The sequence below is a fragment of the Vipera berus genome (genome assembly GCF_964194415.1).
Source record: "Vipera berus genome assembly, chromosome: 6".
Taxonomy (NCBI): domain Eukaryota; kingdom Metazoa; phylum Chordata; class Lepidosauria; order Squamata; family Viperidae; genus Vipera; species Vipera berus.
The window spans coordinates 57,237,274-57,512,677 of NC_138208.1; the positions used below are offsets into that span (position 1 = coordinate 57,237,274).

At 37.5% G+C, this 275,404-nt stretch overlaps 5 protein-coding genes across 12 annotated transcripts in view; 3 read left to right on the forward strand and 2 right to left on the reverse strand.

The window, feature by feature from the left end:
- The window catches only part of ANKS1B (ankyrin repeat and sterile alpha motif domain containing 1B), a gene marked incomplete at its 5' end in the record, with an annotated part of 314,200 nt that extends 225,005 nt beyond the window's left edge, over nt 1-89,195 (reverse strand). Inside the window, 12 exons of the mRNA XM_081331696.1 lie at nt 9,717-9,897; nt 19,468-19,604; nt 21,795-21,960; nt 39,512-39,652; nt 40,985-41,157; nt 44,716-44,832; nt 48,339-48,440; nt 50,205-50,280; nt 57,262-57,558; nt 65,554-65,710; nt 79,280-79,360; nt 89,062-89,195. Coding sequence (XP_081187822.1) covers nt 9,717-9,897; nt 19,468-19,604; nt 21,795-21,960; nt 39,512-39,652; nt 40,985-41,157; nt 44,716-44,832; nt 48,339-48,440; nt 50,205-50,280; nt 57,262-57,558; nt 65,554-65,710; nt 79,280-79,360; nt 89,062-89,195 — 1,762 coding nt within the window. The remainder of the gene's footprint in view (nt 1-9,716; nt 9,898-19,467; nt 19,605-21,794; nt 21,961-39,511; nt 39,653-40,984; nt 41,158-44,715; nt 44,833-48,338; nt 48,441-50,204; nt 50,281-57,261; nt 57,559-65,553; nt 65,711-79,279; nt 79,361-89,061) is intronic.
- An 8,463-nt stretch (nt 89,196-97,658) lies between these two features.
- Nucleotides 97,659-164,523, reverse strand: BLTP3B (bridge-like lipid transfer protein family member 3B). Of its 3 annotated transcripts, XM_081331045.1 has the most exons (21): nt 164,319-164,523; nt 154,448-154,610; nt 153,051-153,089; nt 150,230-150,321; nt 146,386-146,575; nt 142,361-142,501; nt 141,247-141,417; nt 140,269-140,449; nt 133,130-133,213; nt 132,312-132,494; nt 131,563-131,678; nt 129,662-129,803; nt 128,294-128,487; nt 123,331-124,799; nt 122,400-122,575; nt 119,008-119,135; nt 116,321-116,471; nt 114,655-114,911; nt 105,776-105,884; nt 101,987-102,159; nt 97,659-100,471 (listed from the first exon to the last, which is right to left on the reverse strand). In XM_081331045.1, exons 1-21 carry the CDS (start codon nt 164,360-164,362, stop codon nt 100,346-100,348), a joined length of 4,329 nt encoding a protein of 1,442 aa, XP_081187171.1. In that variant the 5' UTR covers nt 164,363-164,523; the 3' UTR covers nt 97,659-100,345. The 3 variants fall into 3 exon arrangements, 2 of the variants coding, with proteins under 2 accessions (XP_081187171.1, XP_081187172.1); XR_014026892.1 differs by lacking the exon at nt 105,776-105,884; XM_081331046.1 differs by lacking the exons at nt 146,386-146,575; nt 164,319-164,523 and having other exon boundaries at nt 154,448-154,550.
- Nucleotides 164,524-172,544: 8,021 nt separating this feature from the next.
- Nucleotides 172,545-181,793, forward strand: ACTR6 (actin related protein 6). 3 transcript variants are annotated; one of them, XM_081331838.1, is made up of 11 exons: nt 172,545-172,716; nt 173,454-173,571; nt 173,895-173,963; nt 174,441-174,564; nt 174,693-174,828; nt 174,914-174,970; nt 176,178-176,276; nt 176,801-176,876; nt 177,045-177,216; nt 178,885-179,023; nt 181,180-181,793. In XM_081331838.1, the coding sequence occupies exons 1-11, from the start codon at nt 172,649-172,651 to the stop codon at nt 181,307-181,309; spliced, it is 1,188 nt and encodes a 395-aa protein (XP_081187964.1). In that variant the 5' UTR covers nt 172,545-172,648; the 3' UTR covers nt 181,310-181,793. The 3 variants fall into 3 exon arrangements, with proteins under 3 accessions (XP_081187964.1, XP_081187966.1, XP_081187965.1); XM_081331840.1 differs by having other exon boundaries at nt 178,952-179,023; XM_081331839.1 differs by lacking the exon at nt 174,914-174,970.
- Nucleotides 181,794-184,246: 2,453 nt separating this feature from the next.
- On the forward strand, nt 184,247-224,651 carry SCYL2 (SCY1 like pseudokinase 2). 4 transcript variants are annotated; one of them, XM_081330203.1, is made up of 19 exons: nt 184,259-184,396; nt 186,890-186,956; nt 189,497-189,701; nt 194,735-194,892; nt 195,507-195,651; nt 196,306-196,455; nt 197,268-197,489; nt 198,872-198,988; nt 199,912-200,037; nt 200,283-200,459; nt 200,962-201,084; nt 201,829-201,942; nt 204,288-204,420; nt 206,381-206,499; nt 208,708-208,808; nt 211,983-212,049; nt 212,299-212,382; nt 215,647-215,766; nt 217,865-224,651. In XM_081330203.1, the coding sequence occupies exons 3-19, from the start codon at nt 189,525-189,527 to the stop codon at nt 218,477-218,479; spliced, it is 2,748 nt and encodes a 915-aa protein (XP_081186329.1). In that variant the 5' UTR covers nt 184,259-184,396; nt 186,890-186,956; nt 189,497-189,524; the 3' UTR covers nt 218,480-224,651. The 4 variants fall into 4 exon arrangements, with proteins under 4 accessions (XP_081186328.1, XP_081186330.1, XP_081186331.1 ...); XM_081330202.1 differs by lacking the exon at nt 186,890-186,956 and having other exon boundaries at nt 184,247-184,396; XM_081330204.1 differs by lacking the exons at nt 186,890-186,956; nt 197,268-197,489 and having other exon boundaries at nt 184,247-184,396.
- A 5,261-nt stretch (nt 224,652-229,912) lies between these two features.
- SLC17A8 (solute carrier family 17 member 8) lies at nt 229,913-254,315 on the forward strand. Its single transcript, XM_081330272.1, has 12 exons — nt 229,913-230,526; nt 237,914-238,163; nt 239,931-240,049; nt 240,962-241,076; nt 242,932-243,019; nt 247,035-247,121; nt 247,243-247,379; nt 248,559-248,708; nt 249,547-249,679; nt 250,567-250,677; nt 252,656-252,783; nt 253,850-254,315. Exons 1-12 carry the CDS (start codon nt 230,426-230,428, stop codon nt 254,186-254,188), a joined length of 1,758 nt encoding a protein of 585 aa, XP_081186398.1. The 5' UTR covers nt 229,913-230,425; the 3' UTR covers nt 254,189-254,315.
- Nucleotides 254,316-275,404: the final 21,089 nt, after the last annotated feature.

Genomic DNA, 275,404 nt, shown 5'->3' on the forward strand with positions numbered 1-275,404 from the left:
CTAGTACTAGCCCTCTGCTCTTCCCCAGTAGCATATTGGACGCCTTCCGACCTGAGGGGCTCATCTTCCAGCGTCATATCGTTTTGCCTTTTGGTACTGTCCATAGGGTTTTCATGGCAAAGATACTGGAGTGGGTTGCCATTTCCTTCTCCAGTGGATCACGTTTTGTCAGAACTCTCTGCTATAACCTGTCCGTCTTGGGTGGCCCTGCACGGCATAGCTCATAGCTTCATTGAATTACGCAAGCCCCTTCGCCACGACAAGGCAGTAATCCATGAAGGGGACACCAAGTCTAGTGACCGTGAATGTCAAGGCTGGCACTCACACCAAAAACCTCTCTCTGCAAAAGAAATTGCTGAAAGTGAGCTGTTCATTATACGCAGTGTACAACAGAATATCTTTGGCACAGAAATCAAATGTATCCATGACAAGCAGAACATTCCATAAAACGGTCCAATTGCCAACCTGAACCCATTTATAGACAGTCATGGCATTGGAGCCTACAGAGAATTAGAAATCAGTTCTAAGCCAATCCAGGACCTTTTAGCTGAAAAGAGTTGTACGTGGATCTTCAATCCTCCACACTCTTCTCACATGGGCGGCTCACGGGAGAGAATGATAGGAATCACATGTAGGATACTGGACTCTATGCTAATGGACTTGAACTCTACAAGGCTTACTCATGAGGTCTTAACCACCTTCTTGGCAGAAGTGTCTGCTATAATCAATTCAAGGCCACTTGTTCCATTGTCTACAGATCCAGAATCCCCTACCATCCTTACTCCAGCTACTCTTCTCACTCAGAAGCTCGGATCTGTTCCTGTTCCACCTGGAGATTTTAAAGCAGGAAATCTATACCATGATCAGTGGAGGAGAGTACAACACCTCGCCAACTGCTTCTGGAATCGATGGAAGATGGAGTATCTTTCTCTTTTGCAAGGATGCAAAAAATGGCAACATCAGAACCCCAGTCTCCAAGTTGGAGACCTTGTTCTGCTCAAGGACCAACAAGCTCAAAGAATTGAATGGCCCAAGGGACTCATTGTGAAAGCCATTCCCAGTGATGATGGGAAGGTACGTAAAGTGGAGGTAAAGGTCGCAAGGCAAGGTACCATAAAGACTTTCATCAGACCCATCACAGAACTTGTCTTGCTTTTGACTCTTGGAGACTGAACTTATTCCCTTTCCTTGTTGGATCCCGACTTCAAGAAAAAAAGTGATTTAAACTCTATTATAGACTATTTGAGGCCTGAAATTGCAGTTGTTATTGTTGCAATATATGTATGTTTCTCTTTTATGTTTTTCAGGTCTTCAAGACAACAAGACAAATCACAAATATTTATTTGCATTTGCATAACTACCGTTATAGTATTATATAGTGGTATTTTACAATACCAGACAGGGAGTGTGCTGCCACCATGTGGTCATTTGGGAACTGCAACATATTATGTAAATCTGTTATGTTAATCTGTTCAGTCAATCCCTCCCATTTTGTGACGTACTTCCTCCTTCTTCTTAACCTTGAATATTCTATCACTTCCTGGACACCATTACATGTGGTCTGCTCTCATGGTAGGACCATTACTGTCCATTTCATCATCTACCACATCTTGTTGTCTGCTGTAATCTTCTCTGCATGCAATAAAGATCCTCGTGGATGATAAAAAGGTAATTTTATGAGTTCAGCTATCTGGCAAAGACTGTCAGCAGGGATTGTATCTACTTATACAGATCAGGCACAGGGGTTTCAGCAAAAGGATATATCAATATATAACAGTTGGAGTCAGAATAAAAGGCATTCTCCTCATATCCCAATGGGACAGAGAATAGGTATCTGACAGTAAACTAATGAATTGCCAAATTCACATAAAAAGAAGGTTCATATCACAGATCCTCATGACAATTTTATGCATAATAAATGCAGAAATGTTTGTTATTATATTATTTCACAACAATGTGAAATCACAGCTGCCACCTCTTTAGCTGTTATTCGCTTCATATTCCTTGAGTTCTTTCTAAGAATTTAGGATTTTGTAATATATTGACATAATATATGTGTATATTCAAGCATGTGGTCTTTTGTAACTGACAGATGGAAAATGTGTCAATGCACAGATTTTCTAAGTGCAAAACTCATACAAAAATATTTGGGTAGGGCACCTGCGCTGGGATCTCCGTGGCCAGTTTATGCCATGATCTTCAAATTTCAATTTTCAGATCTAACTTTTTTCTGATCTTCAATTCTTTGTCCTCAATTCTACTATCCCCTGGTATCAGCACATCAATTATATACACTTTCTTCTTCTCAACCACAATTAAATCTGGTATGTTGTGAGCCAACACTTTAACAGTTTGTATTCAGAAGTCCCACAATATTTTAACTTGCTAATTTTCAACTACTATTTCAACCATATTCCACCAATTTTTCATTACAAGCACATGGTAATTTTACAGATGTTCCAGTGAATCATTTTGGTGAATGTATTATATCATTGTTTATAATGAGTTTGTGCAATCTTCTTGCATGAGCTGGGTATATGGGCTACTGTTTTCTTCCACCTTTTTTGCACAATCCACACTTTGAATCATTTGACAATTTTTCAGTTCTGGCCTTGATTGCATTACTTTAAATAATATGCTCTTGAGCACTCAAAATAAAGCCTTTCATTTCTTTTTCTTTTTTAATGATTCATTGGTAAACCATTGCCAGGTTTTACCTTTATCCACTTTTCCCTCATTTTTTTGAAGGAAATTGACCATGTAATGCTCTTCCTTGCCCAAATTCTGTTATTTTTCTACATTATTTCAAATATTCATGTTTTGTTTCCTGCACATATATAAGTTCCAATTTTTAATTTGCATTAGTGTTTGTTTTTGATCATCTTTTATGTGATCAGCTATATGTGCTTTTCTTTTTTGACAGCTCATTTGACTTGAATGCATCCATTTCTGCAGAGAAGGTATAATCTATCATTATTTTGGGGATGTAATGCATGGTAAATAGTTATTAGCTTTGGTCCAAACTGTCCAGTTCAGCTTGTGTCCAGTTAGTAATTCCAGCTATGTATTATATTATTATTATTATTATTATTATTATTATTATTATTATTATTATTATTATTATTATTATTATTATTACAAAATTTTTATTCATAAAACATGAAACTCAAGTCAACTGAACACTCAAATTGACTGGCACTAATGGTTGACACGGGTTGCTGCCAGCATCCTAGGTGTCTATTATTATTATTATTATTATTATTATTATTATTATTATTATTATTATTATTATTATTATTATTATTCATTGCAGTCAGCCAGATGTTTAGACTGGATACGGCATTTTTGTTCACCTATCGAGTCCTTCCTAAGGACCTGAGATGTTCTTGTTTGATGGTGTTAAAGCTATCATTCACAGGATGTAAGTTGTTTAAAGTAAAGGTTGCCTTTTGCAATTGATTGATGATTATTTTTGTCAATGTTTCAGTGGTGTTCAAGTGGTGCTCCAGTTTTTTGGGAATTGCACCAAGGTGCCCCTTACTATTGGTAGTACCTTTGTTTTCTTTTGTCTGAGTCATTCTACTTGTATTTGCAGATCTTTGTTTTTATTATTTTGTCCAGTTTTTTCTCTCCTATTTTATATTTCCAGGTACTCCCACATCCATTATACAATTTTTATTGTCCTTCTTATCAAAGGTTGCTAAGTCTCAACTGTACATGGCAGGTGCTTGAATTCTAAAGTCCCAGAGCACTTTAGCTTTTTAATTCAACAATTTCATAGAAGTTACTATTTGATGAAGTTAGATTTTATTCTGTTTAAGTCTCAGAAGAGCCCAACTGAAGTACAGTATGAAAGCACAGGTTAAAAAAAATTAGCAATATTTCAAAATATTCTTAGTTTTTTTTAAAAAAAGTGTGATTATATAATCAAAATTGTTTTACTGTTTTTAAAACTATTAGGAATATCTTCTCTATATATACAATTTCATGAAAAATACCAAGCATATGTAAGAAACTAAGAATCACTGAGATTGATGAGTATATGATAGATACTGTAGCAACTGAAGAAATAAAACTTTTTGTTAGTATTAAATAAATCAGTGCAGAACCTTGATTAGATGGAAATTGAGAATAGAAATAAAAGGAACAGCTTGCTTCTTTAAAAAAAGGAAAAGGAAATGAGGCACTTGTAATTAAGGGAACTAATATTTTATAGAATGCATATATTCATTTCTTCAAATGGCCAGTACTTATTTTACAGATTCTCCAGTTGCGTCATTTACACTTATATGTTATGTGCCACACATATTTATCTTTTAACCAGCAGCTTCTTCAAGAGTGAAGTGAGGATAGCCTCTGAACTCTTGAGAATAGACTCAGGAGATATAACAAGAGACTGTAATGCAGCATCTAGAAATTATAGCACCCCTATGCATACAACCAAAAGTATGGATCCAGAATGTAGACAACCCTTTTGTCATAATATAAAAGTAATAACTAAAGAAGACACATTAAAGAACCAACATCTTCAAAGGAATAAAATTCATAAGGGAAGAAGAAAGCAACAACACACTACCCTTCCTGGATATTTCTATCAGCAGAGGAAGTATCGGCAAATCTTCTATACTACATCTCTTTATGAAAAATTACCCACATCTATTGTAAAACTACCCACATGAACCAAGTACTCTACTACCAAAGCACAACCCAATTTTCTATAAGAGGAGCTGTGTAAGAATGTTATTCAGACACTGCAGCAACCCATAACATTAGAAAAAGGAAGCAATTTCCTATACAACATCTTCCAAAAAAAAATGGTTACCCACACAACTTTATTAGAAAGTGCCTGTCCATTCAACTCACTACAGCACAACAAGCACAAGCTACAAAAAGGATAACTCCATACATCTAAATCATCTTAGAAAGAACCAAAAGCACCAGAAACCAACCAAAGCCATCCAAAACATCAACATTCAAGATCCAATGAAAACTCCTTAATTTCACAATAAATGGGTAGTGCCAGCCATAGTTTCAACTGGAACACTGTGAGCATCCTAAACAGTAGGGAGTTCCTGGAAGCTTGACCCTCAGACAAATTAGCCAACAACAGACACAACGAGCAACATTTATACAGCATTCAAAAAACAATAGGAAAGCTAAAAAAAGAAACAATAGGACAGAATATCTCCTCACCAGCAATCAATACCCAGATAATAAGAAGTTATCGTCAAGATTAAGACAGACACACAGTGAAATAGTAAACAACAACCTAATCAAGGAACTAAAGGTAAAGGTAAAGGTTCCCCCGCACGTGCGTGCTAGTCGTTTCCGACTCTAGGGGCCGGTGCTCATCTCCGTTTCAAAGCCGAAGAGCCAGCGCTTGTCCGAGGACATCTCCGTGGTCATGTGGCCGGCATGACTAGATGCCAAAGGGGCACAGAACGCTGTTACCTTCCCACCGGAGTGGTCCCTATTTTTCTACTTGCATTTTTACGTGCTTTCGAACTGCTAGGTTGGCAGAAGCTGGGACGAGTAACAGGCGCTCACTCTGTTACGCGGCACTCGGGATTCGACCCGCCAAACTGCCGACCTTCTGATCGACAACTAGCAAGGAGGAAATAACAGCCCTATCAATACTGACAGGACAAGCTACTGTATATAAACTGAGAGAAAACCCTACTTCCTTCTAGAAGATGTTACCTAGTTAGGTAATGAAATGTCTGCAAGCAACCAAACTCAGAGACCAACAAGGACTCCACAGGATAAGCAATAATTAGTTTTATTAGACCTTACCAAATGTTGAATATACTGTACTCATTGGTGCTGACAGTAATTTAATACTTAAAGGTGTTTGTAAAGTCTGTAAAATTATTGTGCTTCTTACTGAAATAGTCTGTCAGACATTCAGGCCAGAAATGTAACACTTTATTGATAGACTCTCTGTCATAGAATGCAGTGTGTAAATGATCTGGTAATCAGTAAAACTGTCTTAAGTTTGTGTGAAATGTAGTTTAGGCAAAAGACCAGTTACAGCATTACCTAGGTCCTGGAAGAGTAAAGTTGGGTTAATTTTAAACACATTTAAACAAATATACTTGTCAGGCACAAGCAACCAGAACAAACCTGTGAAAAGGCCAAACAATTCCTTTACTGTTGAACATTATTACAAGAATCTTGCCAAACTGACTGTCTTCCCTTGGGAAAAGGCAAATATAGTCCTAAAGGTTTGATATCAGACATTTCCCCCCAAAATCAACTCCATGCTGGAATATCTCTTTTCTCTCCCTAGAAGTGCCTCCTCTCCTTCAGCTTCCACCACAGTTTACTTGATTTCCTGTTGCGTTTCTGTTAGCATAAAATATTTTATGTGGCTTGTAATATGAAACATACATACACAAATAAGTAAAAAAATAAAATAAAAACAAATACATTAAATATATATAATATATTAACTGAACATTCAACACATGATCAGAGCAATTTCCTAAAAGGTAGGAGAAGGCAAACACATTTCCCAAGAGAATGCATTTTGCAGCTAAGATTAATATGCAGAAACCACCATTTATTTTTACATTACAGTATTCCATTTCATTTCCAGGCTTACCACCTAAGTTTTAAAATAGATTTTCTAATAAACTGATAAATCCTGAACTATCTCCAGGAATGTATGTAATGCCTTATGGTAAATTAAGAAAAATTCCTAAATCCTGGACCCTTCATCTCAATCACGATCAGAAATCTTTTAACTGGGTTTAGGAGACAAAGCCTTGCATTCATTTTGTCTTGTATATCTTTCCCCTATTGCTCGAGTTTTGGTTTTGACATCATGGTAAGACAGATGCAGGGAAGCAGGGCTCTGCCTCCCATGCTCGATTTCTTCCTGATGGGGACCCGAAAAGGGCCTGAAGTCGCCCCGGAGAGGTGACAAAGAGGGGACCCTTATAGATTGCGGGGAGACAGCAGTTGATCCTCTTGATCCAAGGAAGCCCTCAGAACCAACAGGAGAAAGACTGGCCACACCCATGCACCCAGTCAGAAGCTGGTGACCTCCGGAGAAAAAAGCAGCATCTAACAAGTGCGAACAGCATGTCTGAATCTGGGTGAGATTATTTTCCTTCCTCTATAATTTTAAAACCTGTTCTTGGGGAAAAAAAGCAACCTGCAAGCAAGGAAACTCCCATAACTAAAGGGGGGATTCCTTTTTTTTAACCCCTTCTCCCAGAATGAAAGCGGCGGTTTAAGCTTTCTTGGGGGAAAATAGAGAAGACTATAAAATTAATTTGGACACAGCATAGAGACTTAATGTTGGGAAAAGTTTGGGAAGTTATAATACTTTTAAAATTCTTTTACCTTCCTTGGAGAGTATTGGAGTAAAGCTTTAAGAAGAAAATCCTAGTTGGAAAGTTACAAAATGGATACCTAATGACATCTAGTAGCAAAAAAAAAAGAACTACACTAAGCTCTGTTTCTATTTTGTCTGGAGTGAGGGAACTTGGCCTGAAGCCCAGACATAGACAACAGACTAAATCCTTTGATGTCTCTGAACCTCATAGTTTTCTAGATTGCAGCTGGAAAAGGAGAAACATTTCTGGGGCTGTCTTTTCTGCAGGATGGATTACAACTAAAATTACAAACTATTTTGAAGCCATCTGGCTTCTTTGGATTACAAATACTGCTGGACCTTTAATTTTACAAACCATTTAGAGACAGAGTGAACAGTAAGACATTTTGGATTATAACCTTGGCAGATTGGCAACTCTGGATTTTGGGACAATTGATTAGAACTGGTGTTGGAAGATAGAAGCGGATTATAAACTTTTCTTTCCTCTTCCTATTTTTTCTTTTTGTTTTTTCTCTTTTTGTTTTTTGTTGCTTGGGGAGCCTATTGGATTACAGATTTTTAGTCTCAGAACTACTTAAGGACAGTGGAAGCTCAACTGTTGGTGATTTTTCTAGGAGAAGACCCTATGGACTATTAACTTTGAATAGTAGGGCCTTGCGGATTATAAATTCTGACTGAGCGATAACCTTGGGTTTTGGACAACTGCTCTGGAAGTGAGCCTCACAAATAGAAGTGGATTACAAATCTTTTTTTTTTTACTCTCACTTTTCTTTCAGGGAGTTCATTGGATTACAGAGACTATAGACAAGAACTATAAGAGTTATTTAAGACAAAGTTAAATGATATATTGTGGTACTGAATATAAGATTAATGGTTTTGTATAAGGCGAGCATTTGGGGAAAGTATTAGAGCTGATAAAAGATTTGCAGGGTGGAAACAAAAATGAGTGTTTCAAATTTAGCTAAAACTGGCAAGAAAATGCCCTCAGCCCCATCTTCCACCTCTACAAGCCCTGTGTATCAGAGATCAATCGAATCAATGCTTCAATAAAAAAAATCTAACAACTTTCAGAGGGAGATGCAAGCAGCATTAGAAGCAATCCAAGAGGCAATCTCCTCTCACAAAGAAGATACAAGGAAAACTCATGAGGAGACAAAAGACAATTTTGATAAAATGAATCAAGAAATTCATAACATAAAACTCTCAACTAGAAAGCTTCTGACAGATGGTTACAAAGAATGAACAAAAAATTCAGAAAATAGAAGACAAGTCAGTAGAGACTGATCAGAAGATGGAAGAAATAAAAGATGAAAATCAGAGGCTGATGCAGGCAAATAGAGAATTGGAAGATTCAGTGGCAGTTTTGGAAATGGAAAAGGCATCATATTTTTTAAGATTTCAAAACAATGGAGGATAAGGAAGAGGATCTTGCGGACGATGATAGAACTAAAATAAACAAGTTTATTAAAGCACAAATATAATGTAATTTTTTTCTGCTGAATGGAATACAAAATGAAATCAGTATAGAAAAGAAGAGGATGAGGCAGCTACTGTAAGCAAGATTTAGAACTAAGGATGTAAATTAAAGTTAGACATAATACAAAATAATGACACCACATTTATAATCTGTTAAATCAAACTTCTCATTCAATTAGAACTATTTGCTATTCACTAGAATTATTTAGCCCAATTTTTCATGCAACATATTTTCTGGCAGTGGGATAAGCCAAATTCTTCATATCTCAACAACCTTTCATTTTACAAATATATTCTTACCCTGCTGATCTTTGGTTATCATGATCCTAATACAGTAAATACTGCAAGGAATTTCATCCTCCAGTTGGATACCAATTTTTGCATTCCATCACTGGTCAGGTGGAGGTTGGATTATGAAAAATACTAAGCATTGTGAGGATTTTATCAAACAAATTTTTAAAATACTATTGGTAGATATTTTCAGACAATTTATACATCAAGAATTAAAAACAAATAACTGTTAAGAATAAAACTTTGATATATGTGTTTGTATGTATACTTGGTTAATTTTAAGCCCATATAAAATATTTAACTATGAGTGTTAGAGAAATTAAATGTATTACTTAATTTTTATATAAAATAGGTAGTTCTTGTTTGTGACTTTTTTGTTCAATAACTGTTCGAATTTATGACAATGATGCAAAACTTTACAACCAATCCTTGCATTTACTATTTTTGCAGGTCTGTAAAGAAAAGAAAAGCTAAAGTAAGATCATAAGCACAATTGCAGTTTCACTTGCCTGTTCCAATTGTGATCAATAAATGAGGACTATCTGTATTGGTCTGGATTTTAGCTTTCATCAGCACCTATAGTGTTAAACTTCAATATTTCATTTACCTGGTATGTTGTTTTCTTCAATGCTGTCCTCAACAGACAGAGTGGAGCAGTTGGCTGGACTAACTGGAGAGCTGGAATTAAAGCTTGCGTATCTTACAGAGGAGTTGATTTCAAAATAGTCATGGCTCTGATTTAATCGATGAAATTCAAAAGCTGATACTATTGATGTACGTTGCTTGGGCTGGAAAAATAAATTAATTAAAATGTAGACACTATTTTATTCTTTTCTACAACTACAGCTCACTGTCTCTATTCAGTTTTTAAAAGCAGATGCTAAAAAAGTTACCAACTTCTTTAAATACACCCAGAATAAGAAATGTATTATAATCAGAAATATAAAATCAAGGTAGTATTATTCATTGTTCTACAAAAACAACCTGAATGCCAATTAAAAAATATCAAACTCCTGGGAGGTATCCAAATATTTATTTATAAAATAATTATTCCATTCTCTATCACCAAAGTTGCACTGAAAATTATATACAGTAATGAAAAGCAAGGTTAATCTTAGCAGTTTCAAAATTGTTCTAAACTTTAAAAGACAACATGAGAAAATAAACATAAGAAAATCGCTCATGGATCAGGGATCAGTCAATGACCCAAATAAATCAGCATTATCCAGTTCCCTCTTGGATAGTGGATATTTAACACATTGAACTTACAATTCAAGCTGTAGCATATAACCATCAAAACTATAAAACATTGGTTATTTCCATAACTTAAAGCAATCTTATTTTTAAAACAATGAATAGATAGTTATAACCACATTTGTAGTGGAAGTATTAATAATGAAGCTAATGCTTAAATAATTTGGACACACAAAGTTAAAAAGAAAGTAAGGAAAATACATGTCCCTGGAAAAATGGAAGGCAATTAAAAAAGAGGCTAACAGAAGACAAGGTTACTACTAGTATTATGACTGATGACATAAAATGATCTCACAACAACCCAAAACAACCACAGTTATAAAAACTTTACAATTTGGATGAAATGATTGGATCACGATGAATCAAAAGCAACCAAACAACAACAGAACTACATCAATAGCAACAAATTCCACAGTTTGACAATTAATGTAAGTTTATTTTCAATTGTTCATTCTGAAGAAGCCTAGAATAAATACATTAAAAGGAACAATAAAAAAGGAATAATTTGATTAAAAATCAACCACAAAATATCTATCATAAAAGAAGATAATACAAAAATTAAAACAGGGTTCGTTAATATTTGTGTGTGTGTGTGTGTGTGTGTGTGTGTGTGTGTGTGTATGTAAAACAAACACATCTTAAAACACTGATTGATCCTGAAATTAAAAGTTTTCATTGTCATATGCTTAATGTTAGTCCTATGTGGAACGCATTACAGTAAACCATTCTGGATTTGAACAGAGTATGAGTAACTGTAAGTAGAGCTTTATGCTCCAGGAAGAGGCACAACTGGTGCACAACATAAAGTCATGCAAACACCCTCTTAAATAAGACTTCTGACTGCTTCTCAAGCGTCAGCTCTGTCTGAGGCAGTGTCACCCCATCCAATTCCCAGATTCCAGAAGACCCATAAATCCAAAGCCTTGTCAGGATTCAACTGAAGCCTGTTGTTTCCCATTCAGATCCTCACAGTCTCCAGGCACTGATACAGGACTTCAACACTGCTTAGTTTGCTAGGGGAAGCGATATACAGCTAGGTATCATCAGTATACTGATGATTCCTTACCCTACAACAGCAAATGAACTCACCCAGTGTCTTCATGTACATTTTAGATAGGTGTGGAGAGAGTACTGAACTCCATGGAACCCCTCATAATATGGGCCAAAGGCAAGACTTCTAACTCGCAAACACTGACAGGCACTGGCCCTGCAGAAAGGAAGCAAACTAGTACAATATTATACTTCTCACTCACAACCATGGAGCCAATCCAGAAAGATACCATGGTTAATGGTATCAAAGGCTGCTTAGAGGCTGCTGAGAGCTAGGATAGATGCACTGCTGGTGCCATAGATCATCCAAAAGTGCAGCCAATTATGTCTCCATTCCATGCCCAGGTCTCAGTACTGATTGCAAAGGGCCAAATAACCCATTTCATTCAAGGTCTGCTGAAGCTGCTCTTCAACCACCCTTTCACAGCTTTCCCTAGGGAGGCTAGACACCAGACAAAGGTTGCTCAGTATGGTGGAATCCAGCAATGGTTTTTCTGAGAAGGAGGCAAACCAAGGTCTTCTTAAAGCGCAGTAGAACAATTGCGGAATTAACCTCCACCAGAATCTAACTACACAATACCCCCAGGCAGACTTACTGTAATTAGCCAAGAGAGTCTAAAGCAGAGCCTTTTTGAATGGTTTGAAATTCTTACCGTGTTTCTTGCTACTTTGCCTGAGTTTTATCTTGACTTTTAAATATGTTCACCCTTCCATTAATTTTTCAGCATCTTCAAAATCTCCAATACATTTTTCATTCTTACTTAAAACAACATTGTCTGTAAACCAGTTGTATTTTCCTTGCTCGCCCGTTGCTTGTGTGGTCTGGTTCCCAACAGGCTGCGGACCAGTACTGCTCCATAGTTCAGAGGTTGGGGACCCCTGCACTATATAACAGCAGTCCCCAATCTTTCTGGCACTAGGGACTGTTTTCAGAAGAAAAATTGCCCCCCACATTTAGTTTCAGTAAAGCACTCTAAATTTTAACAGAGTAAGTAATGCAGAAAAACGTGCTCTACCTCTGTTTGGGTGTATGTCTTTGTGTGTGTGCATGCTTCCACATCTCTCCTTATATGGTGTCCCTTCAGTCTAGCCTATGCATTGGATATATAGTATCAAAATAATTTGATTTTTTTAAACAATCTTAAACAAGTAATCTTCAAGGTTGATAGTGAGGTCCTTATTTCATTACTTCATTCACTGTTTCAAAAATATTGAATGATAGATTTGAATAATGTTCTCTAAGAGAATCCAGTGGGAATCTTGCCACTGACTTCAATTAAGTCCAGACATTGATTTAATAAAGAATTAATCAAAGAGTGTGCTATTCAATGCTCTCCATCATCTGTTAACAATTCCATGTTGAAAATAGCACTTAAAAGATGTTTCAAGATGTATCTCATAACAGCTTGTTCTAACAATAATTTTGATGCTTCATTTTTATGCTTGCCAGCCAATGGAGAAAATATCTGTGCAGATAGACATATGGCTTATACAACTGTTACAAAGAGAGTAATAAGAAATCTTATAGAAATAAAAGGAATTTTGCAATAATATAGCATAAAAGCAAATAGTATAAACATTGGATACTGATTTTTTAATGTAATTTTTATTATTAATTTTAATACAATAGTAATTACTATATAAATAGTAATAGTATTACTATAGTATTACTATATAAATTGAACTTAGAGAAAGAGTAGAATGGAAAAAAGAAAAGTGGTGAAAAAAGAAAGAGTACATTAAAGAAAAAGAAATAAAGAAGTGACTTCCAATTCTCATCACAATTAGTATAAACACATTTAATAACTCTTCAATCCCATAAAGCTACATATAACTGTTTCTTCATCTCATATCTAATTATAAAGCTACGAAACCATTGTCATTAGGACTGCCATAGTGCTTCTAGCTTTCCTACAGTTGTGAAGCGGAAGGGAAGAGCTTGGGATCCACAGGTTTTCCCTATCAGTGTGAAAGCCAAAGCAGCAGAAGAGATGTTTCCTTTTCATAACAATTGCTGGAAGATTTATTTGACTATTTGACCTGAACTGTCAAAATGGTAGGGAAAGTTTCACACTTTTAATTATCTGTTTCTCGCCATATTGCCAGAGCTAGCTTTCGTTCTATTGCACTGGTATGCTATACCTAATAAAGTTTACATTAGAGATCATCATACCTCCAATGTTTTACTTTGTTGGATTTTTCCAGCCAGAACTTGACACTAATATTTTATCAATAAACAAATCCATAAAACATGTTGACTCCTGGTGTCTGAAAAAAATCCGTAAAGGGTTTCCAGAACTTGGCAAAAAAAGTCATATTTTAACCTTGATCAAATAAACAACTTTCTATTCCTTGTAAGCCTGTATTTTTTTTCTTTAGAATCTTTACTCCCCTCCAGTATCTAATTTCTAAAATCATCACTTATCTTTGTTATTTACAATAGCCAGGATAGCCAAAATAAATCTATTTCATACCAAAAGCTATTTTTATAGTTAATTCTATGATCTTAAAGTAAAAGTAAGTACTGAAAATTTATCTAGCCTGTTAGTCCATTTAAAACATTGTTTGATCAAAATCTTATTTAGTTTTCCTACTTATTTCACCCCTTCATGGATTACTGCTGTCATGGTGAAGGGGCTTGCGTAATTCAATGAAACTATGAGCCATGCCATGCAGGGCCACCCAAGACGGAAAGGTCATAGCAGAGAGTTCTGACAAAATGTGATCCACTGGAGAAGGAAATGGCAACCCACTCCAGTATCTTTGCCATGAAAACCCTATGGACAGTACCAAAAGGCAAAACGATATGACGCTGGAAGATGAGCCCCTCAGGTCTGAAGGCATCCAATATGCTACTGGGGAAGAGCAGAGGGCTAGTACTAGTAAGCGCCAGAAAGAATGAAGCAATTGGGCCACAGCTGAAAGGATGCTCAGCTGTGGATGTGTCTGGTGGTGAAAGGAAAGTCCGATGCTGTAAAGATTTTTTCTCCATAGGAACCTGGAATGTAAGATCCATGAATCAGGAAAGCTGGACGTGATCAAACAAGAGATGACAAGACTGAACATTGACATCTTAGGTATCAGCGAATTAAAATGGACAGGAATGGGTAAATTTAATTCAGATGACCATCAGGTATACTACTGTGGGCAAGAATCCCTCAGAAGAAATGGAGTAGCCTTCATAGTCAATAAAAGAGTAGGAAAAGCAATACTGGGATACAATCCCCAAAATGACAGAATGATTTCAGTTCGAATCCAAGGCAAACCATTCAATATCACAGTAGTCCAAGTCTATGCCCCAACCACCAGTACTAAAGAGGATGAAATTGACCAGTTCTATGAAGCCCTACAGCACCTTATAGAACTAACACCAAAAAATGATGTCCTTATCATCATGGGGGATTGGAATGCTAAAGTAGGAAGCCAAAAGATAACCAGAATAACAGGAAAGTTTGGCCTTGGAGTACAAAATGAAGCAGGGCACAGGTTGATAGAATTTTGTCAAGAGAATACGATGGTCATAGCAAACACTCTTTTCCAACAACCCAAGAGACGGCTCTACACATGGACATCACCAGACGGTCAACACAGAAATCAGATTGACTATGTGCTCTGCAGCCAAAGATGGAGAAGCTCTATACAGTCAGTAAAAACAAGACCAGGAGCTGACTGTGGCTCAGACCATGAGTTTCTCATTGCAAAGTTTAGGCTTAAACTGAAGAAAGTAGGGAAAAGCACTAGGCCACTCAGGTATGAATTAAATCATATCCCTGTTGAATATACAGTAGAGGTGACAAATAGATTTAAGGAATTAGATCTGATAGTTAGAGTGCCTGAAGAACTATGGACAGAGGTTCGCAACACTGTACAAGAGGTAGCAACTAAAACCATCCCAAAGAAAAAGAAATTGAAGAAAGCAAAATGGCTGTCTGAGGAAGCTTTGCAAATAGCTGAGGGAAAGAGGGAAGCAAAAGGCAAGGGCGAAAAAGAAAGATACACCCAACTGAATGCAGAATTCCAGAGAATAGCTAGAAGAGATAAGAATGCCTTCTTAAATGAACAGTGCAAAGAAATAGAAGAAAACAATAGAATAGTGAGGACCAGAGATCTCTTCAAGAAAACTGGAGAGATGAAGGGAATGTTTCATGCAAAAATGGGCATGATAAAGGTCCAAAATGGCAGGGACCTAACAGAGGCAGAAGAGATTAACAAGAGGTGGTAAAATTACACAGAAGAACTATACAAGAATGAGCTTAACATCCCTGATAATCATGATGAGGTGGTCACTGACCTTGCACCAGACATCCTAGAATGTGAAGTGAAGTGGGCCTTAGAAAAGCTGAGCAACAACAAAGCTAGTGAAGGTGACAATATTCCAGCTGAGCTATTCAAAATCTTAAAAGACGATGTTACACTCAATTGGCCAGCAAATTTGGAAAACTCAACAGTGGCCACAGGATTGGAAAAGATCAGTTTACATTCCAATTCCAAAGAAAGGCAGTGCCAAATAATGTTCAAACTATCACACCATTGCACTCATTTCTCATGCTAGTAAAGTTATGCTTAAAATCCTACAAGCTAGATTCCAGCAGTATGTGGATTGAGAACTACCAGTAGTACAGGCAGGATTTCAAAGAGGCAGTGGAACTAGAGATCAAATTGCCAACATACACTGGATCATGGAGAAAGCTAGAGAGTTCCAGAAAAACATCTACTTCTGCTTCATTTACTATGCTAAAGCCTTTGATTGTGTGGATCACAACAAACTGTGGCAAATTCTTAAAGAGATGGGAGTACCAGACCATCTTATTTGTCTCTTGAGAAACCTATATGTGGGCCAAGAAGCAACATTGAGAACTGGACATGGAACCACTGATTGGTTCAAAATTGAAAAAGGAGTCCGGCAAGGCTGTATACTGTCACCCTGCCTATTTAACTTATATGCAGAGCACATCATGAGAAAGGCAGGGCTAGATGAATCAAAAGTTGGAATTGATTGCCAGGAGAAATATCAACAACCTAAGATATGCAGATGATACCACTCTAATGGCAGAAAGTGAAGAAGAACTAAACAGCCTCTTGTTGCGGGTGAAGAAGGAGAGTGCAAAAGTTGGGTTGAAACTTAACATTAAGAAAACCAAGATCATGGCATCTGGCCCTCTCAATTCCTGGCAAATAGATGGGGAAGAAATGGAGGTAGTGACAGATTTTATTTTCCTGGGCTCCAAGATCACTGCAGACAGGGACTGTAGCCAAGAAATTAAAAGACGCTTGCTCCTGGGTAGGAAAGCCATGGCAAATCTAGACAGCACACTAAAAAGCAGAGACATCACCCTGTCAGCAAAAGTGCATATAGTCAAGGTTATGGTCTTCCCAGTTGCAATGTATGGCAGTGAAAGTTGGATCATAAGAAAGGCTGAGCGCCAAAGAATTGAGGCCTTTGAACTATGGTGCTGGAGAAGACTCCTGCGAGTCCCTTGGACTGCAAGGCGATCAAACTGGTCAGTCCTAGAGGAGATCAACCCTGACTGCTCTTTAGAAGGCCAGATCCTGAAGCTAAAACTCAAATACTTTGGCCACCTAATGAGAAGGCAGGACTCACTGGAGAAGAGCCTAATGCTGGGAAAGATTGAGGGCAATAGAAGAAGGGGACGACAGAGAATGAGGTGGCTGGATGGAGTTACTGAAGCAGTAGGTGTGAGCTTAAATGGACTCCAGAAGATGGTACAGGACAGGAAGGCCTGGAGGAACATTGTCCATAGGGTCGCGATGGGTCGGACACGACTTCGCAGCTAACAACAACATTTATTTCAAATGCTTTCTTAAGTTTATAATTATTTTTTCTTTTATTCAATAAAGACTTTTCAAATTTATAATTCTGAAGGTCTCTAATAAAGCTGTTAGAAAGCCATTTCTGAAAGTGATTAGAGAGTAAGATTTGCAAACTTTGAAAGGATCTGCCCTGGTTGAGAGCAAGATGGTTACTCCCGTCATCTTCCAGTGATCAAATACATGGATAACCACTGTCCTATGCTCTCCTTAAAAGGTGGAGAAATCTGAAGCACATGTGAGGGGCATCCCATTGTCTACTTCTCTGGAAAAGTTCCAAGGAACCAATCTACTCACTAGTTCCTTGATCTTTGCCATGGTCATTGGTTCTGCTTTTGCAGAGCTATCTTTGGTTTGCCATACCCCACCCTCAGAAGTCTAAATACTGGATACTGATTTTGAGAAGCAATAAATTAAACTAAAAATTAAATGTACAATTGGCAAAGTATGTATAATATTTGAAATCATAGTTTAATGTTACTGTATATCAGACATGTCAAACAAAAGGCCCGGGGGCCGGATCCGGCCCGCGAAGTGGTTTCATGTGGCCCGCGAAGCCATCCTGGAAACAGTGAGGGAACGGCCCCCACTGCCTTGGCCCTGGCCCAGAGACCCTCCTTTTGCCAGAGACCCTCAGATCTGTCCCACTCCTGCCCAGGCCCCCATAGGCACTCTTGATGCGAACGATGTAGAGCTGGCCATGCCCACCCAGTAGGCCATACACACTCTAGCCACGCCCACCCAGTAGGCCACGCCCACCCTGGCCATACCCACCCGGCCCCTTGAGGGCAACCGCAATGCTGATGCGGCCCTCAATGAAATTGAGTTTGACACCCCTGCTGTATATGTATACATGAAAATAAGTCTACAGAAATTATTGATCTGATTTCACTTTGCTGGATTTCTGATTTATTATTTTGTGCAAATCAGGAATAAGCATTTAAAATAATGTATGGTTTCTATACAGGCCAGCTAACCAATCTCCAATTTTGTACTGTTTTATTAACCAATTGATTTAATTTATTTTACAAATGATATGTAATTCACATGCACAAAAACGCAAAGCACCAGATAAAGAACTGAAACCTGATTTATTCTTACACTGAAAACAAGAGACCAAGAGAACTTTAAATGGGCTCTGTGCTGTTCAGACACAGAATGCCAGGTGTTGTTGCCCACAAGCTCTCTTCTAATATCTACCAAAGAATGTCAATATAGAATAAATATGTTTATTTAAAAAACAAATTTAATGACAATAAACTATCTTTGGGAAAAATATTTTACCAAACGTTAATATTCTAAACTGATCAGTGCCTTTTAATTAATTTTTAATTGTTTCCTGCTTCCATTTAATATAGTTTGGGACATTACTCACTTGGACAACCATTTGTCCAGGATAGTATAAGGATTCCTGCCTTCGGTTTGGAGTAGAAGACTTCCTAGGTCTCTTCCAAACCTATGATTCTATACTTCAACTGCTATTTAATTTGGTTGGCTGTGATTCAGTTTACTGATTTATGATAGGTTCAAGATGACATATCACTGTGACCTCATCCATATAATTTGCAGGAGTCAATAAATATCAGTTTAGATAAATGTGGCCGAGGTCAACGAGGTAAAAAAAACACAAATGGGCAGAAAGAAAAGCAGAAGGCAAGTATGCTAAGCAATTTAAATATATATTCAGTATAATTCTAATGTATATCAAAAATTAGGCAATACAAAACTTAGATAAATTCTTTCAATTCAAACGTATTTAAAATTAAGTCTATAAATACCAACAGAAGAAAATATTTGTAGCTCAGGATTGAATTTTGGAGTCCTTGATGCTCTCTGAGCTTGATTGTTTGATTACAGAGGTTTTGTTACCAAACTAAGTAACATGATCAGTGCTAGAAGGGAGTGAGGTTTGCTCTGATTTAATGTACTGGTGGCTTGCCCTATCAGCATTGATGGGCGTGGTCTTAGTTGTTCCCTGATTAGACTGTTCTTTAACTGTTAACTTGTCTGTCAGACAAACAAGTGTAGTGTATTTAACATTAAAATAATAATATAAATTCATGTCTTCGTATCCAAACAAGATAGATCTATCTGCAATATTTAGTAATTTTGTTTAAAAGTCTTTAAATGAGCCATATTACAATGTTCATATTGGAAATCTAAAAGAGAAAAAGATTATTATCAGATAAACTCAAATGAAATAATATGTATTTATGACTACTCACCTGAGGTCTTATAACTTTTACTATATTTTTTAGTGCAGTATCTGGTGATGGAGGAGAGCAGTCAGGTGTTGGGCCTGTTGAACTGTTTCTATGGTTACCAGTACCTGGTGCAGTAATTGCTACTTGAGGTGCATTATCTATGAATAAAAATAGTGTTCTGGTGATTATACATTATTACACAGAATATACTGTGAAAACAGAAAATGGCTTTAAAGACAAATGATTCAGTATTTTATAATTTGTTATAATTATTAGATTTATAATCCATATTGTTTGCATTCAGGTTGAGATATTCATTTATTGTTTTCTACAAAGCCTGTCACTGATCACAGCTAATGCTTAGCATTTCAATGCTGGAAACTATTCACGTGGAGAAATAGATTTATGTTCATAGGTTGCCTGTCAAGACTAGAGGGGAAACTGGAAGTATGAGAAGGAAATTGTATTTAGCATTTAGGAATATTAGTATGATACTCTGCTTAAAAATGGATAGGAGGTTAAAAATTATAGTTCTGATATCTTCTGTATAAGAATGCAGAAATATACTAAAGACTTTATAAGTTCCAACAAGTGGTATTAATTAACTAGTGGGAAAAATAGCTTATCTATTAGAACCTTTCTCAACCTCATTCACCAGGATGTGAATTGGTGACTGGACTGCCCCACCAGCCAATTTAATGACCTTTTAAAAAAAATCATCACTATCACCATTCAAATGAATGTAAGAGTCAAATTAACTGCTTAGATATGGTCTTAAGTGGGAATTTTATACAGAGGAATATAGCCTGGATGTAACTATTGACTCTAAACTAAGACACACAAAAGCTTTATTTAAGTATTTGTATATACTTAAATACTTAATTCATACTTAATTTGTACATACATATAGGCAGATAAGCAGATGGTAGCAGGGCTTTGTGCAGTTCCTCCTTTAAGTAGTTCTCGCTCACTCCACTCATGTCCTTGTTAATTCTCATTTGGACTATTGCAGCATTCTATGGATGTGGCTGTCCTTAAATACTACCTGCAAGCTACAGCTATCTAGAATGCTGGATAACTTAAATGAGTTTCAGCTGGATTTTATGTATGTATAATTCTTTTATCCTTCTTGATATTGAGGCATTATGACACGTGATTATTCAGAAATCAGTGCTTTCTCATTTACTGTAGTAGAAAAAAACCTGTTTCAATTATATTGACATTCTTGGATAATATCTAGAGAACAGACCTGCGAGGAGTTTATAAATTGAGCCTTTATGCCATTATACAGTTAAAGACTGCATCTTACTTTTTACTATGTTTTTGGTTTTAATATTTTTGAACTTTAATGACTTTGGTTTAAATATTTTCATTATACATAGATGTGATTTTATGCCTTGGTTATAAATCTCCCAGAGTTTGGTACAAGATCAGCAGCTATATACATATTTTAAATAAATAAAAGACATTTCCTTCCCAAATTATATTCTTCTAAAATATGAAATAGGAAAAGCTACACAATTATAAAAAAGTAGTATTACAAAAAATAAAAATAAAGAAAACATCCAGAACAGTCTCAAGATTACTCTAATGCACAGTTTATTATATGAGGAAAAAATAGCTTATATATAGTAGTCAGACACTGAAATTCAGTCACTGCCTCATTGGTCCTCATTTGTTCACCCCAGGAAAAAATCTTGAAAGTTTATATACTTTGGTCTGGACTGTTCTAGAAACAGGAATGAAGGTATCACAGAACAATGGAAACTGCAATGCTGACAGGAAAAAAAGCATTGCAAGCTGTATTGGAGAGGAAGAAAATGGAAACCAGTGGTTTTTTTCAAAGGAATTCACAACTATAAAATATTTTTGGAAATTAATCTTTCAAAAAGGTGCAGACACCTGGATGGATATCCATTGTGTGCTGATACAACTCTGACTGAATTGATATTTGTCTCAAGAAAGCTAGGAATGCCCTCTTTTAGTTTCAAATATTTATTAGGACCATATTTGGGAGTGGTGTGAATTTGTTACGCACTAAAACAGCCTCAGGTTAGGCAGCTAAAAGCAGCAATAGATAGCTATATAACTTTTTGTTGTAGTTTACTCTTTCTCACAAGGAGATGGTCTGGAGAAATTGGAACAATAAATATCCTTCTCTCTAAATGCCAAATTTATTAGCAAATACAACTCAGCTGGACCTGTCCTTAATGCTTTTTTGTGCTTCCTGCACAGACATGCATTAAGTAATAAAGTTCCTGCATATTTCTCAAAATCAGCTAATAGTATCAACAAAAAACTAGGTAGCACTAACAGCAATACTTATAAGATCAAAACCAGTAAAACACCTATTTTTGATGAAACTCCTCTTGTTATTTCTAAAGAACAAGGTTTCTTTGTAACTGTTGTATCAAGAAAATCACAGAGACCGTTTTCATTTTCTCCAGGAAATGTTTCTGAAGAAACAGATGGCACTGCTTCCAGTGTAGCACTCCTCTTCTTTGGAAAGGCTTCCTGAAAAATAGAAATAGAATTATAGAATAGAGTTGGCCTTGTAGAGGACAGAAGAGAAAACTATTTAAAATGGCCATACCGGTATAACGCTATCATACATACCTGAAAGTCAATTAAAACAATTATAAGGATTTTTAAAATAACTTTCCATTAAAAATAATTTAAGATTAAAGTTAATTTTTAGAGCTCCTCAAATACATCTTTGAAACAAAAATGTATTTATTTAAAAAGCTATCCACGAATGCAACTTAATAATAAAAATTACTATTAAATCATTATTATTTGCATAAATATATATATGTAAATAAAGAAAACAATTGCAACCAGCTTGCCTTCCATAAAAGACCTGTATATTGTGTGGGTCAGAAGGAGAGCTGTTAAGACCCCTCACATCCAGAACACAAACAGTTTCAACTCCTCCCCTCAGAACAGCTCTACAGGGTATTGCATGCCAAAACAACTAGACACACAAAAAGTATTGTGATGAATACCTAATTCTTAAGGTCCTATCTAATGTCTATGTATATTACCCATGTAGTGTTATAGTATCATTATTTATCTTTCTTATTATCTTCTTTATTCTCCACTTTTATTGAGATGATGATGATGATGATGATGATGATGATGATGATGATGATGATGATGATTCTGTTGTTTTGCATGTAAACTAAGTGTTTCTGTATTGAAGATAAATTCCTTGTGTGTCGAATCATACTTGGCCAAATAAAATTTAATTCAATTCAGTTCAATTCAATTCAAATATCACTGCCTCAACATTTTGCATTTCTTAGAGAATGTGTAAGGGGCATTGTCTTCAAATCTTTCAGAACTTTTTCTATTTCCATTAGAAAGTTATCTTATTATATACCTAGCTCATATAAACAGAAATTCTATATGTTCTATAGAATTATATGGCCCAATTAAAGTTGTTATGTTCTCTCTTTAGCTCATGTAATCTTCAGAGTCTCACAAGGCTTTATCTGCCACTTAACTGATTTATCATCAGCTGGGCATCTGGAAATATAGAAGATCACTTTTCTACATCTTTTACTATTAATAATAGCAAAATAATTATACTAATACTTTCACTAATAATAATAGCAAAAGAGAAAAATGAAGAGTTATATCCTACTTTCCTTTCCATCTTTAGCAAGATTGCTGCTTCTCAGCTAAAGCAGTAATCTTGAAAGTTTGCATAGGGTTGGATGAAAGGAGAAAGAAAAGAACTTCAACAGAATGAATTTGGCACTATCATTTTTCAGGCTGCAAATTCTGAAAAAAAATCATATTGGAACAAATGAAACTCTTCACAAAAGAAGGTTGCACTGTCCTACATACAGTATTCATGTTGGAAAAAGAGATTTAATGCATTTTGAAGAATATATTAATTGTTGTTTAATTGTTGAGTAATATATTGAAACTCAAATTCTGACATTCATCAGTCTAATTTTAGTCTCAACTAGGAATGATTCAGTTTTCAAACTCTACAAACTAATGTTAAATGCCAAAGCTATCTGAAGCAAAGAAATATTTTACCATATATTAGTTACTTGGCAATAAATAATTGAAACTAGTTCTATCTTAGCTGGTAGTGGTGCATATTAATAAACATGGATAAATTCATCATACATTTGTCAGTGCAAAGGGAAAGTGATTCAGCAAAGGAACAGCCACTGAAGAAATTAAAACTGGTACTTTTTCCTTTTTTTTTCTACAGTTTGTAATATTTTATTAGATTGTAGAATAAAATACAAAAATACAAAAGCAAATAATAGGACAAAGTGGGGAGGAAAAAGGGGGGGAAGTGAGGTGGAGAAGGGAAAAAGAACAGACTTCCTCTGTTGCAATAGAAGGAAGCATTAACATCGAACCTCAACGTTTTACTTTTCCATAATATTATAAACTAACCATTTCTATAACAACAAATGAATCCAATCAGTAAAGCCCAAAATCCTCCCCCCCCTTTTTTTTTCTTTAAGTCATCAAGTTTTTGACACCTTGCTAAGCACTGGTTGTACTCAAACATTGTCATGTCCTAAAAGTGGTACAATCTGTGAGAAGGTTGAAAAGCCCTGGTGTAGGTTGTGGCTCTTCTTCTTGTCTCCCAAGATCATTCCCATCTATCATACACTGGTCAAGATTCCTGTTTGAGTTGAACCAATTGATGGCTGGCTTTCATGCTCATGTCCGATTACAGGAGACATTAAACAACTACAGCTCACTATCTGTAACCACCAAGAGTCTCCTCAGCTCTGTTTAACTTCCTACTTGAATTTTTCATTAGTCTGAGAACTGTTTTCGGGTTCATCATGCTAACATTCATTAGGACCACAGTGACATTATCTTCAACTGTATTGAATGCACCATTCATAAACTTTATGGATTCATTTACACTAATCACTATGTTCTAGAAGATTTCCAATCTTTCCTCAAAACATTTGGGAAAGTAGAGTCCCAGACCTGATCCTGTTATCAGCCCTATAGTTGTATAATTCACTGTGTCTCTGGAGGTTTGAAAACTTTTTAATCCGTTTGAAAGATGGCTTATGACGCTTTACCGGCCTAGATCCAGATGACCCTCAGAATGAAGTCATTCTGAAAATGACTTTTGTAGGACAAAGCACCCCTGATATCAGGAGGAAACTCCAAAAATTAGATGCCCCAACTGCCCCCAAAAGCCCAGGGGCTGCATGTCAGCGATTGTGTATTCAGAGCATAGTGTTGTAACAAGCTGTGCTTAATTTGATAGATAAAGAAATGTGTATTTGGGTGAAGATAAATCTTTAGCCGTGCAGAAACTATTAGCATAAGAAAGTACATTAGCTATAAAAGGGGGGGAAATTGATTAGTGTGCGTGTGCCTTTTCTCTTCTGTCTGTGTCAGGGACAAGAGATTGGGAACACCCGGCTTTGCCTTTAATCAAAGAATAAAGCTGTTTCTTTTGCAGTAACCTCACGTTCAGAGTCTCATTGGGATTGGTTTAGATTCTGAGCTGAAAAACCTTACATCTTTATAAACTATCATCATTTATATTAACACAATTTACTACACTCTCTCAAGTTCTTTAACCTTAGAGGGGGGAAAATGTTTTTTTAAACATCCATTTAAGAACTCCTGACTTTTATTTAAAAAATATTTCTAATCATTCATATTTTCAAATTTACTTCAGTAATGTAATGTTTAAACAGAAACTACTCAAACATTGTATATAAAAAGAGAAGAAAACATTTTCAAACCCACATCCAATGCTGATCTTTAAAATTAATGCTTAATGTTAGAATTATTAAGGCACATGTTGCTTAATTTACATCTGATTATGTATTTTTGTACATATATAAAACATGGCACTCCTAGTATCATTTCTTGAAGATACCCATGGAACAGAATTTCTCATCAAATTCCATCCAGATCTTAATTTCTATCCCCACCAATAAAATTAGTGTTGACCTATAGACAGAATAAGTCCACTTCTTTGATGCTACAGTAAAACAATGGACACACATAAACACTACATCATCCAGGAAACATACAGATTGTGATGTATACCTATAGTCTTCCAATCTCCACCCAGAACACATTACCAAATGTATTGTCTATAGTCAGGCAATAATAACAGTAGTTCAAACTTTTACTTGAAAGAGATGCTAATAAGATAAATAGGTCAGAATGTGCAAGTTTCACATTAGGACTCAAAACAACAATAAAATAATGTATCACAGCATTTTAACCACCCAGGACATTCCATTACAGATTTCATAATAGCTGTTTCAAAACAAAAAAAGTTCACCAGCACAATTGAGCAACAGACTGTTGGTATCAAAGGTTTGTTTCAGGTTTTAGATTTCAGACTACCTCAGAAATGGATTTTTAACACATTGTTAATTTTAGAATAATTATAATCTGTCCCATACATGTCCGGCATGTGCAAAACCACCTGTATTCCTCCATTCTTCCCTACCATCCCAATTTCAATCTTATGTTTTATGCATCTGATCAAGTGAACTGTAATTCACAAAATGCCTTTTAATGGTATTTGTTAGCCTGAAAATGTGCTACCAGATTCATTCTGATGTTCAGTTCAGGGAGACATTCTCAATAAACATGTATTCAACTTCTAGCACAAAATAGGGTCTGCCCACATCCAGCCAATGAAAAAAAAATCTCACAGAGCAGTTGAAAGGGTCTAGAAACAATCCAGCAAAACAGAAGGCTATTGATAGCCTTAAAAACTGAAAGAACAGGAAGAAAATACTCTCAACTTCTTTAAGCATATGAAAGATAAGTATAATCTTTGACAAAGATAGGAAATAGGGACCATGCTGGACTAAAGACTGAGAAAACTAGTGTCCAAACTGGTGAGCAGCCTAGAATTTGAAGTTCAGTGATCTTAAAGCTGTCTCTTGATACGAAGTAGACTAGACTATAAACTATATCTCATCCTTTATATTTCTCTACAATTTGTTTTCCCTACTATTTAAGTTGATACAAATACAGATAGCAAAGATGGACAAGACTTTGTGAACGGAAGCTAGCAATTTCTTTCTTCTGTACTTATCTGGAAAATGATTTCAGTATCTTTGTCAACAGCCTATACCAGGGGTAGGCAACCTCGGCTCTTTTATGACTCATGGACTTCAACTCCCAGAATTCCTAAGTCAGCATAGCTGACTTAGGAATTCTGGGAGTTGAAGTCCATGAGTCATAAAAGAGCCGAGGTTGCCTACCCCTGGCCTATACCAAACAGTTTTCTTTTGTTACTCAAGTGTAACTTAAAACCTGTGCTATAAACAAGTACAGTGACAAACTGAGTGGGTAGATGGTAGTTGCAATGTGATTAAAATTTCTAGCAATAAGTAAAAGCGCTTCAACATAGCAGTCCTTCTTTTGTTAGTGGCCAGAATAGCTTATTAATCACACTAATATGACTGTGTTATATCAATAAAAAGGCTCCAAAAAATACAGTGGTCAATGATCCCAATACCACTGAGAGATTTAACAGAACTAGGAAGAAATCTTCCATAAAAGCAATGCAATTTCAGTTCCATACCCAAGCTTGGTACCTAATGAAACAGGAGCTAGATAACTGTTTCATCTAGGATTATTTAATAACTGTAGCTGCACCACCCCAAAGTGAAAGTTGGAGACTGGACAAAAGTCATCCAACACATTTTGAATGAGTAGTAGCTTCAACAAACTTTACTTTTCAGTCTGCACATGCATCCCTCAGCCGCTTAAACTTAAAGGAACTAAGATGGTCAGAGAGCCAATGGGAAGAACAGAGGTTACTGCCAAAAACCCACATCCTTGGAGTCTACAGTATTTGAAAAGATCCCAGATAATATTGTGCAAATCCATATAAATTTACCCCATTTGCCCTTGTCAAAGTGGAGTCTGATGGAGCAAAACCATACAAAAGTAAAATGTCAGTAAAATGTCTTGCAAACTTGTCACAAAACTATGAAGAATTTTTTCCATCTATCTTTTCCCACCTACCATCTTAACAGTGCAGTTAGATGTCATTATAAAGGTGCAATAAAACTTTGCCATCTTTATTGCTATATGTATTCAGTAATACTAAATCCACATCTTCTGCCACCATAACTTAAAGCATTGCTTCTGATGCTTCATATCCCAGATTTCCTCAATAAACCATGAAACCCCACCACTGTAAAATACAGGTGGTTTGCTTCTGATTTCTGGCAAAAACTGCCCAATAGCAAACAATGGGTGTTTGCTATGCAGCATTCATTTAACAATCACAGCATTTGCTTAAAAACTGCTGCAGAAAAGATAATAAAAACAGGTCTGGTCATCTCTTTGCCAGGCTCAATTATAGCCTTAAGTTGAGAATTACTGTACTTTATTTGATCAGTGATCAACATATGAAAATATAACACAAAAGTAAAATCCAGTACATAGATGAAATAAAATACTAGCATAAAAAGATAAAATGTAATATAGCTACTATATGTCCAAGTATAAATCTGAAATATTACTGTCAACAAAGGAAAAATACATATTGTCAGGGCTTTTTTTCTCATAGAACGCTCAGAACGGAGTTCCAGCACCTTTTTTGGATGGAACCTTGTAGGGTAGGCAAGGCAGGTTGTATGACATGTGTGAGTTCCGGCACCTTTTTCTTTTACAAAAAAAGCACTGCATATTGTTGTGTAGTGAGTTCTTTGGAGGCAGGAAGCAAGATGAGAGGTTTCAAACAGGAACGTTTCTTTATTGAGGCAAACAGGAACAGAACTGAATCAGAGGTTTCTGTGTGCAGCTACTTATACAGTTGGCCACAAGGCAGCAGCCAATAGGTTTAAAAGAACCTATTCCCGCCCCAGAGCCAACCAATGATCGTCCTGGAGACTGCATGTCTGGGCAGTCAGCGACCATTACACAGACACCCTAATTAAGCAATCTCAAGCAGCATTCAAAAGACACATGAAAACAGTTCAAGTAAAAGGCCCAATACATTACACCCCTCCCCCCTAGAAAGTACACACATTATTAATATTATTTGAGAATAAAGTCTTGTAAATATGGTGGTGGTCTGTGCAACCTTGCAGACCACCTGGGGGATCCGGCAACTCCCAATCTACCAGCTTGCCCACCGGGCTGGATAGTCCAGGAGTAATTTGTTCACGAGAGTCAAATTGACTCGAGTCCCTTTGGCTGGCCATTCCAGGTTGGCCCAAACCAAAGTCCAATGAAGAAGCAGAGTTAGCACAGCGGCTGTCTTGATCGGGTTGACTTTCCCCATCAGGGGACCCATGTTGCACTTCCAGGCTTCACCCATCTGTGACCACCTCCCCGTTGTACTGACTGGTTGAGTCTTCAGAGCATGTGAACTGCCCTGCTAGGCTGCTGGTTTCTGGCTCTAGGAGTGGACCCATCGTGAGGTCCTCGCTTTGTGGCCGTTCTGCGAACCGCTTCTGCAGCTGATCAATATGGCGGTGCACAACTCGCTCCCCATCCAGAGCCACCTCATATGAGAGAAGGCCCAATATTTTGACCATTTTATCCGGCACCCACAAGTTCCCATGCCCATAGTTCCGGGCCCACACCCCATCACCCACTTGCAACCCCCTTGGAGGCTTTGGGTGCAAGGTGTTTGCTGCCACCTGGTCAGGGTGCAACCTGTCCAGCTTCATGATGAGCCTTCTCCCCCAGCGAAGCTCACGGGCTCTTGCCTGTTGCTGTACAAGGCGTAGTGTGCTGGCAAAGCAAGAAATCAGCCAGCCTATGGTGCCAATCTCCAGTCACTATGCACTTGAGTGACTCCTTTGTAGTGTGCACCATATGTTCAGCCTGCCCGTTAGTCGAGGGGTGAAAGGGAGCTGATGTAGCATGCCTTATGAGGCTAGTCCTCAAGAAGGCTTGAAACTCTGCCACTTTGAACTGGGCCCCATTGTCCGATACTACAATGTCTGGTAGCTCGTGTGTGGCAAAAAGCTTTCTAAGCACCTGGATGGTCCTAGCAGTAGTCATGATTGAAATAGGAATTACTTCCTATTACTTCCTGCCATTTAGAATTACTTCCTGCCATTTAGAGTGGCTGTCAACCACTATCAAGGAGAGCTGTCCCTGAAAGGGTCCAGCAAAGTCAATGTGAATCCTTGACCACGATGTATGAGTTTCCTCCCATCTGTGGACAGGAGCATGTGGCATTTCTGGTCTGGATTGTTGACACGTGTAACACCCGTGAACTTGGGCCTCGATAGCCTTATCTAACCCTGACCACCATAAGTAGCTTCCTGCCAATGCCTTCATCCGGACTATGCCCGGATGTCCCTCATGCAGAGATTGAAGTACACAGTTCCTTAATGAACTGGGAACAATAACCCTGCTCCCCCATAAAACGCAGCCTTTGTGAGCTGAAAGCTCGTGTCTATATGTGAAGTAGCTCTGGAACTCAGGTCCAGGGCTATGTTCAAGCCACCCAGTGTGAATCCAAGCCAAAACTCTACTTAAAACCTTGTTTGGAGCAGTTTCTGCAGCCACATCCCCTGCATGGAGGGGAAATTCAGGCAAATCCTGAATTGACAAAATGCAAGCTGTTGAAGCCAGATCTGGCTCTACCTGTGGCAATGACAACCTGCTAAGGACGTCTGCATGGCCCATGTCTTTGCCAGGTTTGTGAACCAGCCTGTAGCTGTAGGCTGACATGAAAATGGACCATCTTAACATCCTAAGGGACAGTATTTGAGGCATCTGCCTATCAGTAGTAAATAGCCCCAACAGTGGCTTGTGGTCAGTGAAGACCATGAATTCCCTGCCATACAAGTAATCATGGAATTTCTTCACCCCGGCCACAATGGCCAAGGCCTCTTTGTCAATCTGAGCATAGTTACACTCAGCTGAGGACAGTGTCCTTGAACAATAGGCAATGGGGACTTGACCATCACTTGACAAATGGCTTAGAACAGCCCCCACCCCATAAGGGGATGCGTCACACGCAATGCATACAGGCAATGATTCTTTAAAGTGGGTGGAGGACAGTAGTGATTTTCTGCCTTAAAACTGTTTTTGTGAACCTTGATCCACTTCCATGGGGTGTTTTTGTCTAAGAGCCGGTGTAACGGCTCTGCCACTGCGGCCTTGTTAGGAAGGAATGCATGGTAAAAATTAAGGAGACACAGGAATGCCTCCTTTGGACCTGGGGCTAGGCACCAGCTGAATGGCGTTCAGCGTGGAATCGGAAGGATGGATGCCTTCAGCATCATTACGGAATCCCAGTAACTCAGTAGAAGGAACCCCAATGTTACATTTATTTCTTTTTAGTTTAAGGCCCGCTTCGCGGAACCATTGAAGGACAGCTTTGAGCCTCCTTGCAAGCACCTCAGTGGACTCACCGGCGATGAGCACATTGTCGAAATAGAGGCAAACCCCTGGAATGCCCTTGAGCGTATGCTCCATAATTCCTTGAAAAATCCCAGGGGCTATGCTAACCCCGAATTGGAGGCATTTGACTGTGTGTTACAATGGTTTGTGCAGCCACTGTAGCCTCGTCCACAGGTAACTGCTGATAGGCCTGTGCCAAATCTAATTTAGCGAACATGGTCCCCCCCTTGCAGCAATGCCAAAATGTGGCTAACGACTGGCACTGGGTACGCGTGCTGCTTAAGTGCCCTATTTATGGTGCACTTGTAATCAGCGCAAATCCTGACCTCCCCATTGGCCTTAAGTGCCGTGACAATTGGGGTTTCCCATTCACCCCCATCTATGGGCTGTAGTACCCTGTGACTCACTAGCTTGTCTAGCTCTGCATCAATGCATATTAGGATCAAACCCCATAGAGTGCAAATGGCACTCTATGGGGTTTGATCCTAATATGCATTATGGCAGGATCAAGTTTAAAGGCTATTGGAGGGCCCTTGTACTCTCCCAGGCTTGTATCAAAACGTCCACGAACTCCTCACATACTGACCCCAAGTTTGCCACCTGTGTCTGGTGGATTCTGGTGACCTGGATGCCTAGAGCGTCAAACCAATCAAGCCCTATTAAGCTCGTTCTCTGGCCCTCCACCACAATCACATCCAGGCCCCCCGAAAACCTCTTGAACTTGACGGCCAAGGTGGCCTCACCCTTGACGACAACTCGGGAGTTTTAGAAGTCAGTCAGGATGATGTTGGATGGCCTAAGCTTGGCCCACCTCTTGCTGCAGTTGCAGATTTTTTTTTAATTTTAATTTTAATTCCATTTATATCCCGCCCTTCTCCGAAGACTCAGGGCGGCTTACAAGCTTAGCAGTAGCCTTCATTCTATGTATATGCCTGCTTATTAGGGCTTTTACACACACCCCCAAGCGGCATTATTACAAAGTCAGCTTATTGCCCCCAACAATCTGGGTCCTCATTTTACCTACCTCGGAAGGATGGAAGGCTGAGTCAACCTTGAGCCTGGTGGGATGCGAACCTGCACTAGTTGCAGGCAGCTGGTGTTACTTAAGGAGGCATTAGCCCACTGCTCCACCAAGGCTCTTGGTGGAGCAGTGAAATGGAAGGTCTCCAGGGAAATGATGGACACAGCTGAGCCAGTGTCCAGTTCCATCCTGCAAGGAATGCCTTGTAGCTCAACTTGAAGTCACATTTTGGGCTTAAGGGGACGGCGAGCTCCCGTGCGGCAAATGCTCCAACGGCTGGAGCAAAACCCTACACTAAGCTGCCCCGGGGCCCCGGTACCTCTCCTGATCAGAACGTCCAAATGGCGGTCCTTCTGGCAACCTCTGCAGACTGATACGATGTGGCCTGTCTTTCCGCAGGCCCGACACGTAGCTGTCTGGAACCTGCAGTCCGCTCGTTGGTGGCGGCCACCACAGCCTGGACACCGAGGTAAAGAAACTGCCTTGTAAGGAGTCTTTGGTGCCTTGTCATGGTGCCGTTGGATCATGTCAACTTCATGGTCAAATTCGACATCTTCTGGAAGTTCGGTGTCCTCGTGGTGAACGGCTTCCTTGTGCTGAGTGCTTTTGGCGGGCCGCATGGCCTTCACGGCTCTGCTGGTGGCTTCGTCCGCCATGATTTTTTTAAGGCTTTCTGGAGCAAGAGAGTCTCTTTTGCAAAAAGTTTCTATTGTAGCTCTCTGCTCCAAAGTCCACAGATGAGTCGGTCTCGAAGCCTTTCTTCTAACTCTGAAAATTGGCACAGGCGCGAAGCTTTACTCAATGCTGCAATGAATTCCATTGCCGTCTCTCTGGGTTGTTGAACTTGTTGTTCAAAGGCATGCCTCCATGCTATCACCGACAATTTGGGCTGGAAATGGTCACCAAGCCATTTGTTCAGGTCCGCATAAGTAATGGACTCCAGCTGTGCCGGTGCGACCAAGTTCTCCGCGATATCGAAGGTTGCAGGCCTGCAGACACAGAGGAGTGTTCCAGCCTTCAGGCCATTTTTGGTGACTTGGTTGGCACGGAGGTAGTTTTCAACCCTCGAGATGTAGGATGCCCATCTCTCTGGGTGAGTAACACCAAACTCCTCAAGCTTTCCGACTTTCGCCATATTTGGGAAGTCTTCGCAGCTTAGGCCTCTCATTGCCTCATCCTGCTTCTTCCGTAGGCCCTGGGACTACGGGAGAGCAGGGTGGTCGCTAGCGTGGCTTGCTAGGCCGACCGGGGGGGGAACGCATTCCCTGCCAGGTGCTTTGCTGGCCTCACCCCATAGTGACTTTCAGCTCTACCGAAGAAGCAGGATCCCATCCTCGTCGCCAGTGTTGTGTAGTGAGTTCTTTGGAGGCAGGAAGCAAGACGAGAGGTTTCAAGCAGGAGCATTTCTTTATTGAGGCAAACAGGAACAGAACTGAATCAGAGGCTTCTGCGTAGCTACTTATACGATTGGCCACTAGGCGGCGGCCAATAGGTTTAAAGGAACACAGAACTTGGCTACTACATAAATGAATCTTTAACATGTTTCACATAGAAATTGTCTGGCCTTTCTGGAAATGTACATATTAAGGGAAGACTATAAGCAGCCCTAATATCCCTATATAACTTGTAAATAATACATACAAAATGGTTTCAATCTCCCATGAGCAGCTACACATGATTAATGGGACTTTGGAGTGTCTGCTTTGCAGCAGTGCAGATGGTAAAATGTTATACCTGGCTTTGAAAAATGCTATCTTCGATTTGGGGAAAGTTTGATTTTTTTTTAGATATTTTTTTGGTTTCCAATTTTTGCCCTGTTGGGCCAACCTATTAACTTTGGCCTAAAACTCCACATCTTTCTGGTAAGCAGTTGTTTGGTTTAGTCATTCTCCTAAAAAAATTAGTAGTATGGAAAATTCATATAATGCCAGCCTTTGCTCTACAGCCTTTCCAGGGAGAAGGAAAATTGTCTGTTAAAACTAGAGAGGTCATCCAAATGGAAGAGCCAATAGTATCATCATCCTATCTCAAACATTAACTGGGCATTTGCTGTTCCATCGGGTGCAGTGAGGATTGATCTCCAAATTTTTGTTTACACTGATTCCAGTGCATCATTCTACAATATTCTTCTATAAATTCCAACTTATATGCCATAAGATGGCGGACGTGCAGGGCTGAGCTCCGTTAGGAGCTTCGGCAATTTTAGCAATGTGGCGACCCTGGGGAGCTTCACAGTGATATTTGGGTCCTGTGAAGGTTTCGGGTGAGGAGGAGGAGGACGAGGGAGCTGAGCTTTGGTGCCTGCCTTAAGAACGCCTACATGGTTTGCCTGGCTCTGGGAGCCTGGACTCACCGAGGGCTCCAAGGACTCCGAGGACTCTCTGAGGACTTTCTGAGGATTGCCAGCTGAGCCCGGAGGAGCCTGGAGGAGCCCAGGGGAGTTTCGGGAGTTTCTGGACGGCTTGGTGGACGTGGAGGAGCTGAACAGAGCCCCGTGTTGTGTGGCGCCGATCAGCTGTTTATCGGTGCCGCAGGGACCCGGCGAACTCCGATGGAGGCTGTTGGAGGCGGAGGAGCTGGGCGGAGCCCCGAGGGAGACTGCGGAGGCTGCTGAGGCGCCTGGAAAGACCTTGATTTTTTGCTGAAGCTCCGCTCAGTGTGGCTCCGACCGGCTGACCGTTTGTGCATCGGAGGTCCCGAGACCCCTTCCATGGAGCCTGGTGGTGTTCCTGAGATCTGTGACGCCCGGATTAATTGTTTACAGCTCGGTGATGCTCCGGAACGCCTTCCTGCTGCTTGGGAAGCTGCGTGTTGTTAGAATGACTATGAATCGCGGCTTGGAGCGGCGGGGGCGCAAAAATGCTGGAGTGGTGGAGACGTCGTTTAGCTGGTTTCCGAGATGGCTGACGGTGAAGGGAGCGGGCCTCTCTGATATGGTGACCTGGCCTGGTGGTGGAACGCGGACGCTGTTACCTCGGACATTTGTGAGGCAAAACTTAATTTCTGCGCCGCCAGAAAATCATTGGACCATGTTGTGGTTTCCCTCCTTGACTGACTATCATCCAGTCTTTTTTGCAACATGGAAGTGACTTATGTAACCAGAATCCCTCCTACCATTTTGTGACCATGCCGGCTTATTAATCCTGATATATTTCATAGATTCTTTGCTCTAACTCCCTCCCCTTCTCCCCCCTCCCCTATAATAGAAGGCCCGGGTTGTAACCACTGTGGGAGAGTGGTTAAGTTTTTACATCTGCTGCCTCCCAGAGGTGAGAGCTCTGGGGGGTATTGCTCCCCCGGTTTGTATGTACCAGGTTGCCCCCCGGCTTTGACCGCCGTGAGAGGGCGGGATTCGATCTATCCCGGGATTTCCCAGCTCCAGTGGCAGTGGAGCTGGGCTGGCTCTCTGGACACTTGCCTTCGATTTATTTATTTTGAGATCCTCCCATGTTGAGTTGATCTGGTCTGCCTTGCTGTTTTTTTTGTCGGACTTGTTAAGATCATGCGTCTGACTTATTCGAGCACGACCTTATACGCTCTCAGGGGGGCCCCCCCATCCTGGGAGCGACCCGCCTTACTTTTTACACCTCCTCTTGATGAAGGGCCCGAGTGTTGGGACCCTGAGAGATGGCTGGGCATGGGTAGGGGCCTCCGATATAAGCCAAATAGGAGGCCCCTGGTTAGTTTTTTGGTTAAATTTTTTAGGAGGTTAGGGAGGGGGGTGGGAACTTCTTTTGGTTGTTCGGATATGGGGGGCAGTCCAGCAACCACTGTTCAGGCCAGGGCCGGGATTGATCGCGGAGGGGAGGAGCGGAGGTCGGTCGCCCCCGGGGCTCCAGGGCAAGTCGTGGGAATGCCTATTCCCACGACGTTAGGGAATGGCAGCAGGTGCAGGAACAGAGGGCCGTATCGACTCCAGGGAAGGCCTCTCCGCTACTTGCAAGCGGTGAGGCGTTCCGACCCTCTTGTTCTACCCCGAGGTCCCGGGAGTGAGGATGTGCAGCCTCCTGAGCTCCGGCTGGTGTACCTGAATGCCAGGTCTGTCGTTAATAAAGCTCCTCTCGTCCGTGACTTGGTCGAGGGTGAGCAGGCGGACCTGGCTTGCATCACGGAGACTTGGTTGGGCCCAGAGGGCGGTATTCCTCTGGCTGATCTCTGCCCACCAGGTTTCCGGGTGCTACACCGGCCTCGGGCTCAGGGTAGGGGTGGGGGAGTGGCTGTTGTTATGAGGGAGACCTTAGCTCCGCGGGAGGCCACCGTTCCGCAGATAGTCGGTTGTGAGTCTCTCTTTTTGAGATGCGGCCCTGGTGCGCAGTTGGGCTTGCTGCTGGTGTACCTTTCGCCTAGTCACGCAGCAGCAGCCCTGCCTGAGCTTCTCGATGTCCTCTCTGGGTTGGTGGTTGAGTTCCCGAAACTTATAGTTTTGGGGGACTTCAATCTACCATCTCTGGGAGGATCATCTGAGTTGGCTCGGGAGTTCATGGCTTCCATGACGGCCATGGACCTGACGCAAGTAATTTCAGGGCCGACTCATGAGGGAGGCCACACCCTTGACCTAGTTTTCTTATCTGGGCGGTGGTTAGATGATCTTGGTGGGGGCTCCCCAATTATTATGCCCCTGTCATGGACCGATCATCATCTCCTGCGGCTGGTCTTCCGTTTTGCCACCCCCCGCCGTGGGTGTGTGGAACCAGTTAGATGGTACCGCCCCAGACGCTTAATGGATTCCGCGAGATTCCAGGCAGCGCTGGGGTCCCCACCTGCCTCCCCCACTCACAGCTCGGCAGATGCCTTAGTGGAAGCTTGGGAAAGGGCAGCCACTGAGGCTCTTGACCGAGTTGTACCCTTGTGGCCCCTGACCCGATGCAGATCCCGTCGAGCTCCATGGTTCTCCGCGGAGCTCCGGGAGATGAAGCGCCGGAGACGGGGCCTAGAGAGCGGTTGGAGGTCCAGCCGATCCGAATCCGACCGATTGCGACTAAGAACCCATATTAGGTCTTATCTCGCTGCGATAAGGGTGGCGAGGTCTAATCACTTCGCTACCCTTATCGCGTCCGCAGATAATCGCCCGGCCGCTCTGTTTAGGGTGACTCGCTCCCTCCTTAATCAGGAGGGGAGGGAGGAACCCTTGCAGGGTCGTGCCGAGGAGTTTAACAATTATCTGTCGGACAAAATCACTCGGATTCGGACCGGTCTGGACTCCGACTGGGCAGAGTCTGGCGATCAGGACGCGGGTGGTCTTGTCGATATCACTTGGGAGGAGTTTGATTCTGTGACTCCGGAGGAAGTGGACAGGATTATGGGGAGACTGAGCTCCACCACATGTTTATTGGACCCGTGCCCTTCCTGGCTGATTTATGCAGCCCGGGAGAGGACACGCAGCTGGTTCCAGGCAGTTATATCAGCTTCTTTGAGTGAGGGTAGCTTCCCTGCCGTCTTGAAAGAGGCGGTGGTGAGGCCCCTCCTCAAGAAGCCTGCCTTGGACCCAGCTGTATTGAACAACTTTCGTCCGGTCTCCAACCTTCGCTTTCTTGCGAAGGTTGTTGAGAGTGTGGTGGCGCATCAGCTCCCTTTGGTCCTGGATGAAGCGGATTATCTAGACCCGTACCAATCGGGTTTCAGGCCCGGGCACAGCACGGAGACGGCATTGGTCGCGCTGGTGAATGATCTCTGGAGGGCTCGGGACAGGGGTCATTCCTCTGTTCTAGTCCTATTGGACCTCTCAGCGGCTTTCGATACCATCAACCATGGTATCCTGCTGCGGCGTCTCAGGGGATTGGGAGTGAGAGGCACGGTTTTACAGTGGTTCTCCTCCTATCTCCAGGGACGCTCACAGTCGGTGTTGACAGGAGGGCAGAGGTCGACCGCGAGGTCTCTCGTTTGTGGAGTTCCTCAGGGGTCGGTCCTCTCGCCTCTCCTGTTCAACATCTATATGAAACCGCTGGGTGAGATCATTCGTGGCTTTGGAGTTGGGTATCATCAGTACGCTGATGATACCCAGCTTTTTCTTTCTACCCCAAACCACCCCAGTGATGCCCTCAACGTGATGTCCCGTTGCCTGGAGGCGGTTCGGGTCTGGATGGGGAGGAACAGACTTCAACTCAACCCCGACAAGACCGAGTGGCTTTGCATACCTTCATCCCGGGTCTATTCGGATATTCCATCTCTTTCTATGGGGGGTGAATTATTACCCCCCGTTGATAGGGCTCGCAACTTGGGAGTCCTCCTAGATTCGCGGCTTACCTTGGAAGATCACATGGTGGCCGTGACTAGGGGGGCTTTCGCCCAGGTTCGCCTGGTGCGCCAGTTGCGGCCCTATCTAAGCCGGGATGATTTATGCACGGTCACTCACGCGCTCGTGACCTCTCGTCTAGACTACTGCAACGCCCTCTACATGGGGCTTCCCTTGAGGACCACCCGGAGGCTCCAACTGGTACAGAATGCAGCCGCGAGAGTTGTGTTGGGAGTTTCCCGATACTCCCACGTGACACCTCTGCTCCGTGAGCTGCATTGGTTGCCAGTTGTCTTCCGGGTGAGATTCAAGGTGCTAGTAATGGTGTTCAAAGCCCTCCATGGCATGGGGCCGGAGTACCTCAGGGAACATCTGCTGCCGGCATCAAGCTCCCTGCGCCCTGTGCGTTCCCACAGAGAGGGCCTCCTCAGGGTGCCACCGATCAGAGAATGTCGATTGGTGGCCCCCAGGGGGAGATCCTTCTCTGTGGGCGCTCCGGAGCTATGGAACCAGTTACCGGTTGAGCTCCGGACGGCGCCCGATCTGCGCTCCTTTCGCCGCGATCTGAAAACATACTTGTTCGAGCAAGCCGGCCTGGCCTGAGGGGGGATTGGTGGGGTTTTTTATCATTTTTATTGGGGTTTTTACTATGTATCTATTGTATTTTAATCGGGCATGTATTTAATTATCTTTTAATTTTTGAAAATTTCTGTGTTTTATTCTTGCCCTGTACACCGCCCTGAGTCCTTCGGGAGAAGGGCGGTATAGAAATGATAATAAATTAAATTAAATTAAAATTAAATAAAGGATTTGGGCCAATGACTTGGTCTCAAAACATTTTAATGCTACAGGGATTAACTGGTTTCTACTTGTGTAAAAGAAGCACTTAACAGCACTTGAAAATCTAAGTAGTATCTACACTATGTGATTTTGCTGTGTATTCCAGATGCCTTTAGAGTGGGTAACCACCTCACCTCTATTTTTTGCCCTCCTATCGTCCAGGATTATTGGGTTGCTCTCTTAGCAAAGACCACAATTTTAGGTTTTTCAGAATTATATCCAGGTAATTTTGCTGCAGTATCAAAATATTGCTGCTATTGCTAGTTTCAGCCCTATATATGTTTCAGAAATTATGGTGGCATTATCAGCATAGAGAACTGTAGGGATTGCGCACCTGTTGACAATTGAGTTTTTTTAATTTTTACCAAAGGGAATTTCTGGAAATTGAGTCAAAGGTATGCTTAAAATCTCAAAAGGCCATGAAGAGTATTTCTTCTTATGGATGTATTTTTTTACAAAATGGAACCCACCACTGGGATCTATAATCTGACAGAAGCCACTTGGGAACAATGACATCCATTGTCTAAACTTTCTAGAGAACAAGGTTCTTGATGAAATTTTCCAACATAAAAATGGGAGGATACTCAAACAAAATTTATATCTAAAATGATAAATACCTGAGTAAGACTGGAAAATCCAAGATTTCTACATCCATTACAAGGCGTCAGTGCTTCCCACAAACCTTTAGGTCCACAACTATTTTCAATTCCACCCTCTTCTTCCTCTTCTGCTTGTTCCAGATTTGTGGAAGATGATCTCTGAGGACAGAGTAAAGTGAATATGAATACTGTTGAATTATACAATTTTACATCTAAAGGAAATATATCAATTAAATCAGGTCGTATTAAATTAAAATTCAATATAATTCCACCTAAAATTCTCAGTGATCTGATATATTAACATAGTGGTTATGCATTTGCAAAAAATTAGAAATTGCTGACTTCTATAAGTGAATATTGTAGTAAAATAATCATTTCTGGAAACTCCCATGTTGTCCTTATCACTTCTTGAACTGCTTCATTTTTTATTATTTAATTCAACATGCTACTTTCTGAACTCTTTGAATTTCTTTCACTTAATTGAATACTGTAATGTACCAAATTTCCATAAACCACTAACTGATTCTTTTTTATTATCTTAAACAACATTACCATCATTTTTTAAAAATAGATTATGGCTTCTTGAATGCATATGGCTGTTTAATAATTTATGGTTGGCTATATTATAGCATTTTACACACACACACACACACACACACACACACACACACACACACTTATGTCTGGTAGTACATGTTTTAAATTATAGTAGGTTGAGCTTACCATTGCCTACTTTTCCCACAGGCTTTCCTGTGGGAAAGATTACACAGCTCACAGGAGACTATCAATGGTATTTGGTATTTGGGGGCCCAGTTATCAGGGATCCTTTTGGATCCATGCTGCACCAAAACCTGCCAACTCTCTTAATAACTCAACCAAGAAACATACATTTGGAAGATCCTTCTGTATAAAATGGCTGATGCTCTTCTTTACTGAACCATACTGCCATCTACTGGAAGATCAATACCTAAAAATAAAATCTAGCTATTGTATGTTTTAATTAAGAATTAGTTTTAGTCATAGGTTTGTTGTCAAATTTAGACATAATTAAATACTTTTGTGTAATGATTAAGTAAATATATGTGATTTGTACAGAAAAAATGTTCCACAGACAAAAAAAGGCTTTGAATTATTACTTGCTATAGTTATATCAGTGTCAATTTAAGACCTATGAGAATGGCTTGAAATATCTTTGCTGAAGGAAAATGGTAAGTAAAGGAGTTTAATCAAAAGAATTTACAAAATTATAAAAACAAAACAAATGGGCAGTAAGTTCTCGGAAAGTAGTTGGGGGAAAAAAACCTTACCTAATATAATGATTTTGGGGAGATATTGAAGAATCTTAATTTGCCGCTGCCACTTCAGTTTATTATAATTTTTTAAATTATATTATTTTATGCGTCATATAAACATTTTAATATACAACATATGAAAAAGAATTAAATAATATTGTTAATCACTAGAATTGAAACTATACTCTTTCTCACTTACTATATTAGACTTGGCTCGGTTTCCATTTGCTGCTGCTGCTTCTTCTGATACTTTGGTAGCATCATCCAGATAATTATCTGATATAGTATGGCTCGTATCTTCTAAATAATCTTTTTCTTGGCAGAGCTTGATTTCATCTAATAATTTTGATAATTCACCAGTCACAGCTTCACCTTTACAAGAACCAAAATATAATAATAAGTCAATATAAGTTTCAAAGTATGTTCTTCTTAGTGTAATCCAAGAGCAGAAGCAGATGAAGAGTAAATTTGATATTTAACATGTTCCTTTTTCGCTTTTATGTAGATACAATAAAGAATCTGTGTTATTCTGATATTATTTGATGTAATATTACACACATCAAATGTGTAGGGACTAACATGATTAAATAATGTCATTCTGTAGAATACATTTGAGTTATACAGATATGAGGGGAATTTGGAAATAAACCTCCATTTGGTTATCAATGACAGACACTTGCAAATACAGAACTTTTATTATACACACTAGAAAACTACAACATTACATTAATTTTTGACACAATTGCCATTCAAATTGAGGCACTTGTCTTAAGGTCTTACAAGGTATGAAGTTCCTTAGGAGTAGTCGCTCGGTGCCAAATTTGGGCTTGTCTGAATTTTCACGTTTCACAGTAAACTTCTGAACTATAGTCAAACCATGCTCCATGAACTTCACTAGCAATATTCCTTTGGCATCTTCACATTTGGCAGGATTTTCTATGGCACCACTTCCACTGTGGTATTGGTTCATGATAATGCTCGCCTGCACCACCATTAGACACACCCAAGAACTTTTGAAGCAGTTCTGTTGGGATGTTTTTGATTCTACCATACATGCTTATAGTGGTTGATTGTTGCTCAGTTGTTAATTTTAAATATTCAGTTTTAAATCAATGTTCATTTTTTCTGTAAATTAAATTTTCAGAAATCCATTTCAAAAATTTTTTTATTAAAATACTACTTTATTACCATTATTTGGTATTTCTATATGGATTTGGCATTTTTGGAATCATTTGCAAACAATCACAAAGCTCTCACATCTACCCATTACTGTATGGATCAATAAGCAAATTGGTGGTCCAAAATGGAGCTATTGAAGTATGACAAGTTTCAGGCTGAACTGCCCATTTCCTGTTTTTTTCAAATATACAAAGATAGTTTATTTATAATACTACTGTAGATTTTATTGTTTCATTGTTGTCAATTATGTTCTTTAAAAACAGTTGTTTTGTTACTAACAATTATATTCAAAAATTATTTTCAAAAGTGTATAGAATACATTTCACTATAAGTTCAAATGGAGGCAGATATGTAATTTGAGTTATTGGGTTTTTCTTTGCTCATCCTCACTCTTCTGCCAGACATAATTACAATCTCAGGATTTAAAATAGCTCTTGTGTGATTTGTATAGATTGGTTATTGATGCTATCAAGTCAATGCCTACTCTTAGCAGCCACATAGACAGATTTTTCCTTATTACAAGCTGTCCCTAACCTGTTCTTTCAGGTCTTTTAATGGTGCGTTCATCACCACTGTAACTGAATCTATTCACCTTACTGCTGGGCATCCTCTTCTCTTTCTTCCCTCTTTCCAAGCATTAGAGCCTTCTCCCCCAAGCTAGGTCTTCTTATAATGTGTCTAAAGTAGATAATTTGACCTTGGTCATTTATTCCACTAATAACACTAGTGAGAATTCTGAGTATATTTGTTCTATGACCCATTGTTTGTTTTCTTGGTTTTCCATGGTATTATCAGGAGGTTTCTTCAACACCAAATTTCAAAGGCATCAATACTCTTCCTATCTTGCTTCTTCAAACTCCAACTTTTGCCTCCATCAACTGTCACAAGGAACACCACTGCTTGCATTACTCAGATCTTTGTAAGTTTAGACACATCAAAGCATATACATATCTTTTCCAATACCTGCCTGACCAAGTACTAGTCTCTAGACTATTTCTCAGCTGTGTGTTACTTTACTATTCACCACTTCAGTATCTTCATTGTCAGTTTTAAGACTGGTTTTTGTACCTATTGTCACTAGTTTGATCTCATTTATATTTAATTTTAATCCCATTTTTCACTGTGTCCATTGCATTTCATTACTATATTTTATTACTTGCAGATCCTTTGCATTTTCAGGTATTAGAGCAGCATAGCCAAAGTTATAGATTTTGTTCTTCCAGTGCTAAAATCACACTTGTCTTCTTCCAATTCAACTTCCCATAAAACATTTAGACAGAATAAATAAGGGAAGAATATTCAGCCTCGTTGTGCTGTTTTGGTAACCTGAAGCCAGTTTTTTACTATTTGACTATATTAAGACCTCCTGACCTGTATATAACTTTCTCGTACAAACAATGAAATGTTTCAGGATTTCTATTTTATCTCAGCATATTCCCCAGCTTGACATGATCAGTTGAAGCCCTTTTTTTATAATGAAGCACATACTGATTTCTCTTTAGTGTTCTTTGGCTTCCTCAGTTATCCAGCATACATCAGCATTAATGTCCCATGTTCCTCAGCTTTTTCTAAAGCGATCTTGAACATCTTGAGCATCTCCAGGGCTCTAATCTGTATTTGATGATCCTAAGCATTATTTTATTAGCATGTGAAAATCAGGATATTATACTATAGGTTACATTCTCTGCTACGTCTCTTTTTTGGTATTGAAATGTACTGTACATTGACCTCTTCCAATCAATTGGCCATTGTTTTGTTCTCCAGGTTTATTGGCATAGATTGGTTTGAACTTCTACTGATTTTTCTTCTGTGCTTACCATATTTCTGTGGGTATTCCATCAATTCCTGTAGCATTCCAACTGGGTAATGATTGAAGTCCTGATCTAACTTTATTTTCTAGTACTAAAGATTCTTATAAGTTGGGAATATATATTTAATGTTGACATTAATACAGTACAACATTTCAGTATATTCCTTCCATCTTTGTTTGACCTCCTTTGAATCAATTACTATTTGTCTACTGATATTTTTCAGAAACTCCTTTTGAGTTCAGAGGTCTTTGAAAGACTTTCTTGTTTTTCCATATGTTTCCATCTTTGAAGTCTTTGCATACATTGCTGGATAGGTATTTGGATAGTTTGCTTCATTCATCCTTTCTTCCAAAGCATTGAACATGCTTTTCTAGATTTATCCATTTATTTTAAATTTTTAAACGGGCTATATTGGTATTGATATAGCCATAAGAACTAGGAAGTGGGGGAAATGCTTTAAATTCTAGCTTTAGAAACTATAACAAGTTTCTAACAAGATTTTGAGAAAATGGTTGGCACATGTCCAACATGCGCTAAATGTGTTGCCATAGCATACCCATTGTTAAAATGACACAGCAAAGACTGTGATGATATAAACATCATTTTTTGTCTGTGAGAAAAGTTTATTGACTCTATGGGAAGATTTTTAGTAGAAGTGTATGATAAATTAGGTCTACAACTTAACAAAATATGGCACTTGGCAACCAGTAGTGATTAGTTAAAAGACTTAAAATATGCCTTAGTATATTTAAAACCCAATTATGTAATATATTTACAAAAATTAACATTTTATAAGCAAAGAAGAATATATATTTTTTATTACTACATCTGTAATAATTTGCAAAATAGGTACAATATCGTATTTTTTATTTCATATTTTATGTTTTTTATTATTAACATTTGTTAATACTTAACAAGCTACTGAGAATAGAATATTTACTTTTACTTGTTTGTATAGGAGACTCTTCTAGGGATAAAACACTGGATTGGTGATCTGATATTAAATATTCTTCTATGGATTCCTCTGGAACTTCTGAATTTCCTTTTTCTGTGTAATCTATGGTAAGAATACATCCCATAAATAAAATCTGAAAATTTATCTGAGAATATTTTTGGAATTCTTCATATGTTTTGATTTAATGTTCATGTTGTATTTAAGTTATGTATCTTAACTTATATTGGACAATCATAAGTCATACAGCCACTTCTATGATATTTCCTGATTTTAATGGGAATGAATTACAATTAAATATATCTACAACTGCATTCTTTCTGCACTAAATAAAATAAAACTTCATTTTAGAACATTTGATTTAGTAGTATAGTTAAATTGTCAAAGTTCTGTTACAGTATTATGTCTCTATAAACAAATGTTATGGGTAGTCCTTAACTTACAACAATTGAGATTCGAATTTCTGTCACTAAGAGAAGTGGATGTAAAGTGTGACCATGTCACCTAGCAATGGCAATTCTGGCAGTTCTAACTGCGATCATTAACCGACACCCTCCATCATTAAGTGAGGAACTTCCTGTTGGCTTGCCACAACCAAAATCAGTGGGAAAGCCAGCAGGAAGTTGCAAGTCACAGGCCAACAGGCAGGTAAGTAACTGCTACTGGGTGGAGGAAGGAGCAAGAGAGTTTGAAGTGCATGTAAGGTGCTACATAGGTCAGGTGCAGCAAGGGAGGATGCAGGAAAGTGCAGAAAAGGCATGGCGTGAGTTGGGGAGGATAAATGAGGGTGCAATGGAGGGTTCAGGAGGGGTGTGTATATTCAAAGTTATGTGTAAGTGGGGCCATCTAGGTAAAGGAGGGTATGTGAGAGTGTGAGGGAATGCATAAGAGGCACTGTGTGTGTCAAGAAGAAGCAGGAAGTTTATGTAAAGATGTAAGAGAGGGTTAGGGAAGATGCAAGGAAGATTATTGGATCATTTTCTGCAAACGAAAAAAGCTGTGAAGATAGGATTCTATAAGCCTGTTCATGCTTACTGGGGATCAAATCAGGATCCCTGACTAAAGGCAGCAAGACATGTAAATATAGGGAGTTGGTTACTTAAGTGTCCACAGCTCCTTCCCACTATCTCTGTATTTTTATGTTGGAATGCACATATAGAAGCTTTTTCTTAAAGTAAAATTAAATGGAGAGCACATATCAGGTCATCTAGTGTTGCCATTAATAAGCAATCTGCAATTTCATGATAACCAAGCAACAAAGAAAACAGAGTGTTAGATCTGAAAACTGAGTCATTTTCAGAACCTGTTAGAACTACTTAATTTTAAATATAAAATAACTAGGAAATAGAGTAGTAAACTTTGGTACAGTTTTCTTGGAGAAGAGACTAAGGCAGACGCCAGACTGAATGCAACACTACTTGACAGCTCTAAAAGCTATGGAAATTATTATTATTTTAATGGACAAAATGAGCAAAAACAAGTTAACTGTGTAGTGTAGAGGCACAAAAGCAGAGAAAGCAATGCAGATCAAATAACTAAATTGAAAAGGATTGATATACAGAGATATCAAAAAAATAATACAAAATGTTAAGAGGCAAAAAGGTCCCAGAGTACACATTCTGGATCCAATAACATAGTTTAGGGTTGAACTGTGGAGTGCTTAGAGCTTTCTAGTTTGGTTGGTTGTTTGCAGATGTTTATTGCATAACAACTAGATAACATCATCAGTTCAACATGTATTGATGATGTTAGCTAGGCAGGTAATGAAACATCTGCAAGCAAACAACTAAGGTCAGAAAGCACCTAGGACTCCACATGTTTGCAGTCATTACAAACATGGAGAGTAGATAAAAAAGCAGAAAGCCTCAATTGTTTGTGGCATTAAGGAATTTTTAAAGGAAATGTTTATATACTGAGGCCATTATGTTGATGCAGCTATCCATAATTCTGAAGCAGCAGGAGATTCTCCAGCCTTCTATCCAGTGGTGGGATTCAGTCAGTTCGCACCACTTTGGCAGAACTGGTAGCCCAGTTTTTGTTGCCCAGGCAACAAAATGGATTTCCGGAAGCAGCATCCACAGAATATGAATCCCACCACTGCTTCTATCTCCATGGCTTGCATACTACTCCTTTCTCTTTTTCTACTATGTCTATTGGTCCAAGTTTCTATGGGTCACATGACTAGAATTGACAGAGGAGCTGTGGACCATGCACCAGTTCTATGGTCTCCCACAACTAATCCTTCAGCCATAATTCTAATCAATCAGATATTAGTCCTTTCCAAAAGATTTGAGAGTACAAAATATCAGGTAATTCAAATTCTATTTGATAATCCTGGAAGCAAAATCCACCATACAGAGATAATGATCAAATCCAAGAGGGATTATGCCAGACGGGATTAGCAGATTTATTATAGAATAGGAAACCCATGGTAATCCCAAATCACATTTAGCATAAAATTAATTAGGATATTTTCATAATCAGTTGATTTTTTTAGACCAGGGTTAAGAGCAGCTAAGGACTAACACTCACTGGAAATGTGAAAATGCTGAACCTACGGTAGAATGAAAGGGAGTTGTAATTATTTGGTTCAAATGAGAAAACATATCCTTATTGATATGTTAGCATGAGCCAGCACTATTCCAATAGGAACTGGAGCCAAGTGATGGGTGTTTGTATGATAGTTTCAAAAACTGAAATCAATCTAGAACCAAAATAGGGCTTGCTCCCAAAGCAAGGTTTAAGGCATGGTTGAACAATTACATTGTAATTATAGAATAAAATTTTAGGAATAATCATAATATCTGGTGATCCTAATCCAAGCAAAGGCAACACAGATCATGCATGTTAGAAGTCATAGATGGAAACAATTAAAAAAGATAAAGAGGAAAATAAACAAAAGAATGAAGAAACTACAGAATCCAATGGTGCGTGAAGAAAGAAGAGTTGGAGAGTTTTTCATGATATTGTGGTAGTAAAAGAGAAACTGAAGTATTTGACAGATTCTGTAGATAGCATAGTCCTGTCCCAAAAGCTCACTTTGAAATCTACTGAAACAGTAGTTTGCAAAGGCATAAATACTCATAAAGTAAAGGCATAAAGTAAAGGCATAAATAATCATAAAGTAAATCTTCATCTCCTGCAAAGCCTATTCCCCAGAAAGCAACAGAAAGCACACAACCCTTCATAGTGAGAACATTGGGGGAATTATACATATCTTTGATAAGTGTACCAAAATATTTTGAATGTGTGCCTTCGAGTTTATCTTGACTCCTAGCAATGCATAGACAATTCCATAATGTTTTCTTGGAAACATTTTTGGGATTTGCCATTGCCTTTTTCCTAGAGAAAGGCTGGACAAAAGTCATCCAATTGGCTTCATTGACTAGAACTCAAGGTCTCCTGGTTTCTAGCCTGGAACTTTAAAACCACCAAACCAAACAGACTCTCAAGCAAACATATTTCTATTTTAATATTAACAATATAAACATGTACCAAATATGCCTAGGTGGTAATTTTAATATACAACATGAAAATAAAAATTACAAATAAAATTGAGATTTTTGTAGTTTAATCATTTTTATATGGCTTACATAATATAACTGACTGACCTTGAAGCAATGTAGCAATTTGGAGTGACTGTTGTGATGGATGTTCTTTCAAAATATCTAAAACCGTTCTGCCTAAGTTGTCCTTTATATTGGCATCAATTCCTGAAATAAATATGCAGAATAGAAAACAGGGGGGAAAGGGATATAATATGGAACATTTAAGATTCCAATCCTAAAACCCAAATTTTCTGCCTAGATAGTGAGAGAATTAAGTTAAGGTGAACAAATATGAGTTCAGCAGAGAGGAATTCGGTCAATGGACAGATAGATCTCTCATGTTAGTCCAAACCTGTGCTTGGTAAGCATTGCTGTTTTTGCCAGCAACAGGCCTTGAATATCTAGGAAACATAGATGACTAAAGTGCTCTGGATCTAAGCCACTTGGTTTCCTATATTCAGTCCTATCAGGTGGGATCTGTTCTCAGTATTTTCCCTTGCATTAAACTCAGCTGGTTAGATATTCAAGAAGTAGTCAGTAATTTAAGAAAAATAAACTATTAATATGCATTCACAGAAACACAAACACAGATAAAAACATACCGGTATATCATTCAGCTCTACCCAAGCTAAACTAGCAAGACTTTGGAATTGTTGGATAAGTACCCTTCCCATCTGCTCTATATTATTCTGAGGTAAATGTTTTCTAGAACATAAACTTAAATACTTCAAGCCCAATTATTTAATAAAAGGCAACTTCACTGAAAACAGGTACTTTTGACTAATGCACATATAATCATATTAGCCTTCTCAAAATTTTATATTATGAACTATATAAATCCCAATGCCTAAGAAATCTAATTATTCTATTGTTTTAAGTCACCTAAGACATACTGTAACTAATCAATAGCCTTGGTATATGCAGTTGTACCTCTTCTAAGATCAGCAACCCTTCATAGTCACTCAGGTTCTGATCACCTCAGGACTTGACTATTGCAACATGTTCTATTTGAGCTGCCCTTGAAGACCACCCAGAAGCTTCCCTGATTCAGAATCCAGCAGTGCAGGCAGTGATGGGCATGCTTTGTTGTTGTTATTATTATTGTTATTGTTACATAGTCAATATCCATAGTCAGCAGACATACCAATACTCCTGCCTCCTATTTACCCAGCTGGCTTTCCTGTCTAAGGGAGTCTAGGTCAGCATTATGCCAAACTGGCCATGTAATAAGTTTGCTTCATGAGTTGCACTGGTTGCCAGTTTGCTTCTGGGTATGACTGAAGTGCTGGTTGCTACTTATAAAGCCTTATATGGCATAGGGCCTGATTACATGAAGAACCATCTGTCTCCCATAGTATCTGCCTTCCTAGTCCAATCGGACAGGGTTGAAACATTCTGGTTTCATTTGCTTAAATAATGCCATCTACCAAAACTCAAAGCACAACTTCTTTGTAGCAGCACTTGCCTTACAGAATGAGATTCCCCCTGAGATTTGAATGACACCCACCCTACTAAAGTTTCAAAGATCTAGCTCTTTACGCAAGCCTTTGGCAAGGGTGACTGAAGCCCTCTTTACTTCTTTTTCTTTGTTTCCATCCGGGTTTGTTATCTCTACCATCTTTGATTTATGACTGTGAGTGTTGTTTTCCTGTTACAATATTTAACAATTTCAAGCCATCCAGTGCCACTAAGAGTCAAGTAGTGTATACATTTAATAAATAAACCAATTATTCCTAATATCTAATACCTATTTGATTTAAGAATAAGAAAAATTCCTGTATAACTGTATGAGAATCAGGCCATTGTATAAGAGATCAATTGGAACTGGGTAAAAACTAAAAACTAGTTTCAAATAAGTTTTAATAGCATTTTTTAACATTTTAAAATAACTAAAAATAACTAAAAATCAGTTTAGCAATTATGATTTACCTGTTTCTAAAAGAATGCGTACAACATCTACTTTTCCAAATAAAGCTGCTTCATGTAATGCACTCCCCTTTTCTGTCTAGAAAAAGAAAACATTAATAAAAATAATAATCTAATTATCACAATCAGAAATAACTTTCATGATCAACGTTAACTACAGAGGTATCATTGACTGAGGTTTAATAAATAATAACACAAAATCTGGAATATGGTCCATGAGAATCAATAAAAGGAACGATAATATCAATATTCATGAATACCTCATTAAAAACATGAATCATCAACTGCTTCACTGATACCTGATTTTAATACTACTTACTTATAACAATGGTGAACAACTTTTTGTTGCCAACCATCGCATTTAACAATAAGATATAATGCCAAATAGAAAATGGCAGGTTCTTAAAGAGATGGCTATTTTTTCTTTTTAAAAAACTATGTTAAGCTTACTTTAAGAGCTTTGTGAGAGAGAAAGGGTGTGAGTGGACAACATGTAGAGACAGACAGTACTTTTGGATAATTTTAATAAAGTTTGATAATATAAATTTCCTATTTTTGAACGAGAAGAACTGCCTGAATGAAAAGAAGACATGAAAAGCAGTATGTCAGCAATTTTATGTAGTAACATTCAGACTTTCTGCCATAGAGAGCAAAATGAAATGGAAGTAACTGAACTTAGAACAGAAATTGTGCATAAACATTCTACACCATCAACTTTCCTTCTATGGCTCCCTTCCCTGACTGGTCAAGCAACAGAATCTAATCAAGATCTATTGTAGGGTTGTTTTTTTTAATGCAGTAGTCCACTTCCTTACTCAAACTACTATAAATGGTTTCTTTTTTATTATTTGTAACATAAATTGCCTTAATCTTATGATGCTTACGATATCAGGAAGATAATTAACAGCAGCAGCAGGTAATAAAACACCCCAACCAAAGCAGAGCAGAAAAGGATTAAGTGCATATGAAGATTTGAACATTTTCTGCATTTTAGGTACAATGTTTTCAGAATCTGGAATGTGTTCTACATTGTCTCCATGGTAAAATTATGGTACTACTCACACCCTGATTAAAAATAATTGTGTGGGTATAAAAAAATTATTTTAGTCCCTGTATATGTAAACATAAGAACAAAAGCATTAGTTGTTCATTATGTACTTTTCCAAATGTATGTACCATAATCATTTAGTTAGGCCCCCAAATATTATTAAAATCAGGTGTATAATAATTATAGCAGAATAAATATACTATTATATCATTAGAATATGCACACCTATACACACCCCCAAAATAGGGGTGTGTATAGGTGCATAGGCACAGCAGTTAGTATTGGTTGGGAAGGAATAGTCTACAAGACAGTCAAAAGAAGTGCTATTACAATAAGTTCAGATTCTGCAGTGTTTAGTGGAAGACTTACAAACATCACAGAAATTAACACAGAAATTAATTTGTATACAGTATACAGCAGGGGTCCCCAACCCCTGGTCCGTGGACTGGTACCAGGCTGCAGCATGCCAGCAACCGAGCTGCACAAACAAGCAAAGCCCCATCCGCAGGATGCAGGCAGCACACAAAACCACACTCCCTCTGGTCCGTGGAAAAACCTCTCTCCACGGAACCAGTTGCTGGTGCCCAAAAAGTTGGGGACATCTGGTATACAGTAAACTTACTAATATGAATCAGTAAAATTGATCAACAAGTATTGTTTTGTGTTAAACAAAGACATAGTCTATAAATATCAGTTAATATAAATTTGGAAGTTAGATGAAATGCATACAGAAGAACATGACAAACTACCATAATAAAACATCATTTGAATTACTGTAATGAATATACTAATCATGAAGGTAATCAAATTGATCCATTACTTTCATTTTATTTATTTTATTTAATAATAATAATAATAATAATAATAATAATAATAATAATAATAATAATAATAATAAGAAGAAGAAGAAGAAGAAGAAGAAGAAGAAGAAGAAGAAGAAGAAGAAGTTGGAAGGGACCTTGGAGGTCATCTAGTCCAACCCCCTGCTAAGGCAGGAAACCCTATACCATTTCAGACAATTATTTATTTATTGGTTTTATATACCGCCCTATTCCTGAAGGACTCAGGGCGGTTTACAGGGCAAAGTTAAAAACAATATAAGTTAAAATAGAGTTAAAATAAAACACTCCCAACCCCCTAAGACGCCGCAGTAGGATACCATGGTCTATGGTATCAAAAGCCGCTGAGAGATCTAACAGGACTAGGACAGAGGAACAACCCCTGTCCTGAGCCCGCCAGAGATCATTTACCAGCGCGACCAATGCCATCTCCATGCTGTACCCAGGCCTAAAGCCCGATTGGTACAGGTCTAGGTAATCAGTTTCCTCCAGGAACAAAGGAAGCTGATGCGCCACCACGCTCTCAGCAACCTTTGCTAAAAAGCGAAGGTTGGAGACCGGATGATAGTTGTTTAAAATAGCCGGGTCCAGAGCAGGCTTCTTGAGGAGGGGCCTCACCACCGCCTCCTTTAAGGCAGCGGGAAAGATACCCTCCCTCAAAGAAGCAGTTATTACTGCCTGGAACCAGCCTCGTGTCTCCTCCAGAGCTGCATACACCAGCCAGGAGGGGCATGGGTCCAATAAACACGTGGTGGAACTCAGTCTCCTCATGATCCTGTCCACTTCATCCAGGGTCACAGGATCGAATTCATTCCAAATGACGTTCTCAAGACCACTCAATTCCTCCCCGTCAGTCTCCACCCAGTCAGAATCCAGACTGGCCCGAATCTGAGTGATCTTGTCCACAAGATGATGACTAAACTCCTCGGCCCGCCCCTGCAAGCGCTCCTCCCTCACCTCCTGATTAAGGAGGGAGCGGGTCACCCTAAACAGGGTGGCCGGGTGATTATCTGCGGACGCGATGAGGGCAGTGAAGTAATTAGACTTCGCTGTCCTCATCGCCATGAGGTAAAACCTCGTAGCAGTTCTCAACCGCAATCGGTCAGATTCAGACCGGCTGGATCTCCAACTGCTCTCCAGACCCTGTCTCCGACGCTTCATCTCCCGAAGCTCCACAGAAAACCATGGGCCCATCGGGATCTGCGCCGGATCAGGGGTTGCAAGGGTACAACACGGTCGAGCGCCTTGGTGGCAGCCCTTTCCCAGGCATCCACCAAGGCATCAGCTGGGCTGTGAGTGAGGGAGATAGGTATAGACCCAAGCGCGATCTGGAACCGTTCCAGATCCATTAAGCGCCTGGGGTGGAACCATTATGTAATATCTAATTAAACGTTTAAGCACAGAAAAAACATTGGATTAACCAAAATATTGTGCAAACTGATTTTCCTTAGTTAATGGTACCCAGAGCATGCTCCTTCTGCTAGATGGGGTAGATAGGTAAAGACCATTGGGGAGAGACAGTCCTGTAAATAACTCAGTGGAGGTGAAGATGCTTGGCCTCCTTGGCAAAAGCATTGTGGAACAGGTGCTCTGGTTTCTTTGAGCAGCCTACAGGATTCCATATGTTTTGGACATCATTTTACAGAGAACACCAATGTGCTTGTAGACAAGGAAATCATTGGGTCAACCATGGAATCTTTAGGATAAGCTGAAAGTCAACAGCTGATATGACCAAGAGCTGGAAAGGTTCATGGTGCTGCTACATATGTCAGATCACTGGTGCAGGGAGCATCCATCAATAGTCTTCACTGACACTACAGGACTATGCATATAGGGATTCTGCTCTGGTCGATAAAGGCAATGTTAATGAAACTGCAAAATACCCTAGAACCAATGGTTGTATATATTTGGATCAGGCAATAATGAAACCTATAGCTCTACTGGCATCTTGAAGTTATTCAGGATTGCAAATTTCACCCCTGAACCTAGTGCCTCAGACTGACATGGAAGATGCTATTTCTCACCTGATGTCCCTTGAAATACTTTTCAGGATACTGTTGGTATACTGATTTGACATTTGACACTTATCTAATGTTGTTGGTTCTTCTTAGATTCAGTTAGTTTGACTATGACTGCAACTAAATTGTATGGGTCATTTTACATTTGCTGCAGGATACTCACTGAATCTTAGATCATTAAAAGCATGTAGCTCAGCAGTTTGAGACCCCGTGCCATGAGACAGAGTGAGCTATCGTCATTTGTCTCAGCTTCTGCTAACCTAGTAGTTCAAAAGCATGCAAATGCAAGTAGATGAACAGGTACCACATATAAGCATGCAGGAAGGTTATAGCATACTATTTTTTGCTCTATGCTTTGTGCTGTGGCATGATGTCATGCTGGCCACATGATCATGGAAACATCTCCAGAAAATGTTGGCTTACAAAATAGAGATGAGCTTTGCCCCTTATAGTTGCTCACAACTTGCAGGGTAAAACCTGCAGAGACACCTTTACCTTAATCATTGGGGCAAGTTCCAATTCTTGCTTATGATTATTACTAAGATTTTGTGACAGAACCTGTGTAGATCCACTGTACCTTGTGTGCTTCAAGGCATCCAGGAATCCTTACACAAAGTTGGATAAGTTTGTATAGTATAGTAGGACCAGACCAGGTCATCCAAGATTGTATTTAAGAATCCTTCCTGGAACTGGTCTAGAAGTTATGCATCATTTAGGCTGAATCCTTTGTTATTAGTTTGAATCCAGAGGTGTATTGTATCATAGAACACACCCCCTTGGCACAGGTGGTGCATCCTTCAATTTGCTGTCTTAACCTTGATAAGGTCTTTAGAAGTCTGAGAGAATTCTTCTATGAAGATTCTCCAATTCTGTAGGATGGTAGTTTCAGCTACAAAACATAGGCTGGCCTATTTAGCTGCAGAACCAGTCAATAAACTTAAAATGAACCCCACTTCATGAACTTCCAAATTCTAGAGCAAGGATAAATATTGGAACCTTTGGCAGATATAGTGGAAATGTATGGTGGTAACTAAGATTTGTGAGGAGCTAGAGTCAAACATATACTAGAAGAGCATTTGGATTTGAGGCATAACCCTAACCCTAAATACACTGGATTCCCCACCCTAAATTCTACAAGATTTCACTTCTTCCTTTTTTTCCTTCCCTCCCTATAACGCTAGTTTCCCAGGAAGATTCCAAGAATAAATGCATCATACTACCATTCCTTCATATGTGTTTATCCTCACTAAAGGAATTATGCTAATTCAGGGATTAGCCACCCAGCACTCTTAGCTTCAGCTCTAGAAGGATTAAGTTACAAGTCATTTGTATGTGTATTCTGATCTAATTAGGCCTCTACAGCTTTCCAGATGTTCTCCTAGCCTTAAAAAATTGGGCAGCTATAAAAGATTGGACAATAAGATCGGAAGACCCAATCTGACGCTCTACAGGAAACTGCCCTGAATAAAAGGTGACCCTAGCTTTTCAACAAGACATTTTTGGAGTATTATTTAATTTGACCTTTATAGCCAAGCTTTATCTTATTTTTCCTGGCAAATTGGAAGCCAAGATTCAGATGAAATTTGTCTGAATCCAGACCATCAGGCCTAGCCAATGCTAAATTCCAATTCTTGGTGACAACCCTTGTCCCCTGAAACTAAGCCCCCTGCCCCCTATATATGAAGACCTGAAGGCCTTTAGAAAAGCAGTTAAGTCCTTTCTCCATGCCCTTGGGTCAGGATAAGCAAAGTTCCCAACTGGTATATTTTAATCCTGAAAGTTTGCTTTAGTAGTATGTCATATTTTTCTTTTGTATTTTTGTTTAATAATTGTATATGCTGTCCAGACTCTCATTGTTTAAATTAGACAGTGATATAAAGTTTAATTTATTAACTGATTACATATAACTAATCTAAATAAATTGAACATGATTCATATGTGTTCTGATGAGACAGGTCAGATGAGTTTCTACCAATTCTATCAATTTGACAGCTCATATATGCTCATATAATGTCTCTCTCTAGCCTTGGAATCACTGGTTCCTGCCTTACCAGTTTCACTTTTAACAATGGCCACAATCATTTACAAAGGCAAATTCAATTATTGTTTCATTAGAAATATAATGTTGTATGACCAGCAGTTCAGGTCAATCATTGCTCAATCACTGGAGTTAAAGCTTCTTTTGAGGCATCTCTTTTTCTCTCCCAAAGCCATCCATGTGCTTTTATTGTTGTGAACTGTAATAGGCAGTTTTTCTGTTGCATATATCTTGGCTCTAGATCAGGGGTGTTAAACTCACTGCGTCACGTGACATATTGTGACGTATCATGCCTTTTTTCTCATTGCCGGAACTGGGGTGGGCGCGGCTTCCACGTGATGCATCTGGCCTGCAGAATAGCAGTTTGACACCCCTGCTCTAGATCATAAGCAAGTAAGTTATTATCTAGTCATGTCCTGATCCTAGTTGTGAAGCTAGGTCTTGAATAAAGGATTCAGGGTTTGGAGAGCTAACATTTTTAGTCATAACTGGCAGGACATCCTTGGCAGCTGAGCCAAAATCAAAGAGAACATATAACATATTGAAAGGTGATGCCAGGCTATCTGATTCTTCTTTGCTCTGAACAATTTGAAAAAGGCTGAAGAAAAACTAGAGCTGAGCCCTTAATAATGTCTTATGTTGTATAGCTAGGTATGACTGCAACAGAGTGGTTCTCACTGTTAATAAAATTCTGGTATGCCTATCAATATTGTAGGAGAAATAATTCACCATAAAGATTAGTTTTAAAAGCTTTCTCTAAATGACTGGGAAAATAATTAATCAGGACAGCAAACTTTAGTACAGTTGTGAATCTTTAATTATCTAGCACCAGGTGGCTATTGCAGATGCTTTAAGAGAGTTATGAGTAGGGCTTTCCTAAATCAGATTTGTCACAAACCTGCTTTTACAGGTGTCCAAATATTACCCAGCTTGCCCCACCCAATAAATATTAGGAAACATAATTTAGCTGAGGGCAGAAGCCATTTGTTATGCCCAAACCAGAAACTATAAGCTGTTATTATTTGCCATTATGAATGTGTTAAATGTGAAACTATAGGGACATATGATTTGCCCACCTTTATTTAAATAGTGCAATATTTTTTTTAAAATTACTAACTTGGCAGCTGACATCCATTCCAGCTTCTAGCAGCTCTTGTACCACAGCTTTATGACCATTACGTGCAGCAAGATGTAAAGGAGTATGCTTTCTTGTGTTACAGCTCATCAGATTTGGATATGCATTGATTATCATCTTCACCACCTGCAGTCGGCCATATAAAGCTGCCAAATCCAATGGAGTTTCTAATTTGTTGTTTCTTATTGTGGGATCTGTAAGTTCTTCAAGCAAAATAGCAACCACTTCTGAGTGTCCATATTGGGCAGCACAGTGCAAAGCTGTTTCATTTTCATTGTTCTGTTAAAAAAGAAAAATAAATAAATGCCTTCTCCAGAATACTATAATACAATACAATTGCTTTTTGAGACATGTTTGTAACACATTGAGCAGATCTAGCAGCAAATAAAAAATTAGTTTTGCTAATAACCTTTAGATGAGATAGTTCTGTTACCTCAATTTCTCTTGTTCTCTAAATGATGCAATCTGCTCACTAGAAAAAGGAATACAAATCTTGATTGTATATAGTCTCATTTGAAAATGTATCTGCATATTTTACTCAAATATTATTGGTACTTAACTATTTCCAATACGATTCTTACCGTATATATTCTGTCTCAATTGTAAAATTAAAAATGGTAAAACATAACAAAAGCATTGCTTCTTATTCTGCGTTAGTGCTATCAGGATAGGATTTGTGCATAAAAGAAGACTGCAACTGAGCCCACTAGGATCTTGGAGTCCTATTGGACAATCAGTTAAATATGAGCCAGCAGTGTGCTGCAGCTACCAAAAATGCCAACACAGTCCTAGGCTGCATTAACAGAGGTATAGAATCAAGATCACATGAAGTGTTAATACCACTTTATAATGCCTTGGTAAAACCATACTTGGAATATTGCATCCAGTTTTGGTCGTCACAATATAAAAAAAGATACTGAGACTCTAGAAAGAGTGTAGAGAAGAGCAACAAAGATGATTAGGGGACTAAAGGGTAAAACATATGAAGAACAGCTGCAGCAATTCGGTATTAAGGAAAAGAAGGACTAGGGGTAACATGATAGCAGTGTTCCAATATCTAAGAGGTTGCCACAACCTATTCTCCAAAGCACCTGAAGGCAAGACAAGAAACAGTGGATGGAAACTAATCAGGGAAAGAACTAACCAAGAACTACGGAGAAATTTCCTGACAGTTGGAATAATTGATCATTGGAATGGGTTTCCTCCAGAAGTTGGGAGTGCCCCAAAACTGGAAGTTTTTAAGAGGTTGGACAACCATTTGTCTGAAATGGTATAGGTTTTCTGCTTGAGCAGTGGGTTGGACTAGAAGACATTCAAAGTCCCTTTCAACTCTGTTATTCTGTTAACTGATTAAATTAATTAAATAAATAAAGATAAATAAATAAATTTTATCAGATATATTTCTCCATCTCATGTCAATGTACAATAAATAATAATAAATAATATGATGCATACTCCTCTTGTCTGAACAAGACTTTCCAGGAAGTGACATTGGTTGGGTCCATAGGGTAATGGATGCCTTTTTGTGAAAGGTGTGGTAGCACATGCTTTGAAAGAGGCAATAATTCACTTTTTCTTGAAGAAGTCATTGTTGGATACTAACAGAACTGGACAATTCTCATCCAGTTTCCAGCTTTCCCTTTTCAAGTTTTATTTTATTTATTAAATTTATATGCTACCTATCTCCCCAATGGTTGTTGAGAAGTTTGTTGTCTTGTAACTCCACATGATCTTGGAGGAAGCAAATTAGCTGCACACCTTTCAATCAGGATTCAGTCCTGATAATATGGTAGCATATAGACAATGTTGATCAACCTTTGGTAGACTCAGGATGGAGGTAATTTATCCATGCTGGCCCTCAATCTCTCAGTGGCCTTTGATAATATCAATCATAGTATCCTCTGAGTCATCTCAGAGGATTGGGAGTGAAGCATATGCTGATGCACTAGTTCTCCTTCCTTCAGGGTTGATTCATATCACTCTGGTAGGTGGGAAGAGTTCCATGGCTGAATACCCTGCTTCGCAAGATTCCTTGGTACTGTGTTCATTCCCTGTTCCTATTTAACATCTCCATGGAACTCCTGGGAAGATTATCAGTTGAAACTGAGTGAGATATTCAACTATATATTTATGTTATGAACTGACCAAAGGATGCAATCAGAGCCTGGAAGCCATGGAAGCCCAGATGGAGAAGAACAGGCTTCAGTTCAGCTGGTGAGACTGAATGGGTGTGGGTTTTAAGACACACACCTGACCCCCAGATCTACAAATTTTCCATCTTTAGAATTAGAGCACAATTTGAGGGTCTTCCTGGACTCACCACTCCTGCTTGAAGAGGAGATGGCAGCCTGGCTAGGAAGGCCTTTACACAGGTTCACTTTGTGAACCAATTGAGCCCTGGATTGAGATGCCCTATTTGCAGTCATTAATGCCTTACGCACTTCTTGGTGGGTTTATATTAATATGGGCTAGATGGGTCTGTCCTTGAAAGACTGGAAGTGGTCCAAAGTGCAACAACAGCTGGCAATTTGGGGCATTCCACGATATGCCAATTTAATGCCCCTGATTTGTAAGTTACATTGTCTACCATTGAGGTTCTAGGTGTAATACAATGCAATGTACAATTTAAGGTGCTGGTTATCACTTGTAAAGCTCTACATGACACAGAATCAGGTTGTTTGTGGAACCACCTGTCTGATTATTTCAGGTCCTATCTTTTAGATAGCATTGTCTTGTGGGACCTAGGAATCATATTTCCTTTGTCACTGAACCTGTCCTGTGGAACAGCATTTTCCCCAAGATCTGGATGGCCCCAATTCTGTTCACCTTTTGGAAGATGTTCAGAAATTTGGATTTACCCATAGGCATTTGTTCCACGTGGTTCAATGAGTCTGGTTTGATTGGTTGGTTGGTGTACTAGTAATTCAAAGCAGGGTTTTTTCTTGACTGTGGATGGTATTGTGTCACTGTTTTTCTAATATTGAATTTTTAAAATTCTGTTTGGGTTTGATTTTGATTTTAACCTTCTGTGTACTGCCTACAGCCATTTTGGTAAGATAAGTGTGCAAGTACATTTCCTAAATAATTAAATAAACATTGATCTAATTTGCTTGAAATAGTACATTATTGATGCTAGTTGTATTTTAGAATATCACATTTAAAAATATTGCTTAATATTTAGAGTAGGCAGAAACATTTTTCTTTCCAGAACATTACTAGCAACAATAATATATTTTTTTAAAAAAATCTAGATGAATAGATAAACATTTCTGCTCATCAAATTTAGAGTTAAACAGGTCTATTTAAGGAAATGAACTGACAAAAAGAGATATGAAAAGTATTACATTTTCAGTTTCACATATGTTGAAATAATTCGTCAGTGTTGGGAAACTGTAGAGTTCGGGGTCACTTATAAATATAATCATAAAATATCCACACAGTGATCAGCCATTATTTTCCAGGAAAGGAAAAAAGCAGATTTATACATTAATCCATACCAATATTTTAAAAATAAATTGTACTTTAATGTCATCCATTCTCTGAAGACCAATATCAAATTCTCACTCTTCTAGTCATTTTTCAGTGTAAAAATATTAAAAATTGCAACTCAGGACAACTAGTATCTTAGCAAACTTTGTTTTGGTCCTATCATTTCAATTGTGTTATTACAAGTTTTTACATTGAATAGTTATTATATTTAACACAAGTAACAAAAAGTACTGTGTTTATATACAAATATTGTGTTTCCCAGAATATTTTTCCTATATAGATTTTTGCCAGAAAATATGTAGTAGAATAGTCTCAGCCACAAGCATAATGAACATATTTTAAAAGCCATGCATGCATAATTGCTTGATTTAAATATGCAATGAGGTATTCAATTTATCATACATGGTTATTTTGATAATTCCTGTATATAAATTACAGGAATAAAATATGTATCTGGAAAAGCACACATTGAGCTTGGGTTATATATTTTACCCAATTCAATGTATTTGCAAAGAGCATGTTCCAGCAAAATTCAGTATGACTTTACCTGGGACTCAAGATGCAGATTGAAACTGACTAAAAATGAGAGTGTCTAGTCAATTTCAATCTTGTGTCAATGTCATTGATAAAACCCTCTGTTGCAGTTCTACTGCAACTGCTGAGTTGACCCTAAGAGAAAAAGGAAGAGGGAGGGAAAGTAGAAAGCAAGGAGAAAGAAAGACAGAAATAAGGAAGATAGAAAACAACAGACTTACAGAGCAAGACACATAAAGGACAAGAAAAGAAAAGAGAACAGGAAACAGTTTTTGAAACTTCTCTACTTTCCATATGACTTTTTGCTGATATTTTCAAACATTAAAGATTATTATTATATGAACCCAGTTTATGCGATTGTTCACATAAAACATGTCAATGAGATTATGAAAGTCTTAAAGAGAATATAATTGTGCAATAATATTTATTAAAAAGTAATAATTCTTCTCAATTAAACAAATTTAAATCTTAAAATTTATTTTACTTTAAGATCTTGCTTACTCCTCTTTATGTTTGAGATAATATTTATTTATTTATTTATTTATTTATTTATTTATTTATTTATTTTATTACATTTATATACCGCCCTTTCCCTGAGGACTCAGGGCGGTTTACAGGGAGTTAAAAAACCAGCAATACAAAAGTTAAAAACCAATTTAAAAAAGATTAAACTAACCCTGTGCAATTAAAAAACCCCGATTAAAATAAATAAATTACTCCTCCATAATACACAAGATGTGGCATTTCTACTTGAAATGCCATCTCTCAAGAGATTAAATTGCTGCTAACAATGCCTTTGAGAGCTAATTAAAAAAAAATCTTAAATTTGAGAGTTAATCATTCGAGCATGAATACGTCCTACTGTTCTTTGTAAATATCTGTTCCCCTATTATTGCATTGTGGTTATTGCTGTTTTGATTTTAAATCATTTTCAAAAACTTTATATCAGTTTATTACTTATCTTAATTATTTTATAATCTATACACATGTATATATAATATTTTCCTCCAAGGTTCTTAAGACAATGTCTGTGCTAAAACATTTTCAATGGGTATATTAAAAATGTGTCCTGATTTTCATGTAAGCATTTCCAAAATATTTCAGAAATAAAATGTAAACTGTAAAAAGTACTACTGAAGATATCTCCTTCTATCAAATGGCAGTGGGGAGAAAAACCTGGTGTTTTTAAAATTTCATTCCATTCCTATGTTATATCTTGTCTCCAGAAAACTGGACAGCACCTTCCTGGATAATATTTAGAAAGGCCTTAAAACCAAGTTTTTACACAGATCTTTCAATTTAGTAAAATTAATTATTTTTAAGAATTGACATGCTCAATTATTATTATTATTATTATTATTATTATTATTATTATTATTATTATTATTATTATTATTATTATTATTATTATTATTATTATTATTAATTGATTTTATATACCGCCCTATTCCCGAAGGACTCAGGGCGGTTTACAGGGCAAATTAAACAATACAAATAAATACAATTAAAATAGAATTAAATTAAGACTAACCCACAATTAAAACAAATTAAAATTTAAAATTTAAGTTAAATTAAAACCCCCTCAGTCCAGGCCAGAAAGATCAAATAACCAAGTTTTCAGGTCCCGGCGAAACGAGCAAAGATTCGGGGCAGTCCGAAGTTCCACCGGCAGTTCATTCCATAGGGCAGGCGCGCCCACAGAGAATGCCCTCCCCCTTGGAATCACCCGCCGGCATTCCCTAACCAGCGGAACCCTAAGGAGGCCCTCCCTGTGGGAGCGCACAGGACGATGGGAGGCTGATGCTTAATATGGATGTTAGGCTGATTTCTTTCAAATTGCACTACTAATTTTATAGCTTTAACAGCTTTATATTTAGTTTTATACAGTGAGTCCTTATGGTATTGGCAATATATAAACAAACTAAATAAAACAGGCAAAAAAGGACCTTGTTTCTTTTCATCCATGTTTCCAGAAAAGTAACAAATCCTGATATGTTTAGCAGATTCCTAGCTTGTTATATCTGAATCAAGAATTGTATTTCAACATAATTTTTTAAAAAATGTTTCCTTATTGTTTAAAATATCAACTTCAAATACTTATTTAACAAATTTATTTTAAAAACTGATTCCCCATTTACATTTAACAAACCAAGAAAATTCTTCTATACTTCACACAGCTTGCTTTCTCTGCTGATTCACACATTTACTTATTATACTATAACATTTTGCCTAGTAAACATCATAGTCACCTACCCTATGATTGTTTATGAATATACTGTTATTTCTTTGTTATAACATTGCACTCCCTGTCATAACTAACACTTATTACTCCAGTTTCCTGATTCTAAAGTTATCATTTGTACAGTACTTGCAATTTAGCAATCTGATTTTTTTAAAAAAGCAACCAGAAGTAAACTATAATTTCAGATACAACAACTTTCTTTCATACATTTTTCTTTCTTTCTTTTTCATAAACATGCCTATAAAGAAAGCAGCTACTATACTCTGTGGCTCTAATTCCTGGGAATAAATGTTATTTTCAACATTCCGAAACTCTACATTAGATGTTCTTATACCAAAACTATAGGAATTATGTAAAGGTAGTATTTTTTTCAATTTAACAATGAAATAAAAGTTTGTTTTAAACAAGTGACACATTCTACACTCTTTTCAACTAGAAATCTGACAAACAAGCCAAATACTCAAATTTTCCATTTTGTAAAATTCATTTATATTATACTTTAAAAGTTCTCTAGATCCATCAAATTTACAGTATATTTATTTTTTCTAGTTTTTCCTAAATATTTTCTAGGAGAAAGGAAGAAGGATGATTAGAACATTTTCCTAGCTTCATAATGGTCTTATAATAGATACAAAAAACTTAAGTCTTTTCTCTCCACTAGTTTAAAGTAATAACAGCTTACCCTTTGCAATCCTATTATGCCTATAGTATTTTTTAGATGGAAAACTCTTTAAAAACAGTACTGTAATTGTAATGGTATGCATTTCTAGAACACATTGCCTGATAATAGTGAGAGTTTTGAAAAAGAGAAAAACGAATACGGTAATAATTTCTGCTATTTTAATACCATTCTAAGGTAGAGGTCCCCAACCTTTTGAGAACCAGAGACCAGTTCCGTGGAGAGAGGTTTTTCTGCGGACCGGAGGGGGCGTGCTTTCATGTACTGTCTGTATCCCACAGATGGGGCTTTGCTTGTTTGTGCAGATCTGTCTCTGGCATGCTGCAGCCCAGTGCCAGTCCACAGACCAGGGGTTGGGGGGCCCTGTTCTAAGGGACTATATGGATGTGGTAATATACTTCTAGGATTACATCTGCTGCAATTTAATAGACCATTCTATCAGACTGTATATAATCATCAAGACTTTCCTGAATAATAACAGATAATATGATGATGAATTATATTATATGAATTGCTGATCATATTTTTAATTGAATGTAGATAGTTTTTATATCTGTCTTTATATTGGTTCTTAATTTATTTTTATTGGATTGTTTTGACCTATTGTTGGTTGGCCAGAGTCACTTAGATGAAATAAACACACATTCAAATTAATTCAAATCAAATTAATGTAGATTTGAATAGCATACATTATGTCTTATTTTATGAAATGCTACCAGAGTGTTTAATATCCAATATTGTTGCATATAGGATGGTTGAATGGAGAATTCTAAAACATTTTGCAAAGCTTACAAATGTTAAAGATCATAGTAAAGTTGTTACAAGTTCCCAGTTTTTAAAATTCTTGATAAAAAATATTTACAGAAATAACAGCAACATGCCACTGTTGATTTAAATAGACCTGCTCTTAATATGACTTTAGTCTCCTTTGATTTTAAGATACAAAACTGTTAGCATATCAATAGAATTATGTTATTCATTTATAGCATGGAATTACAATACTTTTTTGTAGCACAACCAACCTATAAAAATCAGTAGCACTTGTTCCAAATACTATTTTTATTATCTCAATGATAAAATAAGATCTGCTAAAAAAAGACTGAACTAAATACAATATCATAGTAACTACAAAAAAAATCTATTTTGATGTCAGATGTTTGCAAAATTGTTCTACATTGTATAAAACCTCTCATCCATATAACCCTTACCCAGATAAATAATTATTTGCCATGAAGGAACTTCATATGAATCCAGTCATATTTCTGTAAGAACAAAAGGATACTTACTTGTGTTTGCTGAAGATATAAACAAATAAATTTAATAATATCACCTGTTCATTCACTCTGGAATGTGATGGCCCATGATGGATAAGAATCTTCACAATCTCTACATCTCCTTTCCAAGCAGCCAAGTGTATAGGAAAATACCCTTTATTATCTGCCACATTAGTGGATGCTTCATACTGAAGTAATTTGATAACTACATCCCTGAAAAATATTTTAAAAATGCACTAAGGATTGACAGATTCCTTCATAAAACTGTGAATTTATAGCACATACTGATAATATATACCAAAAACAATCACAAAATTATTCTTACGACACTGTCATTAATGCTAAGAAGCAGGAAGCAGATGTGTTTAAGAAATTTTAAAATGATTATAATGATTATAATCATCATACTCTTTAAATCACCACTGAATAAGATATTAGGAATTATATATTCATAAAAGGTTTACTCTCTTGAGAAATGCTTTAATTTGGAAGATGGTAGTTAATGGCTAAATCTCATATTACAAAACAAATATAAATCACAGGAATTACAGAAATATTTCCTATTAGAGGTTCACAGTTAAAGATTTTGAAACTCCTATCTTCCTTCAATGATCTTCTCAGCAATCATATAATAGTAAAAAAAGGTCACTCTTATAGGTTCTGTCAGTGCTTTTTTTGTAAAAGAAAAAGGTGCCGGAACTCACACATGTCATACAACCCACCTTGCCTACCCTACAAGGTGCTGGAACTCCGTTCTGAGCATTCTATGAGAAAAAAAGCCCTGCGTTCTGTGAACTATCTTTCCAGCTACAAAGAATTGCTAGGTTTGGAATTTTGTTTTATGAACCACTGAATTTCAAGTAGTTGTTTATAATTAGGCACCATAAGCCAGCATCCCCAATCTTTACAGGTCCCTGGACCAGCAGTGGTGGCGGCAGTATGGGGGTGGTGGAGAGGGGATGGTTTCATGCACACATCTGCCACTTGCACAAATGGAGCATTGCACACTTGCTCGCTGCTTGCGCAGACTGGTTCTTCAAAAGCTGTAGACCAGTACCTGATTGCAGACTGGGAGTTGGGGACTCCTGCCATAAGCAATTGCTGGAAATTCTGGGTATCAAAGTTCCCACAAGCAGAAGGCATGCAAGGCTGCCCTATGATCTTGCTGGCCACTGGATCTTGGACAAAACGGGTTACAGAAAAAGCTCCTGCTCCTGTTTAACCTCTCCTGAGGAACATAATTTTTTATCAGATTTTTGGTACAACTGTTGACTCTTGGTGACTGTCTTAGGCTGACATGCTGCATATGATTCAACCCTTATATTCCAACTCTACTTCCTCATTGCATATCCCTTCTTTTTTTTCCAATTCCTAATTCCCTAATCACATTTTGATTCCGTTTCTTTGATCTTGTGAAGTACCAGATTTTTCTTCACTATCTTTTCTTCAAGCAGTATATTTCTCTATGAAGTTATATTTTGAGAATATTCTGTATGAGCAGTAGCGAATAAAAAGATTACATGTACCAAAAGAGCATATCTTGCAAAAAATTATGATAAATAAAACTTTCAAATTTATTTTTGAAAATAAGTGGAAAACCTTATAATTGTCCTGAAGATTATTTTGCTATAATTACAATATTCATCTATCCATGTCAGGTATATGCAACCAGAACCATTTGTGAATAGACTCAAATAGATATTTTATTGTTGATCACTTATCTTTCAAGAGCTGTCTGCCTTGACCTCAGACATTTCCTATCCTGAACCAATTCCAAACTGGAATGTCTCTTTACTCCCCTTAGAGGAGCCCCCTCTACTTTAGCCAGTGATTCCACTACAGTCCATTCATTCAAGCTTATACTGACCTAAACCCTATTGAGAACTTTTGGGTCCTTCTTAAATTTGAGATTTATGATGAAGGAAAACAGTACACATCTCTGAACAGTGTCTGGGAGGCTGCGGTTGCTGCTGCATAAAATGTTGATCGTCAACAGATCAAGAAATTGAGACTCCATGAAGCTTGTGACTGTTATTGAAAAGAAGAGTGTCCAAAATATTTATTTGTACAATTTGAGTTGTTTATTATTCTCACTTTATCAGATGCAAATAAATGAATGACATGGGCATATTTTTGTTTTTCATTTAGTTGCATGATAATTCTGTACACTAATATTTGCCCAAATAATGTGCACACATAGATAGTCTCCTAAGAAAGCCAAAACCTCAATTTTACTTTGTTAAATATTCAGGTTTGAGGTTTATTAACATTTTGGATTGACCAAGAGCACTGTAGTTGTTCAATAAGAAAATTAATCCTCCAAAGTACAACTTCCCTAATAATTGTGCCCACAGTGTATATGTTACTCGATTTCTAAAGGCTAGAAGCTTACTGATAATAACAAAAAATAAAACATAGAAAATAATTATAAAAGTATAATATGCCTCCCTGATGTGTTAATGTTTGGGCAGCAGAATCTTAAAGCATCCCTAACTGTTTCTCTGGACAGCCATGAACAGCCAGCAGTTCAAAAATATAACATGAAGGATATGATATGAATACAAATAGTGCTTGATTAACAATGGGAATAGGCTTTAGCCATCACTAAGCGATGTGATCTTAAAGCATGACGTCACATGATACCACTTTGCCACAGCAATTCCAGCACTCAAAGTTCCCTATAAGTGAATCATTGTAGGTCATTAGTGGGGATGTCAGATAATCATTATGTGACCTCCTGTCAGCTTTCCCACTGGTTGGAAGTCAGCAAAGAAGTTTGCAAAAGTTCACTGCAAGGAAGCCAAAATGGCTGGAACTCTAAATCATAAATATAATTTGTTCAGTGCCATTGCAAGTTTAAATCATTGCTGAATGAGTAGTCATTAACCAATGAAAACCTGTACCTGAGAATTGTTTCAGGTATGTAAGACAATTCTAAGAAGGCTCAAGCAAGAGATCATTGTAGATGACATTCTCCCAAATTTGGGAAAAGCAGTAATTCTCTTTTACCCGATCTTACTGAGTAGACAGATTCAAGCTTGGTTTATTTTCTTGCAGAGGTTTCATTACCCAACTAGGTAACCTCATCAGTGCTCTTCAACTGGTAAAACAGAATTTCTCAAAAAAATAAAATGCAGTGTTCCAGGTATGCCATAAGATGGCACTAGTCTGCTACAAAGTAAATGTTCTTTACTAAGAATATTACAAAGTATTATAGATCTCAAGAATGTCCTAGACCTAGAGACAAAAAAGAATACCTTTTTGAATATGCTTTCAGTCAACCTTTATGAATAAAAAACATATAAACTTTAGCCTGATGCAGAAATACAAATCACAAATCTAGATACAACATTTGTGGTCATAATGTTTTATCTTTTTCTGCAGCTATAAAATCCTTTTGAAGTAAAGGACTTGGACTTTTCTTTTTCTTGGAGTTCAATCAGAGGATGCAAAGAAATGGTAAACATGTTTTTTTTCCCCCAAGCCTTGATCCAGTTATTTCTCTGGCATTTTGCTTGTAATTCTAAAAGAGCAATAGCTTTTCTGTTTTCAGCAAAGCAATGGTCTGTAGTAAACGGTGTATGTGACAAGAACATTTCTTCCTCATGGGAATGGATATTGAAAAGATTTGAGTCTGCAGACTGCATTATTGTGAATACCTGGCAAGACTTCTGACAAGTAAGTTGCTTTCACAATCATTCATTAATTTACAATAATTCTGTAGGAGAGGAACAGGCTGAGCCTGAGGGAGGGATCAAACATATCACCATTCTTGAGTCCCTTCGTGCCCAAGAGATCAAGTCCAGCATATCTTGAATTCCATTGACTCTTATATACCCCAATTTTATTTAACTGTTAATAAATCAGATTCTTGTAGATAACATAAGCTTGCAATAAATCTTTATATTCATTTGAACTGTTTGGACTTCTGATTTTCCCATGCTTGACAAATTAAAAAAAATATTATATGGGTATAGCTTAAAAAGTTTTTCTTTTTTCAGTGAACTATGATAAGCACACACTGCATGGTAACACTCATTTTAGACATCATTGACTAAATCCATCAATATTCTGGGTATTGTTTGTTCAGATAAAAGATCAAATTCAACATGCCTAACTCCTAACTTAATCTTCCAATTGCACTCACAAGCAAGAACAGGGATATGTTGAAGAAATTAAAAAGTGTCTCTGTAAAACAGTTAGTAAAATGCCTAAGAGGGGACTATATTCTAGATTTAGCAATAAAGGAGAATATTTGTTGCCACCGCAACAAACAAGGAGCTGCACGTGTTCTCAGGTGCTGCAAAGAAGGCAATAGCAGCTGTAGGATACTTAAAAGTCTACAACGGGGAGAGTTGCAGCATCAGTTTTGTTACTGGAAAGGCGAAACTAACACCACTACAAGGTCACACCATGCCCAGATTAGAACTCCACAGTGCTGTTTTAGCCATAGAAACAGCAGACCTAATAACTAAAGCAATGAACCTTGACTTTCAATCCATCACCTTCTACACAGACAGCAAGGTGGTGCTGTACTGCTTCTACAACCAAAGCAGACACTTCTACGTCTATGCAAACAATAGAGTAGAAAAGATTAAAAGATCTCCAAGCCCTGAGCAATGGCAAAATGTGCCAACAGATCACAACCCTGCAGACCAAGCTAAGTGGTCCATTTTTGCATCACAGTTGGCAGACTCAGTATGGCTAAAGAGTCCTGAGTTTTTGGCTCATTCAGACAGCCTGATGTCACCAAGACCAGAGCAATACGTGCTTCCAGATCCAGGTCAAGACGCCAACATTCAACTGCAGGCACTGGACATGGGAACAGAGAAACTGCCCGCTAGCCGTTTCCTAGAACCAGCCCACCTTAAACTCTCCTACAAACGGAGACCCCACATATTTGGCGTAGCAGTAATCATCTTGTTCACTTGTCTTAGCATTCCAGGAACTCACTTTGCAGCAGCCTGCAAGGTCTTGCAGATTGATGAAGGCATCTGTCATGACCCAGTAATTGACAAATACCTAAAGGTCCAAAATTGTGTTTGGACATTCAATCATCCCCATGCATCTCACATGGGAGGAGTGTGGGAGCGCATGATTGGCGTAGCCCGCAAAACCCTGGACTCTATATTGACTAAGACACCCACACTGTCACATGAGGTCCTTGCTACCCTCATGGCAGAAGCTGCAGCCATCATCAACGCTCAGCCTTTGGTTCCAGTTTTCTTTGTTCCTGAGATTCTTTGATTCCAGTTTCTTCTGTTCCTGAAGATCCTTCAGTTCCGGTTTCTTCTGTTCCTGAGAACCCTTTGTTTCCAGTTTTTTTCTGTTCCTGAGAATCCTTTGGTTCCAGAAGGAGACCTTGTCTTGCTGAAAGACAAGGACGCCCATCGGAGCACTTGGCCCATGGGACTCGTGTACCAGGTCCTACCCAGCTCTGATGGACTAGTTCGTCAAGTCAAAGTCCAGATCGTGAAGCCACAAGAGACGGGTCGCGACCCGCAGACTCTTAAACAGCTTTACTCCAGAGCGATCACTGAACTGGTCCTGTTGCTGAAGAAGACTGAACTTGAAGACTGAACCTTGAACTATGCATATTGTGTCGACCTCATGATTGCATTGTTTGATGTAACACTTTGCTTATCTCAGTTATAGTTATGCATGTTTTGTATTACCTTAAACTTAAGCATGTTTTGATACCATTTTTTTTATTCTAGTTAATGGTCAGTTAATAGTCAATATTGCATGCTTGATGCTATGTTTTTAGCTTATACTAGTTAGTTATAGTGGAAATTTATATTTCCAAGCGGGGAGTGTGCTGGACCAGTATATGTTCAGTTGCTCTATTTTATATCTAGTTTAGGAATTAAAAACTGTTTTAGTGCATTCAGCATTTACAGGGTTAATACTAGCAGCAATGTACGTAAGAACGTGTAGCTTTTACAGGGTTAAATGCTGTTTCCTCAAGAGATGCCTTATGGGAATTGTAGTCTAACTGTTTAGTGAGTACCATGCTTATTTAGTTAAGTGGGTGGAGTTTTAAGTTTTATGGTAGGACTTCCTGACTTTGTCTTTTGTTCTACATCTCTTCACGAATGCACGCAAGGAGGCTTCTTTGCTCCAAACAATATGGGGTAAATTTACCTTCAATCTTTTACACTGTCAGGATGGACAGATGTGCCATGTTGGAGGATCTTATCAGCAAACGTAAGTCTGCATAGGATGCCTGACCAATAAAATCTGTTTAACACCATTCTGCAGAATTTATGCTATTTGGATCATTAATTATAAAGCAAATTAATTCGTGTTCCATTATAAAGGGGTTTCTTGGTACTCTTTGAGCTTGATTATTTTCTTGAAGACATTTCATCACCCAAACTAGGTAACATCAGTGCTAGTAAGGAGTGGGGCTTGCCCTGAATTTATATTTTAGTGGCTTCCCCTGTTAGGATTGGTGGGAGGGGACTTGAAGTTTCTTTGGTTGAGCTATTTACTGTTAGATTTTTAGGAGTTCCTTGATTGGGGTATTGTTTACTTCTTGACTATTGGTCTTATGTTAATCATATGTTGTGAAATTAAAGATTTTTCATCATTTCTTCTGACTGCAAGTTGGTTTGAGTGGTCAGACACTTTTTGATGAAGTCACAATGTTTGGACAGACTTAAGCATAGTTTCAGTTGGGAAACTGGCCATGCTAGACCAAACCAAGTTCAAAAAACACCAGAGAATTCCTGGAAGCCTGGCACTCAGACAAATTGGCTATCCTTAGACACACAGACATAAACAACATTTACACACAGTACTATGCAAAAGAGACAATCAAGTCCAAAAGGAAACAAAAAGACCAGAACACCTCCCCACTAGCAATTAACATCCAGATGAGCATAGATGGACCAGTACATCTTTTTCTGCTATCAGTTTTCTACGTTTTTATGTTTCTAAACACTATGACTGTCAGTAACTCTATCATAGAGCATTTTCATGAGAGGAGTGGGTGGATTGCTGAGCAATAAACAGATAGCCCTGAGCAGATTCAATGGCTGAAAAGGAAGCCAGAAAAAACAAAAACAGACTGATCCAGAAGGAACAGGAAAGTTGACTAAGAACTAATGCTTTGCTGAGAAGCTTGTTTGAAATTAGTTCTTTGCATTCATGTGATGTTGGCATAGAACAATGAGTACAACTGACAAGATATAGGCTTCTCCAGGAAATAGAAAAACTAGTAATTTCTAATATATTCTGATGGACTGCCATGAAATAGAAATTAAAAAAAAACTTCAGGGAATATATTTGGTACAGTAAGTAAGTAATTGAAAGTAAATACTTTTTAGAATTATCTATATGAACAATACCACTCATATCTAAATTGCTTTCCAGATTCACCCTGTGAAATGTTTATGTAAATAAGAAAGTGTTCATATCCCTTATACCCAGGATAGATATAACCCACTGAACCTATTTAGGATAGTTAGGAAGCTAGAATTCAAATGGTCCAGGTCTACCACCTGATGGAATTAATTGTACTATATTGCTTATTCTCGAAGAAGAAATAAAATACCAGATTCTAGAACAAAATGTGCAGGCAGGAAAAATTGAAATGAGCTTTACAATATATCCATTATTTATGAAGAAGCTGTTCCATATGATATTGTGACACATATAAACAAAACAAAAAGACCTTCTCCAAAAGAGATAAGAAATATCACAGCAGATAGTGGCAGCACCTAGATATATCTTTGATATGTAAGAAAGGGAGGTAGCAGAACTTAATGAGAAATCTCTTCTATTCCAGGCAGCGACAGTTACTACTTGAATAGGAATTCACACCTACTCACTTTTTAAACACATTTAACCTACTTTTCTGTGCTGGCCTTGATGGTTTCTTGCCACAATTGAGCAATAAAGGAACTCAGGCAAAACAATCTTTTAGAAGCAAAAGGTTCTCTTTATCAGTATCTTAGAACAGCAACTGTAAATGTAGTCAACAGATTTGTTATAGGTTAAGACAAGGAACTGAATAATCAAACAACAAATCTGAGGGGAGAGACAGTAAACAGGATGGAATGGAATCTAGATTTCCAAGCACAACACAGCAAGATAAACCGAATAAATCAGAGACTTGAAAAGTTTTCTCCTAAGGACTGAGGCCAATAAATCAACAATGCCAAGCCTCCACCCAAATGTACAGATAAGCTACAACACTCACTAGAGTTTGCTCTTCTGTTGGCCTGCTCTTTGGCAAGCTTTCGACCTATGGAACTCAATCTCTGCTACTGGATCTTTATCACACACTTCTACTTAAGACTGGGTATCTGAACTGCAGAATCTAGAAACAGGCAGTAGGGGTAGGCAAAGATTCCTTGGGATTTATTGGATTTGTCTGAACCAGCATGGAGTCCAACACTGCTGGACTCACCCAGTCCGGGATTATTGTCTTCTGCCTCCTCATCTGAAGACATATCCATATGCACTGTGCTGGACCAGTATACATTCAGCTGCTCCATTTTATATCTAGTTTAGGAATTAAGAACTGTGTTAGTGTATTCAGCATTTACAGGGTTAATACAGCACCCTAGCAGCATTGTATGTAAAACATGAAGCATTTACAGGGTTAAACATTATTTCCTCAAGAGATGCCTTATAGGAATTGTAGTCTAGCTGTATAGTGAATACCATGCTTTCTAGTTAAGTGGGTGGAGCTTTCATAGTTTATGGCAGGACTTCCTGCCTTTGTCTTTGTACTATCGCTCTGGATGAACCCTGGCATCTGGCTGGGAATATCAAGCTCCATCTTCAACATGTAACTTTGCACAGGATGGAAAGTTCATCATTTTTTTACCTAATGAGATGGATCCAAATTACAACCTTGCATTTCGGATGGACCATTGTTAGTTATTGAGTTATTGATATTGGACGCATGAGAAATAAAGTAATTTGTTATTCCCATTTCATTTGAGTTTATTCTGGCCATTTCAAGAGGGATCAGCATTCACATCTACTTGAAAAGGAACATGCACCCTTAAGTATAAAACCTCTTTTGGAGATCAGATTCTCTCTGAACAATTATATTCTCTCTCTCATGTTCCTTTTCTTGCAAGAGCTTAGACACTCTTGGCATACAGTAGTGGCCAAAATTGTGGGAACCTTTTGGGAAAAGTGTACATTTGAGGTTTGATGGCTAATAACACCACTTTTGGGGGGGAATAGTACCATAAAATTATATATGAATGGAAAGATAATTTAATCAAGAATGTAATGCAACAAGATTTGTCAAATTATCTGTATTCTATGAAAGTTTATAGCCAAATAACCAGAAAAAGGAAGCACAACTTGCTTAGGTTGATATCAGGTAGCTTTCCTTCATCTGATTGTAGCCAATGAGCATGAGTGTTTAGAGAGCCAATCAGGTGTCATCTTGTTTTGGCAATGAGCCAATCAGATCAAAGCAGGATTCAGTTATTGATGTCATGTACTGAAGCTGAGAGGAGGACATTTGTCAGTGTGTTATGTGATCGCTATCAAGTTGGTTGGGGTTTTTTGTGTTCTTTCATTTAGTGAGCTTGTAAAACGTAATAAAATTAAAGTAATGGTGCAAAGAGTTGACTGGTCACCCAGAAAATGATGTAAAATAGTATTAAGTGAACAAGGCTACAGTTATAAAGAAATTAGAAGAAAAATTGGTGGAAACTTAAACAAAGGTGGCATTTCTAAGTTTTTTAAGAGGTATAAGGAGACTCAGTCACTACAAAACCACACTGGTAAAGGCAGGAAAAGGTGCACAACAGCAAGTGATGATAGAAGAATTAAGAGACTGTGCCTACATGACTGAAGAAAATCATCTGGGTGTATACAAGATGAAATGGCGCAATGCAATGTGAAGTTGAAAGCAAGGACTGTTCAGCGCAGACTGCAGGAATTTGGCCTAAAATCTAGAATTCCATGAAAAAAGCCACTTTTATCTCTCAAGCAAAGGTTGAAAAGACTAAACTGGACTAAAACCCATCTTACCTGGACAGAGGAACAATGAGACAGTGTTATTTGGAGTAATGAGGCCAAGATCTCCCTATTTGGTAGTGATGGCATAAAATACGTAAGGAGAAGAATCGGAGAAGATTTGCATCCTGATTGCATTACATTTACCATGAAACACCCAGTCAGTGTAATGATCTGGGGTTGTATGACATCAAAAGGTGTGGGCAGAATTTATGTGATTAATGGGAATATAAAAGGCCAAAAATACATTAATGAAACACTTGAGCCCAAACTGAAGCCTTCCACACATGATCTTTTCCAAGACAATGAAACATTTATATTTCAACAGGATTCAGCTCCATGTCATGTTGCTGCTGTGTGCAAAAAGTGATTTCAAGATAATCATATTCCACTGCTGGAATGGCCTGGGAATAGCCCAGACCTTAAGCCAATTGAAAATCTATGGAGCCAACTAAAGAAACTTGTTAGTCAGAAGCAACCCAGCAATAAAACCCAGTTAATAGAAGCAATCATTCAATCTTGGTTTCACATTATAACAGCTGCAGAACTAAAGGACTTGGTTCACTCCATGGGAAGGCATTGTAAGGCCATAATTCATGCTAAAGGTTACCCAACTAACTGACATGGTGATATTTGTATATCTCATTTTTTCTATGGTGATAATTTTTGTATATCTCATTTTTTTCTACATGTTTCACTTTTCTTCTTTATAACTGCTATTCTAATAGCAAATCCTTCATAAAAGTTATTGCATTACGTTCTTGATTAAATTATCTTTCCATAGATAAATAATTTTATGGTACTGCTCCAAAAAAAGTGGTATTAGCCATCAAACCTGAAATGTACACTTTTCCCAAAAGGTTTCCACAATTTTGGCCACTACTGTAGTTTAGCTCAAATTTGTGATCAGTCTGCTCTAACCAGGTTTTAAGGTTAAGCACCTGTTCTTATGTGTACTGTTAGCAGAACCTTTTGGTAGCAGAGAAGTAAATCTATATTATAGGTTTAGCTAATTACAGTTATGATTAATCAGGTTAATCATAGATTGAAAATGTTCTCAGAAGTAAACTTTAGGAAAGACCTAATCTGGGAAGGTGCTGCATGCTCACCATTTTCAGGGATTTATTTTAGAATGAACTCAGTTATCATGTTTTACTTTCAGCTCATTTGTCTGTTCATTTTCTCCAAACCGCACAACTTGCTATCAGCAATTTATCATGGCAAAATATTAAATCACAGATCTCATTATGAAACACTAGTAACAGTTTCTGGGTAAGCTTCTTTGGAGACAAGTACAAAGATTATTGATTGATCAAAGTGATCTATGCTAAAAGTCTGGATAAAGGTGAAGCCACTTTATGTGTATGGCTGAATGTCAGCACAATCATGACAACTTTTAGCAGCCTTACCTACATCTTGAATAGGACTCATAGTACTCTCTAGGGCAGTATCTCTTCAATTCTCAATGCCTGCAGAACTTCAGCCCCAGCTCTGAGAATGAGAATGAGAAAAGCAGCTCTGAGAAGGAGAGCAACAAAAGCAAAGTTGCATTTGTCCCTGCTATGTTGCCCCCACCCTCCCAAAATTCAGAATCTAGGTAATCTAAATAATATGAACAGTAAGATTCTAGGGAAGTGTAACAAATCTGGATATAATCTCTAATCCAAAAAACAACATTAGAATGAGCTATCGAATGGACTGGGCAAGTCAAGACAATAGAAATGGAGGGCAACTGCTAAGTGATCTATTATTATTATTTATTTCTCCTTCATAGGCTGTCCTTCATTCAAAAGTGAAAGTTCAAGAACTGAGGAAATCCTATCAAGCACTGGAATTAATGAAGGGAACTGAAATGAAACTCATGGAGTTGGACTAATGATAAAGGAATTTCAGTTTAAATGCTGTTATAAGAGGAATTAAAATTGTCAATGTTGAAAATGTTGGCATTAAGAAAACGTCTATTCTAGTACACATGTTTGTGCACTACTTTGTTTTGTTCTACCTCACTATTAAGTACAATAGAAGAATAATAAAACAGTCTTGGCCTCAGACTACAAGAAAGACAAATGACTGCACTGTTGTAAGTCAGCCTAGCAACTTGTGTTGCATTACTAATATTAAATATAGTATCAGAAGCATGACCAAAGTTGAAATTCATAATGGAGCTGAAAGCAAAGCCTGTGATAGAATAATTAAACGTACAAGGCTGGACACCTGAAAAGTCTCCTCAGTTTCAAAGTCTTACGCAACTGTTCCTGTTTTTCCAAGCCTAGAATATATGCAGGCAAGAATGTCACCAGTTTTGAGTAGATGGTGGCCTGAAGACACAATGTCATACTTGTTTAGCCACACTATCACCCACCGAAATTGTTTCCTTACAAAGACTGCTGTCAAGTAAGAGGATATATTTATGGCAAGAGTATCAACTTTAATTCTGCTAATGTTCATAGAATGTTCCTGTAGTTGTAAAACTTCCAAAGAAGAACCCTTTGGCCTATAAACCAGAAGTAAATAAGGATGAGATGCAAAATTAGCATGAGAAAAAAGCATAACAAAAGAGGAAAGAACAGGAAAATAAGGACAACAAACAATAATGGAAAGAGCATGGAAGTTTGGGAACTATTTCAAGTTTGGGACATCTGCACATTTTTCCTTTATCAAAAGAAAAAAAAACAGCAGTCTCAACACATGGTTAACAAAACGACTGAGGAATCCCCACTGTAATGAATTTAGAGATAAATGGAATTCTACCATAAATGTATGTAGTCACCAAGATTTCTATAACATAACTCCTATTTTTTATTTCAATTAATCAGGTTAATAAGACACTGAAAATCTAGTTTGCTTGATTCTGAGCAGTTGCTAAGGGCTTGAAAATAATAGTTGTAATTATAGTTATAATAGTTATAAGACATCACCTCAATAAATGAACAAGACAATGCTATGCTGTTAATGCAGCAATACAACAAAATATATAGGGTGACAGAAACTTTTGCAGTTCTAGTATATTTGCAAATCCACAGATATAACGAAAAAAGACCAGAAGTACTTCAGGAAATATCATGGACATGGAACAGGCACTGATCACCTAATAGTAGCTACTAAAACCTAATATCTACCGACCAAAATAAACAATTATCACAAAATAGTACTGTTGAAACATATTTTTAAAAAATCAGTCCAGGACAACAAATACTTATGGTATCAAGAGCTATTGGGAAGCCACCCAAAATTCCAGAAATCATACAACAATATTATACTTCTCCACCTTCACACTGGCACAATCCATCCATTAGGTTGAAGAATGGCCCTCACAGATATTTTTTCCCCAATAGCAGCTGTGTTGTCTAACTATTACCATTGCAGTAGATTATATAAAAAACCGCCAATGTAAGAATGAATATTATTGAGATCAATTTTTTTATAAATAAGACTTTTTACTGCTATTTAAAATAAAGTAGAAATCTAATTTGTCTCAAAGAGGCCCTATCCTGTCAAATCTAATCAGTTATGAAAAATGTAAGTTTAAAACCTAAAAACTTACTGACTCAACAACCTAGTCCATATCTGTACTTTATTCATGTGTTGTTCATTAAAAAGTCACTATATAGAACTTTACTAATCATTGGAGTAGATCCTGCTATAGTAGGCTTCTTCAACTGCAAAACTTGCATAAATATTCTGCTAAAATCAACATAAACACAAAAATATGATAATTTTATGCAGCCTAGAATCAATACAAACATGCAATACAAACTAATTCCAACATAATAGTAATATAGCACTTACTTGTGACCATTCAAAGCTGCATGATGTAAAGCAGTGTATCCTGAACTATCTGTGCAATTTATATTTGGTCCTCGCCAGATGCTGAAAATAAAAAACAAATTCCATTGTAACAGTATAAAGTTACTAACATTTAATAAAGGATTAAATATTATTATGAAACAAATCAATGACATTTTAATTGTTATAAAGGTAAAAGAATAATGTTTTAATTTTAACAGTTAAAAACATGGTATGACTATTTTATATATGAAAATAAAGAACAATTTCATTGTAACAATATAAAGGTACAAACATTTTAAAATGATTAAAGATTAATATGGAACAAATAAAAACATTATTTTGTCATAAAGGTAAAGGAGTAATATTTTAATTTTAACTCTTAAAAACGAGGTATGACTAGTTTAGACATTGGAACTTTGATACTGATGGCAATCCCAGGTGAAAAATTACCATCTCAGAAAAGCTGACTTTTCAAGTTCCTATGTAAAGTACATACTTGGTATTCCAGAGTGTAAACTGAAGAATTTGTTGATCAGGAATAAATAAATAGGAATAAAATTCTTTTCTCAAGAATACTGGGCTTTGCCTTACAGTATAGAACAAGGGTAGGCAACCTCGGCTCTTTTATGACTCATGGACTTCAACTCCCAGAATTCCTGAGCCAGCTGGCTCAGGAATTCTGGGAGTTGAAGTCCATGAATCATAAAAGAGCCGAGGTTGCCTACCTCTGGTATAGAAGAAACTCCAGTATTCCTTTATTTATAATTACTAAGGAATTATTTTTTTACTCCTTTACCCAAGAATAGGGGAGAAAGGTTCTGAAGAGTTAACAATTCAGAGGACAGATTGCTGGTTAAACATTTAATTACAGTATAATCTTCATATGAGATTCAAGGTGCTGGTGATGACCTATAAAGCCCTAAATGGCATGGGTCCGGATTATCTTAGGGAGCACCTGCTGCCAGCATCTACTTCCCATTGTCCTGTGCGCTCCCACAGGGAGGGCCTCCTCAGGGTCCCGCCGGTCAGGGAGTGCTGGCAGGCAATCCCCAGGGGGAGAGCGTTCTCGGTGGGCGCGCCTGCCCTATAGAATCAACTGCCTGTGGAACTCCGGATCGCCCCCGACCTTCGCTCGTTTCGCCGGGACCTAAAAACCTGGCTATTTGAGTTAGCCAGCCTGGACTGAGGGATTTTAAGGTTTTAAATTTTAAATTTTAAACTCTTTTGGGGCTATTAATTTAATTTTATTTTAATTTGTACATTGCACTGTTTTAATTTGCCCTGTAAACCGTCCTGAGTCCCTCGGGAAAAGGGCGGTATATAAATCTAAACAAATAAATAAATAAATAAATATTTATTTAGTTAGTAATGGCAAGCTTGTTACATTTGTGTTTTGCATGAACTGGAACTAAGAGTTCTTCCTGCAGCTTACTTCTCTTCTTTTTGCACATCCCTCTTTGCACTGTATCTACAAATTATTAAGTATGTACAGCCTGATTAGTTTTTTACCTTACGTCTAACCTCAAATACAACTAATAAGAAAGGGGGTGGGATTTTGTGATATATGTTATAGTTAACATGAAACTTTAGCAAATTTTCCCAAGTGTTAAACACTGATGCTGTATAGTGATTGAGAAAAAAGCCACTATTTTTCATGTAGAGTTTCATGTAGAGCAGACATGTCAAACACAAGGCCCGGGGGCCGGATCCGGCCCGGGAAGTGGTTTCATGTGGCCCGCAAAGCCATCCTGGAGACAGTGAGAGAACGGCCCCCTCTGCCTTGGCCCTGGCCCAGAGACCCTCCTTCTGCCAGAGACCCTCAGATCTGTCCCACTCTTGCCCAGGCCACCATAGGCACCCTTGATGCGAACGATGTAGAGCTGGCCACGCCCACCCAGTAGGCCATACGCCCACCCTGGCCATACCCACCTGGCCCCTTGAGGGCAACCGCAATGCTGATGCGGCCCTCAATGAAATTGAGTTTGACACCCCTGATGTAGAGATTCTGATTGGGGTTTAGCAGGTAAAAAGGGGCAAAGAGTAAACAACTACAATTCCTAATATAAAGAATATCTTCCATGATTTACCAGAATAGACTGAAAGCACTGCCAGTACCATAAAGCAGCTATGGCCCAGGTATTACCGGCTTTTAACTGTTCAACTTTTCCTCCCTTTGTATGTATTTTTTACTAGTCACATTTTTAACTTGTCAATGTTTGATGTTTTCAAACTGTAAAATTTCTAGATACTTGTAGGTTTCATTCTAATGACTCCTAATGTTGACAGGCCCACATTTTCATTTCCAACCACAAATTCTATCTTCCACTGCCTCATTGCTTTTTCTATAAACATTCTAATGTTTTTACTGACATCAATTATTTCCAAACAACATTTGATGATCAAATTCTATAGTAATGAATCAAATATCTTTTTATTATCAATTCAGAACATATATAAATTGGTTTCTTGGCTTTTGTAAAATTATTTTATCAATTAGAGGTTTTATTTATTTATTTATTTATTTGTTTGTTTTTATAAACCGCCCTTCTCCCGAGGGACTCGGGGCGGTGTACAGAGTAAGGTAGGCAAACATAATGAAACAGTACTGAAAAACAATAATCAAAACAAACTGGGACCCCAATTAGAGCTATCAGGCCAGGCCGGACTGCTGGAACAGGTAAGTCTTTAAGTCGCGCCGGAAGGTGCGGAGGTCGGGGGCCATCCGGATTTCAGTTGGTAAGCAGTTGCCATTTTGTGCCTCTATTTTTCCTTTTATTTCCTTTCTCTTCTACTGAAAGGATGTTATTTTCTTCTAATATAATCTGTGAGTAGTTTAAGCATTGTAGGCAAGCATATTATTGACCTATAATTTCCTGATGTTGTCTCTTTCTGTAGGTCCTTTTTGAATGACATACAATTTTGCCAGTTATTAACCAATTGTTGATATCTCCTTTAAGTAACACTTCATTAAGTGTTTAGCAATAATTTGAGGTAGGCTAGTCAGATATTTGAACAAAAAGCCATGCAATTGATCATTTCCAAGATATGTCCAGTGTCAACTGAAAATGAATAAGGAACATGGCCACAGCCGTGCTCATTTTCAAAGTTGACAGAATCATGACATCCCATTTTTAATCCTTTTTACTGCATTTTTAACTATTTCTGCTGTTATTATTAGTTTTCCATTTGATTTTTACTAAATTTATCTTCAAATTCTTTTATCCATCCAGCATTTTATTTTATTTTTATTTTATATTTCTATTAAATCTATGTAATCCAGATTTAATAATATCTTAAAGGACTATCCTAGATATATAAATACCATATAACTGTTACCCTCACCATAATCTGTAATAAAAACATATTTTAAAATCTTTGGAATGATGGATGGACAGCAGTTTTAAGGCATTTGAAAGCGCTGTTATAATCTGTCTCAGTCATCTTTTTTCAAGATTAAATATACTAGCCCTTTCAATGTCTCTTCATAAGACTTTGTTTTGTTACATTTTTCTAAATCTATTAGACTTTTATCTCTTATCTCTTTATCACTTCAATAAAATATGAATTGTTCCTAACCCCTTAGACCACACAATCATGAAATGCAGAAATAACAATTCCTCTAACACTTACAAATGCACCCACAATTTTAAGACCGTATGGTAGCATAGTACTGATAAGAAACATGATAACATTAACTGTAGGGATTAGCCTGTAAAGAAATTAAGTACTTCAGCCTAAATAGACAAGAACAATCTTTGTGATTCCTCTCTGGATAAGGAAAGGACTTGGGATCACCCACAAGTATCCCAGACAGTTGTTCCTCATAAGGAGACTGTGAGACAGTGATTTTTCTGGCAGGTTTATTGCTCTGGAAGATGAGAGATTGTCATCTTTGCCCAAAATGCAGTCGACACCTTTATAAAGTTCACATACTTCCTTTCTTAATCATTTCAGAAATTGCCTGTTAACTATTTTTCAGATATTAGGAACTTCCACAATAGCAAGTTTTACTACACTTCAGTCCTTTGTGAAAGAAGTTTTATACAATTTTAAGGATTTTAAAAAATCTCTCTTTTTGGAATAAACTGCAAAAGGGTATTTAGAACACTGATTTTAGAAACTTAACTCTGCTCACTGCCAGGAATTCTATCCTGACTAGCTCAAGTTTAACTCAGCCTTCCATTCTTCTGATGTCAGTAAAATGAAGACCCAGATTGTTGAGGGCAATATGCTAACATTGTAAACTTTTCAGAGTGCTGTAAATGCACTGCAGAACACTATATTAGTCTAAGTCCTATTACTATTGATAATATATTAACCAGCTCCAGGATGCCACTTCTCCAGGTTAGTTGGCAGAGCCAGGCCAAAAGGGTGGGTGTGGATCTCACCTTGGGGAGCACAATATTCCAGAGGATGGGTATCACAGCAGAAAAGGCTCTTCTCCTGGACTCTGCCAGTTGAAATTCCTTCACCAATGGGGTCCACCACATGCCTCTTCTGCTGGCACGGTAGAGGTTCCTCAGATAATCTGGACCCATGCCATGAAGAAGGTGATAAGCAACACCTTGAATTGGACCCAGAAGCAGTGAAGCTTATGGAATAGTGATGTTACATGGACCACACAAATGTGTTCTGTACCAGCTGAAGCTTCCAGATACTCTTCAAGGATAGCCCCATGTAGAGTATGTTACAATAGTCCAACCATGAGATGACCAGGGCTTGAATGACTGACTGCATTGGACATATTGAAGGATATTTGTGAACAAATGATCCAGAAGTTAATTTTAAGAATGTCTGCCATTAATGATATGGAGAAGGAGCATGTTTTACTGGATAGGATTGAAACTGATATGCTAGACTGGGTATACAAGTAAAACCAGCTGATATCAAGAAACCAAAAAAGGTGATCTGGATAACTTTCTTATATTGAATTTACAAAAAGAGATTTCTTAAAATTTTCAAGAATTTTGTGAGACAAGAGATAGAAAAAATTAAAAGAAATCAAGTTATTTGAGTTTTGCTGACCAGGACTGAAGAAAGTTATCTGGATTTGTTTATAAATAAGAGATATGAAAAGAAGACATCATTTCTTGTATTTTAAGAGGTGGTAAAACTATTTATACTGTACATGTTGTTATAAAGAGAGAAATCAATTCTTTTTATTTTATTTCTTTCTTTACAATATAAATACACACCCAGGTTGTACCCAAAAACACCTTTGTGCCTTCAGCGCAAGCAGCATTTTATGACACTAGACAAACATATGGAAATACAATATAGAATCAAGAGAAAATCTGACTATGTACTTGCCAATGGTTTTCTTATTTACAGTTATTAGACAAATGAGTTTATGGTTTTGAACCTGAGTTTGAAATGCAGTTATGTACAAATGATGAACATGTAATTTCTAAAGTGTATAAATTTCTATTGAAATTTGAAACAGAAGAACAAGAAGTGTGAGCCTTCTTAGCTAGACAGGAAATAGAACATTTGAGCTACTTCTACTTTATTATAAGACTACATTAACAGAATCTTGCAAATCTGACAGTACAAATCTTTTGTCATTTCCTTTCAAGTCTGAGAAGTTAGGGATGACCCTTCTGAGCCTCTTTCCCCACCCATCAGGCAACTGCAGGCTGTGTCCTCTCTTATCTGATTGTTCCCTGAGTAGCATCTCTTCACCTTATTTCTCAAAGTCTTTCTCACATACCATTCCAAGTGAAGTATGATAAAGTAGGCTAAAAAAATGGTTATAATATACAGCTGGAACTATATGTGGTTGAAAGAATTGAAATTTCCATTATTATAATCTTTAAGATAATGTTTATAAAATGATGTACCATTGGTATGTCACCAAAGAAATAGAGGATGCAATAGAAATCCTTTCTCAGTGCCTGGATGCTGTTAGGACTCAAAGAGAAACAGATTTGGACTCAAGCAAAATGGAGTGACTGTTAATTCAGAAGTCTACTGATTTCATAATAATACCAACTGATTTTCAATGGGGTTGTGCTCTCTCAGAAAGAACAAACAGAAACTTTGACCAAGACAGCCTTTGCCTTCCTCTGGTAGGTACATCCATTCTGGTCAAATTTGAACAGGGTACATTGAGAACGCTCACAAATATCTTTCTAATCTCATAACGTAATAAAATAAAAAATGTAATAATAAAAATAACTGGATTACTAGATTTCCAACTCACTCTATATGGGACTTCTCTTGAGGACCACCAGAAACTTCAGCTACCGTAGTCTTAAATGCAGCAGCCTAAGTGCATACTGAACAGTCTTGGTATCCTACATTATACCATTCAGAAACTGCAGTGGTTATTACTATTTTTAAGTACAGCTCAAGGTATTGGTCACTATTAAAGCCCTATATTATGTGGCATTGAACCAAGGTGTTTTTTAAAAAAACAGCACCTTTCCCAGATAGATTCTATCCAACCAAATTGGATGATCAGGGAGTGCCTGCTGAAGATCCCTCCTATCACAAGGTATAAAAACAGGAATATGACACAAAATGTTGTCTGTAGGATTTCTTACTTTTTTGCCCCTCTCCCTTAACTCAAAGGCTACTAATAACTTCACTTTTTCAGGAAGCCTTGGGAACTGATCAGCATTCTAACATTAAAAGGATCAGCAACTTTAAGAATAATGCTGTCAAACCTTGCCATACTGTACAAACATATCCAAGAAGCTCTTTTATAACAACAGAATATACTATTAATTTAAGGAATATGTTCTGAAATTCCTCAAATTTCAAAGGACATTCAAGCAGGATCAGGAATGTAATCCTCAAAATAATCTGGATTGTTTCTGTGCCTCCTGAAAATGCAACTTTACTGCTTCACACAACATATTTTGCATACAACATATCTATGAATTTACTATAAAGAAGAAAGTGGAGGGTTAAATTGTTTATTAAAATACAGGAGACATATAGTTAGCTATACACCTTCACGTGTAATATTTATCACATCAGATATTTCCATGAGTAGGGCATTGTGTAATTTTATTTCATTGAAAAGAAAGATAGTACTTGGAATAAATGAGCATTTTTCTTAACTTTTATAGGCTAGGCTACAGGCTCAATATACACTATTTAGAGTGAACAAACAGTAATTTTTGCTAAATCCATGAGAGGCAGAAACCTCTACTTTTTCCCATGCAAAAGTAGGAAACTTCAACTCACTGAAGTCTACCTGTAGTATACTAAATAACAGTTAAGAATTCTGTTTTGGAGCTGATTATCGCAAAAATTACTGAGACTCTTGAGAAAGGGGAAAAAAATAATACCCCCCCACACACACACACCTTTGACAAACCCTAATAAAACTTCAGTAACGATCAGAAAGGGTTTTTTTTTAAAAAAAATTGTAGTATTATTATCATTCCCACTTCCAGGATTTATACTATCAGATGCTAGTGATCTGAGCAAGCCAATTTGATCAGCTTTTAATTTTATGTCCCATCCTTCCAGTGATTTACCGGTAATCTGTATTCCATAGGTCAATAACTCCTAATGTTTCATAGGTTTCCAAAATCAAAATCTCTTGGTTAAGACATGTTTAACTTTTTTTAGATGTTCAATAATGTAAGGTCTTTTGTGTTCCAAATAACTGGCTTTATTAATTTTGTATTCACAGCATAACCTGAACAGTATTAAAGGAAATATATTATATTCCCTCTTGATTTTTTCCATGGATGTCAATACTCAAATACACAGCTAAAATCTGAAGGTTGTTTGAAGTTGTCTGAAGGTTGGATCATTGCAAGTGAACTAATTTTTTGTTGTTAGTTTGAGAGACATTTCACTGCCTATCCAGGCAACTTCCTCTGTCAGAGCAAGACAGTTGGGCAGAGAGTTGTTGGAATGTACCAACTCCTACCACACCAAACTCAGGGATTTCCTCCCCAAAGTGCATTGCAAAATTTCTTTACCTTCACTTTCAGAATGGTAAAATAATAATATTACCAAGAAAAGTTAAAACCATTAATATTTATTTAAATTAATGTGTAATATAATTCACATTTTATATCAATACATATTCTAATTAACTTATAAGTTGTGCATAGGGAAAATGATTACACCACCTAACAGGTTGATCTTGAAATATATATTTGCTATACTATTATCTGAATACTTAGAAATTAGAAACAGTTTTTCTAAAATGAATATACATATTTTTAAAAATATAAATTTGTGCAGTTTATGCTGTACTTTGTTTTTAAATGCCAAAGGAGAGATGTTTTGTTTAATTTAACAAAACATTCTTTGTTAGCAATCCAAATTTAATTAAAAATGTCTACAGAAAGTAATGTATTTTTGTAAATTTATTAATCATCACTTTTCTATAATAGCAAGTTACACAAAGTTTGTAATAAATATATTCCTTCAGTCTTTGAACATGAGTGAACAAAAAGATTTGTACAGCTACCAATCTATTGTTAATATTCAAGCAAATGTTGTGCAAATAATTACCGTAAAGATAGATGAGTTACTATGAAATGAACATTACATATAAAAATTGTAGATGTGTACATGCAAATACAAATGCTACAAATAAATTCAAAATGTATTTAAATTGCTCACATTACTTAGGTTATATATTGTATTACAGTTTCTAACATGCTACATGTATGCTAAGAAAAATTCTGCTATTGCCACTCTGAAAAATTGCATAGCTAACTAAACTACTACTGATTATAATTAAAAATGAAACAATTAAAAACCATTTTAAGCATTGTATTTATAGAGATAGGGGCAGGTTGACAAAATGCAAAGAATCCTTGAAAATTAAATGCTCTTTTTACCTATTACTGAAACAATTTTCATTTTTTTATTTGTTGTGATGATGCACCTGAATTATTAGTTAAAATTTTAGGTTAATATACCATGATGTTAGTGTAATTCTATTTTTTTTAAAGTGTGCTGAAATCTTTTGGCTAGTTAAACAGCTATGAAAAACACTTTACCCATAGTATACTTAGCATCTCTCATATTAACATAACTCTACATGTTACACACTGTCTGAATTAAAAGTTTGTTGCCTCCTTCTAAAAATGCTTACTAATCCAGTTCTTCATAGCTCTAGAAACCTTGATCACCTGCTGCACACAATGTACACCAATTTTTAGAGACAGCCTCTCAGTTGGAGTTCAAATGTTTTCACAATATGCTACATTACCACATCATGTACCTGATTTATCCTGGAAAAGCCAACAGCGTAGAATTTGCTACAGTTACGAATACTAAGTCTACATATCAGGCCTGCAAAAATCTGGATGACCTCTAGATGGCAGAAAGGGGATACAGAAAACCTTTATATCTTTTCTGACATGCAGAAGTCAACCAGAGTTTTGCAGCCCTGATGTGGCAGTCCTACATGAGTAGGGAGATTGGGTAATTTGGGGGGGGGAATCAGTGGGCATAGAGATTTCTTTTAAAAATAAAAGAAATAATACCAATGTGTACATAAGAATGCCCAATACATGCCAAAGTTCTGTATTGGTAAAAGAAACCCACCCAATCAAATACTTTCTGACGCATTGGCAGAAAGAAACCCAAAGACTAATGCCTTAATGTCATCGTAGGTAATGACACAAACCTCTTTCCACACCTGAACATGCTCAGAAGATAAACTGGTTTTTTGTTTTTGTTTTTGGTTACTAGTCATAACAGAGACCAGAACGAAGAGGAAGGTAATGATGATGATGATGAAGATGATGGTGATAATGAGAAGGTTACTATTCCAGACCTGTTGGGAAACGTATCCCTACCTCAGCAAGTTGGATAAAGGGATAGGTCCAGATCCACTGCCCAGGAGCCCTCCTTTTCTGCCAGCCAAGAGTTTCTCCACCAAAGCCACATTCCCAGTGCGAGCCGCTTCCAGTAGTTCCTGGTCCTTGCCCATGGTCGGGAATCATCAGCGAATCTTATTGCCCACCCGGCAACCCTTCCAGAAACGCGGCGCGTTACCCCCGTCTCCCCATTCAGCAACCCTCGCCAGAAAAACAATCTTCCCCGCTCTCCATTCAAGCGAACTGAGCAATGAGGTTATTTCCCACAGTCTTCACCGACTACTAGCGGAAAGCGGGGGGGGGGAGAGGGGAGGGGGGAAGGAAGCATCCCTCGCTAGACCATTTCTGGGTGGAGTGTGGAAGAGCAAAGAAGCTACGGGCGCCTTCCACCGACACGTTAGCTCGGAGAAGAGGAATGGAGAACTCGGCTCCTCCGCCAGGCTGAAGCAGGTTAAGAATGAAGAAGGCATCGAAGACCACAGCAGGGCGTGATGTGGGAGGCGCAGCCTTGGCTATCTAGGCCGGTTGCTGAGGAGACAAGAGTTCTCCGCTTCTGAATGGCTGGCCGGCCTACTGCGCTCCCCCCCCCCCTCCTCCCCTATTTCCCTCCCATTGGCGTGCCCTTGCCCTCGATCCTGACGCAATGGGGATTCTGCCGCCCTCCCTGAGCTATCCAGCCCTCCCAAATAGCAGCGGCGGCGGCGGCACCAGCGAGCAGCTCACCTAGCGCTCTACTGCGGTGTCACGCGCGAGCGCGCGCGCGCGCTTCACCACAGGCGCCGTCGCGCTCACCGCCGGAGAAGAGCCGCTGAGTACAGCGAGCTGCGCGCGCTCGCTCGCTCTGCCTCCCGCAGACTTAACCTTAAGGAATCGGGCTGATGGAGAGGAAGGGAGAAGGCTGGAAGGAAGTGGCGCCGGCAGAGGCTCTAATGGGAGTCGGCAGCGTTTTTCTGACGGGAGGATTACTCCGGAAAGTAAACAAAAAACGATCCAACGCAGGATGGATGATGTGCTATTGCGACGACTAACGTTGTTACGGGAGTGGCGAGGAAGGGGCTACGCTGGCTGCGATTCGAAAAAGGAACTGAAGACCATTCCAATTTTTCATCTATACGATTTTTCATCTATGCGTTTCGTAAAATTCTGATGGAATGTCAAAATTATATCATTGAACAAATCCTTCATTTTAAGTACTTGGGGTTCGTGCTACCTTCTTCTGGGAAGCAGCATATTCATATTGTCCAGATTGCTCTGAACGCTCAAAGGGTTTCCTAGCAATCCTTTTTTTTTCACTAGAAGAGCCCAATATGTACCAGCTGCTCTGAAGGTTTTGAAGCCAAGACATTGGCACAGGTTCTCTATGGCGTACAATTAAATCCAGGTGTCAACTATGAGAAATTGGAGACAGCTCAAATTAGTTTCCTAAGAATTCCAGGCAGCAAATTTAGAGGCAGGGTTTATAACAATCAAAAGTAGGGCATGGTTGTATGTATTCAGATATTACCTAAATGCTGTTTTTCATCTCAAAGTCTGTTATATCTTACCTTGTCAGATATATTATTTCTCCTGGAAATTTGAAATAAGTGACAAATTATGCAAATTGAGGTTCTCAAGATGATGATAAAGCTGGGACAGGATCAGGCAATCATACTTCTTAAACAAAAACCTTGGCATAAAATTACAAAACTAATATATCAAAATGTCACCTGGAGTTCAACTGAGGGACAGAAATTTTTGGTTTAAAACAGCATTATGTCTGATCCAACTTTCTGCGATGGGAAAAATGCCCATTTTAAATCCGGAACCAAAGCATTTTGAGATAGATGCAACACAGTATCTTTTATTGGCATGCACAATTACAGTGATCCATGGGCCTCAGGCCAAAAGAATGCCAAAGAGCCCTGAACTAAGCAAGGTTATGGATTATATACCCCAGAAATGTTACATAGGAGTGATAAATAAAGCAACATAAATCATAATATGATCTTTACAGCCACACTGTAATGTCTGATAATACTATGGAATGACCTTACTATGATTAGACCAGTGCATCTAAATTCCATACACCTACAAGGCTCCAAGCCCACCTCCTTTTACTGATATTAGCCCTTTCTAACATAAACAATGTGCTCAGGGCATGGCTAAAACTCATAGACTTCTAGTTTCTATCCCAGTGCCTTTAGCCACTACACCAAACTGCCTCTTATTATACTCTTATTGTAATGTGTCTTTTCACACCAAGAAAAAAAGTGACAACCTGCTTTCTGTTAGCAGTTTCCTTTCCTCCCAGAGTCATGGCAGAGTCATCTGCTACATCTAATATACAGTCCAGAACCATAAGGAAAGGGTAGACTATTTGTCCCCTATATTGCAGTGTTAAGAGTGTCTTTACATTGTTGTGGCTTAATATTTTATCAACAGCAGTGTTGGTATAATTATACCAGGCTATGGAGTCTAGTATAACTTGTTTAAAAATAGATATTTACGATTACAAACATTCTCCTTTATTGATATATTTACAGTTTATTTTCTGGTGGAAAAATTATAAAAATATTTTTTCATGTAATTCAGTTAATAAATCTCTTGATTTACAGGCTGGAAATTATATCACAGATAAACCTTCTACTAACTGTAAAGCTGGCTAAATTCAAGGATTCACATGCAGTCAAACACAACTATATTGTGTTCAGTTAAATGTCAGATAAATCATTCTTTCAGCAGCAAAATGTCAGATTGACCACATACAAGATGCTAATTTTATACTTTTTAGGAATTGTTAGGGTGCTAACAAATGGAACTAGTCAGCTTCTCCTTATTTTCATCAATAGGCCTCCATCATTACTGGATTATTTTTTATACTTTGAACTTTACACAATAATCACAATAATGTTATTTCAAAAATGTTCATTAAATTGTCTATCTTTATGTTAAACACCAGGTTTCATCAAGATGACTCTTTTTTAATACATTAAAGGATTCTTGCTTTGAGATGGGCTGCTTACCAGTCCTTAATGACCTGTCCTCCCACTGGAGCCTCCATTTCAAGGCCAGGCTGCCACTGAGGCAAGCTGAAGCCAAATCAAAGAGTTAATGTAAGAAAGTAATATTTTTCAGTAGAAAATGGATTAAGCCCTCCTCTATAGAAATGTTCTATGTCAAGGAAGAAAAGTCTAAAGGAGGTTGGTCACCTGTAGGGTTCCAACTGACTTCCTTGCAGGATCAACTCTCTCATTCAGCTGTGGGCATTTTTGCCTCTCTAGCCATTTTAGGATTTGACTACCAGAGTGAAGGCAGCCAATGCCTTTGCCTCCACGCTTCTAGGAGAGCGCTACTGCCACCATCATCACCAGGGACACCATTACCACCAGGGACATCAGCAGCACTCTGCAGTAGACACAGAGCCATGGGAGAAAGCAGGCAGGTAGCAGGGAAGAAAAAGAGGTGGCTTCTGTCCTTCTTTTGATATCAGGAACAGAATCCCTGGGAAGGGAGAGATGGACTCCCATGATTCTAAAGGATGGGTGGAAAGAATATCAGTGAAAGTGTTGGGAAGAGCACTAGGTTTGTCATATTCATTTTTTCAACACCGAATTGAAAATGGGAATGGCAGCAGGTGGTTGCACGGAGGGCCGTATCAATATCTGGGATCGCGCCCCCGCTGTCTGCGTGCGGTGGCGCGCTCCGACCCTCTGGTTAGCACCCTTTTCCCCGGGGATGAGGGTGATCAGGCCCCTGAGCTTAGGCTGGTTTATTTCAACGCCAGGACCGTCGTTAACAAGGCTCCCCTCATTCAGGATTTGATCGAGGAGGAATGTGCGGATCTGGCGTGCATCACGGAGACTTGGTTGGGCTCGGAGGGAGGGGCTTCTCTGACCGAGTTATGCCCTCCAGGTTTCCATGTGCTACACCAGCCACGGGCTCAGGGTAGGGGTGGAGGGGTGGCAGTGGTTGTTCGGGAGACTTTATGCCCGCGGGAGACCACCATTGTCCAGATGGCCGGGAGTGAGTCCCTCCTCCTGAGATGTGGCCCTCAGGCTCAGTTGGGCTTGTTGCTCACATACCTGGCGCCCAGCTGTGTGGCAACAGCCCTGCCCGATCTGCTCGACACCCTCTCAGGGTTGGCGGTGGAGTTCCCCAGGCTTATAGTTCTGGGGGACTTCAATTTGCCTTCACTGGGAGGGTCGTCTGAGTTAGCTCGGGAGTTCATGGCTTCCATGATGGCCATGGGCCTGATCCAAGTGATTCAGGGCCCGACTCATGTGGGGGGTCACACTCTCGACCTGGTGTTCCTGTCTGGACAGTGGTTGGATGATCTGGGAGGGGGTTCACCAACCATTGTTCCCCTGTCATGGTCCGATCACTATCTCCTGCGGCTGGTCTTCCGTTATGCCACCCCCCACCGCTGGGCTGCGGAACCGACCAGGCGCCTAATGGACCCTGAATGGTTTCAGATGGCGCTTGGGTCTATACCCATTGCCCTCACCCACAGCCCAGTCGATGCCTTGGTGGATGCCTGGGAAAGGGCGGCTGCCAGGGCACTTGACTGTGTTGTACCCTTGCGACCTCTGACCCGGCGCAGATCCCGTTGGGCTCCATGGTTCTCTGCGGAGCTCCGGGAGATGAAGCGTCGGAGACGGGGTCTAGAGAGCGGTTGGAGGTACAGCCGATCCGAATCTGACCGATTGCAGTTAAGAACCTTATCTTGCGGCGATGAGGACGGCGAAGTCTAATTACTTCGCTGCCCTCATCGCGTCCGCAGATAATCGCCTGGCCGCCCTGTTTAGGGTGACTCGCTCCCTCCTTAACCAGGAGGTGAGGGAGGATCCCTTGCAGGGACGAGCCGAGGAGTTTAGTCATCATCTGGTGGACAAAATCGCTCAGATCCGGGCCGGTCTGGACTCTGACTGGGCAGAGCCTGATGTGGAGGAATCGAACGGTCTTGAGCATGTTATCTGGACTGAGTTCGGTCCTGTTTCCCCTGATGATGTGGACAGGATCATGGGGAGGCTGAGCACCACCACCTGTTTGTTGGATCCATGTCCCTCCTGGCTGGTTTATGCGGCCCGGGAGGAGACACGAGGCTGGTTCCAGGCAGTAATAACTGCTTCTTTGAAGGAGGGTGTCTCTCCTGCCGCCTTGAAGGAGGCGGTGGTGAGACCCCTCCTCAAAAAGCCTGCCCTGGACCCAGCTGTTTTAAATAACTATCGTCCAGTCTCCAACCTTCGCTTTTTGGCGAAGGTTGTTGAGAGTGTGGTGGCGCATCAGCTTCCTCTGTTCCTGGAGGAAACTGATTATCTGGACCCGTACCAATCGGGTTTCAGGCCCGGATACAGCACGGAGACGGCATTGGTCACGCTGGTGAATGATCTCTGGCGGGCTCGGGACAGGGGCTGTTCCTCTGTCCTGGTCCTATTAGATCTCTCAGCGGCTTTTGATACCATCGACCATGGTATCCTACTGCGGCGTATCAGGGGGGTGGGAGTGGGAGGCACCTTTTTACGGTGGTTCTCCTATCTCCTGGGCCGTTCGCAGTCGGTGTTGACGGGAGGGCAGAGATCCGCCCCGAGGCCTCTCGTTTGTGGAGTTCCTCAGGGGTCGGTTCTCTCGCCCCTCCTGTTCAACATCTATATGAAGCCGCTGGGTGAGATCATTCGTGGTTTTGGGGTGGGGTATCATCAGTACGCTGATGATACCCAACTTTTTCTTTCCACCCCGAACCAACCCAGCAATGCCCTTGCCGTGATGTCCCGTTGCCTGGAGGCGGTCCAGGTCTGGATGGGGAGAAACAGGCTTCGTCTCAATCCTGCCAAGACTGAGTGGCTGTGCATATCGGCATCTCGGGCTAACCAGACTATTCCACCTCTAACGATGGGGGGTGAGGTGTTACCCCCTGTTGATAGGGCTCGCAACTTGGGCGTCCTCCTGGATTCACGACTCAATTTTGAAGACCATATAGGAGCCGTGACCAGGGGGGCTTTTGCCCAGGTTCGCCTGGTGCGCCAGTTGCGACCCTATCTGAACCGAGATGCCCTACGCACAGTCACTCATGCGCTCGTGACCTCCCGTTTAGACTACTGCAACGCTCTCTACATGGGGCTGCCCTTGAGGACCACTCGGAGGCTTCAGCTGGTGCAGAATGCGGCCGTGTGAGTTGTGATGGGGGTTTCCCGATACTCCCATGTAACACCTCTACTCCGCGAGCTGCATTGGCTTCCGGTTGCCCTCCAGGTGAGATTCAAGGTGCTGGTGATGACCTATAAAGCCCTAAATGGCTTGGGTCCGGGTTATCTGAGGGAACACCTGCTGCCGGCATCAAGCTCCCTTCGTCCAGTGCGCTCCCACAGGGAGGGTCTTCTCAGGGTACCGCCGGTAAGAGATTGCCGGCGGACAACACCCAGGGATAGGGCCTTCTCAGTGGGTGCGCCTGCCCTTTGGAACCAGCTGCCAGTGGAGCTTAGGACCGCCCCCGACCTCCGTTCGTTCCGCTGGGACCTGAAGACCTGGCTCTTCGAACTCTCTGGCCCAGGCTGAGAATTTTAATTTTAATTTTAATTTTAACTGGGTTTTATTTGTTCAGGGACAGATATAATTTTTTTTAATCTGTTTTTAACTTTTGTATTTTTTGTTTTAACCACCCTGTAAACTGCCCTGAGTCCTTCGGGAAAGGGCGGTATATAAATATAATAAAATAAATAAATAAATAAATAAATGTTATTTAGCTATTTTATTGTACTGCAGAGCTTATAATTTTAATATTTTCTTTTAAAGCACACAATTCTGAGTCATTTTGTGTTTTCATTTTTAAGACACATTATTATGATATACCATATATCACTATATCATACTCTTAGGACAAAATATCACCAATCATCTCATCCATTAATTATGGCCACTAGGCTAATGAGAGGTGGAATTCAATATCAAATAACTCTTACTCCTGTGCTTTTACCTTTCTGTAATATGGAAGAAAGGAAAGTGATGGCATTAATTTTGGTGTAAAACTACCTCTTTCCTCCAAGATCTAAACAAATAGTGAAGCAAACAAATCTGGAAAAAGGGTTCCACAGTTACGAGACAAGAGAAGAGAGTGACTACAGAAACTGCAGGTACTGAAGGACTGTGTGTTCAGCTGTAAGAATGAAAAGGTTATCTTTCTATAGCCGTGCACTGCAAGCATCAAGCTCCTTAAAAGAAAAGCACAATCAAAGAAACAATATTCACATGGATTTTCTTTAATGAGTTTTAATTCCAAGAATTAGGAGTTAGAGTAAGAATCTCGAGTACAGAGATAGGAATCCTCCAGCCTCCTTTATTAGTGAGTTCATTAATCCTGGGTCTCTTTGAAGATTTTGATTTTTTTTCCTTTCAGTCATTTCGCATGATGGGCTAAGAATTGGTTTCTTTATAAGCCTAAAACTCTCTCTCCAATCTGTTGAATATCTGTTTCTAGAGATACTGCACCTTGTCTCTGAGCCTCACCAGGACCTCTTACTGCAAAAGATGTGGCTTGAAAGCTACTGACTACAGCATGGAAATCAATTTGTTATTGCTGAGTAAGCAGAGACTGTAGGAGTAAAGAAACCTAGATCCCAGGATGCAAGTTCATTGAGTGAACTGGGAAAATGTGTTTGATAGCGGAAGACCGTAACATATCTTGGAGAATCCCTAACATATTTTCTATCAGCGATGTGCATGTGACACCTGTAATATGGCTCTACGTGTATAAGGAAAGGTATGCAGATTGCTGCAAACATAGCCTGCCTTGTAACTTTGGACACTGCAGAACAATTCGTGCAGAACTGGCATCTGGATCCATTCCTGTAGCTGCATCATTGTAATCTGATGTGATGCTGTTCCTGCTGCTTAACAATTTAACTTGGATGACAATCTATAAGCAACTGTGATTGACCACTAAACCATACCTACTTATAAATCATTATGCAAGTTAAGGCCTATGAAAAGGAATACCATCTAGAATGGGCTCCTAATAAGTGGCATTCTGTTTTGTTGTATTGTGAATTTGATGTGGTATAGAAGGCCTGTTGATCTATTTATTGCAAAATTTCCCTAGGTATTTGATACATGCTTGAGTTACACTCATCATGTCTTTATCTGATGGGTCTGAAGAGATGAACATTGTTACTTGATATAAGTAATGAATTTCTGGTGTATTCTGAATGGAAGCAGAAAAGTGCATCCATGCATGCATGCATGTATTGGGCAATTCCTGTACAATCTCTCTCTCTCTCTCTCTCTGTGTGTGTGTCTATATGTGTGTGTTTGTGTGTGTATATGTGTGTGTGTATACTAAAAGCAATGGAATTCTATTCAATTGATTTTGGAAATTAAATACATAAACTGTAGCAGAGAACAGGGAGGTCCAAGTTTATGGTTGTATAGTACATGAAAAGTAACTTGAAAAATTTAAAAGTTGTCTCAACACTAGAAATAAGAATATGTACAATTCAAAATAATATGTGGAATGTGCTTCAGACCACTATGCAATTTATTAAAACATACCTTTCTCTTTTTTAGGTTTTCACACAAGCTGAAAAAAGATGCAGCCACATTAAGGATCTCATTAAATACATATTGCTTTAATTATATGATTCATTTCAGCAGCATTTCTTTTTCAGGCATGTAATAAAACCTGAAAAAATGCATGTTGCAATAAATAACAAAAAGATGATATGATCATGCAAAGTCCAGTCCACGTCTTCTATACCAGTTGGGAAGCATGAAGTAAGAGGCCTTAATTCACTCATAGGAATCTGCTAATACAATTTTTAATGTTAGAATTTGAAGGATTATTTTCCACAGCACCAATAACTGTTTTTTAAAAAACCGAAACAGAAAATGAAACTATAATTTAACATGACAATTCTTTGCTTTAAAATTTATTACCTCAAAAATCTTTTTCTTATAAAGAAGAGCAAAGTGTATAAAAGAGTAGCACTTCTAATGTTAGGTGGAAAAGACCTTGGGTGACTGGGTGAAGAGCTGCTGCCTAGAGAACAATTAGATAAGAAAGAGTATAGCCCCTACTGTAAAGTGGGTGGAGCAAGAAGCTCAGAAGGGAATCCCCTTGGGCTATAAAAGTGACAATGGGAGAATTGTACTTTCACTTTTTTACAAGTTTCTGTTCATGTAGCTTTACAGTAAAGTCTAATTAGTTGATCCGGTTGTGTTTCCTGTCTGGTCCACCTGGTAAGGCTGACAGCACTGGATTTGTTCAGTTAATTCAAACAAACACAAAGCCACATTCTATTATCTTTTGACAAAGCCATTGCTATGATATCATAGTATGACAAGCATGAAATAAGAGGACAACAGTATGAGTTTCAAGCAATTTTCATCTTACAGTGCTTATACATCTTACAGTGGTGCTGAACAAGTGGTACTTAGAACCAGTCCTCAAAGTTCCAGCCTCTGCAGTGTTCCCACAGTCGTGTCATTTGATCTGGTTGCTCAGCTTCTTTGCTGGCTTTTTACAAGCAAAGTGAACGGGAAAGCCGCCAAGTCACAAATAACAACCATGTGACATTGTGGAATTTGCTTAACCTTGGCAACTGGAAGTTCCCGAACTGCCATCTCCAAGTGGTACAGTCACAACACACTTTATAACTGCATTATTTAGCCTTAGAAATTCTAGTCCCAATTGTTATCATTAACCAAGGACTACCTGTATATATTTATTTTGTAATATAATTCTATATATGCCTACTCAGAAATAAAACTGCAGGAAGCTTAATGAATCTTTATACCAAATTAAATGGTTAGTGTAGTCTTTTAAAATGGACTGTACATAAACAACCTGCACAAAAATAATTTGGAAAATAACTTACTATTTTAATCAATTGGATTTAACAACCATGTATTTAGTCAAGTATTTTGCAGATTCAACTTAGTTATATAACTTTTGTTTCTGATAAACTAATTAAGCTGACAGGAAAAAAGCATTGAGCAATGGTGAGATACTATTTAGAAGAAATAGATAAATGAACTGATGATTTCAATTGAAAGGAATAGGAGATGGGAAATACACTGATCTCCATAAAATTAAGACTATTATGTTTTAAAATAAAAGCATACATAATTGTTTCACATAATTCGGACATCTTGATTTGTCATCTTTTTGCAGAATTTTCAATTATTTTCATCTAATAAATATGAATTACATCAGGTAAGCTTTGATTAAAATAATTTCAATTCAAATTATTTTTTTTATTTCCAATTCAGTAACTTAATCACCAGATTTTAATTGTTTGGTCTCTTATTTTTACTTTAAAAAAGAAACTAATCATTTCCTGAATTATTTTACAGTTCAAGTATAGCAAATACATACCTTTCAAAATGTTTTCAAGATCAAGAAAGATCATCGAATAGCCTACATACCATTACTATCCTGATAAGTGTTCTATCAGAGATTTAGTTGTTCTTTTAAAAATTTAAGAATCTTTTGCACAGGTTTGTATACTTTACTTATTTACAGCAATTTGTAAACTGAAAATTTAAAGTTTAATTTTTACACATAATTGTGATATAAAATGCAACTTTACATTTTGTTAAATTGTTACAAGTTTGAATAATTATATAACTGCTTTCAAGCAGCGATGTTAATTTACAAAAGAACATTCAACTGTTAAAAATTTAAAAGTTTCTAAGAATGGCTGAGCTTGTCAAAGCAAAAAAATGACTAATGATCCTCAAAAAGAGCTCAGATCTAACAACCTATTGTTCTGTGAGCTAATAAGAAATCATTGTCCAACTGATTGTGCAATTTCCAATTTTCCCCAACATATATTACCATATTATCCTTTCCGATGCTGAAGTTATGAATTTTGAGAGTTGAAGGTGGTAATCTTTAAGCACATCCTGTTGGTGTTTGAACTATTTCTGCATGACTATTACACATTTTCATAATGGACCATTTTATGTGTAGTGCAAATTTAATGTCCCTTGAACAATCCTTTTGTTGTAATAAAGATTTTTTATCTTCACAAATGAAGATGAAGTTATCCTATCAGTGACAAAGGAATATTTTATTCATGTACCAGTTATTTCACAAGTTAATGATGTATAATAGCAATTGTTCTTCCTCACATCACTGCAACTTAGAGTTTAAAAAGAAAAAAAATCTAATTTTTCTTATCCCTTTTTACAAGTGAATTTTCTGCAGAAATGTTGCTCTGAGTTCAGGTCTATAAACAAAAACTAATATAAAATGTGTCCTTTCTTGTTTCAAACTAATATATACGATCTGCTAACATTTTTCATTATTCATTTTTTTAATATGGTGAAGCAAGGTATCTTTTTCCAAATGAGCTTCAGCAAGGGCCATCTTGGCTTTGGCTAATTCCTGTTTTAAACATTCATTTTCTTCAATAAGCTGTAATAAATAAATAAATAAATAAATAAATAAATAAATAAATAAATAAATAAATAAATAAATAAAAAAATCATATCAATCAATAAATCATTTTAACATTGAGATGCCAAATTAAGTTTGATAAGGTCATAGCCTTATAAACAAAGTATACATTATAGCATGGGTGTCAAACTCACAACATCACATGATGTGTCACGATGTATCGAGTTTTTTTCCATTGACAGCAATGGGGTGGGTGGGGTTTTGCCATGATGCATCTGGCCTGCGGGCTGGCAGTTTGACACCCCTGCATTATATGAAATAATTCTGTGCTTCCCATTTGTTTTTTGTTTCTTTCTTTTTTGGTTGTCTTTTTCAGTGCTTTACAATACACTTTGAGCACTTTCTAATATCAATTTTTTTAAAAAAAAACCTCCTTATTTTCTAGACTGATAAAATGTAGTTTTGTATGACATTTTCAGTTCAGACTACTAGTCTCCAATACAATTCTGATCTTTATCATTACTTATAACTGGATGTAAATTACTCATCTATCTTCATTAATTTAACAACAGAAGACGCTGATAGTGCTGCAAATTAACATAAAAAAACATAAAAACCACTTGTAAGACATGTAAAAAAGTCATGTCAGCATGTTTGTGAAGGATAGAATAGATCTGCCAGAAACCATTTAAGGCACTGCTGCCTGTTATGATTAAGCTTCAACTCAACATTCCTTTTTGCAGGATAAGTATACTGCATATGTATAAACATGTTAAGCAGGAACCATCAGCTGACCACTGTTTACGTTATGACTTCCGTTAACAGAAAAACATATTGAATTAAACTTAGTATTGAGAAAAAAAGTATTCTACTGCAAGGCTTTAAAAATACCATGGCTGAGTTTACATGTTATAAATCTACTGTTTTGCTTTGAGCCATGGTTCGTTATTTATTGTTACATATTAACTTAATTTTTTAAAATTTCTGTGAATGCATTTTAAAAAGCAATTTATTTTATGTGACATATTAAAATTATATCTATCTTTTTCATACATGTATATACAGTACTTTCTCAGCTATTTAAATTATATATTAGTAATTTTCTTATCCATTAATTATGAATGGGCTACATTTGTCAATTTCTAATTATAAATTTCTATCCACTAATTTTTAACTTACATTCATTATTTAATTTCCTTAAAGTGTACATAATTTACAGTTATGCATATAATTAAAGTATACTTGTTATCTGATTATTTCCATTAAGGTGTTTCAATTTCCCCCCATAAATAGGAGGTCATCCTCTTATGTAACAAAAAAGCTTTTTGTTTATTGAGTAGAGTATTTATAATCTTGGGCTCTAAACAATGTATTCTGCACTCTTAAAATACTTGAGGAAAACCAGATTTGGCTTCCAGTTTCCTTCAAAGAGTATTTATATTTTTACAATATAAAATCTTTAACTGCCATTATAAAACCAATTTTACAAAAAGAAAGAAAGAAAACAAAAATATATAGTAGATTTTTCATTACCTGTTCTTTGATTACTATAGGTAAAGTCATAAATTCTTGGGAAGTGTTAATTTCTGGAGATGTTTGTGTACACTGGGAGCGGAAATTTTTTTTCTTGTGTGTATCAGCTTCATCAACCTGATTGCCTATTCTGCTTTGTGTCTTTGGTGCATCGCTACTAACTGTTTGGTGGTCTGTTAAGACAAATCAGAGAATTAAGAGGATTATACAAAGATACTGATATCAATAACTCAGTAAAATGCATCACATCAATATGAACTATATCAAGCAGAAATTGATAAATATATGACACAAAATATTTTCAATGCTGTCTTACCAATATTGCTGTTAAACGCATATAACATGAAAAAAAATATCAAATAAAGTAGTAAGAGCTGGGATCAAACTTATTTTTCAAAACATACAATATTATTAAAAGTATTTTAAAAGGAAAGAAATATTCCCCCCAAATCTACCTTTTAAAACTGTATTCTAATCCTGGACCCTTTTCTTAATATAGGTAGTCTAAATGGACTGTTACTTCTCATAGATTTAAACGGATGAATTATGTAGATATTTTTACATTGAAATGATTTTAAACTTCTGAACATTATTCAAAGTGCATTTTATTTGAATATATTCTCAAAAAACCCAAATATATTAATGACGTACATTAATTTGACAAAGTCATACATTTGTCTGTTTCACCTAGATGTATTAGGTTTTCAGGATAATTAGGTCTGAAATTAACAGAACCAAATTTAAATTCTCCAATTAGGTATTTATAATAATTTGTAAGCTATCTAATAACAGTTTATGGGTATTCTGAATAACAGTTTATGGGTATTCAGTGCTCTGCAAAAAACAACCCCCCCGACTGTGTAATTGGGAAAAAATAAAAGTTGCTTCCATTTTTTTAAAAATATGGAAATAAGAGGGCAAGAATGCAAATGAGAAATTTAACTTCTACTTATAAGAAAAAATGTCACCATACATTTTCATTGCATTGTTTTGGATAAGAGATACTCAGTTTTGTATACAGTAATGTTTTGCTTATTCTATTTTATGCTTTTTATTAAATCTAGCACTAAAATAAAAAAAAAATCAAAAGCCAATGGCTCCCCTTCAGTAATTGGTTTAAAGCTGCCAAGCTTCACTCCACTTGATGGTTTTTATCCCTGCAAAAATTTTAAATTATCACTTTACAGTCATTGGAAATCAAAAGCCAAATATTGCTTCATATTTAGTGCCAAATTGGACTATATTATATGCTTTTTCAATTGATTTAAAGCAATCATTTTTTAAACTCTTGAATCAGGCTCTGAATCTGATCTTATGTACATGTAAAACTTCCACAGATTCAGTATATGTACATTAATAGAAGTTTAACCAAATTTAAGCAAGAATGGTTCCAATAGATACAATGTATCACATAGCACATAAAATATCATTGATTTTAGTCTGGCTTCTAAGGTGGCTTAAAATGATAAATTTGTTAAATTAGCAGATATACAAAATAGGGGAAGTTAGGAACCCAATAGTTCTTTTTCCTTATTTTAAATTACTTCTTTGCATTTTTCTTGTTAAATTGATTTTTGCTTGTACTTTTTTTTATTAACATACTATGTGGTTGTGTGTATGTGCACGCACATATTTGAATAAAGCAATTATACACTGGAGATTTCCATACTAACTAGCTCAAGATCAAAATCCTTTATTACATAACAAATACTTTGATGTAATCCGTAACAGGTTTTTTCCTCATATATTCAAATTTGTATGAAAAAGTCAAGTAATTTTATGCTTGCAATACCAATATTCTAAATTGTAATTAACACTGATAAAGTATTAGAAAGTAAAGATAAAAAATATTCTAAGTTATCTAAATGATAGAATGTCAGTTTTAATTAATACTATACAAGTATTATACAAACAATATAATGTACTAAGATTTACAGTAATATAATAAACAATTCAGTAATGCTGTCTTTGCCAGATGATGTTGACAGAAACATGGGAACTGGAACTGCATTCTTCTAAAGTTACTAGTTATTGTAATGCAATTTAATTTGATTTCTTAAAGTAAATTCAGCTGTGTTCAATGGGAATTATATTAAGAAAACTTTAACATAGGTTGAAAATATTTGGACAAATAATCAGTAGAGAACTACACTTATTTGTTCAACTGGCAGTTATTCATTAAATATTATTGTTAACACATTTATTGAATAAATAGAGATAACTTATGAAGTTCAGAAGAATCATGAAGTATTTAGTAATGAGATTTTGTTCCACTTATTAAAATGTGTTGTTAGGAGAAAGTACAATAACAATGCTTCACTTCAGTAATGTGATTTGCCTTATTTCTAACCAGTTTGGGATTAAAATTAACAAATAGTAAATGATTAATGTATGGATTAATGAAAGCTAAGATTTATCAGTAATTTTTTCTTGACATTTACAGGTAAACCTTGCTTAACAATTACTTGTTTAGTGACCCTTCAAACTGAATGAATGGTAGTTACCAACAGTTCTCAAAGTTACAGTCGTGGTAGGTGATCAAAATTTGGGTGTTTGGCAACCGGCCCACATTTAAGACTGCAGCATATACTTCTTCCCCACTCTGCCCTCTGGGCTGCCATACACTCTGCCACTAGCTACTTGTACTGCCCCTCATCCCCAGCTGACCTCTGCCATCTTCTTCCTCCCACTCTGGCCATCATCCAGGCACTGGATGAGGCCGCAGCCCCAGGACATGCTCACCAAGTGAAGGAGGACAATGGAGCCTTGTTTGCCAAAGGGAGCTTGCCAGGTCTGGCTAGAAAGAGGTAGTGGAACAGAGCTGGCAGTTCACAGAGGACTGGAGAAATGTCAAGTCCTCGCTTAATGACAGCAACTAAACTACTGGAATTGCTGTTGCTAAGCAGCATTATCACCTGATAATTTGCCTAATAACTGCTTCACTTAGCAATGGAAATTTTGCTTCCAATTAAATTTAAGTGAGGATTATCTCTACAGGTAGTCCTCAACTTACAACCATTCATTTAATGACCATTCACCGCCCTGAGTCCTTGGGGAGAAGGGCGGTATACAAATCAAATAAATAAATAAATAAATAAATTTGAAGTTACAACAGCACTGAAAAAAGTGACCTATAACCGTTTTTTACATTTACAACTGCTGCAGCCATCCCCATGGTCACGTGATCAAAATTCAGATGCTTGGCAACTGGTTCATATTTATGACAGCTGCACTGACCTAGGGTCATGTGATCACCTTTTTTGATCTTATGACAACCAAAGTTGAGCAGGGGGTTGGACTAGAAGACCTTTTAGGTCCCTTTCAGCTCTATTCTGATTGATCGATTAAAGTCAGTGAGGAAGTCAGTTTTACTTAACAACCATGTTAACAACTGCAGAGATTCACTTAACAATTGTGGCATAAAAGATCGTAAAGTGGGGCAAAACCCATTTAACAACTGTCTCATTTAGCAACAGAAATGTCAAGCTCAATTGTGGTCATAGGTTTGAGGACTATCTGTATATTTTAATATTTTAAAACACTTAATGATTGACTCTCGTTGTACATCTTTTTAAAAAAATAGCCAAAAATGTAAAATGAACCATGGACAGAACTTATAGAATTTAGTTTGAAATATAAAAAATAGCTCTGTTTGCTTTTTCCCCTTGCTTATTACTACTATGAAAATGTTAAGATTTAATAACATCTTGCAGATTTTAATCAATTTTTCAGAACATTTACTTTGAATGTTGCCAGTATTTTATCTGGGGAAGGGAAGAAAAGATCTACCTGTAATGTAAAATGAGCCATCATCTTTCCTCTCTATCATAAGCAGATCAATATGCACAGTTACTGGAACTGATTCAGGAGCAGACAAACTATCACGAGGACTATCATCCTAGAATACAAAAGATATAAAAACCATTAACTTGTGCTAAGGCTAAATTCTGCATGCAGACGTATTTTCTGGCAATAAAGTAAATTTCAGGTAACAAGGTAAGTAAGAACTTGTAATCATGTAGGAACTGTATCTGTATCTGTACTGAATTGAATTGAATACTTTATTTGGCCAAGTGTGATTAGATGCACAAGGAATTTACAGAAGCACTCAGTGTACATGCAAAGCAGCAGAATAATAATTACACCAATAAAAGGAGAGTAAAGAAGATAATAAGAAGGATAAATAATAATAGTACAGCCTATATAGTAGATATCCCGAGTGCCGCGTAACAGAGTGAGCGCCTGTTACTCGTCCCAGCTTCTGCCAACCTAGCAGTTCAAAAGCACGTAAAAATGCAAGTAGAAAAATAGGAACCACTACGGTGGGAAGGTAACAGCGTTCCGTGCGCCTCTGGCGTCTAGTCATGCCGGCCACATGACCACGGAGACGTCCTCAGACAAGCGCTGGCTCTTCGGCTTTGAAACGGAGATGAGCACCAGCCCCTAGAGTTGGAAACGACTAGCACACATGTGCGGAGGAACCTTTACCTTTACTATATAGCAGATATACAGTATCTACTATAGATATAGCTGTATCTATCTATCTGTCTAGCTAGCTATTATCTATCTATTGAGAGTGAGTTCTGGACTAGGTTAAATGGCTACATCATGAAGCCTTCCGGTCTGATGCTATGACAAGATGGGTGGAAGAAACCAGGGCTCCCCCTTCTTAGCCCGATTTTGTTCGGTCCAGCGACCCCAAGGGGTTGGAAAGTTGCCCTGAAGGGGCAACGAAGAAGAAGGGAAGCTTTGGGAGTTTGGACCAGATTGCGGTCGGTCCAAACAAACCGAAAAACCTCTTCAAAAGGATGGAAGAAAGGCGCCTTGTAAGCAGAGGCAGTCCAAGTCATCATCAGCTGGAAAAAAAAAGCAAGGAGCTGCCGTGTGCCACAGAAGAGCTGATTGTCAACAACGTGCTGAAACTGGGTGAGACTGTTTTTATTCCTCTTCCTTATGGACTTGGAAAGAGTGATCCCCTGACTGGAAAAAACTTCCAAAGTAAAGACCCCAGAAAGCTAGGTGAGAACGGAGTTAAAAGCGACAAGAAACTGCAAGAGGGGGAAGGAATTTAAGGAATATAAAAGAATACTAAAAATGGAGACGGACTGACTTAAAGAAAAACTGTTTAACCCACAGGATGTGGAAAATCTTTAGATTCAATTTTCAGGGGAAATAATTTAAAGAGAACTTTAAAAGAAAACTTTATAAAAACTTTTTAAACCCAGATATAGACAATATAGTGAATAAGGACATCTAGTGGTGAAAGGACATACTACAGCAATACCAAATAATAAAAGAACTTGAAAAGTTTTTGACCTTGAAGCAACACCTGGGGTAAACAAAGTGCCTTTACATGACTTTACATGAGAAAAGACTCTCTATAATTATATCTTTTGACCCTGGATATAATCAAAACAGAAGGTGGCAAAAGGTGATCACATGACCCCGGGGACACTGCAACCGTCACTGCAACCGCCCCTGATTTTCGTTCGTTCCGCCGGGACCTGAAGACCTGGCTCTTTGAGCTTTCCGGCCAGGACTGAGGATTTTTTTAACTTATTGTAATTGGGTTTTTAATCAGAGTTATAGGGGTTTTAGATTTTAATTAAGGAAAATTTAATCTATTTTAATTGCTATTAATTTTTGTATTGTAATGTTGTTTTAATTGCCTTGTGAACCGCCCTGGGTCCTACGGGAGAAGGGCAGTATATAAGTTTAATAAATATAAATATATATAAATTACTTGGAGACAGCGGGCTTTTTACATTTTTGATCTGACTGGAGCATTTGGATTTAGCCTAAATTAGTTGGCTCATTTTTTATGGTTAGATTTTAGCCTAAGATAGTTGACTTTTTTCCTTTTTCTCTTTTATTTTGTTTTTCCTCCTTGTGGATTTGGATCTAACCTGAAGTAGTTGTCTCGTTTTATGGTTTGGATTTTAGCCTAAGATATTTGGCTTTTTTTCTTTTCCTCCTTTTTATTTTTTTTTCTCTCTGTGGATCTATAAATTTTCTTAATTGAAAAATGAGTGCACCAAATCTCACCAAACTTATGAAAAAAACTTCCTCTGCACTTTCTGTTGGAACATCTAGCCCAAGAAGCCAGGGATCTATTGAAACAATGTTCCAGTGAGAAAAAATAAACACTGCTCAAACTGAGATGCAAACCACATTAAAATTAATTCAAGAATCAATACAGAGAAATCATGAAGAGACAAAAAGTAATTTTGATAAATTAAACAAATGGTGGATATAAAGATACAATTTGAAGCTCATCAGCAAATGATTGTTAAAAAAGAACAAAGAATTCAGAGAATGGAAAATAAATCAGATGACATAGACAAAAATATGGAAACACTAATGCTAAGCACATTCATTTGTGCTTTAGATTGTAAGCCGCCCTGAGTCTTCGGAGAAGGGTGGAATATAAATGGGATTTAAAAAAAAGAAAATAAAAAATTAGAACAAGACAAACAAAGCTTAGAAGGAGCAGTGGCAGTTTTAGAAATGGAGAAAGCTGCACACTATTTAAGATTTCAAAATATTCCTGAAGACAAAGAAGAAGATATAGCAGTAGTGATTATTAATTTACTGGCAGAGGCTTTAAAAGCAGACCGAGCAGAGATACAAATGGAGATACATGAAATATTTTGAATGAATTCAAGCTATGCAAGGAAATATAAACTACCCAGAGAAGTCCATGTAAGATTTATAAAGGAAACAAGAGATGAGATACTAAGAAGAGTCAGAGATGAGCCATTACAATATAAGAATAAAGAAATTGTGGTGATAAAGCAGATCCCTAAGAGAATAAGAGACACCCGAAGACAATATCACTTCTTAACTACAAAGCTAATTGCAAAAGGTGTAAACTTCAAATGGCTGATGCCAGAAGGGATCTTAATCAACTGGAATAATACAAGATATCGACTGGCCTCAGTTTGGAAGGCACAAGATTTTGATGAAAGAAATCAAGCATTTCTAAATGAAAGACTACAACGTCAACAACAGGAGAGAAAAGATCAGAAGCAAACAGAAGAAAAAACTGAGGAAGCAACTATACAAACAGAAGAACAGAAAGAAAAGCTTGATCAAGAGAGAGGGAATAGCAAGAGAACAGAGGACTACAAGATCGACAAGATCTAAATATAAGTAATTAAAATGGAGAAAGAAAATGGAATTTTTTTCAGTGAACATAAATTGACTGAATTCCCCTTCAAAAAGAAATAAAATTTTCAGAAATCTATGGAAACTAAATATAGATATGTTTGCAAGAGACACATATAAAAAGACAACACTGCAAACTGTTGGAATACCCAAAAATTGGGAAACTTTACCATGCATCAGTGCAACAGAAAAAAAGAGGTGTAGTTGAATATATCAAAGAGGCAACAGACTCTAAAATGATTTATTCAGATGAAAAAAGAGGAATTGTGATGGTAGAAATACTTCTACATCAAAACAAACATTGTTGGTAGTAATATATGCACCAAATAATAAACAGGAAGAATTCTATCAAAATCTCCATAGAAAAATAATAGAAATGGACTATCAAATATTTGCTTAGTACGAGATTTCAATGCAATAGTGGATGGGACATTAGATTATAAAAGTAGCAAAACAGGAAAAAGTGCAAGAAAAAGATTACCTAAGACCTTTTTTTAATATGATAGAGGAAATTGGGGTACAAGATGTCTGGAAGGAAACTAATCCAGGAAAATTGCAATATACATTTTATTCAAATAGTCATAAATCCTGGTCCAGAAATGACATGATTTGGATGAAATCTGAATTAAGGACAAGTATGTAGGAGATAGAACTAGGTACATGGGCAGACCACAACCCCTTAAAAATGACATGGAAAGGAATACCAAAAAAACCTAAGATGGACTTTGAATCAATCTATATTAAAAGTAAAAGAATTTATAGAACTAGCAACAAAAACAATGGAGTTTTTCTTTAAAGAAAACAAAAAAGAAGATACAACACTACAAAACGTATGGGATACAGCCAAAACATATTTTAGAGGTACAGCTATAATATATATGGTGAAAAAAATAAAGAAAAAAGACAACAATATATATATTTTAAGGGAAGAATTTGAAAAATTAGAATTAGTACTGCAAATGAATCCTCAAAAGAAAACATTGAAAAAAATGGAAACAATAAACATAAATTAAATCTGTTGGAATCAGAAAAATTGGCACAGCAAATTAAAAGAGCATAACAAAACGTTTTTCAAAATGCAAACAAACCAGGAAGATGGTTTAAACTCAAAAAACAGAAGAAGAAATTGATAAATAACTTAGTAGATGAAAAAGGTTGCTTACAATTTAAAAATGAAGAAATAAAAAAGATAATTAAAAAATACTATAAGAAACTGTATGATATAGAAGAAATTCCACGGGAGAAAATGATTCAATATCTGGAAGAAAATAATTTACCAAAAATTTCAGAAAACTTTAAAATGATGTTAGAGGAAAAAATAACAATGATGGAAATAACAGAGGCTATAAGAAGACAAAAAAATGAGAAAACGCTGGGACCAGATGGATTACCGGTGGAGCTGTATAAATCTGTACAAGATACATTAAGTGTACCATTGAAGGATATCTGTAATGAACTTTTGTTAAACTCCCAAATACATGGACAGAAGCAAATATTACACTAATACCAAAAGAAGATTCAGAATTGACACAGACAAAAAATTACAGACCAATATTGTTATTAAATGTGGATTATAAAATTTTACTTCAATTATAGCAGAGAGACTGAAAAGATTTTTAACTGAATTTATATATTCAAACCAAAATGGATTTTTACCAAAGAGACAAATTAAAAATAATCTAAGAGTGATAATGGATATATTGGAATATTATGAACTGCAACAAGGGAAACAATTGGCACCAATATTTTTAGATACTCAAAAGGCGTTTGATAATGTTTCCTGGCAATTTATGATTCAGCAATTAAAAATAATGGACTTTGGACAAAACTTTATAAACATGATTAAAACAATATATAATAAACAAACAGCAAAAGTGATTGTAAATGGAGACTATACAGAGAACTTTGAGATAAGAAAAGATACAAGGCAAGAATGTACACTATCTCCATTGTTATTTATTTTAAATTTGGAAGTTCTAAATAGAAATATTAGACAAGATACAGAAATTAAAGGACTAGAAATAAAAGGTGAAACATACAAATTGCAAGCATTTGCAGATGGTTTGGTATTTATCCTAGAAGAACATTTGGAGACAATTCCTAAACTACTGGAAAAGATAGAACAGTATGGAGAAATAGCAGGACTGAAAATAAACAGAGAAAAAACTAAAGTAATAACTAAAGGTTGTTATATTTGGAGGGATATGATTTACAACTGAGGTGGCACACTTTTTTATAGTATGGGAAAAATAAAATCCATAAATACTTTCAAAACCACTATATAAGAAATGCATTATTATCAACATGGGGAAAAATAAAATGTAAAATATATCTGGAAATTCCAGTTTGGCTTTCAACAATGGAAGCATTTGTACATCCAAATTTAGTTAATTTTGAAAAAAATCTGGACATATAAACATATTCTAAATTCTGAAGGGAACTTAAAATCTAAACAAGAAATGGAAAACCAGGGTATCAATCTATCATGGTGGCATACTTACAAATGCAAGTTAGATATGACAAAGATGTTAAACTGTATGGATTTTATAAGGAGCAAATCTTGTTTGATAAGATATTATTAACCTCTGATGAGAAACTAATTAAGAAAATTTACAATTTTCTATTAAATTTGAAAATGGAAAGTGAACAAGTTAAAGAAACTATGATAAGATGGGCAAAAATTTTTTGGATATAATATAGAATTAGAAAAATGGCAAAACTTGTGGGAAAGAAACTATAAATTGACAATGTCAACTTCTTATAAAGAAAACTTATATAAAATGTTTTATCGATGGCACTTGCCACCAGCGGCAAGAATTATATTTGTGCAATATTGGAAAAATGAAGAAATACCATCAGATGAAGAAATAATTAAAAATACTAGAATGTGCGAAGATAGATAGACTGACTTTGAGGTTGAAAGAAAAAGAAGAAAGGAATATTATCAAACTTGGGACTTATTTTATCAATGGCTAGAGGAAAGAATAAAGGATTAGGAATTAAATTTGTATTAGTGAATGTAAACTCAGATATCACGTTTGTCGAACAAGTAATATTAAATGTATGAAAAAATCAATAAAAATCTTATATAAAAAAATGGCTACATCTGAAAAGAGTGATAAACCAGTTTAAATTAAATACTTTAGTGATATGGATCACAATTAAACCACTGCTGTTTAATATTTTCACAGTTGCCATAACAATAGGGATAAATATTTCAGTGTGATCCAATTTTGATTTGTTTGATAATCTATCAATTTGTTTTCTTCGTTGTCCATTCACATCTATAGACTACCACAGGGAATACAATTGCTTGCACTATTCTGATCTTTATAGTAATAGTAGGTCATCTGAATATCTTTTTCAAGGCTTTCTTGGCTGTTCTGCTCAAGTGTTACAGAATTCTATCACACATTTCTTGGCTTCTTGTTCCTTTACTGCAGGCATGTCAAACTGCCGGCCCACGGGCCGGATGCATCATACTGAAACCGTGCCCACCCCATTGCCGGCAATGGGGAAAAAGTCACATGATGTCACATGACATCATGTGACATCGCGAGTTTGACATGTCTGCTTTACTGGTAATGGTTGATCCGTAAAGGGAGAAGTTGTTTACCACTTTAAAATCTTCACTGTCATTTCTAATGCTGATTGTTGTACCTTCTGTCATTAGTATGGCCCTCTTAATATTTTAGTCCCACTTTTTCACTATGGTCCTTGAATTACTAGTAAACCCTGCAGATTCTTTGTATTTCTACTATTACAGTAGTTTCATCGGCATAGTGCAGGTTGTTGTGTTCCTCAGCCTTTACTAAAGCAATCTTGAGCATCTGACATCTCTTATTATAATCTGTGTTGGATGATTTTATGCATTATTTTGCTAGTATTTTGAGGATTATTAACAAAATAATCAGATTACAGCATAACAGGACAAATTAAGGACATTGTATGATAGTTCACACTCTCTATTAAGTCACCTTTTGGGTATTGGAATAAAGATTGATCTCTTCCAATCTGTTGGCCACTGTGCCATTCTCCAGATTTGTTAACATAACTTGGGATGAATCTTTTCTGATTCTTCTTCTGCTACTTGCCATATTTTTGTGGATATTCCATCAGTTCTTGTATCCTTCCAACTTGGTAATGACCAGAATGCTGATCTAACTTCTTCTATAACTAGAGGTTCTTTAACTAAAAAATACCTTGTAAATTATCTTGGATGTTTACATCTCTATTGTAAAATATTTTAGTACACTCCTTTCATCTTCATTTGATCTCCTTTGAATTGGTTACTTTCTGCCTAATGATGTCCTTTAGCATAATAATTCAAAATTGGAACTTCCTTCAGAGATCTTTTTTTCATCAAATTTTATTTTATTCAGAAGTTAAAATACAAACTCAAAAACAAAAACAAAATTGAACAGGACAAACAAAAGAAATGTGCATTAAAGAAAGAAAAACCATACACATATATTGTCCCCCCTAGTTGAATACTGATATTGATTGTTATCTGTACCTGGGTATCCTGCTTATGAATGTTATTACTTCATTGGATTTTTAATCTAAATTTTCAGAGTGCTTGTAAATTAAAAAGCATCATTTTTTCAAAGGCTTCCATAAAAGCCTTAACATTGATTTGGCACACGTCTTTGTTTTGCATCTCTTTTTATAGACATTGTAGAACGTGTATGATGCATAATGTTCAAAATCCTTAATTTCTTGTTGCTTTCATTTTCAATATATTTCAAACTTCATTGTAGACATATTGTTCACAACAAAAACACAGGCAATTCCTCTCAAGGACAAAAGAAATAAAAGTTCCATAAACAGTCTGACTACAAGAGAAGTTTGCCACCAGCCGGCTTTGGCAGAAAAGTCAGCTGTTGGTGGCAGGGAAAAAAACTGACCAAAGTGGAACAACCTGCCTCCAGAAATGGTGAATGCTCCAACAGTGGAAGTTTTTAAGAAGAGATTGGACAGCCACTTGTCTGAAATGGTATAGGGTTTCCTGCCTGAGCAGAGGGTTGGACTAGATGACCTCCAAGGTCCCTTCCAACTTTATTCTTATTATTATTTACAATACAAATTTCAGAAAGCCCTATATAAAAGGTGGGTTAAATCCAATAACACTTTTTAAAAATATACAGATTTTTTTTTTAATCCCATTTATATCCCGCCCTTCTCCGAAGACTCAGGGCGGCTTACAATCTAAGCACAAATCAAATGTGCTTGGCAATAGCCTTCATTCTATGTATATGCCTGCTTATTAGGGCTTTCACCCCACCTCCCCAAGCGGCATTATTACAAAGTCAGCTTATTGCCCCCAACAATCTGGGTCCTCATTTTACCTACCTCGGAAGGATGGAAGGCTGAGTCAACCTTGCTTCAGTCATAGGAATTAAGTATTTTTTTAAAGAAAGTTTCTATAAAAGTTGGCCTATTCATATAATGAATACAAACTCCGAACAAATACAGTATTAAGCTCACTAAAAATGACATACCTTTATGTTGATTTTTGTATTAGAAATTTTTACATTCATAGGCATCACTTCTGCAAGCATTTCATCTTCCAAGAAACGCTGAATGTTCATTAGTGAAGAAGTTAGGAAATCAGCAGTAAAATCTTCTACATGACATTGTAGAAACCCAGTTTTTTCAGATTTCAATGAATGTATTATAGCACTTGGTCCACTTTCCCATCTCAGTCTTACTTCAGGAGCTGGTTTAATTGGCCCAGCTGCACATTTAGGATCCGAACCTGTTATAAAATTAAATATGGAATTAAGTTATAGGTTGTTAAATGCATCTCTATAGAGCCTATTTTTGATATGATATAAAAGCAGTCCAGATAAAGGGATCTATCTTTTGATAAGTAATTGCCCCCATAATTTTACATTATAAATAGAAATAGTTAACCCCATAGAAATTTAAAAAATTACTAAAGTATGGCATGTTCTTCCTCTCACATTTTCATGCATTCTTATTTGCCTAAAGTCATTTCTCCCAATGCTTCATGTTAAGATGTATTGAGAAAGTATTGACAATAGTACTGTCAAGCTTCCCTCTTTCCAGTTTAGATTAAAGCAGTTAATCCAAGGAATAAGAAGTTTAAGATTATAATACAAGAATTTCAGCAAATCCTGTACTTTCATGTGAGGTCTGTGTATGTATGTGTGTGCATAGAGAAAGAGGGAGGGAGAGGTGGGGTAATCAATGACAGCAAAACTATCAATTTCCTCTCATTTTTTCAGCATAAGGGGAATTGCCCTTTTTAGGAAGGCAGGGCACTCTGTATTTGTTACTGTTTTGGAATCTGCTCTTCCTTTTTCTATGGTGAGAAATAACTTGCATTTTACAATATCAAATATATATATATATATATATATATATATATATATATATATATATATATATATATATATATATATATATATATATATGTGTGTGTGTGTGTGTGTGTGTGTGTGTGTGTGTGTGTGTGTAAATTACTAACACTGTCCGGTGTGACTACAGCCTGTTCGATGGCCTTTGAGATAAGGCTGAAAACAGGAAATAAAGATTTGCCCCATGTTTGGGGCCTAGCAAGGTAATCTAAGAGTCAACATATGAGACATATATATATATATATATATATATATATATATATATATATATATATATATATATATATATATATATATATATATATATATATATATATATCTGATGCAAGTGCTGAACAAGATTTTTTTATTTTTTTATTTTAATCCCATTTATATCCCGCCCTTCTCCGAAGACTCAGGGCGGCTTACAAGCTTAGCAGTAGCCTTCATTCTATGTCTATGCCTGCTTATTAGGGCTTTCACACACAGCCCAAGTGGCATTATTACAAAGTCAGCTTAATTGCCCCCAACAATCTGGGTCCTCATTTTACCTACCTCGGAAGGATGGAAGGCTGAGTCAACCTTGAGCCTGGTGGGACTCGAACCTGCACTAATTGCAGGTTAATGGTTGTTTCAATTTCTGAAGTTTTAAAAAAAGCATTTCTGTCAGTTTCCAATTTTTTTTATAAACAATGTATGTCTGACACAATAACATATTTTTTATAATTCATTAACAAAAAGAGCCGTTCATGGTACTATTACTAAAGCGAAAATACTGTTAGTGCCTTTTTGTGTTATTTCTTACCTGCTGTTCGGTTGCAAAGATAATGTCGAACACTGATATTGCCCAGCTGATTTGGTAAAACATGATTTATCTGGAGGCATACTTCTGTGTCTTCACCTCTGATGTCAATTTCACCATTAATACCAAATATTTTAAAAACTACCACTGACATCTGTCAATAAAATAAAAAATGCAAATAATCCGTTAAGAGACAGTTTTTTTTTCTTTTTCAAATACTTCATTTGGATAATGTAGTAGCTTTTAAGAAGTTTTGTTGCTCACTCTGTGAATCAGGGATGTACAAAACGTTTCACATTCAAAATGTTTCTAACTTGAACTACTTCATTTTGGGTTAAAAATAATTGTTTCAAGTTTAACATGGGCTGTTCCCATCATTCCATAAATGTTTCAAGTTTGAAACAAAACACTTTACAGGATAGGTGAAATAGCTTGAGACAATTCTTGGGATTTTAGGCAAAATTGTTTGATCTCAAAATGTTCCATATACTGCTAAATAAAGTTGTTTATATCTGATCTAAGTTAGACTTATTATTATAGATGCTAATAGTAACTACTATAGTCTGTTTTTCACATTTGCTTGGATTTTTAATATTTTTACTTCCAAGATACTAAGAAGATGCTTTGCTAAATCGAATATGTTAATTATATATTCATTAAATTACAAATATATATCTATGTGTAGATTTGTAATACATTTATGATCTCCTGTAAAAACCTTTGTTACAGGCAATATAGTACCTGAAACAGAATCAATGCAGCTGGAAAAGTTTTCAGACACATAAAAAAAGGCTTATAGAGAGAGGTTAGGCTAAGCAACCATTTAGTATAGGTAGTCATTGACTTACAACCTTTCATTCCGTTACCATCCAAAGTTTAAAAAAGTGACTTACGGCCATTTTTGACACTTACGACCATTGCAGCATCCCTATGGCCATATAATCAAATTCACAACCTGGTAACTGGCTCATATTTATGACAGTTGCACTGTCCTGGGGTCATGTGATCATCTTTTGCAATCTTCTGACAACCAAAGTCGATGGGGAAGCCAGATTCATTTTACAACTGTAATACTAACTTAATAACTGCAGTCATTCACTTAACAACTGTGGCAAGAAAAGTCAGAAAATGGGGCTTAACAACTGCCTGGCTTAGCAACAGAAATTTTGGGTTCAATTGTGGCCCCATCTATCCTGCCATCCAAATCATTGATGAAGATGTTGAAGAGCACTGGGCCCAGAACAGAGCCCTGGGGCACCCCACTACATATTTCCCTCCATGTAGATGCAGTTCCATTGAGGACCACACGCTGAGTACAGCCGGTCAGCCAGCTACAAATCCAACTGGTGGTGATACTGTCTAACCCACATTTTTCTCTCTTATCAAGTAGTAGGTTGTGATCTACTTTATTAAATGCTTTACTGAAGTCCAAGTAAATTATATCCACAGCATTCCTCTGGTCCACAATTTTGTCAGTTGGTCAAAGAATGCAATAAGACGTCTGGCATGATCTGTTTTTGACAAACCCATGTTGGCTTTTGGTAATGACTTTGTTTGCCTCTAGGTGTTCGCTGATTCGTTGTTTGATTATATTTTCCAGAATCTTCCCAGGTATTGAGGTCTGTAGTTTCCTGGATCCATTTTTTCCTTTTTTGAATAGGAAATCCAGAGTCTAAATATGGCTCCTAGAAAGTTCTACTATCTTACAATGACCCAAAACACACAAGTCTTACCACCAAAGATTAGTTAAAGCAGAACCAAGTTAATGTTTTGGATCAAGTCAGAGTCCTGACCTTAATTCTATAGAAATGTTGTTATGGAAGGACTTGAAGTGGGTAATCCACAAGAGGAAGTCCACCAACCTCCTAAAACTGAAGTGGTTCTATAAGGAGGAATCAACTAAAATTCCTCCAAGCCCATGTGTAGGACTGATCAAAAGTTGTCAAAAATGTTTAGTTGCAGTTACTGTTGCTCAAGCAGGGCATACCAGTTATTGAAAGCAAAGGTTCACATACTTGTGTCACACACAAATATGTAGCTTTGGATCATTTTGCTCAATAAATAAATGAGTAAGAGTAATGTTTTTTTACTCCTTTGTTCTAATTGGATTCTCTTTATGTAGTTTTAGAACATGTGCGGACAACAGATCACATTTTAGGCGTATTTATGCAGGAACATTGAAAATCCAAAAGGCCTCAGAAATTTTAAAGCACCACTGTAACTCTTGAAGAATAGGACTGTCCCATAAAAGCCAAATTTTTCCAAACAGCCTTTGTACCAATCAAAGATATCCATCTTGTCTGGAGAAAAGACATGGGACTGTTTGTGAACTAATAAAATCTGCTAACCCCATCCACCTTCTGTTCTCTAGGGGCTTAGGGTTTCAGGTGTGATTTCCTGAAAATTATAGCTGAACAAGGTAACATTTTATTTTTTTTGTTACTGAAGTACTTTAAAACTCTAATCATTTAGTAGAGCCTGAGGTACAAAACAAAAGTTTATTTAACTTTTATGACAACAGTAAAGTAGTAAATTGTGTTGCATTTTTGTTAAGCAAGCACCATTTTTTATCATGGCTATGCATTAATTCCCCCCCACCCGCCCATTCTACAATTAACCAAAAAGAGGTATTTCAGTTTTCCCAAGAGTTGCTTAGATATATAAAAGTGTGGTTTTTTTAAGAGTATTACCATTTCTTCACTAGCATCCTGATTACCCTCTGAAATGGCACTGAGGACATCTGGGGATGATTCACCATAGTTCTCGTTCTCTATGCCTTCATCAGGCATATTTTCCACTGGTTTATTGGATAAGATAGCTGGCAGATTCACATTGTGGAAAAAGAATGAAGGTTGAGTATTCATATGCAAACAATCACAGTAGATTAATCTGGTTGCACATCAAAGTACATAAAATAAACTGGTTTTAAATAATTTGATTAAATTTTCTCATTTAAGATGGGAGGGAGAGATAAAAAGGATATCACATTTTGATCTAGTTAGTTGATAGACAGAGAGAGTGCAGACAGACAGGAACATTCAGCACAATGTTTAACCAAAATAGGACGCAGATTCCTACTATGAAGCCACCAAAAAACCTGATAGTTTGAATTCTTTCTTGAATTTTATTTAAAACTTCTCTAAAGTTTTTAAGTTTTGAAAATGTAACAGTAAATAAACAAGTACCCATAACTTTGCAAATTATAGTAAATACGCTCAATGGAAAACATAATTCCACACTTAATAGTAATATATATAAAAACATAAGAATCTGCTCCTTGTCCTACAATCACCATTTATCCATAATTAAAAATTCATCCATGATGAATATGCCATGGATGAATTTCGGTTGGCTTGCAATCATATTGACAGTTATCTGAAACTGAGACTCTCTGGTGATCTATTAAACCAATAATGAAAGAGCCATCAATATATCATATTTTTAATTATGGTAATTTGCAGGGCTTTTTTTCTCACAGAACGCTCAGAACGGTGTTCCGGCACCTTTTTTTTTTTTTGCAAAAAAAAAAATGCTTTTGCACAAGCTGTGCTGCTATTGGCTTAAGCCTATTGCAGGCTTCGCTCTTTTATGACTCATGGACTTCAACTCCCAGAATTCCTGAGTCAGGTATGCTATTGGCTTTTGGAAGCCAATAGGAATTGCTGCTGAGCTTGCCAAAAGACCCGGCAGGCAAATGTTGCACAGACAAGTTGCAGCGAAGGCTCCCCAACTACACCATTTCAACTAGGTAAGTAAGATATTATTTGCAAATAGGATATCCAAGTATGACTCAAGGAAATTTTCCCTGCATGGAGGGAGTAGTGGTTTGTTTCACTTTGTTTTACTTTTCAAATTGCTGTAGGGAAGAAATGATGATTAGAAAAAGGCAGGAAGTTATTTTTATTAGGAAGAATTCATTTATCCCATGCTAGATCTTTGGGAGCTTAGTACCACCAGCACAGAACATTTGCTTTTCTGAAACTTCATTAAAATTCAATTCCTGATAGGGGCATTTGAAAAAAAAAGTTATTTATTAAATTTATATGCTGACTATCTCACCAGGATGACTCTGAAGTCAAGGAGAGGGCTTGCAACTTCTGTTTGTAGTTATCCACGTTTCTGCACACTGAGATAATCAGCCATTGTACAAATACAGAGCCTATCATGCTTTTATATTTATATGGAACAGATACATTACCTGAAATTTTTGGAATGTGTAAAAAATTTGAACCAGCCCAGAAACTCATTTCCCATTGTTTGTATATAGAAAGTAAACCCTGAAACAGATTTGGAAAAAGCAAGGACTTTGATTAAATGGAAATGTTTGATTCCTTACTCCAATGTCTTTACTCTTATGGGATGACAGAAGATTATTTGGAAAAATATTTTGATTTCTCTGGCATGCGATGGCGCTGCTGTGATGATGGGATGTAAAAGTGGAGTGAAAAAATTGCTGTCAGAACGTTTTCCTTCTATTATAGTTTGGCATTGTGTTAATCACAGACTAGAATTATCAGTAGGTGATGCTGCCAAGGAAACTTCAGGAATAAATAGATTCCAATCATTTATTGATAAACTGTATGTCATATACCATGCTTCACCAAAGAATAGTAGAGAGTTGCATTCATGTGCAGAATTACTGGGGACTGAGCTGCTGAAAATTGGAAGAATTTTAAGTACCCGATGGGTACTAGTTTGCATACAGTTTTGGCTGTATGGAATAATTTTGAATCCCTTGTGTATCATTTTGAACAAGCAATGCATGATCCTACAAGAGATAAAAATGATAAATGCACTTATGATGGCTTGAAAAGAAAAATAACATCTACAGAATTTTTATTGGACCTAGGATTGATGTGTGACGCTCTCCAAGAATTGTCAGATTTAAGTTTGGATCTACAATATCGACTTGTATACGGCAAATAAGAAAATAAACATACTGGTACAAGTTTTTGAAGAAAGAAGACAGAACAGGACCCAGATTGTTGGGGGCAATAAGATGACTTTGTAATAATGCCTCTTGGGGGGGGGGCGAAAGCCCTAATAAGCAGGCATATACATAGAATGAAGGCTATTGCTAAGCACATTGATTTGTGCTTTAAATTGTAAGCCGCCCTAAGTCTTCGGAGAAGGGCGGGATATAAATGGGATTAAAAAAAACAAACTTTGGGCCCTATTATAAATGTGCTGTTGCTGCTGTAAGTGATCTTTGCTTTTGTGGAGTTTTACTTCACAAAAGAGATTCAAAAAAGGATCCTCCCATTGACCCAAGTATATTTTATACAAAATTGAAAGAGTCAATTGAAAAAAGATTACTTGATAGCAGACGATGAGTTGGAGTATTGGTCTCGCGTATTTGATCAAAAACATTGGCCTGAAGATGTTAATACTCAACTGACATTTGGAGAAGTGGAAATTAGAAACTTATCAATCAGACTGCAACTAAATGAAAGAGAAATGATTCGTGGATTCCGTGAATATATTCTCGAAAAGACATATCCAGAAAAACTGTTGCATTTGATACGGACTCTGAATACCATTCCTATTTCTTCAAGTGAATGCGAACGTGGGTTTTCACAGATGAATCTAATTGCCACCCCAACAAGGGCTTCGTTAAAGACTAAGACAATTTCAGCACTTTTGTTCATCAAACTTGTCGGACCACCTCTGAGACTTTTCAATCCTTCAAAGTACGTTGATCTGTGGTTACACAGAGGACGACATTCGGCAAGGAAAGGAATCAAGATTTGCCAGATGAGAATTGGACAAAAGTTTGGAGTTTTCTATGAACATTTTTCTTAAATACAATAAATTAAATGTATGTTATGAACTGAATATATAATTGTTTAATTATATAAATATATAAATAAAATTATATAAATAAAAGATTAACAAGATGAGAGTTCCAGCACCTTTTTTTAAGAAAAAAAGCCCTGGTAATTTGTTTATTGTAGGCCAAAAAGATACATCTGAAATTTATAAAATATTTTTAAAACAGGAACTAAAATTAATTCTTGTACTAATGAAGTGAAGAAAAGATAGTATTGTTTACATTCAAAAGTGTGTCTGAAATTTTTTATACCTTTTTCCAAAAAGCTTTGGCTGTCACTTCCATCACTTTCCAAACAGTGATCCTCAAATAAGATGCTGTCAGTAGAAATGGTATCCAAAGAAGCTTGTGATGGACTTTTCTTCATGTTCTTATAAGAAACAGAGAATGCAGGAAGATTGGACTGGCACGATTCCATAGGCTTTCCACTTTTTGATATAAAGATATTAGGAAATCATTACTTAAGGTAAAAAAATTACAAAATAAAATAAAAATCCTTTAAATCTGTAATTAAAAGAAATGTTGATGAAAATATAGTAATTATATACCCAGGAATATATTCATGCTTGATTTTAGTAGTCAGATTACAATCCTGTAACTAATTAGAACTAACAGTCTATGTACTTATTAAAGGATGATATGATTTGTGTTTTTGTTTTAAGCTGACAAGTGATCACAGATAAAATCTTTTATCTAGCAGGTGCATTTTTCATACATTTCCTAAAGTAAGTATTGTATGAAATCTATGCAATGTTCACATCCCCATTTTAAAAATGAATTTGTAATATAAAAATGTAATAGGTAGAAGTATGAAAAAATGATGATGCCTTCTGATTCATTCCAAACACTAGGAACTTTTCTCCAGCTCCAACTGCATACTGATTATTGTTCCAATATATTGTATCATTCCGTTCTACATAGAGGATTCCTATAAGTATGCTAGCTGCTAGCCAAAGAAATGCATTATAAACAGGGTTTAAATGATTAATCTGATAAGTTATGATTACAGAACAGATGCAATGCAATATGCCAAAAAAAACATTAAAATTTGACAGCCAATTTCCAGCTTTGTAATATCAACAAGTAATCTAAAGACTCAGAACATCTTTAATCCCTCTAATTTTACTCTACTGACCTTAAGTCCCAATCCAAACCATGTTAATTTGTAGAATATTTTCTGTACCTTAATGGAGACTGAAATGCAAGCATTTTTGCTGTGTTCAATTTTTCTTTGCCATTTTCAAACTTCTCAGACTGTCCCACAGAATCAGTTTCAGTTTCTATGTCTTTAACAGCTGAGCATTCTGCTTTACTTTTGTTATTTGAGAAACCACTTTTCTCTTCTTCCTTGCCCATCAGTATTTTGATAGGGTCTTCTCTGCAATTTGACATATCAGCCAATTCTCTAGGATAGGAATTGTCACTTAGTGATTCAAAAATTTCTTCTGAATCACTATGACTGAAAAGCCCACTATTACTTTCTTCATTCATTTTCCTCCAAGGTTTTTCTGCTGCATCATTTGAAAATGAACTTTCGCTTGGCAAATCCATGTCACTATTTGATTTTAAAACTGGATTCATCAACATATTGAGATTAGTATTCAGAGACCCAGAGTTGGTTACAACATTAATATCTAAATTGTTCGTCTGTGTAGTAGAAGTAGTAAGTAGCTTGCTTTTTGATTCACAAGCTTCTCTGTTTTCCTTGGGTAGGAGATCTGATGTCCCTGGACCTCCTTGTTCTAAAATGGGAGGATTGCACATGCTTCCTTGCACTAGTGGATGAAGCAACAAAGCTATGTCAGCACTTTTCAATAAGATCCCAATACAGACATTTGCCTCTTTTGCTGGATTACCTGTCACAGTCTCTACATCTTTCCTCAAGTTGTCCAAGAGTAACACAAGAGATTCTTGTAGGTAAAGTAAGAAAAGATATTGGTAATGATTTATCTGCATGCTTACATGTTTCTGAATATGAAGTAAAACATGAATGTCTGCAACATATGCAGACTGAGATTCTGAAGTGCCTTTAGTGGAGCCCAAATTTTCAGTACCACTGATGAAGGCTTCCATTTCAGTACTATAATATTCTCTCAGACGTTTTTTATGCTGCAGGCGATTAGCAAGATCACAAGACTCACTTTTCAGAATGTTGAGAGATTCCTGATTGCAAAAAGGCTCTTTGCATGACTGTTCACATCTCATAGGTTGACAAATCCAAAGTGTAAGTGGGAATGAATCCACAAAGCTTATTGGCCGTCCTTTCCCACTCTTCATTCCTTCATAGTCCATCCAAAATTGGGAAAAATGCACTGCCCAAACATCTGACGCAGCGGAAGTTTTAAGTGCATATTTATTCAGTTGAGGAGTAATAATACCTTTATAGATATCATGTAGTTTTGTATCTTGTTCATGGGCATGTCTTTGAAAAATGGGATGCAAAAGATTAAAACAGTCAGAAGATTTGGGAAACTCTGTGAAAGTTCTACTGAAGAATGTAGAGTCTTTGAAGTTTTGAAATGCTGCTTCCAAATCAGAGTGTCTACAATATGCTGAATGTCTAGCATTTGTAGCAATCATTTCAGAACTCTGAATGGAAATTGCATATGGATCATCTCTATGTTTCTGCTTCCTTTCAGAAGGAATGATGAGCTACAATGATAAAAAAAATAAACTTAGAAAACTGTATGTGTGGATCAAACAGAATTCACTGAATAAATATTCTTCAAAGAAAAGTAAATTGTTCAAGGAGTATCTGATCAATACACATAAAAGTTATTAATATATATAACTCACCAAATTGTGGGTTATACAATCCCCAAACCAGCTGAATAAGAGAATGAAGAAAATAGCAGTCCACAATGGCTACTGGATTTGGTCTCAAGTCTAATTAATTAATATTAATTTAATTTTAATTTCTATAGCTGCTTATCTCAGTCAATGACTCTGGGAGGCTTACAGTTCAAAAATGTATGAAAATACTAAAAACATTTTAAAACAATAAAAACCAATAGAAACATCCAAATTAAATACACATAGCCGCTGAGATACTTGGCTACTTAGCAAGATAGCCAGGAAATGGGGCCCTTAACACATTCAGCATCCTAGGCATGAGAACAAAGCCAGGTTTTTAGGGCCTTATGAAAGGCTAACAGGGTCAACACCATAGAGCAGGGGCCACTGTGTAAAAGCACACTATGGTAGTTTATATTCTAACTACTTTCCGATCAGATTAGTTTTAAGAAGCAAAATATAGAGAAAGCCTTAAAGTGTGAGTTACAGCTAGTTCAGACTACAACAGCTAGTACTGTGAATAATGTAGTCATATAGAATCACATATCCATTCAGAAGAAACTGTATTGATTACTCATTTTCTTTAGGAGCAATTCTACCTGGAAACCTACACTCCTTGTTTTCCATACTTGTCCCACTTGTTCCTGAAAACTGAATTTAAAAATTCCAGGCTAGAGAGCAGAGGTATGCTGCTATCACAGGATCTGGTTGATCATTCCACTGTCTTGCTCTTTCCACGCAAGAAGGGAAAACAGCCCTTGCTACCTGGCTCCTGTGTTGGTGGTGTTACAGGTTCCTGCCTTCTCCTTTTAAATATTGCTACTTTCTTACTACTTCCTGTTCATTTGTTTCTCAGATTTTGCATACATGAATGGCTTCATACATCTTTCCCATGTTTCTCCTTTGAAGCTAATATTTCAATGCTACCACTGTTAACGCAGAGAACAGATTGTTCCTTTGTTCCACTATGGGTGAGTAGAAATTTTGTGTTAATGAAGAACTGATAGTTGAAATTTAAGGAAGCAAAGAAGTACCATTCACCAAAATTTTGTAACATTGTTCAAATATTGAGGAAGGAAGGGAAGTAGAACCATTGCAGTACAGTGGGCACAGTGTAGGAAAGAAAGGAGAGAATGGGTAGGAACTATAAGGTTGCCCACAGAATGGAATGGAATGAATATACTAGACTCCATGATGTTTATGAGCCATTGGATTAGCTGGAAGAAATAAAAAAAGGAAAGCTACTGACTAGCTAAGATCATAGCAACTCATTGTGAAAAAAATCATCAGCCACCAGAGACAATGGGCAAGTCAAGCACTACAGACAATTGGAATTGCAGATGTCACTAAAGAGGAATAAAGCACAGTTGATTAAATACTCAAAATGGCTTAACTTGACTTTAATTTAATTTAATTTAATTTAATTTAATTTTAATTTAATAATATTTATATACCGCCCTTCTCCCTGAGGACTCAGGGCGGTTCACAGGGCAGAATAAAATACTAAATACAAACGTTAAAACAAGATTAAATAATTGCCCATATTAAAACAGTTGGAATAAAATTCTAAAACACCAAGTTAAAATTAAAGCACAAAATTAAAAAACCCCACCAATCCCCATCAGGCTAGGCCGGCTTGAACAAACAGAAACGTCTTGAGATCGCGACGAAAGGAGCGGAGATCGGGCGCCATCCGGAGCTCTACCGGTAGCTGATTCCACAGCTCCGGAGCGCCCACAGAGAAGGATCTCCCCCTGGGGGCCACCAATCGACATTCTCTGATCGGTGGCACCCTGAGGAGGCCCTCTCTGTGGGAACGCACAGGGCGCAGGGAGCTTGATGCCGGCAGCAGATGTTCCCTAAGGTACTCCGGCCCCATGCCATGAAGGGCTTTAAACACTGTTACCAGTACCTTGAATCTCACCCGGAAGACAACTGGCAACCAATGCAGCTCACGGAGCAGCGGTGTAACGTGGGAGTATCGGGAGACTCCCAACACAACTCTCGCGGCTGCATTCTGTACCAGTTGGAGCTTCCGGGTGGTCCTCAAGGGCAGCCCCATGTAGAGAGCTTTGAATATAAAGCAATACTTCTAAAGTACTTTTCAAAACAGAAGCTGGGGTGTATTTGCAGTAGGCTTGGACTAGGTGGAGGATTGTTCTTGCACTCAGGATAGGGTGAATGACATACTAATTATAGGGCAAACAGAAACTATTGAACAGTCTAAGTCTAAAGAAATTGAATCTGCTTATCTTTAAAACCCTGAGTGGTCTCAAATAGTTGAAGGATCACATCTGGCTTTAATATCCAGTCCATGTTTAATATGGTCAGAAAGTATTTTTTAAAATGACTTGGATACATTGCATAGCAACTAGTCCTCTCTCTTGTAGTCTCCAATTATGGAACTTCTTCTCATGTAAACATGAGTGCTACTATCACTTCATTTTTTTTAGTACTAGTTTAATTACTTTTTGTTTGCAGAAGTATTTTCATTTATTTAATTTTTTTGTTTTTTTTTATCTTACTGCTTTTATTATTGTATTTTGACTACTTATAACCTGCCATGTTTTATGATTTTTGGTCAGTTTTAAATCAAAATAATAATAAATCTCAGCTTGTTGCAATTCTGCAGAGGAATGTATTCCTTTTAAAGTTTTTTATGCCCAAAGAATCCATATATTCTTGACTATCAAACAACTACTATCCCCAATATGCTATTTATCTATAAATTGATCTCCACAGCTACAGGTACATCATTGAATCTCTGAATATTTGTTTTCTGATGTTCCTATTATACTGTCATTCTTTTTAGGTTCAAACAGTCCTGCTATTTGATTTGTTTGCCCCAGGCATTTATATTGCTGCTTTAATACTTAGAAGCTGCCCACAGTTGTGTTTCAGTGGAGGAAGTTTAAAAAAAAATTCCCACCTCATAACTCAGAGACTAATTAATTTATGAATTACCATTAATTTATGAACATAGAATACTTATACTTAAATGTGTATTCCCCCAAAATTGTCAGAACCTTTTATAAAAAGTTAGTAATCAATGTTATCTATAATATACAATCACACTGAAAGCATTATATGGTATCAGTGGTATACTGAGAAATATATTCAAATTATGCATGATCTATGTTAGAGCTATGTTAGAAGTTTGAAAATTTAAAAATCTGAAAGGTCCAAATGTCCTATAAAAGTTAGAAACCAAGACAATCACTGGCACATTGTCCATGATCTGTCATTTAAAAATGGCTCCAGTTTCAGTTTCAAAACAGGGACTGTTGTCATGCGTCGTTCTTTATAGGAATGAAACACTTAGCAATGTTGTGTTATGCTTTTGCAAACTGTACCTTTATCATTAATCCGTCAACTCGAACATCAACATGTTCTTCTGATTTTGAATTGTCATTTAACTTGTACATGGCCATAAACTGACTGAGACTCTGTTTCATATCCAATACAAATTGATTTAGCCAAAGAATACTTCTCTCGTCCAAAGTTAACTGCAGTGCATTTAGTTGAATATACAAGTTTGCATTTGGAACTAAAGGAAATAAAAACAAAAGTATTAGATTAAAAAGTTTTAAAAGTAGAGTTACCATGTCTATAATAAGCTAGGTGCTTGAAGAATATTGGCTCCAAGGAAAAACAGAGTTGTTATTAGTATGGCAGTGGTTTCCTTTGTGTGGCACTAAATCTATAATAATATTTTGATAACTGCCATAGTAGAAATGAGATTTGAAAAAAAAATCACAAATACCAGAGAAATTTACAAAAAATTGCAATACATAGCTTTTTATATAGCTTTGATCCCTTTTAGGATATTCCATTCCAATTCTAGTTTCAGTTTCTTTGTAATTATTTTATCATCCACACTAATGTTTTGAACAAGATAAATGTGTTATATGCGGTGCTAAGTAAATAGTCTTAAACTTTGTTTCTGAAATGTTTGTCAAACCTGTCCTATGGTATAATCCTCCAACTTCTCTTCCATCCTTAGGTTGCAATGGATAGAACATGTCTATTATAATATCACTGGGGAAAAACATATTGGCACATTCCATATAAATAGGAATTCTAATTTAGAAATGCTGGGATTAGGTATAGGAAATCAATAGAAAATCAGCATATCTCCCCATATTTGGGTTGGCAGGGTGCACCGGAAAAAAACCACTCTAGACATATGTATGTGTGTGTGTGTGTGCGCACGCGCACATACACACACACACACACACACACACACATATTTACAAAGCTAAAATATCTATGTCTGGTTTACTAATATCTACCTAACCCTAATTTTTTGCTAGATGTATTTGCTAGAAATAAATATATCTTCCCTGAATATAGGAGAAACTTCATTTTAATGGATTGAGGGCTGGGAGTATCCATTATTCCCAAATGTCTGTTAATTTGAAAGTAATTAACAAATACCTTTCAGTAATACCTGCATCTTTTGTATACCAGCATAATATACAAAAAAGCATAATCTGTGTTATGTTATATTGCTGCAGAAAATATGAAAAAATTTAACTGTCTTATTCAGACTATTTTGGATTCAAAGGGATTGCCATTATTTGAAGGAGATTTCCAAATAGGAATACGGTTCACTGTATCTGCAGACCACTAAATATGAATCCATTAAATTGAAGATCCACTCTACTTTTAAAACAACTACAATGTTTTAACAAAGGGGAAAAGATAAGAAAACATTTTACTAGGAAAGTCTTTGCCATCTGGACAGTAGTATTCAGTGAATTCAATATGAATGGCTGGCATTTCTTGTGGGAGATACAGAGATTTTTTGTTGCAAGAAATAAGAGTTTTAGGCGAACGATGACACTGATCTGCTGTAGAGACCTGAAAATAAGAAATTCAGCATTTAGGTTTTGTGAAGTACAAGAGTTAACAACTTCTTACCTGCCACATTTCACAGTTATTAGGAAAAATATTTTCATTTTAATAACCTGAAGAAGACAAATACATTTTGGGCAGCATTTATGACAGTTGCTGCATGGTACTGGATTTGTAGTGAGCATACCAGGAAATGTCATTCTTAATATGCTGTAACATTTCAATAATTATTTCTGAATTTTAAACAGTTGTATAACTAAGCCCTTTGCCTAGTTTGGTTCCAATGGTGTTAAAATCAGAGTTAAAAATTTGTTATTATGCTACGTAAATATACTACCTTAAAATTATATATTATTTCTGTATGTACCATATGTAATATAAGTTACCATGTCTTTAAGCTTACTGTTTTCACATACATTTTATATATTTAAGTCAATCAAATCAAATAAGAAAAATGAGAAAAATAAATTGCCTGAATACAGACACAAAGTTTCTAGTAACCATTTACAGTATTAGCTAAAAAGAATATATTTATATTAACATCCAAATTTTTAATACTATAATTTGCAAACATTACATAATCCTAGGAATGAGTCAGCTTAAAGAAAATTGACTAAGTGCAGACTTGTTTACCCAGGACATTAATATTAGTAAGATTCTTCTTCCATCTGAGATCAGACACAGAAATTTTATCTCAGAAAGTTAAATCTAATATCAGATATATCTTTCTTCTGGAAGCAGGTAATTGTATCCCAAGATGGGTGGTTTAATAACCTTTATATATAGCACAGCAGAAAAATTAACCTGTTACAACTTCAAACAGGATAATCCAAAATATATTTCTTTTTGAGGTGCATAAACTGTGATACTTTTCATCATATGAAAAAAAAACTATGGTAAATAACTGCTTGCTTAATTACCTGATATGGAGTGGTATGTATTATTCATAAAATCTCTACAGGTGGCTTAGATTATAAATTATAACTTAAGCTCAAGATACAGTCAATTGTAATAATATCTTTTTTTAAAAAAACTCTTCTGACCTCAGAATTCTTCAAAGAGGCATGCTGAGCACAGGCTTCTGGAACAGATTTCTGCTACATTGCATGTCAGGGAACATACACACCTGTCATTTGGAGATGGTTGCATAGCTGTTGCATTTCCTCTTAAATCCTCTATTTTGTTGTGTGTGCCTTGCCTTCCACCTGCCTCCCAACAGAACGCTGGATCAGCCAATCAGCATGGAGACACTGATCTCCATGCAATGTGTAGTTAGGATTTGGGAGGTGTATGTATCAGTCCATTTGCAACCATCTGCAATCTACACTTACCCATCAACCCCTTCCCAGCATAGGTATGCATCAATGTCTATGAGCAGTAGAGGACAAGTCTAAATCAAGCTTAAGAAATGGGCCAACTGTCCCAATTAAATTGTAATGAAAAAAAAATGTGGAAAAAAATCAACCACCAAATAGTTCCTGATTTTCATTCTGATAGAAATAAACTGGAAAGGCAAAAGCGACTGCAGATGATATAATGTCCATTTGAAGCAATCCAATCTGATCAAAGATTTTTTTCTGCCAATTATATGACTAAAAACTAACAGAAATAGTTTGGAATAAGAAAATATGCCTTTACACCAACAATTAGTTTGGCAAAATCTTTTGTCATTTGGATTAAAGTCAACACTTGTATTAAGAACCTCATAATTTTAGAAATAAAAGAGTAATATTAATTTGTTGTAGCAGTTATTATTTAAATGTACCTGATAAAAATTGACATCTGCAAGTCTAACTACCACTGGGCTAGACATCAATTTCTCCTTTGGCTGCTGTGATGACACAAAAGACTTAGAAATTCCTTTTGACATTTGATCTTTGCCTACAAGAAATAAAAAGCATAAAAGCACATACAGTATAGTCTACCTTCTAAAATCCCCTCTATTCATGTTGTTGGGTAATGTAAAAATAATTAAAATAAACTAAAATTTCAATAAGAGAAGGCAATGAAAGGAAACAAATATAAACTGACTCATTAATTGCACAATTCCTACAGGATTGGAAACCTAATAAATTATTTTTCTTCACAACTATAAGCACCAATCTCCCAAATTAATTTTTTATGTACATGGGAGACTACAATATAGTATGAATAAAGGTAAAGGTAAAGGTTCCCCCGCACGTGTGTGCTAGTCGTTTCCGACTCTAGGGGCCAGTGCTCATCTCCGTTTCAAAGCCGAAGAGCCAGCGCTTGTCCGAGGACGTCTCCGTGTTCATGTGGCCAGCATGACTAGATGCCAAAGGCACATGGAACACTGTTACCTTCCCACCGTAGTGGTCCCTATTTTTCTACTTGCATTTTGACGTGCTTTCGAACTGTGAGGTTGAATAAAGCTTACCAAAATATAACGAAAGACAGCCAGATTTATTCAAAACAAATATATTGGTGTTTCTAATCAAATCAAATAGGACCTGTGTCCACAAACAGACTGTAAAAATGAAAAATCCTAAATACCTATCTGCATATGCTGTGGAGACTCCTGGAATGGGGATTTAATTGGAGAATCTAAATTGTGATCCTTCACAGCCTGCTTAAGCAATTCAATATTTCCTTTGAACTCTTGCAGCAGTTCTTCTGCCCATTCACATCTGGTTTTTGTAGCATCACTGTAATGCATCCAATGGCTGCAGCTCTCATCTACAATTGTATATATTTAATATAAATGAAAAAGAAATTTAAGCACCTGTTAAATCCATTGATAATGTTTTAATATTTTATTCATAATTATTTTATCCATTTTAAAATATTTGAAGCTTGTTTAGATTCCAGTTTGTAATTGCCTAACATCAATATTAAGGCAGTAAAAATGTAATGAATTTTTAAAAAGCCTTTACTGTATCATTTCAAAGATCCATGTTATCCAACATTTGTCAGGCACAACAGGGCCCACATGTAGAGAGTTCAAACTGCTACTTTATTGTTATTTGCCTATTTCACAGGAATCTTCCCAGGCTGGCAGATTCACCTGGGAAAGCCTAGATAAAGCTCAAAGGCATTTGAAGATGGAGTTAGACCTTGCCCTCTTTTGTTTACATACCAAGTCCATGCTAATTTGCCTTTTGATTCTTTTACCCAACTGGGATGATTGTTCTCCAACACATTCTATTCAAATGCCTCATGAAGCAGCCCTGAGCTCTCTAATAAATTTCCATTATTACTTTTCAAAACTCAATTCACTTTGGTCAATAATATATCATATGTAAGATTTACTGTGGGAAAATAATTTGCTGATCAAGCAATTTGGCAACCAGTAAACAAAACTCAACTTTTACCTGCTTTGTGAAATGGATAGTAGTCTATAGTTAACTGACTAAAGGACAGCTGCATAGCACCTCCTGACACACGCCTGTTTGCATCTGTAAAATAATACAATTAATAATATTACATATCATATTTCATATTTATTTCCTCTGGAAGAAAACTATTATGGTTCATTCAAAGCAACATTACTCTCTTCTTGGTGGCTCTCAAATCTGCTACTCTAATTTCATTTAGGAAAACAAGAGCAACTGAACAAATTATGTTAATTTCTATTGTGGCCTTTTTTTGTTTAATTTTTCCAGATTTGTAAAAATTCAGATTTGAATCTGTAACACATATAACACAATCCATTAAAAATAGCCTGAGTATCATTAACAGGGACATCCCCAATTTCTATTAGTAGTTTCTTATAGCCCTCATTAGCCTATATCCACAGATGAGCCCCTTCATGGATTACTGCCTTGTCGTGGCGAAGGGGCTTGCGTAATTCAATGAAGCTATGAGCTATGCCGTGCAGGGCCACCCAAGACGGACAGGTCATAGCCGAGAGTTCTGACAAAACGTGATCCACTGGAGAAGGAAATGGCAACCCACTCCAGTATCTTTGCCATGAAAACCCTATGGACAGTACCAAAAGGCAAAACGATATGACGCTGGAAGATGAGCCCCTCAGGTCGGAAGGCGTCCAATATGCTACTGGGGAAGAGCAGAGGGCTAGTACTAGTAGCGCCAGAAAGAATGAAGCGACTGGGCCAAAGCCGAAAGGACGCTCAGCTGTGGATGTGTCTGGTGGTGAAAGGAAAGTCCGATGCTGTAAAGATTTTTTCTCCATAGGAACCTGGAATGTAAGATCCATGAATCAAGGAAAGCTGGACGTGGTCAAACAAGAGATGACAAGACTGAACATCGACATCTTAGGTATCAGCGAACTAAAATGGACAGGAATGGGTGAATTTAATTCAGATGACCATCAGGTATACTACTGCGGGCAAGAATCCCTCAGAAGAAATGGAGTAGCCTTCATAGTCAATAAAAGAGTAGGAAAAGCAATACTGGGATACAATCCTCAAAATGACAGAATGATCTCAGTTCGAATCCAAGGCAAACCATTCAATATCACAGTAGTCCAAGTCTATGCCCCAACCACCAGTGCTGAAGAGGATGAAATTGACCGGTTCTATGAAGCCCTACAGCACCTTATAGAACTAACACCAAAAAATGATGTCCTTATCATCATGGGGGATTGGAATGCTAAAGTAGGAAGCCAAAAGATAACCGGAATAACAGGCAAGTTTGGCCTTGGAGTACAAAATGAAGCAGGGCACAGGCTGATAGAATTTTGTCAAGAGAATACGATGGTCATAGCAAACACTCTTTTCCAACAACCCAAGAGACGGCTCTACACATGGACATCACCAGACGGTAATCACAGAAATCAGATTGACTATATGCTCTGCAGCCAAAGATGGAGAAGCTCTATACAGTCAGTAAAAACAAGACCAGGAGCTGACTGTGGCTCAGACCATGAGCTTCTCCTTGCAAAGTTTAAGCTTAAACTGAAGAAAGTAGGGAAAAGCACTAGGCCACTCAGGTATGAATTAAATCATATCCCTGTTGAATATACAGTAGAGGTGACAAATAGATTTAAGGAATTAGATCTGATAGACAGAGTGCCTGAAGAACTATGGACAGAGGTTCGCAACATTGTACAACAGGTAGCAACCAAAACCATCCCAAAGAAAAAGAAATGCAAGAAAGCAAAATGGCTGTCTGAGGAAGCTTTGCAAATAGCTAAGGAAAGGAGGGAAGCGAAAGGCAAGGGAGAAAAACATAGATATGCCCAATTGAATGCAGAATTCCAGAGAATAGCTAGAAGAGATAAGAATGCCTTCTTAAATGAACAGTGCAAAGAAATAGAAGAAAACAATAGAATAGGGAGGACCAGAGATCTTTTCAAGAAAATTGGAGAGATGAAGGGAACATTTAATGCAAAAATGGGCATGATAAAGGACCAAAATGGCAGGGACCTAACAGAGGCAGAAGAGATTAAGAAGAGGTGGCAAAATTACACAGAAGAACTATACAAGAATGAGCTTAATGTCCCTGATAATCACAATGAGGTGGTCACTGACCTCGAGCCAGACATCCTAGAATGTGAAGTGAAGTGGGCCTTAGAAAAGCTGAGCAACAACAAAGCTAGTGGAGGTGACAGTATTCCAGCTGAGCTATTCAAAATCTTAAAAGACAGTGCAGTAAAAGTGCTACACTCAATTTGCCAGCAAATTTGGAAAACTCAACAGTGGCCACAGGATTGGAAAAGATCAGTTTACATTCCAATTCCAAAGAAAGGCAGTGCCAAAGAATGTTCAAACTATCGCACCATTGCACTCATTTCTCATGCTAGTAAAGTCATGCTTAAAATCCTACAAGCTAGACTTCAGCAGTATGTGGATCGAGAACTACCAGAAGTACAGGCAGGATTTCGAAGAGGCAGAGGAACTAGAGATCAAATTGCCAACATACGCTGGATCATGGAGAAAGCTAGGGAGTTCCAGAAAAACATCTACTTCTGCTTCATTGACTATGCTAAAGCCTTTGATTGTGTGGATCATAACAAACTGTGGCAAGTTCTTAAAGAGATGGGAGTACCAGACCATCTTATTTGTCTCTTGAGAAACCTATATGCGGGTCAAGAAGCAACAGTGAGAACTGGACACGGAACCACTGATTGGTTCAAAATTGGGAAAGGAGTCCGGCAAGGCTGTATACTGTCGCCCTGCCTATTTAACTTATATGCAGAGCACATCATGAGAAAGGCAGGGCTAGATGAATCAAAAGTTGGAATTAAGATTGCCGGAAGAAATATCAACAACCTAGGATACGCAGATGATACCACTCTAATGGCAGAAAGTGAAGAAGAACTAAAGAGCCTCTTGTTGCGGGTGAAGAAGGAGAGTGCAAAACTTGGGTTGAAACTTAACATTAAGAAAACCAAGATCATGGCATCTGGCCCTCTCAATTCCTGGCAAATAGATGGGGAAGAAATGGAGGTAGTGACAGATTTTATTTTCCTGGGCTCCAAGATCACTGCAGATGGGGACTGTAGCCAAGAAATTAAAAGACGCTTGCTCCTGGGGAGGAAAGCCATGACAAATCTAGACAGCACACTAAAAAGCAGAGACATCACCCTGTCAACAAAAGTGCGTATAGTCAAGGCTATGGTCTTCCCAGTTGCAATGTATGGCAGTGAAAGTTGGACCATAAGAAAGGCTGAGCGCCAAAGAATTGAGGCCTTTGAACTATGGTGCTGGAGAAGACTCCTGCGAGTCCCTTGGACTGCAAGGCGATCAAACCGGTCAGTCCTAGAGGAGATCAATCCTGACTGCTCTTTAGAAGGCCAGATCCTGAAGCTAAAACTCAAATACTTTGGCCACCTAATGAGAAGGAAGGACTCACTGGAGAAAAGCCTAATGCTGGGAAAGATCGAGGGCAATAGAAGAAGGGGACGACAGAGAATGAGGTGGCTGGATGGAGTCACTGAAGCAGTAGGCGTGAGCTTAAATGGACTCCAGAAGATGGTAGAGGACAGAAAGGCCTGGAGGAATGTTGTCCATAGGGTCGCGATGGGTCGGACACGACTTCGCAGCTAACAACAACAACAACACAGATGAGCATTGGGGGAGGGGGGGGGAATGCATACTCGCTGAAGCTGTCCTCCTGTCCTCTAAGAACTGTAATTCTTAGAGCTATAATTATTAATTTATGATAGATAGAAAGAACAGCACTTTCAGAACTGCCAGCCCCAGAATCAGCAATTCCCTTGCATATGCATCTCTTCCTTTCAATTTTTGTAATACTTAACTACTTAGCTAGAATTATTAAGTGACACAACCTACTTCAGAAGCATTTATGAAACATCTTCGAATAAATCTACCTTTTCTTTTTCATTAATTTAAACTGAAAACTGCAGTTATTTGTACTATAGTGCTCTAAAAATAAACTAAATACAAATATAAATTTAGAAATATAGATAGCATATAAACATGTAGTAGAAACAATGGTACCTTATTATTTATTGCTTAATTAGGGTAATGGTTTAAACTTCATGTTAATGTTTTCAATCCCTTTTGTGTTATTACATAAATTATTATAGAAAAAGAGCAGAGTAATTAGATGAAGAGTATCCAGAAGTTTCAGCTGATAGAGAATGTAGCGATGCAGACAGTTACGTGCCTCTTAGAACAGCACATGTTATGACTTCTATTCTGCGAGCTGCACTGGTTGCCAGTTGGCTTCTGAGTCCAATTCCAGATGCTGGTTTTGACCTTTAAAGCTCTTTTTGGTATGGAATATGCTATATGAGGAAATACTTATAACTGGTTACATCAGCCTACCCCATTAGATCTGTTACCATATGCTGCAGGTACCAACAGACAGGAACCTACAAACAATGAGCACAGGCACCCTTAGGACTGCATGCTCTCTCTGTTGCTTTTTTCCCTGTATACCAGACATGTCAAACAAAAGGCCCATGATGGGCCCAGATCCTATCCGAGGGGCCACCCTGGAGAGGGAAAGGGACCAGTCCCCACAGCCCCGGCCCCAGCTCACTCCAGCCAGGCCCCACCCTAGGAGCACACACAGGAAGCGGCAAGCACATGGGGGCCAGCAGTGCCGGGCAGCAGCAGCCTGCCAGCCTGTCTGGCCACCTGTCAGCTGGCGCACCATGGGAACCCTGCAGCCTGCACAGTGCAGGTGGGTCCGAGCACCGTGGCCACTGGGCCGGCTCTCCAAGTGGCAGGCGGACACAGAGGTATGAGGGGAGGCATGCAATCTGGCCCACCAGATGCGCATGGGCAGCAAAGCCTAGCAGGTCATCATCACCGCCATGCCGAGGCCCCTGCCATATAACTTCATTCTCCAGCTCCACTGCCCACACAGGACGAGTCTCCCACCCACAACCACACCAACGGCCCTGGCAAATGGGAGGGTGGGAACCCCCCCATCCCCAACAGGCAGCCGGTACTCCTCTCCCTGCTCAGCCCAAGCCCAGTTCCGGAGCTTCCCCAATATGTCTGGGCGCCGGGATGCAGTGCCAGCATCCTGGCAACCCAAGAGCAGCACTGTCCGGAGCCCCTGTGGGTCCAAGAGGAACGGCAAGACTCCTCCCTTGCACCAGACCCCAGCACCCACCCTGGTCCCACCCTCTCTGCCTCAGCCCCCCTGATCCCCCCACAGCCCCAACCGGCAGCCCCCCGACACAAGCAACATTGAGCCACCCATGCCCCCCCACCCCCCAGAGCAACCACAATGCTGATGCGGCCCTCAATGAACTAGAATTTGACACCCCTGCTCTATTCCAATGACTGGACCTCAAGGGAACCCTCTGTTAAAGTTCTGAAGTTTGCAGATGATACAACTGTCATTGACCTCATTCGAGATGATGAGTTTGCATATAGATGGCAGGTTGAACAACTGGCCCTATGGTCCAGATAAATAAGCATATTCATCTGGAGCTGAATATTCTTAAAACTGTAGAGATGAGAGTGAATTTTACTCTCTTATTTTACTTCTTACCATATTTGATAGCACAGTATCAGCAGCAGAGTCCTTCAAATTTTGGGGTTCTATAATCTGCCAGAACCTGAAATGGACCCTTAACATTAGAACTATCATTAAAAAGGCACAATAAAGAATGTTCCTCCTGCAACAACTCAGGAAGTTCAGACTGCCCCAGGAGCTGTTGATGTAGTTTTATAAAGGAATTATTGAATCTTTCATATGTACTTCTATAACTGCCTGGTTTGGTACAGGAACCAAACAGGAGAGACTGTAATGGATAGTTAAGACTGCAGAAAAAATAATTGCAACCAGCCTGCCTTCCATAGAAGACCTGTATATTGTGCAGGTCAGAAGGAGGGTTGAAAAGATAATTGAAGACCCCTCACATTCTGGACATAATCTGTTTCAACTCCTCCCTTCGGGACAGAGGCACAGAGCACTGCAGGCCAAAACAACTAAACACAGGAACAATTTTTCCCCTTGGGCCAACACTCTGCTGATCCCCTAATTCACACAGTGCTGTGTGATATCTATGTATACTTACACATGTAGTATGTCTGTAGTATTATAATTATCCTTCTTATTATCTCCTTTACTATCCCCACTTGTTGGTGTTATTATTGGTTCCTTTTGTATGTGTAATCACACTTGGTCAAATAAAGTGTTCTGCTTGTCTTGTCCTGTCCTGTCCTGTCCTACCCTACCCTACCTTATTCTATTCTATTTGTCCCAGAAGGCATGCCTTCTCAGCTATGCCACCCACCTTATGGGATATTCTCCCCCACAAAAATTAGATTAGATTCCAACCCTTTTGATATACCAGAAGACCATCAGGTTATGTTATCAGGCCTGGTGTCAATGCTGCAAACATTGACATATTTTTTGCACTGACAATATATGAGACAGCCTTTTGTTTAAACTGCTTCGCTTTGAATCTTGAAGAGAGGGAAACTTCAATGGCTATCTTGAGAAGATAAAATTAAGGCACACGCAGAAGGGGAAGTGTAACATCATATGTAAAACTAATTGGATAATGTGATTTATGACTATAGATAAGGGTGGGGATTGTGTGTGTGTTATGATGGGTTTGGGGGGAGGAGATTTCAGATTCTGGCATCCCTCCATGAGTGCCAATGTTTCATTTCATTACTAAAACTTTTTAGATAAATAATATGCCTGCAATTTGTTTGAATTGTCTCATTTATCGGAACCATGATATCTGGGACTCCCAGGGAACAAAGACATTCTTAAATAGCTCCATGGCTATTTTTAACTTCCCTTTGCCTAGGCTTGATTCTTTGTTTTTATCATATTTACTTTTAAAGTGATTTTTATATTTTTTATATCTGTGGTTTCATATGTGGTTTTATCCATTTGTTGTGCTCTGTTCAGAGTTGCCTTTGGGGAGATGGCAGAAATCTAACTTTGATTAATAAACAAATAAGATACTGCTATGCACCAATTAATATTTAAGTAGTAGTGCATAGACCTGAAAATGTACAAGCAAAATAAACTGGAAATATATAGTAGTTTAACATAGAGTCATACAATTTTGGTCAATCATAAAGATAATAAATAAAAGACTTGCCCTTTTCCTTGGTGTAAATATCATCACAGATATGCAGATCCAAATGAGAAATTGCTAGATGGTAAGATGTTTCCTTAACATCAAAATCATTGAATAGTCTTACAATTGCATCATTCTGATCAGAAGCTGCTGAAGACTGTTGAGTTTTCATCTCTTGAGAATTATATGCCGACATGGAACTCTGAAACAATTTAAGTACAACATAAACCTCACTGAAACACCGTAACATAACATATGCTTTCATATTAAATAATATTTTCAAATGGAATATAAATTATACTTTAATCTTCAAAGTTATTTGGCAGTTATTGCTATTAAACTGAATGACAACAAGAGTGACGCTGCTGAGTTTAAATTCAAAACCTTGTGAAACAGATTTTTTTCAAAGCAGTATTCAAAATATTTCTAGAAATTATTTAATTTGATTTGATTTCATTAAATTTATTCAATTTGGGCACCTGTCTCCAGTCAACACTAGACAGCTCAAAATATAATTGCAATAAAGTACAATATGAATAATAAATACAACATAAATTAAGAACAAGAAAAATAAGAATAATAACAAGATGGCAGTCTGGCCAACAAGTCTTTGCTACCTACTGAAATTAAGTTATGAAGAGATTAAAAGCAGAAAATAATACAAAAATATGCAAAACTAATTTAATTCGATCTTTGTCCAGTATGATATACTAGTTATTACACTGTCTATTCTAATAATAAATATTCATAGCAATTGGTCCTTCTGTCTTAGAGGAATATTACACAGCAAACTCAAAAAATATTTTAACTCTTGTTATGTAATTTCTTATATAATTCAAATTGATGCTACCAATTTGGGGGGAAAAACCTAAGGTTTGACAAACAAAATAAAACAGTTTCACAAAATTAAAGACTGAAATTCCATAGAAGCCCATACTGTAGAGTTTTATAAACAAATTTGTACCAATATTAAGATATAAAAATACTTGATTGGCTTACTTGCATGGGTTCAGAAGCAAGGCTTTTTCTCTGTTCAGCTGATTTCTCTATGGCTTCACTAAGAGATTTAGCATACTGTACCATAGCTTTCAATTGAGAATCAGTCAAAACCCACAGTAAATCATCCAGTATTAAAATTAGTTTGGATGCTACCACATTGCAATCTTTTAACTGTCAAAAGAAAAAGTGAATTTTAAATATTTTTTTTAAATATGTTTTATTAAAAATTTTCTTTCTTAATATAAAATACAACTAGAAACACATATACATATATTGTCCCCATAGTTAAATACTGATATATTACAGTAATAATAAGTTTCTCCCTGTTGCAAAGCAGGTCTATAATTTATAAACTTCTGCAAATCTATTTGTTACCAATTGACCTGTCTAGCTACTATATATAAAAAAGGTAGTTAACAGGTAAACGAACAGCAAAGTTAAACTTCAAACCCCTCTGTAAGCAATCTATTATTGTATTTAGAAAGCCTACAACATTGTAAGTCTACTTTAAAAATTTTCTGAATTAAACCACGGATCTTTGCTCAATATTTCTTTGCCTTCTCATATGTCCACAACATATGATAAAAAGTTCCCTCCTTACAGTTGCATTTCCAACAAATATTTGAAACAACCTTATATCTTTGATAGTTTATCTGGTATCAAATACAACCAGCGCATCACTGCAGAAGCTCTCATTAATATTATAATTCAATGTGAATATCAGTTTATCAGTCCATGTATTTTCCCATTGCTCTAACATTATATTATAACCAAAATTTCTTGCCCGCTGAATCATACGTTTAACATACTGATTTTCTAGGTTTAACTGTAACACTTTTATAAACCTTAGTTATAAGATGATACTTTGTACCAATGATGAACATTTCAAATTCATTTTAGCAGCTTCAAAACATTTTCTTTTAATTGCATTCTGCCACAGAATGTTCAGTGGATTTCTACACTGACCAGAAATGACTTGTTAGGTTCCTTCCAACTAATACATTATATTACCATATAACATTTTATCCACTGCTATTAAAATGCTCATAAATAAAATTAACATTATTTTATTTAAATAAAATAAGCAAACTGATTTCAACAGTTTCAGCATTACCCTTCTCTTAAGTATGATTCTAATTTTGGACTGGTTGGTAATCAGTCGAACTGGAGCACTCATGATTTCATGCTGAGAGCTTTGGATTGCATCTGCTTCTATTCTGATCATCTGCCAGTTGATTTCTTTAAATGTCAATACCTATAATAAAACATACATAAATTAATTAAACATTAAGTAGAGTTTATCTAAGTGTGTGTGTGTATAAAGCAGGCATAGCTGATTCTCTTTTTGATTAGAGACTGCCAACTGAAATTCAGTTTAGATTTGTTAACTTTCATTCTTTAAGATTATAAAACTCAAATTTGTTATTCATAACTAAGAAAAAAACCACATCCTAAATCAAGACAGCAAAAAGCAAGTTTAAGAATGTAATGTTTAGTTTTGTGTATTTTGACTTTTGGATTTATTTTGTAACCGTTTAATGGTTATTATTATTTTTCTTTCATGTTGTGGGTTGCCAAAAATCTATGCATGATTGTGGCAAGGTACAATACACACATACTAATATATTTTTATTTGAAACTGTATGTGATTGATCTTTGGAACACTAATTAATCATTCACATATACATAGGAGAAAGCAAGACACAGTAATCATCTACACCATTTTTTCTATTTAGGTCTTGCCTAAGTGAACTATGTTTGTAATCTTTGAAATCAGTGAACATGAGTGTTACTCACTTATCATAATACTCTTGTAACTGGAAGCATTCTACCGCCCAACATCAAATTTTGTTCAGCAATGAAAGATTCGTCCAAACAGTTTTTAAAGCCATCTTAGCAATTATCACAAATTGTGGTAATGAACTTCACCAATCAATTATGTATCAAGTGAAGAAATATTTTCTTTAATCTTTATAAATCTCCTTCCCAATAAGTTCATTAGCTAATCTTGACCTGTTGTACTAATGTTTTGAGAAAGGACAAAAAATTCCAGATGCAGATGTACCAGAGCTTTGTTTAAAGTCATGATATTATCGGCAGTTTTACTTTCGGTCCTTTTCACAAAAATTCCTAATATGTCTTTTGACTGTTTCATAGTTGCCGAGTCAGCGTTTTCACTAAATTATCCACTATGACCCAAATTTTAATTCTTGGCTAGTTTCAGACAATTCTGATCTCATCAATCTATATGTGAAATTTTGCACCAACATATACCATTTTATGCTTAGTAAAGTTTAAAGAAATTATTCCAAAACTCTTCATAATCATTTTAATTTCATTAAGATGAATAATTTAACATAATCTGCCAACATGCAAACTTACCATTTATACCTATGTCAAAATAATGACAACTAATTTAAATGAATTCAACGCTCCAGTATGAGGTAGATAACACTGTATTGTGTTGAAGAGACTAGCTCACAGCCCTTCAAATAAATCAGGTCATGAAACAGTCACACTAGGAACGCTCTTTATTATAGTAAGGTAGAATAATAGAATAGTTGAAGCCTGTCCACATTTCTCGCTTTGCCATCTTTACCAAACAAAATAAGAACAACTGCCAGTAATCATTGGTTGACTTGGGTGGACTATAGAAATTGGATGGATGAATGGATAAATAAATGCTGAGTTTCTTTCTCAGCTTTCCTCTTTTTCCATACTGTATAATTTTTCTGAAAATCCTCCCATCAACAGCTGGCTCATTTCTTCCCTATCCTCAAGATCAGCTCTATATTCCTTCACACTAGCAGAAGAGATCAGAGAACCATTCTCATTAACCTGAGAATTCCTGTTGAACTGATGAGGTTCGGGAAGATTGAAAAAAAGCAAAAGCAGATGTCGTCACCATATGTGAAGGAAGAGGATCTAGGAAACTATAGATCTCTCATTTTGATATCTATAGTAGGAGACAACCTTGAATAACTTGTTGAGCAGACTATTTGTAGGCAGGTAAACTGCATTTAGGAGGAACCAGCATGTGTTTGTCACAAACAAATCATGCTGGATTAACCATATCTTCTTTGACAGAATTATTAGCTTACTAGATCACAGGAATAACAAAGATTTAGTAAACCGAGACCTCAGCAAAACCCTTAAATATAATCCTTCAGCATTTTCTCCTTAATAAATGGTAAAATATGGGCTAAATGGTACCACTAATACATGAATTCACAATCAGCTGAACAACTGGACCCAAACAGTGTTCATTATTGGCTTCATTGGAGCTTAAAAGGAAGTACTGAATGAACTATGGAAAATACAGTGTCTAGGTCATGGAAGAGCTCAGAGAACACCAATAACTCCACAAATCACAGAAAGTAATAATTCGTTTTATTCTGTTCTAGTTAAAGCTTTCTGGGAATAATGTGTGCAGTTCTGGGTACCACAATTCAAAAAAGTACAGTGCCATACTCAAGCATATTCAGAACAGGGATAGCAAGAAGATAAGGGGTCTGGAAATCAAGCCCTGTGAGAATTATCTGGGTCTATTTAATCTGTAATCTGAGGGACAGAAGAACAGTAGTCTTCAATATCTCAAAGGTTGTCACAAAAAACAGGGAGTAGATTTATTTGCTATTTATTTGCCCCAGAAAGCAGGACTAGAATCAGTTTGTAAAAACTGCAAGGAAAATATGTTCAGACTAGACATTATCATACACTACTTTGATGTTTGACCATATAGTGAAATAGACTGCCAAATAGAGAATTCTCTTTCACTCGAAGACCTCAAACAGTGATTGAATGATTTTTAAAAGATGCTATAGTGTATTCTGCATTGAGCAGTAGCTTGGATCAGATGACCTCTAAGGTGCCTACCATTTTTTAAAAAATCTATAATTCTATGATTATAAGATCATATATCTGAAAATTGCAATTCCAGATGCTTAAGCCTAATTTTCTTGAATAAAATAACATGTCAGCATTTAAATGTATAGTATGTTCCCATGGTGGCACCAAAATAATAGTGTGCTGCTAACACAGTCCTTGATTCCTATCAAGACATCTGCCCCATCCTTTTAAGATTATTTTATTAAAAGCAGAAATCAAAGTTGCAATGCAAACCAGTAATCTCCAGCATAACCTGCATTTCCAGCAATGCCTCTGGAACCACATATATCCCAGAGAATCTTAGAAAATAAAATGGTGAATTCTGATAAATCAGGATAACCAATGTATAGGAGCTGCAACTCAGCCTCCCTACTTCTGAAAACCTAGAATGTGTTTATTTATTTTTGTAACTCATCCTAATCAAAAGACTGGGCATGTACCTGAACAACATGGCAACACAAAGCATCACACACCACACATAATCAGAGCTCAATTTTTTTCATCCCATTTTTTTTAAAAAAAATATGGAAATGTTAAGGATGAGGATAGGAAATAGGAGATTGAAATATTCCAGAAATTGGTTGTTCCCATTTTCTCCTTTAAAACTATTCAGAACCTGAAAACTTTTTTTTTTTGGCATTTTGGTCTTGTGATCAAAGTTTCTTGGGGAGGACTGCATTTCGCTTCTCTGATGAATGGTTCTATCACCATAATGACTTTCTGGGAGTATCTCTAATATGCTCCCAAATCTAAATGAGCCCGCTGACTGCAAAAGTTTGGGCTCCTGGAGTTGCTGCAACAGATTTGTTCGAGTTTACTATTTTCTCCAAAATACCAACAGATTTCCTTAAATGCCACCCATGGAGGATATTATATATACAGACACTTAGATGCTCTATAGTCCTGATTTCTATGATTAAGATTCCTTTTGCAACTTATTTTATTTCCTAAATACTTGTCAAGGCCCATTAAAGGCTTTCAAAAGCATAATTTCACAAGCTAATTATTTCATAAACGAAGAAATGATATTCCTCCCTTTAATCAGGAATTTGAACAGCATAATCACAACTGTGATTATGTAAGTCTGTATAGCTACTATAAATCTATAAAGACATTATTTAAATGCTAGTATTTATATAATGATAAATAAAAAAGTGGATTCTGCTATAATTATTTTTCTATGAGTGAAATAGATACGTAAAAAATAAAGTCTCATTGTAAACATTGTGAAGAAAAAAAAATAAAATTTACCTCTCCACGCTGTGATTCTTGTATTCGAGTAAATCTTAGATCATCATGTTCCCACTTTGCATTTACACTACATATTCTCAACTGAGAAAGTTCAAATGAAGCATTGAAAGCTTTTGCTCCAATTCGGATTATAATGGAGTTTACAGAAACAGATATGCCTTCTACAACTTTCTCAGCAAAACCATATTCGCTGGCAAAATAAAATGCAGGGATTTAAATTAGACTTTAGTGTACATGAATGAAACATTTAGCAATTGGTCAAAATGAAGACAATATATGTACTGGTGTAGATAAGACATCAGATCCTCACTAAATCCAGAACAGATTAAAGATTGTTAAATACCCCAAAAAACTGTATCTAATTAGCTTTTTATTGATATTAGTTTCACAATTCTAAAGGGGTTGTTCCTCTGTCCTAGTCCTATTAGATCTCTCAGCGGCTTTCGATACCATCGACCATGGTATCCTACTGCGGCGTCTCAGGGGGTTGGGAGTGGGAGGCACTGTTTTGCGGTGGTTCTCCTCCTATCTCCTGGGCCGCTCACAGTCGGTGTTGACGGGAGAGCAGAGGTCCACCCCGAGGCCTCTCATTTGTGGAGTTCCTCAGGGGTCGGTTCTCTCGCCCCTCCTGTTCAACATCTATATGAAGCCGCTGGGCGAGATCATTCGTGGTTTCGGGGTGGGGTATCATCAGTACGCTGATGATACCCAACTTTTTTTCTCCACCCCGAACCAACCCAGCGATGCCCTCGCCGTGATGTCCCGATGCCTGGAAGCGGTCTGGGTCTGGATGGGGAGAAACAGGCTTCGTCTCAATCCTGCCAAGACTGAGTGGCTGTGCATACCGGCATCTCGGGTCAACCAGATTATTCCATCTCTAACGATGGGGGGTGAGGTGTTACCCCCGTTGATAGGGCTCGCAACTTGGGCGTCCTCCTGGATTCACGGCTCAATTTTGAAGATCACATAGGAGCCGTGACCAGGGGGGCTTTTGCCCAGGTTCGCCTGGTGCGCCAGTTGCGACCCTATCTGGACCGAGATGCCCTACGCACAGTCACTCATGCGCTCGTGACCTCCCGTTTAGACTACCGCAATGCTCTCTACATGGGGCTGCCCTTGAGGACCACCCGGAGGCTTCAGCTGGTGCAGAATGCGGCCGCACGAGTTGTGATGGGGGTTTCCTGATACTCCCATGTAACACCTCTACTCCGCGAGCTGCATTGGCTTCCGGTTGCCCTTCGCGTGAGATTCAAGGTGCTGGTGATGACCTATAAAGCCCTAAATGGCGAGGGTCTGGGATATCTGAGGGAACACCTGCTGCCAGCATCAAGCTCCCTTCGTCCAGTGCGCTCCCACAGGGAGAGTCTTCTCAGGGTGCCGCCGGTTAAAGATTGCCAGCGGGTAACACCCAGGGGTAGGGCCTTCTCAGTGGGCGCGCCTGCCCTTTGGAACCAGCTGCCTGCGGAGCTTAGGACTGCCCCTGACCTCCGTTCATTCCGCCGGGACCTGAAGACCTGGCTCTTCGAGCTCTCTGGCCCAGGCTGAGAATTTTTTAACTTAACTGGGGTTTTTATTTTTTCTCAGGGAATGATGTAATCTTTTTAAATTGTTTTTAGCTTTTGTATTGATTTTCTTTTAAATATCCTGTAAACCGCCCTGAGTCCTTCGGGAAAGGGCGGTATATAAATCTAAATAAATAAAATAAATAAATAAATAAAGTTGGGTATGCACAATAACTGTAGTTTCCATTGCAAATTATTTGGCATTTTCTTGTGTTTCATGGAAATATTATGCTAGAGCAGTGCAAGGGTTTTCACTGCTTGCTGTATAATGGCAGTTCCTGGAGCAATAAAATTATATACTGTAGAACAACTTAAGAAGTTCAAATTAGAGAAGATATAACCACTACCACAGTTGGTGGCAGACATTTTATATTAATAAAAGTAGTCAAGGATATAGAGAAGCCATAAGTTGGAAAGGACCTTAAAGGTCATCCAGTTCAACCCCTTGCTCAGTTTAGCAGTCCTATAGAACAGTGTTTCCCAACTTTAGATGTGTGGGTTTCAAATACAGGTAGTCCTCAACTTACGACTACAATTGAGCCCATTTCTGTTGCTGAGTAAAACAGTTGTGAAGTGAATTTTGTCTGATTTTATTATCTTTCTTGCCACAGCTGTTAAGTGAATCAATGCAGTTGTTAAGTTAGTAACACAGTTGTTATGTTAATCTGGCTTCCCCATTGACAGAAGGTCTCAAAAGGTGAACCCATCACCCCAAGACACTGCAACTGTCATAATTATGAGTAAGTTGTCAAGTTTGATCATGTCACTATGGGGATGCTGCAACGGTTGTAAGTGTGAAAAACAGTCACAAGTCACTTTTTTCAGTGCCACTGTAACTTTGAATGGTCAATAAATGAACTGTTGTAAGTTGAGGACTACCTGTACCAAAATTCTAAATAAACCACGGCCATTGCTTAGAATGATCTAAATTATCTCTGATAGGTTGCCATCAAGTTATCATTTGAAAACCTCCAACAATAAGACATATACTAGGATCACACATCCCTTTAGATTAAAAAACAAAAGGATACCCATTTACATACCACCTGTCTGCCATCCTTAAAGCAACAGTGTTTTTCCCAAGAACACATGGCTATATTGAATAGCTTCTGAGTGAACTAAGGAAAATATATGCTTGGTTCAAGGAATGCAGACAGGTACTGCATGCATATTAGTAAGCTCTCTGCAGCACTTTTCCCCCTTAGATCTGCAGAGCACTTAAAATCTACTTCTGCTTTGAGCAGATTATTCTGTCGGTTAAGATCTTACTGTAAGGAAATCCCTCATAATATTCAGCCTAAATCTTTTAATTCCAGTCTTGGTTTGGTGTTATTTCTCTCTACAGTGGTACCTCGGTACTCATCATTAATTGGTTTCAGGAGGTTTGTGTGCTAAAAACAATGAGTACCAAACAAACCACATGACTTAACATGTGACCCTTTGTTTCAGCTGGAAAGGGTAGCAAGTCACAAGGCAGCGACAAGTTCTAGCTTGTGCATCAAGTACCAAACAAATGATGAGTATTGGAACAAAATTTTTGCATCAAAATGGGTTGAGTACCAAATTCTATGAGTTTTAAATCAGTCAAGTACCGAGGTATGACTCTATTTAAGAGTAAAACTGTCTTCTCTTCCATGGAACAGTCTTTTAGTTATTTGTAGGCCACTACCATATCCCCCCCGCCAGTCTTCTCTTTCACAAGCTAACCATACATATTATTAATTACCAAATGGTATTATAATGTTTAAATTATAACCAGTTTGTTTCTTATACATACCGTGTTTCCCGAAACCCAGTCTTTTTTTTTTTGTTTCCAAAAGAGGCACCAGGTCTTATTTCCGGTGGGTGTCTTTTGCACTCATCTCGCGGCGGCAGCACCAACAGCCCCAAGCCGGCCCACTTCTGTGGCTGAAGAAGCAGCTTCCTTCTGCAGCTGAGAATGGAGCTCTGGCCTGCAATTCGCAGTCAGAAGGCTTTCCGGAAAGGCCTCTGGCTGCAAAATGCAGGCTGGAGCTCCATTCTCAGCTGCAGAATGAAGCTGCTCCTTTGGCCACAGAAGTGGGCTGGTAAAGCAAGTGTCAATCCATGGGAGAAGCTCCAACCACCCCCCTCTCAACCCTAGCTTGATTTTTAGGTGTGCCTTGCCTCAAAATTAGGGCTTACTTTTGGGGTAGGGCTTATATTAGGCCCACTCCCAAAAATCAAGTTAGGGCTTATTTTCAAGGAAACATGGTATTGTATACATTCCATCTTAATCACTGAAATAATTAATAATAATTTACCTTTGTCCTGATGCAGTTGCTATAGGTGATGGTCCATTTGGGGCACGAGGTTCATCACATGTACACATTTCCATTATTACTTTATCCAATGACTGGGAAATACAGGCAAAAAAAATAATTGAATTGATTTTTTAAAATCAGTTTATCTAATCTATTCATGCATAATGGCTGGGTAAAGGTTTAGCATAAAACTCTCTAAATACTGCAGGTTGTCAAGAAAAATGTAATACTGTACCTAATAGATTTTAAAGAAAGATATCTAATTACAGCAATTGTTCAACTTGGTTATCATGAACATATATATATTGTACAATAGTATGCTCATCTATAATAGTAATTTGCTAGGTTTTTAATAATTGTATGCAAACAAACTTCAATTAAATTAAAGCTGTTAAAGAAATGCTCAATAGCTACAGTTGAAACATGTTTCAAATTGCATTCCATGCATGTCATTTAAGCAGCCAATGCCATATAGAATGAAAACACTAAAACACACAATCTTAAAAGGGTTCTTTGGATCTTGTTATATTATCACTTGTAATAATTTATTTCTTATAGCAATATCAGGTACAAAGTTGGGCTTCAAAAATACATAAAATATATATAAGATACATAAAATGGTAACATCCATGAACCAAAATAGTGTTGTATGTATAATCACTGAGAGTGTCATAACGTACACTTTAGGGCTACTACGTACAGTCAAACTCTTCAACCGTCTGGCAGCTATACTGTGGTAAGACCACATTAACCTAATCTAATTTTTAAGAAAGACTATTGCCATAGGCAATACCTAGCAATTTATCAGACTACAGTTTTAAAAGAAACCTTCTCCAAATATTTAGGCTCAACTTCTTCACTCAAAACTGAAAAACTTAAATATTATCAAAAACCACAGGTGAATGAGAAGCCAAGTTAAAAGGAAAATTTGAAAATGCAAAGATATACTTTTATAATTTCTGAGCAAATGGTAGTTATAACCAGTCCTTGAAGTTACAGCCATCCTAGCATCCCCACGGTGATGATCTTGGCACTTGACAACCCTTACACACTTATCACTGGATGCAGTGCCCCGTGATCATGTAATTGTTTACGGCCTTCCCTACCAGCTTGCCATAAGGAAAGCAAATTAAATCAATAATATTTATTCAGTTAATGATCAGCAAAATTTAAAAGAATGAAAACTGAGTGAAACAAATAACATCTAGCAAAATAAATCACATATAATAACATTCACTTCTCTATTACTACATCAATACATGTTATCCAGATGATAAATCTAAAATATTGATAGACATAAAATAAAAATAAAAATTATATATATCCTCTAACAATTATAAGTTAACATGTACCAAACTAAAAGTAGTATTTAAAACAACTACTTATTAATGTCTTTAACCAATTATGTTTTACTTTCATTCCAGCAACAGAAAATTTAGCTACTGCATGCATTAATGAGGGGTTTAAATCCTGAAGGAGAAGCTTCATGTAAAATTCATCTGGCCTCCCACATGGAAACTCAATGGGTAAACCAGCAGGGAAGGCTACAAATTGCTATGTAAATCTCCTCAACCTGCACACTCTCCACAGACTTCTCTATGCTCATGCCAAGCTAAGACACTCACACATCTCTTGTGCACATTCCACGTCCCTTCCTCGCAACATCATACACACCCTTGCATCCCTATGCGCCCTTTCTGAACCTTGCTGTGCCAGCCTTACACCCTCATACAACCTGTTGCACCTTCCTCCACTCAGCAGCAGCCACTTACCTGCCTGTCAGCCTGCTTGTAAGACACCTGAGATTTGCAATTTGCAATTTCTTGTGGAATTCCAGCAGGAAGTTGCCTCATCTAATATTATGGGATTCAGTTAATGATGGCAACTGGAATTGCATTACCATTGCTAAGCAATGTAGTTGCACTTTACAACCATCTCACTTAATGACAGAAATTCCAGTCCCAATTGTGGTTGTAAATTAATAACTACCTCTACTGCTATTTAGTTATTTTGACAATTCACTTCTTAGTGAAACTGTATAGCAGTCCTCAATTTACAACAGTAATTGAGTAACTGTCTCTTGCTACAAGGACAGGGTATAAAGGCTTGTGGAGGGTACGCAAGGATGTGAGAGAGATGTGGTAAGGCTGATGAAGGGAATGTGCAAGCATGCAGAGGATGTGAGGGAAATGCAAGGAGGGTTGGGGAGAGTGCACACGGGTGCATGGTGGTGCGTGAAGGTGTGAGAGGCAGGGTAAAGCTCAGTGTGTGTGAGGATGCAAGCAAGGTATAGCGAGGTTTGAGGTGGTGCACATGGGTACGAAGAAGTGCACATATGAGGGTGCAAGAGAGGCATGGCAAGGCTCAAGGAAGATGCTTCACTGTGAACAGCTGGCCAGTGTAGCATGAAAGCAGAGACTGAGGAAGGGTGCGTGGGTGGAGGACATTTACCTCGACGACTTACAACCTTCCCTACTGGCTTCCTCACTACCTTTCTTGGGAGGCCAGTCGGGAAGGTCAAAAATGGTGACTATGAAACCATGAGCCACTGCAACTGATCATAAGTATGAGCTGCTTACCAACCACCCAAATTGCAAACACATGATGGGGGTGCTGAGATAGTCAGATTGTGAGGACCAGTCATAACCACCATTTGTTGAGAACCAATGTAACTTTGAACAGTTGCTGAATGAATGGTCATAAGTCGAGTGCTATTGTGATGCAAATGTTATTTCTATTATTTTTGTGACTTCCAGAAAATGATAGTCTATATACATTTTACTTTAAAAATCACAAAGAAGTGGCTGTATTCAAAACTCACCAAACAGATTGGATGTGTTTTCAATTTTGTCCATGGTATCTGCAACGGAAAACAAATACAAGAGAAAATATTGTTAAGCAATAATGAACTTTTATCCAGAAAAGAAAGAAAATGAGACAAAAGGGACATATAATTTTGCCTACATCAATAAAAACAAAATCAAATTATCTCTATTGTTTTTCAGGATAAAATTCAGGGAGGGAGGGAGGGAGGGAGGGAGGGAGGGAGGGAGGGAAGGAAGGAAGGAAGGAAGGAAGGAAGGAAGGAAGGAAGGAAGGAAGGAAGGAAGGAAGGAAGGAAGGAAGGAAGGAAGGAAGGAAGGAAGGAAGGTATCTGATATGGCCGCAAGGTGTTCTATATAGACAAAATAGGGAAAAATCCTCTTCAGCTAATTTCTGGGATATCATACCTGCTGTTATTCATACTACTCATGGCTGTGATGGGAAATGGATTCAAAAATCCATCAGGAGACGTAGCTCTTTCTTCAAATAAGCTGCAACAGCTGTAATCCACCTTTATTTGGTTATGCATTCACTTCCTTTTGCCCAGATCCACATATTACAAGAAATTTAGTTTTATTTAATTATTTCTATCAACCTTTATTATTTTTACAAATAACTCAAGGCAGCAAACATATATAACTTCCCCCTATTTTCCCCACAGCAACAACTCTGTGAGGTGAGTTGGGCTGAGAGGAAATGCCTGGCCAAAGGTCACCAAAATGGTTTTCATGGCTAAGGTAGAATTTGAACCCATGGTTTCCTGCTTTCTAATTTACTTCCTTAACCACTAGACCAGCGGTCTCCAACCTTTCCTGCTTTGCAGACCAGCGATGGAGGGGAGAAGGGATGGCTCCTGCGGCCAAGTTCTGAATAGTCTGCAGCCCTTGTGGACCGGGGGGTTGGGAACCCTGCACTAAACCAAAATGGTTTTCATTATATTCTACGTAATAATATCTCTATTATTACATGGTTCATTTTCCAGTCCTTAAATGCCCCCCTTCTATAAATGTTTGGTGTCTATGATGGATATATTGAGTGACAGAGAAAATAAATGCCAGATAAAACGCTACCAGAGAAAGACAGAAGAAAAAAATGTGATAAAAGTTTGATTCTTTTGAAAGAATTCTGGACTTTACTTCAAAATTGAAGGCTTCAAAAACAAGCCACAAAGGAGAAAAAATGGTTAACTAAATCCTATTTTAACAGGACCATATATATCATGCTATTTATTACAAAAATGGAACAGAATGTTTCATGGCTGCAGTTTCCTTTATTACAGCCTATTGAGCTTAAAAAAAGGCTTAAACCCATTTCAAATACTGGATTCAAATTATTTTAAGAGCAACATGAATAAAAATTGTCCAAATTCCTTAACTGAAATAGTGATTTACTCACCCTAATAGAAGCTTTATTACAAAATACTTTGTTGATGGCAAGCCAAGTGGGAAGGTCTAGCATATTCTGAAGTACTTCTTCATCAAACTCTATATTGGTTACCTGACCTTCACCTTTCAATGTGCTCAAGTTGATTTTATCAGGTGATAGATTTTTGGTGAACCTAAAAATAAACATACATAGACACCAAAGTTACTTCCCTAAATAATTTACAGAACTGAACATTCATGTAAACAAACAAACAAACAAATACTATAAATAAGTGTTCTGGAAAGTATTGAAAATATCAATTATGAGATTATTAAACATTTACTTTAGCATTTTAAACAGGTAAACATTTCAAAAGCATTTCAACTAATTCACCATGAAGATTTTTTTTGTTGCACATGGAAAATTATTTAATTTAATTATTTTTTTCAAAGCTGTTACGAACTATGAATGGAGATAAAATCATAAAACAAACATCTGGAAAAGGATGGAAAAAAGTTGAAGATAGACCAACAGCAATAGCACTTATATACCACTTCGCAGTGCTTTACAGTCCTCTCTAAGCAATTTACAGAATCAGCAAATTGCCCCCAAAAATCTGAGTCCTCATTTTACCGACCTCAGAAGGATGGAAGGCTGAGTCAATCTTGAGCCAGTGAGAATCAAACTGCCAAACTGCTGGAAACAGCAGTCAGCAGAATAAGCCTGCAGTACTACATTCTAAGAGGGACGCGGTGGCTCAGTGGGTTAGGACGCTGAGCTTGTCAATCAGAAGGTCGGCAGTTTGGCGGGTCGAATCCCGAGTGCCGCATAACAGAGTGAGCGCCTGTTACTCGTCCCAGCTTCTGCTAACCTAGCAGTTTGAAAGCACGTAAAAATGCAAGTAGAAAAATAGGGACCACTACAGTGGGAAGGTAACAGCATTCCGTGCGCCTTTGGTGTCTAGTCATGTCGGCCAAATGACCACGGAGACGTCCTCGGACAAACGCTGGCTCTTCGGCTTTGAAACGGAGATGAGCACCGGCCCCTAGAGTCGGAAACGACTAGCACGCATGTGCGGGGGAACCTTTACCTTTTACTACATTCTAACCACTGTGCCACCAAGGCTCATGTTTGGATGGAACTAAGGTTTCTCAAGAGAAGCAAATTGAGAAATTTAATGAACCAAAGAAATGCATGAATGGGTGAAGAAATGGTGAAAACTAGTGATTGCAAGGATAGAAAGCATTAACAGATATGGTGAATAGTGCTACATGAAACTATATTCAGTTACATTTCCTTTTCTTTTAATTCCCATTTTTAATTCCTTCTTCTCGCTACATGTCACTCACTGTCTACATTTTGCATAATGCTGCTTACTCAAAATAGCATGATGTGTTTGTATGCTGTATTGGCCAAAAGAAAATAAGCTACAGTAATTCAAGTGGGATATTTAAACAAAAAGCACTTTCTGATCAAATGTGATCAGATCTTCTGTCAACATCTACCTAGTAGAAAAAAATAATAAAAATTCTTAATCATTGAATGACAGACACTTCCAAAAAGTATTCATCAGTTCTTCATTTCTCCATTTTGGACAGTTGAAGAACAGCAATTTGGGAAATTCAATAATAGTTTAGTTACATCTAGTCACTTAAGAGCATACTTGTCTTTTCCTTGAACTGGGGCTGTCATTGCAAATCTTTATTTCTGTCAATTTATATGGCTGCCCATCTCACAAATGTGATTCTAAATAGATGACATGAATTAAAAATTATTTAAATAAAATATCTTTGTTATATTTGAGTAGATACATATTTGTACTGCTACACTTTTAAGTAGAGCATGTTGACGGAAAAGATGAAAATAATTCTGTATTTTAAAATTAAATGCCACATAAACTATAGAATTCTGCACAAGAGGGTCAAATAGAGTGTCAGAATCCATTTATATCATATTCATAAATGGAATGTTTCAAACATATCCCATGGATTCTGCCATCTCCCGAAGAGAAGAGGACAGATGTGTATTGAACCGGCAATAGGCATTTCAAAGGAAAGGAGAAGCCTTTTGAACTGGGGAAACAAAAGGGGGGCTAGCATCTGGTTTTTGTCACGGTAGTCAGCAATAAACAAAAGGATCCTAACTTCCTTTTTCCCACGAGATGGATGCTACGAGAGGAAGGATGGGGGACCGACCAAATGGGGATTAAGGGGGGGTTAAACCGGGAACTCTTTATAAGGGTCTACATCGTGGAAAGATACCATCGACCATGGTATCTTACTGCGTCGTCTTGAGGGGCTGGGAGTGGGAGGCACCGTTCTGCGTTGGTTCTCCTCCTACCTCTCGGACCGTTCGCAGACGGTGTTGGCAGGAGGGCAGAGGTCAAGCCCTAGGCCTCTTAATTGTGGAGTGCCTCAGGGTTCGGTGCTCTCGCCCCTCCTGTTCAACATCTATATGAAGCCGCTGGGAGAGATCATCCGTAGCTTCGGGGTGAAATATCATCAATATGCTGATGATACCCAGCTATTCATCTCCACCCCGAACCAACCCAGTGATGCCCTCGATGTGATGTCCCGTTGTCTGGAAGCGGTACAGATTTGGATGGGAGAAAACAGGCTTCGACTCAACCCGGCCAAGACTGAGTGGCTGTACATACCGTCATCTCGTTTAGTCCAAGAGGTTCCATCTCTGACTATAGGAGGAGAGATGTTACCTCCCATTGATAAAGCACGCAATCTGGGCGTCCTCCTAGATTCACGACTCAGTTTTGAAGATCACATTGGAACCGTGGCTAGGGGGGCATTTGCCCAGATTCGTCTTATATACCAATTACGCCCCTTTTTGGACCGAGATGCCCTACGTACAGTCACCCACGCACTCGTTACCTCCCGTATTGATTACTGTAATGCTCTCTACATGGGGCTGCCCTTAAAGACCACCCGGAGGCTTCAGCTGGTGCAGAATGCAGCTGCGCGGGTTGTGATGGGAGCTTCCCGATACTCCCATATTACACCCCTCCTGCGGGAGCTGCATTGGCTACCAGTTGCCCTCCGGGTGAGATTTAAGGTGCTGGTACTTACCTTTAAAGCCCTACATGGCTTAGGTCCGGGATACTTGCAGGACCATCTGCTGCCGGGAACAAATTCCCATCGTCCAGTACGCTCACACAGAGAAGGCCTCCTCAGGGTACCGTCAGCTAGGCAATGTCGGCTGGCGACCCCCAGGGGGAGGGCCTTCTCTGTGGGAGCACCAACCCTATGGAATCAGCTCCCCCCTGAGCTTCGGATAGCCCAAAACCTCCAATCCTTTCGCCGCGGCCTCAAAACACACCTGTTCCACCAAGCTGACCTAGACTGACAGGCATCTTAATTAATTTATATTTAGTATTTTTAATTCATTTTTAAATTCTCTAATTTTTTATTGCACTGATGTTCTCAATTTCATTTATCTTGATTTATGCACTTATTATATGTTTTATTGTGAGCCGCCCTGAGTCCTTCAGGAGATAGGGCGGGATATAAATCCCATCAATCAATAAATAAATAAATAAATATTAAGCCCTGTCTCATTTCCTACAACCAAGCATGTCATAGTAAAGATTTCTTTTGGACTAAGATTTGGCTCCAAGAGTTTTTGTCTTCCTAAGACGTGGTTTGGGGTGGGTCCTGACATTAGACAGGGCTTGCAACGAAAGTCAACCCGGGAAGAAGAACCTTACCGGGGGACTTTGCAAATAAATATGATGTCTGAAGATGAAGCAAGAAGGGAAGAAAGCCCCACGGAGAAGGAGCCTTCCTCCCAGCCGAACTCCCAGAAACATTGGGAAGCTGAAGCATCATATTCCTCCTGGGAGGAAACGGCGGAGCAGCACGAACAAAAACCCCGGTGGTCGATGGGCGTTGGAAGGAAAAGTGAGTGGGAAAAGGCTTCGAGAGAAGTGACCCTGAGACGGAGCGACCACCAACCGGAATGGAAACAAGAGATGGAGAACTCCCTGCACGCCAGTGAGGAAGAGCGGATTCTGGAAAAAGCTATTGACTTGATGAAAACAACCCTGAGCTCACTAAGGGAGGAGAGAGCTGGAAACCACAACACCTGGGGTCGCAACTGGAGGGGTAACGGAAGGGATCCAACACCTGAAACCCCAGGGCTGTCCAATGGAACAGGAGCCGCTGACTCAGAGGTACCCACCCCCCCCAGACCCACAGATGGGGATCGAGATGAGGAGCGATACACTCTGCGGCGCAGACAACGATCCAGCCAAAGATTCCCACCCCTGGAAGCAAAATTCAAGGGGGAGCCATCACGACTGGGATTTTTCCTAACCCAAGTCCTCAGCTACATGGAAGAGTACGGACGGGACATCCCCAGTGACAAAACACGCATCCGAATTGTGCAATCTGCCCTGGACGGGACGGCTGCAGACTGGGTGGTGAACCTGCATGACTCCAACGCCCCAGAACTCAACGACTTCAACCGATTCATGTCATCCTTGAGGCGACGATTTGAGGACCCTTTGGCTGACCGGAAGGCCCGGGAGAGAATCAAGACGGTGAGGCAGGGCAGGAGAACATTGGCCGAATATACCCAAGAATTCCGAGCCATCGCCAGCAAGCTGAACTGGCCAGAAGACATCCTCCTCAGCCATTTCAAAGACGGTCTAAACTACGACCTGTATGACGCTTGCCTGCCTCGGGGAGACCCCTACCATCTTGATGACTGGTATGTCCTGGCAGAGGAAGTGGAAATAGACCTATTGAAAAGACAACGCAGAGGAAAACCATGGGGCTGCCCGCCACTCGAGCAAACACGTGAGGGGGAAAACCCACCGGCCACGGCTAAAAAATCAAAGGGATGTTTCAATTGAGGGAGAGAGGGCCACCGTGCTGCAGAATGTCGTTCGAAAGCCCCTCCACGTAAAACAGAGGCACCATCTTCCAAAAAGCTGGGGAAGTCTCAAGGCAACCCAAAAGAATCTTCCATGAAGGGGACAGAGGCTGTAGAGTCCACAATTCCTGCCAAAACCTGGGATTGGACTCCGGCCTACACTGCAGGGGCGGTGGACACCTCGGAAGACAGCTCAGAGGGAGAACCTTTGGTAAGTGGACCTCTTCCACCCATACTTAAGACAGTGACTATATTAGCTTCCTCTGCACCAAAAGCCAATGAAATAAAAGCTCTGATAGACTCTGGCTGCATCCGCTGCCTCATCAGCCCAACGCTGGTGGAGGAACTGAGCATCCCAGTGAGGAGACTAAAACAACCAATCTCCTTCAGTCAATTAGACGGGTCTATAGCGGGGGGGACCAGCTACCCTAGCCACTCTACCACTCCACATGTCCCTGGGGTCCCATAAGGAAGACATAACATTTATAGTGGCCCCAGGCATGAAATGCCCAATGATTTTAGGACTGGAATGGCTGAAGAAATGGAACCCCGGGAGAAACTGGAGGACTGCAGAACTCAACTTCCCAAAAGGGGAACAGGAAAACGTAAAACCCCCAAACACCCCCCCCCAACCCAGAGGGAGGAAAAAGCAGCAGTGTGGGGAAAAGAAGGGGCTAACAGAGATACCGGAGGAATACAGGGACCTGGCTGAGGTTTTCAGTGAGGAAAGAGCAGATGAGCTTCCCCCCCACCGCCCCACAGACTGCACCATAGAATTCAAACCTGGGGCAAAACTCCCAAAACCCAGGATGTATGCCATGAGCCCAAGGGAAATGGCAGAAATGGAAAGATTCATAAAGAAAAACTTAGAAAGAGGATTTATTGAGCCCGCCAAACCCAAAGTAGCCGCCCCGGTTCTGTTCAGGGAGAAGAAGGATGGGTCGTTTCGTTTGGTTGTGGATTACCGAAACCTAAATACAATTAGTGAATGTAATCTGTACCCCCTTCCCCTAATGAAGGATATGCTATCCCACCTATCGAAAGGAAAGATTTTTACCAAACTAGACCTGAGGGAAGCATACTACCGTATTAGGATTAAGGAAGGAGACGAATGGAAAACTGCATTCAACTGCCCAATGGGGTGCTATCAATTCAAAGTATTGCCATTTGGACTGCAAGGGGCCCCCGCAGTCTTTATGCAATTAATTAATGATGTACTGAGAGAGCACCTATATAAGGGGGTCCTGGTTTACCTCGATGACATCCTTATCTTCACAGAAACCAAAGAGGAACATATCAAACTAGTCAGAGCAGTCCTGAAGAAATTGCGAGCTGCCCATTTATATGCTAAATTATCGAAGTGTGAATTCCATCAGGAAAAAATCGACTACCTGGGATATCGCATATCCCCAGAGGGCATCGAAATGGACCCAGAGAAGGTCAGGGCAGTACTAGAGTGGGCACCCCCCCCCGCACACGGAAGCAATTGCAAAGTTTCCTGGGGTTTGCAAATTTCTACCGCCAATTCATCCCTGCATTTGGCCAAATAGCCATGCCCCTCACAAATTTGTTGAAAACGAAGGGGGGGTCACCCGTGAAACCCAGCCAGCCTCTAAAATGGTCAATGGAATGTCAAGCAGCATTTGAGAGGCTAAAGAGACTCTTTTCTGCGGAACCTGTACTTAAACACCCAGATCCCAACAAACCTTTTGTAATACAGGCAGATGCGAGCGACGTAGCAGTCGGAGCCGTATTACTACAGGAAAATGATGAGGGGGCGTTGCAACCTTGCGCATATACATCCAGGAAACTTACAGAAACTGAACAACGATGGCCAATATGGGAGAAGGAAGCATTTTCATTAAGGTGGTCATTATTAACTTGGCGTCAATTTTTGGAAGGAAATAAAATACCTTTCCAGGTCTGGACTGACCACAAAAATTTAGAAGCACTAAAAACGCCCAGGAAGCTCACTCCTAAGCAAGCCCGCTGGTCCCAACACTTTCACCGATTCAATTTCACACTCAAACACTTACCGGGGGGAAAGAACTTCCTGGCAGATGCATTATCCCGCATGCCCCAATATAACAGCACAAGAGTTACTAACTTTAAACCACTTGTACCGGAACAACAACTGGCAGCACCAGTCACCACCAGGGCACAAGAAAAAATGAAACCGAAGGTAGATAGCCAAACTGGAATAGAATTCAGGAAATCTTTGGAAAGTGATGAATGGTTCCAGAAAAATAAACATGTGTGCACAATTAAAGATGGACTGCCGTGGGTGGGGGAGAAGCTATATATACCGGCCACACAGAGAATCAATTTCATGCAACTGTGCCATGATACAAAATCAGCAGGACACTTTGGCTTTGTAAAAACCTTACACTTAACTAAAAGGCAATTTTGGTGGCCATCTATGAAAAAGGACATAGAAAGCTATGTGGGTAGTTGTCAAATTTGCGCAATGGCCAAGAGGTTACAAGGGAAATCGCCAGAACTGTTACAACCAGTGGCGAATCCCTCAGCCCCATGGAAAGAAATAGCCATGGATTTTATTGTGGAACTACCAGAAAGCAATGGAAACACCGTTATCTGGACTGTTACTGATCTGTTCTCTAAGCAAGTCCATTTCATACCTTGCCATGTACACTGACATAGAGTGTACAGATGGGGAAAATAAGGCTTGCCTGAGAATTTAACTCAAAAAAATATTCTTGAATATCAAGACATTTCAAAAATGGCAGTAGTTAGGCTAACTAAGTGAAAGCGTACTGAGTGCGTTGTGTGAAAAGTCCTCACCTGAGGGGAACTGACATTTTGACTTTATCAAGAGTCAAGTAAATGTATGACAATTCCCTTAACCGCCTTGAAACCTAAAGGTCAGTAGTCACACCTTATTTCACTATGGAAATCATGACATAAATGTATCTGCATAATCCTTAGCATAAGAACAGAGATTACTTTTTATTAAGGGTCATCATTTAACCTGCATGCTAGTAAAGCAACATACAAGCATTACAATAGCGTTCACTTTATTATTTAAATAACTGTTCACAGGGAAAAAAATAGAATGAAGAAAAATCATCACACCCAGTTTCTTGCAATCATGCAGAACTCTCCACTAATACACTTAAATTCATATGATCTAATGGACTCAGAATGACAATGAAGTGCACTACATAAAGGAGTCAAACATTTTAAACAGTTTTGTCTTGAACATAGTAAAAAATAGCTTTTTCATAATTACATATAATCTATTTCAAAATTTCAGTGTTTTCTTTTTATTAAGAATGCCTCTTAAAACACTTTTTTTGGATTACAATTTTAAAAGAATTTCATTTTTAAAGTGTGAGTTGAACATTTAATAAAGAAAATGCATTTATTTTTTGCTATGCATCTTTAGGTGTACAATACACCAAGCCAAACTCAGAATTCATGGGGAAAAAGACATTTGATCATCTTGGAACTGCTTCATATTGCTTCAGTCTAACAAAGACATACATGCTTAGGAAATAATCATGACCATTATTGTTTATATCATTATATTTATATTGCACTTTGCTTTATCATAAAGTTTATGCATTCAGGAAAAACCGTCATTCAGTCAAAAATGGAAAACTACTTTATTTGCTCCAGATGTTTAGTTTATATGAACACATCAAAAGACCGGTTATTAATATACATAATTTCACTATTGTCAGTAAAATAGATCATTCCTCCCATCTTATGCTACATGCTCATTCTTCAGTTTTCTGTTACCAGCTATTCTTTCTATAAATGAAGAGTCCCTCTGAATTCCATTTTAAGCAGATATGCAGGATTCTACACCAACAGCATATTCAAAACTTGCATCTTTATTCAGGCTGACTTCTACACTGCAATGTTTAGTGCCAACACAATTTTATCTGTTTTCAAACCCATAAATCAATATATTTCAAGAAATTGTTATAAAAGCCAAACCAAGACAAACGTACAAATCAGTTGACCAAATGTCAAATACTTAAGTTCTTCTTACTGATTTAGTTTTGCAGAAATAGATCTACATCCTACTCTCACTGTTCTTAGCATTTCAAAAAGCATCCTCAAATTACCTCATTCACGATCATGCCCTGAACCCTTGTACTATTGACATTACTTAAGTTAACATCTACACGAGATGGATGGACGGAAGCACAAACATCATCGCTTCAAACGCATAGCCAGTATAAAAGATTTATAAAAACTGCTCAGCAACTCTCTCCTTCCTTTCAGCTACAACTAAGGAAGCAGGGAGGGAACGCAGTGCTGAATCACAACCTATATAGCAGGCAACGCGTTTTCCAGCAGGCTAGCTAGCAGTCATCTCTACATAAACCCGGCATCTCCAGACTCGTCTTTAAGAGACAATATGCACGGTGACATCAGCTAAGTCGCCGCTCGCTCCTCCTACAGACAACGTGTCAAGTATAATTTACGATCCACCCACTCTCGCCTGTGCACTTTCCTGGACCCACAGTGTTCCAGAGACAAGCTGTTCAATTGAGCGTCCCACTCTACTGGCAGGTTACGGATACATAACTCGGGCAATTAAGCTTTATTTATCTCGACCTCCTCTCTGCACCGGTAGAATGAGCCGCGGAGGCCTTCTAGAGTGCGGCAAGAAAAGCCCCGGGTGGGTACTTCTATGGAGAAGCCACCTCCCCCGCCCCCAGAATTACTCCCCTCAGCTGTCTGGTACCAAGGCAAGCTCAACCCTTCGGGCTCCTAGCGCGCGGCATTGCTCTCGCCCCCGCGAATTCAAAATTAGCGTTGTATTTTCTGACACCTAGCTCTCCCAAACCACCCAAGAAACAAGCAAAGAGCCACCCGCAGGGCCCCTTCAGACGTTTTCCAGGACTTTGAACCTCGCGACTGAAGAAAATGGATGCGTTAGGTTCCCCTCCGCCTCTTCCGTTGCCGAGTCGCCCTGCCAAGCGCTGAAAAAGAACACCGAAATCCGCCCCTCCTGAGGAAAAGCGCCCAGGGTACCGACCTGGAAAGGTGCTTAAGGATCTGCTTTTTGATAATGCCCGCCATGGTCCGCTTTCGCCTCTCAGCTCGCCGCCCGGTTCTTCAGGGAAAGCAAAAGGCGGTGATTGCTTGGCCCATCCCCGCGCGGGACTCCTCCATCCCCGAGACAGGCAGCGCAGCCGCTTTCGCTCACACTCTTCCCGGCCCCACCGCCATCTTGATTGCAGTAGAGCCAGCTGACAGGCTGAGCTTGATGGGGCGGGGATAAGGGAGGCACGAGCCGGTGGATGCGCCGCCCGTCTCTCGGCTGCTACTACTGTATTCGAGCAAGGGCGCGAGGAGTTTGCTCTCGTGCGACTTTCTTGCAGTGACTTGAATGAATTCAGCAGCATTCCGGTGCCAGCAATGTAATCCTGATTCACCCTGTTTACAATTGCGTACGCATAGGCACCGCTAAGTTAAAATCTAAGTTATTTCCACATATAAGTACTTTTAGTCAGCAAAAAGCCTGAAAATAGTTCTGTTTGCATATCGGAGAGAATTCTTATACAGTGTACAATTATTATTATTTTTTATTTTAATTCCATTTATATCCCGCCCTTCTCCGAAGACTCAGGGCGGCTTACAAGCTTAGCAGTAGCCTTCATTCTATGTATATGCCTGCTTATTAGGGCTTTCACACACACCCCAAGCGGCATTATTACAAAGTCAGCTTAATTGCCCCCAACAATCTGGGTCCTCATTTTACCTACCTCAGAAGGATGGAAGGCTGAGTCAACCTTGAGCCTGGTGGGATGCGAACCTGCACTAATTGCAGGCAGCTCTGCACTAATTGCAGGCAGCTGGTGTTACTTAAGGAAGCATTAGCCCACTGCTCCACCAAGGCTCAAGTTATGTGGATTGATATGTGGATTGTTCAATACAGATAGTCTTCGACTTACACTGGTTCATTTAGCGAGTATTCAAAGTACAACGGCACTGAAAAAAAGTGACTTATGACCATTTTTCACAGTTACTATCTTTGTAGCATCCCCAAGATCATGTGATCAAAATTCTGAACTCTTGACAAAGTCAATCAGGAAGCCAGATTCACTTAACAACCGGGTTACTAACATATCAACTGCAGTGATTCACTTAACAACTGTGGCAAGAAAGGTCATAAAAGGGGGCAAAAGTCACTTAACAAATGTCTCACTTAACAACATAAATTTTGGACTCAATTGTGGTCATAGGTCGAGTACTATCTGTATAAATTTTATGGTTCACCCCACCTACCTTTTTAACAATAGCCAAAAATATAAAGATATTCTGTAGGGCATCCTAAGTCTAGAAGATTTTTTAAAAAACTAATCTTTCTTCAAACAGAACGCTTCTATTACAGAAATACAAATAATAATTTGCTTTCTAATAAGCTTAAAGAAAGATGTGGCAAATATATTTCTGCTGCCTTCATTGACCTTCAACAACTGCGTATTACTCAGTTTATGAAATGATTACTGATTCTGCCATGAAGTTGATTAGACAAATAAAATTTGCACTGGAAACAAGTAATTGTGGGATTTAAATCTGTATTTAGTTTAACAATTCAGTACTATATTATATATATAGCATAGGTAAAAATAAACACAAATTAGTAGAATTGAATGAAGTTAAATGTCATGGTTCCGACAGATGAAACTCTTCAAAAGAACTTCAAGGCATTGTTTACTTTAAAGAACCTTTTATTCGAGAAACAAAGTATCAGCACTACATAGTTGAAGCCAAAAACTGAATTCCCCTCCCCTGGGCACAAAGTAGCAAAGCACAATCCCCTCCTCCAATTAACAGTCATAAATCACATTCCCCAATTAGCTTGAAGCTCAGGCTTTCTCCCCAGCTCTCCAGCCTGCCAAATCTTTATCTCTGGGCACAATAACCTTGGATTCCCACAGCTGAATTATTATTGTTATGATTAGCTGGACTCTCATCCACATCTCCCCTCCCAGCATCAACTCTAGAAGTGAAAGATAAAAGATGGCTACATTTCTATCTGTTGTCAAAGCAACAACATCTGATGTTAGCAGCATTGAGATTAATCCTGTTAAACTAAAAAGTGCATACACTTTTTATATATGTGTTATAATTTTAAGAAAAATAGATTTTTATTTATTTTTTATTCTTTTAAGTTTTACAAAAACATGTTTATAAGAATATATAGTTAGGAAGGGGGGAAAGATAAACAATAGTATATTGTATGCCAAGGGTGTCAAACTTGATTTCACTGAGGGCTGCATCAGCATTGTGGTGGCCCTCAGGGGGGCAGCAGGCCTGGCTGGATGGGCATGGCCAATTGGGTGCGTGTGGCCGGGTGGCCATGTCTGGCTCGATGTCCATGTCAGGGGGCACCCGTGGGGGGCCAGGCAGGGCTGTGGGGGGATCTGGAGGTCTCCACCAGAGAAGGGGCAGGACAGGGGCAGGCAATGGGGCCTGGTGCAACAGAGGAGCCTCGCCATCCCTCTTGTGCCATGCCGCAGCCCCACCATCCATCTTTGCTTCCCTACACCTGCTTTGGCTGGCAGGACGGGGCAGGTGGATGGCCACCTGGCGCATCTGGCAGTCTGGATCACATGCCTCCCCCCCAACGCCTCTGCCTGCACCTGCTGCTTGGTGCGCTGGCCTGGTAGCAGCAATGGTGCTCAGACCCACCTGCACTATGCGGGCTGTGGGATCCTGGGGGGTGCTGGAGTGGGCCAGGGCTGGGGAGGCCCCTCAGGCCGGATCTGGGCTCATCACGGGCCTTGTGTTTGATATATCTGATGTAAGCCATCCAGAGTTATTTATGAAAATAACATATAAATAATATATGGCTCAAAGTCACCCGGCTAGTTACCTAAGATGGAACTAGAATGCATGGTCTCCTAGTTACCATTCACTTAGAGTACTATAAGACATTTCACATCCAATGTTCAGAGTTATTTCAATTGAACTGTAAAATATTTGCTTAACATAACTGAAATTAGTAAGGGGGGGAAGCTATATATTGTAAATAGTCAGGGCTTTTTTTCTCATAGAACGCTCAGAATGGTGTTCCAGCACCTTTTTTTGCACAAAAAAAGCTCCCTCTGAAAGCCTATTGCAGGGCTAGGCAATCTTGGCCCTTTTTTATGACTCGTGGACTTCAACTCCCAAAAATCCTGAGCCAGCCATGCTGAGGGGAAAGGGAGAGGTTTCCAAGCTGAGCCATGCTGGCTCAGGAATTCTGGGAGTTGAAGTCCTTGAGTCAAAAAAGAGCCAAGGTTGCCTACCCTAGGAACTAAACTTTTAGAATCTAAAACAGCTAATTCAAAAAAGCCAACAGGAAAGAACCTCACATTTTTCATCTGCTTCTGTCTTTTGGAAGGTAAAATTAGATAACAAAATAATCTATTCCCTATGTTAACATCTCTGCAATGAAATTAATAAAGGTAACAGGAAAGAAATGAGAAACATTTTTCTCAATGTAATATGTCTAATTGAGCTGATGCTAGAAAAAAAAATAGTAACTTTTGTACATACTCTTGAAAACTATTTTGAATCTAACCATTACAACTAAACCACTTTAAATTAAATAATTCTTAAGAATGCAATATTCTTAATTTAGACTTTACTTTTACTGTTTGGACTGTTGTGTGTTTTGAAAAATAGATTATTTAGAATCTAGTTATGTTGCACTTCAGTCTTTAAATAATTAACCTAGTATATACATAACAATATATGATGTTTTCCATGGTGAGCTTAACATCAATAACCACATTTATTAAAAAGGCTAAAATAATTTCTGGTGGTATTATCTGTACATTAAAATTTTGTTTAGTCACAATCTTTCACTTTTCACATTCTGGACAAGCAATGGTCATGTATCCTAGCAAAAGATGTTACATATGTGCATAAGCGTAGTCAGTAGCATATGTCTTTTTAAAAATATCAAACATGCAAAGAAACAAAAATAAGCCCAAAATATCTGTATTACAAAGGGACGCGGTGGCTCAGTGGGTTAGGACGCTGAGCTTGTCGATCAGAAGGTCGGCAGTTTGGCGGGTCGAATCCCGAGTGCCGCGTAACAGAGTGAGCGCCTGTTACTCGTCCCAGCTTCTGCCCACCTAGCAGTTCGAAAGCACGTAAAAATGCAAGTAGAAAAATAGGGACCACTACGGTGGGAAGGTAACAGCGTTCCGTGCGCCTTTGGCGTCTAGTCATGCCGGCCACATGACCACGGAGACGTCCTCGGACAAACACTGGCTCTTCGGCTATGAAACGGAGATGAGCACCGGCCCCTAGAGTCGGAAACGACTAGCATGCATGTGCGGGGGAACCTTTACCTTTACCTTTTTATCTGTATTACATCAAGAAATGCCAAGTTTGCAACCAATATTTCTCATCCATAACTATGGCACCCTAAGGATACCTGCATACATGCAAATGCTTCTCTGGGATCAATAATGCAGCAGGGATTGCTTTTTCCTTCCAGTAACAGATTGCTGGGAAATACCAAACATGGCCTTAAGAATTCCAATGTTTGTTACAAATTTTTCTGGATGTGGTTGGAAAGAAGCTTAGAAATGCCAGCACAACTACATCATACTTGCTGAACGTGCACACGCAACTAATTACAATCTTCAATTACATGTGATATATCCAGGGCTTGTTTTCCCATAGAACTCTCAGAACAGCATTCTGGCACCATTTTTTGCAGACAAAAAAAAAAGCTAAAGGAAACTGTTCCAGAGAGCCAAATTCTCAGGCGGCCAGGTTAGAGCAGCAGAATGCATCACAGCGACAGGCCTTCAGATGGCTCAAATCGAAGGAAATGCGATCCGTACAGGCTAATTTAAAAGTGGGAGGGTAAGAAGGGCGGAGTGTGAACAGGTTGCTTAGCAACCTGCTTAAACAGTCTCTGTAACTTTCATCTCCCGGTGCCTTGCCTTTTTTAAGCTGGGAAGTTGAAAAAACGGCTAAAAAGAAGGCAATATCAAGGAAAATGTATAGATATAGCCAGCAGACCTTTAGGGAACCTTTATTTTTCATATACTGTTCAAATTTTGTATTAATGCCATGGTGATACACAATTAAATGTAGTCAGTCTTTTTTTTAATCCCAAAGCATCTGTTTGTTAAATACAGTATAACAAAGTTTTGGATGATGGAATTATTTTTTATCTAAGTATAACTAATGGTAACAGCTCTTAAATCTGTTGTTTTGTTTTATTTTTGCACAAAAAATGTATAATTTGCATTTGCATTCATTTACAAATAGAATATGTTGTTAAAATGTATTGGTGTTGAAATAATTAGTGCACACATATACCTAAAACCAGTTTATTGCATTTGGCAATTGTACTAAAAAAAATCTCATTGTCAACCTCTGGAACATTTTGCCCCCAATGGGGGACCATCACTGTGGAGGTGGTTGATAGATTAAAAACAGATCCCACCTACCTCCTCTGCTCCCACCTGATGGTCTTCAAAATTTAATATTGAAAGAGAAATTTAAAATTGAATTTGCTGCAGTGGAAACTTACTGAGTGGAGAAGCAACTATAATGGATGGGAAACAGGAAAGGATAGTGTAAAGGCAGGATGTAAGATAAATATGTAGGCAAAAATTAGCTGGGTCTTAGAGTGGGAAAGGAAGAAGACAAGCTATAAAAACATCTGTAAGAGGAAATGGGTAGCCAGGAAAATTTAAGTAAACTGAAAAACAGGAAAGAACCTATTGTTCTAAGGGGCCCAGACCTCAAAACCAAGAATTGAATATGTCTAATATTTGATATTATTAATGTACATGTGACGTATGATTTAGTATGTAGCAGGAAATATGTAGGAGGTGGTCTGAAAGAGTGTAACCTCATAGCACCTCAGCCAATGTGGAAAGAGGAGGGATGTGGTGGCCATGACAGGGCTGTATAAAGAAGGGAATATTTTGGGTTGGAACTTTAGAGAGAACCAAGCTTTGATAGCTTCTCTCCCTGCTTATTGCAATAAATGAAACAAAAGGCCTTCACTGTATCTTGGCTGGTTATTGGTCAGGCAAGCTTGCCTCTGGTCACGAAGGAAAGTAGCCAGGAGCACATAACACACCCTCCCGATCTTTAATTGGGCTGCAGTGTTTGCTTTTGTATTAACTTATTTATGTTTTAGTTTATAAAGATTTTATCTTTTATGATTTCAAGCCACCCAGAGTTACCTTGAGGTAAGATAGGTGGCCAATAAATTTTATAAATAAATAAATTAGAAAAAATGAATCAATGAAATAACTAAACATTTTGGAGAAGGTTGGAATGTTTTGTTCCTCTCAGGTGAAACTTCCTCTAGACAATGCCATTCTGAGAGGTGATTCAGGATATAGCAATAAATACATTCTTCAAACCAAAAATGTATTGAGATATTATGGACAAAAAAAGATTTATTTTGAGGCTAGATCAATTCTAGCAATTCACTAGAACTGCTTCTAGTTCTGAGGCTTTCCTTTTGGAAACTAATGAATACAGCTTAGAATAGAATGGATCATACCAAAATTTGTAATGATACAAAAGAAAATAGGGCATTATAAAGTTTTCTAAGACAATCGATTCTTGGATCGATAAACTATGCATGCCTAGAGGAAAATAAAAACATCTAATCTTTTGTTCATCAGAAAAAGGAATTATTTTTCCTGTGTTACGTCCAGGAACAATGAGGTGGTCTGTTTATTAGATTTCTAGGCAGTTGCAATCTGTATGCATCTGGATGGCTTATATAATGCAACAATAAAAACACAGGATATACTGTATAATCCAAAAGAAAGTATGGAGATAAAAAAACCAATCAATTTATTTCCAGTCCTACCCCACTTATTGGACATTTCCTGGATTGAGAAGTCAGCTTTCTGTAATGTTTTGGGGAGACTTAAAAGTATCTAGCAGTTTCTTAAAATTGCTGAATGAATTTTTAAAATATACTTTCCACAATAAATTAGCATTAAAAGAGTGCATTCCCCTAAAAGATGCAATAAATATACGGTTCAGCTTACTGTTTTTGAATGTTATTCTCATTTACTTATAACTCATTCTACTTTTTCCTAGTATCAGTTTTATTTTCCAAGATATAATCCATCCACCTTTACTGTATTCCTGTTTTTTATTTATTTTATTTTTATTTTTATTCCATTTATATCCCGCCCTTCTCCGAAGACTCCGAAGACTCCGAAGACTCAGCCCTTCTAATTGTAGAGATTTATACGTAAGGGATTACCTTCTGAAATTCAGTCTGTTTAGTCAATAACAATAATCTTTTTTAATGTTACAAACCTTGCAAACATGAAGCTACCCAACATTGGTGTCCCTGTATTGAAGATAATCAAAGAAAGGGATTGTTGTAAGGAATTGATTACAAAGTTCTAAGAAAAATCCAGTGGGACTTTCGATTAAACAACTTAAAATTATAAATGTATTTTTTAAAATCTGCAGCATGCCTGTATCACATGGTGATTCACACGTGTGACCCAGTTGAATAGCTTAGTCTCATTGCAGCTAATTTAAATAGGAATGCGCTCTTCTTACCAGAGTATAAATACATAAATATAGGGTAGAGTGAAACACTTCATTGTATAGATTATTTCCCAAATGTAGCTGTTTATAAATTCAAACAAACATCCAGTGACAAACTGTGTTACTTATACTAAGAGTAATGGAGGAATCTAATATTTTAACTTTTGGAAAAATAAACCTGCCAAATCGTGCCCAAAGTAGTTGACCACCCCAACCTTCCTGTGTAATAAAATATATCTTTAGTAGGAATTGGGGAACTGAAAAAAATGGGACTTCGCTGATCTACAAAGCATTGGTATACTCTAAAATTAGAGTTAATTCCGTTTTAAATTTCGTTAGAAGTCGCTCGCAGAAAACCCTTTTATACTCTCCGTTCTCATGCCAGTCTAATGGCAATGACCTGGAATGATCTACTGAACTGCATACAGCAGTTCGGTTTTTGTGCCATTTTTAAAAAAATAAAATTATTACTCAAAATAAGTCATACATTACGAAGACTTAAGAAACGATTTATATATTGCCGCGTCTTGTTTAAATGGACTAGTTTCACCTCTATACCGGAACTAAAAAAAATGAACCCGGAAGAGCTATAAATTAAAACAATAATTTTTATATACATGTATCTCAGCTTTTGGCGATTTTCATATCTATATGAGTATTTGCCCATTCATGGGAGCATATTGCAATAATAGCCTTCATTACGAAGGTGGATTGAACCAGGGAAGAGAAATCTCAATTGATGCGGAGGTTTTAGGTGGTTTTTCTTCTAAGCAATGGGGCGGAGTCGAGACACCTAGTCATGAAAGGAAAATGGCGACGCTCGTGTTGGATAACGGAGCTTATAACGCCAAGATCGGATACAGTCATGCTCATGTCAGGTGAGGTTGGTTCGCTCGAAATAGTTATGGAGAAACCTTGGAGTCTGTATTCAAAGATATCTATGGAGATTCTTACATGTTTCATATAGGGATGAAGCAGGATGTATTGTTACCGTGAATGAAGAGAAACATTCTCAAACTCTATGTTCCTTAACAAACGCCCAGGTATTTTTAACTATGTAAACGTCATTTATTGAACTGCGTTGTTTATTATAAAAAAATTTCCACCAAGGAGAATTTGGAAGAATCTGTTTTCTATTTATAGATGGATCAGCAATTTTTGCAAATATACCTCACAGCATACTTAGTTTATTTGGAGCCTTCTGATTGCGTAGGTCGGAACTAATCCTCCAACTGTCTAGAATCTAGATTCTGGATAAATTGTCTGCGTGTAGTGCTCAAAATAAGTGTTAATAATACTTTAAATCCTGAGCCTCCTTTAAGTTGCACTTGTATTTTTAAGGCTTCAGGGTTTTTTTGCAGAAAATACGCATATTTGATTTAAGAAATCTTGAAAATATCAAACTGAGAATTTGATTTAACTATGAAACTAGGCCCCTCTTTGGTTGCAGACATTAGTTTGCTGCATCCAACTCAAATAATTTAATAGAGCATTTCCCTTGAAAAGTGTTTTGATATTGACAGTGTTTTGTTATTTGCTATGTTCATTTACAGATGACAGCTTGTTTAAATGCGTATTTAGCAAACTACTAGAATTTTTTTTCTCCTTACCACAGTGTCATTCCCAATTGTCAGTTCAGATCAAAGACTGCTCGTTTGAAAACATTTACAGCTAACCAACTGGATGAAATTAAAGATCCCTCTGGACTTTTTTATATTCTCCCTTTTCAGAAGGTAACTAGAAACATGCCTCAATATATGTAATGTTGTTTTTGTTTTCCACTTAATTTTTTTAGTAATTATAGCTTCACACTAGCTTGGGTGTACATTTTTTTAGATTGCTAGAGCTAGTTATTGTTTATATGAGATAAGTAGGAACTGGTCAGAACTTTAAATACTTTTTCCAAAAGCAAAATATTCTTAAAGAAATGAGAGGCTTCATTATATATTGTCAAATATCATTTTTATACTTGATGTTTTGTTAATTATATAGACAAAGTATTTGTTGAAAAATTTGAATTATGCAAGTGTAATATTTTTTCATTTTTTAAAAATAGGGATACTTGGTTAATTGGGATGTTCAGAGACAAGTATGGGATTATCTTTTTGGAAAAGAAATGTATCAGGTAACTTGCATTTTTCTATACCTTAAATATAGATATAAGACAATGGCAAAAGGCATTTAGATCATAGTATTTAAAACATTCACTACAATAATAGTGACTGAAAACAAGTTTTGATACGGATAATCTGTAGATACCATTCACTGATTTAAAGCTTCAAGTGTGCTTTGTCCCAACATGTAACTGTTCATTGTGGATATTCATGAATATTGGAAATGGACTATCAGTTGATTAATTATATTAATTTATTGTGGAAAATATATTTAAAATGGGTTGTTTATTCATTTCATTCAGCACTTTTGGAGGAGAGAGGGAGTTTCAGAGATACAGTCTCTAACAGTAACTGAGTGGGATGGTGTGGGTCAATTTAATAAAAAAGATACAGCTTTAATATGGATTTTGAATTAATATCAGGAAGATATTATGTCTGAAGTTTTATTTTAAAACCACTTCCAATTCTTGAAATGTTTTCCTTTACAGGTAGATTTTGTTGATACTAATATAATCATCACAGAACCTTATTTCAACTTTAGCTCAATTCAAGAGTCTATGAATGAAATATTATTTGAAGAATACCAATTCCAAGCAGTTCTCAGAGTAAATGGTGAGTAATATTGTCCACTGTCCAGAAAATGTAGAATGCTCTTCATTTTGACATTGATTCAGCACATTAAAATTTATTATATCACTCTTTTAACAAAAATAGCTATAATATGCTACATTACGTTTCAGCTGGAGCTCTTAGTGCCCATAGATACTTCCGAGATAACCCATCAGAACTGTGTTGTATTATTGTGGACAGTGGATATTCTTTTACACACATTGTGCCTTACTGCAGAAGTAAAAAGAAGAAAGAAGCAATAATAAGGTAAAATATTTAAGCATTCATAAAAGAGGAAATTTTGTTTTAAAAATATATGAACATTTTGTTAACTTTTTTTTTTAATTTCCAGGATTAATGTTGGAGGAAAACTCTTAACCAATCATTTAAAGGAAATAATCTCTTACAGGTAAAGCATTTATTTTGACTCTGCAAAAGTACTCCATTGAACCCTATCATCAAAGAAACAAATCATGCTAGATTAAACTCATCTTCTTTGGGAGAATTGCTACTTAAATAGATCAGAGGGATACTGTGATCATATGTACCTGGACCTCAAAAAAATCTTTGATAAATGTGTCAAGATATTCTATTTAATAAATGATAAAATATGGGCTAGATGATTCTATTGTTAGATGGACTGACAGTTGACTGACCACATCCAAAATATGCTCATTAATAGTGTCAATTTGACTTAGAGGGATGTTGTACTGCTTTATGTTCAACATTTTAATAAATTATAAAATTTGCACATGATGCAAAGCTGTAAAGGAAAGCTAATACTTTAGATGAAAAAGAAAAGATTTGAAAAGATCTAGAAAATTTTGATGTGGACTAAAATTAATGATATTAACAGAGAGAAGTGTAAAGTTCTGCATCTTGGTAGGAAAAAACATATAGCACAGATACAGATTGCAGACCTGTTTGTGGTTGCTAACAAAGATTGTGTGTTCATTAAACAGAAAAGTCCAGATCATGGGAATAATTGTTGTATTCTGCGCAAATCAGATCCCATTTACAATATTGTATTCAAATGTCACTACAGGTCAAAAATCGACAGTGGCAAAGTAAATTAAGGAAGAGTATGAAAACCAACCCATAGGAGAAGGAGTTAAACAATTTGGGTATTAGTAGTCTTCAAATATATAAAGATCTTATATAGCAGGAAGTGTGGGACTTATTTTCTGTTGTTCCTAATAGCAAAACCAAAACCAATAGCTAAAATTACAAGAAAGGAGATACAGTGCTAAGCAGGAGATTGGAACAGATGACCATTTCAAGCTCTCTGATTATCTTTCTACAAACTCATTGTACCAATCTTGGAAAGGAAATGTCATGTCCTTAAGATTCATGTCCTTAAGATACAAGGAGCTATGAAGTTTAACAGGGTTGCCCAGCAAATCCTTAACCAGAAGTTACTGAGAAGTCAAATAGATTACTGTAAAGGTTGTATAAATTGAGTAGCATACCTATATCTGTAGAACTTTAAATGAGTTTTTCCATAATCTTGCAGTGGACTACGAAATATGAAGTTAAATAATTTTCCTTCAACACTTATAATAAACTGGCAAAGCAAACAGAATAAATAACTTTTTCAAAACTTGTAATTTTTCTAGGCAGCTTCATGTTATGGATGAAACTCATGTAATTAATCAAGTGAAAGAAGATGTATGTTATGTTTCACAAGACTTTTTCAAGGATATGGAGACTGCCAAGTAAGCTCTTTTAAAATATATTAAGTGTTGTTTATTTTACTAAAATTTGGAAATTTATAGGGCTTGATCCTGAAAAGCATGCCACTTGGTTAGGCTGACATTTTTGTAATTAAAAAGGTACTCTATGAGCATATGTGAAATATTTTATCTTCTGTGCCCCATCATACATATCTGGAAGGAGAGACAAAAGATCTTTTGAGAAAACCTTTGATTTAGATTTCAGTTTGTGATCTGATCCATGGGAGAAGAGAGATGTAGTTTTCTAGTCCACTTTCAAGAGAAGTTTTTTGCCTATAAAGGTGACCTAAAATATTTTAAATAGAAGAAATAATGATGTTCAAAATCAAGGATGTGCTACACATTTTTTCTACTTCTGCCATTTACCTAATAATCATTTTGAAAGCCCATTTCATTAAGACTATTCAAGTTACTATACATTATATTAAAATATAAACATTGCTGTGCAATAAATCATTTTGAGAAACTTTAAGAAATTTCTTAATGCATTCTGAATTCTGTTCCAGATTGAAAGAAGAAAATACAGTGATGTTGGACTATGTTTTACCAGACTTCAGCACAATAAAAAAAGGATTTTGTAAGGTAATTCTGTAAAAAAATTGTGTGTTTAAAGTTTTCACTGTGTGCAAGTAAATGATGAATATTTGGCAATTTGTTATATGTTCTGTTTGCATATTAAATATAGTAGTAGAAAAACACTTAATGAAATCTAGACTTCATGACTATCTGTTTTATAATTGTTTGAAGTAGCCAAGAGAAGAAATGGTGTTAAGTGGAAAGTACAAAACTGGTGAACAAATACTTCGTCTTACAAATGAGCGATTTGCAGTTCCAGAAATACTCTTCCATCCTTCAGATATTGGCATTCAAGAAATGGGAATTCCTGAAGCCATTGTTTATTCAATTCAGAATTTGCCAGAAGGTACATTGATTAAAATGGTGTTGCATTCTAAAGGATCCATCTTTGAAGTATATTGCACAACAAAACATTTTATTTTGCTTAAGTAATAGCTTACAGTTTTAAAGGCTTCATTGTGTACAACTCTTTTAATATTGATATTTGCAATAATTACATATAGTTCTCAGTCAATAAGCACTCATTCAGTGGCCATTTGAAGTTACAGTGGCACCAAAAAGTGAAGCTTTCAATCGGTCCTTTAGATTCTGACTGTCCCAGGAACCCCATGATCATGTAGTCATGATCTGGATGCTTGGTAACCAGTTCACACTTACTACAAGAGTTACAGCATCCCACAACATGTGATTGCCATTTGTGACCTTCTCTGCCAGTTTTCCACATGCAAATTAATGGGGAAGCTTGCAGGGAGAATTGCAAGGCACACTGGTGTAAGTCATTCACATTCCAGTGGGTTTTTCTCTAGAGGAGCCTTACTGTGGTACCTGAACCCACTCCTCCCAACCACCATCAACACACCCTCATGCACACTTCCCCACTTGCAGCACCAAACTCAACAATGGTTGCCAATGCATCCAACAGCAGCCAACCCTGGCCTTGTCTTATTTGTGCTATGCCTTGACATCCAATCACACATCCTCCCACAGTTGGTAGCAGCCACACCCAGTTTCCACTATGTTCATGTCATGCTTCAACAGCCATTTGTGCACTCTTCCCCCATTGGGGAGCAGCCATCCCTCAGACTGCACAATAGCCACCCATGCATCTTCCCTTATCCAGCTCCAGTCACTTAACTGTCCATCAGTGTATTGGTGATTCACCTATTGACTTTGCTTATTGGAAACTGACAGGAAGTTGCAAGGAGATCTTCACTTACTGATATGCAGTCCTCACTTAACATCAATGGGCTAAGCTATGTGGTCACATGACATCACACTTTTCAACTGCATCTCTTAGTGACAGAAATTCCGGTCCCAATTGTCATTACAATCCTAGAACTACCTGTATTTATATTAAGGATGCTACATCTGTAAAATTTGCAGTAGATAAATTTACAAACCAATATATTTTACTCTATAAACATAGCTTCTGTATACAACAATTCCTGTTCTGATTTCTCCGATATCAAATTTAATAAAAACATTTAAAAATGATTAAGTGTCTAGTTAAAATGTAATGATACATTACATAGGAAACCATTGTTAGTATTAATGTGCTATTGTAAAACTAGTAATTACCTCTGTGCTATTGAGAATGCTGGACAAAAGAAATTTAAAGATAACAAGTATTGTGAAATACATTCACTTTATCACTTTGTGGAAATAATTATGTTTGTAAAATACGTAAATATTAAGATAATGGTAAGACTGCCTTCATGTGTTTATTCCAGGTTAATAACAAATCTACAAGGTGGCTGCTATTAGAATGACAGGCGTATGCATTAGTTATGCTCAGGTTAAACCTTTTAGCAGGACCACCATATTTGCTCTTGTTACACTCACAGAAAATTCCATAATGTCAGCAATAATCCCATTTACTTTTTTTAAAAAAAGACAAATCTGAATTATTTCTGCCTCTTAGGAAAGTTTAAACTGGCAATTGCTCTTTACTTTACCATAAAATCAAACAAATTAATCCAGAATATTAAATTGTCTTAATCTGATTTGTCCACAGAAATGCAGCCTCATTTCTTCAAGAATATTGTTTTAACTGGTGGGAATTCTTTGTTCCCTGGTTTTAGAGATCGTGTTTATTCTGAGGTTCGATGCCTCACTCCAACAGATTATGATGTTTCAGTTGTTCTACCAGAGAAGTAAGTTGTCTTCAATTTACAAATAGAGTATCTTAATTTTAAAATATGATTCTTCAGTTTTTATGTTGAAGTTTCTAATATTAATTTAGGAATGAATATATTCTGGTTCTTTCTGGCACTGTTGACGGTATACAGGTATACTCACTATATTACTCCTTTTGGGGTAAGAGATGTTATGCCACCTATAAAAAAGTAGAAGTAATGGGCAAACTATAAAAGTAGAATACAATAGAAAAGGGAAGAAAGACTAAAATTATTGTTTATATTTCTGGATATCTTGCTGTCCTTACAAATCATTCTTGCTTCCATAATAACCATATGGTATTTATATATTGTATTTTTCCCCTAAAACCTATCAACTCTTTTTCAGGCTCTCATCTGCTTTGTCCACCCATGGTTTTCCTAATCTTCCCCTTTTGCTCAACTTATTTAGTCTTTTTATTTATTTATCAAATTTATTTGCCATCTGGCTCATAGTTTAAGGCAGGGCTTAAACTATGTACCTGTAGTACATTGGCACCTGGCAGGTGGTACGTGACCATCCTAGAAAAGTGGTATCGGGGGAGGGGAATGAGCTGAACCAGTGGCAGCACCGCACAAGCCTGAGCGAGAGACGGCTGGAGCTGCAGGGCTGTCAGGGCTCAGCGGAATTGCCAGGATCAGCACTTCTTCGGGGCTGTCAGGGCTCAGTGGAAGCACCAGGGTCAGCACCAGGGTCCAGCTAGAGCTCGGCGCTGATCCTGGCATTTCTGCTGAGCCCAGAAGTGCCGATCAGCTGGAATGTTGCAGCATCTCTAGGGTCTTGTGATTTACATTCAGATGGTTGGCAACTGATTCATATTTATGACGGTCACAGTGTCCCAGGGTCATGTGAAGTGACCAAAACTTGCTGCAACCACCCAGCACGGGGGGGAAATAAAAACCAAACACCCACCCCACCCCACCCCACCCCCGCTGCCAATCCTCAACAGAAATGCTCACAACAATGAAAACCTCGGACAGGAGGAAGAGCGCCGCTGGGCGGGCAGGCAGGTGTCTTGCTTGGCTGTGGCTTGGGGGGCACTTTTTTCAGTGCCATTGTAACTGAACAGTCACCAAGTGAACTGTTGTAAGTTGAGGACTATCTGTACTTTATCACTTTTTTCCTTTTTTTGGTCATTAAGTTTTTGACACCTTGCTAGGTGACTGGTGGTACTCGGATGTTGCCATATCCTAAAAGTGGTACAATGGGTGAAAAGGTTGAAAACCCCTGGTTTAAGGCAAGTCTGAGCAGCTGACAGCAAAATAAAAGACACAAACATCTGACAATTATAAATAAATTGTATCTATTAATGCACCAACCACCTCCACCAGCAACTTCCCCTTCAGGACCATCTGCCTTCCGGCATAGCCAGGTTTTTACTGAAAACTAAAAGAGAGGGCAGATCTTATATCCTGTGGCAAATGGTTCCTATTTTTGTCTTGTGACTATGCCTTCATTGATGTTTCGTATATAAACAAAGGACCCCTAACCTACTTTTTTCATACTGATGACTTACTTTGTATTCATTTATACTTGACACCTTGTCTTTGAAGACAAAGGTATTAAACTGTAGTGTCAAATGTTTTAATAGAGAAATATTCCAAGGAAGGGGCAAAAGTTGGATTAGAAAATATCTGAGATGCCTCTCAACTTTCCAATGAAGAAGAGCCCCCAACTATGATTATTTAAAATAAACCATTCCCATTGAAAGTTTATGGTTTTTCTGATATATTCTTACTCCTATATGTGTAAGAAATGAGGAAAAGCACACATGCCTCCATTTTTCTTCCCACAAAGATTCAGCCATCACAACAAACCTTGTATTGTCCACGACATTTCTAAGCAAATACATAACTTTGAACTTCCCCATCGATTTAATAAATATTCTATCAAGGTACACAATTTTATCTGCTTGCTCTGATTTTCTGGCTTTACCTGCTCACATGGTTAGGTTTAACTTGCAATCATTTGGTTCATTTTCTCTGTGAAGTACAACTAAATCATCGACTTGGTATTCAGTACATCAATTTCACATGCATTATGCAAGTAATGTTTACTAGTATGGCTAATGTAAATATTAATTCATAATTTTTATACAGTTCACTTTGTAAAAGGCTATTTTATTTATTTTCAGTCCTATAACTTATTCCTGGGAAGGTGGAAAGTTGATTTCTGAAAATGATGATTTTGAAGATATGGTAGTAACAAGAGAAGACTATGAAGAAAATGGGCATAGCATATGTGAAGAAAAATTTGATATTTAAATAGATTACTTCCATATAAGTGTTGTATAGATTGGCAAGATGTCTTCATTTGTTGTATCGTAGAATAATATTGATGAACTGTCTACATATAACTGTACTTATTTGTGTACATGAGTATACAAACATAAAGGTGTATATATTGGTTATTACTAGAATAACTCCTTAAAGGAAGTCAGTTAATATATCAGAATATTTTGTGGCTGAGATGACTTACAAAGTTTTAAATGTACAGTATATATGAAACTTTAATGTATATATGAAACCTTAATTTTGGATTCTAGAAAGATAATTATGTATAACTCAAAAGCTAGTTCATTTTTAAGAATATCTAATCTTGATCAATTTAATAAATGGGTAATTTTATCCACAATTCCTCTTTATTAGATTTAGTGGAAAGGCAGCCACTACTACACTGAAGACAAAGATAACAAACTGCAGTGTCAAATCTCTTAATAGAGAAATATTCCAAGGAATTAAAATTGGAAGGGGCCATTCAAGTTATTGAGTTTAGACCCATTCTTAATGTAGGGATTCAAATTCAATTATCTTAAGACTGTCTAGCCTTCATGTTAACAAAGGCAAAGGTTGGACAGCCATTTGTGTGAGATGATAAGAGGACTCCTGGCCTGAGCACAAGTTAGATTAGAAAACATCCAAGGTAACACTCAATTTTCCAAAAAAGGAGAGCCCACCATGATTTTACTTGTCGGAAGGTTTTCCTAACATTCAGTTGAAATCTGTCGTCTTGTAATTTAAATCCATACCCTCTACTGTGGAATTTAATAGAAAAGTGCTAACATGGTTGACTCAGCCTTCCATCCTTCCGAGGTAGGTAAAATGAGGACCCAGATTGTTGGGGGCAATAAGCTGACTTTGTAATAATGCCGCTTGGGGGGGGGGCGAAAGCCCTAAGAAGCAGGCATATACATAGAATGAAGGCTATTGCTAAGCTTGTAAGCCGCCCTGAGTCTTCGGAGAAGGGCGGGATATAAATGGAATTAAAATTAAAAAAAAATACAATAGTGCTTCAGCTTTCTCAAGGTTATAAAAACCTAGCTCCATTAATGTCTCTTCATAGAATTTAATTTGTAGTCTTCATTACAGTCCTAACCCTCATTGCCATTCTATGAATTTGTGATAAATTTCTCCAAATCCCTTACAAAGTGGGTTCAAATCTGAATACAGAATAGTTGTTGTAACGGGGACTGACAAAATTTTCAGTGCCAGATGTGTTTCAGATTGGACATTTGTTCCAACAATATTTTATTATCAGTTTCATTCTATGATGAAGTGTAAGTTATAATAGGAATAAACAGACCTATATACAACCTGGCTCCTTTGGGTGGTTGTGGATGCATGTAGCTGGAGTCAGGAGATAAATGTTTTACCTAGGGAGGGTGAAATCCCACTAGCCTCAAAAAAATGGTCTCAGAAATACTAAGACAAAATGCTACATTGAGAAGCAACCGTCAAGACGTTTGAATGCCAAGATGTTTATGCATCTTGGACTTATTTACATCTGTGATCCATAAAATCTGCACACACTCATAATTCTATTGTACCTCAGTTCCCATGTTGATCTTTAGAATCTGAGACTATATAAATGAATTTGTATCAGCAATTTCTGCAACAAGTGGCAGCGGCCAATGCAAGTAATAACTGCAAAGTATGCATTTATGTAATTTCATTATGATGGCATTTATGTAATTTCATCATGATGTATACAGTATGTAAGCACATCATTTGTGTGATGGATGGGGCCACTAGTGCCGTGCCAGTGTGCACAGCCCCATGCACAAACCAATTTTGAAGCTGCTCTCCTTCCCTCTGGTCCGCGAGCCCACAAAGGTTGGAGACCTCTGCCTTGGGATACCCACAGTTCATGTATTGCTATTTATTAAAGTACAGGTAGCCCTCGAGTTAGCATGGCAATTGAGCCCAAAATTTATGTTGCTAAGCAAGGCAGTTGTTAAGTGAATTTCACTCCATTTTACAACCTTTCTTGCCACTGCAGTTGTTACGTTAGTAACCCGGTTTAGTGAATATGGCTTCCTCCCCTTTGACTTTGTCAGAAGGTTGCAAAAGGTGATCATATGACCCTGGGACACTGCAAAGGTCATAAATCTGAACCAATTGCCAAGCATCTGAATTTTGATCACTTGGCCATAGGGATCCTGCAATGGCCATAAACGGTGAAAATGGTCATAACACTTTTCAGTGTCGTTGTTAACTTTGAGCGGTCACTAAACGAACTTGTAAAACGAGGATTACCTGTACAACCGGCAAGAGCTCATGCAATATATTAAGCCAATACACGGCAAGCTAAAACTACGCCCTAGTCCAGGGGTAGGCAACCTCAGCTCTTTTATGACTCACGGACTTCAACTCCCAGAATTCCTGAGCCAGCCAAGCTGGCTCAGGAATTCTGGGAGTTGAAGTCCGTGAGTCATAAAAGAGCCGAGGTTGCCTCCCCCTGCCCTAGTCTAGTGCAGGGGTCTTCAAACTTGGCCCTTTTATGACTTGTGGACTTCAACTCCCAGAATTCCTCAGCCAGCGTGCCTGGCTGAGGAATTCTGGGAGTTGAAGTCCACAAGTCATAAAAGGACCAAGTTTGAAGATCCCTGGTCTAGTGCAACGAGTGAAAGTCGGCCTTCGCGATGAGAGAAGAGCCCAAAAACAGAAAGGGAACTTCCAGCGTCTTCTTCCAGCTGACCACTCCCGAAGAACCATCGCCTGGGGATGGAAGGCGTCCGTAGTAACTGCCACGAGCACCTCCTCGACCGCCTCACTCCAAACCCGACCCCCCCCCCCCCTTGAACGGGCAATCAAGCTTCACGGATGCTTAAAACTACCGTTGGCGGCGTAAGCGGTGGGCGGAGCTTCCTCCGGCAACAACTTCCGGCCCTGAGCCCATCTCCTGTTTCTCTCGCAGTGACAACAACGGAGGCGGGCGGCGGAAGCTGGGGGGGAAGGACTATCCGGGTCAGTTTGGACGGCTGAGGTGGTCGCCATGGCGTAGCCGAGCCTGGCCTGCACTTGGTCAACCACGCCCCACCGTGGGGGGCTGCATCTTTTCTTCAGGTTGAGGTGAGCCGGGTTGAGGGCGGCCTTCGCTCTCGGTGCCGGAGAGTGGCCTTAACACATTGGAGCGGGGAAGGGCCCGAATGGTGTGTTCTGGGCAGGCCAGGGATAGGGAAGAGTTGGGTGACGTTATTCCTCTCCACCGTGTTTTCTGCTAGTTTTCTCGATCGGTCGTGAGCGACGTGGCGAAAAAGAGTAATAAGCTTCTTAGCACTAATACAATTTCCTAACCAACAGGCTCTTCCGGTTAAGAGGAAGGACTGCTTCAACCTTTTGTTTACACGGTGAAAATCTCGTATCTGTTTTGGGGGTTTATTTATCCGAAAGAATGGGCTGCTATTTGTATATCTAGTAGTCTGGACATCTCAAAGAATATCAACGTTTTTTTTAAAAAAAAAAGAATAGAAGCGCTTTTGCGCTTAAGTGATTAATCTATTTTTTTTAAATGGACAGTATATATGATATTACGGCATAGAGAAATACAGCATATTTAAGAGTCTATCCCAGAAAATTAAATTCTTCACTTTTTAATGTGTCATGGGTCTTCTGAACCTTTTTCTGACTGCTCATTAAAAGTAATCTCTTGTGAGATATGGAAGCAGTTAAATAGAAATTACTACCTTTAAAATATATATGAGATGCTACTGATGTTCCAGTCAAAAGTATTATTTAGTAAATTTCACATTGAAAATAACAGAATTGAAATCTTTATTTCCAGGCTTAAAAAGCAGAGGAATTATTCCCAAATTTGCTTTTGTTATGATGAGCTGAAGTCATAATGCATTTATGTGTGATTAAGGATAATTAAACACCTTGCTACATATTTCTATTTGGTTTGTTCTATTTTCATTTTAAAAGACAAGTTCAAACTATTTTTACAGATATGCCATCTCCCTAAGTTACACATAAAGCAGTTTTTGGGTAGCCTGTTTGGGGGGAAAAATCAGCCTGGAATCTCTATAGAGTTGCAGGCATGCTTCTTACAGCAGGTTCCTAAACTTAATTTCTGGAGTTTACAGCTGTACTAATTTTTATATCCATAATATTTTCTATATCCTTAAATGACTTGCAAATATTGTATTTTTCATAACTATATCACTATGTCACAAAAGTTTCTATGTATGATGTGTATAAATGATACTCTAATAATTTGTATGCTACTAAAGCATGCAAACATCAGAAAACAAATCCTTATCTTCCTATACTCTTGTCAGCTACTGGGCGTCTTTCATTTAAAAGGCCCTGCAACAGGCAGGTCAAAATCGTGATGTCACATGATGCCATGTGACGTGTTACGACTTTTCCCCCATTGCCGGCAATGGGGTGGGTGTGGTTTCGGTGAGACACATCCGACCTGCAGTTTGACATGCCTGCCCTACAAAAATGAATTCTTTTCACACTCTTTCCTAAATGTCAAAAGAGGAAGAGGCATTCTGACCTCAGAAGGCAGAGTGTGTTCTACAATGAGGATGCTGCTACTGGGAAGCCCATTTTATGGACACCTGTCCCCTTAATCTCTCAGGAGAGGGGTACCCATAGTACCCCTCCCATTGAGTAGGCATGTTTCATTCAGATCATATCATTTGAAACTTACAAGGAATAAAATCATATAGGATTTTATATTTAATAGATTTTGAATCAAGTCCAAAGCCTGCTAGTAATCAGGGTTTCCAGGATGATGTATTTTTTCTCTATTAAATCAGTAAATACTGTTTAATAGGGAAGCAGCTGCATTTTGTATCAGCTGCAGATTATAAGTCATTTTCAAAAGCAGGTTCATGTAGACCAAATTGTCTCTGTCTAGCTTTGGGATAACAAGAGCTAGAGTTATTAAGTTCATTTCTTTTCATCTGGAAAAGACACAGCTGATAGTCCAACCAGAACTGGCCAAAGGCTCTATTTAAAAGAGAAAACACGCATAAATAGTAAAAAACAAAACAAAAAGGTACAGCATAAACATAAAAAAAACAGATGGGGGAAAGAGTGATTATGCTGTAATGAAAGAATATCTTAAAAAAGGGGGCAAAACATAATAGTAATAATACAAAATTAATTTTGTCCTTAAACTAATAATCTAGACATAGAAATATATTGTTTCATCTTCTCAATTTTATAACACAGGCTTTTCAAAATAGATAACAGAGCTATATATGTATTCCTTAAAATCCTTATTAACAGTTTCATAAACTTATCTTTGCCATGTCCCAGGCTCAATATAGCCAAAGTTCTTTCTGAAATGACAAAATCTGTGTTTCAGAAATACAGTTCCATCTCTCGTTAAGATCTTTAATAATGTTTCTTCCCAAAAGGTTTGCTGACATAAGTTGAAGTCAACAAGACTTCATTTTCCTCCATTTTAAACATTCTTCTAACGGGTCTAGTAAATATAATATTTTCTGATGAAATAATTCCATTTTAAATCATTATTAAATGTTTTAAAGCATATAAAAATTATATAGCATGCCGAGTGCCACTACATATCTTAATTCTGTTTATTAGAAGAGGCCAATGGTTCAAGAACAACACTGGAAAAAAAGGAGACGAGTTATCCTTGTCAAGTACAATGGTATGATTTAGTGTATCTCATTTTTAGCAACTTAAGATGTGTGGACTTTTAAGTCTCAGAATTCCCTAGTCAGCAGGCTGGAGAATTGTTGACAGGAGAATTTGGGAGTTGAGGTCCATGCATCTTAAAGATGCGAAGGTTGGGAAACACTTATGTAATATTTTTTTTAATCCCATTTATATCCCGCCCTTCTCCGAAGACTCAGGGCGGCTTACAATCTAAAGCACAAAGCAATGTGCTTAGCAATAGCCTTCATTCTATGTATAAGCCTGCTTATTAGGGCTTTCGGGGGCCCCTCCACGTGGCATTTTTACAAAGTCAGCTTATTGCCCCCAACAATCTGGGTCCTCATTTTACCTACCTCGGAAGGATGGAAGGCTGAGTCAACCTTGAGCCTGGTGGGACTCGAACCTGCGCTAATTGCAGGCAGCTGGTGTTACTTAAGGAGGCATTTGATAGGTTGAGATGAATCAATTCAAAATAACTGCTTGATGAAGATACAAAATTGTAATTAGTGAAAAAATGTGGAAAACCATAACTTTTTAGGCCATTCTTCATAAAAGTAATTAGAAAAATATCAAATATTTTTTCAAAACTAAAACAGCTGATTCCAATTTCTGTTATGATATCAAAATATCACTCATCAGGTGAATGTTGTCAGATATCCAGGCTCTACTAATCACAGCCCCCACCTGCTTTTCTAGCAGGAACCATATGTCAAGGAGAACCCCAGATTGTCTATCTGCTCTTTGCCAGCAGTACGGCATCTTTGAGAGCTGTAAATGGAACCATCATGAATACAGAACAACTTTGTAACAAAGTCAGTTTCATTTTATTAGGATTAAGCATGAATCTGTTCAACTTCATTCAGTCGTACACTATAGAAAGTAAAAGAAAATGTCTTGACAGATTTATTTCCAAAGTAACAAGCAGATAAACATTGCAGAAGTACAGATGAAGGGGGAGGGGTACAAAAAACATCTTAGTTGGGCACCATCCTAACTTTTTTGAAATTTGTTTTTCTGGATTTTGTTTTTATTCTGTCTCTCACTGTTAAAATAAACCTACCGTTAAAATTACCATTTTTTGTCAGTGGGCAAACGTACAAAATCAGCAGGGGATCAAATTTATTTTTCCCCTCACTATGTACTCAGTTAAGACTGCAACTTCTGTTTCTCTAGGATCAGGGTGGCTAATGATGTTTTTTAAAAAATTAAAAAATAGGATTTTTTAAAATTTAAATCAGATTGTTTTATTTTTATCAAATTTATTTTAATAAAATGCTTTTGGAGTAAAAATATATCTAGAGATAGTTTGAGATTGAAGGTTAAATCCTGTGAAAAATGGTAAAAAGAACTATATGAAGCCTGGCACTCCACAAGCAATTTTATCAACAGACACATGGATCTACAACCAGCCTATGAACTCCTCAGAATCCAAATTAACCGCACAGCCAACCAGAGACAGCATTGATCCTTAACCCAGGCAAGCCCTCTCCCCACCACCACCAGCAGTTCACCTCAGTGACCCTGACCTGATGTAGCCTCCCCATCGCAAGACTCTCACTGATGATTCACATCTCACCCATCACAAGACCTTCACTTGACACGCCCACACCTGAAGCCCTTATAAACAGAAAAACACTGACAGTGACATCCCTTACATTCTATTGAAGATGTTATCTACCCTGGTAGTGAAACATTCTGAAACCAACCCATAAGTTCAGAGAACGAACCTTCACCCTCATCCTACACCTGAGCTACATATATTCACTACTATTGCAGAACTACGGTATATGTGTTTACCCGAACAAGAGAAGTCAGATTAGACATGATAGCAATATTCCAATATTTGAAGGGCTGTGGCGAGAATATGGATTCATTCCAAGTAATGCCAAGAAAATGATGGAAGCTTTCCAAAGAGAGTCCAACTTGAAATATCCAACTGACTGTGAGAGTTAGTGAAACAGTCTGTCTCCTGGAATCATGAGTGTTCCATAAATATTAGACAGCCATTGGTCTGGGATTGAGAAAGATGTGGCATGGGGTTGGACTAGGAAAAGTTTTTGTAGCCCTATAATTAGGGTACACTTTATAATGTGTTCATCTTATATTTAATATATTTATCATATCAAGAATATTAGGGTATTATAACAGTATAGTAATTAATCTTACATTAGTTCTTTCTAACTTTTTTTCAGCATAGCTAACAGATCCCTTCATCATTTTTCAATGAAAGGAAATTTGTTCAGATTAATAAATTAATTTTAGCAAAATTTCTGATATAGAGTTTAACTGATACCATAACTTTGATTTCTGGTCATCGTCGTAGTCTGTCTATTTCTGCCTTTTTAGAATACATTTCCTTCTTTTCCGAAGGAGCTGCTATTTTTTAACGCTTTAAATGGTGTTAACTATTAGAATAAAAAAAAATCTCATATTCAAAAAGGGATACCAAAGTATGTTAAAATTCTATATCATCTGTGGCATCAAGCTTTCATTTAAATGTTTTCCAAAATGATTTTAATATTTTTTTGGTAGGCAAACGTACTGCAGAATTGTCATAACAATGGAGTTGATGCTAAATAAATTGAAGAGCACTGTTACAAAAGTGACTGCAGATGTCACAAGTGCAGTCATGGGAAATCCTGTAACCAGGGAATTTGACGTTGGTCGGCACATTGCTAGTGGTGGCAACAAACTTGCTTGGAAAATATTTAATGGCTTTAAAAAGTCAACAAAACAGGTAAGCTTTTTGGGAAAGAAATCTGTATAATCACAGCCGTGTTTCAGTGACAGAATAAAAGTCGTTGACTATGCTCAACATTATAATATTTGTGGAAGTGATGTTCATATATGTTCCTGTTAGGTTTCTAAAGTGTCAATATTTAAAAGTTATGAGAAAACTAAAGAGAATTAAATATACTATAATTTCTTAGACTACAATCTTAAGGAGGTTGCTTATCTGTAAGTAGATATATGAAGTCTATCCTAATCTATCTCAGATGTGTGTGCCTACATTGGTATCAAGTATTCAGATGTCAATAAGACACCTTGAATATGTCTTTACTTTAGTGTGGTGGTGTTATCACATTAATCCTGCGATAATGGTTAAAAGAACAAGTCTGCAGTTGTTGCAACAACATCCCCATGATCGCATTATCAAAATGATCGCCTAATGATTGCTTCACTTAGTGATAGAAATTCAAGTCCAGACTAGGGTTGTCAGAAGTACTGGTAGGTGAAAGTGATAATGTATGAGTTTGATAGATTTATAAATAAGATACTTCATGTCACATGTAATTTTTAATTAGTAATTGTTCTAGCTCTTTTAAAAAAATATTCACAACCATGTCTCCTTTTTATTTATTTATTTATTTATTTTATTTTAATTCCATTTATATCCCGCCCTTCTCTGAAGACTCAGGGCGGCTTACAAGCTTAGCAGTAGCCTTCATTCTATGTATATGCCTGCTTATTAGGGCTTTCACACACACCCCAAGCAGCATTATTACAAAGTCAGCTTAATTGCCCCCAACAATCTGGGTCCTCATTTTTTCTTTGAGAGTAGGGGTTTCTTAAATATCAGATCATCTCTTCTTTAGATAAATATAAAAAAAAACTTGGGCAGGTTTTCAGGATATACCAAGACTATTACTAAGAGTAAAATTATATCCTAAAAATATTTAGCAACGTCATCTTCTGGACACACTGAAATCACATTTTTATCATTTATTTTTGGTTTCTTATTTGCTGATCTTTTTAACAGTGAAAAAATGGTTAGTTCTTAAGCATGCTAATCTTCAGACAGCTTTTCACACTAGTAACATATGCATGTTATTCTGTATTTTCTAATCCTATTTATTTCTTATGAATGGAGTTAGGGTCATTCCTAAAATCCTGCTTGCTCAACAGTTGTATAGCGGGTATCTGTTGGCATGTTGCCCTATTGAAGTACTATTTGTTATTGCTAGTGAAAGACAAGAATCAGGTTGGGATATATTGGTCAGAATTTCTGGAATTGTTTGGGAGAAACGACATTCAGTAACTATGACATATATGTAACTCCACAGCCAAGCTAAAAACATGCTAATTTTTATTTTGGCTCTGACATATGATTAAGTGTTTTTATAGAAACTACTCTGATTTTACTATGCATCTCATGTCCTAATGAACATGTGATATTTGGCCAGATCTAAAGTGAAGGGACATGGTGGCTCAGTGGGTTAGGACGCTGAGCTTGTCGATCAGAAGGTCGGCAGTTTGGCGGGTCGAATCCCAAGTGCCACGTAACAGTGAGCGCCTGTTACTCATCCCAGCTTCTGCCCACCTAGCAGTTCGAAAGCACGTAAAAATGCAAGTAGAAAAATAGGGACCACTACGGTGGGAAGGTAACAGCGTTCTGTGCGCCTTTGGCGTCTAGTCATGCTGGCCACATGACCATGGAGACGTCCTCGGACAAGCGGCTCTTCGGCTTTGAAACGGAGATGAGCACCGGCCCCTAGAGTCGGAAACGACTAGCACGCATGTGCGGGGGAACCTTTACCTTTAAAGTGAAGAAATCTAAAGTCAATAAATATTTCTGGGATAAAAGTATATTAAATATTACCAGAAAAATGTATTGAAACATGCTACCTTTTCACATATATGTATTTATGTACTGAACTCTTCCCAGTCCTATTGGAAAGCTCTTGTACATACTTTCTGCCCTCCTCCCTACTATTTACTGTCCCTTTAATACTGTACCACCTCCATGAAATTCATGGGCGTTATATTTGATGTGCTAAGTAGAATATTGTTTTGTTACGGCCATTGATGTTGGTGCCATTGTTTGCTTCTGTGGCCCAACGATCTTTGTGCCGCAAGAGCAGAAGAAGTTTGTCTTTTGGTCTTTGTATATTATGATAACTGCTGTGGGGTATTTCATAACATGAGTTTTGCTTTATTCAATTACATTTCTTTCTCTCCCTGATTGTTAGACTTTATTCCTCCAGTTTGGTTTTCCTACAGGTAGTCCTTGAGTTACAACAGTTTGTTTAATGACAGTTCAAAGTGATGAAAGCCTTGGAAAAAGTGCCTTATAACCTGTACTTGCACTTTGTCATTGCACCACTCTCCCAGATACGTGATTGCAATTCAGGCACTTGGCAACTGAATATTATTGGTTGCACATCTTGCAATCATGTGATCATGGTTTTAATGTTTCTTGGCTAATTTCTGGCAAAAAATAGCCATTGGGGATGTTGGATTCAGTTAACAACTGCGAGATTCACTTAATCATTGTAATTAGTGATTAACGTAACAATCAAATTGTCATAAAATCAGATCCAACTCAACTTAAAACTGCAATGACTTACAATGGTAATTGTGGTCATAATTAAAGGACTGCCTTCTCATTAAGCAGTACTTGCTCATTGTTTCTTCTGAGCTTAATAAATAATAATAAACCTTTATTGTCAAAGTACAACATGTGTACATTGAGATTAGCTGAGCCTCCCCCTGTGCTCTCTCCCCCCAACACACAGTGACAACAAACCCTCCATCCCACCACACTATGTGAACCAACTACACCACACACCGGCCTCCCAAGTCAACTCTGCATAAGATTACATCCCATTCAAAAGCCTAACAGCCCACGGATAAAAGCTGTTCTTCAGCCTGTTGGTACGGCTGGCTATATTCCTATATCTCCTGGCTATATTCCTATATCTCCTATAACTGCTGTAGTTTTCCTGTCTGTTGATATGAAAATATACTATATCTAGGATATAAAATAATTGTAAAGTTATGGAATTACAGGTAGTTCTCAATTTCAGCCACAATTGAATTCAAAATTTCCATTGCTAAGTAAGATAGTTAAGTGAGTTTTCCCCCGTTTTACAACCTTTCTGGCCACAGTTGTTAAATGAATCAGCTTCCTCATAGACTTTGCTTGTTAGAAGGTTGCAAAAGGTGATCCCATGACTCTGGGACACTGTATCCATCATAAATACATGCCAGTTGTCTAACATCCAAATTTTGATTACATGACCACATGGATGCTGCAATGGTTGTGTAAAAAACAATCATAAGCTGCTTTTCCCAGTGTCATTGTAACTTTGAATGGTCACTGAAATGACCATGGTTATAAGTCAAGGACTATCTCTATAAACTGCCCTTATTATTAAAGATCACAATTGTATGATTCAATGGGCAAGGAACATTGGATATAATGTAAAGCTTGAACAATGGGAGAATATGTGGACGAAAGGTTTCAAATTTACATTAAATTACAATTTAAAAGAAAAATTTTATGAGATGATGTATCTTTAACATCAGATAAGTTGTCAAGAATGTATAAAGGATTTAAAATGAACCCTTTCCCCACTCCTATTTTCCTATTTGCTTTTGTATTTTATATTATAAACTAATAAAAAGGATAATTTAAAAAAAAAATGTGCCTTTTCCCAAGATTTTACTGTAGAATGAATGTGATCACAGAAACAGACTCAAATGCTTTAAGGACAGCCATTTGTGTGGAATTGTATAGGATCTTCTGCTTGAGCAGGGGGTTGAACTAGAAGACCTTCAAGGACTCTTCCAACTCTTATTATTCTGTTATTCCATTAGATTTAGCTGAATGCCAGTTATCAGGAAAATTGCACTTACTGTATTTAATATTCCAGTGAACTTTTCATCACCACTGTGTAATAAAGAGTTTTAAAAACTGTACTTTTAATAAAATCTTTCTGTCACATACAGTATAAAGAAAATATGCAGAATCAAGTGCCTGAACATGAAGCTTTTTTTTAATTTAAGACATAGGTTGAAAATTCTGAATAGATGTACTAGTTTAATTGTGGTTTGTATTCAGTGGGTTAGGACGCTGAGCTTGTCGATCAGAAGGTCGGCAGTTTGGCGGGTCGAATCCCGAGTGCCGCGTAGCAAAGTGAGCACCTGTTACGCGTCCCAGCTTCTGCCAACCTAGCAGTTCGAAAGCACGTAAAAATGCAAGTAGAAAAATAGGGACCACTACGGTGGGAAGGTAACAGCGTTCCGTGCGCCTTTGGCGTCTAGTCATGCCGGCCACATGACCACGGAGACGTCCTCGGACAAGCGCTGGCTCTTCGGCTTTGAAACGGAGATGAGCACCGACCCCTAGAGTCGGAAACGACTAGCACGCATGTGCGGGGGAACCTTTACCTTTTTTTATACAGGTTGTCCTCAATTTACAACCATTCATTTAATGACCATTCAAAGTTACAACAGTGCTGACTATTGTGACTTATGACTGGTCCTTGTACTTACGACTGTCACAGAAGCCCCATGGTCACATGATCAAAATTTGGGCAGTTGACAACTTATATTTACAATGATTGCAGCATCCTAGGATCACATTATTACCATTTGTGACCTTCCTAACCAACTTCCAAAAAGCAAAGTCAATGGAGGATGCCAGATCTGCTTAACAACTATGTGATTCACTTAACAACTGCATGATTCACTTAAAAAACTGCAGAGTTTTGCTTAACTGTAGCAAAAGAGATTATAAAATTGGGAGGGACTCACTTAACAACTGGCTCGCTTGGCAACAGATGTTCCAGTCCCAATTGTGGTTGTAAGTCAAAGGCTACCTATAAAAGATGGCAATTTTCTTACAGTGCTGAAATGATTTGTTTTCAACTAAAAGGTTTGAAGAAGAATTATTTTAAAGTAAAGTATTAAATGTAGTTGTCTTTAGTAAAATACACATAAAAATATAAATGGCTCATTAATTACATTTATATATATTATGTTTAGGAAGTGGCAGTCTTTGTATTTGATAAAAAACTTATGGATAAATATCAGAAATTTGAGAAGGATCAAATTATTGATTGCTTAAAACGTGGAGTTCAGCAGTTGACAAGACTTCGACATCCTCGGCTGCTAACTGTGCAGCATCCACTAGAAGAATCCCGGTAAAGATTTCTGATGCTAAAGTAATAATAGATTCAGTGTAAAAGCTAAAGTCAAAACAGTCTGATAATTGGATTGTGATGAATTTTGAAAATTGACAGTGCAGTATAGAATACTGAATTGTAAAAAACTGGATTCTTTTTCACATACTTACATAGATTTCTAAATAAAGCAAGGTATATAGAATATATCCATATTCTAAATACTTTTCAAATATTTTATACCCTGGGTATAATGGGTGATGAAATATATGCACTTAATTCAGTTTGCATTCTATGACTGGAAGAGAGTCTTATAAGGAAAAATCAAAGGGACCTATTTAAAATATTCAGAAATTTCATTTCATTTTGTTTTTTTCCCCAGTGATTCTGAGAAGCTTTAAAGGATTTTAACTGGTGTTGATTCTTGCAAAATAATGTTGATTTATGTAGTCAGAGTTTTGTTACTTGCTGTTAAGAATCCAAATTGAAATACATTTGCTTATCATAATGTCTTGTGCATTTTCCAGATGCCAGTGTGCTAAACAACCTATAAACTCCCTGCATTAGTATACCTATCTCTTTTTTTAAATTTAACATTTGAAGTGTTTAGTAAAATTATCCTTGTTTTCTTTTAGAGATTGTCTAGCATTTTGTACAGAACCAGTTAGTGCAAGTTTGGCTAATATACTGGGTAATTGGGAGAATCTTCCTTCACCCTTACAATCTGACATTAAAGAATATAACTTGTATGATGTGGAAACGAAATATGGCTTACTTCAGGTATATGTTGACTTATAACTTACATCTATATAGTACCCCAATATATCATAATTGTAATCCAGTCAAAATTGTATCTCTCTCTCTCTCTCTCTCTCTCTCTCTCTCTCTCTCTCTCTCTCTCTCTCTGTGTGTGTGTGTGTGTGTGTAAATGAGTAGATATATGAATACCTTAATGTATTCATATGTAAATGAGGCATTTGGTCCACATTATTTTCTTTCTACAGAAAGAAAACAATAAAAGTACTGTTTACAATAAAAATTATAATAAATTTATATACCAATTCCTTCCATGTTGTAAAATAATCTGCAAGGGAATGCACACATTTTAGATAATTAAAACTTCAAAGTCCTCAGCTGCTTTCACTACTTAAAAGATTTTTGGGAAGTCCTCAAGAGAATATCTTATTCAGATAGTTTGATCATTTGTATTATACTCTGTGTTCTAAAATAATTGTTCTTGTGTAAATTGTGCAAAACTTTTTCATGAATAAGAAGGGTTTAAAGAACTAATTACAGTTGATTGGATGAGTAAGTATGACTTGGTTACATTATGTGTATTGAGATAGCAAAAACAAACATAACCATTGTAAGTAAGTTTCAGAAAACTGGGGAAAAAGACATTATCACAAGAATATAAATTGTCCTTCCCAACAGGTTTCAGAAGGCTTGTCATTTCTACACAGCAGTGTGAAAATGGTTCATGGCAACCTTACTCCTGAAAACATAATTTTGAATAAAAGTGGTGCATGGAAAATTATGGGATTTGACTTCTGCATTCAATCTATAAATCCATCTGAGCAAGAGGTAGTAAATTGTTTAATTTGCTATTTTTCTTAAATGAAGCCCAGCTGAAAATACTAAAAGTCTAATATTTAGCTGAATTAAAAGTTTACAATGAGTCAATGCATGATAGTTCCTTCACTTTGTCAGATAAACACCTTGACATTGTCATAGGTGAAAATTTTGTATAAGATTTCTGATTTGTACTTTTTAGTACAAATTAAGATTTTATGATTTTTGAGGAGGTTATCGAGGATAGGCTAGCTATTTATTTATTTATTTCTTACTTACTTACGTACTTACTTACTTACTTACTTACTTACTTACTATAAACAAGGTCTCCCAACACAGAAATGGCCACAATTGATGTACAAGACAAACCTATGCAAAAGCCCCACCGGCCATGGGTACCATCTGTTCCCTAAGCAGGACCTCAGAGTCCAAGAGGATTCCCAAATACGCTCTCATACAGAATTAAAGATGGAAAATCCCCAGAGTAAGGGGGACTTAAAATCCACAGCAGCTTAGTCTTGCCATGGTTGAGTTGAAGTTTATTCTCCCACATCCATTAGGTATCTAGCAATCCTAAAATGAAGTAGGATGGTATATTTATATATGTTATATGTTCTTATGAAGATACGTTTTGCTTTTTTCACTTAATATTAAAAATGTGTGTCAAAAAATTAAATTTCAATTGAAATGGGCACGTCTGTTAAAAATTTAGGTCTAAATAGTTAAGGTAGAACTTTTGAATATTAATATTACTTGGCTAGAGTAAATTTGTTTTAAATTTTATCATTTCAAAATATATGACTTCACTACACTTCTTATTGCAGCCAAAATTCTCTTCTAAAGAATGGGACCCAAATTTACCATCTTTGTGTCTTCCAAATCCTCAGTATTTGGCACCAGAATACATCCTTTCAGTAAGCTGTGAAACAGCTAGTGACATGTATTCTCTAGGGGCAATTATATATGCTGTATTTAATAATGGAAAGCCAATTTTTGAGGTCAGCAAGCAAGATATATATAAAAGCTTCAGCAGACAGCTGGATCAGGTACATTTTCATCTATTAATATGTTTTTTCAAATGCACGTTCTCAAGACCAGTAGCTCAGCAACCTTTTGAAGTTACAACAGACTCCCCAAAAGTTACTTTTAACCTGGTTTCAAAGTTACAATGGCTGCAGCACCCTGCAGTCATTTGCCCTTATGGCTGACTGAAGGGATGGTGCACTGTTCATCCACCCACCCATCCCTCCCTGCTGGATCCCTGCAGCCACTCATCCACCCAAGGGAAATCATGCTGGTTATAGTGGATGCAAATCAGCTGGAACTTGCAATCCACCAGTTGCCTTCTCATCCAGCCAGCAAGGGGAGATCAGCCATCTTCCTTCCCACCCAAGGACTTTCAGGACTCAGCCTGCTTCACAGCCCAGCAACACTCAACTTATCTTTAAGGGGTTTTTTGCAGCTTCTGAGATAGACACCCAGCCCAATACAGGATCAGCTTTCTTACAGACTTAACCTTATTCTAGCAAATCTATAGGGAGTTCCCTTTTTAAGGAGGCTTCATAAATTCCACAAATAGAGTCTCCTTAAAAAGTGAACCTTCCTTAAAACAAAAGTCTACAGTATTGTGAGAAAAGAACCTGTTTCAAAATAGTATGAATTTGCCACAAGCCTGGGGCTGTGACAAACTGATTCTGTATTGGGCCAGGTGTCTCTTTCTGAAGATGCAAAAACCAAAAAGTCAAGTTGAGTGCTGCTGGGCCCTGGAGCAAGCAGAGTCCTGCATGTCCTTGGGTGGGATCTCCCATTGTTCAATTGAAGTTTACAATCTCTGGATGAACTGATCTCCCCTTGCATGTTGGAGATTGCAAACTCTGTCCAGCCTAATCTCTTGCTTGCTGGATGGGAAAGCAACTGGAGGCTTGCAAGTTTTAGCTGGCTTGATCTCCCCTGGTTGCTGGGTGGGAAGGATGCTGAAGAACTGTGAGGACCCCATGGGGTGAGAAGCAGAACATGGGGTGCCTCGGGGTGTGGGTAGCCTTGGGAGGCCTAGAGTAACTGACCCTGAGCCTGCATAAGCCTCCCAGAACCTTCCCCACCTCTGAGGCACCATGAGCTCCATTTAACAACCTTTAGGTTTGTTTAACAGCTGCATCAGGGAGACAAAGGAGTGGGATCATTAAGTGAGGCTGGCTTGCTTAATGGTCACTGTGACATGCAACTTTAATGAGCAGGGTCCATTATGGTTGTATCTCAAGGACTACATGTATTGATTTATAATGGCTGGTTTCAAATACTAGGCTTGATGTGTGAGCATGAAAATGTATATTGTACATGATGAAATTCTAAACCATAAAGATTTTTATATAATAAACACATTACAGGCAGGATTTTTTGTTGTTAATGATGTATGACGTGTTCTGTACAGCTTAGTCGGTTGAATTCCAGTAATCTTCAGAACATCCCAGAAGATGTCCGTGAACACGTGAAACTGTTGTTAAATGTCACTCCTGCAGTCAGACCAGATGCAGACCAAATGACTAAAGTGAGTAAATAGAAATAATGGCAGAACATAAGGCAGTCTTCAATTGTTATAACAAAAAATGAACATAGAGTTTTAAAATGTTTTGTAAAAATACCCTGGTTTATGGGAATTTGGAATATAAGAGATTAAATTTCTCTTATTAGCAGAGCCAGTGCTCAGTAATTCCCTGGTATTATTTTCGGGCAGAATACAGGTAGTCCGCAAAGTTACGAGTGTAATTGAACTTGCCCATTCCACTCGTAACTTGAAAACTCGTAGAGTGAATCTCGTTGCAGAGAAGAGAGGCCTAAAGTACCATGAGATCACGCAAGATAAGTAGTGAGAGATCTCGCTCCACTGATCTCGCGTCATCTTACATTATTTTAGGCCTCCATTCTCTGCAAACACACCAAAGGCCTGGAGCACCCAAGAAAGCGAAGATTTTCCATCTTTGCAGGGTGAGTACTGAAGGCCTGGTGCCTAGGGAGACCCGCAGTGGGGGCAGGGAGGGAGGGAATAACCCGGCTGAGTGTTGCAGAGCCACTGCGGTCACTCTTAAGGACGAATGACTGCTGTGGTGCTGCAATACTCGTAATTTTGGGAGTTGCTCGTAAGCACTAGGGGGCGCTCATCACATAATGTTTATTAACTCGTGGATTACCTGTATCTGTGGATTACCTGTATCTGTTTAGAGACTATCATGTAGTTGTCTAGAAAATAGGTGATACTTATGAAACTATAACAGGAAAAATGATTTTTACCTTTATTTTTTAATTTTGTTTTTATTTCATCTATTTATTATTAAATTGTATACTGCCCAACTCCCAGACAGTCAAGACAATTCATAAAATAACCTATTAACCTTAATTAGAATTAAATGCTATTGTACTTTTGATAAGCCAAATATGTAACATTTATCATCTAAATAACTTATCTTTTTTTAGATACCATTCTTCAATGATGTTGGGGCCATGACATTACAGTACTTTGATTCTTTATTCCAAAGAGATAATCTTCAAAAATCACAGTTTTTCAAAGGCCTGCCAAAAGTTTTACCAAAATTACCTAAGGTTAGTAACTTCAAAATATATTAATAAATGCTTCAGCAATACTGTATATTGTAGATGAAATGTGCATTCTCTGTAATTACTTTAGAACTGATAAATATTTCTGATTTCATATGTTTTAAAAGAGAGTTATAGGATGCACCAAATATAAAGTTATTTTTGAAAATGCTGTATTTTTATTTATAATATTTAAGATTAATTATATAAATCTTATATCTTTGAAAAATAAAGTATCTATTTTCTTTCAGCGTGTTATAGTGCAAAGAATTTTGCCTTGCTTAACATCTGAATTTGTAAATCCAGACATGGTACCTTTTGTTCTGCCTAATGTTCTGCTCATTGCGGAGGAATGTACCAAAGAAGAATACATTAAACTAATTCTACCTGACCTCAGCCCTGTATTTAGACAACAGGAACCAATCCAGGTACATTTGTATCTTAAACATTACTTTTGTTTCCTTTTGATAAACATTTTGTATTTCCCATTAAATATTGACAAAAATATGTGTCTTAAAGTCTGTTTACACTGACATGCTGAAAAGAAAAGATAGAACTGTTGTATCTTTATAAAATTATATTCAGTGTGTAAAGTTACAGCCAAAGTTTATTTCAGAATCCTAGATGGAATTCCCTGGAATAGATTTCTGCCAGGTGAGAGATTTAGTTTCTAAATCTAGTATATTGCATTTTGTGGATATACTAACTCCATTATGCTATACATTCCAACAGTATGTACTGTTAATTTTGATTTTAAAATTGGTGTTCTTGTTTTCCACGCTTACAGGCTAGCAATATGGTAAGTGAATGTATTCGCTATATTTACATTGACATTTGAATGCAGATTGGTACCAAAAGCTATTCTGAAATATCAATCTGATTAACAAAATAAGCTAAAGTAATTTTTTTAAATTTACATTTCATAAACAGATTCTCTTGATATTTCTTCAAAAAATGGATCTACTGCTAACCAAAACACCTCCAGATGAAATAAAGAACAGTGTCCTGCCAATGGTTTATAGAGCCCTAGAAGCACCGTCAATTCAAATACAGGTCTGACAGCCATATCTTTTGTTCAACTTTTTTATATCTGAAATGTATTTGGGATCTTTGAAAGATTCTCTTATCCTATCTTTATTTCTTGTATTTGTTTCTATCAGTCTTTAGATTAAGGTTTCACAAAGCAGTAAAAATATTTAAAAAGCAATATGAGGATAAATTTTTAATTTTTGCATTTCTTTAATTTTGGAATAACACTTTTTCTTATAACATTGACTGATTGTTTTTCAAGTCAAAAGGAAGGATGAACAAATATTCTTTTCTCTTGAAGTGTGTAAAATGTTTTGAGGTTGAAAAGTTCTGATTCTAAATGTATCATTCTTACTTTCAAATGCTCCCTGTTCTAGTTTCACAAAAGCATTCCAAAGTTGGGCATATTGTTCAAACTTTACTGGAAGCGATCTGGTCTAAAAGCAGGCCATTCTGAACATTTACAATTAGAATGGTCCATTTCAGTATCAACTTACTTCATGAATGGATAGAACTTCTTGTTCCAGTGTAAGGTGGTGATTTGAGTAAGGTGAGAGTGATCCAACCTCAAAATGTTTTACATATGTGTGCTTCCCACACTCCATCCTTCATCCTATCTATGACCTAAATAAAAATTTTGTCTTAAAATATTAATCATTTACTGTAAACAGAAATTAAAATCAAATGACTTGAAAATTACTTGTTTTTGAAAGTTAATTCTAACCTTACGTAATTTTTATATGATGATTGTGGTATTTTTATTTGCAGGAACTTTGTTTAAATATAATTCCCACATTTGCCAACCTTATAGATTATCCATCAATGAAAAATTCATTGATACCAAGAATAAAAAATGCATGTTTACAAACTTCATCTCTTGCTGTAAGTTTTAATTCAGAGCTCTTTATAATTGTATTTTGCTGTTTTAGTTTGAACAATATTACTTGATTTCTGTCATGTGTGAAGGTTTTTTTTGTATTTTTAGCAAAAACTATTTTGATTATATATAGGTAATATTTGAAGAGTGAAATAGCTTACTAATTACTCTCACCCTTTCATCATTATGCCCCCTGCTTCCAAAATCTGTCTCTAAAAAAGAAAAAGAATTACATGTCTTAGACTCTCCATACAAAGCAGTCTCAATTGTATAGGATTTCTAATAGCATAGGGACCCTTCACATAAGCATATCATTGTATTCCGGAAGTTTTCATTTTCCATTGAATGTTCACATATTGAAATTTGAACTGTAAACTCGTATGCCTTTCTGAGAAGAGATTAGGGCTTGATCATAAATTAAACTTTCACATTTATCTTTAATCTAGCCTTATACTTTACTTGATTATTATATTATTAAATTTCCATTTGTTTCTTTCATTTTTCTATTTCATTCATCAGATGCTAAAATACTACTTAAAAGCTTTAAGTAGCTGATATAGATTGTATTTTACTTTCTGATTACTAACATAGTAATTCTAATTCAGTGGATAGGTAAGATATATTAATAATGAGGATGGACTACTACAGCATATTTCTTCCTCCTGGTGTTGGAATTAGATTAATCTATTCCAGAGGTGGGTGGATATCGTTGTACTAGTTCAGGGGTCAGCAACCTGAAAGAGTGAAAGAGCCACTCGGAACCGGTTCCCTCACAAAAGGAAAAACTGGGAGCCGCAAAAAAATGTGTGCACATGCGCATACATGCGCGCATGCGCAGAACAGGGTTTGACTGAAGAGCCAAGGCAAGATATGCACTTACCCTGCATATTTGAATTGATTGGTTGAACTTTTTTAGTCCCACTTTTTTTTTTTTGAACTGCACATGGCAGAGGACTGGGAGCCGCAAGAGACGGCTGAAAGAGTGTACTAGTTGGACATGTTTAAGTGGGTTAGTTGAGACTTGGACATTTCCCACATGCTTAGTGCAATGGCTTTTTAGCAGGGTGGATTTGATTTAAATCAACTCAATTGTCAGCTCTGCCCCGCAGTGGCTCCTCCTCTGACCCACTGTTGATTCACTGACAGTCCCATTCACGTTAATGGGTTATATTTGCAGAAAATCAGCCAAGGGAATTAAATAAAATTGTTGGGTGACTTGATATTTAGTACTTTTGGCTGCATGAGGACCCGTCTAAGCTTTCTTATGCTATTTTCTTTCTTAAAAAAACAGAAAATTACTTAAATTCATGTAACTTCTAATGCCACTTTAAGCTGGATCTGTCTGCTGATAACATTTGTCTGAATCGGTTTCATAATTAGTCTCTTGAGGAAAGTGGATATTGTTTTTATATTTATTCACCCCATTACTTGCATATTGAATCCCTCCCTGACTTGGCTTCTAAACATTTCCAAAAACTATCCTATCAGTTATCATCCAAATTATTAATACTTTGCCCATCAGGCACCCCACTTTAAAAAAGGGAGAGATGAGATCCCTGATTAAATAAAGTATATTTGGACTAATTTTAACAACTATCAGCTGATATCTGATGGTATATTTAGGCAACCTGATTAACAAAACCGCAGTTTTACAGCTGCAGCAGTTTTTAAATAAAATTGATTGTTATGATCCATTTCACTTTGGATTTAAATCTAGATTTAGCACAGATTTGTATTTTTGTAAGTCATCTAGAGCCATTAAGGGTCTGTGTAGCGTATGTATTTTATAAATAAGCATTGATGATGATGATGATGGCTGCTGGTTTGATGGCAGATTCCACCTCTCACCCTTGCTCTCTGCTTTCCACTCATTTTTTGTTATATTGATGTATTCTCATTTTTCCCATTATTTATTTTATTGTTCTATTATATTTACTTCTAGTTTGTTTACACTTCATTTCTTCCTTTTTATTTTTGTAACCTCCTAGAGTAGCCCCACAATAAGATAAATTTAACTAATAAATGAATTTACTTACTTCATATTGTATAATAGGTGGGATGTTGGACTTTTGGCAATAGCCTCATTTTTTAAAAAACTGCAGAATTTTTACTATATTTTTCATGCAACAATTTGTTAAAATTATATTGTTTTTGAACTTCCCTTGTAAAAATAAGTTTTCACTGCTTCTCTGTACATAAACACACACTGTTTAAGTCTGGAAAGGAGATATAGGAATGTACATCTCATGTACACATAGGTTTTAAGTTATTAAATAGCTTGTTTATGAAATTTCATTTTAAATCACCTTTATTCATAAAAATTCAGAGGCTTTGTTTATATATTTATTAGGTGCGTGTAAATTCCTTAGTCTGCCTGGGAAAAATTTTGGAATACTTGGACAAGTGGTTTGTTCTTGATGATATTCTGCCTTTTTTGCAACAAATTCCTTCCAAAGAACCTGCAGTCCTTATGGGAATCTTAGGTAATACAACTTTTTATTTTTTGCGTTGTCTACAGTGATTCCTCTGCGGTATTTTGGTGTACTGATTCAAAAACGTATGTTTATAATATGGCTCAGAGGTGGATAATTTGTTTATTTTCCCAATATTTTCTTTTAAGTTCAAATTGTATCAACATATATTAGCTACCAGGAACATACTATTAACTCTAGTCAAAAAAATAATCAACTTCAACATCTTGTTTCCCTATTCCCTCAAACTAAAAGAAATACAAACATATCTATACATTTATAATTGCATGCAACAGTTTAGACAGCCCTGTTCAAATTTAAGTTTCAGTGAATCCCTAAATGAACAGAAGCTAACACAAAGTTAAGCATGAAATCTTTCTGCAAATGTGAACACAATTATAATGTTTATGTGCAATTGTTTGCCAATTCAAAGTTACCTGGTATCTGGCATCTGTCTCACTTTTAACCTACATCAGCATAACCAATCTATCCCCCCCCCAAAAAAAAACCCTTTCTGGTTTACCACAATTTAAATCAATGCATAAAGTCATCTGATGAATTCAGCTAGAAAAGTTTATATCTTTTAATGAAAAGGTCCTTCTGGTTTTTTTGCCACCATTTTTTGCTCTTTCAGTTAGTATTTTGTAATATCTCATTCGGCAGGCAGAAAAGCTTCCAAAATTCCCTCTAGATAGCTTTCTATTTCTTCCTTCTGGAAGATTTTCCACTCTTTCTTGAAAACGTCTACTGGTTCAGGAAAGGCTTCTTATATACAATGGATTATTTCCTTGCAGATTTTCAATAACATTCCAGTCTGGGAGTGGGAAGTACATGTCAAAGTCTTACTTTGTCTTACTTTTCTGTAAGTTCTTTATGATTGATTTAGAAGTATATTTCTGACCAGTTTTTTTTTACTAAAACATCTCTCTGTTATCAGCTTTATTTTCTTCACTAATTATAAAAACCCCACATGATTGTAGTGTTTGCTATTCCTCTCTATGAAACTTCTCTATTTTCTGACTCAGAGATATGGCCAAATACTTCAGAACTCAGTTTAGTGATAGTTTAACAGGCTAGTCTCTTGCCCAGAAGAATGAGCAAGTTGGGCTGTAATGTAATTTCTGAGATTGGCAAATTTTCAGCAAACTAAAACAATTCAAAGCTCCTGCTAAATTACTGAATGCCAGCACCAAATGGGAAGTCCCAATTTTAGCAAATCTGTTTAAACACATAGATCTTTGTTATGTAAGCAGTAACTCTAGTCAGCTACTCTAGTATTAGCTGAACATTTTAGTTGTTTTTTAACAGTGATATATGTGTTCCATTTTCTAGATCTTACCAGCTTGGGAGCAGCTCTAGCAGAGATTTTTCTTGGTCTTCCAGATCTTGTTTTGACTTCAATAACTACATGTAGCTTCTGTTTCTTAATAATCCTGCAACTGAAATGGCTAGCAGAACATGTTTAGAGATTTTTTAAAATAGATTTCCCTTGCTTTATATATAAATTATCTTCATTCTCAAATGAACAGATAGCTGTCATGAGGAGATCATGGTTGCTGAAAGTAAATAGGACACAACCTGAGAAGTAAAAAGTGTCAGAATATTCATCTTTACCTAGGTAATTGTAGCCAGTGAGTCATCACCTTTTGGGGCCTTACTAACAACTTATAAAATAATGTGATTAATTTGGAAATGTGTTCTTGTCATATTCACTACATATTGTTTGATTCCATAAGCAGCTGCACATAAATAATAGATATGCACTCAATTTTTTTTTAAAAAAAAGGTTTTTATATTATGTATTGGCTTCTATTCCTTTGATCCTGGGGGGGTTATCGGAATGTTTGCAATATATATTGCAATGGAAGTTTCCATTATTTAATTGAAACTAGTCTTGTGCTCAGAGTAAAATATAATGACTGCAATTTATTATAACAAAATAAATAGCTAAACCATTAATGTTTCATAACAGGTATTTACAAATGTACATTTAGTCACAAAAAGCTGGGTATTACAAAAGAACAACTTGCAGGAAAGGTGCTCCCACATCTGATTCCTCTTAGCATTGAGAACAATCTTAATCTAAATCAGGTAGGTTGATTAATCATATTTTCACTATAAAAATGTAACATTGGAGTTAATTCATAAAGAATCCAAACTTGGGTGACAGATGAGATGTTCGTTTTACATTTCACTATGTTGCATTAAAGCTATTTTGAGTGCAATTGTGCAAAAGTCAGGGGAACTGAATTGCTTTTCATATAATCCCATGATTTCTTTTGGTGCAGGAGCAGACTTTCTAATTTGGAGCCTTCGTTAAAGAAAAGATCACACTTAGCTTGCACTGGTTGAGTTGTTTTGGTTTTTTGAGATGGTGGTGGTGGAAATTATAAAAATAACTTTCTGCGTAGGTAATACGTATAGTCACTACAATGAAGTACAGTTATGCCAAAGAGACAACACACCATGACATCAGTGTTGCCATTATGTACTTGCAAGGTGATGTCTGATGCAAGTCTTAAATTGTAGTGGCTCCATCTTGGACTGGCATTCATTTCTTCCCTCCCCCTGCAAATGCCCATGGATATATTTTGACCTCACTAAGGGAGTATAAATACAATTGTGTTTATAGAAGAGAAGGCTACAAACTGGAAGGGGATTGATAATTTGAATGAAAAGTTTATTGCTAGCAAAGAAATTGGACAATTTCAGAAAAATAGTGTGAGGATTAATAAAACATTCATTTTATTTCTTTATTTCTCTTTGGGTCAATTGGCAACAATATTACAGAAAGTGTTGTTACCTGATTAGACTTCCAACATTTTCAAAATATGTAAAAGAAAGCTTATAAAGAACATTAAGCATGGGAATAAGGCTGTGAAATATTTCTTTATATCCTCCAAAGTTGTGATCACTGATAAAAATCATCTGTTGTGATCAAGAGACTAGAACTGTTAATCACAAAACAACAAGCCCTTGCCTCCATCCCTGTCCTCACTTAAATCCTTTTTTTATGGAACGCTTATCAGTTTCTGCAGACTTCATTTCCATGTCCTAATATTTAAATCACTATTAAAGTTTCAGAGTCAAGTGTACTGAACGTCTTTTTTATGCCATTATTGAGTAATTGCATTAAATTTATTGGCCTGAAGGCTTTTGGACGAGGCAACTATCTAAGGGAATGTTAAAAGGTGTTTGAGACCCACACATACACATAGACTGAGAAAGAAAAACTTTGTATACAAATGTGTTTGAATTATTTGGGAATTAAATGTAAAAACATTTACATGCATAGATCATGTTAAGTACAGAAAACAATTTAAGTGTCTTTTGGTGACAATTTCACAAGGCAACCTGTTAATTTGTATTATTTTAAGATGGTACTATTTTTAGACCTGCAGTGTACACATATATGCCTGTGTATCCATCACCCTATTCCCTTTCAGGATAAGCAATGTTTTTCAAAGTGCAGAAAAAGAAGAAATAGTAAAGAAAAGAAATTAGAAGGAGATGATGGTAGAAAAAAAGAAGTCGAACACTAGTTTAAACCAACATTTGTGATGACTCTATACTGTTCTGTCCTTGCAAACCATTCTTGTTTTTATGACATCCATTCCTCAATATGTTACTTTTTTCTTGAAAATTTTCAGTTCTTTTTGAGATTCTTATCAATTCCATCCACCCATTACTTTGCTTCCTTCCTCTTTTGCTTTGCAATTTGATCCTCATTCTTTCTTCCAGCTTCAGTTCCATATAACAAAGTGGACAGAAGTACAGGCTTATATGCAGAAATGGTAACTTCTTTTATAAACATTCATTCCTTGCAGTATTTTTTTCTACCAGCATTTGCATATCCTAATATTTCTCTTTTATCCATTTCCCTGTCTTTAAGAAGCATTCTATGCTACATTAATTTTCATACCCATACTCCTTTTTTCACCATATTCAGGTTCTCAGCCAACAACATAGCAGCATCTATGTATAAAAATATACAGATTCATTTATTTCACTAGTCAACACACCTTTAATATCACTACAGTCCTTATACATTTAATGAAAAATACTTGAACAAAGCCCACAAGGCACGTATTCTTATATTACATATACTTTGCAGTAAGTATATAAATAAAGTCATTGAATTCAGCATGTCTTCTAATTAAGCTGAATGTCACACTGTGTTCCTTGCGTAATGATTTTGTGATGCCCATTTCAATTTGTTAGATTTCTCTTGGTGCATATTCTATATTAGAAGATTGGTGTTTTTCATATTTCTTCATGTTAAATATATTTCTCTTCTAGTTTAATTCCTTTATTTCAGTCATAAAAGAGATGTTAGGTAAATTGGAAGCTGAACACAAGACCAAACTTGAACAAATCCATGTTATGCAGGAACAACAAAAGTAAGTATGCGAATGAATTCATTAATATTATCTCTTTGCTTCGTTAGGGAATTTTCTGGTTTTCTTGAGTTTTTCTATCTAAAAAACTAGATAAATTGTATTAGTAGTATATACCGGTGGTGGCGAACCTATGGCACGCGTGCCAGAGGGGGCACTCAGGCCCTCTCTGTGGGCACATGCACCTCGCTCTTTGGCTAAGTTTTCACAGGAAAAAGCCATTTGTCAAGCCCTTTCCTAGCCAAAACAAGCCTCCAGAGGGAGCGTGCTCGTTCTGGAGGCTTGGTTTCACAGGATTGCTCTTAAGAAGAGCAAGGTGAGCTCGCTCTGGAGCCTTGTTTTCGCTAGGAAGGGGCTTGAGACATTGCTTTTTCCTGTGAAAACTTAGCCAAAGAGCTTGCAGTCTCTGCCAGATCTTCGTTGGGATAAAGTCTTTTAGCTCCTATAGAGCGCTTCCAAATGCAGCCAATCCCTGCGTTTGGAAGCACTCCATAGGTGCCGAAACATTTTTTTATCCCAAAGGAGATCTGGCAAACGGTTCTGTTTCTCAAGCACCCCATTCCAGGCATACAGAGCTTGTAGTTTCTGCCAGATCTCTGCCAAGGCAAGCTCTGTATGCCTGAAATGGGGCGCTTAAGAAACAGATCCTTCTGCCAGATCTCCATTGGGATTTAAAAAATCGGGTGCTTGAGAAACGGAGCCTTCTGCCAGATCTCTTTGGAATAAAAACATGTTTCCGTACCTATGGAGTGCTTCCAAATGCCAGGACTGGCTGTGTTTGGAAGCTCTCTATAGGAGCTAAAAGACTTTATCCCAATGGAGATCTTGCAGATACTGCAAGCTCTGTATGTCTGGAATGGGGAGCTTGAGAAACGGAGCCCTCCTTTCCATGCAGTCACACAGGGAATCCCTTTGTTTTGAATTGCCCCACCAAAGCACAAACAATCCACAATGCCAGACCCTAATGCCTACCACACCCCAAGGCATCCACAATGCCAAATCCTAACCCCCACCCCAGGGCAACCACATTCCTTCACTAACCTTTCCAGCTCCCTTCTCTGTGTGCAGGGCAACAAAAGAAGTTTGTGGAACTAAAAAAAAATCAATCTGACCTTCCAAGTTCTCACCAAAAAAAATGATCTTGCAAAGTTGGAAGGTCTGGTTGAACTTTTTTTTTAACCGGTAATCCCACAAGCTTCTTTTTTTGCCCTGCACACAGTGGTGGAGAACAGAGTTGGAAAGGAGGTTAATGAAGGGAGGATTTGGGGAAGCTAGGGGAGACAGGGAAGGATCTGCTCTGGCCTCTGCTGCCTCACTCTGCCAGCGTCAGGGCTCAGAGGCTTGTTTTCGCCAGGAAAAAGCCATTTCCCAAGCCTCTTCCTGTTGAAAATGGAGCCAAAGCATGCCTCGCTCTTACTGAAAGCAATCCTGCAAAAACAAGGGTGACAAAGGACAGCACAGTTAGTTCTGAAAATGAAATCCTTAAAGTTTGGAATTCTCTGCCAAATAATAATTTTAAGTCAGTGAAAGCACTTGGGATTGCTTTCCTTACTTTGTTTGGATCATCTTATGCTTGTGAGCAGCTGTTTTCAGCTTTGAATTATATCAAATCTAACACCAGAAACAGACTAACAGATGATGTCATGGTTCCGCAGCGTTGACAGATGACCTGAGTACTTCATGTGTTGCTCTCAAACTTACAAAGTATGAGCCAAGGTTAGACAAATTATCAGCATGCATACAACAGCAAAAATCACATTAATTGTTCAAAAGCATGCCAAATGCAAACTTTTACCGTTCAATAAAAAGTTGCATCATTGAAAGCTTTGTTATTGTGTTTTTCTTTTAAGACAAAAGATGTTAATGTATCAGTTGTTTTTCTAGACTAAAACCTAAATATTCAGGATAAACTGTGTTGGCACTTTGCAATAAATAAATGGTTTTCGGGTTGCAGTTTGGGCACTTGGTCTCTAAAAGATTCACCATCACTGGTATATACTAATAAGTTAACTGGTTATTAATATTCTACTGCAAGGAAGTTTGTGGTACTTTTCTTAATTTCTTCACAGCCCTATAAAGTTAGCTAACTGCCATTCATCTTCACAGTTGAACAGTTTGGAAAAGATTTTCCATATAAGCAGACTGTGAACTTTATCTTCCATCATCTTGGATAGGAATTTAGTATTCTACACCAAACCACACTCAAATAATGGTTGGACTAGTACATGTTAAACCACAATATTCATTTAATTTGAGTTCATGAATTGGTATGGATTAGTGTTATGTATGAGTTATGCCTTCAGTTCATTGTTAAAACAAGCCATGGGTTAATATAATGTGTGAATTGAACCAATGATGTGTTTAAATTAAAATTCAGATATCTTGGGCTTGTCTCATAAAATTTGAATATATTATAGGTATGTGTTTTCGATTTATATTCAATTCTGGTATATAGTTAAATGAGAGAAACAGGAGAAATTGGAAGAATCTATGCTCTGTTATACGCATTTCATATTTTTAAATGGGGTAACATTTTATAGTTTACTAATGCAAGTAACTTAATAGCAATAGTGAAAATATTATTTTTATTATTTTTAAGAGATTGTTTTGAGTACAGACGTGGTATTGGGAGCAAAGGAGGCATTCTGCAGTGCCCCCAAAATTGTTCTGCAGGCAGAGAAAAGATAAAAATAACAGAGACACACACACACATCCATCCATACACCTGCATAGTTATCTTACTGATGGTAGTAAGAGATGGAAGAGAATTTTAATAGTTTCAGCATGCATGCAAAATAGAAAAGAAAAACTATATCAACTATGGTGAATTTTTAATTTGTTGTGGCAGACAAGAGCCAAGAAGGGGTTGAATATTGATTTTTCCCCCCAGCCATATGTGGTCTATTATATAGTAACCCTGTGTTGCTTTTGTGTTGATTCTATTTTATTAGTTTAACCTGTGAATTTATGCTGCTTTGATTTAACCTGTAAATTTGTGATATAGAAGTTGATGTAATCTGTAAATAATAATATAATTACTAACTGTAATTATGTTGAAAAAGAAATTCAAAGCAAATTATTTTTAATTTGTATTGATAACATTTGGAATGCATTTCTGTTACTCTTACTGGGATTTTGAGGTTGAAACTATAACTTACTATAATTACCTTTTTACAGATCTTTGGATATAACTAATCAAATGAGGCCACTTGAAGAATCAAAAGTTCCCAGTTCAGGCAATCAAGTAAGATGTATGTATGTATGTATGTATATATGTATGTATGTATGTATGTATGTATGTATGTATGTATGTAACAAAAGGTGGCAAACGTATATATTATTCCTTCTTCCTCCTGTTTTCCCCACAACAACCCTGTGATGTCGCTTGGGCTGAGAGTGAGTGATTGACACAATGGCAACCAGCTGGTGCTGTGTTTATTAGTTGAATATAATACTGTTTTAAATATTTTTTATCTTGTTTTAATTCAAACAGGTGGACAAAATGTTAAGCAATGTAGGAATGTTAACTAGTGGACCTGATTGTAAAGAGAACGGATTAATGACAAATCAAAGAAAGGTAAGCTTTAATAATGAGCAATGGTGTATGTGTGTATACATACATACATGCATACATACATATGTGTGTATGCACATGTATATGGAGTCTGCAATCCAGAGTAGATTTCAATATGATGGGTTGGTGAGATAGAATTCTTCATTTTTGGTGTTGTTTTTATAGTTTTAATGTAAACTAACTAGATATAAGATATAATGAGATATGTTTTTTATATATATATTTAATGAGATAAAAGATAAGGCCAGGAAGACCAAGCAGTCCAATTTTGTAAAGAATATTCATAGAAGAGATATATCTGATGTTTAATCTTTTTTAATCTACTGAAAACAATTGCAATGAAACCTTCACTTAATGAACCTCCATTTAGATGATTTCACATACAGATGACAAAACTGGAGATTTCCCTAAAATTGTAGACAGATCCATTGCATCTCAAGTAATCTGGATGAGGCAAATAAATTTATTCTAATATTTAAACTTAAGGTTAAATAGTTTAAACTTAAGTTTAAATTGTTACACAAATGGCAGAGATTGCTGTGAATAATATAATTTACAATTTAACAGATATTTGGGAGCAATGGAACTTGCCTTAGCCCAACTCCCACCCCCTTTTTTAAACATGGTAACTAAATGGCAGGCTTTTGATTTTAAAAGATCTATCATCAACCACTTGCTTTTCATAGGAGACATCAATTGTGGATGTTAGTCATATGATTATAGACTAACTGGTTGGGTTGGCAATATATAAGCCATGATTGTAATGTATTGTATCCCTTTAAATGTGTAATGATTGGCCAACGCTGTGTTCTTTCAACGGCCATAAGAGGGAGCTAGAGACATAGCTTCTCTCTCTGTGTGTGTTAGTTACTCTGTTACATTGCTTGCTGATTATTGTTGATTGTGGTTTTGCTACTGTTTGCTAAAGCCGAAGAACTGTGTTTTTGACTTTTGGACTGGTAAGACGACTTTGTATTGGATAACTCTTGAACTGTTGATATCTTCTCTGTACCCATGTATGACCTGGACTGTTTATTTTTGACTTGTGGATCTACCTGAATTATAAAAATCTGGCAACAGAAACCAAAGCCTTTATTAATCTGCTGTTAGACTACTGTAAAATGCCCTACATGTGTCCGCCTTTGAAAACAACCTGGAACTGGTACAAGTTAAAAACTGCAACTATGCCAGCTAGGATATTAGCAAATGAGAATACTATTGTAATACACTAACAGTTCCCCAATTATTGCACTTACCAGTAGGTTTTCAAATATGGTTCACAGTGCTGGTTTTTATCTATAAAGCAATAGCAATAGCTCTTGCACTTAAATAACATTCTGTAGTGCTTTGTAGCACTCTGAGTGGTTTGCAATATCAGCATATTACCTCCAGTCATTTAGATTCTCATTTTATCGACCTCAGAAGGATGGAAGGCTGAGTCAGCCTTGACTCATCAGTCTCGTATTCCAGATTGTGAGCAGAGTTAGCCTGCAATACTGCATTATAACTACTGAGCCACCAGGGCTCTGTACTTGTCTTAGTTCCAGGGTACTTTAGGGAGGGCCAATCTGTGTGTAATCGGGGAGAGAAAGGGGTTGATGGGTGACGGAATTCAAGGGGATATGGTCCAGTACACACTCCTTTCTTGTGGTGGCTCCCATTTTTTTTGGAATACCTTGTCTTGTGAGGTGTGAGGGGAATGTTGTTGTGTGGCCTGGGTCAACCATCCCGTTTGGCACTCTCAACAAAAGAATACAAAACAATACTTGGCCAAGTGTGATTACACACACAAGGAATTTGTCTCTGGTGCAGAAGCTCTAAGTGTAGATTCAAAGCAAGAGAGTATACTAGTCATCATCATAATACCAATAAGAGGGGGTAGTAAAGAAGATAAGAAAGATAATAGTAATACTACAGCCATACAACATGGGTAAATATACTTAGACATAATACAGCATTGTGAAAATTAAGTGTTCAACAGAGTGATGGCAAAGAGGGGAAAAACTGTCCCTGTGACTAAGTTTTTTTTGACACAGTGGCCTATAAGAGCGTCCTGACGGGAACAATTGAAACAGTGTATGTCCAGGATGTGAGGAGTCTAGATATTTTCTCAGCCCTTCTTCTGACCCATGCATTATACACATCTTCTATGGAAGCCAGGCTGGTTGCCGTTGTTCTTTCTGCAATCCTAACTATCCGTTGGAGTCTGTACCTGTCCTGTTTACTTGCTGTACCAAACCAGACAGCTAAGAGAAGTACAAATGACAGGCTCAATAATTCCTCAGTAAAACTGTATCAACAGCTCCTGGGATAGTCTGAAATTCCTGAGTTGATGCAGGAAGAACATTCTTTGTTGTTCCTTTTTAATGATGGTTGCATGTCCATTTCAAATCCTAGCAGATTATAGAACCCCAAAACCTGAAGGATTCTGCTGCTGATACTGCGCTATCAAAATATAGTAAGAGGTAGTAAAATAGAAGGGCTTCTCCTAAAATCTACTCTCATCTCTACAGTTTTAAGCATGTTCAGCTTCAGGTTGTTCCAGCTGCACCACAGAAACAGTTATTCAACCTCCCGTCTCTATACAGGCTCATCACCATCTCAAATGAGACCAATGACTTCTTTATCTTGTTATATTTCTTCTACTTCTCTTAGTCCCACTAAAGAGCAAGACACAGCACCAATCTCCCAAATTTTTAAAAATCAGACAATGTCCATTTCTAGTAGAGGGCAAATCTTTTTCTGTGTCAATGTACTTGGCTATCAGCTGACTTGATAATAGGATTCCTTTGGCAAAGGGATAGACAGTGTCCTTTGTCAATGAGATCCCTGGCTCTTTTAATCTTAAACAAGAATGGAAAGGCTCACATTTTGGCTGTCCTGTGGAAGTTAGATAGAAAAATTTCTATAGCTGGTATCCTAGTGCAACTGAACTTTCAAAACTTGAAAACAGTGCTTTTTATATTACAGAGAATTGTTCACAATTCTAATAAATTACAATAATATCTGTTAGGCAATAAAAGTAAACTGCTATTTTATTTTTAAAAAGACAGATGAGGAAAAAAGGCTGAGTGTGTTTCCTATATATAGAAAAATGAGATTTGGCTGAGATGCAAACATCAGGTAGATCAGATGGGGTCTGAAAAATGAGCAGGTATTTGCATTTGAACAAATGTTTCTAACTGCTTTGTTAGTCTTGTTGATTTTGTAAAGCTAGTTAGCTGCAGTTGGTTCAGGCTATCCATTAACAAATGTGTTCTTTTGAAGGGGTCACTTACACTTGAAGAAAAGCAGAAGTTAGCAAAAGAACAAGAGCAAGCACAAAAACTGAAAAACCAACAGCCGCTTAAACCCCAGTCTCATGCAATTATTGCACCAGTGAAACAGGTACGGGTACATTAACTGATTTCATAAATATATTGGACTGCAAATAAGTGAAAATGGGAAAGTGGTAAAATCTTAGCAGCAATTAAAAAAAGCCTGCAGCTATGTTTAAACAACAGATGGATTTGTAGCTGGCTGACAGGCCGTACTCAGCGTGTGGTCCTCAATGGAACTGCATCTACATGGAAGGAAGTGTGTAGTGGGGTGCCCCAGGGCTCTGTTCTGGGCCCAGTGCTCTTCAACATCTTCATCAACAATTTGGATGAGGGGATAGATGGGGAACTCATCAAATTTGCAGATGACACCAAGCTGGCAGGAATAGCCAATACTCCAGAAGATAGGCTTAAGATACAGGAGGATCTGGACAGACTCGAACACTGGGCGCTATCTAACAAAATGAAATTCAATGGTGAAAAAAGTAAGGTTCTACATTTAGGAAGGAAAAATCAAATGCACATGTATAGTATAGGTGGTACCTTGCTCAATAGTAGTAACTGTGAGAGAGATCTCGGAGTCCTAGTGGACAATCACTTAAATATGAGCCAGCAGTATGCTGCAGCTGCCAAAAAAGCCAACATAGTGCTAGGCTGCATTAACAGAGGGATAGAATCAAGATCACGTGAAGTACTAATACCACTTTACAATGCCTTGGTAAGGCCACACCTGGAATACTGCATCCAGTTTTGGTCACCACGATGTAAAAAAGATGTTGAGACTCTAGAAAGAGTACAGAAAAGAGCAACAAAGATGATTAGGGGAATGAAGGCTAAAACATATAGGGAATGGTTGTTGGAATTGGGTATGTGTATTTTAAGGAGGAGAAGGGTGAGGGGTGACATGATAGCAGTGTTCCAATATCTCAGGGGCTGCCACAAAGAAGAGGGAGCCAAGCTATTCTCCAAAGCACCTGAAAGCAGAACAAGAAGCAACGGATAGAAACTAATCAAGGAGAGAAGCAACCTAGAACTAAGGAGAAACTTCCTGACAGTTAGAACAATTAACCAGTGGAACAACCTTCCTCCAGAAGTGGTGAATGCTCCAACACTGGAAGTTTTTAAGAAGAGACTGGCCAGCCATTTGTCTGAAATGGTATAGGGTTTCCTGCCTGAGCAGGGGGTTGGACTAGATGACCTCCAAGGTCCCTTCCAACTACTACTACTACTACTACTTCTTCTTCTTCTTATTATTATTATTATTATTATTATTATTATTATTATTATTATTATTATTATTATCATCATCATCATCATCATCATCATCATCATCATCTCAGAAAGTGATTTTACTGATTTTTACTGATTTTACGGCAAACTCCCCTAAAAGTAGAGATAGATTGTTAAGTCTTTATTGATGAGGAGCCCATAGTTTCCCAACAATAATTCCTTTGTTCTAGCTATCAATAGTAGCCACATTGCAATGTACACAGTTATTTAGACTGTTGTTCAAGAGACACCTTGTAAAAACAAAACATTATGTAAGTATAGCACATTTAAAATACTAGATCACCTAATATGCTAGAGCAGAGGAGTGGGTGTTTAGTTGGAATATAATGTCATCTAAATATCTACTTACAGAAACAATTATTCATGCTGATGTTGTAAATCTGCCTTTGTGTTGCACATACAACATGCAGATTGACATATGACCGGTTGCTTAATGACTATTCAAGTTTACCACAGATCCTGAAAAAGCTACCTATGACTGGGTTCAAAGTTCTGATGTCTGCCCCTCTCCCTGTGGTCATGTGACCATATTTTGGGTGCTTGGTAACCAGCCAGCATTTACATTCCAACAATTATTTGACTGCAATTTATGATGTTTCTGCCAGAAACCAGTCTTTACTTCCTGGTCTTGGCACAAAATGCTCTATAGCAATCAATGTGCTTGCTTTTTGAACCCCATCTTCTAAAGACCACTTCAATTGTAAAATTGGGTGAAGACATGTGGTGACCATCACAACTTAACATTGAAATTGCAGGTTCAATTATAGTCATATGTCAAGAACTATGTCTAGTTTTAAAATAAAATTATTTCATTGGTGTTTATTATTTAACATAATTGATGCTGCTATAAAATGATTTTAATTGTCTTGTATTTTTAGACAAAGGACTTGACTGATACTCTGAGAGATAACATAGCTTCATTGACCACTCAACCCATCAGCAAACCTAAAGTACCTTCTTCAAGTAGCTTTTCTTCAGTGGGTATTGGAATGGGTTTTTCATCATCTGTTGAAAACACTAAGAGAAATGGACTAAATGCTAATATGGGGTTTCAGCCTTCTGGATTTGGCATGGGGATTGGTACCACAAGCCAGAATTTCTTTGGTAATACTGGTGTCACTGGAATGACTAACATGAATATGTTACCAACAGCAAACATGCCATCTTATAGCCCTTTGAACACTACATCACCAGTTGTGCAGCAAAGCAGGCCATCTGATATGTCTGCTTTAGATAGCCTATTTGGGCCTCAAAAACCCAAAGTTAGTATGAATCAGTTGTCACAACAGAAAACAAACCAATGGCTTAATCAATTTGCACCTCCTCAGGGTACCAACAGTTGTCCTTTGGGAACACAGATGAATATAATGGGACAAACTGGCTTTGGCTTACAGGGAAATCCTTTCTTTAATCCTCAGAACTTTACACAACCAACGAACAGCATGATAAACAGCAGCTCAGCTAGCAAGGACTTAAATGACCTCTTTGGATAATAGTTATAATTGTGAGCAAGATGATTAACATTGTTATGCCTGTTAAAAAGCTGATTTGGATAAATTTGATATAATGAAATGAACATGAGAGAAATATTTCCACAGTGACTAATATATTTCATTTGTCTATCTGTTTACTTTTCTTAAGTAATTACAAGCCTCTGCCCTAAATTTCATTGTTTTCAAATCAGGTTGTATCAATCTGAGCACCCAGAGTAATGATTAATAAAGACTGCATGTCTACCAATTTTAGGCATTTACGTGCTGATTGGTCTTGCTAACTTCTACTGATACACATGGTCAGATAATTTGCTACCAGTTGCAAACTGGGTTGTTCTAAATCCACAAGGCCTGAAAATGTGTGTACTAAGTGACTAGGTGGTAATGTGGGATTTCTGCCTTCTGGAGTTGGCATGGAAATTGTTACATAAGCCAGAATTTCTTTAGTACTGCTAGTTTCACTGAAATTACCAACGTGTAGCCAACAGCAAATATGTCATCCAATAATCGTATAAATACTACATTACCTGTTATATAGCAGAGGCCAATTGTTATGTTTCCTTTAGATATCCTAATTACTGTGTATTTCTACAAATACAACCAAATGATTTATCAGCAACCCAGGGTCCAGCATATGCACCTGAAGTATGTGTTGAACCTTGGCTTTTGAATTTTCCTCTGTCTGAATTTGATATATCTAGTTAGAAATAAAAATGACTTGTGGTTGAATGTATTAATATGGCATTTTCTGGGAAAATATGAGAGTTAAAATTGGTGGACAAAACCACAATTATTTACCCTAAAACATTCTTCCCCAACAGAGAATGTTCTGAAAATATTTGTAGAATAGAGGTTTTTTACATTGAAAAATACTGCAGACTGAATGCTCTGATTTACCTCTTAATATCTAAACATCTGCCCAACCAGAGCACTTACATTTTTGGCATAAACTTTAAAAATGTTATTTAAAAGGCTTAGTTAATTTTATCATGCTTATTATATTTGATATCCAACCATTAAAATAGTACAGTTGCATATTGATGGAACAGTTGAGCAGCAAAGCTGGTAACGTTTCTGGATATTTAAAGTACAAGCAGTACATCTTCATATAAATATTTGTTAGGGAATCAGATTTTATTGCCATTGGCAGAAGCCTTTTTGTTTCTTCAGATTTGAGTAGATGAGTTTTAAATAAGACAATGTTATTTAGTGAAATGTTTTTTTTTCCTCATTGACACCCTGTCGGAATATATAGAAGAATAAACTTTTTACATCAATTTGGAGAAAACAATCAACTTGCATCTGAATATAGTTTTTAGTGTAAAAGCTTTCTTTAAGTAAAAACCAATAGTAAATACTGCTTTATTGAGGAAAAGGGAAGTTTTCCCCCTTTATTTCTTTCCCAGAACATTGGTGATCTATCATCCACAATTTTTGGGAATGTAGCAAATTATATTGATGTGTGTAACCTTTTTGTTGGAAAGAAAGCTAACACTTTATTTTCAGTATCTTTCATTGTTTAAACTGTTTCCATTTGCTGCTTAAGAAACCAAAGGTGCTTATGCTGTGAATGTGAATTTTATTTTCTTAAATTATATTTCAATTTATAAACGGTAATGGTGTTAAATATATCTTAAGGATTTACTTTATTTTTCTGCCTTAGTACTTTTATTTTGTATCTTTGGACCAGTGATAATATTATTTATCATAAAAAAATCACTTGTGCTATTTATGTACTGTCAATATTTTGTTGAAGTACGTTTAATTAGCCACATGTGTAAAAATTATGAATGCTAAATATGCTGTATATGCAGTTCTTTGTATATTTCAAGGTTTCTTTAAATTTCTTATTTATGTCTAGAAGGATTTCCCAAATATTAAAACAATTTTTTAAAAAGAAAAAGTAAATATATTGAAGATACAAGTTTCCTATAATATATGAAAAATGTTTACAAAAATGTAAAATACTAGTATATCTTTACAATGCTGTTGTTTGTTAAAAATTCAGCTTTTATAATGTATTTGAATTTCTTAAGATAGCTATAGAAAATGTTTCCTTTAGCTTCGCCCCACTAATAAAAACTTGTGTTCCAATGTTATATCACTGGAAGTAGCAGAGCTTTGATCGTAACTAATGACATGAGTGGAAATTTCATTTGATGGAAGTTAACCTGTAATGGGGAGGGATCCTTCATGCCTCAGTGGTGTAAAAGTTCTTGAAGCATTTTTATACATGGCCAATGTCATAGTAACTGTATAATCAAATATTTTACCTATCTTTCATAAGACACAAAAAAGAAATGAGGCATATGAATAGTTCACTAACTACTATAACTCTTTAATAAAGATTACTTGTTTCCAAAATAGTTCATTGATTTGTTGAAAAAAGAATATTTCTTCAGTCTCTTCTATGAGGTGTACATTTAAAACTGATTTAGATACAGTGAGCCTGGATATATTATGGGGCTTATTTAAAGATATTTTGGCCTGTTAATAGATGCAGCTGCCTTTAGAGCAGATTACTTTTTTCTTTTACAGTGAGTCAAGCAAATGAACTACTATCTTAAGAGGATGCTTGGATTATATCTGTGATATTATGTTGTCAACCTTTAATATTAACACAAGCCATGGAAATTAAAAAGACATTTAAAGTCGAGAAGCATTTTTCTTTAGGATATATTTCATGATTTCTCCTTTTTAAAAATGATTTCATTAATCACAATAAAATTGTTTTGTTTCATCTCAATTTTTTTAGAATACAAAAAAGTGCTTTTAAATATGGATTCAGAAGTTTGGATGGTTAAGAAAAATATTTTTAGATAACACCAACATTTAATTCTGATCTCATTAAGTAAGATAAAGTTCTATCTACTGACATGAGCTAAAATTTATGAATAAAATAGGCCACTGAGCCACATCCATAAGAAAGAGCTTGGGGACAAAGGTGAAATGTGTTTGAAAGGAAAGAAATTGTCTTTTCTCTGCAAAAGAAGAGGACCAGTGTGATGGATGCTGACCTCACTCAGAAAAGTTAAAAAATTAAGAAATATTAGATAAATGTTTAAGTAGATGTTTCCATGTTTTTCTGAACTTAAAATTATAAAATGCTATTTTTTCTTCCTTCTGTAGCAATTCTTCATTTTATGTTCTCAACAAGGTATAACTGGATTTGTTGAGTTGGATAAACAAGCTTCTTTTAAAGTACATCCAATATTTTGGTCTTACTATAGTGAAATCTGGCAAATAACATATGTATTTTAATAAAGGCTTCTGATATTTGATTTGTGTACAGTGATGTGTGACAACAGGCTTATAGTTGTCCATAGGTATGATCCATATAACAAATGATTGATTGTACCTGTTCATTTTATGGCTACATCAGTCTAGGCAAAAGGCAAATACATTATTTTAAATAAAATAATACTCTAATAGCATACTTCCAATCTGACCTCATGAATATTTTCTAAATATTGATGAGCTTGTGCAGCACATGACTATAAAAAGTAAAGCAATCCTACAAAAATTAAGCTTTTGTTTGTGAACTCAGGCCTGATTGAAAATATTTGATGGTTAATTGTTCAGTCTTTAAGCATTAATTTCTATGTTTAAAATTATACAGCACTCAAATTCTTATGTGTAAAGTGATTCTAGTGTCGTGGTCTGTATGGGAAAAATATTTGGAACATGAAATTCTATTTTGATTTATTGGACCTTTACTATTTTTTTTGAAACAAATACATTGATATCAATTTTTAAAATTGTTAACACTTAAAATATGTAAAATGTACAGTGATGGTTATAAGAAATTCCTACTATTTTGTACTGTGAATGAATAACTGTAGTTTTCAAAAAGTCAATGATACTGTTACTGGAATAAAGGTTTTGTGTTTTTTCATATATTCAGTTTTTCAAATGAGAATGGATCATATTTAGATGGAAATTAAAGGTTTTTCTCAATTGGCTATGAAGAAGTTCTAATTGAAAAGAACATTTAAACTTTACTAGTAAATTAAATTAGTAAGTAGAAAATCTTATTTAGTAGCCGGCTGTGATGCCAGCTAATTTTAAAATCATGCCTCCATAAAGTAAAGAAAATAAAATTATATTATCAGAATGAATACCTTGCAGTGTTTCTCAATCTTAGCAACTTGAAGATGTTCAACTCCATATATCTTCAAGCTGCCATGGTTGAGAAACACTTAGATAAATATTATTTTTAAAAATATGAACATATTGGTAGAAAATGAACTTTTACCCAAGTCTATTTACAGGGATGTTGAGGAAAAACAGGAGGAGGGAGCATGTGTACCACCTTGAGTCATGCAAAATATGGGCAGGATATAAATCAAATAACTAACTCCTAAGAATTTCCTTTTATCAGGCCAGTGATCCTTTCATAATTTCTACAGTTGTAACTGTTATGGAAAAAATTGCAGAAGGAAGGGGTATTATATATGTTTGCTGCATTGGATTACTTATAAAGTAATAAAGTTGGGATAAAATGTAATTATGACAACTTGGCTAAATATTGGTATTCCTCTACCAATACAGGTAGTTCTTGACTTATGACCACAATTGAGCCCAAAATTTCTTTCTTAAAAGCACTTAAGTGAGTTTTACTCCACTTTATAACTTTTCTTGCCACAGTTATTAAGTGAATCACTGCAGTTGTTAAGTTAGTAACACGATTGTTAAATGACTGGCTTCCCCATTGACTGCTTGTTAGAAGTCATAAAAGGTGATGACACGATTCTGGGACGCTGCAATCGTCATAAATAAGAGTCAGTTGCCAAGTGTCCAAATTTTGATCATGTGACTGTAGGGATGCTGCAACAATTGTAAGTCTGTAAAAGTCATAAGTCACTTTTTTCAGTGCCACTGTAATTTTTAAGCAGTCACTGAACAAACTGTTATAAGTTGAGGACTATCTGTACTTTGGTTGCATCTGTATATAATAAGAGTCACTGAACTTCACTGTATGTAACTGATGAGATTCACTGTACTTTCAGGATCAACCAAGATTCATTCTTCAATGACTTCATGCATAGTTTTGTGGTTGTTACCCAGCTTAAAATAATCTGGCAGAAAATAAATTCTATTACGTTGTCAATGTCAGTTTTTAGAAAAATTAATTTCAATATTCTAAATTTAGAATAAGTTTGTTTTAAATTAAAACTTTCAAACATTACCTAAATATATGCTTAATCAAGTTATTTAAACATAAAAAGATGATGCCACAGCTAAATTGCATATTTAAAGCAGATGTGAACAATATCAGCTTGACCAGTTAGATTTATCAGGGTGACACTGCTAAAAATCCTGCCCTTGGGTGGGTTAAAGGTCTGAGGCAAGATGCAATAGTCCTGTTTCTCTGTAGCAGGACCAAAACTATGGAACAGATCAGGTTGGTTCCTTTTTTGTTGGTCTTCGGAAGCTCTTGAAGACTTTCCCCTGATGTGAATGTTGCCACCTTTTATTTTATTTCTTCTTTGTATGATTTTTATTTTTCTACACTTTTTACAGTTGCTTTATTCTTACCTTGGGTATTTTAATCTGTACTTGTATTGTGTAAACACATTGTGGAATCTCTTATTGTGGTGGCATAGAAATATTCTTAATAATAAATCTTGTCCTTCAGTAGCTCTTTGAGTAATCCCCTCTATTTTCTTCCTACCTCCATTTGTTATAAACTGAGTAGTTAAGAAAAAATTAGAAACAACCAATGTGTGCCCTAGGATGGCATACATCATGCCTATGCTTTTCAAACTGTATTGGCTGCCAGCTGCTTTCAGATACAATTCGCAATGCTGATTTTAAACTTTAAAGTCCTTCATGACATGGGGCCAGGTTTGATAATTGCCTCTTCCTGATTATTTCTGTATATCTCAAAAGAGACATACTCTGGGTCCCATCTGCTAAGGAACCATGTTAGGCAGGAGACAGACATTTTCTGATACGGCCCTCCCCCTATGGAGCATCATTTCCCCCCAAGATGAGAGATCCTCCCTCCTCGATGTCCTTCTAGAGGTCCCTTAAAACATGGTTATGTCACCAAGCTTGAGAAGTTTGATGGAAAAGGGGATTTAATGACTTGTCTACATTGTGTGTGATATGCTGTCCCTACCATATGTTTGTATTTTAATAATTAAAATAATGTTTTCATTTCACAGTATTTTTCTAATTGTTTATATGATTTGATTATATGCTGTCCAGGGTCACCTTTTTATGTGATGGGTGGTGCATAAATATGATTAATAAATTCAACTCCTGCATAACCCATCTCAGCAACTAGAGCAACTCACTAAACAGTAACGTTCTAAAATGTGTTTATTCTTCTTTTAGCAAGCAAAAGAGCAGGAATTGCCCCTAGTGTGTTTTCTCTATAGATTATACAATATATTCATATATCACATATATATTAATATGTGTAATAATGGATAATTTACTAGTACTACTACTACCTATAAAGCCCTACATGGCCTGGGTCCGGGTTATTTGAGGGAACACCTGCTGCCGGCATCAAACGCCCTTCGCCCAGTGCGCTCCCACAGGGAGGGTCTGCTCAGGGTTCCGCCGGTGAGAGATTGCCGGCGGGTGACACCCAGGGATAGGGCCTTCTCAGTGGGAGCGCCTGCCCTCTGGAACCAGCTGCCGGTGGAGTTGAGGACTGCTCCCGACCTCCGATCATTCCGCCGGGGCCTGAAGACCTGGCTCTTTGAGCTCTCGGGCCCAGGCTGAGGAGAAAATTTTAACTGGGGTTTTTAGTGTACAGGGTGAATTTAATGCTTTTTAACTGGTTTTAACTTTTGTATGTTTTGATTTTTAATTCCCTGTAAACCGCCCTGAGTCCTCAGGGAAAGGGCGGTATACAAATGCAACTAAATAAATAAATAAATAAACATATATGCAACATAATAAATGTATTCTTATACAGGCACAGAATCAGTAGTGCAGTTAAATTAATGGACTAGGAATAGGAGATTCAAATTCTACTTCACCCTCTGCCAGAGAAGCTTACTATACGATTTTGAGATAGAGATACCGATAGATCAGAGAGCAAGCAAGAGGGAAAGAGAGAGGGAGAAGGAGAAAAAGATGATAGATAGATGGATGGATTTCTTTAAGTTTTTGTACATAAAAGGTAGCTATAAATTGAATAAACATAAGCTGTATATATTCCATATATTGTATTACAGGTCTACATTTATTAAATATATACTACAGCCCATCTCACTGCTTCAACTTTAGGTGATTTACAAAATTAAAAACCAAGAAGCAATACAAAGAACCACATGCAGAGAAATCAACTTACGAAAAGCTTTACCCAAATCCCCCCTTTCAAACGGAAAAGAAAAAACTAATAAACCCTTAAAATTATAATCTATATATTTTTCTTGAAAGATGCAATAAAATAATGTTTATTACAGAACAATAATTGTACAAGACAAACAAATATCAGAATATACCTTGCATTTGGGTAGCCTTAGTGGAGCAGTCTCCAGAGGCTGTAAATTAAAAAAAAATCCAGAAGGTGGTATTATCGATCCAAGGGCTGAGTGACTCTAATGCAAAATGATGCAAGTTTTAGAGACTATTGGAATAATTTTCTAGGACACCACTGATGTTGCATAAGTTGTCTCTGATATCAGCAGTGTCAAAGATAGTAAATTTAGCAGCAGCATTTATATGGAGGACAACGGTTGAAATCTTGAAATTGTTTTTGTTGTCATGTGATGTGTCAAAGTGAAAGCACTTGTACCACAAGAAAGCAGGCCCTACTAGGTTAATACTGTTTTTTCCAAAATATAAAATAACATTAGTTGAGCTTTGGCTTTTTAAAAATTCTAAGTTCATTTAAAAATATATTGGTGGTCTCAGAAATAGCTTTTGCTTAAAGTAAAATAAGGAATGTAGCAGAATCCACAGAAACCCTGGTTTGAAAAGAATTTATACAGAGAGTATGAATTTGTGTTGAAGAACTAAAATAAGAGCTATCTATATGTTACATAGAAACAGATAACAAACCAGCTTTCCTCAAGACAAAAATTTTCATTATTTGTTATTATGGTTGATCGCACAGTCAGATGTTTAGACTGAATCTGGCATTATTATCCACCTATCAAGTCCTTCCCATGGACCTGTGATAGGCAGAAATTGTTTGATGATATTAAAGGTATTGCTGTAAAAAATAAACTATTCCAAGTAAAGCTACCTTTGCGAGAGACTGATGGTGATTTTCTCAATGCCAATGGTGTTCAGGTGGTACTCCAGATGTTTTGGACTGGCACCCATGACAACTATTAGCATTGGTATTATATTTACTTTTTATTGCCATAGTCATTCTACTTCTCTTTGCAGGTCTTTGTATTTTGTGATTTTCTCCAGTTCTTTCTCTTCTATTTTTCTGTCACCAGGTGACAATTGTTAAGTCTGCGGTGTTATGTCACAGGTCCTTGTTTGTTTGAATAATATTCTTATTCTCATAGTTTTATCCAGATAGAGGGGGATATATTGGTCAGCTCAAGGCAACAGAATATACCTAATGTTCCTGCCTCCTATTTTCCCCATACCAACAACTCTATAACACCCATAGCATGGTCCAGACTGGGAAAAGATAATCCTCATTTAGCAATCTCAATTGGGACAGGCAACTAGGTCATTAAGCGAGCAGGTTGCAACTGTGCTTCCAATTTGCACAGGAAAATGCATATTGTAATGACAAACGTAACAGAGAGAGATGCTGCTGAAGTTGTAAATGCGGGCATTGGTCACAAACTTACCTTTTCATCATTGTTATAACTGCAAACAGTCCAAGGAAGTAGCTAAGTAAGGACTACCTCTATAGTGGTGAATATTCCTTTTTCAGACAGTGGATTAACTGTAATTTTTTTCCCTCTGCATACATTTTTGGACAAAGTTTCATTGTGCATTTTAGTAATATTCTGATCTAGTACATGCACCATTTTTAATATAAGGATAAAGGAAATCACTCAAACCATGGTTTTTCACACAGGTATGGGGATCTCAGGAAAATAGGGAGCCTATGAGATGGTTACATATCCTATTTAGTCTCTAGAGCTGAAATGTTTAAATCGTCATATAGTTACAATTTTAATTATTTTTATATATACTTCATTTAATAATATATATTTTAATGCCTATGCATCAGTGTATTTTATATTTTATTTTATTTGAAAATAAAAAATAATTTAATCACTCACCAAAGCATATACTTTATATATTAAACAAGCACTAATTGAACATGTATATTAGTGATATCAATGTCAATAATAATAATAATTAATAATAATAATAAAGTTGGAAGGGACCTTGGAGGTCATCTAGTCCAACCCCCTGCTCAGGCAGGAATCCCTATACCATTTCAGACAAATGGCTGTCCAGTCTCTTCTTAAAAACTTCCAGTGTTGGAGCATTCACAGTTTCTGGAGTCAGGTTGTTCCACTGTTTAATTGTTCTGTCAGGAAGTTTCTCCTTAGTTCTAGGTTGCTTCTCTCCTTGATCAGTTTCCATCCGTTGCTTCTTGTCCTGCCCTCAGGTTCTTTGGAGAATAGCTTGACTCCCTCTTCTTTGTGGTAGCCCCTGAGATATTGGAACACTGCTATCATGTCCTCCCTTGTTCTTCTCTTCGTTAAACTACACATACCCAATTCCAGCAACCGTTCCTTATATGTTTTAGCCTCTAGTCCCTAATCCAGTCTTTCTAGAGTCTCAAAATCTTTTTTACATCATGGTGACCAAAACTGGATGTAGTATCAGTGTGTGTGTGTGTGTATGTATGAATATGCATATATAACACTGCCTTGTATGCAATCAGCCCAGGTTCGAATCTCAGAAGGGTATAGCTGACTGATGACGACTAAGGAGTCAGAAATGCATCTCAGTTTCCCTTTAATTCTTTGTTAGTAATTTACACACACACACACACACACACACACACACACACACACACACATATATATATATATATATATATGCATGTGTGTGTGTACTGTATATATATATATGTGTGTATGTATGTGTGTATATGTGTGTGTATAGATATAGATATCTATATATAGATAGATAGATAGATAGATATAGATATAACATTTATATAACTGCAGAACAATAGGAAAAAAGACAACTAATTATATAAATTACTACCAACTATACCAGACATGTCAAACTCGCGACGTATCAGAACTTTTTCCCCATTGCTGGCAATGGGGTGGGCGCAGTTTCATCATGATGTGTCCAGCCTGCGGGCCAGCAGTTTGACACCCCTGATCTATACTATCCAAATATTTAAGTAATTCACCAAATAGTTTGCCCTTGATTTTTAGATATTGGATATTTCAATGCCTTATTCCATTTTTCTTGTACTCTTGAGTATCTAATTTAGTATATTCTAGCAATAGTGTTATAATTGGCACTTATAAGTTTTTATAAGGAACACGTTAAATCTTTCAGTATGGAATAACAAACCATGTGCCATGATGTCACAATATAAAAACTGCTTATTAATTGCATCAGATATCAGGACACTACATAATGGTGGATAAAATCATTGTTTACTGCATTTGTGTTGTTTTGATGCAATATTATCTTAACATGTATGGATGGATTTATGTGAGGGCTTCTTCTTTGCTTAGACTTGCAGCCTGGGCTTCTATGGTGATCTCCCATCCAAATATTAACCAGGTCCATTATAGGCATTACCTAAACTGTTGAGAAGATTCTAATGTAGTTTGGGAGAAGAAAACAAGAGATTGCAATGGTATTACTTGATCATACTCTTCCTTTAAAGTTTCTAATTATCTATTAAATGGTTTTAGTTTATTAACCATGTCAGTGCTTATCCTGACGTCTTCATTTTCTTCTTTCATTTCTCCGAGTACAATATATTTCAAATTGCCATATTCACAACAATAATAAATACAAATTATAACTATTGGCTATAATTACTTCTACAGAGAAGACACCTGGCCTCTAATACAATATTAATGTAATATCTGAATTGTATTTTCTACATACCATTACATTTCATTAAGATTAAGGATAACTGGTATAATTACATCCTTATTTAAACAAAATGAGAAGGTCTGGCACCAGTATGTGTATGTTTGTGTGTTTATTATTTTAGAAAGAAGAGGGAATTGAGCAGTTTGTTTATGCTAACTCAGTTGGAAGCATTTACATCTCAATGTAACTCAATATCAATTTCTTCCTTTCCCCCCCCCCCCTAACTTTCAGTGTGACCTAGTTTGTATCCAATACCATTTATACAGTATATAGTGATTCTGTATTAGGGAGACATTAATGAGATCAGTCACAAGTGGAATATTAGGGTGTGTGTGTGTGTGTGTGTCCATCTGTCTGTCTGTTTTGTCTCTCTTTATGTCAAGTAATATCGTTATTTGGGGTTCAGCAGGAAAACAGAGAGCAAAATAGGAGCCATGGTTTGTAATTGGGAGGGAGAATGCATAAATGTTTAATAAAGTTTGCTAGGGAGAAGCTCAAATGGCCAGAGAGAGACAGTATTGTGTTCGTTACTATAGCATCACTGAGCACATGTGTGAAGAAAGCCTAGAAAGAGGATGAGCAGCATGTTATAATGTGCTTTAGTCAGATGCATAAGCTTAACATCAGGTCCAGGATTACTCACTTTCAGGTCTATTCCTTTGAAGACGGCAGAATAACAAGAAATGCAAAACAGACCTCCTGCAATTCGCACTGAATTATTGACAATCTTTGGGAGGATCTACTGATAATTTTGGTGTGGTTATTTTGTTTGGAAGATTAACGTATCTGCCAGATCACTCTCCCAAGGAAGAAAAGAGAAAAAAAGAACAGAACAGGAAAAAAAGACTATTAGAACTGGGAAAAAATTTGATGATGATCAGTCATCAATTGACATAAAAGGATTTATCTAAGAAAGAACAGAAGATGCCTTTTGAAGTGTTAAATTCATTAAAAGAGAGACTTTTAAAGCCTGGGAAGGAAGAGGTGAAGAATACTGTAAGTGACTCTCTAGGACACTTGCAAAGGTAACAGTTTCATGTACTGTTAACTTCTACAAAGATTATAGTAAAATTAGAAAGTGAAATACGTATGTGAAATATGTAGGAACAAATTAATAAAAGAGGATATACAAGGATATACATTAGCTAGGTGTGTCCTACAAAATCAGGCAACCCTCCCCCAAAATTTAGATGATCATCATTTTAGGCAAGCTTAATGTTATTGCTAAATCAATTTTTTTGTAGTTTTAAATTAGTACAGCTAAAAATCATGAAGTATTTTAGCTACACTGCTGTGAGTGTGAACAGCAGTTGTGTTTTATCTTCAGTCTGTTTAAATACTCTTAAATCCACAAATATGTCCTTGTCTTTGTACTCTTTACCTGAATTTAATATGTGCTTTTTTACTTAATCATTCTAATATATTTGAAAGTATATTTCATATTCATGAGTGTTATCTGTGAATGAATTTTATATACCATGAAGTTCATAATATATTTTAGGAAAAAAACTGTGTCAACTTGTCATAGCAAAAATTAGAAGTCTTGTATGTTAAAAAAGAAGCTTTTATTAAGTTCCTATGGAAACTAGTTTTTTATGCAAACAGTAAACTTTTTACAAGGAAAAAAATAATGCCTACAATGTCTAATTGGTATGTTTTTGTGTTATTTATTTTCTGAAAACAGCACAGTTGTGTTATTGATGTGCTGTCCTATAACAAGACGTTTTGTGGTCATTTTTCAAAATTTTATAAAAGCGTGAACAGGAGTATAATGTATTATTGTTACAATGTAAAATAATATTATATATAATTTCCTTACAATCTAAACTGCCATCATATGTGCTTAACCACAATTAAATATCTCTCAAGGTAAAATTTCTCTATATAAATATACATAGAATTATGTTACAGTATTAATTGCTTATACTAACTGCAGAAAAACAACATGTTTATGTTTTTTGTATTGTCCTGAATAACTGTTTCGATCCATGCTTTCTTTATTTATCAGGACCGACTAGCTCATCTCCTTATTTTATCTATAATATCTAGACATTCATGCATTCATTTGACTTGGTTATTTTCAAAAAGCTAAAAGTTTATGTGAAACATCACCAAAAAAAATCAGAATGAGAGTTTATATTGTGAAGTCATAACAAAAGCAATAACTTCTTCTCCCAGAGGAAAGCAATGGCAAACCATTTCTGTAATGTGGTCAAGAAAACTACATAGACGTATTGTGCAGTCACAAAGAGGCAAGCCAGACTTAATGAGGGAGACATTTTAAATTTTAAATTTGAGCACTAAGCATAAGTGTTTTCCTAGCTTTCCTGGGCAAATTATTTTTAATTTATAAAAATTTAAAAGCTACCTTCATATTAGCCCAAAGCTGATATTTCTTCATATTTTTCCAAAGTTTTAGGTTGCTGCTATTGTTAATATTAACTGTCTCTGAGTGTGATATTTGTCTCATTTAAATGAAGATATATCTACAAATATCAACAAATAATTTTAGTTGTGCATAGATTAGACCCAAGCCTTTTGGAATTCTTGCAAAAATATATATCTTTTAATCACTGAGTTATTTTCTAAATTCTATTTCAATTCCATTCAGATAGGAAACTTATTTATTTATTTTCCATATTCATTTTGCAATTTATATTGAATCCTGGTGGGTTGTTACATTGCTGATAATGTATCTTCATCCTGCTTCTTTTTCTTTTAACTCTTTTGCTCATGGACGTAAAAATACAAATATAAGATAAATAAGATTCTCCATCTTGCTGTCCTCCCCCCAAAAAAACCCCCGCACATGAAGCATTGCTCTATGTGACCACCCACAATAATTTAACACTAAGACTACCTTTGCATAAAATATTTAGTAAATTCTGTAATGAGTGAGGAACCATCAGACATGCAATATTTTAAAACCATGCATCTAATATTTATTTAATATTATCTACAAAATATCGGTATTATTTGTTGGTGTACTATATTTCAGGAGTGGATTATAATTATAATTAAATGAAATAAATGATACTGCCCAGTATTGATGAGAAATTAATCAAGCTGCAGCTGTCTTTTTAAATTAAAAATACTCAAAATTTTTAGAACTGTGGGAGTTTTATAAATTAAAATGTCCTTTTGAGTCTCCATCTAATAACTTGACTTCAAGTCCGTGTATGAAAACCTAAACTACTAAAATTACCTTTGGGATTATATTTAAACAGATTAGTTTTACTGTTAGAATTAAATCTGTTGATCCCTCTGATAATTTCAAATAGTAAACAATATCTTGAACTGAGATTGTTCCATGAATGTGGCATAGAACAACTGCCATTCCCACAAGAAAGGCTCTGAAGTTATTGTAAGTTGGTTTAGACATATGGAACATCTCTTTTTTTGAACATGGATTAGATTGCAAGCTGCTTGAGTTAGAGATCTGACTTCTATGCTTCTGTTAAATAATGTGTCAGGTACGTTGAGAAGAAATCTCTATATCATAGTAGGAAACAGCCAACAGAAACTGTCAGAGTAATAATACTATAACTCACCCCAGGCAGGTACTGAGAGTCCTTCTCAATCCCTGGAAACTTAATTTTATCTCATAAATCTGATTTTTTTAAAAAAGAAGAAAGGCAATTATTTAAAAAAGGAAAAGAATTGATTTCAAGTATTCAACAATTGAAAACAAGTATTCACTAGCAGGTAAAATTTTGTAGTGAATCATTTGACAGCAAGAATTTCTAAAAGACTCGTCTATGGAGATTCTCAGTCATCCAGGTCATACAGTAGTTATCCCAAAAGTACTTTTTCACAAGGCAACTGGACTTTCTTGTTTTTCTTTGATGTTTCATTTCTCATCCAAGAAGCTTCTTCAGCCCTTGTTTCAGCTCAGAGCTGAAGAAGCTTCTTGGATGAGAAGCAAAACGTCTTCAAAGAAAAACAAGAAAGTCCAGTTGCCTTGTGAAAAAGCACCTTTGGGATAAAAGGAGACTCCTTTCACATTTCAAACTTAATGAGACAAGTAGAGTTTTAAATTAAGCAAAATTCAGTTTTGCAGCCTTTCTGCAGCTTCCCATTTTGTACTATTTCTCTGTGTTTTACATGATGCTATCTAAATTAGGAAACAGTAGCAATGTCCTTTCTCTCTTTTTTTAAAGAATTATTCTGTTTGTCTGAAGTATACACTATAGTTGGAGTTTTTCAACATTCTCTTGTATTGTTCTTATCAGTCTATCCTTTTACCTTATCCACATCACCCTTTTTTCAGATGGATTAGGAATTAAGCCTTTGAAGCCAACTCTGCTTCCCATCTACAGTTTCTCCTAAACTGGATTAATATGGGTAGTAAAAACAGGATATTCTTTACTGAACTTTTAAAAATTGAGTGCAAGAGCAATATTATATAAGAATTATATATATATATATATATATATATATATATATATATATATATATATATATATATATATATATATATATATATATATATATATATATTTGTGTGTGTGTGTGTGTGTGTGTAAATTACTAACAAAGAATTAAAGGGAAACTGAGATGCATTTCTGACTCTTTAGTCTTCATCAGTCAGCTATACCCTTCTGAGATTCGAACCTGGGCTGATTGCATATTAGGCAGTGTTATTGTTTGTTAAGCATTCAGAATACACTTGCTTGGTCCCAGACACGGGACAAATCTTATTTCCTGTTTCAGCCTAGCCCAAGGCCATCTACAGGCAGTAGCCACAGCAGTGGCAGCTCATATTTGTGTAAATTTGTTTTGGCTTGCTAACAAAGAATAAAGGGAGACCAATATGATCATTTCAAACTTATTTGTTCTCATCAGTCAGCCATACCCTTCTGAGATTCGAACCTGGGCCGACTGCGTCTTAAGCAGTTGTTTTAACCCCTAGGCCACAGGCTCTCTCTCTCTCTCTTTGTTAACAATATATATAAATATATATATAAATGAACACTAGGATTTGCTTATTTTATTCTGTCCCTTCCTTTCTGTCCCTTCCTGCCTTTTACTTTTAAACTGAACCTATCATAAGGGATGCATTGAACTTGACTGGCAGACAACAGTAGAAAAGATATCCAGTAGGGCAATTAGGACTGTAAATTCTGGCTGAGAAGTTCCTTGTGTGATGAAGCAAAAATGGCTACTGATGGTGGCAGGATGAAACAGTCCTATCACAATAATCAGAGATAAATCTTGGAAATGTACACATTTCCATGTACACATTTATGCTCATTTTATTATTTTTAACTTTTTATTTTCCCCCATAAATCAAATGGTGTGGGTATGTGTTTCTATTCTTTCATAGTAATATAGTAATACTGAATAAGTACTAATAGCAATAGTAATAGCACTTAGATTTATATACTACTTCATAGTGCATTAGAGCCCTCTCTAAGCAGTTTACAGACTCAGCATATTGCTCCCAACAATCTGGACCCTCATTTTGCTAACCTCAGAAGGATAGAAGACTGAGTCAACCTTGAGCCATTCAGGATCAAACTCCTGGAGTGAGCAATGAGTTAGCCTGCAGTACTGCATTCTAACCACTGTGCCACTTTGGCTAATATGTAAATAGTATATATAATAACAATATATGACCATCTACTCAGAATGTAAAATTTTCTACTGTACCACTATACATACTATACTATGCTATACATATTACATTCACATAGTATAGCAAATTAAAAATGAGTGTAATATAACCAGTTATATTACCCTCCTAAACTAGAATATATTTTTTTAAAAAAAATCAGGAAGTTGTCTATGGAATCATGATTTGAAAAAAGGAATGATGAATCTGCAAAGCATCCAAGCCAGTAGATCTTCCATGATTATCCTGCATGATGCAAGCCTTACAACTGCAGTTATGTGATACCTCAACAAGGTTGTTTTTAGCTGAAATCCAGGAATGAAGTACATGCAAAAGCTTTTTTGATGAGAATATTAGGTACCAGATGGCTAATATTAAACTTAGGTTCCAGAAGGCTTCAGCTTAACTAGCTAGTAATATAAATATTCTGTCAGTTCTTGCCTTCTCAGTCTTTTTTTTCCCCATGGCCTTTTTTCTGTTGGACCCAGATTTCATTAAGATTATTGAAGACCCTGTTATGGGGCAGCAACCAGATGACATTAACTTAGCAGGAATAACTACAAAGGATTAGACCTGATTACTGCTTAAACAGGACAGCATGGGAAATCCCACAGATTTACCACTTGAGACAATAAGAATTTGTCTGAACAGAAAAACTCTTTAAAATATGTATGGCAAAGAGCAGATATTTAGGAATTATTGTGTGAAACAAAGTATTTATTACGGTATTTATTTTTATTTTAATCCCATTTATATCCCGCCCTTCTCCGAAGACTCAGGGCGGCTTACAATCTAAGAAGCACAAATCAATGTGCTTACCAATAGCCTTCATTCTATGTATATGCCTGCTTATTAGAGGGAAGTATGCTGTGGGCTCAGTACTCTTCAACATATTCATAAATGATTTAGATGAGAGGTAGAAGAGGAACTAATCAACTCTGCAGATGACACCAAGCTGGCAGGAATAGCTAAAACTCAAGATAGGCTCAAGATCCAGAAGGATCTCAAGAGACTTGAACACTGGGCCCTATCTAACAAAATGAAATTCAATGGTGAGAAAAGACCTCCAAGATCCTTTCCAACTTTGTTATTCTGTTATTTTATTTATGATGCTGTGTGAATTTACATTAAATGTCCATGCACATAACACTGTCCTTGGAAGTATATCCATAGCAATTCCTTTGGATGTAAAGCAAATAAAAAGCTTGTAATTGTTTCAAATGATATTTATTATTTTAGGAATAAGTGCTGGGGATGATATGGTATTTTATTATTTTATTTTAAATATAAGTAATAGTTAATATATTTTTACTCTCCTGGAATAAATAGAAAACAGCATGCAAATACACACGCTGTGGGAGGTTTTTGTCCATTAGTAATATACTCACTTTAATGGAATACACTTTTCCTTTCCTAAAATGGAAAATCTCTGTATGAAACATCCACCACACTCTGTTCTTGAAAACCTACACAAGTGTCTGGTACAAACTGACAAAAAACTAACAAACATGTACTGCAATATCACAAGTTGTACTTGTGTCCTTACTTGTGTCATTTGTCATGGGTTTTTCATAGTGATAACACAACTCATATTTTATCATTTGCCCTTCTTGCTCTCCCCTGGGTTTGGCTCTGAACCCTCTTATGGCTTTGCATTCCTTATTTATTTATTTAGAAAATTTAATTGGATAGCTAGCCATATTAAATACATATCTCTAGGCAGCTAAGAAACCAGTTTAGAAGAAAAACAATATGAAAACGTTTATAAACAAAGCAGAAAATATAATCCAATATAAAAACCAAGGTACCACTTAAGATGTTCAGAATACAAATACACATTTATTGTATTATTTAACTCAAGCATATCCTCTAATTTAAACTATTGTTACTAATGTAATTCTTAATGGTTGTGTAAGAAATACAGTTCTTTCTAGAATTTTAATAGTTTAAGAACTGTCAGGTTTTTTGAAAATACAGCATATTTTCTATTTAAAAAAATAGCCAAATCTGACTAGCTTAATGAGAGTTACAGAGAATACAACTCTCATCAAAGTTACATGCAAGTTCCCAAGACAGCTGAGGATCAAACATACTTTCAAATAATAGATTTGCTAATGAGATCTATATTGCCTTTTATTCTATAGTAAGGCACCTCTAAATAAAGTTCTGCAAAGCAAAGGCAAGCAATGGGTTCTGTTCTGGAATCTTATTTTCCATGCTGTATCATACAAGCCTTCGATTTAAAATGGAGGTGGAAAACGTCAAGCTATTGCTGAACAGCAAACCTGAGAAGTCTATAATTTCTGTAGTTCAGCAACAAATTGGGGGGGGGGGACAACACAACAGATTCCCAATCTATGCTTTCAGTAATATCACATTAAAATACATTTTTAAACAAAATACTGTAAATGGTACACTTAGGACTCACTCTCTAACACTGCAGGTTTTATTCTGTGACTGTCTCCCTGATGGTTGATGAACTAGATTTGCAGCTGCCTCATCAGAAGTGCTACTGTCACTATATTAGCTTTCCAGAATATTCTAAGAGTCATACAGAGATGATGAGTTACAGTTTCAGTACTTTTGGAAACTATGGCTACAACATAGGACATCAGATTGAAAATGGGTACTCTGTAAAAACTGGCTCCTTTCTTTCCATGCTATTTAAACATAATTTATTAAGAAGTGGGAATGTAACAAAAGCATTTCATTATTTAGTTATTTTAAGTGTGTAACAGTAACTTCTGAGAGTATATTTTTCTCTAAACACACCTTGTCTCTGTTTTGCATGACTTTAGAAAAATTGATGGAACCAACTTTGAAAGAGATGCCATAGAGCTGAATGAAGAAGGAAGACCCGTGCAAGCAACAACTAAGTCACCTTTATTTGATTGCTATTGCTGTGGATTACCTAAGCGTTATATTATTGCTATGATGAGTGGTCTGGGATTTTGCATTTCTTTTGGAATTCGATGCAATCTTGGTGTTGCTATTGTGGAAATGGTCAATAACAACACAGTCTACATCAATGGAAAACCAGAGACTGAGGTAAATAGAAGGATATATTATTTTAACACAGAAAAATAATATCTTATAATACTCTAGAAGAGATCAGATTAAAAAGTATTATCTTTTTTTTCACTGGAATTAGCAGATATTCAGATAGTATAAGCTAATTAGGGTCTTTGTAATTGATACAGAACAGACTGTTCTTTCTACTCAGATAGATCAGTTCTCCAAAGTCTCAGAAACTTTGGCTCATGTACTAGGTTTTTTCCTCTTACTAGAAACTGATTTCTACTTGTGCTATTGAGAGACACAGTGATATTAAAGTTTGTCTGTGTGCATGTCTGTGAGCCTGTGTGCCTCCCAGTCAGTATTGACTCCTGACAATTGCCTGGACAATCCCTGTAGTTTTCTTGGCAAAGCTTTTCAGAAGTGGCTTGCTGTTGCCTCCTTCCTAAGGCTGAGAGAGAGAGTGGCTGTGCCTAAGATGGAACTAGAACTCATGGTCTCCTAGTTTCTAGCCTAATTCCTTCACTACTATCCAAATGGGCTTTCCATTAAACGTTTAGTGGCATTTATGAAATATTATGTTTTAACTCCAATAGTGATTCTTCATTAGATGTACAACCTGTTTTTCCTCCAAGGAACTCAAGGTAGAGTATATATTTCTCCTCATATGCCAATACTCACAGGTTTTATAATAACCCTGTGAAGTAGATCAGGCTTACAGATGCAAATAGGCCTAGATGGAACAAAGAGCTTCATAAAACACTTACTGCACAGTAAAAATGGAGATTTAAACAAAAAGCAATATCACGGAATGGAGGGAGAATTCTTGGGGCCAAATTAAAAGCCTCTAAACATATTATGTCTTCTCTGGAAAACTAAAACTATTAGCTCAGCCACAAAACATTTAGAAAGCCAAGAGGTCCTGACACTCTGGGAAAAAATCCTGGGAGACAAGGAGAACTCTGGAAAACGAAAGAAAGTAACACCCTGTAAAGAAATTGTGGTCCTGTAATAACTGCCTTCTTGTTCTTTCAAAACCCCATTGTAGTGCCATATCATTTTACAGGTCCCACTGTCTTCACTAAGTGCATGATGTGTTATATCCAGTGAAATACCTGGATATATTCCAATGTACATAAATCTATAAAGAGGGACTGTATCCCCATCCCCTTTTTAGACGTGTTTTGCCTAAGCAAGTTTGGTCAATAACCCAATATGTGCTTTATTGTAATGTGTCCTGATCTCAGATGAAAGGTGCCGTTAAAATATTCTACAAATTACAGTCTGAGTGAAGATATATTAACAAGAAATGCACTAAATCAAGGACAACCGTAGCACAACTGGGGAAGATACCTGTATTTAGAACAAAGGAGTTCTTTAATTTGGCTAATCAGATAGGTGAATAGCTGCAATAAAAATGCCCCAGATATTTTTCTTTCTTGTGTTAGAAATATGATTGTGAACAGTAAGTATATCAGCAAGGACTTTCAAACATTCAGATGTAAAATGAAATTTGTGTAGTCCATCAATTTGAGAGCATACTAGCTGATTAATTAATTAAACACATTTATTTAATACTCTAAACATATTATATATAATTTAAGTATAGTTTAATTAATAAAAAAGAACTCACAAAAATTTCCCCTGCCATCAAATAAGTTTGCTTTTACAGCTCTTGGAGGATTAAAAATCCACAAATATTGGTTAATGATTACTGAAATATCTGGAGTTTGCAGTAAAATATTTTTACAAACATCAAGATGCTGGCTGAGTTACTATTTAATATTGTTTTATTTGTAGAAAGCACAATTCAGCTGGGATCCAGAAATAGTAGGACTCATTCATGGATCATTTTTTTGGGGCTATATTGTTACACAAATTCCAGGAGGCTTCATTGCAAATAAACTAGCAGCAAACAGGTAATATCTTAATATAATATAATGCAATACAGAATTTAGAAAAACAGATGATATGTACAAAAATATGTACAAAAATAGTGTTACTATTCTAGAACTCAACATTTTTAACAATATATAATCATTTGTGGATTTAAATGACATGTAGTATTACCCATGCAATATGGCTGTGTTACTATTATCCTTCTCATCTTTTCTACCACCTTATCCTATTGGTACCTTATGATTTTATGATTTTGTTGTTTGTGTGCACATTGAAAGCTTATGCACTGGAGACAAATTTTTTGTGTATCCAATCACACTTGGTCAATAAAGAATATTCTATTCTGTTCTGTTTTATTCTATTCTAAAAATGTATTGATATAATTTAAAACAGTAACAACAATTTTTTAAAATATTATTTCCATCCTTTTTATGGACATTGTGAGGAAATGGACATAGTATGGCAGCTTAAGGATCAATAGTTAATATTAATCTTTATTTACCATAATGAAGCACAAAAATAGTTTATTACTGTAAACTAAAAAGTTTTTTAATATTGAACATTTTGAGAGTAACATTTATAAAAAAAGTTCACAGAACAAAGAACTATAAATATCATATATTTTCGTTTGTGCTCAGCTAAATTGTTCAGTTGTATTAGCTGGTTATGTGCAATTCTAGAATATAAAATCTTCAATGAAAGATTAGTTTGTCCTTTTAAAAAAATGATCTCTGGATAATTTTGATTTCCTCAGTTTAGTATATAGTATCAGGGCATCACGTGAGATTTTTAAGAGGAGACTGGACAGCAGGGGGCTGGACTAGAAGACATCCAAGGTCCCTTCCAGCTCTATTCTGATTGATTGATTGATTGATTGATGATTGATTGATTGATATGAAATTATAGGGGAAAATTATATTTCTCTTTTTTAGGGTATTTGGAGCAGCAATTTTCCTAACTTCAACTTTAAACATGTTCATTCCTGCAGCTGCCAGAGTACATTATGGGTGTGTTATGTTTGTAAGAATTTTACAAGGCCTTGTGGAGGTAAGTACCAATGTAGACGTTTATTTGCAACAGTTATTAAGTTTTCATTAATTGCATGTAAGCAATACAAAAATTAAAATAATGTTTGCATCATTCCAGGGCAAGTAATTTTTTTGCAACTATGTTAAAATTGAATCTCTTGGTTACTCCGAACTTCCAACTGTCTACTGTTAATTAAGAGGGGGGATATTAGTTAATTTACATTGGTGAACCTGATAATACTTGAAGTAGAATTATTCCCATATTGTTAACTTTTAAAGTAAATACCACTGATCTTAGTAAGTGTATACCTAGCTCCTTAAGTGTATTTAGGGTTGGATTCTGTATTCCTTCCACCAAAAGGCAATCTGTTCCAATGATTAAAGTATTAGACTAAGACTGGGAAAAATGAAATTCAAGCTTATCGTCAGTTATGGAAACTTCTTGGATGACTTTGGACTAATTAATTTGGGGAAAGGGGTGGAAGAAAAAGAGCTATGTAGTCCACATGACTTCTTGCAACAAAAGTAAGATGTATACCCAACAAATAAGTATTAAAAGGACCACTATAAAAATAAAAGCTATAAAAATGCTTGATGTTTGAAAGCTTGGTGACATAAAGAACAGGAGGGGAACTCGCAGATCCATTATGCTGGGTATCAAGAGGGAGAGCAAATGAGAGCAAGTGCCATCTCCTTTGTAAACACATAGTGATGTCACAACAGCACAATGGTGGTTTCATCATTTTGACTAAAGCATCTGAGCTGGCAGAGGCCTCTGGAAATATGCTATTATAGTAAAATTCCAAAAAACAAAATGAATTGAAGTTTAATTTGCAGCCATGTAAATTCTGAAAGATGAGAAAATATGACGTGGAATTTCAACTAATAATTTCAGCTTCAACAAATAACAAGCAGGTTCCTATTGAAGAAAATCAGTATTTGAAGTAACTGGATCCTTCAAATCCTTTCCATTCTTAAAACTATTAAAACAAAGCTTTGTGTCTGGGGCAGGATTTTATGTTCTGTACCAGCCTGCTACCGGCCCTGCAGAAAAGGCAACCCCTTTATAAACGGCAAGAGGCTGGAATGACGTCTGCCAAATTTATTACTACAAAAAACAAAGAAGACACGAACCAAGATACAGGAGCTTTGAAACACTATCTGAGTGGTTGCTTTCAGCAAACCAGCCCTCCCCACACATTCCCTTTATAAAGAGTTCAGGGCGTGGCCTCTCTCTGCCTCCTTCCGAGAAGCCCCACAGCCTTCCTCTGTTTACTCCTACTTGACTGCCTCCTGCGTCGGGCGTCCTTGAACAGGGCCAGCTGTGGGTCATCTTCATCCACACTGTCAAGCTCACACAGCTGGGTCTCCATGGTGACCAAGTGGGAGGGGCCTGCCTGAGGGCTATCATCAGCAAGATCTTCAACCCCCTCAGCAAGGTCTTCAACACCCCCCTCCTCCTCTGAATCGTTCGACCCAACTGCCGAACCCACAGGCTGACCCTGAATCACAACATTTTAATAAAATATCTTCACAGATATTGGTCTGTGATATTTACATTTGAGGAAATATAGGTAGAGTAAAAAAAAAACTAGTGTAAATAAAGGAACCAAAATTCTAACAGAATTCTAACCAGTGAATCATTATTTCCGTTCTGTATTGTATTATATACATATTATAATGTGCCTACGTATACATACATGTGCGCACATACACATTTCAAGTTAATTCCTTTGTGTTGTGTGAGATGTCTTCCTTTTGCAGATGATTCCTGTCTAAAACAGTAAAAAGTCCAGTTACTTGCAGGTAATAAAAATGTGAGCATAAAGGAAAATTTTAAATGCAAAAATTTAACACTGTGCAAAATTTGCTAGGGGGTGACTTATCCAGCATGCCATGGGATGTGGAGTAAATGGGCTCCTCCACTGGAAAGAAGCAGGCTGGCAACTATTTCATTTTGTGGTATGTTGATTTTTCTTCTTTTGTTTTGAGAAAATACCTGCACAATGGGTTTAATGAAAAATAATATGCTGATTATAAAAGGTATTCACATATTTTTCATTTGAGGATTTAATTGCTAAAGAAACTTTCTTAATACTTGAAGGACATTTATTTTGCCTTATGTGACTGGTGTAAAATTGTTTATCTTATACATTTCAGCACATATGTTTTCTACTTTCTCTATGATCATTTCAAATAGGAAAAAAATTAGGAAAAATGTTTTTTCTTTTAATGCTTAGATTTTTGTTGCTTTAACATATACTCACTCATATCACTTGCTTTAACATACTCACGTATCAGATATTGACTTTTATTTATACACTTCATTTACTTCTTATATTGTATATTCAATTCAATTTTTGCAATTCAGATAACATACAATAAGAATAAGAATTGGAAGGGAAGGGAAGGGAAGGGAAGGGAAGGGAAGGGAAGGGAAGGGAAGAGAAGAGAAGAGAAGAGAAGAGAAGAGAAGAGAAGAGAAGAGAAGAGAAGAGAAGAGAAGAGAAGAGAAAGAAGAGAAGAGAAGAGAAGAGAAGAGAAGAGAAGAGAAGAGAAGAAGAGAATATTTTATTTGGCTGTATGATTAAACATACAAAGAATTTGTCTCCAGTGCAGAAACTCTCAGTGTATATGCAAAGCAACATAACAACAACAACAACAACAACAACAACAATAACAATAAATAAGGGGGGGTAGTAAAGAAGATTAGAAGGGTAACAGTAATACAGCCGTACAACATGGGTAAATACAGTATATATAGACAGTAGACAATACTGTGAGAGGTGTTCAGCAGAGTGATGGCATAAGGGAAAAAACTGCCTGTTGTCTAGTTGTTTTAGCATGCAATGCCCTATAGTGGCATCCTAAGAAAATGAGTTGAAACAGATTATGTCCAGGATGTGAGGGGTCTAGATATTTTCTCAGCCCTTCTGACTCGCACAATATACAGATTTTCTATGGAAGGAAGGCTGTTTGCAATTGTTATTTCTGCAGTCCTAAGTATCAGTTGGAGTCTATACCTATCCTGTTTGGTTGCTGTACCAAACCAGACAGTTATAGAAGTACAAATGACAGACTCAATAATTCCTCAGTAAAACTGGGTCAACAGCTGCTGGGGCAGTCTGTGTTGTGTAGCCGGTTCTTTTCAGGCAATGAGCGAGACGGAAAGTTCCAAACAGTAACATGTTTTATTGAAGTCAAGCAGAACAGAACTGAAACAGTGGCTGCTGTGCAGCTATTTATACGGTTGGCCACTAGGTGGCGACCAATAGGTTTGAAGGAAGCCATTCCTGCCCCAAATCTACCAATGATAGCCCTGGAGACAACAAGTCTGGCTTAGTCAGTAACCGTTACACATACATACCATTGAGCAACCGTTAATGCAGCATTTAAAGAGACACGTGAATCAATACAAGCAATAACCCCAATAAATTACAGTCTGAACTTCCTGAGTTGACACAGGAAGAACATTTTTTGTTATGCCTTTTTAATGATGGTTCTAATGTTGGGTATCCATTTCAAATCCTGGGAGATGATAGAACCCAGAAACCTGAAGGACTTTATTGCTGATATTGTGCTGTCTGATATAGTAAGAGGTGGTAGAACAGAAAGGCTCCTCCTAAAATCCACTCTCATCTCTACAGTTTTAAGCATGTTTAAAGGTAAAAGGTAAAGGTTCCCCCGCACATGCGTGCTAGTCGTTTCCGACTCTAGGGGCCGGTGCTCATCTCCGTTTCAAAGCCAAAGAGCCAGCGTTTGTCCGAGGACGTCTCCGTGGTCATGTGGCCGGCATGACTAGATGCCAGAGGCACACAGAACGCTTTTACCTTCCCACCGTAGTGGTCCCTATTTTTCTACTTGCATTTTTACGTGCTTTCGAACTGCTAGGTTGGCAGAAGCTGGGACGAGTAACAGGCGCTCACTCTGTTACGCGGCACTTGGGATTCGACCCGCCAAACTGCCGACCTTCTGATCGACAAGCTCAGTGTCCTAACCCACTGAGCCACCGCGTCCCATAGCATGTTTAGCTCTAGGTTATTCCAGCTGCATCACAACGCCAGTTGTAACCACAAGATTCAATTCATACAACCAAATGCTAAGCTAACATATATGGCTAGTTCATGATTCCATGTGTTGTGAGAATATACTAATCAATAACCAAACTCAATTCCAGCTTCAGTAGCCATCCTTTAACTTATTGATATTATTGTCTTTGTGCATTAATTCATTCCTCTTCTGAGTTTGACTGCCTTACCTTTTATTTATTATTCTTTTAAAGTTTTTATTTATTTCCAGACAAGTTGAATGTTGATCAATGTAAGCACAATTACCTAAAAATTCTTAAGCAATTTATTATACTTGATTCAAATATTGTTTAAAAAGAATTGTTGGAACATCTCTTTTAAGGTACAGCTTGGATAAATGTTTTGAACTAGTTTATTTATAATTATTCCAAGAACAGTTCCAATGTTCTCAAGATGCCCAATAGTTCATACATAAGTTAACTGTCTATTAAATAATATAAACTAATTTTAAATGAGGAAAAGAAGAACACCTGAGTCTATGCATCTTCCAGAATAATTAATTAGCAACACTGGGAAATGCCAAACTAGAATTTCATGGCTTGTCTTTATGAGCTCTCAATAGGATCCAAATGCCATTTTTTAACCATTTACTAGCAACATGTTTTTCCTATAAATCATCACATAATACTACTTACAGCAGTAATGTCCTGAATTATTTCATGACATAGAAATAATGGCAATCCTCAGTTTTTAGGGCCAAAAGGCACACTTAAAGTTTTGGGAGTAATATATAAACACCTCTCATAATGGAAGACAGTGGGCATAGCCAGGTTTTTGTTTTGTTTTGTTTTTTGGTATGTATGTGTGTCTCTGTGAGTCTGTGTGCACACATGTGTACATATGTGTCCACATACAAAAACATATTTACCAGAAAATAAACTGTTGAGATTCCTCCTCTGAATCCCTCTTAGCATTTCAGGATGAGTTTTACCACATCCACACCCGTTTTTCTTTTAGGGGAGCAAATGTAAAGTCTCCTTTTAGCAATGATGATTCCAGGAATATGACTGTGAAGTTTTGTTGTATTTATAAGATTTATAAATGATCTCGCTCCTGAGGCTGTAGGCATTTACAACATTAAAATACAGTACAAGGATAGTAGAACAGAAAACAATAAAACCAGATATAATGAGAAATAATATTGGCACAAACCTTCCTCTGACTGCTTAATTACCTAACAGCTCAGGCTTTTTACTACTACTACTACTACTACTACTACTACTACTATTATTATTATTATTATTATTATTATTATTATTATTATTATTATTATTATTATTATTATTATTATTATTAGCCAGACTAACAACAACCCTGAAAGTTTTAGGGCTATTCAATGCAACTTGTATGTGTTTTTTGTAATTTGCACAGATCCATTTATCTATGTATTTTGTATGGTGTGTTTTCATCTTGTTTTGCTATAGTATGAGTTGCCCAGGACTGGTTGAGTTGCCCAGGGCTGGTTTGGTACCTAAACTGAATGAAGTCAAGAAACAAACAAAGGGGATAGGTCTTTTATCTGAGGTCATGTTAGATTATTATTGGGAAACGTGAGTTGTAGTATTTCAAAGTGCATTCTCAGTTATCTGTATTTCAGCAACACTAACAGCTGCAATGTTGTCTAACACAAACAAGTGTGTTCCATAATAAAGAATCCATGAATCCAACACTTTCCTACAATGTTTTCATCTCTCTTACTGCAAAATGGGGTGTATTTATTTATTTATTTATTTATTTATTACATTTATAAGCAACTCATCTCACTATTGAAGCAACTCTGAGATTATAAAACTTTAGTTAACAATGTAGTGCTCTTCCAAACAGAAAATAATGGGTTAAGTATGTTGGAACACAGCTGTTGATCCATATATATGCGGCTTTTGTTGCAGGTTCTTATGCTGGGGCAGTAGTTGCTATGCCACTTGCAGGTGTATTGGTACAATATATAGGATGGTCATCTGTCTTCTATATATATGGTAAGTTGCCAAGTGAAGAAGAATATCATAGATGAAGTAATATGTGTTGAAATAATGCTGACAAATATTTTGTTAATATTTTGACTGATTGACAAAATTCTGTTTCATTCTACATTTAAAGGAATATTTGGGATAATGTGGTATATGTTCTGGCTGCTGCAAGCTTATGAGAGCCCAGCTGTTCATCCAACAATAAGTACTGAGGAAAGAATTTACATAGAAACTAGCATAGGCGGAGCCAACTTAATCAGTACCAATGTAAGTTATTTGTAGCCTCATTTCATAGTTTTTCCCTCTCTTGGAAATGTTTTATTGTCCAAAACTACTGTAGAAAACATCAATTAACAACAAATTTGTTGTTGCATTTGGTCAGATCACTATTGTAACCAGTGGTGGGATTCAAATATGTGAACAACCGGTTCTGTGTGTGGATGCCGCTTCCGGAAGTCCGTTCTGGGCCTGGTCAACAAAAAATTAGCTACTGATTGTGCCGAACTGGTGCAAACTGGCTGAATCCCACCACTGACTGTAACTAATGTTTGTGAAGATTCTAACCCCGATAATCTTACTCCTAAACTTCTGTGCTTGTTGATTTAATATCTTAATTTATGCTTAGGTGATAGTACTTTGACCGTGAAGCCTTTTGTTAGACATTCCAGATTTTGCCTGATGTGATTTTTAGATTCAGCAACAGAAATATTCTTAATACATAAATGCAAAGGAAGAGAGAAAGAGTTGTGGACACAGTTTTCAGTCTCCCATCTCTCATCCCATGTTTTTGAAATCATAAGATGGTGTAAATCAAACAGTTTTTTTTTTCTTGTTTCTAAGCTTGTAACAAAAAGACTTCTAAAATTTTTCTCTGGCTCTTTATATAAAAAGAAAGTTTGGAACAACTTTGCATTTTAGCATTAAATTCCAATGATTTTTTTTAAAGAAAGATTAAATCTGAATTCCATAAATATGCATAGGGCTATACTATAAAACAGATGAGCTATTTCTATCAGAATTCATTTCCTTCCTCACGAGTTGTGATTTCAGGGCCTACTGAAGTTTCAGGTGCCTTTCAGCTAGTAGTGGAATTAGAGTTGCATCTCTGAGCCAAAGTGCAAGACCACCCAGACTGCCAGTCTCAAATGTCTGCTTGAGGACAGCAACAAAGGGGTGGAGCATGGATTCCTGGCTGGTTAAGACATGCTGAACACAGTGGGGTTGATGCTGCTTGCTGCAGAATCTTTTCCTTTTCATTATGTAAATAACAAAAAGAGAGGTTACTTATTCATGTTTGTTTTTCAAATATTGTTTTCTACAGTGAAAAAGCTTTTCCCAAAATAATACACATGAATGACAAATTGAACATTAAATTGATGCCTAACATTATCCAGCTGAACCACGACTTTCCATCATTCTAAAAAGCTTTGGCATTCTCTCTTCTAGAGATTTAGCACTCCTTGGAAGCAATTTTTCACTTCGATGCCAGTTTATGCAATTGTTGTGGCAAATTTTTGCAGAAGTTGGACTTTCTACTTGCTGCTCATAAGTCAGCCTGCTTATTTTGAAGAGGTCTTTGGATTTGCAATAAGTAAGGTAAAAATACAAAGCCAAGGAATTTTTCTAAAGGTCTGAAGGTAACTTGCTGGTTGTGCTCAATTATTTTTGTTTGGTTATACCAAATAATTTGGCATGTTTAAATCTTCTCTTAATGTAGCTCACTGTTAATCAGTGCCAGCTGCTTGTCATACAGATAGCATAATAAAAACCAAGGACTGTTTGACAAGAGTGTAAAAAGCTAATCTGTATATCAATAGTCCTATGATACAAATGATGTTTTGTTATCCAATGGCTTGTACATTCTATAACAGCATTTTATAAGCTGTCTTTGGAGGCAGCCCTTAAATTCTTTGGATGTTTGTTACCAACATATTGCATATTGTATATGTATACAAACATTGTATATTTTTAATTGAACTGTTGGTGTTTTAGTACTGAATCTCAAACTGGAGGCCTGTATAATATTTGACAATAATTTTATCTATAGCAAATGTTCAAATAAACCTGTTAATTCTGTTGGAAAATTAAGATTTACTTTGTTGATGAAAAACCACATCCAAGACATAGGAGGGCATGGCAACTAGTTAGGATTTCTGAGCTACATCCCTTTGCCTGCTGTTTCTATTGGGCAGCCTTTACTATTTTTTTAACAATCACTTTTACAATTCCTTTTATGGTAAATGTCACCATAATTTGTAGTAACCAATGACAAATGGAAATTTGTCAACTCAATTCTCTAGTGCAAAATATACTAAAATCACCTATGTTACGGAATCATGTGCTCCTCAAATATTCATTTAATTAATTTCAGACATTGAGAGAAAATTGTATTTCTTTTGGTCATGTGACTTCCACTGTATGTATTTTTTTCCAGGTTGGTCTTTTATCTGCAGTTCCACACATGGTAATGACTGTTATTGTACCCATTGGAGGCCAACTGGCTGACTTTTTGCGCAGCAGGAGAATTTTAACAACTACTGCTGTCAGAAAAATCATGAATTGTGGAGGTATGCTTAGATCTTATATTGGATTTGTATGTTACTACCTATTGGCAGTTTGGCAGGTCGAATCCCGAGTGCCGCGTAACAGAGTGAGCTCCTGTTACTTGTCCCAGCTTCTGCCAACCTAGCAGTTCGAAAGCACGTAAAAATGCAAGTAGAAAAATAGGGACCACTACGGTGGGAAGGTAATAGCGTTCTGTGCGCCTTCGGTGTCTAGTCATGCTGGCCACATGACCACGGAGACGTCCTCGGACAAGCGCTGGCTCTTCGGCTTTGAAACGGAGATGAGCACCAGCCCCTAGAAACGATTAGCACGCATGTGTGGGGGCACCTTTACCTTTACCTACCTATCAGACTGATTTGCTGATTTTTAAAAAGTATAATCAGTGCAAAATCTCAAGCATTTTGTATATTGTACATTGAAAGAGGGGGTTGAATTTTCAAAATATACGAAGACAGAGGGACAGCTTTTTTTTTGCTAAAAGTTTCATTCCTTCTGAGATAATCTGTTGGGGCTGCAGATGGAAGGAAAGGAGGGAAGGAAGGAAATATTGACTTTTATGTTGGTTTAGTCTTACAAATTCTAAGCAGTTTATAAATATCAAACAATGAATGTAAGAATGATAATAATAAAACACAGTGCAATAACCAGACCTGACATTCATGCATCATGCCCATGAACACCTACATGTGCTCAGAGGGGTGTGTGTGTGTGGCATGGTGTTTTTATAAAAAGCAGAGGAAACTAGAAACCAATCGGTATGTTGTTAGGGTCTGGAACTAATTTTAAAGAAAAAAATAAAAACAACATCTAAAATAAATAAATGTTTTATACTTCTTCAAGCAGTGTATTTTGAAGAATTATTAATCTTCTCCATATATTTTCTTTGCAGGTTTTGGGATGGAAGCTACTTTACTTTTGGTGGTTGGATATTCTCACACTAGAGGTGTGGCTATTTCATTCTTGGTTTTAGCAGTAGGCTTTAGTGGATTTGCTATTTCAGGTAAAACATAAACTGTTAAACACATTGTAGAAGTATTTTAGTATCAGCAGGGTTATTATTGCTATTTCCTGTTTCTATATTATCATCCCTAGGCTGCTTATCATCTTGGTTCTTAACTTTTAATTTCAATTTTTAATGTTATGTTAATTTAATTGTTTTTAGTACTTTTTAAACTTTTATTATATTGTAAGCTGCCCAGAGTTGCTGTATTAATGAGATAAGCAGCATATAAATTTAATTAATTAATTATTTCAGACAACATTGTAAAAACACTGGTGGTACAAAATAAAAAGGCATATTTTTAAAAGTAGTAATATGGGATATCCTATTGGTCTGGATCCTTAACTTTCACTCAAAAGAGAAAATGCACAGTGTATGGTGCAAAACTGATTGAAAATTTATAGCTTTAAAAATTTGTCATTAAAGAACATTTTCTGTTTGGCAAACTAACCAATTTTGATACCACCTTTTAATATGCTATAAATAATGAATTGAAGATCTGTATTCATGGGTTCCGTGTTAGAGAACTAATAATGGTAAAAACTGAAAAGTAGGTTAAAGTTATTTGCAAATGTAATCCTGCCTGTTCCTACCAATTCACTGACCATTTTGAAGGCAGTTGCTTGTATAATTTCTAACACAAAAGTGAAATTAGGAAAGAGACAAAAGAGGGGAGAGGGAATTCCACAGGGAAAAAAACCTATCAAGTAAAACTTATAATTAGTAGAGATCAGTGCTTTTTTTGTAAAAGAAAAAGGTGACGGAACTCACACACGTCATACAACTTGCCTTGCCTACCCTACAAGGTTCTATCCAAAAAAGGTGCCGGAACTCCGTTCTGAGCGTTCTATGAGGGGAAAAAAGCCCTTGTAGAGATTATAACAAAAAGACCACTAAGCCAAGTTATTGTCTCACTTAAATTTGTAATAGGATCAGGAGATGTGAATATTAATTAGATTGGAAATCTGGGTACTGCTATTATACCAACTGTCAGCTAGAAACTTCAGTTTCTGCCCCTTTGCACCCTGAATATTTGTGCCTAATCTTGGCCTTGAACTTTACATGACTTGCACGAATGTGGCGTGGCCTTTTTTGTTCTCTTATTAACACAAATTATTCAGGCTATTGAGCTTCTTTTACAACTGGTATTTGGAGAACTAACGTTTGAAGAACATTTTCTTTCTCTGCAAAACTCTTTATCTATCTCGTCTCCCTTATCTTCAAAATTACCACTGTTTTCACCTGTGCTATCATCTATCTATCTATCTATCTATCTATCTATCTATCTATCTATCTATCTATCTATCTATCTTGTATCAAACCTGTTTACTACCCATCTCACCAAAGGCTCTTCTGACATTCTTAAATAGCTTTGTAAACTGATTAATTTCTAATCAAAATTTTACTTCATAAAAATTAAAAAGTAGCACCATTATGCTAATAGTAAGTGACTGGCTATTTAAGTATGTTTGTTATATCATTTATGTATTTAAAATATTCAAAACCAGTAATATAATTTCATCTTAACAGTTAAAACCTTTGAATTATCTATGAAATATGAGAGGTTATGATCTTTTCAGTGCCTTATTTTCAGAATAATTGTTTTTTCTATGCTTTACTTATTATTTTCCTTCTTTGAGAAACTAGAGCTGTGCAGAGTCCCCACTTCAAAAAATAAGCTGAGGGTTGGGTCCAAACTAAAATATATTTAATTAATTTTACATTGACATTAAATTAAATCTAATTAACACAATTAGCCCTAATGTATTTAATCTCTTTTTTCTTATGTCTTATTTGGTAACCATATTTGAAATTTTCAGGGACCAAGTCAAATTCCAGATGACAGTGAGGTCTTGGAGGCTTTGTACATTCCTGATTAAGAAGGATCAGCCTAAAAGAAGCAGTTTTATTTAAAGCTGCTTGAATCATTCTCATGCTGACAGAATACACCTTGTTGATGTTATATGTTGTGTTACAGGATTTAATGTCAACCATTTGGATATTGCACCTCGGTATGCCAGCATTCTCATGGGCATCTCTAATGGAGTGGGGACATTATCAGGAATGGTCTGCCCTCTTATTGTTGGTGCAATGACAAAACATAAGGTAATTATGTTCAATGTATTTTTTCCTAAATGACTTTCAAATGCATGGCAGTTAGCTATTGTTTTTAAAGCATCATTAGTTTCTCTAATTTCAAATCATTCCTGGTCATTTTGAAAAACATGACGGGGATATGACATTTTATTTCAGCAAGTGGATTTTGCCATGAACATTACTCTTGCAAGAGAGTTAAGATACTAGCAATGTCAGAAAAGATACTGGGAAACTTGGGCTATAAGATCTTCATTTTTTTCTCCCATACCTCTGAAGATACATTTGAAGATTATCTAGTCAGATTAGGAATAGGAAATAAAACCACATTTGGATGAGATTATAAACTGCATGAAAATTCAAGTCTGCAATGTGGGTATACTCCTGGATTTAGTAGTGAACCTGAAAGGTAGATTTCAGTGCTGGTCAGGAGTGTGTGTGTGTGTGTTTGCACAAAACTAATATGGTAATATAGTTCTTCCTGCAGATATCAGTGGACACTATAATGCTCCTACTTTTCAAGCTACAGTACATTTTTACACTGGGCTCTCTTTGAAATGTTTTCAGAATTTCAGCTGATTCTAAATGTGGATACATTATTAACTAGCCCCAGAAAGTGACTCTCATTTTACAATAGCGTCACTGGTTACTTGTTTGTCTCCAGGATCAATTCAGAGTGCTGGTTATTAGCTGCAAGATTTCTGTGGTTTGAAATATAACATTTTCCTGCCATCAGGACTGTTGGTTCCTCCACTATCACAGCCATAGTTGATAGTAACAAAAGAAAGGGGCTTTTTATACAGATGCTCCTAGATTCTGTCTGCTAAAGTAGCCCAGAGACTGCCTTTTGGCATAAAAATAGTTTATTTGGCTCCAAGGAGGTCATGCTGATAAAATCAATTTACTTTAAAGTGATATTATTTATTATATTATTTTATATGTTTTTAGTTCCTGAGTTTTAATATTTTAACTACAGCTTTGTTGTTTTCTTAATATATCATTTTTTAATGTTATTTCTGGTGGAAAAATGGAATACAAATTTAATCTACATAAAATACGTCCCATGTCATTTCTTTAGACTCGTGAAGAATGGCAAAACGTCTTTCTGATAGCTGCTTTAGTCCATTATAGTGGAGTGGTATTTTATGGTATCTTTGCTTCTGGCGAGAAGCAGGAATGGGCTGACCCAGAAAGTCTGAATGAAGAGAAATGTGGAATACTTGAACAAGATGAACTGGCTGAAGAGACTGAACTGAACAGTGATACTTTTGTTAACACAAAGAAAACATACGGCGCTACCATTCAGCATGACAAAGCCCAAAGGAAAGAGCTACCAAAGGAAAAGGGAGTGAGGCACAATGTCGAAGAACAGACTGTTTACCAATATGAAAATGGAAACTTTCAAGATTCATTGTAAATGTGTTTGTGGTTTGTGTGACCATTACCATCGGTGTATAAAAGCAAGCTCTCTCTGTATTTATTATATTATTGTGGCTAATACTGCCAAATGATTGGCTATAAGACATATACATCGGTTGTGTGCAGTGTCTATGATCAGCCCTTGGGTTTGCAAAGCCATGTCCTTTAACACCGGGAGCTTTGTTACTAATGACATTTTTAATACACCACTCTTCAGCAATGCATCGTCGTCGTGACTCAAACATTATGACCATGTAAATATCCTTTAAGCAGAATTTTCTGATTAGTTCATTTCCATAGTAATGTACAGTATTTAACCTGAAATTATACTGTATAGGTAGTAGTGCTCATTTAACAATGCTAATTGTTAATGGCACTGGAAACTGTTATGTGACATATAAGTTGAAAAATCATGTGACCACACTGCTGCTGCATTTCCAGCACTCCCAGTTGCTGTTGTTAAATGAAGACCTGAAGGTCATTAAGTGAGGGCATCACATGACTACAGCTTCCAAGTTCCTGCCAGCTTCCCCATTGACTTTGCTCATGGGATGCTAGCAGGGATGGTTGCAAACTGTAATTATGTGACTGTAGGGATGCTGCAATGGCCATAACTACAAAGTTCAGACATAACAACAGATCTTACTGTGCTGTTGTACACTTGCTGGTCATTAAATGAGGAATACATGCAGTGGTTTAGATGCAGCTTTAAAAAGCCTGCTATATATTTTTATGCCATTTATTCACTCTTTATGTTATCAGCTCCAATGAGATACATATTTTTGGACCATCTCCAAAAATATATGTCTGTTATAAAAATATTTATGCCATTGGTTCACAATCATAGATCTACAAGGTTATTGTCAAAATATTCAGCCATGATCCCATCTGACTATCTCATTACAACTTCAAACTAAAATAATATACAAAAATAAATGAGGAACAAATATAAATGAAGACCAACTTGTTAGCATAATTAATCATCCAATTGTGTTGAAATCGTTGAGGCAAACCTAAAACCCTGGGCTTCTTCAAGTCCTGAATGCAACCCTTTGAGCCACACAAAAGTTGTCACTAAATTATAATTTTTAGTGTAATTGAAGGTGATCCTGATTAAAAACATATTAATATTAATTTAATGTAAATTAAATCATTTATTTTTTTGTCCTGGTCACATCCATGGTCTGCATGCATCCCTCAGATCTCCTCTCAAAGGTCAAATGGGCCAAAGTTTCACACTTCCCCTCCCAAATAAAATTGTGTTCCTACACTATTCCATATATTTTCCATCCCAAATCCACCTGAAATAAATCAGTTATTTGCCAGCTATTTAAAATAGGAGCAGCTCAGGCCATTCTTCCAACAATAGTCCTTACATGCTATGATTGGAAAGACTTTTGTCAAATGAGGTTTAGAGCATGTCATTTTTTGCCGTACTTCATGAACTGGGAAGCCAACATGAGCAGAAATAACCCCTTAGATAAATGATATTTAAGTAGCTGCCAAATCAGGATAAATAATGATAGGCTGCAATTTGTGCAAGTTTAAATAATGCAATATTCAATTTAGCATAGACAGTAAATTGATACCAGGCTGTATTTAATGCGATCCAAAATTCAATTAAGGTGAGTCTAGTGGATTTGCAATTGAATCTAGTGCATGCAGAGTTGTGGTTAGAATTTTAGATGTTGCTAATCTTTGTGAGTGGAAAATGGAGATAAGGAAGATCCCATCACAGGAAAACAGCAAAAATTTTAAAAGAAGAGACTTGCATTGGAGCATTCTGCTCATGTTGGCTTCCCAGCTTAAATGATATGAAAGTGGTCATAGCAATACTAAAATAGGAAAAGATATTGGAATACCTGAATCTACAGTAGAATTTGTTTTTATTTTGCTTTCGATAACCACCTTATGACTTTTGTTAACTTTAAATTCAAATTATAAGTATATTCTTTTTATCCATTACTATAATATTTTAGCAACATACATATGAAACATTGTTAAACATTTTTCATTGCCTATTTTCATTGAGCTAAAACCAGTTATCATATTTTCCATAACATTTTTAATTTATTATTATTATATTATCAAATAATACAACATTATTTGAATTCAAATAATGCAAAAATTTCACAGCACTAATCAAGACCTCCCTGTAATAACTGGCAATTCAGTCATGGGAGAGGAACAAGCTGTTTGAGAATGTGTTCTTTGTTTCTGAATTACATATTTATAAATTTCTGAAATATTTTCTTGCAAAATAAAGACCTGTATAGCAGGGAACCCAAGAAACAGTTGCTTTATTATCCCTTCATATATAAAAGCAAATGTGTTCTTGTGCCCTTTGCTTTTCTCTCAAAGGATTTATAAATATTATACTCCCATTCATTTGACATTATGTAAGCAGTCAATGTATTTGCAGGAGTTTATTGTTTTAAAAATAACGTGCTGATTGTTATAGCACTTATAACAGATTTACATGCAATGCACCTGATATACTTGGCATTCTAGAATTTTCCTCATAACCTGTGATAAATATCCAGGAAGCATGTTGCTTGACTTCTAACCTGATTATTTTGTTTTCCTGCTATCACTACCAGTAAAATTGCAAGTGAAGATATTCTGCTACATTGTGTATTTTTTTAAAAACATAAATCACTTAAAAATTGGTAAACAGTGTGTTGTCTGGGTTTACATTTGTTAAACAATCACTAACAATTGATTTCTATAATCCATAATCTACATAATGGTTTTAGTTGATTTCCTCTTTTCCCCAAAATGTCCTCTTTTGCAAATATTGAGTTAATACAATTCTTATTGTTTTGATAGGTATCAATTAAATATATATTTTTTCCAATATTCCTAAAAATAGTAATCACATCAATATAACATTTCTTTTCTATCCAATCATTCTGGTTGCCTTATCATAGATCTTATTACAGTCCTTATTTAAATTTGTTTCTCCCACAAAATTCAAAGTATTCTTACTGGTTAAGATTTTTTCAAAAATTAATTACATTTAAAAATTTAAGTCTATTTTTTTGCCATATGAACCATCTCAGTATTTTTACATTTCTTAAGAAATAGATAAAACAGTTAAAAAAAAGAAAGGAGAGCAAGAGTAAAGAAATATAAAAATAACATACTACTTAAAATATATATCCCTCCTAAGCTAAAATATATTGATTGCCAAGATTTCTTGTTCTTTTTAACCATAATTAAAAATATGTTTAATCTTTAAATATTCCATTTAATACATCTAGTCCTCTGGTCCTTTAACTCTTATTCAAAACATTTTTTATCCATTATAATTTTCTTAAATTCAATTACATTTAAATATCTAAAACATTTCCTTTATTTAAGCCATTTCAAATTTTTATATTACACATATAAAGAAATAGAATAAAAAGGGGGGGGAAGCATACTATATTATTTGAGGGATTCATCCCTCTTAGAATGACATATATATTCCAAATTTTTTCTATTTCTTTAACCATATTCAAATAAATGTTATTTTTTAAAGTATTCCCTCTGGTAAGTCCCATCATCTATTTTCTTGATTTCCACTTTAGTCTTTTTTCTTTGTTCCATATCTTTCTTGATCAATGTGTTTTGCTGAGTCAAAAGGTCTTTCCATATGTTCATAAATGTTACTGTAGATTTAAAAAGTAAATCAGATGAAGTGTCTTTGTACAGGGCTTCTGCCTTTCCATGTTTGTTGAAAATGTTTTTCTTTTTCTTTCTCTCTGCTTCTCTTATCATTTCCTCTCTCTCTGATGTTCCGGACTTCTCTACAGTCCATTTTATCCAATCTGTTTTCTTGTCCTCAGATTTATTTTGGAGTCTTCGGGGATCAGTTGTTTTTTCCAATTCCTGTGAATTTTTTTCCACTAGGATTAAATCATATTTCCTTGTTTTGTTAAGTTCCATCTTTAAATCTCTATTCTCAATTTTGTATCCACTTATCTGTTTTATCTGTTCCTTCTCTGATGCTGTTTTCTGGGAATTTTTTTGTTGTAAAGTTAACTTGGAAATAGATTGATTTATATTTTCAAAGTTATTTTGAATTTCTTTGTGGTTTAAAATCATTGTTGTTTGAAATAGTTGCAGTATATTATATATCTCCTCCTGTGGAGTATTTATGTTTTCTCGATATGTTCTTTCTATGTGTCTCTGATCCGTAATGGCCAAGAATTTGAGTTTTTCTATTCTTTTCTTTTCTCTGCAAATAGCTTCAGAGTCCCAGTTAAATAGATATTTGTAATCCAAATAGTTCAAAAAAGATGTTTTTTCTGAAATTTATAATTCTCTCTTTGTCTACAGCCCAGATTATTGTCTTTTTTTTGTCACAGCTGTTCTTTGTGGTTAAAGGTTTGAAAGTCACAAACACAGATTAGCTTTTCCCAGCTTTTGGCAAGTCTTATATGAAAGTCATAACTGTCATAGTCTTCATCCACCACTAGGTGTCAGCATCTATTTGTTTTTCAATTTCCAAAATGAACAATTGTCTTTAGAATGAGACTTAACCACTCAACAATATTAGAGTTACCCAGATTTAAGTTTTAAAGTCCAGGTTTTATGATTATTTCACTTCCATATATTTTGATCCTCCATAAAAAGATTAATTTGCCCCTTCTGTTAGTATAAGGATGGGGCGGAAATCCCTCTCCTTCCCTTTTGGAGGTATTTTGCTTCTTGGGGATCTTTTCCAGGAAATTAAATATAGAATAGAAAAGAGAAGATCAAATTCCTCACCCAGTTTCAAACACGCTGTTTACAGTTGTGCTGGTTAGTATTTTGGTTGCAAATAACTTAGGCTTGTCAATGAAGTATGGCCAGCCTTTCTCCTGTTGGGTTAGAAAGCTTTCCCCAAGTTGAACGGAACGACCGCCATTGTTCCAGAATTGCTGGAGCACCCTTCTTTCTTCACCACCTCTCTGGGGCAACTTCACCCCGGCAAGATGAAATTAGCCACAGGGGTGCGGAGAATCTGCAAGCCTGCATCCGGTTGCTACCACGCAAAACCGGAAATTCCTACATTGTGTATTTTATTGAGATGCCTGTTGGTCAACTGTTCTATTTTAATAATATTTAAGGTATAGGAAAACATGACAACAGAGACATAACATCCTAATGATATATTCTTCCATACTTTGGGGATACCACTAATTTGGGAGGGGGTGTCTTTGATACTGATGGCATTAGAGTTCACTTTCCTCAGAAAGGAGTGAAATGCCATACTGATGATAACGAAACATGTCTGAAACTACTTTTGTTATATTAAAAGTGTTTTTACTGAGATATGTTTTCCACCCGTTTACTTATGTTGGAAGTCAATACCCACCCACCCTCCTAGAGAAGGAAATATTTGGGGGGATATTTAAAAGGGCAGAATATTATATTTCCCCAAAAGAATAATTGTGCTGGTCAGAGTAGACAGTTATTTTAGGAATTAAGAACTGTCCCCTTAAGGGATAGCCTTCTGGGTAATGTAGTTTTAACTTACTTGGTCACATCTGTGTTTCGGATTGGCAACTGGGAGGGACTTCTGTTTGGGATACCTGGGTTTCCTGCATACATGCAGAGCTGCATGTCTTGTAATGAATTCCAGCCATGAGAGCCACGGCGGGGCTTTTTGCTCCGTTCAACATGGGAAATATTACCTCTTTTTACCTGTGTGATGGGATAAGATTATGAAATGTACTTTGAAATGTACTTCAGAAGAATCTCTCCAGTAACTGTGAGTTAATGTTTAGAGAATGCCTGATGAATTAAAATAAACTGCATGAAATCCTTTCTGTGGAGTTTATCTGTCTGAATCAGCAGCCCATTGCTTGAAACAGAACAATAATGAAGAAAATCTTAAAAGGCAGAAACGTTTCCCTTTTCTCTAAGCAGAAACTGAGCAGGCCAGCTCTGTAGAAATGCAGATTTGATAATCCTGTTCAGAAAGACTGGGCCACCTAATCATAAGCAAAATTCCTTCAGCCACAGCCCCAGAGAAGGTTTGAGCTAATGGGATTAGAAAAACAAAGACTCCCAAGAACAGAACATGGCCTTTAGGACATAATAGGATTAACCCACCACCATTAGAATAGCAAAAGCTCAGGTCAAAGTACATGACACAGGAATAGGAACAACCTCAAACAGGAATAACTCCAAACATAAAACCTCCAAAAGGTATAAAAACCCACCCACTCCCAGCTCCATTTTGTCAGCTACCCCAGAAACATGCTGTGTCACTGAAGTTTCCAGCAACTAAATAAACAAGAACCTTCTTTCAAACAGCCTCCATTTTATTTATTCCCAGATTGGACTGGACCCTGATGATTTTTTCTTTCAACAATTTGGCACCCAGAATGGGACTCTAAACTAACAATGTACTGGGCTTGGTTAAGCCTCCATCTTGCCAGCAGCATACCCCCTGTGTCTGTGGGTGGGTTTCCCAGACCCTGCCCATCTGAAGCAAGGATAGTAAAGGGAGTTTTGAGTTTGAGCACAAGGGCTGCTTTGGAAAGAAGGTTACTACCTCTAAATTTTAACTTTTAAAGACAAGAGAATGAGGGAAATGTGGGTATGTCTATGTATGTGAATGAGAAGACCTTTCTCCCAATCAAAGCTGCTCCCTCTTGCCTTTCCTAATTACAAAAAGGATCTGTTCAAGTGACAGACCCTGAAAAGCAAGGGGGTTTGGCCAGAGCACAGGACCTTTTGTTAGGGAAAAGGGAAAGGCTGTGTGAAAATGGAATGGAAGGGAAAATGAGAGAGTCGGATTTGGGCAACCAGCTGGGAAGTCAGTGAGCAAAGCCTGGATTAGAAGGGTCCCGTACTCACTGCTTAAAAGTGCAGCAGGTCCCCCCAGAGTCTCCTGAGTCTGAAAACTGTGGGCAGGAAAAGTCTGAGCAGGAAAAGGTTGTTGGAAGGAGATGCCCGTACCCACTGCATAGGGGAGCAGCAGGTCCTCCCGGACCCCTTTTTGGTCCGAAAACCATTGGTGGTGTTCCCTTGAAAGGAGGTGCCCATATTCTGTGAGGAAACCAGAGTCTTCCCAGACTTCTATTTATCTGCAAACTGACAAAACAAGTTTTGGCCGCAAGGGAAGTCCTGACTAAATCAATTGAACCTAGCATCTGAAGGGGAACATGGGAGCCTTAGAGCGAGGGTCAGGCTTGGACTGGACCCTGATGAAGACTTTTCTTTCAACTCTTAAATTAAAGATATCATATATCAAAAGTTATGTAATTTCTAGTGGATTCTAAGGTTAATGTTTGAAAATAAGTGGTATTAAGTGCATTCACTCTGAGAAAAATCTGGATAGGTATTGAAAAAGTAGAGTTATATGTTTTCAATTATGATTAGAAAATAAAAATCTTAAATACCATGTATTGAGTCATTTAAACCCTCAAAAATGTTCTGGTTAATAAAAACTAGAGCAGATTTTCTTGCAAGAAGTAAGCCTTATTATCAGGCGCAGCAAGAAAAAAAATTAGCTTCATGATTTTATTTTAAACTTTTTGAGAAAGTGGAGACCTTATAAAGTAGCATTGCATCATTATATTGTATAATAGTGAATACTAGCATGTGAAAAACTCTTCATTTTATTTATCTGAAATCTTCCATTTTTTGGTTTCATAAAAAAATTGAGGTTCTAATATTTTAAGTGAGAGAGAAAACTTTCCCCTAGAAGAGACAAGTGTATTATGCCAACATAAAACAACAATCAATCAGAAACAATAAAGAGCTATCTTCCAAGATTAAAATGAAGTGTGTATTTGAAGGAGAAGGAATGTTTCAAGATTGTAAGGTTGTGAGTTCAATTAAATTAATTTGAAATACTTAAAAGTAATAGGATGGGGATAGGGGCTAAAGCATTAATTTGAAAATGAATAGGTCATAATTGTACAATTCAAGTTTCAGTTATAGTTGATAGTTGAATGGATTAAAAGAAGAAAAATATGAATGTATGTATGATTCTTGTCTCAAGTGAAGAATGATTCTTGTCTCTAGTGAAGAACAAGAAAAACAACAATGGAAACACAGAATTCACAACTGGATATAAAACTGAAACAGAGATAAAGGTAAAGGTTCCCCCACACATGCGTGCTAGTCATTTCCAACTCTAGGGGCTGGTGCTCATCTCCGTTTCAAAGCCGAAGGGCAAGCGCTTGTCCAAGGATGTCTCTGTGGTCATGTGGCCGGCATGACTAGACACCAAAGGCGCACGGAACACTGTTACCTTCCCACCGTAGTGGTCCCTATTTTTCTACTTCCATTTTTACGTGCTTTTGAACTGCTAGGTTGGCAGAAGCTGGGACAAGTAACAGGCGCTCACTCTGTTACGTGGCACTCGAGATTTGACCCGCCAAACTGCCGACCTTCTGATCGACAAGCTCAGCATCCTAACCCACTGAGCCACCGCGTCCCTGAAACAGAGATAGCAGGTGTCTAAATACAAAGCAAACTTTGAAACACGTTCTATATTATTTCTGGAACATATCAAGATTTGTTTTTTGAGAAATGTGAAGATTAGGTTATTTGTTAATTTCAGATACTGTTATAAATTTCAGATGGTAGAATCCTAGACTAATGACACCAATCTTGCGTATTCTTCAGAAATATGCTGATTTTGTGCACCCTCCCTCCCTTCCTGCTGTCTGCAAATTGCTAAGAGTCTAACAAAGAAAAAGACTGAGGTAAACTGAGATACCTACTTTCTTCTATCTATGAACAATTGACTTCTCAAACTGGAACTGGAATATCTCTGACAGCAGAGATAGTATATGTTCTGTACCAGCCTACTACCGGCCCTGCAGAAAAGGCAGGGACAACCCCTTTACAAAAAGGCAAGAGGCTGGAACTAAGCCTGCCAAATTTATTGACACAAAACAGAGCAAACAGAGCAAAACAAAAACACGAACCATGAAACAGGAGCTATTCAAACGGTTTCCTTCAGCAAACCAGCCCTCCCACACATTCCCCTTTTAAACAGTTCAAGGCGTGGCTTCTCTCTGCCTCCTTCCGAGGTGCCCCATTGCCTTCCTCTGTTTACTCCTGATTGACTGCCTCCTGCATCGGGCGTCCTTGAACAGGGCCAGCTGTGGGTCATCTTCATCCACGCTGTCAGGCTCACACAGCTGGGTCTGCATCGTAACCAGATGGGAGGGGCCTGGCTGAGGGCTCTGCGAAGCCTCAGGGCTGTACTCTGCAGGCTCTGCAACACCCCCCCTCCTCCTCTGAATCGTCCAACCCAACTGCCGAACCCACAGGCTGACCCTGAATCTCAACAGTATATCAGAACTAAGCTTGAAAAGGATCAGAGAGTTAATGATATGAAGATAGGAAATTCATTGCAATATCCTGCTTTTGATGGCCAGCCCTACTGTTAAAATATACAAAGCAGTAATCTATCTTGGCAAATGTGAAGGACTGACATCTGTAGCAGAGAACTCTATGAGGGTGAAGCAGTGATGGGAGTCAAATATGTGAACAACCAGTTCTCTGTGTGGATGCCGCTTCTGGAAGTCCGTTCTGGGCCTGGGCAACTAAAATTAGCTACCGGTTCTGCCAAAGTGGTACAAACTGGCTGAATCCCACCACTGGTAAAATGGCACCCAAAGTTGAGCTGCTGGGAAAATTCCTAAGGCAGCAGCAGACCTGGAAAAAAGATCAAGCAGATGAAATGCCATGGTAACACAAGACCCTGCATGGGTTGTACCACCAATAGATAACTGAGGTAGCAATCCTAACAATGGGCTGAAAAAGAATACACTGAGGCACAAGATACCCTAGCCAGTGGTGGGATTCAAATATGTGAACAACCAGTTCTCTGTGTGGATGCTGTTTCGGGAAGTCCATTCTGGGCATGAGCAACAAAAATTAGCTACCGGTTCTGCCAAAGTGGTGTGAACTGGCTGAATCTCACCACTAGGATGAAGGTTTGTTCTCCAAGCTTGGGGGTTGGTTTCCAAACATTTCGTTATTGGGCTAGGTAACATCTAGAGAACTCTATGCTATATAGCTGAACACTGCATCTCCAGAATAGCTTGTTGCCCTCAGCTGCAGTGGAAAGTACTATCCCTTCCCTACTGTTCAGATTAAACTGGTTTTGAACATGGAATATAGTAAAGCTGACACAATTGTTTTGAATAAACACAAAATAACAACAAATCCCTCTGATCAAATGTTGCTCCTGAATGAATGAAAACTTAAAATACTCCCATACTACTGCCCAACCCCAATACATTTCCTCTCCACTTTATGTCCCATTAAAGAGCATGTTGTGTTTGCACTCTACTTTTTCAAATATAATGCAAGTTTATATTTTTTTTCAACCTGCTCTTCAAAATAACCTAGGCTCACTTTGATTACAAATATCTTTATAAAGTTGAGAAGTAATTGATAATAGGAATAGATTACAATTGTCCATAGAATTGAATGAGAAATAGAAATAAAATCCAGTAGGGACACTCAGTCACATATCCTGTATCTCCTATCTGGTGCTAGAAAATGTATTGGTCATTTTGGCTAGGTACTTGCAAGGATCCAAATGATTATTGTATTTTTTTAAAAAAAGGAATGATTATTGTATTTTTTAAAAAAATAAAATAAACAGGAAGTTAATGTACTACAAAGTGCTAGCGTCAAGATTGCTTTTACTTCCAAGAAAAGCTGAATTCTACGTAAATCTCATAATCATCCTTACGAAATAAAAGTGATAGTCAAAGCTTGGATATGAATATTATGGTTAATCATCTATTTATTCATCTATTGAGTCCTTCCCAAAGACTTGGATAGGGAGATGTGTAAGTCAGAAGGTATCATCCTAGGATGTAAACTGCCTTTTGCAGTTGACTGAGGGTGAGTTTGTCAATATCAACGGTGTTCAAGTGGTGCTTAAGTTATTTTGGGATTACAACCAAGGCACCTAATATTATCAGTACTACATTTGCTTTCTTTTGCCAGAGTTGTTCTATTTATATTTGAAGGTCTTTGTATTTTGTTATCTTCTCTAGTTCTTTCTCTTCTGCTGTCTCCAAGTACTGCCATGTCCCCTGTCCAGACTTTTTTGTCTTTTTTATTGACAATTGTTAAGTCTCTGGTGTTATTTGCCAAGTGCTTGTATGTTTGAATTCTAAAGTCCCAGAGCACTTTAGCTTTTCCATTTTCTATTACTTTCTCTATTTCATGATCCCACCAGTTCTTGCTTGCAGGCAAGTGATATTTTTTGCAGATCTTCCAATGCACCATTGATGCATTTTTGTCATACTATTGCTTCTAGTCAGCCTGTGCGATTTTCTTACAGCAGTTAACTAGGTAATCCACTGTTTCTTCAGCTTCTTTGCAGGGAGAGTGGATCACCTAGTTAGCTGCTGTAAGAAGATTGCACAGAATGACTACAAGCAATAGCAGGACAAAATAACAACAATGGTGGATTAAAAAAAATCTGCAAGAAATACTACCTGTCTATCTATCTTCTCAATTCTGGCTCTGTATGCATTTCTGCTTAAGGCTTGGTCTTGTGCAGAAAGAATTAACTCCTCCATGTCTTTCTTTATTTTTCCTGCTTTTAACCATTGCCAGGCATTGTTGTAATCTACTCTGCCTGGTATTTTATTTTTACGTCTCTTTTCTGCTTGGCAGTGATTTGGTGTAGACCAGTAAGATGTTTCAACCAAAAGACATACAGTTTATCTTCACCTGGTGCTGATTAATTCTTGATCATCCTTGCCTCTTATTCCTCCCTTTCTGCTATAAGTTCTTTCATTTCAGCTTTTTAAAACTTATCTATCTCTTCTATCCAAGCTGCATTCTTATTATAATTCCTTAGGCTGTCCCATAGCTGCATCCAGAACTGCATTGTTTCTTCTTTGTCAGGTATCAACTGGTTCATTGCAATCTCTCCACTGATGGATTGGTAGAAATGTTTCTGATTTGATTGAAATTAAAGATTCTGACTATATAGTATGCAATCTTCTTCGATGTAGCTGTTATTTGCTCTTTTATTATTTCCAGTGCTTCTTTAATCCTGTTTCCAGGTAATATTTCTTCTTAAGGTATTCTTTGGTTTTCTTATTCTTCAGTTTCTTTTCTTTAATCTGCTCTAACTTCCTGGTGTTTGATTTTAGCTTGCTGATCTTATTTTCGAGTTTGAAATTGTCTAGCTCTCATCTTTCTCAGAGGATGCAAACCCACAACTGTGTTAATGTAGTGCCCCAGGGAGTTCTTCAGTAATCTCTTTAATTTAATTTAATTTAATTTAATAATATTTGTATACCGCCCTTCTCCCTGAGGACTCAGGGCGGTTCACAGGGCAGAATAAAATACTAAATACAAACGTTAAAAAGAGATTAAATAATTGCCCATATTAAAACAGTTAAAATAGAATTCTAAAACACCAAGTTAAAAACTAAACCACCAAAAATAAAAAACCCCACCAATCCCCATCAGGCTAGGCCGGCTTGTACAAACAGAAAGGTCTTGAGATCGCGACAAAAGGAGCAAAGATCGGGCGCCATCCGGAGCTCTACCGGTAGCTGGTTCCACAGCTCCGGAGCGCCCACAGAGAAGGATCTCCCCCTGGGGGCCACCAATCGACATTCTCTGATCGGTGGCACCCTGAGGAGGCCCTCTCTGTGGGAACGCACAGGGCGCAGGGAGCTTGATGCCGGCAGCAGATGTTCCCTAAGGTACTCCGGCCCCATGCCATGGAGTGCTTTGAACACCGTTACCAGTACCTTGAATCTCACCCGGAAGACAACTGGCAACCAATGCAGCTCACGGAGCAGCGGTGTAACGTGGGAGTATCGGGAGACTCCCAACACAACTCTCGCGGCTGCATTCTGTACCAGTTGGAGCTTCCGGGTGGTCCTCAAGGGCAGCCCCATGTAGAGAGCGTTGCAGTAGTCCAGACGAGAGGACACGAGCGCATGAGTGACCGTGCACAAATCATCCCGGCTAAGATAGGGCCGCAACTGGCGCACCAGGCGAACCTGGGCGAAGGCCCCCCTAGTCACAGCTCCTACATGGTCTTCCAAGGTGAGCCGTGAATCTAGGAGGACTCCCAAGTTGCGAGCCCTATCTACGGGGGGTAATAGTTCACCCCCCATAGCCAGAGGTGGAATATCCGAATAAACCCGGGATGAAGGTATGCAAAGCCACTCAGTCTTGTCGGGGTTGAGTTGAAGTCTGTTCCTCCCCATCCAGACCCGAACCGCCTCCAGGCACCGGGACATCACGTTGAGGGCATCACTGGGGTGGTTTGGGGTCGAAAGGAAAAGTTGGGTATCATCAGCGTACTGATGATACCCAACTCCAAAGCCACGAATGATCTCACCCAGCGGTTTCATGTAGATGTTGAACAGGAGAGGCGAGAGGACCGACCCCTGAGGAACTCCACAAATGAGAGACCTCGCGGTCGACCTCTGCCCTCCTGCCAACACCGACTGCGAACGTCCCTGGAGATAGGAGGAGAACCACTGTAAAACTGTGCCTCCCACTCCCAGTCCCCTGAGACGCCGCAGCAAGATACCATGGTCGATGGTATCGAAAGCCGCCGAGAGGTCTAATAGGACTAGAACAGAGGAATATCCCGTCCCAAGCCCTCCAGAGATCATTCACCAGCGCGACCAATGCCGTCTCCGTGCTGTGCCCGGGCCTGAAACCCGATTGGTATGGGTCTAGATAATCCGCTTCATCCAGGACCAGAGGGAGCTGATGCGCCACCACACTCTCAACAACCTTCGCAAGAAAGCGAAGGTTGGAGACAGGACGAAAGTTGTTTAATACAGCTGGGTCCAAGGCAGGCTTCTTGAGGAGAGGCCTCACCACCGCCTCTTTCAAGACGGCGGGGAAGCTACCCTCACTCAGAGAAGCCGATATAACTGCCTGGAACCAGCTGCGTGTCCTCTCCCGGGCTGCATAGACCAGCCAGGAAGGGCACGGGTCCAATAAACATGTGGTGGTGCTCAGCCTCCCCATGATCCTGTCCACTTCCTCCGGAGTCACAGAATCAAACTCCTCCCAGGTGATATCGACAAGACCGCCTGTGTCCTGATCGTCAGACTCTGCCCAGTCAGAGTCCAGACCGGTCCGAATCCGAGCGATTTTGTCCGACAGATGTTGGTTAAACTCCTCGGCACGACCCTGCAAGGGATCCTCCCTCACCTCCTGATTTAGGAGGGAGCGAGTCACCCTAAACAGGGCGGCCGGGCGATTATCTGCGGACACGAAAAGGGTGGCGAAGTGGTTAGACCTCGCCTCCCTTATCGCAGCGAGATAAGACCTAATGTGGGCTCTTAGTCGCAATCGGTCGGATTCGGATCGGCTGGACCTCCAACCGCTCTCTAGGCCCCGTCTCCGACGCTTCATCTCCCGGAGCTCCGCAGAGAACCATGGAGCTCGACGAGATCTGCACCGGGTCAGGGGCCGCAGGGGTACAACTCGGTCAAGAGCCTCAGTGGCCGTCCTTTCCCAGGCTTCCACTAAGGCGTCTGCCGAGCTGTGAGCAAGGGAGGCAGGTGGGGACCCCAGCGCTGCCTGGAACCTCTGGGGATCCATTAAGCGTCTGGGGCGGTACCATTTAATTGGTTCCACACACCCACGGCGGGGGGTGGCAAAACGGAAGACCAGCCGCAGGAGATGATGATCGGTCCATGACAGGGGCATAATAATTGGAGAGCCCCCACCAAGATCATCTAACCACCGTCCAGATAAGAAAACTAGGTCAAGGGTGTGGCCTCCCTCATGAGTCGGTCCCGAAATTACTTGCGTCAGGTCCATGGCCGTCATGGAAGCCATGAACTCCCGAGCCAACTCAGATGATCCTCCCAGCGATGGTAGATTGAAGTCCCCCAAAACTATAAGTTTGGGGAACTCAACCACCAGCCCAGAGAGGACATCGAGCAGCTCAGGCAGGGCTGCTGCTGCGTGACTAGGCGAAAGGTACACCAGCAGCAAGCCCAACTGCGCACCAGGGCCGCATCTCAGAAAGAGAGACTCACACCCGACTATCTGAGGAACGGTGGCCTCCCGCGGACACAAGGTCTCCCTCATAACAACAGCCACACCCCCACCCCTACCCTGAGCCCGAGGCCGGTGCAGCACCCGGAAACCTGGTGGGCAAAGGTCGACCAGAGGAATCCCGCCCTCTGGGCCCAACCAAGTCTCCGTGATGCAAGCCAGGTCCGCCTGCTCACCCTCGACCAGGTCACGAACGAGAGGAGCCTTATTAGAGACAGACCTGGCATTCAAATACACCAGCCGGAGCTCAGGGGGCTGCACACCCTCACTCCCGGGACCTTGGGGTAGAGGCAGAGGGTCGGAGTGCCTCACCGCTTGTAAGCAGCGGAGAGGCCTTCCCTGAGATTGATACGGCCCTCTGCTCCTACATCTGCTGCCATTCCCTGATGTCGTGGGAATAGGTAGCCCCACGACCAGCCCTGGAGCCCCGGAGGTGACCGACCCCCGCTCCTCCCCTCTGCGATCTACATCGGCCCTAGCCAGAACAGCGGTAGTTGGATAGCCCCCCTTATCCAAACAACCAAAAGAACCCTCCCGCCTCCCTAACCCCCTAAAAAATTTTGACAGAAAAATAATCAGGGGCCTCTTATTAGGTCTACGTCGAAGGCCCCTACCCGTGCCCAGCCAACTCTCAGGGTCCCAATAAATGGGCCCTTCCTCGAGGTTATAATCGGCTGGCAAGGCGGGTCGCACCCAGGAGGGGGGAGCACCCCTGAGGGCGCACAAGTCCGTGGAAGAATATTTAAAGGAAGGCATAAATAAATAGCAGTCCGGATCGCAGGCAGTCCATAGATAATAGTCCATGAGGAGGATCTATTCAGAGAAGGAGTCCCAGGCCTCCGTCCAACCGCTGCCACTCAGCTGGATAAACCCCCCGGGCAGGCCTACCACCGTCCTCTCACGACGGCCACAGAGCCAATTCTCGGGGGGGATGGAAGTCTGGAGCAACCGCACTGGGTATGGCATGCCCCATAGAGCTCTCACCTCTAGGGGCAGCAGATGTAGATTCGGCCATACTCTCACAATGGCTAATACCCAGAGTTCTCTATCCTTTGGGGTATAAGGGGCAATACGCAATCGATTGTAAAAGCAGAAATAACAAGCAATCATAGTCAATTCTGATAACGGCCAAGTCCCCCGTTGTCCCGTCATTCCTAGAGGTTGTAACTGGCCACCAGTCCATAGGCCCTCAGTTCCATAATTATTAGGGCCTTCCAGACTGTGGTCAACAAAGATTGGCTCCCCCAGGTCCATTAAATTCCCCGGAGCCCCTTCAAAGTCCCGAGACACCAGCCAGATCACAGCAAGTGTATTGGGGGGCGCCGGTCTTCCAGAGTCCTTTGAAATGACCCAAGTCCACAAGGCTCCACTGGGCTCCACCGGGATCCACCGGCTAGCCCAGGAACCTTCAGGGCCATCAAAAACAATGGGGGTGCCAACCCATCTGGGATATGCAGAACCAACCGGGGGGCCGGCAAACCGGCCATAACGCCATCGCTGAGTCATCGAAGCCGCTGCCGCTGGGCCGCTATGGACACCGCCGCCGCCATCACCGTAGCCACCGGAACGCCGCCAAAGCCGCACACAATCCGGGGAGAGCCACCGCCACCGCCGATGAAAAAGGGCCAAAAAGGCCCAGGCGGCAGCGGGACAAACAGTCCGGTAGAAGCAGGCCAGACCACAACAATCAATGGTAAAGTGGCCCGAAAACGGCCCGGGAACAACGCCGCCACCGCCGCCGCCGTCGTCGCCATTAGAATAACCAAAAGCATCATCGATGCAGGCAAAAAGCAGGCAAGAAGCAGAGGCAGGCAAGAAAGCGATAGAAAAGGCGGGTCAAAGCAGCTCGCAAACAGCTCCATCGCCGCCGCCGCAACACCGCCGCCGCCAGCCGCCGGGAACTCCGAACGCCGCCGAAGAAGCCGCCGAAGAAGCCAAGACCGCCCGACATAGCCGGAAACTCCCGACAACCAGCTGAGCAGATAGCAACCCGACAGCCCAGCGAAACGCCGGTCAAGCTGGTAAAAACCTAACCAATTGCAGAATTTATCGCTGCCACCCTTCCCCCAACCCAGGGCATAAAGGAAAAAGCCCTGAGGGGCTCCTAAGACGCCTATCTTCTCGGACCTGCAGAGCTCAACCTCACACGGCCGCCCGCACGTCCGCCATATTGAAAAGAAGCTGGACTCTTGGACTGTCAATTACTTTATGACAGGTCTCTTAATAAATGCCAGAATGGATGCACTGTTTAGCCAAATATTTTAAAGTGCCCACACTTCTTATCACTGCACAATAAATGATGGCAATCTTAGTTTTATTGTTATATAGCCTTTAATAAAGTTTCATTGTGAGTGATATAGCTTGCTCATTTTTTGAATTACTCATACACTGATCATACAATAAAGCTGCCATCCTATATTCCCTCCTATAGAAATGCTATTGAATGTAATGGCAATAATTTCTTGATACAAATGCACATGTTTACATTATGAAGCAATTTTTCATCAGTTGGGTATATCTATTTTTTAGGATTGACTGGTGAAGGGGCTCTCTCTTCTACCTTGCTATGATGAAATAGAGAAAAGTACTGTCAATCAACATTCTCTACAATGTGAAAATCAGAAGGTACTTCTTTATGCCCTGTTGTTTTTTAAAAATAAATTGAAGCAAACCATGCACAATGAAAATGTGCTAAGTCCTAAGTATAATAGATTTACAGCATTTGGCAGAACCCAGGTGATCTTGATTAGGCTCCAAAAGGCTAAGCAGCGTTAGACTTGGATGGGAAATTATCAGGAAAGCCCAGTGCTATAGATTAAATTGGGAAGCCAAAAACATTCCAGAATTACTGCCACAACTCTGCCAAGAAAACTGTGTGGGTATAGTCATCTGAGTCAATTGGAAGTTCTTTAGTTCTTCATTTTCCTCATGTTTTCTGGGTTACCCTTAGAAAGTTAAGCCTCTTGTTTCTTGTTTCTTTCCAAATTAATCTGAAATAGTAGCCTTCTAAAATCAACTACAATTTTGTAAACCAGAAGATAGCCCGACAAATAATAAAGTTGAAATTTCAAAACAACAGAAATGTGTTAAAAATAACCAGTTTTTACATTCTGATATGAGCCAGCACTATGGTGTAATTGCAAAAAAAATAAGTCGAGTTTTAGACTGCATGAACATAAAGATAATTTCCAAATTGTAAGAAATAATAATTCCACTTTAAGAGTTCTGCTGCAAATATTCTACACTGATCAGATCCCCAAGGGTTCAGAGAAATTCAGGGCAATGAAAATGATCAGGGGACTAAAAGCAGCCCTATGAAAAATGAAGTGAAAGTGATGACTATGTTAATAAGTGATCACATGATAATGGAACAGAACAGAACAGAACAGAATAGAATAGAATAATTGGAAGGGACTTTGTAGGCCATTTAGTCCAAACCCCTGCTCAAGCAGGAGCCCCTACATCATTTCCGATAGTTGGCAGTCCAGTCTCTTCTTGAAAGCCTCCAGTGATGAAGCACCAACAACATCTGAAGGCAGTCTGTTCCATTGGTTGATTGTTCTCACTGTCAGAAAATTTCTCCTTATTTCTAGGTTAAATCTCTCCTTGAATAGTTTCCATCCATTATTCCTTATCTGGCCTTAGGTGCTTTCGAAAATAGGTTGACCCCCTCCTCTCTGTGACAGCCCCTCAAATATTGGAACACTGCTATCCTGTCTCCCCTGGTTCTTCTCTTCAGTAGACTAGCTATGCCCAGTTCCTGTAACTGTTCTTCATCTGTTTTAGCCTCCGGTCCCATAATCATCTTAAGAGGATCAAAGTCTGTTCTTCCTTATTCCAGACTTCTGAAGAGGAAATAATGGAGATAAGCCAAAGCAACAATTAGTTGAGCTGCAATGTGAATATACAAGTTATTTACCGTAGAAAGATTATTCAAGAATTAATACAGTTTGAAAGATATAATCATGCATAAAATAAATAATTGAATTATAGGATCTATGCTGACAGTTAAATTGTAACAATCCATAAATGAAATATTCTCTGGTAAAATTTCTGACCTCTGAGGATGGAATAAAGAATGTGTGTGAAGAAAATAAAAAGGGGTTTCAAAATGCTGAAAGAAACTTCCCCAGATATATTTAGAAGATCCCCTCAGTAGCCTCAACTCGTAATTCCTCACTAACACTGTTAATATGGCTGAAATCTCAATTTTAACTGACTGTTAAATATGTTACAAATAACGCCAGCAGTTTATTCCAGGTAAAACACCTAGTACTCTTGCAAGTGAAGGTAAATATACACATCCCAGGGTCCTGTCAAATCCTGCAACCCAGTTCTCTGAATAATATAAATACAAATATAGCAAAAATCATTAAGAAAATGAATATAAAGGACAAACAATCACCTGAGTTAAATTCACAGATTAAAAACCACTACAAGTACTTACAGCACACTACGATTTAAGGTGCATAAGGATACAAAAAAACACAATTTCTAATCTAAGATTGAATTATATGAAACAAATAGCAGTCAAATATTTCCAAATGAGACCAAATATTGTTCTGTGTATCTAAAATAATTCCCTTGGAAGCAAAGATTTATGTACTTCCTGTTCCATCATTGATTGTCTCTGTGCACCAGAGTGTTCTTTCTTCATAAGGGCCTTCAACCAGATAAACGTTGACTAAAGGGCTTTGTGTCCTGTCATCCATAATCCAGTGTTCCAGGGAGGTATGCCCCTAGAACAGGGGTGTCAAACTCAATTTCATTGAGGGCCACATCAGCATTGCGGTTGCCCTCAGGGGGCCAGGTGGGTGTGGCCTGGGTGGGTGTGGCCTACTGGGTGGGCGTGGCTAAAGTGTGTATGGCCTACTGGGTGGGCGTGGCCAGCTCTACCTCGTTCGCATCAAGGGTGCCTATGGGGGCCTGGGCAGGAGTGGGACAGATCTGAGGGTCTCTGGCAGAAGGAGGGTCTCTGGGCCAGGGCCAAGGCAGTGGGGGCCGTTCCCTCACTCTTTCCAGGATGGCTTCGCGGGCCACATGAAATCACTTCGTGGGCCGGATCTGGCCCCCGGGCCTTGTGTTTGACATGTCTGCCCTAGAAGCTGAAGGAATGCTGGGAACTATATGCCATATGGTTTTTCTGTTTTGTCATATGGTTTTATTTATTTATTTATTTATTTATTTATTTATTTATTTATTTAAATTTCTATACCGCCCTATTCCCAAAGGACTCAGGGCGGTTTACAGGGCAGCATAAAATACAATATAAAAATAATATAGAATTAAAATACATTAAATTAATTAAGCCCAATTAAAACAACATTTAGAAAGCTAAAACCCCTTCAGTCCAGGCCTGATAGATCGAAAAACCAGGTTTTCAGGTCCCGGCGAAACGAACGCAGATCGGGGGCGGTCCTAAGTTCCACGGGTAAATCATTCCAGAGGGCAGGAATTTATGATTGTCTATATTGTTTTATTAGTTGTAAGCCACCAAGAGTTGGTTTCAAAATGAACAGCTAGATAAATGCTTTTAAATAAATAAATATGCAGCACTGGAAATCCCACTGTAATCCCAATCACTAAAACCACTGTTCAGTTTTGTTTCAGTATAAATTGAATGCATTGATGGTAGGAGCATTCTGCCCACATAATAGAACCAAATATTTGAAGTTCCTAGTTTCTAGGTCACTTTCATGACATGCCTTGAGACTCCTTATAGACTGATGTAAAAAAGTTTTAAAAGAGTAATTGTTAATGTAACAACATCAAGCCATGAAACTAGCAAACACCACTGCATCTTAGGGTGAATTTGCCTGGTGAAATTACCTGAAGAAATTACTTTGAAGAAACAGGTACAGAAAATGAATAAATAATAAAATAAAGTCATTGGACTAGAATACTGGATTCACGGCTCAATTTTGAAGATCATATAGGAGCCGTGACCAGGGGGGCTTTTGCCCAGGTTCGCCTGGTGCGCCAGTTGCGACCCTATCTGGACCGGGATGCCCTACGCACAGTCACTCATGCGCTCGTGACCTCCTGTCTAGACTACTGTAACGCTCTCTACATGGGGCTGCCCTTGAGGACCACTCGGAGGCTTCAGCTGGTGCAGAATGCGGCCGCGTGAGTTGTGATGGGGGTTTCCTGATACTCCCATGTAACACCTCTACTCCGTGAGCTGCATTGGCTTCCG

Excerpts from the sequence above, each read along its gene's own strand:
- BLTP3B (XM_081331045.1), bottom strand. The coding sequence starts at position 164,362 with ATGGCGGGCATTATCAAAAAGCAGATCCTTAAGCACCTTTCCAG. Across the intron at positions 154,611-164,318 it reads ATCCTTAAGCACCTTTCCAG|GTTCACCAAAAATCTATCAC; the intron begins GTCGGTACCCTG and ends GTTTATTTTTAG. Across the intron at positions 133,214-140,268 it reads TATTTACACCAAGGAAAAGG|ATGCAAACAGGCGTGTGTCA; the intron begins GCAAGTCTTTTA and ends ATTATTTTACAG.
- ACTR6 (XM_081331838.1), top strand. The coding sequence starts at position 172,649 with ATGGCGACGCTCGTGTTGGATAACGGAGCTTATAACGCCAAGATCGGA. Across the intron at positions 172,717-173,453 it reads TACAGTCATGCTCATGTCAG|TGTCATTCCCAATTGTCAGT; the intron begins GTGAGGTTGGTT and ends TCCTTACCACAG. Across the intron at positions 174,829-174,913 it reads AAGAAAGAAGCAATAATAAG|GATTAATGTTGGAGGAAAAC; the intron begins GTAAAATATTTA and ends TTTAATTTCCAG.
- SCYL2 (XM_081330202.1), top strand. The coding sequence starts at position 189,525 with ATGGAGTTGATGCTAAATAAATTGAAGAGCACTGTTACAAAAGTGACT. Across the intron at positions 196,456-197,267 it reads TAAATCCATCTGAGCAAGAG|CCAAAATTCTCTTCTAAAGA; the intron begins GTAGTAAATTGT and ends TTCTTATTGCAG. Across the intron at positions 201,085-201,828 it reads CACCGTCAATTCAAATACAG|GAACTTTGTTTAAATATAAT; the intron begins GTCTGACAGCCA and ends TTTTATTTGCAG.
- SLC17A8 (XM_081330272.1), top strand. The coding sequence starts at position 230,426 with ATGCCTTTTGAAGTGTTAAATTCATTAAAAGAGAGACTTTTAAAGCCT. Across the intron at positions 230,527-237,913 it reads TCTCTAGGACACTTGCAAAG|AAAAATTGATGGAACCAACT; the intron begins GTAACAGTTTCA and ends GCATGACTTTAG. Across the intron at positions 247,122-247,242 it reads ATCTGTCTTCTATATATATG|GAATATTTGGGATAATGTGG; the intron begins GTAAGTTGCCAA and ends CTACATTTAAAG.